This window comes from Arvicola amphibius, chromosome 1, assembly GCF_903992535.2.
Source record: "Arvicola amphibius chromosome 1, mArvAmp1.2, whole genome shotgun sequence".
Classification (NCBI taxonomy): Eukaryota; Metazoa; Chordata; class Mammalia; order Rodentia; family Cricetidae; genus Arvicola; species Arvicola amphibius.
The window spans coordinates 133,141,294-133,395,960 of record NC_052047.1 but is presented as its reverse complement, the minus strand read 5'-3'; the positions used below and the strand labels follow the sequence as shown (position 1 = coordinate 133,395,960).

The 254,667-nt window shown below is 45.2% G+C and overlaps 5 protein-coding genes and 1 pseudogene across 5 annotated transcripts; 1 reads left to right on the top strand and 5 right to left on the bottom strand.

Moving 5' to 3' along the window:
* Positions 1–24,962: 24,962 nt before the first annotated feature.
* On the bottom strand, positions 24,963–25,217 carry LOC119808989 (general transcription factor IIH subunit 5). Its single transcript, XM_038321606.1, has one exon. The coding sequence runs from the start codon at positions 25,176–25,178 to the stop codon at positions 24,963–24,965; it is 216 nt and encodes a 71-aa protein (XP_038177534.1). The 5' UTR covers positions 25,179–25,217.
* A 9,262-nt stretch (positions 25,218–34,479) lies between these two features.
* LOC119827348 (deleted in malignant brain tumors 1 protein-like) lies at positions 34,480–150,389 on the bottom strand. The gene is made up of 74 exons (XM_042054182.1): positions 150,326–150,389; positions 140,582–140,732; positions 139,722–139,922; positions 139,004–139,336; positions 137,662–137,929; positions 135,712–135,877; positions 133,970–134,284; positions 132,789–132,920; positions 127,264–127,326; positions 120,820–120,885; positions 117,590–117,649; positions 115,104–115,421; positions 113,985–114,249; positions 112,984–113,159; positions 111,020–111,167; positions 108,836–109,026; positions 107,832–107,861; positions 104,855–104,896; positions 104,533–104,604; positions 103,709–104,026; positions 102,687–102,716; positions 99,294–99,611; positions 98,532–98,564; positions 95,989–96,021; positions 94,660–94,813; positions 93,034–93,251; positions 91,854–92,171; positions 91,188–91,214; positions 87,082–87,235; positions 82,588–82,805; positions 81,260–81,571; positions 80,487–80,519; positions 77,800–77,953; positions 76,115–76,332; positions 75,204–75,515; positions 73,448–73,498; positions 72,571–72,609; positions 71,451–71,762; positions 70,910–70,933; positions 70,209–70,253; positions 68,402–68,879; positions 67,994–68,097; positions 67,596–67,640; positions 66,770–67,084; positions 64,623–64,685; positions 63,908–63,949; positions 63,119–63,193; positions 61,840–61,878; positions 61,688–61,738; positions 61,372–61,398; positions 60,011–60,049; positions 59,319–59,351; positions 59,170–59,208; positions 58,980–59,015; positions 58,843–58,887; positions 57,390–57,425; positions 56,810–56,845; positions 56,673–56,708; positions 56,025–56,063; positions 55,819–55,854; positions 52,257–52,292; positions 52,120–52,158; positions 51,765–51,809; positions 50,472–50,507; positions 50,337–50,375; positions 50,136–50,174; positions 46,296–46,334; positions 45,951–45,989; positions 44,285–44,323; positions 42,129–42,440; positions 40,835–40,867; positions 39,669–39,844; positions 37,920–38,302; positions 34,480–34,841 (listed from the first exon to the last, which is right to left on the bottom strand). Exons 1-74 carry the CDS (start codon positions 150,387–150,389, stop codon positions 34,550–34,552), a joined length of 9,543 nt encoding a protein of 3,180 aa, XP_041910116.1. The 3' UTR covers positions 34,480–34,549.
* Positions 142,094–142,276, bottom strand: LOC119808995 (40S ribosomal protein S28-like). The gene has a single exon (XM_038321620.1). It carries the CDS (start codon positions 142,274–142,276, stop codon positions 142,094–142,096), a length of 183 nt encoding a protein of 60 aa, XP_038177548.1.
* Positions 150,390–156,501: 6,112 nt separating the features above from the next.
* On the bottom strand, positions 156,502–164,575 carry LOC119827305 (annotated as a pseudogene).
* Positions 164,576–169,595: 5,020 nt separating this feature from the next.
* On the top strand, positions 169,596–172,153 carry C1H10orf120 (chromosome 1 C10orf120 homolog). Its single transcript, XM_038348774.1, has 3 exons — positions 169,596–169,792; positions 169,937–170,012; positions 171,401–172,153. The coding sequence occupies exons 1-3, from the start codon at positions 169,596–169,598 to the stop codon at positions 172,151–172,153; spliced, it is 1,026 nt and encodes a 341-aa protein (XP_038204702.1).
* A 6,587-nt stretch (positions 172,154–178,740) lies between these two features.
* On the bottom strand, positions 178,741–248,542 carry Dmbt1 (deleted in malignant brain tumors 1). The gene is given in 39 exon segments (XM_042054166.1): positions 178,741–179,304; positions 181,357–181,628; positions 183,862–184,250; positions 188,626–188,810; positions 189,206–189,414; positions 190,505–190,655; positions 191,587–191,613; positions 192,146–192,175; positions 192,999–193,322; positions 194,002–194,031; positions 195,622–195,651; positions 196,394–196,599; positions 197,935–198,085; positions 198,967–198,993; positions 199,372–199,487; positions 200,461–200,572; positions 200,753–200,788; positions 203,634–203,663; positions 204,501–204,527; positions 206,888–207,211; positions 208,572–208,628; positions 210,361–210,396; positions 213,693–213,722; positions 215,892–215,918; positions 218,640–218,963; positions 220,204–220,266; positions 224,410–224,436; positions 226,192–226,534; positions 228,653–228,685; positions 229,587–229,600; positions 230,667–230,727; positions 230,729–231,002; positions 231,422–231,437; positions 233,741–233,752; positions 236,600–236,926; positions 238,133–238,168; positions 239,298–239,609; positions 244,001–244,027; positions 248,421–248,542. Coding segments are annotated over 39 exon segments (4,923 nt in total). The 5' UTR covers positions 248,482–248,542; the 3' UTR covers positions 178,741–179,137.
* Positions 248,543–254,667: the final 6,125 nt, after the last annotated feature.

Genomic DNA, 254,667 nt, shown 5'->3' with positions numbered 1-254,667 from the left:
GTCTATTCCTTGAACTGATGTTAATCTTTATGACGTCAGATTCTCTGTCCAGACAGTAGGAGGCATAGTAGTTGTTCTCAAAGTACTCAGAGATCTTCTTTTTCTTTCTTTTTTTTCAAAGTCATAGCAGTTGTATATTTCAAGAGAGTTTACTTTCTACATAAAGGTAGTGAATTTTAAAGACTTCTATATTTTCAGTAATTTATATTTTAAGTAAATATATAAAATCTTTACTAAAAAGTGGCTGCAGATTTTAAAGACCCTCTTGGATTTAAAAGATTTTCTAGCTCATGACAGCTCGTGTTTAAAATCCCCGCATTTGGGAGGCTGAGGCAAGGAGATGGCTGTGGGGTTTAAAACCAGCTTGGGCTTAAGTTCCAACCTGGGCTATAGTGAGACCACGTCTCAGAAACAAAACAAAACAAAAACCATCTTTCCTGTCCCATCTTTGTCAAGAAGTTGCAGCAGATTTTAGAGTAGATAGAGAATATATGGTATAGTTATTTTGGAAAGTTAGAACAGCTTCTCAGTTCTGTAGGCCATATTTGATGGGGACTTAAGTGAATGGTTAATTAAAACCTGGTGCTAAAAAGTAGCTGATGGATAACATCTCACAAAGCTGCCTAATTCTCTGGAGAGCAGGGAAAAGTGTGGTAGCAGCACTGTGAATTCTGTGCCAATGTGAGAAGCAAACGCACCATTGTCTGAGCACTGGGAAGTCCTTGCATCTTTCCATGTTGAGCAGAGGGACTCAGATACTTGGCTCAGTTGTCTCATGTCTGTCCCTCCACCTTGCGGACTTTGGTACAAGGTCATTTATACATTGTAAGGTGCACAAATGATGGAGCATGTAGGTAAACCTGGTTCGCCTGGTGATTCACTGTACCTTCCTCCATTACCTATCCTGGTGGGGATGGGGAAGTCCTGTTGTGGTTGTTCCTTTATAGTGCCTACCCTCTCCATCCCCAAAGGTAGTTTACCAGAGTGTGAAGGTAGTGTCTTTGTTACTATATGTAGAAGTTATTTTTATTCCTCTGTAGAATTTAGATACCAGAAGTTGTCCCCTGACCTCAGTATTATTGAACCATTGGAAGTATCCCAGTGAAGGGCTAAGTAATGCTGACAACACCCACTCAGGAGTGGAGCTGGTCACAGGGTGTCTGTGTTCAGCTCTGCCAAACTCTGAATTCCTCCGCCAAGAGTGTGCAAGTGTTAACTTTTCAGCACCCTTGACAGGATCTTTAGCTTGTTAGATTGGATAACAAGCTTCGATGTGTCTTAAAGCATGAAGTTAAATAGTATTAAATGTTTATAGATAAATAGCTACTAAAGTTTTGTGTTTGAATATATGCCATATTTTGACCAATTTAACACGTTGTAGGCAATTATATATTTTTTGAGCCAAACTGCATAAACCCTAGGGCCATGAAGTAAATAAGGTACGGTTCATGCTCTTTCAGGAGCTATTTCCTCAGTGGGGAAAGATGTGGATTAGTCTCAGTGCCGCATGACAGTGCTGGCATGGGGTTTCCCCCTGGCAGGTTTTTTGTGTGAGGTGAGTTAGCTTGTTAAAGAAGGGAAAGGGCCTAAGTGGGCAGGGGGAGGCTGGGCACATCCTGTGGAATCAGCTTTTGAGGTGGCAGAAGGAGAAGTGCACACAGAGCTAGCCAGCATAAGGGTGGGGTTACACCTGCTGTGTCCCCCAGGCATCTGTGCTAGGTGACACAGGGCAGAAGGGAAAGAGGAGGAGCTGGGTGTAGCAAGTACCCAGCTTCAGTCAGGAGGCAACATCAGGTTCTGAAATGCTGGAGAGAAAAGAGTCCACACTTGTTGGAGATTTGCCCCTAAGAATAGTTATCCCTGTATCCGTCATTCTTATTTACATCTATCAGTGAGACATGCTCCATTTTGTTTGTATTCTCCTTTTGGAAGCAAATTTCTAACCTCTCAGTGGAGCTCAAGTTGGCTCAGCTCCCCACTGTAGGGCCATAGTCGTAGGTTCTGTTTCTATAGAAACTTGTCTTTACCTCCAAGTTCATGCTGGTTAACAAAGCAACATGAGAAACCTTGTTTGACTTTGGCCAACTGTGTACACACATCCTAACTAGGATCTAAGGAAAATGGGGAACACTAAAACCTCACCCCGTTTCATTGTTTCAAAGCTCTAAGATTGTATTTTTTAAAAGCTTTACAGAATTTAAAAATAAATGAGGATGTTTTGATGTAAAGCAAAAGCAACAACAACAACAAAAAACCCAAAAAACAAAACAAAACAAAAAAAGGATCCCAAAAAGCTCCCAAAAAGCCAGTACATGCAGTAGAGATAAATCCCAATGTGACTGCCAGTGGCCCCTCAGTCTGCCTCAGGCAAAGAACTGTCAACCACATTCAGAGGGACTAGTTTGGTCCTATGCTTGTTCCTTCCCAGTACAGCTGGAGTTGGTGAGCTCCCATTAGCTCAGGTAAACTGTCTCAGTGGATAAACCCTTCACGGTCTTGACTCTTTGCTCATATTCTTATTCCTTCTACTCTTCAACAGACCTTGGAAGCTCAGTCTAGTACTCCGATGTGGATCTCTGTCTCTGTTTCTTTTTTTATTGATTTTTATTAAGCTCTACATTTTTCTCTGCTCCCCTCCCTGCCTCTTGCCTCCCCCCTTCAAACCTCCCCCAAGGTCCCCATGCTCCCAATTTACTCAGGAGATCTAGTATTTTGCTAATTTCTATTTCCCATGTAGATTAGATCTATGTGAGTCTCTCTCAGTGTCCTCATTGTTGTCTAAGTTCTCTAGGATTGTGGTTTGTAGGCTTTTTTTTTGCTTTATGTTTAAAAACCACCCATGAATGAGTACATGTGATAATTGTCTTTCTGTGTCTGGGTTACCTCACTCAAAATAATGTTTTCTAACTCCATTTTCCTGCAAAATTCAAGCTGCCATTATTTTTTTCTGCTGTGTAGTACTCCATTGTGTAAATGTACCACATTTTCCTCATCCATTCTTCGGTCGAGGGGCATTTTGATTGTTTCCAGGTTCTTGTTATGACAAACAATGCTGCTATGACATAGTTAAACATATGTCCTTGTGGCACGATTGAACATCCTTTGGATATATTCCCAAAAATGGTATTACTGGGTCTTGAGGAAGGTTGTTTCCTAATTTTCTGAGAAATCACCATACTGACATCCAAAGGGGTTGTACCAGCTTGCATTCCCACCAGCAATGCAGAAGTGTTCCCTTTTCCCAACAACCTCTCCAGCATAAGTTGTCATCAGTGTTTTTGATCTTGGCCATTCTTACAGGTGTAAGATGGAATCTCAGAGTTGTTTTGATTTGCATTTCTCTGATGACTAAGGATGTTGAACATTTCCTTAAGTGTCTTTAAGCCATTTTAGATTCCTCTCTTGAGACTTCTCTGTTTGGGTCTGTACTCCATTTTTATTGGACTATGTGTTCTTTTAGTGTCCAATTTCTCCCTTTATTTCTTTCCTAACCCATTGATGATTTAGGTGAGCACTGTTTAATTTCCATGTGTTTGTGGGTTTTCTGGAATTAGTATTGCTATTGACTTCTAGTTTTAAAGCATGGTGATATGATAAGGTACATTGGGTTATTCCTTTTTTTTTGTATCTGTTGAGGTTTGTTTTGTTACCGAGTATGTGGTCAATTTTTGAGAAGGTTCCATGAGGTGCTGAGAAGAAGGTATTCTGTCCCTGTTTCCATCTGTTGTTGGACAAAGTTTCTCTGGTGATATTTAAGATAATCATCAGTTTGACTACAGGGCAAGGCCAGTTCTGGCACCCTCTCCTCTATTGCTTAAGGTCTTAGCTGGGGTCATACTTTTGGATTCCTGGGAATTTTTCTAGATCCAGGTTTCTTGCTAACCCCATAATGGCTCCCTCAATCAAGATATCATCTTTCCTGGCTCTCATCTCTGTCCTTCCTCTATCTCGACTATTCCATTCCTTCAAGTTCTTTTTAACCCTTCCCTTCGCCCCTCCTCTTCCCCTTCTTTGCTTCCTTCTATACCCCTGATCTGCCTAGTGCTCCCGAATTTGTCAGGTGATCTAGTCTGTTTCCAATTTCCAAGTGGGTCTATATATTTTCCTTTGGATTCACCTTATTACTTAGCTTCTCTAGGATCATGAACTATAGGCTCAATGTCCTTTGCTTATAGCTAGTATCCACCTATGAGTGAGGACATACCAAATCCATTTTTTGGGGTTCTGCGTTACCTCACTCAAGATAGGGAAGGGCCTGTGGGTTTTGTCACACTGGGAAGGCCCTAGAGAGTAGGGTGTCCGGCTGAGTGGCTGTTCACTCACCTCTTAAGTCCCCTCAGTATTGGAGCAAGATGTGTTTCAGAGTTCCAGCGAGTTGCAGGAGAATAGGAAGATTTGGGGCAGCATCTGTTTTTGCTATTCTTAGCATGAAGCAGCTACCACAGGCTTTGTTTACAAGAATTTGCCCCAATGAACACTGTTTTCTTCCTGCTGAGCTTTGCTCTTATCACAGTTCTGCTCTTTCTCTTTATAGATCAAATATGGGGAGGGATGGAGGCTTCTCATAGCTCTACTGATTCAGGAAGGCAATGAGTTTGCCTTCTTTGCATTGTACTGAAGGTCAGCCAATTCCTGCTTCTGCCATGTAGAGCCCTGGTTCTCCAGGATGGTGGCTGGAACAGCACCATCAGAGTCACTAGAAAAATTGTTTCCTGTGCAGATTTTCAGGCTCCACCCATATTATTTAAATTAGGGAGTAAGGACCTCAACATGGTCAAACATGTGACTTTGATGAGCCCTCTTGGTAATTCTGGCAGCTACAAGAGTGAGAACCATTAAAGTGGGGGTAAGAACAGGGGCCTCAGAGCCAGGAGGCTGGGATTCCGTCCCCTTCCTTCTATCTGTTATGTGGTGGCCCTGGTCCCGAGAGTGATTTCTCTGAACTTCCTTGTCTATTGAATTGGGTTGCACCTGCTACAGAGAGGTGCTGAGAAATCAACTAGGGCAGATCTTATGAAGTTCCAAGACTTTGTGGTACGCGGAGTCTAGGATCTTTGCATGGCATAGTGAGGGCATCACAAAATGGAGAAATGTATGCTGTTTTTAAATAAAATTTCAAAATTAATCAGGGCTAGGTCCTTGGAGACTGTGATTTCACTGTATAGGATGCAGTCTAGGACTGGGTTTGGAAGCTTCTGTGATAGCTCTAATGTAGATGAGAGTTTGGGACTAAAGTTTAAGGTTTTAAGGTCTAGAACTAGACTAGCTGAGTACCAACCTTCATGATTCTGTGCTCTAGTTGACTGACATTAGCAAACTCCTTGTGTCTTGAGCTTTAGCACTGGCCTCACAGAACCTGTGTGACTCAGACTTTGGAATGCCAGTCTTCATTGATGACCAGCATCCATAGCTATCATCATCGTCTTTATCATCAACATGGGGACCCCTTCCTTTTCTGGAGGCATCTGAGTTCTCTCCACATGGAACTCATCTCCCATGCCAGCACCCCCTTGAGAAACTGAAGCCTCCACTTACTGGATGTGGGGAAAGATGATTCGGATGCTCTGCTTTTGAGGTCTCTCTATGGTCCAGATGCAGGTCTCGTCAGCATTTAGCTTAGGATGAAGGCCTTGTGGGTCTCTGCAAGATTGGCCCCTGCCAGGCTTGCTGTGCATGTTGATCTGCCTGGTAGATACCATAGTTAGCACTGAGGAAAGGAGCAGTCCCTGTCCCCTCAGCAGGCACAAGGATTCAGCCTCCCACAAGGAACACAATAGACCTAGAAACAGGCAGGTGATTGGTGAAATACTACAGTTGCTGCAAACCAAGACACAATCAGTGGCTTTGCCCTTCGTGTCCTGTGGGAGAAACTGCAATTCCTCTACATGTGGTCCGTAAATATATATATATATTAGGGCCTGAAGGAAGACCTATCTAGAGTAGATAAACAATTCTTACAGTCCAGCAGTTAAAAGACAAGGCCACTCATCCAGTTTCTTGTTTGATGAGATTCTTGAGTGTGTGAAAGAGTGGGTCTCTTAGGCTCTTTTCCTTCTGTTGGCTTGTCTTGTCCAACTTCACTGTGAGAGGTTTTGTTGTAGCTCCTTATTTTTTATTTTGTTATTTTTAAATGAATGAATGAGTGAGGGAATGAATGAAAATCTAGCTCCAAGTGTAAAGGTTAACAACAGAACTGTCCTTTATACCTGCTGGAACAGGAAAAATCAGTTTTCTCCAATGGAGTGACATTGTATCAGCCATTCAAGTGCAGACCTTATGTTCAGTAGCTGACCAACATATAATGGATGGACTCGACACTTTTTATGAGCGTGTGCATTTATTTGGTTACAGGTTTTTGTTGTTGTTTCCTCTTTGGGTCTTTTTTTTTTTTTTTTTGGTTTTTCGAGACAGGGTTTCTCTGTAGCTTTGGAGCCTGTCCTGGAACTAGCTCTTGTAGACCAGGCTGGTCTCGAACTCACAGAGATCCGCCTGCCTCTGCCTCCCGAGTGCTGGGATTAAAGGCGTGCGCCACCGCCGCCCGGCTCTCTTTGGGTCTTGATGTGCTTTGTTTTCTAGGTTTTGATTTTGTGTTGGGTCTTTGGTTTGTTTTTGAGAAAGAACTTAAAGTTGGGTGGGTAGAGAGAAGAAGATCTGAAAGGACTTGGGGAAGGAGAATAATATGATCAAACTGTTTAAAGCTGTTTTATATAATAAAATTATTGGAAAAAGAAAGATGAGGCCAGTGAGATGTCTCAGCGGGTAGAGGCTCTGTTGACAAGACCGCCAACCGAAATCCAATCCCTAGACACACGTGGAGAAGGAGAAAACCAACAGCCAGAAGTGGGACATTAAAACATGTGAGGACGCATGTGCTTGAGCACACACAATAAAAAAATGTAAAAACAAAAAATTAAAGACAAAGAACCCAGTGTAAAATGGGTAAAGCAAGGTATAGAAGCATATATTTGTAACTGCAGCATTAGGAAGTCTGAGGAAGGAGTCTCCCGTGCAAGAGGCTGCCTGGGATTTGTAGTAAGACCCAGCCTCATAAACACACACACACACACACACACACACACACACACACACACACACACACACACACACTCCAGCAAAGACAAAAAAATATATAAATTTTTCAGATAAGACTGATGATCCAAACCCCTATTTATTTAAAAACAAATCTTCCTATATTTTCTTTCACCTGTGACTGATGAAACTTTGGTGTTCCCTAACAATAATTAGTTTTGCATTTGTCAGGGAAGAGAAAGCAAAGATAATTGAAAAGGGTAGCTCAGCTCCACCCACCCATGATCAGCATCTTCATTAAAACCTGCTGGGAACTTTCAGTGCTTCCCTTTCCTCCTCTATTTTTGATTTTAGAAATGTTCCGTGTGTAGTTCTAGACACAAGCGCTATCATATTGGAAAACTTTAGGTGCTTTTCCTCTTAGGAGAGACTCTATCTTGTATATGTAATCTGTTAGAACTTGCCAGAGTATGGCTCTGTATGAATTTACCCACAAAAGTTTAGCAACTGAAATTCAGACTCTCTTAAAAATGATGTCAATATCTCTTCCCTTTGGTGTACAGCTTTAAGACCTTATGCTAAAAGTGAAGTTACACAGAGAAATTGTGTGTGCCTTGTCTATTTCAGGGAACACAGCCACATGGGCAATAAGGACATGACCACTAAAACACACGTCTTCCAGAGAGCACCAAGGTGAGTTACTCTCTGTACAGAGGGCAGCAGATAGGAAAGCTTTCTAAATTTTGGAAGAGGCCCACTGGTAAAAGCAGGTTTTCCATGTTTGAGTTGAAGAATCTGGTTCCATTTCTTACCTTCAGCCACCGTGGACATCAGCTGTGCCCCACAGGAGGCAACTAAAGCGGCCCAAATGAACAGCCTCCCAGTGACCTCCATCTTTGCAGGATACCTCAGGGCTCGCAGGCTTTTATATTTCTCCGAGTTTCCTAAGCTTCCTGGCACCTAGGGAAACGTGTCAGTCTGGCCACGCCAGCAGTGATGCTGGTGAGAATGCCACAGCTGTGGGGCTGCATCCTGGCCAGCAGTCTCCCATATTGCACTTGTTCTTCCAAGTCACTCCTCAAAGGGCTGTGCGCCAGCAGCCCAATTCTACACAGGGCTCAGCAGCTCCATTGCATTTCCTCCGGCCTTGATCTGTACTTGGGTCTTGGCCACATCTGTACAGATCATGAGTGAGGTGGTACCACTGGCTTGAGGGATGGAGAAGAGCAGAGGATGGTGAGGGTAGCACAATGCAGGTCAGGCCTCCCTGCAATAATTTCTGACCCTGTCCCTCTGAAGCAGATAAAGTGGGTGGATGAGAGTCCCTCAGGTACTGCGCTTGTAACTCAGAGACAGAAGTCCTGGTGTATAACAGGAGACTAGGAAGAAGGGTGTGTATGTGAAAGGGGTTTCCCATTCTTTCACCCATTTGCTTTCCACCCAGTCACTGAGAACACGTTCATGGCTCACTGTTCCAGGAGTTGGGAATGCAGAACTGAGCACAGGACATAGATTTTACTCTAGTGGAACCTCATTCTAAGTAGGCGAAATAGATACCAAATGAAAAATCCATATAGGAGCAAGTGTGTTGCAGGTGCCAAAACATGGTGATTAGATAAAATTTGGAAATGTTGGGAGGGAAAAGATGCAGACTAGGGCAAAGACAAAGTATCTTGAGAAGATAAAACAGAAAAAAACACAAAATGATAGAGACGATCATTTACCATCTACCTTGAGAGATTTAAGATACAGTGCATGTGTAAAGGCCCTGGGGCAGGAACTTCTCTAGTCTATGTGTGAAGGAGAGGGGAAGGGAGATGGAGGAAAGTCCAGGCAATAGTTGATAGAGACAGACATGTAGGGCAGGGAGAACCTCAATCATGTTTAACTTCACGTGGAGCTTTTTTCAGTGAATGGCTAGTTGTAGGTATGCTTGTTTAAATGAAAATGTCCCCACAAGGCTAATGTATTTGAATTCTTTTTTTTTGTGGTACAGCAGAATTTTTTTCCTCATTTTTTTTATTAAAAATGTATTTGAATTCTTGGTCCCCAATTTGTAAAAATGTTTAGGAAGAATGAGAAGGTGTGGCCTTATTGAAGGAGGTATGCCAATGGGTATGGGTGAAATTTTCAAACCTCAAATCCCAGTTAGCTTGTTCTGCCTCAATCATGTGGATCAGATGCAATCTCTCAGCTACTGCTTCATTGCCATGTCTGCCTGCTTGCCTGTAGCCATGCTACCCACCATAATAGCCAGTGACTCACCCTCTGGAACCATAAGCCCTAACAAATTCTTCTTCTATAAGTTGTCTTAGTCATGGTATCATATCATAGCAACAGAAAAGTAACTAAGATGCTAGGAATCATCCAGAAGCCCCTTGAGGGTCAAATGAAGTATCGTCACCTAGAATGAAACCTTTCTGTACCCCTCCACTCTTCTGTGTTTCTCCAGATCCCCTGAAGTCCAGTCCTCATTTGGTCCTGAACTGTGATTGGGGGAGGGGATAGTCCTCAACTGTGCCCCAGGAAGGTGACCCTTGCATTGAGGAGTAACCCTTGCTGAGGAGTGGTTTTTACAAAGAGTTTGGGAACACCCAGATCCCTACACAGCTCTGTGATTACTATCTACACAAGCAGTCACCTAAGAGACAGGGACATAGTGTTTATGTGGGGTAGTGGGTGGCATACCTGCACTTGGATCCTTCTAATTATTAAGAACTATCCACAGTTAGCTATATCTGTACACAGTTACCCCATACTGGGTTTGGCCTCAATCACTCATTCTTCTCATGACTGGAATCTCCTCTCTACCCTGTCCGTAGGCATCACAGTGTGAGAAGTCTTTGTAGCCACCCTGGGAGGGGAGGAACACCTCGGTCCAGGTAGGTAAAAACCTGCTTTGTGTAATTGCCATGAGTCAGGGTTTCTGTGGTCCAGGAAGACCTCCTCTCACTGATGGTCCCTACACAAGTCCCACTCTAAAGTAAAGTAAGGGGTGGCTAGGGGAGGTCATGGAGCTCCCCAGAGTGAAGGCCAAGTTGAGTTTCAAGCTGAATCCATTAGTTGTAAAACCTGTGTGTCTTCTGACCTACTGCCTATAATGAAAGTCCCCCAGTTGCCTTGTCCCACATGCCTCATGTCCCTTCTAATACTCAAACTAGAAGTCGGCTAAGGACAAGCTGCCACAGGTCTCCCCATATCAGGTACTCAGCTTCCCACTGGCTGAGGTTAGAAGGTCCTCAAGTGTTCACTATCCATGAGGACCTTGCTGTTAGACAAAAGAATCAAAGCCAAGTAAGGGATGAAGGCAGTGTTCTGGAAACTCATGAGAGACAGACTGGTTCACCTAGAGAATCGCAGGGCAGTGCCCTGGGGCACCTAGTTCAGAGGTGGGGCTGGAGCGGGGCAGGCATGCAAGCATGGTTTCTGAAGAGCAGCAGCGTCCCTTGCTGCATCCCGCACACGTTGTCCATCCATAGGAGGCAGCTGCTCTTGCCATTTCCTGTTCTGTTCTTCTTAATTCTCCTTGGTAGGTAGCAGCCCATCACTAGTTAATAGCTCTTCCATGAACTCTGTCTGTGGTGCCCACAGGCCTAGCTAAAGAGAGGAAATTCATGGTGATTGCAGGTGAGGCATCTGTGCTAGGAAGGGGCTGCAGGGGCCTCATAGACAGAACAGAAGTGCTGGAGGTGAACCCTCTTGCCTGTGCCATGATGAAGGGCACCTGGGCTTCTGGCTTGGGTTACAGGTTTATGGTGTAGTTGATTTTATCAGCAGAATTAGCACTGGCCAGTGAAAAGGAAATCTAAAGGGGACACTTGGTTCTAAACAGATGTGAAATCTGGGTGGTCTGCGGTGGGGACATTCACAGGTTTGCCTGCTCCTGTTAGCACACACACACTCTCTCTCTTTTCTGAAGAAGGTACTAGTGTAACTAAGATCAGCTCAAACTCAGGGTAGCTGATGGTAACCTTGAACACCCAATTGATGTGGGATTCCCCTCTGTATGCTGTGAATACCATTGCTTAATAAAGAAGCTCTTTTGGGCCTGTGATAGGATAGAGCAGAGCTAGGTGGGGCATACTAAATTGAATGCTGGGAGAAAAGAGGCATATTCAAGAGAAGCCACGGAGCTGCTGTCAGAGACAGACACATTGAAATCTTGCTGGTAGGCCACGAGCCTCATGGGAAAATATAAAATAATGGAGATGGGTTATTTCTGCATGTAAGAGCTAGCTAGCAATACACATAAGTAATTGGCCAGCAGTGATTTAATTAGGATTCCCCTGCCTCCACCTTCCAGGTGGGATTATAGGGCATAATTAGGCTACACATTCCTTTTCTTTAGATGCCACAAAGATCACCCATCATTAAATTCCAGTCCGTGTAAATGAAGATGTGTTCCACCAGGATGTACCCACTATCTCCCAGTGAGTGACACCATGTTGGGAAATTGACAAGCTGGATTGAGGAGGAACAATCTCCCATACTTAATTGCGACTAAAATTAGACATGCCCTGAAGTCGACCTACCTGTTCCTTCTGGGCTGAAAAAGCACAGGGCACTTATGTTTTCTATTCCTTTTCCTGTTTTTTCAAAATGTATTATATGCCCACCTGCCCGAATCTCATAGTGGGTATTGATATTAGAACTATAACTAAGAAACATAATTGAGACAGACATTGTTTTCAATATTGTACATTTATACAAAAGTACACAAATATCATGGTAGGTGATACACGACAACATAAACACTATAGAAAGTGGATTGATTAAGAAAATATTCCACTAGGGAATTGAAATATTGATCATGAAGATTTCTTTTCATCCACCACTGCAAAGTCAGAGTCCTTCACTTACGCTACAAATGCAAGGTGGGAGGGCACCAACATCTGCGTAGACACTACAGGCATTACAGCAATGGAGGGTCCGACAAGACTCCATAGGGATGGGTTTGGCCCCGATGATGGTCTCATGGCTGACCTTGCACGGATCAATACAGCTCACAGCAACATCTGCTTCTTTTACAATTCTTAAAAGAAACAGACAAAATGAGGTTGGAATTTTCCTTTTCAGTGAGCTTCTACAATCATGAGGGCTGTATGGGAAGTCCAGGGCTGAAGCCCATCACACATGTGACACCAGCCTTGGGGTGAAGCTCTCTGCTCCTTCCCTATCTTTTCCTCTCCTACAGTTGCTATGCAGGTGAACCCAGGCTGCCACTTCAAGCAAGGGAGAATGGCTTGCACCCCAGTGGCTGCTACAGGCCTCTGAGATGTGGGAATGATGAAGAAGGTGCTAGAGTTGGCTGGGCTCAGCTCTGGTCTCCACGATCTAAGTCCCGAGAAAGGGACACCATTACTGCTGACAGCCTGCCTCTCCTACTTAAGGCTCCTCTCCCAATCTTCAAACATCTCTTGTCTGACTTCCATCCCTGTCAGCTGTCCTCCATGGAGTCTCTATTCTCTAGACCCACTTCACTTTTCCCACAGCCACTGACGATGAATGAGGAGACACATGAGCTCCCCGGTGAGTGGGAAGAGGTCGTGATGACCACGCTCTGTGAGTAGGAGACAGCTCGTGCCAAAGGCATCCTCTGTGGATTCCCCAGTCTACAGCGCCAGAGAGGGAAAGGGGGCTCAGCCAAGGTCCTGTTAAATAGTGAAGGCACACCCATTGAGGCCAAGGCCAAGTGACAAAAAGCAATGCTGGTGCATGCACGTGTGCACACACACACACACACACACACACCCACACACACACACACACCTACACCCCCCCCCAACGCACACAGAGGCCATGCCAAGAGCAGTCTATTTGTAAGCTCTCAGCTCCAAGCTAGAAGGAAAACATCCAAGCTTCTGTACCCATCTGCCACCATCCTCTCAAATCTGACAGTGGTCCTTGAATTTCCCCTACTAGTGGCCACTATAGTAAGAAATGACCCTGCTCCAGCTGAGGGCCCAGTGTCCCATTAGATAGGGTATTGCACATTACCTAGCTGCATCCAGTGCCTTGGCTACTTTGGAGTAAAGACAGAGGACAACTCCTATCAATACAACCAGGGCTGCCAGGATCACAGCACAAATGACAATCAGGATTATTGTTTGGTAGTCAAAACGTTTCCACATACCTGGGCAGAGAAAAGAGCAGACAAGCAGTGAGTGCGGCCTCCCTCCCACGAGCCATTAGCAGGCCCCACACACTTCCTTCAGTGAAGGGGAAATGGGTCTCAACCACAGATTACATGGAAACCAGAGGGACTCTTTCCAGAGAGGCCTTACCTGGCCCAAGGTGGATAGGAGGGAAATTGTCCATGTAAAGGGGATTCAAATGTTAAACCCTGAAGCAAGAATGGAAAAGAACAGACAAAGCATAGAAAGATGGGCAGAGGAAAAGGCAGACAAGCAGAAATAAATAGACTCTCCATAAATAGAAGGGCCCACCCCGGAACTGGCAGTTGCCTCCTTCCCTCGAGCCCGGGGCCTCCTGAATTCTGCTTGTATCAGAGTCACAGCCAACCCTAGCCTGAGTGTGAGCTTTGGAGCTCTTGTACAGGAAAGACAACTTCTAAGCCAGAACTCCAACACTCAGAGAGCCTGAAAATCCATTTTGTAAATAGTGGGTATTATGGGAGGCAGGGATGGGGTGGGATGGATGAGTCAAGTATCGAAAGTTGTCGCTGTCCTTCTAAGACCTGAGTCCTCAACATTTCTCATTTGGAATGATGAAGTTCTTTACACTTAACTCTGACACTCTCCGGTGAAAAGTGAGCTAGGGAAACAGACCTTCCAGCCACCCAGAGCCTACCAGCTGCTTTCTGATTCTTCCCATTGCTCAAAGCCGACATTTGTAAAAATACCATTAGACAACCAAAATAAATCTTTGGAAAAAATGCTAACCATAGGTTAACTTCCTAACAGTTACTGGTTAGGAAGGATCCAGAAACACCCAAGAAAACACAAGGTATTGTCAATGTTCTTTGTTGCCCCCCCCCCCCCCATAACTAGATGGTTAGACCTTATTGCTGAAGACTCCACACACTTTGGTTCCAGGACAGAGAAATGAATCTCAAACTGACCAGGAAACTCTCCTGATGACTCGTTTTCAAAGAGCCAGAAGGTGTTGTGCAGGCTGCTAGGGGAAAAATGACCGGAGGTCTTACTCAATGCTGGACCCTGTTCCTACGACACCAACCTGCCAGGCAGTGCGTACTCTGGTATATATGTAAGAGGCAACAGTGGCATGACTGTGTGTGCATGGGATGAGGGTGGGGGGATGAGTAACAAATTTCTTTCTGATTGCTTTGAGGCATGCTCCACAGGAGGAAATTCATGTCTAGTAATGTAATCCTAGTCAAAAACCTTGGCTGAGGAGGTCATGGGATTTAGAAGGCAACCCACTACTCATATTTTACTACATGGTCACGTCATCAAACTGCCTTTTAATATTTATGTTTAAACCCATAGGTCAATGCTGGTCTCAGCTTTGGTCAGAGAAGCTTCATTTATGCAGTGGGCAATAGTTGATGCTCACATCATAACTGGTGAAAACACTAAGAATATGTGACTTTGGGTACTGAGGCATAGATCACGCATGTGTTATCAATCAACCTCTGACACTAGGGCCCAGGAATCACTGCACAAGAGGGGAAGCCGAAGAGTGTGTGGTGAGGAGTGCTATGTCCTCCTGTCTTGTGGCCATGGCTTTCTTTATAGCAGCTGTGATTGCCTACAAAAGGTCAAGTCAATTAAAATGTCAGCATATATAGGAAATGGCCTTTTGAGGTCCCAGCTCTAGGCAGCCTAAATGGGGCTGTTGGGAGAGGTAGACTCCATTTGCTTTGGGATACGGCCACTAAGAACTTGTCATCCATGGTGGACGGCACCTCACTCATGAGCACATTGGCAGAACCTATCTGATTTGGTAGGTTATAGGAATTAAATTTTTTTAAAATGATAGAAGAGTAGGAAAGAGATGTCAGGAAGTTTTTTGAAAGGTTAGAGGGAGGTGTGTAAGATCGAGATACGCTGTATACATATGTGATGTGAAATTTTCAAAAGACTAAAAATGTTACTTAAAACAGAAAACTGTGATTACTGAGGTCTAAGTTGGAAGAACTTACTTTCAGAAGTGTGGCCTGCTTGAATGGACTGCCACTGTTAGCTCTTACATCTCTCCAGTCTGGAACATCTGTGTGACATCAGCTCTCTGGATACCAGCTTTCTTTCAGAGTTCTGAATTCCATTCCCTGCTCAAATAAACCTCAGCACCAACTTCCCAAATACATCTGTGCATTTGTAACTCTTAATTTTCCTTTTCAGATTTGATTTCCCCAGAGAACATTAGAATTTGACTACTAATCAAAAGTAAATTTTGGGTTTCAAAACAGAAACAAAACAAACCAAAAGACAAATAACAAAAAATAGGGTGAGGAAGTCAATGTCTTAAAATGCTCATCTATCTAAAAATCCAATGATAAAAGAGCGGTTAGATTTTTTGTTTTAGCTTTAGAAATATGTAGCCATGTAAGTGAATTCAACCATAGACCTATTGGTGTCATACCATACTTTCTGGTTAAGATGAAAAGATCTAAAAAACCTTGACTCATATAAGATACCTGCTTTAATCCTGTTTCTCTGTCTTCAAGGTCTTTCAAGCCAGAAAGGCCAATGCAAAGGGTACATCTTGCTGTTCTTGGAACCAACTAAGTGAAGTCAAGAATAGCAGGGACAATGTCAACATTTTCAGTTATAAGAAACTCAAAATTCACAGGAGCTATCAAATGGAATGAGCTGAGATGTTCGCCAAATGCTGAATGATCAGTGAAAATGCAGTACATATACAGTGGAATTTCCTTCAGCTGTAAAGAAAAATGAAGTAATAAAATGTGCAGGAAAATAGATGGAACTAGAAAATATCATCTTGGGAGATATCACCTAGGCTCAGAAAGATAAACCCTGCATGTTCTTTCTCATATCCGGATCCTAGCTCTGAATATTTAGATTTGTGTGTTAAATTGCAAGTATTCGTTGAGGTCAGGAAGTCAGAAAAGGCCCATGAGAGAAGATAGGGAAGCAGCCCAACGGAAGCAGGCAACAGTAGAACACATGATAGATATTAATGTGGGGGGAGGGTTGGGGAATTGAGGGCAGGGATGGGGCAGGTGAATAAGAGAAATGAGGGATGAAAGCTAGGTTAATAAAAACTAAAGTTCCCTTCTCCTCCCCCATACTCCCAATATTTTCAGGAGATCATGTCTATTTCCCCTTCCCAGGGACATCCATGTGTGTCTCTCTTAGGCTTCTACTTGTTACCTAGCTTCTCTGGAATCATGGACTTGAGGCTGAGTGTCCTTGGCTTTATGTCTAATATCCACTTATGAGTAAGTACATTCTGTGTTTGTTTTTCTGGGTCTGAGTTACTACACTCAGGATTGTTTTTTTCTAATTCCATCTATTTTCATGCAACTTTCAAGATGTCATTGGGTTTTTGTATTGTTTTGTTTTGTTTTTGTTTTTCCACTGAGTAGTTCTTCATTGCCCAAATGTTACACATTTTCTTTATCCAGTCTTCAGTTGAAGGTCACCTAGGTTGTTTCCAAATTCTGGCTATTATTAAAAGCGCTGGGCCCGCGACTCACCGTTTTCGTCAAATAAAGACATAACCCCCCCCCACCCCAAAAATAAGCGCTACTATGAACACAGCTGAACAAATGTCTTTGTGGTATGAGTGTGCATCCTTCGGATATGGTAGTACTGGGTTTTGAGATACATTGATTCCCCATTTACTGAGAAATCACCACACTCATTTCCAAAGTGGCTGTACAAGTTTGCACTCCCACCAGCAACGGAGGAGTGTTCCCCTTACTTCACATCCTCTCCAGCATAAGCTATCATTGGTGTTTTTGATCTTAGCCTTTCTGACTGGTGTAAGATGGTATCTCAGAATCATTTCAATTTGCATTTCCCTGACAGCCAAGGATGTTGAGCAATTCCTTAACTGTCATTCATCCATTTGCAATTCTTCTGTTGAGAACTCTCTTTTTAGATCTGTAACCCATTTTTTAAATTGGATTATTTGGTCATTTGATGTTATATATTTTGGACATCAGTCCTCTGTCTGATGTGGGGTTAGTGAAGATCTTTTCCCATTCTGTAGGTTGCCATTTTGTCTTAGTGACTGTATCCTTTGCCTTACCGAAGCTTTCAGTTTCAGGAGGTTTCATTTATTAACTGGTCCTCTCAGTGTCTGTGCTACTGGGTTTATATTTAGCAAGTTGTCTCCTGTGCCCATGTGTTCAAGGATACCTCCTCCTTTCTATTCAATGAGGTTCAATGTTGTTCGATTTATGTTGAGATCTTTGATTCATTTGTGGTGTGGGAAGTTCTTCTATATATGTGTTTCTTTTATTGATCAATTTAGAAGGTACTTTTGGGCAATTGCTTAAATATATATATATACATATATATATATGTGTGTATATATATGTATATATATATATATATATATATATATATAGAGAGAGAGAGAGAGAGAGAGAGTAGGCATAGTTAGAAGCTATGTAGCTCTGCCAGATTCATAACTTTACCTGGTAATCCACAGCCACATGTTGATACACAGATTAATAGAAATGGGTTAATTTAGGACATAAGATCTAGCTACAAATACATTTAAGTAATTGGCCATGCAGTGATTTAAATAATAGTTTCTGTGTGATTATTTCACATCTGAGGAGCCTGTGCCAACACATTTGGACTTAAGTTTTTTGCATGGGAATAGATATGGATCTATTTGTGTTCTTCTACATGTTGACATCCAGCTATGTGAGCAGCATTTGTGGAAGATTTTTTTCCACTATATAATTTTAGCTTCTTTGTAAAAAATCAGATGTTCATAGGTGTAGATTAATATCAGAGTCTTTGATTTGAGTCTATTGGTCCACCTGTTTGTTTTTATGCCAATACCAAGCTGTTTTCATTACTGTAGCTCTATAATAGAGCTTGATGTCAGGGATGGTGATGCCTCCAGAAGTTCTTTTTGTGTAGAGAATTGCTTTGCCTATTCCATGTTTTTTTTTGTTTTGTTTTTCCATATGAAATTGAATTTTTTTAAGTCTGTGAAGAATTGTGTTGGGATTTTGCTGGGGATTACATCAAATCTATAGATTGCTTTTGGTACTATTGCATTGTTTTCTATTTCAATACTATCTATCCAAGAGCATAGGAGATTTTTCCATTTTCTAAGATCTTCTTCAGTTTCTTTCTTCAAAGACTTTAAGTTCTTGTCATACAGGTCTTTCGCTTCTTTGCTTAGTGTTTCCCCCCAAGATATTTTATGTTATTTGTGGCTATTGTAAATGCTGAGGTTTTTCTGTGGGAAGAAGAGGAAGGAGGAGGAGAACATGAGGGAAGGGGATGCTTAAAAGGGGGAGGGACAGAGAGGAAGAGAAATAGTATAGATATCTTGATTGAGGGGGCCATTAAAGGGCTAGTGAGAGGCATGGCACTAGGAAAATTCCAAGAAATTCAGCTAAGACTCTAACAAATAGTGGAGAGGATGCCTAAACTGACCTTCCCCTGAAATCAGATCGATAACTACCTTAATTAATCATAGAACCATCATACAGAGACTGATTGAAGCAGGTACAGAGACCTACAGCAAAGCACTGTCCCAAGGTACAAGAGACTAGTTCCAGAGAGGGAGGAGCGATAATTTGAGCAAAGAGGTCAAGACCATAATGGTGATACCCATAAAAACAGCTGACCTGAGCTAGTGAGAGCTCACTAACTCTAGATTGGTAGCGAGGAAACCAGTATAGGAACAAACTGGGCCCACTGAATGTTGGGAACACTTGTGAAGCTTGGGTATTCTGTGGGACCACTTGCAGTGGGATCAAGATTTATCCCTAGTGCTTGAAATGACATCTTGAGTACATTCTATTTAAAGGGATACCTTGCTCAGTCTAGATATAGGGGGAGGGCCTTGCCTCCAATGAAGTGTCAGACTTTGTTGACTCCCCCTGGGTGGCCTTACCATTTCTGAGGAGTGGAGGGCAGAGGATAAAACTGGAGCAGGGGAGGGAGTGGGAATTGGGATACCTATGTAAACTGAGAAAAGATTGTAGTAAAAAATATTAATAAAGAAATAAAAAAAGAAGAACAATGAGTTACACGGTGCACATTAACACATGCAGACAAAACATTAACACATAAATAAATAAATCTAAAACATTAAATATTTTATGATTATATGGTAGGTAATCCTGCTTGCAGCAAACATAACTTATTAAATGAAAAATCTCAATGCCATGCATGGAACATTTAGTCAAACACACATTTTTAGTGGACCACCATAACTGGATGGAAAACTCTATGTCTAAAGACAATACATGCTTTGGTTGTAGGACATAGAGAAACCAAATTAAAACTGACAGGGAACCTTTTCTCCTGTTGGCTAGCTTGCAAGTGACAGAAGGTGTTTTTTAGGCCTGTGGGGTAGGAAAGAGATCAGTGACCTCTGCGTACTACAATACTAACCTGACAGGCAAGAAGTGTCTGCTGGAGCAGTAGTGGCACGACCATCATGGGGTTCAGGGAGGAAGGTAACCAACTGCTTTCTGATTGGAGTTAAGATCTCTTGCACAAGAGGGAATACATGCCTGGTACTCTGACCTGACAATAACAAAAACCCTGGCTACTGTGCCAATTTGCTTTCTGTTGCTGTGATAAAACAGTGATTAAAGGCAACTTGAGAGAGAAAAGCATTTCCTTAGTTTATAGATTAGGACCCATCAAGGGAAGCCAAGGACGGAACTCAAGGTAGAAACTGAAGCTTAGGCCATGGAATAACACTTCTTTTTAAATTTTTTTTCTATAATTTTTTTATTTTATTTTTTTATTTAGTAAAAATTCCCGCCTCCTCCCTGCCTCCCATTTACCCCCCTCCCTCCTCCACTCTCCCTCCCTCTCCTGTCCAGAGAGCAGTAAGGGTTCCCTGCCCTATGGGAAGTCCAAGTTCCTCCCCCCTCCATCCAGGTCTAGGAAGGTGAGCATCCAAACAGACCAGGCCCCCCCAAAGCCAGTATGTGTAGTAGGGTCCAAATCCCGTGTCATTGTCCTTGGCTTCTCAGCAGCCCTCATTGTCTGCCATGTTCAGGGAGACCGGTTTTAACTCATGCTTTTTCAGTCCCAGTCCAGCTGGGCTTGGTAAGCTCCGAATAGATCAGCCCCACCATCTCACTGGGTGGGAGCACTCCTCGCAGTCCAGACTTCCTTGCTCATGTTTTCCCTCCTTCTGCTCCTCATTTGGACCTTGGGCGCTCAGTTCGATGCACCAATGTGTGGCTCTGTCTTTGTCTCCATCCATCGCCAGATGAAGATTCCCTCACGGTCCTGACTTTCTTTCTCACATTCTCCCTCCTTCTGCTCCTTGTCAGGACCTTGGGAACTCAGTCCGGTGCTCCAATGTGGGGCTCTGTCTCTAGCTCCATCCATTGCCAGATGAGGGTTCAGTCCAGATGGAACTCCACTGCACCGGATCAGGGATTCCTGGCAGCCCAGGGATGCCGCTAGGACAAAAGGGTGGAATAACACTTCTTACTGACTTGTTTCCCATGGCTCATTCAGCTTGCTCTTTTATAAAACCCCAAAACCACTTGTCCATAGGCTATATAGTCCACAGTGGGATGAGTCCTCCCACATCAATCATTAACCGAGAATATGCCCATATATATATATATTATATATATATATATATATTAAACTACATATAATTTTAACTTCCAGTCGAGAAGCATACTTGGATATCTATGACAGGTGACAGGGGTAACGTTAGGCTCAAAGGAAAGAACTCAGGTAACTTGATTCAGCTGAAAACTGAACTTGCTCATCAGAGAAATACTTCTGGTCCTGGTAAGAAATCTGGCTTCTGAACAAAGCCTCAAACAAGAGTAATCTCTGTAGGAAGGATGGATCTTTCTCTTAAGTTACTTTATATTTTCAACTATAAAAAGATGGAGCCTGAAAAAAAACTTACAAGAAAAAAAAATCAAACAATATAAACCTGACTCAAATAGGGATTCTCTTTAACTTCCTTGTTTTGCAGCTATTCAAGCATGAGGTGTGAGACCCTGCCAATGTCGCTGAGTGTGCGCTTGAATCCTAGTGAACAGCTTCACCTCACTTCACTGTACAAGTGAACACAGCCAAACACATGTAGCTTATGATGTCGAGGGGGTTTAAAACCTCAATCCATGATTGTGTTTAAATAATTGAAACAGTAGACCAGGTTCTGATTGGCAGACTCTCAACTGTTAGACTTTAAATGATATAAAATTGTCTGTATTTCTTGAAGTTAAAATATGCTCTGATGTGGGACAGAATTCGGCATTGTGAGGAAGGGGGCTTGGAGCTGGTGGGCATTTCTAGCAGCCCTGGCAGACCTTATCCCTCCCTCGGTGGAGTACGTTGGTCTATCTCTGAACTGCTCTAAGTGAGTTGTTTAGATCCTTTTCTCAAATCACGGGTTTGAGAAACTGCAGGTTTCTGAAGCATCCTATTTCAGAAACCGTTTTCTTCTATTTTGAGGTGTGTGCGCACACGTGTGTGCACACACGTGCATGCACGTGCTTTAAATAATTGTTATTAATTCAGTGCTAGATGGCTTGATTAGGTAAGTATGTTTTGTAGTCAGACTGTTTTCTGTTGTCTCTGGGTTTGCTGCTCCCGGTTTCAGATATTAGACTAAGTCTAGGAAAAGGGAACTTGGTGGGAGGGTTAAGTGTTTAGCAGGGAGACACAGTCTGCTAGAAGACAGAATGAGGCACAAGAAAGCTGGCTCATGGTCTGAGCAAGCCTGTTTCAGCCCCAGCCAGGGGTTGGCTCTACACCTTCAGAATCTTTTTAACCCTGAGATAGCATAACCTACTTTGTTTCTTTGTGGGGGGTCTCCCACCCCTCAAAAAAAACCCCCACTGCTTTCAAAACAGTTTTTTTTTTTCTCAGAAGATTTGGGCAATAACATTTTGAAGTGTCATTCCCTCAGTCCTTAAAACAGGTCTCCCCAATGTATTGGTGGAGTAATTTCCGATTCAGTAAGCAATGTTTAGAAGGTGTGGGAAGCTCCAGTGCAGGCTTCTCATTCGCTAAGGGTCCCTCACTCCCTGTGCAAAGTAATTACTTTCTCCTGTCATCTTCATTTCCTGATATCTGGATTTTACAATCAAGTCTTATCGTTGTTGGTTTTTTTGTTTGTTTGTTTGTTTTTGTTTTTCAAGACAGGGTTTCTCTGTGTCGCTTCAAGCCTGTCCTGGACTTTGCTCTGTAGACAAGGCTGGCCTTAATCTCAGAGATCCACTTGCTTCCACCTCCCGGATGCTGGGATTAAAGTCATGTGCCACTACTGCCTGGCTCAAATCCCTTTTCAACCACAAATAAACTCTCTTACCCACCTGAGGTCAGCGTGGAGCTCCCTGGACAGAGTTCCTTCTACTTACACACATGAAGATCCATGTTTGGTTTCTTTCTTCTTCACTGGGGATGGGACATGGGGTAGCAGTGGCCAAATGGCTGCTGAATTTGGGAGTGAAGTCACCTCCGCTGCCCAATCTTCTCTTCCAGGTGTGGAAGATGTTAGACGTGAACACGAAGATTATCATCGCCGTTTTTAGCGGTATGGTGACTGGCGCAATTATGCTGTTAATTACTGTTAATTACTGTTAATTACTGCCTATTTTCTTGTCTTGACGGCAGTCAAGGAAGTCAGGTAAGTATGTTAGTAGGAGTGACGAACACTTCTGCAATGGGACACTGGGCCCTCTACAGTGGCTTCTTGTAGAGGAAAGTAAAGGACCACTGTCAGGTCTGAGAGGATGGGGACAGATGGGTACAGAAGCTTGAGGGTTTTCATTCTAGCTTAGAGCTGAGAGCTTCCAAGTCCACTGTTCTCTGCTGGACTGTGTGTGTGTGTGTGTGTGTGTGTGTGTGTGTGTGTGTGTGTGTAACTCGCCCTTTCCCTTAAATGCCCCATACCACTGGACTCCTAAAACTGGCACTGAGGTAGAAGGATGTACTTCCCATCCTCTGATGGATGTGTGTTACCAACAAGCCCAAAGTGATTGCCACCTCCTGTTCACTTGGTCCAATCAGCATAACGTTGTCAATATAGTACACCATTGTGGTATTTTGTGGAAGAAACAGATTGTCAAGATCCCTTCTAATTAAGTTACGACACAGTGCTGGGCAGTTAATATGAGGTAAAACTGTAAAGGTATTGCTGGTCTTGCCAGTTGAAAAATTGTTTCTGTTAGTCCTTCTGGACAGGTTCCAAGAAAAAGGCGTTTGGTTGATCACCAGCTTCATGCCATGTGCCAGAAGATGTATTACTGCTCAAGTGGGGATACCACATCTGGTACAGCAGCTGCAGTTGGAGTCACAACATGGTTGGATTTTCAGTAGTCAGCTGCCATTCTCCACGATCCATCTGTCTTCTGCACTGGCAAGACAGAGTTAAAGGGAGATATGGTGGGAACCATCACCCCTGCATCTTTCAAGTCCTTGGTGGTGACACTAATTTCTGCAGTCCCTCCAGGGATGAGACACTGTCACAGGCCATGGAAGCAATGTAAGAATTCAGCCAGCTTCTAAGTATATCTCTCCCAACTACACATTCTGGAACTAGGGAAATAACCAGAGGATGAGTTCTGGGACAACCTGGGCCTAGTGTGAGCCAGACTCCATTAAACAACTGACCTCCAAAAGCCCCCTCTTTAACTGGAGGGCCACAGTGTTTCTAGGGGTTCCTCAGAATTAGTGTCAATTCCGATCCAGTGTCTGTAAGACCCCAGATTGTTTCCTTTCCCCCAATGGTACAGTTACCCTTAAACGCCCATAGGTCTCTATGGGAGGGAGAAAGACTGGAGAAAGGCTAACTATAAAACTCTTAGGTTCCCCCTTCCTCGGGGGAACCTGACAGTCCCTTCATTCAAGGGGTCTGCACACTGGCTCAAGTCTGGAAATTGGTTCACAGGTCCAGATTCTCTTTGCCATGGCCCAGAAGAGTAATTTTTGTTTAAGAATTTTTCCACTGATACAGATCAAACAGTTCAGTAGGCTTCTTATCTATTTCATATCTGGATATACCATGATTGATTAGCCAGTACCGAAAGTCCATATAAGTCATGCCACCACAAAACTCACTGTGCCTATGCAGCCCATTATGGGTCAGGCCATTACACACACAGCTTTGTCTGTGCTGCCATTACAATAACTATCACCTTGTCTTTGGCAAGTCAGCGCTGCCACAGGGCCCCACTACATCAGGGCCCAATGAAACCATGCACATTGTTCCTGTTTCTTTAAATCATCTCAGGTCACTTAGAACCCCCAAGAAATGCAATGTCAATGTGGGACAAATCACTGTCACACCATATTGTTTCTGGAACGGTGACAAGAAAGAGCCTGCACGTGCTCAGCACAAAGTTCTATGTCAAATTTTTTTTAACTTAACCAAACTCCACTATTTTATTGGTGTATTTAATTGGTGTTAAAAAGTAGGGAAATCATTTATGATTATATCTGATTATGTCTGCTTGTCTGTGTGGGAAGGAGGCACATGCGGAGGTCAGGCAACAAAGAGGTCTTCCCTTCCCTGAAATCAAATTCAGGCTGTCAGGCTTTGTGGCAAGGGCCTTATCACCAGCATGATTATGATTAGTTTAATAAAGAATAATAAAAGCCAAATTGCTGCCAGTTGTTAGTTCTTCTTTAAAGATTTTTTAAGGGTTCAAAAAATTCATTTAGGGACTTTTGTCTGAATAAAGGATTCTGCAGCCTTTCCCAAAAATGCTCCTAAAAAGTCTAAGTGTTGTATGAGACACTGAATAGGCCTCTCTTCTATGTCTGTGATTTGTAACTTCCGAGCGCTCAACATTTTCACTTCTGAGTAAGAGAAAAGGCATTCTGATCCATCAGCTCCCCTACTCGTTCCTGGAGGACATTAACCAGCTCAGCAATGACAAAGACGTGTGTGTCATCAATATCTTGAATGATGAACTTCTTCCCCAAGGCATTGGACTCATCCAAGTACAGCAAGAACTGCTTCATGGCAGGATCGCATTCTATGAGCACTCCTTTCAAAACATTGACCATCTTTTCCCAGGAAGATGGTGCAGATGACCTCAAGAATGTTCTCCAAGCGGCTCAGAGCCTGTAGCCTTCCTACGCCTACACGTATAGTGTCAAATATTTTTGAGTCACGCTTAGTTGACTCTTTAGAGGCAGAAGGCCAACTGCATATACATGCATATATTCATACAGGTAACTTTTTTTTAAAAAAAGATTTATTTATTTATTATATATAAAACATTCTGCCTCCATGTATGCCTACATGCCAGAAGAGGGCACCAGATCTCATTATAGATGATTGTGAGCCACCATGTGGTTGCTGGGAATTGAACTCACGACCTCTGGAAGAGCAGCCAGTGCTCTTAACCACTGAGCCATCTCTCCAGCCCCTACAGGTAACTTCTTAATGAAAAGAAAAGCAACCTTTGCAGATACTATGAAACTATGGTTTCATCTTTCTATACCGTCATCGGGGTCATTCTCTCTTCCTGACTTTGTCTCAGTGTGTCCCAGACCTCTGCGTTTCCTTCCACCTGCATTCATTAACCAGAGCAGACAACAATCTGAGTACGTACTACCTTTATAGGTAAACAGTGTGGGCAGGGACATGGAGCATGCTCCACTCTCACTGTTCCAAGCAGTGTAATGGCCCAAATCTCCTGCAATCTACATAATTATTACAGCATAAATTCCTGCTATAATTTTAAAGCACATCAATCATGGAGTAGTTTAATATATTGCTCAGAACAGGGAGAAAGCTGATGATTTTCAAGATGTCTATGATAACGTGTTTACTAATCCAGCAGCTTTTGATAACAGTGGTTGTCTCGCAGTTAAAAATTGTCATGCTGGTTCTTGCAATAGGTGTCCGAAGAACCTTTGTAAAAATGCAGTTTTACTAGAATTTATAGATAAACAGTTGAGAAGGGAGTGAGATATATACAGGATTGTTTATATAGGAGATTGTGGAAATGATGTCTGTCCAGTTACCTTTTTAAGGAAAATGACGTTGCCATGCCACGGAAAGAACACACTCCACATAGAACTCTTGCAAGAATGTCTCAAAATCTTGAGCCTATGAAAACTTCTGTCGTAGTTTTGTCTTTAGGTATTGAAATAATTTCTCATTTACAATTTCTAATAAAGGAGTAATGTGCCAACAAAAAAATTGACAGGCATCAACAGCTCTTTAATACTCATAAAGCAATACAATTTTAGGGATCAGGTCACAGGGCCACTCCTAGGGTCCTACATGGAGAACATTTTTTTCAACCTGCAGATGACCCTATCATATGAGGATAATGTCACATCTCAGAAGCACCTATTTTTCCATTCCTAGGTCTGGCCTTGAGACTGGTGAATGGTAGCCATAGGTGAGAGGGCCGAGTAGAGATCTCTTACAATGGTACCTGGGGCACAGTGTGTGATGACAGCTGGGACCTCACAGATGCCAAGGTGGTATGCCAGCAGCTCGGCTGTGGTGTGGCCATGTCAGCCCCAGCTGAGAGCTACTTTGAGAGAGGCATGGGCCACATCATGCTGGATGATGTGCAGTGCATGGGGGATGAAGCCAAGGTGTGGCAATGCACACATCACGGATGGTTCTCCCACAACTGTGGGCACCATGAGGATGCCAGCGTGGTTTGCTCAGGTGAGTGGCATGGCTTGTATCACATCTCAGAGACAGAGGTTTGCCAACCCCAGCCATTGGGAAGGGAGATGTCAATACCAACAGACAAGCTGTCAGCAATGAGCTCTGGGATTTGAGCCCATTTTAAAGTTTATTTACTTAAAAGTTAGTTTTTGAGCATAGGTTCCAGCATCTGTAAAAAATCTCACCTGGTAAATAGCAATCATATGCATGGTCAGTATTAGCAGACATCTTATACCTGGCCTGGCAGGCCTGCATGCTGGTAGCAATCTAGTGTCCACCAAGGGTTCTGTGAATGCCAAACTGTCCTACAACCAGTGCATCTGAATTTTCAGTTCACATCCACAGCCAACGGAGAGACGAGTACATTCGTACTCAGCTGATCAGGCCTTCAAAGGCTTATCCAACCCCACATGCAGGACCACATTCTCTAAGTATTGCCTGGCTGGGTCCTTGGTTAAAGACAGAGCTCATCTCTGTGACAGAGGCTCTGTTAGCCCAGTAACTGGTCAAAATCAAACACCATGCTGTACCTGAACCACAGGGGAGTTGTGTGCTCCCTCCCTCCAGCTCTTGATTCCCTCACCAACCTGGATGAGTCTTAATTCTAGTTTCCCAGTGGCCCAGAGCAGAACATGTCTGACCCTAAAGAAAGTGCCTGATATTTATGGGGAGTTATGTGACCACCTTATTTAGTCTGGCTCTCACCCTGACATTTGTCTTTGAATAGGTATTGATGCCACTCCAAGCAGAGGACCAGCAGGTACTGTCCATCAGTATATATACTCAGTTGCCAGGGCCCTCATGGGTGAAAATCCCAGCCACCATTCAAGTTCTGAAGCTAGAGGGGAGGGCCCAATTAGATACTCTGTTTCTAATCACCAAAGGCACTAACACCTATGACAGTTGACAATATGGTGGGGCTGAACTGCTGCAGATGGTGGGAAGATGAGAGAGGGTAAGGGAAGGGCTCGGATCCACCAGAGATGAATTCTCTTGGGTACTGGTTCAGTAGAGAGAGGACCAACGAGCTGCAGGCAGTGGTGATCATGTCACGAGATTCTAGATGGAGCAAGGAACCAGCCGTTCCAGGTTGTGTGCAGTGGCCCCTGTCCATATTCTTGAGGTTCACATGTGCAAGTTCCTAAGAGTCAGGGCCAGCTCTGCGCACTGGACACAGAGGAATGGGTGCCTCAAAAGGTCAATAGTCTTCCGTGTTTTAAGAAAAAAATTAAACATGAATACAAATTCTTGATCATGACCCTTTTTTCTGTGCATTTTTTATAGACTCCTCCGGAGACATCATGACAGGTACTACAGCTCTTCTTGTATGGGCTTTTCTTCCACTGGAACTCATCCTGTCTCTGGTTGATGCCCTTTCATATTCTAATACATAAGAAGCTGCTACATGGGAGTCTACAGCTAATCACACCAAATCCGAGAGTTTGACACTAGCTGCAGAATTCATCTTGGTCTCGATTTCAGCTCCATTTGTATATAGTTATTAAGAGATAAACTTTGGTGTGTTGGAACTTGAAAGAGTTTGTGCTGAGCAGATATCTATTTTAAATTGAGAAGCTGCTAGCTAGGGTTATTTGGGGCTTCACCAAGAGGCCAGGCTTTGATAGGGCGATCCAAGATGGTACATGCTTATTCCAGCACTCAGGAGTGGAGGCTGGATGATCTCAGGAGTTCAGGGTCACCCCCTAGCTATATAGTCAGCCTCAACCACTTTAGGCCTGTTTCAAAAAATAGTTTTTTTCTGGCTGGAGGCATGGCTCATCATTTAAAAATACTTGCTGTTCTTGCCAAGGACCTCAGTTTTGTTCTCAACATCTGCATCAGGCAGCTTAGAAATTCTTGTAACCCCTGTTCCAAAGGATCCAGTGCCTTCTGTTCTCCACAGTCTGTGTACTCACACACTTGTGTGTGCACACACACACATACACAAGCACTCACACCCCAATAAAAATGATACCAACACAAAAAAAGAAGTCAGTCCTAGCCTCAGGATCCCTTACGTCTCTTTGTTGGTACAGCTGGTTTTCTTCAGACTCCACCGCTCACGCCCACTTCACAGAGATCCAGTCTCAGTGCTGGGCTATAGGTGTGCACCCCCTACAATCGGCTTGTTTTCTTTACTTCTGCTTTCTTGTGTCTCCTCTTGACCTCACTGAAAACAAAACAAAAAGCACCATGTTTCTTAATGAGACTTTTTCACTTTTTTACAGATGAAAAATTCCAATGTGGTGGTTTGCTCACACATAATTCAGTCTCCTTCTTTAGCCCTTCATATTTTTTTCTTTCTTTTTTTTTTTTTTTTTTTTTTTGAGACAGGGTTTCTCTGCAGCTTTAGAGCCTGTCCTGGAGCTAGCTCTTGTAGACCAGGCTGGTCTCGAACTCACAGAGATCCGCCTGCCTCTGCCTCCCAAGTGCTGGGATTAAAGGCGTGCGCCACCACCACAAGGTTCTTTAGCCCTTCGTATCCTAAAATATATCCCACCAATGTGCTATGCACCTGGGACATACAAGTGGATAGCAGCGCTCACATCAGATTCACCTTTGAAGTGGTCAAGTGAGTGAATATTTTTCTGCCTATACAGTTATCATTACCTGGCTTTGTGGACATCAGTTTTACTGCCTCTTTGCCGGACACAACAATGCAGTTGCACACATGAACTCCTAACAGATGAAACTTCATGTGCAAGACCAATAATGTCAAGTCAGCCACAGTCCCAACATGCATGAGGGAGGGACTCACAATGTCCTGCCTCTTTCTGAGAAGCTGTTGGCAATTAGTGGTTACTGGGAGAGTGAGAGCTATTTTATTTGGTGATACAGGCACTGAGAGATTACCCAAGCTCCTGTAGAAGGTCCTATACCCATGCACACACAGAAAGCACAAAATTGATTATTCAGTGGGTAGCAAATTTAAAATAAAAATGGATGTGGTTGCATATGCCTTTTATCCTGGCATTTAAGAAGCAAAAGCAGGCAGATCTCTGTGAGTTTAAGACCAGACAGGCTACATTGTAAGACCTGTCTCAAAATAAAAAAATAGGTAAAAATAAATAAAATTTAAAAGTAGAGAGCCTGTAAAGATGGAGGGAAAGTGGGGAGGGAGTTAGTGGAGGAACTGAAGGGAAGGAATTGGGCCAGTCTGGATGCACACAGTACATGCAAGTATAAATATTATATAAAACATAAAAAAGCTATAATTCTCCCAAATGAGGTGTACCTTGAAGTACCTAGGAATGTTGATCAAAAGTCTGAGTACAGAAACCTCAGGAATTGAAGTCCTGTGAGTACAAGAGAGTGTGCAGCTTTCACACAGAGGCAGTAGATTGGGATTAATCTACTTGCCCATCAGCAGATCTGCTAAACAGATTTTTGTTGGTACAGCCACATGTCACTGTCACAGACTAAGTCACTATTGCTACAGAATGAGATGCAAAAAAAAAAAAACTGGACAATTGTCAAATCTGCCACACTTCTTGTGTAAGCTTCCTGTGGAAGGAAAAAGAACCACTTCTGGGAAGCGGGATAGAGTGGAGGGATCCGTGGGGATGGGAGATTTTCCTCCTTCCATAAGCCATCATTATCACTTAAATTTTATTCCATGAGTTTATAGCACACATGGAAAAGATATTTTTGAATTAAAATGTGAACAAATCAAAAGAAAATTAATTTAATGGTATTTTTGGAGATTTTTGTCTCAAATTGCTTTGTTTAATTTTTTTTGGCTTATTGGTCTTTTGCATGTATATTTTGAGGTACATTCTTGTGGGTTTGTGTGTGTGTGTGTTGTTTGTTCCTTGCTTTTTTTGTCCTTTACAGACAGAAAGAAAGAGCGTGGAGTTGCGTGAGTGGGGAGGAACTCGGGATGGGAGTGTGGAATGTGACCAGAACAACTTGTGTGAAAACATTTTTCTTCAATACAAAATTAAAACAATATATTTAGAAGTGACCAGGTACATTTACCCACATCAGTAGAGCCAGGCTCTTCCAACGTGTGGGAGAAGGTATGGGTTTGCAGAAGCTTTGCCTGACCCTTGCTACAGCCTTCTGGGAAGTCAGTTCTGGAGAAAAAGGCCAGAGAAAGGAGCTTGAATGATGCCATTTCATCCACAGGATAGAAAACTTCTGAGGATGCCCTTATGACTTCATTGAGATTTTTGATGGTCCACAAAGCGAATCATTTTCCCTGGGGAGATTCTGCTCAGAAACCATCCTAGTATTTACCTCTTCTTCGAGCCGCATGAGTGTGGTGTTCCACAGTGATGACATTGTCACCAACATGGGATTCTATGCGTCTTATGAATCTCTGTTGCAAGATGAGAAAGACCCAGGTATGTCCTTTCATCATTTCAGACACTGATCCCGCTTGGTGGGGACACTGCACTCAGATGGACATTCTGTCAGCTGGGAGCGAGGGATCTGAGAGAGCTTCCCAAGCTTCTGCTCAGTCACAGCTCCTGAGATGTGAGTTGGAGAGGTTTATTGCTGAGCACATTGCTCTGGACATAGAGGTACACATCTTCTGAGGTTAGAGGTCCATTGGCAGTTAGGAGAAAGGGGATTCAGTCCCATGTTAGATCCTGTTCTATTCAAATCTATGTTAATAATGAGTTCACAAACGGTAGAGCGACAGTGTTTCCATGCTCAATTATTGTCACCTTATAGGAGGCTTTTGAAAGCCTTCTCTGAACTCTGTCAAATATAAAGGTAACGCAGGTATGTATAGGGGATGTAGCATCCCCTGGGCCAAATATGACACTTGCATCAAGTCCAAGGTGCTCAGCAGCCAGCTTTAGCCTATAAGGTGCCCTCCCCAGGGTGAGGGTTGAGCCGTCAAAGCTACCAAGGCAAAGATCGTGTTCTCCTTACTTTCATTGCTCATCAGCATGGGAAGCTTCAGGGCAGTGACCCAGCTTGTCTGCTTTTCCAGATGTGGCACTCAGGCTGGCCAATGGCAGCCACCCGTGTGAAGGCCGTGTGGAGCTCTACTACAATCACAGCTGGGGCACAGTGTGTGATGACAGCTGGGACCTAAGAGATGCCCAGGTGGTGTGCCGCCAGCTGGGCTGTGGGGGAGCCGTGGCAGCCACTGGCCGAGCACATTTTGAGCGAGGCCTTGGTCCCATTGTCCTGGATGATGTAGAATGTATGGGAACGGAGGCCAGACTGTGGCAATGTTTGCACAGTGGCTGGTTTGCCCACAACTGTGGCCACCATGAGGATGCTGGTGTCATCTGCTCAGGTGGGCTGAGTTCTGAGTCTGATGGGTTCATGACTCTCCAGTTCTTGGAGTTTCCTGTGCCACCACTCATAAATCAGGAAGGAAATCTAGGATAGTCCCCAGGCCACTGTTCCCAGCCGACCCTCCTGCTAGTCAAGGTGCTATCTTATTTTTTTTTTGTTGTTGTTGTTGTTTTTTTTTTTTTCTTTTTTTTTTTTTTTTTTTTGGTTTTTCGAGACAGAGTTTCTCTGTGGCTTTGGAGCCTGTCCTGGAACTAGCTCTTGTAGACCAGGCTGGCCTCGAACTCACAGAGATCCGTCTGCCTCTGCCTCCCGAGTGCTGGGATTAAAGGCGTGCGCCACCACCGCCCGGGTTCAAGGTGCTATTTTAATTATCATTTCCTTTAATCTGAATCTTTATTTATGTGAGTTTCTTTTACAAGGAAACCTCAAACTTCATCAGCTTAAACAGAGAGCCAGGGCCACATCCTGCATATAGACCACACTTAATCCTAGACACAGTGTCTTAGTTACTTTTCTATTGCTATGATAAAACACCCCTGACCAAAATAACTTATAAAAGAAAGCAATTTATTTGAGGCTCATAGTTCCGGGGCTAGAGTCCATGACCATTATGGTGTGGAGCATGGCAGCAGGCGGGTAGGCATGGAGTTGGGGTAGTAGCTGAGAACTCACATCTTGAGCCACACAGAAGCAGATGTAGTTAATTAGGGTTTTGTTAGGCTTTTCAACCTTCAAAGCCTACCTCCAGGAACATTCGTCCTTCAACAAAGTTACACTTTCTAATCCTTCCCAAACAGTTCAACCTGCAGGGGACCAATCATTCAAATATATGAGCCTATGAGACCTATTCTCACCACAAACAGTGGCAATGAAATCATTGTCAGAAGCAGAAATTTGTTTTTGAAAGTTTGATAGGACCTGGATATGGCTAAATATTTAAGAACACTAGCAGCTCTCCTAGAGGATCAAGCTTCAGTTCCCAGTACCCACACAACAGTTACACAGCCCAGGCTACATGGGATCTTGCCTTTAATTGGTCTGCTGATTAATACATTAAAAATAAGAATTACAAAACCAAACCAACTAGCAAGACAGACACATCATATTGGTGACTCTCCCTGTGGTCAGAGTGTATAAAAAGGAAAGAAACCTGTATTCTAGAATCCATTTTCAGGACAGAATGGACCTAGATATTCAGAATCTCGTGTTGTGACTTGAAGTCAGTCTTAGATGTGCAGGTGGGATACATCTGGCTTTGGTTCTTCACCAAACAAATAATTCAATTTAGCAGGCTTCCCTGTGGGGTTGGAAAGGATTAAAAGACATTGTTTGGTGACCCCCCCACTCTATGCTTGTGCCTTTTGTACCCTCTCTGTGTCACCCAGCACGGTCATTTCCCGTCAGTGATATGATTTCAGGTAATGTCAGTTGTTGATTGACTGGCTCTAATGAGCATTGGTATAGTCACACTGGGAAGTAGGGTACTGGCTTAAGGACCAAACACCCTGTCTTCATCATCACTAAATCTAGCAAATGTCTGAAATATTTCAAGTCTCTTTCTTCCACTGGATGAGGTGGGTGCATCCTCAGGATATGTTGGGATTGGGTGACTTTCCTAGTACAGAGGAAGGGGCTTGCACCGTGCCTGCCATGTGACAAAACAAACTCGGTAGATATCAGCCATTATCTTCTGACGCCCAAGGCCAGAGCTTTGTAAGCATTTCCCTCTGCACACTGCTTTCTTCCTGGCAGAACAAAGAAGCCAAAAGCATTAACTTTTTCATTATCTCCTGGCTCTTTGGACAGTAGTTTCCGCATTTCAAGTTCAGTCAGTGGCTCTTCAGGGCAGGTCTTTAAGAGCAGAGTTCAGCATGCAGAGAAGAATCAGGAGAAAGGAAGTCTGTACCCTTCAAAACGAAACAAGTGAATGAACCATTCTGAAGGTTGCTCTCAATGACTTGTGTCATTCAGTGGTTCTGCTAAAAGAGTTTAAAGAAAATGAACAGTGGCTCCCGGAAAACACTTTATTTTATTTTTATACGAGATTGCTGGAAGGATCTAGAAATGAATTCATACATTTCCAGAAGAACAGAAAGAGGCCCACTCACCTATCAGCATCCAAATAGTAACAGATATTTTTAAAAACAATCTTTAATTGCCCACAGGAAAAAGAGAGACAACCTTGCTTTTTCTAATGTTTCATACATTTGAAGACAATGATCAAGGTTTTGAGAGTGAAGAATAACAGAATCAGCATTCTTTATTTTCCTTTATTGCCTACAAACAGACAAACTGCCTTAGAAGTTAGTGCTCAGGATTGGTTAGTGACAAACCCCAGAGAAGAAATCCCTTGGCTTCTCCTGCCCATCTGAATGGATAAAGTGTGGCCAATGTCTGCTTCTGGGTGACCAAACATTGCTTCCTGGTAAGAAACAGACTTTGCTTCCAGTTTCCCGATACACTTGTGTGACAGCAAGAGAGATCACACCAGGGCCTTGCTCTGATGACCTGCTCTGTGGATCTTCAGTGGCCCCACTGTTTGGAAGTACTCAGTTAGTTCTTCACTGGCCTCTACAGATCCTGTGCCTCTCCTCTCTCTCCTCGTACAGCCTTGTGAGCATCGGGAAGAGTGGTCCCCGATTCGGCAGACAGCAACCTTACACTGCAGGTAGACCACATCGTAGCTTTGGAGGAAGCTGAAGGCGTTGAACTTGAACTGGGCCACGTTCTTCTCAGAGGTATGGAGGTCAGAGTAGGATTTGTCTTTGATGCACCTAATGGGGAGGAAAACCCAGACCTAAACACATAACACATGACATAAATTTCCCTCAACCCACAAAACCAGGCTGGCATCTAAGGTTCTGAATCCCAAAAGGAGATCTTCCCACTACCTTCCCTTTTGTGAAGCAACAACTACTATTATACTACTATGCTACTATGCTACTACTACTACTACCTCCACCTACGGTTCCAACACCATTGTTTATGGAAACCCTTTACCTGGTCATAAACAGAATGGAACCGTTAAATACAGGAAAAACAAGTCAAGTCAAGGTTTTAGCTGTAACCTTTGCCTTCTAGGTTTACACTATTTTGCCAAAGGGGAGATTATAAGGTGGATGTTACATTTAAAAATGCACTTAGATTATATAAAAAGTTTATCATAGGCCTGGTAATGCAGGTCAGTGGATGAGGGCTTGGTTACCTATGACCCCCAATGCCCTGAGTTCAATTCCCAACACTACTCAAAGTAGATTGTAAACTGTAGCGTGACGTAAGTCATATATTAAGAGGAGATGAAAAGTTGTTATGTGAATGTATAGTTCAAAAGAATCAGAGAAGTTAGAAAAGGTAGGGAAAGAGCAAAAGACAAATGTAACAAATGGTGGTGGATTCTAATCCAACTGCTTGGATAAGAACGTTAAATATGAATGGTTTATATTTACACCAATGTGAAGACAGAGAATAGATTACAAGAGAATCCACAAAACCTCCAGCTACGTGCTCTTTACAAGACAGCCGTGTAAATACCCAGACACCGACATTGAGATGGAGGGAGAGCAGCACGGCAGCTGCTCCTTTGCTCAGAACAAACTTCAGAGTGCGCAGAACTGTCAGGGACAAGATGGGTGCTTTTAACAACAAAAGAAAGGATCAGTCCTCTACGAACAGATCCTTACCCAAGATAATCGAGGTAAGGAACAATCTTTATCCCAATATAATAATCATTAATATAATGCACCCGCAAGCAGAGCGTTAAATATGGGAAGCAAAGGACAAACCCACTGTAGTAACCGGATGCTTCACTATCCCTCCTCAACTATAGATCCAGTGGGTAGGAATGCAGTAAGGGTATAAATGACCTGAGGAACACTATCAATCTACTGGATCTTGTTGCCATTAATTAAACAGTCCATCCAATCACAGCAGAATGTACATTCTCCTCAATCCAGGTAGAATGTTCATTAGGACAGACCATATTCCAGCCCATTAGAAATACTTTAATAGTCTTAAAAGGATAGAAATACATTGTCAGATAGCAATGGCATTAAACTTAGAATTAATGGCAGCAATCTTTCTGGGAAGTTCTCAAGTACGTGCAAGTAGACAGTATATTTTCAGGCAACTTTTGTGTCAAAAATGTCGTAAGAGAAATCTAAGACTGTTTTGAAAGAACGGAAAATGGTGTTTGTGGTGTGGGTGAGAAGAGCCCAACCGAGGCTCACTTTTGAATGCTTGGTCCCCAGTTGGTGGAACTCTTGGGAAAGCCTGGTTGGAGGATGTGTTACAGTGGGGGTAGGCTTTGAGTTTTCAAAAGACCAGTGCCATTCCCTGTGTTCTCTGTCTGCCTCCTACTTCTGAATGGAGATGTGAGCTCTTCACTTTTCCTGCCACCGTCCCTTCACTCTGCCATCGTGGACCCTAACCCTCTAAAACCATAAGCCAAATTAAACACTTTCTTTACAAGTTGCCTTGGTCACCATGTTTAGTCACAGCAATAGAAATGTAAATAATACAATGCCCAACTTACCAAAATTTGTGGGATGCCACTAAGGCAACACTTGGGAGGATGTATAGTATTAAAGTGCATATAATTTGTTATAATCTCCCATCAACCAAAGATTTAAAGGCTAGAAAAAAGGAACAAATTAAGCCTAAAGCAAGGAGAACAGTGTGCTAGCTGTGACATTCTGACACCTAGCTGAACTTCTCGCCTTAATAATATGACTATAAGAGGGGTCAGAAGGCAAGAACCTTCTCCCTCTGGAGCGCCCTCTAGTCTATGCATCTCCTGCCACAGCTCACAGAAACAGGTGCTGTCTTGTTCCTCTGTTGATCTCTGGCAACAGGTGCCTCACTGTTCCCCATGAGCCTAAGGCTGCCGTGGCTCTTACCACACTAAAGCGGCCACTGAGGAAACATGTTTCTTAACTAGTGGCCAGTTATCCCTTCATGAGCATTTAGCCCCTGTCCTCCAGCCATGACCACTGCCAAACTGAAAGCAGAGCAGCTGGGATCATCCATACTTAGGAGACCCCCACACCAGGCCATAAACATCCTTCATACGGGGAGGGGAGGGCAAGGCCATTAGCTCCTCAGCTGATTCCAGCCACTCCCTCCTACCCAACCCCAGCTTCATGTGATCTCAGCAGCACTGGGGTAGGAGAGGCGGAAGAAGGTTAACTGAAAGGAGCGCCATCATCCATACCATTCAGCAACATTCACAGGGCTATGCCATCTATGCTGGGGTGGCACACTTGGGATCACCTCTGCAACTCCTTACTCATGCTTCTGCAAATAGAACCAGAGATCTCACTGGTTCACCAAGATGGAGTTTGATGAAATTGGAAGGTGGGTGAAGGAGTAGTCCTTTGTCTCATCTGGAGAAAATAGACATGTGTGTAATGTCCCCAGAGAAAGATATGCAATAAGACCTGCTAAGACATAAAGGAGCCACAGTGGCAAACAACTTGCCAAGGTTCTCACTTGGCAAGTCACTTGGTGAACCAAACGAGCTGGAAGACCCTGGCAGGTTTAACTATGAGCTTAGCTTGGGAAAATACATTGACATATTGGTGTGAGCCAAAGTCCTGAAGATTTGTCCTGGGAGATGGAAACTAGGAAGGATGGGAGGATTAAGCTAGAAAAGATGGGGTGGCCTAGCAAAATACTGAATGAGGTCTTGAAGGTTGCCTAGGCTGCTGTAATCTCCACCATGATCCGTGCCTGCTAGAGACATGTAGGATGTCTACACCCTTCTGACTTAGTACTTCAGGTCAGACACTACAGGTTCCCCACAGAAACACTACGCTCATTTAACACCAACTAGGAAGAGTTTCCATGTTCCTTACCCTTCCTGAATCAGTTCATACTTGACAGTTGTGAAATCACTGGGGTCAGGAGAAGCCACACAGGTATCCACCACGAGCCTCAGATTGGGACTGTGGCTGTGGAGGGTGGCCTGCAGGAAGACCTCTTCCCTCTGATGGGTATGAGGAGGAGCTCCAACCCCCATATTCTGGGATGCAGGCGACTGGAGGAATGAAATCGACACATCGTAGCTGACATGGTCCTTCTGAGTGCCACTCCCATGCACAATTTCCACTGCAGACTGGCCATCCACTTTGCAAGTGAGCTTCACCTGGGGCACCCTGTGCCTCACAATGACTCGGCCAGGGTGCCCTTGAGTTCTGCCTCTGATGGAGTTGGAGTAGCTGAGAGAGCCTTGATGATCCTGTGAGGATGAGAGAATCATAGGTAGTCTACCTGGAGCCTTGATGCTACTCTTTATCCACGGTGGAGTCCTTTCCTTTCCATATGCTCCAGGTACCAGCTTCATGACCTTCTTGAGGGCTGGAGTCCCTGACTGGACCACTGTAGTAACACTAGGAAGGAGTGTGTGTGTGGAAGGGGGTGTCCCTTGAGTGAGGACTGCCCCTTCCCTCCTGTAATCGCCAATCTGTAGAACTTTGAGCTGGGTGGCAGATCCACTATGGCTGTTTGGTGCTCCCTCTCTTTTGAATTCCTCCACACATTCAATGCCCACTGGAACCCCACCCCTCTGACCATATCTAACTTGGATCTTCTCTGCCCTTGACTCCAAGCTAGTTTTGGCCACAGGTGAGCTGCAGGTCTGACCCTGCCAGCCTGGGCTCCTAGCCTTGCTTCTTGCTTGTATCCTCCACATATCACCTCCAGCAGAACATAGAGGCCAGAAGTGGAATGGATAGCATGATGGGCAGGAGCCACCACTTGGACTTCTTCAAATGCCCTGTTTGCATGCCCAGAAGCACAGCCAGGTCGGGGACATTTCTGAAGCATGTGTGACTCAAATATAGAGACTCTCTGCCAGGGACCGCCTTCCTCATAGACAGGGTAGCTTCTGGCTTAGCTTCAGGGGCAGAAATCGCTCAGTTAAAACGTATAATTTTCAGAACAAAAAGGATAAAAATGACCACATTCTGTACAACCAAACAGCAGACAAAATGGAAGTGAGCTCATGTTGGATGCATCACGGGGTCAGTTTGAATGAATGCTACCTACATAGTGTCAGGTGAGGCTTTTGCATACAGACAAACAGGGAAGCAGGAAAAGAGTGTCAGAATTCTGTTTTGGGTCATATCACTGCCAAATAGACTCACAGGATTATCATGGCAGAACAATTCTTTCACATATACATGGGTGTCCTTATTATCAATGCCATTGTTTCATGAGCTAAGAAGGTGGTTGCAGAGAATTAAATAGACACATGTATTTAATATCTCCAGAATATCCTAGATGTTTGCTGTCTATAGCGTGGAATATAACTAGCTGCTTAGTTAGAGACATAGCAGACAGACAACCTGTCCTCCCTCATCCTCAGCACACCCAACACGCTGTCCACGCCACTGGACTCAAGACTCATTCTGCATCTTCTCAGGATGAATGTGTGTCTGAAATTCTCCAAATGGGGGAACATCAGACAAATCAGTGAGCCACTTCAGAAATAAAGCAGCTTCTTCCCCTATCTTCCACAGGTTTTAAAAGGAAATTTAATTTTTCTAAGCCTCCCTTCTTGGACTCCATCCATGAAGGTCATCGCTTCGCTGTCAGTCTCTTACCTGCCTGATGGTGCCACAGTGGCCATAAGGGATATTGAAGATGAGGTAACGCCCAGTGACTTGGGGACGACACATCCTATCATTTAAATGGATGTCCCAGGAGGAGTAGCCTAATCTCCGGAGATAACCCCGGTCAATGACGGCTTGGAAGAGGTGAGGCAAACAGGACAGCTGAGCTGCAGGAGAGAGAGGGAGTTGGTACATTGCTGTATAGCCCAGGGGCTGTCTGTGTGCACTACAGGCAGCACCCTGGGGTGGGCTGGACCTGCTCAGCATCCCTTACTTCAGTGGTTCTTAATGGTGGGCTGCATGTCAGATATTTACATTACAGCTCATAACAGTAGCAAAATTACAGTTATGAAGTAGCAACAAATAATTTTATGATGGGGGTCCCCAACAGTGTGAGGAACTGTATTAGAGGGTCACAGTGCCAGGAAGGTTGACAACCACTGATTTACTCTAATCTATCACCTTGGCTTTACTTCCACTGACGTGTCTGTGTGTGTGTGTGTGTGTGTGTGTGTGTGTGTGTGTGGCCATAGGTGAATGTTGGATATATTCCTTGATGACTGTCTAATTTAGTTTTTGAGACAAGGTCTCTAGTTTAACCTGGAGCTTTCTAGTTTGGTTACACTGGTTGACCAGTAAGCCCCCAGGATTCTCCTCCTGTCTTCACCTCCCCAGGGCTGGCGTTGCAGATGCGTACAACTGTGCTTGACTTTTATGTGGTTTCTCAGGATCAAACAAGTCCTCATGCTCTCATGGCTAATACTTTACCAACAGAGGCATCTCCACAGATTTGGCTTTCCTTGGCTTTGCTAAGATTCTCAAAAAACAGGCTTTGAAATCAGGCCACATCTATAGGGATTCCTGCCTACAACTCATACCCCATAGGCCAGAGGTCAGAGCCTTCCATAGGAGGCTAAAGAACAACTCATGACATGCTCAGTCTGAACTGGTATCTGTCTGGACTGTCACACAGAGAAGAAGCTAGAAGAGGTGTGGGAGCGAAAATCTGGAGAGCCCAAGTACAAAGGGGCTTTTTCACCTACCTCCGGCTGTCTAGGCAAGTGGGCCTCCCTCCTAGCCTGCTTTTTCTTTCTACTCAGCTGCTCTCTTAGTTCCTTTCCCAATCAGCTTCAGACCCCAGGAGGATGATGACTTACCATTATCCTTGGGCACAAGAGAGTCAGCTTGACCTGTTTAGGAGAGATGAAAAGTGAATGTCCCAGGTCTGAAACACCGGAGGAGGACAGTAAGCCATCAGTAGACCAACCATTGCAGCTGGAGTGTGACGGCATGAGGACATCCCAGAACATGCAACATAAAGAGACAGAGATGGATCCTGACCCAGGTGAAGTGGCGCTGAGAACACAGGTGTTATCAATATCGAGATTTGTGGGAGCAGAAGAATGGGGACTGCAAACCCCACTGCATGGGCGAGCTCTGGTTTCTGTCTCTTTCTACATCCAAGCATGCTCAGGGCCCCAGGAGGAGAAACATGAATTCTCAGGCTATTAAGGATTTCTCTGGCTCAGAATCAAGACAGGACTGTGTCCCAGGGCCAAGGCTTAGACCAGGAAATGTGCGTCAAATTCACTCAAGTGCTTTAGATACAATAGATCCCTTTAGACATGGGTCATGGCTGGAATGCGGCCACGTTGGTGTACCGTCCAAGAACAGCGTGTGGGTTCTTATTAAAATTGGGCTTTCGAGAGGAAAGACTGAGCTGTGAGGCACGAGAACAACCAAAATCTGGAAGGTGCAGACTCCAGAATAGGCAGACGTAGCTTCTATTTCTTGGGTAGTGCTTGGCTTCAGGGGCTCTGATGTTTCTATTTGGGGCCATTGCCTATGCAAAACAGGGCTTAGTCAAGGCGAAAGCAATGACTGTGGTTTGTTTACCTGTAATAAAAGTAGCAACAGGTGAATTCGGGGTTCTTGAAGTCTTAGAATTCCCCAACTCTCTGAAATTGTCACGGGCCAATTTGGGGGTAACTTAGACTGATCAGAAGGAGGTACCGGGCCATACAGGTGGTGGTCAGAATGCCAAGACAGACACAGCTGATGATAAACTATATTCCAGGGAAGATACAGGGAACCAGCTTTGATGCAAAGGACACAGTGAAGCTGGGACACTGTGGAGGGTGTTTTAGACTCTGAGGGTTACATAATGGGTCCAAGATGGGACCCTAGATAAGCTCAGAGCCTGAGAATGTAACAGGATGAACTGTGCCTGGCCACAGCAATCGCTATGTCTTAATAATTCTATGACATTGTCATCCCCTTCTTTAGAGCTGGGATTAGAGCAAGCTCATTATAAAAGTCAGGCCAATGATCAAAATGTCACTACCACTAGCTCTTTGTCCTAAAATGTGATGAATGGCCAAATGATACCCGACTTAAGGATGGGTGGTGCTGAGGCAGAACCTGGGGACTTTTACAGGCCCAGGGCCCTACCTGCACAGACCACACTGGCATCCTCACGGTGGTGGCAGTTGTGCCTTATCCAGCCAGCATGCGCACAGCTCTCCAGAGAGTCCTCCATGCCGGAGCAGCGCACTTCATTCATCAGGATGGGGCCTGTGCCTGCCCCAAAGTGGCTTCTGCCCGGGGCACCCAGCGCACGACCACAGCCCAGGAGGCGGCACACAACTCGGGCATTCTTGATGTTCCAGCGGTCGTCGCATACAGTTCCCCACACCCCCTGGTGCCGCACCTCCAGCCGGCCCTCACAGCGGTTTCGCCCGCCTACCAGGCGCAGAGGCAGGTCTGCGGAGTGAGAGAAGTCACAAGTTCAAGTCCGGTTTCTATAGTAGACACTATCTCAGGAAGACTTTTGCAGTGAGGTTCTTCTCTACACCCCTAAATTACACTTAATACGAGTATTCTTTTTGTTGTTATTGTTTTTTCAAGACAAGGTTTCTTTGTAGCTTTGGTGCCTGTCCTGGAACTGGCTCCTGTAGACAAGGCTGGCCTTGAACTCACAGAGATCCACCTGCCTCGGCCTCCCGAGTGCTTTGATTAAAGGCATACACCACCACTACCTGGCTAATACTAGTATTCGTAAGAGGCAACACCGTCACAACAAAGCTATATTATGTAATTTAGCCATTCTACCCTTATACACAGACTGAGCTCCCACAGGATTCTCCAGGAGTCCTGCACTAGCAACAACCTCGGTGTTCATCCATAGGTCACTATGGGATATATCTTCTTCTTCAAAAACAAAAAAAACCCTTAATTTTGAATAGAAAACAAATATACCAACTGTTTTGATTAATCATGAGGATCCATTCTGAGAAATGTGCAGTTAGGAGACTGTGTTGTTACACACAAGAGGTCAGCTGTGGGGCCACTAGGACACAGTCTAAGGAATCGCTCTTGTGTATGCATATGCATGTTCCATTGTTGATGGAAACATCCCTGTGGGAGGCGTGACTGTATTGCCATATACACATGGCTGTATCTGTGAGGTGCCATTTTACCATGTGATTTGTCTCTATAGTAATTAGTTAGCCCTGCACTGTTTGGCTCAAAGAAAAGGCTTAGTGAATATTAAATCCATAGGCATTAGTTCTGACTACAGTGTGAGGGTCTATGCTAGCTGCCCTCTCTTGGCCTATTTGGTATTATAATACCGAAAGCAAGATACTTGAGTAGCTAGGAGAATGGGACAAGGATGCTGTTCATTGGAGAGAGTGTTCGCCCGGCACGGGTGAGGTCCTGACCTGCACTGAGCAATGAGAAAAGTACAACTCGTGAATACACATGGGTGTCTTCTGAGGGAGGTCTTGAAGGGGACTGTCAAGCCTGTGTGACCACACTGTGCATGTGTCGGCATGTAATACACCTATAGGCTCGTAACCCTCTTCCTGTAAGGTGTAAGAAACCTAATGAAAAAGAAATGTGATCCTGACTGTATCAACAGACGCGAGTAGAAAGAAACAAAGCCTGCCAGGCGAAGGGGTCATTGTCTCATCAACGTAAAAGGTTAGAGGCTTACAAATGCACACCCTCACAGGCTCACGTTTCAGCTTCAAGCTGAAGGGGAAATGCTCTCTCTTATTTCAGATCCCAATAGTCGGGCACAGGAATGCAGCCCGTGATGTTTTACTTGATAGGATATCATGCTATTAAACTGTGGCAAATATTGTTATGTTTTGTGTATTCTCCAAGAGCAAAACAATTTGTTAAATGCTCAAAAAAAGAACCTTATATGCTATTTTTTTCAAGGAAAAAGAACAATCAATTTTATGGGCAACTTTTGTTGGAGACAAAGTCTCACTTCTTAGTCCTGGCTAGCCCCTGGAACTTCTTATATAGACTAAGCTGATTCAAACCCACAGAAACTCCTGGGCCTCTGCCTCCTGAAGGATGGCAATGAAGGGCCTGTACCACTGTATCTGGCATTAGGCAACATTTTATAAGGGCAGAGAACGAAGTGGAGGATCATGTTCCTCAGGTGCAGTCTTAAATGAGAAAGATGGAATATTCTATTCAACTACACAGAGGGAAGCAGGGAAGAGAAGTTAGTAACAGATGGTGAGATGAAACGGGCTGGCATAAAGTAGAGAACGGAGCTTTACTCCAGTGACAAACACGGTGATCGTTACCAGGTGGCTGAGTCACTTTTGTCAGGGTTGGAACTGGGTCTGAAAAAAAAGCAGTGTAAAGAAGGGGGATTGGTATGTGACTTCATTGACATTTTACATTAGACGTCAGGTCTACAATAATAGCCTATTCCAGAGCAGTATGCACTTATCATGTGTTTCCACGTGTCGGCTTGGCAGGGTGTATGAGAAGTTGGTGTTGTGGAACACGGCTTACAATCATTCTTCTTGTGCACAGTTTTAGCGTGCCAGATAAACCACTCCCTTAACTCTTACAAAGACTAATCTGGAAAGATTTTATCACTGCTTTAGCATTGAAAAAGAAGTCTCCTGTATAACAGGAACAGGTCATTCTCAGCGTAACCCTCAAGCCCCAGGGCCCCATGCTCTTTCTAACTGCTCTGTATTTTGAGAGCCTAAGTGAGGATTGCATTCATGCTGGGCTCAGGGTGGTGAACTGGAAAAGAAGGAAGGTAAGGGTTAAGGGTCACATTAACGACAAACAGAGCATCAGAGGACTCATTCCTGAAGACAGAAATGTCACAGGGTCAGAGGATTCTCCAGCAAGTCCTGGGCCTTGGAAGGGCCTTGGCGAGAGCTGTGAAGCTGGTTTGTCTGGCCTTAGCTCTGTAATCTTAAGCAAGTGTGCTTCCTCTCTGTGACTTCTTTTCCTCTGAAAATAAGAGATCATTCTCCACTCTCCTCCTGGCTCTGCGGCGGAGGCCCCACTAGCCTGTTCATCATGTCCCCAGGATCTACCTGCCAGCACAGTGTTCAGTGTTAAAAGCAATGGAGGCCTGTTGTGCTCTAGGGGAGCTGACTGGCCTATCTCATCACCGATTTCCTCCCTTCTGACTTCTCCGGAGAAACAGGAGCTATGAGCAGTGTTGTTCTGGGCCTGTTTTTGTTTCGCTGACGATGCTCAGAAAGTGACTCCCCTGGGGACTGCAATGAGCAGGGAACATGCCCAGGAAAGAAGGGGCCTCAACAGAAGTGGAAAAGGGAGAAGAATGTTTTGATTTGACCAACAGTATGGTGTAAAACAAAAGAACAAACAAAAAGAATTCTTGTCACAACCTATTTGGTGTGTGTGTGTGTGTGTGTGTGTGTGTGTGTGTGCATGCGTGCATGCATGCGTGTGTGTGTGTGTGTGTGCCTGTGTGTGTGTTCTGGTGTGATGGTTGGGTCACAGCATGATCTGAAACAACACAACCAATCAAATGAGATGTGGACCCTCTGCCCAGCCTCCCTCAGGTTCATCTGATCAATACTAGGACATGGGCAGAAGGTGCCTCTGTGGAAGGGACTCTTTGGCGCCTGTGACCAAGTGAAGAAAACATGAATACCATCTCTGTGGGGAGGATCTGGGTTTTCTGTGCATGCCAGACTTACGCTGTAGACAAAGTTTAGGGAACAAGCGTTTCATTTCCAAATAGAAAGAGCAGGAGCTATAGTTGTGTTTCAGCTAAGAAAGGTGGGGGGCTGGGCAGATTGCCAGAGATCTCGGCAGCGTCTCAGTGTAAACCAGAGAACACAATGCCTTCAGTGAATGTCGCTGTGTTAACATTTATTTGATGACAAGGAGACTGTTAAACAGGCTCATTTTATCAATACAACCTGATAAACAAGAAGCCCATTACGAAGTTTGAGGACAACACTGAGGACTTACCCCCGGGAGAGGTCACTTCTGCTGAGGTTGAAGATGTATCTACAGACAAAGGGTGGAAGAGACAGAGCTAGGTTCATTTGCCAAAAGAAAGCAGCAAGCCCTGACTGCTTAACTTAAAGATGTGACAAACTGAAAAGATTCCCAGCCGTCTCCATGTGACTGAAGTCGCATCTGTGTGTAAACCCGAAGAGAGGATGTTTGGAATCCTACTGAACGACACTGGGGGAAGTTTCCACTATCTTTACTTTGTGGTCAATAGGGATCGTTAAGCATATTCAGTTTTAAAATAAACCTAATAAATAAGGCACTCATCTCTTTAGTTTAAATAGCACAATGGAGATTTACCATTTGGAGAGCTTGCTTCTGCTGAGGTTGAAGAAGTATCTAAAGAAGAAAAAAAGATGAGACATAACAATGGCATTTGCCAAATAGGAAGGGAAAGGCTCTCCTTCTGTTGAAATGTGAAACTTCTGGATAAGATGGGGAATTAGAAGCTGTGTTGTGTGTGCATGAACATAATTGAGGAGAAGGACTTAGTGTGTCCCTACAGTGCTCCGGACAGCTCTTTGACCCAGTATACATTGTGAGCTGTAGTTCTCAGAGAGCATATCCCACAAAGGGCACTGAGGGAGATGAGGTCACATGTGAATAGAGTGTGGACTGAAGCAGGAAAAGGAGCTGGTCAGCCTGCTGCTGGCCCCCAGATGGGACACTGCCCCTGGGGCTGACCTCCTGGCCCGTATTAGCTGTGAACCGTTCACAGGACTGCACTGGAAAAGCCAATGGAAATTCTGGAAGTAAAAGAGTCTCTCAAGTGAAAGTCCAGCAGAAAGCATCCCCAATGGACAAGACCAAGCAGAAGAATGAATTTCAGGGTTCTACAACAAGATGAAACAATAACACAGTCTGAAATACTTAAAGAAGAAAAATTAACAAGTATGACTCAACTTGCAAGAGATCAAGCCTAAGAACCCATGAGACAGAAGTCCCAGGGGACACGCTCATCAGCAGAGGGACAGCTGCATGCCTTCTGCTGTTCCAGACTGGACTGCCAGCCAACTCCTCCCACAGTCCTTGCCACCCAGTAGAGGACACCACTTCCATCTTCACTCCCACCATGGGAAGTTAAATTTGAAGACAAGGCACAAAGGGACCATTGACCTGAAGAAGATGATCCACCAAAAGCTGAGTTACCAGCCATTAGAGGGATTGTCTTGAATAACTGAAAATCAAATGATGGGAAACCAGAGTTCTAGAGTCAAACAGCAGAATTTGTGGATTTAGATTTTGTTGTTTTAATTAGGGTAAGCTTGATGTCAGGTTCAAATATTCTCATGGTACTAAAATATAAAAGCTTGAGCTTGAGCTTGAGCTCAGAGATAGTAGAATATCCAGAGGTCTGGACATATTGAGAAAGACACATTGAAAGCTCACACATTTAGATCTAAGTGGAAATATATGGAAAGATATGAGCACTTTGAAACCGTTAAAACCTTGGGAAATCTAAAAAAAAGTAGATTTGTTGAACATGAGGCCACTAATCTGAATAATTACTGAGGGAGTGTTCTCAATCTCCTGTCCTAGCTGATTGTCACCAAGAAAACCAGGAATCCCCTGACTCAGATACAGAGTTTGATGCTATGATGAAGAGAAGGAGGATGAAGAAGAAGAGGATATGATGGAGGAGTGTCTATGTGTTACTTTCATTGATTAATAAAGAAACACCTCTTGGCCCTTTAATAGAACAGAAAATTAGGTAGGCGGAGTAAACAGAACAGAATTCTGGGAAAGAGAGGGGAGACGCTTCAGGCAGTGGCCATAAGCAGTCGCCATAAGCAATCGCCATGCTTCTCCTCTCTGAGATGGACGCAGGTTAAGATCTCTCCTGGTAAGCGACCACCTCGTGGTGCTACACAGATTACTAAATATGGGTTAAAGCAAGATGTGAGAATTAGATAATAAGAGGCTGAAACAAATGGGCCAGGCAGTGTTTAAAAGAATACAGTTTCCATGTAATTATTTCGGGTGTAAAGCTAGCCAGCGGCCGGGTGGTGGGACGCAGCCCTGCTGCTCCATCTACAAGGACGACAGTGGGAAAGAAGAGTTTGATGAAGAAAAGAATGACGATATAGAAGGAGAAGATGGCAAACCTGAAGCTATCGGTGAAGGGGAAGAATAAGGACATGATGGAGAAGCTGATGAAGATGAAGATGAGGAAGAAAGCAGGAAAGGTGAGAGAGGGGAGAGAGAGAGAAAGAGAGAACAGATGGTGAAGGAGATTATTAATACATCAAATCACTTGCAAAAGCAGAATCAATTGGTCGATCTGCTTTGGTGGGTTGTTTGTCGCTTTGGTAGATGTTTAGGAAAGCTGCAACAGAAAGTCCAGGAGACCCACCCACTCAAGGAGCCAAGAGTGTTCCCGTGACACTCTGCTCTCCCCCACTTAACCTCTCATTGGCAGTAGTAATCACCAACACCAATCTTGGGAACCCTGCTCCAACAAAACCGTAAAGGCTGTTCATTTTTCATGTAAGTCTCTTGCTGAAGTGTGGATAGTTACCGTTGTTCAGGCAACTGTGTTGACCAGTTACTCCAAGATTGTAACAACACTTTTAGTTTATGTTCAGCAACAAGAAAAGGTTTGGTAAATAAAATCTCAACCCTTGGGGTCAGGAAATAACACACAATGGAGAGAAAAGGCCTGGCCAACAAGTTTGGTGGCTTGGAAGAATAGACTTGGATCTGTATCTCCCACTCTCTGCACAAAATCCATTCAAGATAGATCAAGGACCTTAAAGTAAAACATAAAATGTGGAAACATCTAGAAGACAGCATGGGAAAAAAACGCTTATAGATGCAGAGATAGCAACAACTTTCTGTACAGGACTCTATTAACAGAGTAATTGAAATAAATAATTTAAAAAATGGGACTACATGAAATTTAAAAGCTTCTGTATAGCAAAGGAAACCGTCAGTAGAGTGAGCACACAGTTCACAAAATGGGAGTAAATCTCCAGCTAACTCAGATAGGTGGCTGTATTCTAGAATACATGAAGGACTGTAAAAATGAAATCCCTGGGGCCTCAAACTGTCAAAGGATGGGCTGACATCGGAATAGACAATTCAACAAGGAAGAAATGCAAATGACCAACAAATATGTTTGAAGTTGTTCACCATCCTTAGCCCATCAGGAAGTGCAAGGTAAGACTACTTCTAGGGCTGAAGAGATGGTCAGCAGTTAAGGACAAGTACTGCTCCTGCAGAGGACTCAAGCTCAGTTTCCAGCACCCACATCAGGGACCTCATCAGTGCTTGTGATGCCAGCTCCAGCGATTCAATAGCCTCTTCTGGACTCCGAGAGCACCTGCCTTCACATCTTTACACACTTACATAAGACTCATACACATAATTTAAAGAAAGACTACTTCCTTCTTGACACATTCAGAATGGCTGTCATCAAGAAATTCAATGGCCAAATGTTGATGAAGATGTGGGGGAAACTCATTCACTACTTATGGAAGTGAAAACAGCTGGAGCCACTATGAAATCCATGTGGATGGTTCTCAACTAAAATTAGAACTACCATATGACCCAGGTATGCTACTGCTCAATGCATACCCAAGGAACCTAAGTCCTACCACAGAGACGCTTGCACATCCGTGTTTAGTGCTACGATATTCACAGGAGCTGGGTATTCATTACCAAATGGGTGGATCATGAGAGTGTGGTACACATGCACAATGGAATTTTATTCAGCTATAAAGAAAAATGAAATTATGAACTCCCAAAAAACCCGATGGAACTACAAGTTATTATATTATATGAGTTAACAAACTCAGAAAGAGAAAAACCATATTCTCTCTCGTGCAGGATATATATACATACATATATATACACATACATACATACATACATGGGCAGGTGTAGGTCAATAAATGAAGGGCTGTCAGAGGAGAAAAGTTTTAAGAAAGAAAAGTGGTAATAGAACACGTGACAAAACAGAGAGGGGCTTCCTGGGATGGAATGTTACAAATACACTGTACGGGGGGTGATGACAACAAAGTGTATAAAAAATGACACACGGAAACTAATCACCATATTTGCTAATGTTTTAAAAAGCAGCCAAAATAAATTATGATTTTTTTTCTTAAAAAAAAGAAATGTGATAAGAGAAAACATTACCAGAGGAGCTTGCCTCTTCTGCTGAGGTTGAAGATGTATCTGTGTAGGAACCCAGAGAAGAAAGTACTTTAAAAATGAGCTTTCTTTCATTGATCTGTATTTGATGCCAAAGTGATCACTAAATAGTCCCATTGTCTAACTCTAATATGACAAATGAGAAACTCAGCCCAGTATATCAAGCAGCAGGACAGGGGGACTTACCAGTTGTAGAACTCGATTCTGCTGAGGTTGAAGATGCATCTAGAGACCAAAAGGAGACATACAACTGTATCCATTTGCCAAATAGGGGAAAGTCTGAATTATGTTTACCTCAAGAGATGTGATAGAAAGCCTTACCAGAGGAGGACCCTTCTTCAGAGATTGAAGATGCATCTGTGTACAAACACAAAGCATGATGCTTTTAAAAGGACAGTCTTTTCATTGATCTTTGGTTTGTGGCGAATACAACCATTAAGTAGGTTCATTTTCCAAATACAATATGAAAATAAGAAACACAGGGACATTAATGAAGACACAAATTCTTGGGGTGCAGGATATGAAATAAAACTGGCCCTGAACTGGAAGCTTTCTGTCTGCTAAGTAGTTTTCACAGTGCTGGAAGGTTCTATTTAGGCGGCTGGGTGATGATTGCCATAAAAAGGCTTACTCAGCTGTGAACCTTTAATGCTATGCTACTATCACGTTAGACATCATGTACTCACAGGTATAAGAGTTCATGACTGTTACAGGGGTAATCAACTGCTTTCTGACTGGGCTTGAAGCCCTCTCCAAGGAAGAGAATTTATATCGAGTATGGCGAACCTGGTCTGTGTGATGGTAAGTTGCAACAGGGAAGGTACTATAGCTGTGTTGCTAAGAGGACACAATGTGACTGTGAAATTGACTCCTAAATACTTATAGCCACGCCCATAGGTTGGTGTTGTTTCTGGCTTTTGCAGAGAAGTTTACTTTTGCAAGGGTTTGTGGGTTTTGCAGAGACTCACAATTGATCAAAGTGCTGAGAACAAGTGAATTGTATGCTTTTCCCCAAATGAGTCTTCAATATGACCTCCCCAGGTCTCAGGAAAATAATGGGAAAGGGAGAAGAAAGAAAGTGACAGCAGGAGGAAATCTTCAGGCACTCTAGAACATTGTCTTCTGAGCAAAACATAGCTGTTGCACTCCTGTCTCTCAGGAGCTATGATTATTGACACAAGACTTGCACAAGATTGGGCTTATCATCATCCCACTGTGGAAAGAGATGCTCGTGAGGCCTAATCCCTCCCTGAGGCAGTTGATGGTTGCTGGGGAAGCCCATGGAGGGCTATCTTCAGTGTCGCGGCCACTGATAAGTTGTCTGTGCTCTTTTAAGCAGTTCCTCACCTATGCTTTGCTCAGTAACCGCGATTAAACCCATTAGTTTATAAAATAAAGGCATGAAGTAGAAGATGGCGTATCTGGGAAGGGGAACAGAATTAGTAAGAGTATGAGGGGCACAGAGGAGGGAGACAAAGGTGAATATAATCAAAACACACTATACACAAGTATGAGATTATCACAGCAAAACTCATTATCACGTAAAATTAACATGTGCTAAAATTTAAAACAAAAATCACTTATTATGTACAACCACACAGTGAAGTACAGTACCACTTCGCTCTCTACTCCTCCCTTCTGCTGAGGCTGAAGACATATCTGTGAGCAAAGAGAAGAGGAAATGCGTGTGTGATCACTTTCCAAACAGAAAGAGGAAAAACTAGGATCGTGTTTCACTGAAGAGCTGTGATGGGGAGAAACGATCACCAGAGGAGACCTCTGCTGTGGGTAAAGATGCATCTGTGGGTGAACCCAGAGAACTGGATGCTCTGAAGTGAGTCGAGTGACGCTGGGGTAGTTTTCATTCACTTTATGATTAATGTGAACATTACATGAGTTTACTGTCCAGATACAACACAACGCATAAGGAATTTCTTCATTGGCTAAGCAGCATAATGGAGGGGCTTACCATTTGAAGAGCTGGATTCCACTGAGCCTGAAGAAGTAGCTATAGGCAAAAAATAAATATTTGGATAATTTACCAAATAGGAAGATAAAAGGCTGTCATTTGTTTAACATAAAATCATGACAGGTAGAAAACATTACCAGAGGAGGTATCTTCTGTGGAGACTGAAGATGCATCTATGTAGAAAGTCAGAAAATAGGGAGCTGTGATTTTAGTGTCTTGGGTTGAGAAGATGGCTCAGTAGGTAAAGCACTTGCTGCTGTGGGACAATGGTTTTATCCTGTAAAGATTTGTTTCTTGTACTTGTTTAATAAAATGCTGACTGGCCTATTAGCTCAGGCTTCTTATTAACTCTTATAACTTATATTAGCCCATAATTCTTGTCTGTGTTACCATGTGGCTTGGCATTCTCATCTTGCTTCTTCTGCAGCTGGGTGACAACTACATACTGACCTCTTCTCTTCCCAGAATTCTCCTGTTCTCATCACCCTGCCTCTACTTCTTGCCTGGTCACCCTGCCGATACTTCCTGTCTTGCTATGAGCCAATCAGCATTTATTAAAAATAATACAAGTGACAGGATAAAAGACCATTGTCCCATAGTACATCTTTTTTTAAACAAACATAATTCCTGACCATAATTCAAAATTTTCTTTAGGTCCACATAAGATTATCAGTGCCCACAACCAGCAGGAAGTTGCCTAGAAAACTTTGCCCACACTCCCCAAAAAAATAGATTGTGGATGTTTGTTTTTGTTTAGAATGTTGGTTACAAGTTGTTATGGACAATGGTCAAGAGAAAAACTAAACAAAGGATATTAGATTTAGAGTTCTTATTTAAAAAAGAACGGTGGAAGTGCTGTGGGACAATAGCATTTTATCCTGTCACTTGTATTATTTTTAATAAACACTGATTGACCAGTAGCCAGGCAGGAAGTATAGGCAGGGTGACCAGGCAGGAAGGAGAGGATGGGTGAAGAGAGCAGGAGAATTCTGGGAAGAGGAAAGATGCAGTCAGCAGTTGTCATCCAGACACAGAGGAAGCAAGATGTGACTGCCTTGCTGAAAATGGTACCAAGCCACGTAGCTAACACAGACAAGAATTATGGACTAATATAAGGTATATGAGTTAATAAGAAGCCTGAGCTAATAGGCCAATCAGTTTATGATTTATGTAGACCTCTGTGTGTTTATTTGGGACTAACTGGCTGTGGAACCTGGTGGGACAGAAACCTCAGTCAAAAACTTGCCTTGAAAACTTGTGGCTCTGAGAGTAATTCTCAGAACCCATGTAAAGCTGCCTGGAGTGATGTGTACTTGCATCCCAGCACCGGGAGACAGAGGCAAGAGGAACCCCGTGCCCGTAGCCAGTCACCTTTCCCAAAGGAGATGGATAGTGCTCCTAAAATTGAGGCCCAACATTGTCCTCCAGCATCCACATACATGTGCAATAATACTATCGCATGCACTATCACACAAGAACATAAGCACACGCAGAAAATTGATATTTTGCATTTTTAAATCTTTGCACAATGTAATCCTTAACTGGGCTTATTTTTTAATACAATATGACAAACTATCTGAATATACAAGCAGCACAATAAGGGAGTCTATCAGGTGGAGAGCTTGCTTCTATTGAGGTTGAAAAAATAGCTATAGACCCATAGAAGGATAGGCATACTTAGATTATTTTTCTAATGAAAAGTAGGGAAACTCTGATTATGTTTAAATTTCTAGATGTGACAAGTTGAAAACATTACCTGAAGAGGTCTCTTCTGTTGATGCTGATGATTCATCTGTGTGTAAACCCCAGAGAACAGAATGATTTTTTTTTAAAAAAAAAAAGCTGTCTTTCCATTGATCTTTGCATTGCGGCATATGATTAAAGTATATTAATTTCCTAAATATGAATGGCAAACAAGAAAACGTTTTCTTTTGTTAAAAGTACCATACATTTTGCTGGCAGGACATGCAGAAATGAAGCTGTAACTGAGCGGGAAGCTTTCTCCCCTTTGGCTAGCTTGCATAATGTTTGAAGATGCCATGCAAGCTGCTGGGGGAGAATCAGCAGCATTCCTCATTGTAAATGCTGCAGGCTGCAGTACTGACTTTCCAGGCAAAATGCATCCACTGGTGTAACAGTGGCATGACTGTTGTAGGTAAAGCCAACTCTTTTCTGACTGGATGTGAGACTGCTCCATGAGTTCTGTACCATAATGTGCCACAGGTGATGGGTTCTTGGGGCAAAGCTATGGTTGCTGTTTAGCTCAATGGATGTGACATTGTTGTGAAATGACATCTCAGTGATTATGTTTTGATGAGTACTGGTTTTAGCTTTGGTCAAATAAGATTCTATGTGCAATGGTTAGTAGTTACTTTAGAGACTCATAGCTGGTCAAAGTCATGATAACAAGTAACTCCAATGCTCAGCCTTAAATTGGGTACTTCTGTTTCCTTGCCAAGATCAGGGAGCAGCATGTAAGGTAGACAGGTTTATCATGATTTCATATAAGGTTATAGTTGGTTCTAATGACTCATACTTCATCATGAAGAACACATTAAAAAAAAAACCTTTAAATCAAAGCAAGTGTAAAACCTGGAGAAAGAGATGGAGTGCCATGGGAGATTATTTTCTGGATATGGAGTGGCACAATTGTACTCTTGAGCTCTCCACCAATGTGTTTATCTGCACATGACATGTCCAAGGTTGAACATATAATCATTGTCCTGGGAGTGGGAGACTCATGAGGCCTGCCACTCCTTAAGGGGCCCATACAAAATCTGATTGTTATGGGAGGAGAGACATTTACTCGAGTGGCACAGCCACTGCTCAATTGCCAATACTTTCAGAAATAACCCTCAACTCTGCTTCTCCAGTAAACCCAAATCAGCCCATTGGTACATGAAGTGAAAAGGCAGCGAAGTGGAAGAGGTCATTGCTGGGAAGAGGAACAGGGTTAGGAGGAGTGTGAGGAGGACCGGACGGAACACTGGGTGTGAGCATCATCAAATATGCTACATACACACATAAAAATATCATAATGGAATTCACCGTTATATATAATTAAATGCTATTATGAAGGGTGAGCTGGATAGATTGCTTTATGGTTAAGATTGTGCACTGCTCTTCCAGGGGACTCAAGTTCATGTCCCAGCAGTCACATTAGTGGCTCTCGGCGTCTTCAACTCCAGCTCCATTTGGATCCCAAGTCTCTGGTCTTCATGGGCACAAACGCTCATATGTACGTAAACATATGCACACCCAATACACATAGTTAAGATTTTTTTTTTTAAAAAAAAGCTTTTCATTGTCAAGACAACACCGTGAAGGATTTTTACCAGTTGACTCTCCACTCTTCCCTTCTGCTGAGGCTGAAGACGTATCTGTGAGCAAAGAGAAGAGGAAATGCGTGTGTGATCACTTTCCAAACAGAAAGAGGACAAACTAGGATCGTGTTTCACTAAGGAGCTGTGATGGGGAGAAACGATCACCAGAGGAGAGCTCTGCTGTGGCTGATAAGAAATTCATTTCATTTAGCTAAACAGAATATTGAGGACATTACCAGTTGGAGAGCTGGATTCTGATGAGGCTGAAGAAATGTCTACAGACAAAGAAAAATAAATATTTAGAGAATTTACCAAATAGGAAGAGAAAAGGTTGTCATTTGTTTTAAGCAAAATTGTGACAAACAGAAAATATTACCGGAGGAGGTATCTTCTGCAGAGACTGTAGATGCATCTGTATAGAAAGTCAGAGAACAGGACGTTTTGAAATGAACAAAATTATACTGGCGGTTTTTTTAATCATCTTTGTAGTCAGTGTGACCATTAAATAAATTTACTGTCTAAATATACCATAGCAAATAAGAAATGTCTTCACTGAGTAAACAGTGCAATGGAGCACTTTACCATTCGGAGAGCTTGAGTCTGCTGAGGTTGAAGCAGCGCCTACAGACAGAGAAAGAAGTGACATGTCCTTTGCCTAACAGGAAGCATAAAATCTTTGACTGGATTTAAGATATACGACAGGCAGAAACATTACCAGAGGATGAATCTTCTGCCGATGAAGATCCATCTGTATATAAATGCAGAAATAGACTGCTTTAAAATTAGTATATTGGGGGCATGGTTCAGCGGGCAAAGTGCTTACCTTACAATCGTGCTACTTGAGATCAATCCAGAGCACCCACATAAAAATGCTGGGAGAAGTGTGCACTGTCTTCCCAGCATGGTGGATACAGAGCAAGGAGGATCCCCAACGCTGGGTGTTCAGTTGCTCTAGACTAATAGTGAGCTCCAAGAGAGACCCTGCCTCAAAGGGGGTGAACAAGCGTTCCCAAGGATGACATTTGAGGTCATCTTCCAGCCTCACACACACATGCAGAACGGTGCTCGCCGGCTCCATACAAACATCCATAAGCATGTGAAAGATGAGTTTTCTTCCACCGGGCTTTGTTTGGTGGTCAATATGGTTATTAAATAGGCTCATGTTCTAATTACAGCATGACTGATAAGAAATTCATTTCATTTAGTTAAACAGAATACTGGAGACATTACCAGTTGGAGAGCTGGATTCAGCTGAGGCTGAAGTGTCTATAATCAAAAAGGATATAAATATTTAGATAATTTACTAAATACGAAAAGAAAGGGCTGTCATTGTTTAATGTAAAAACATGACAGACAGAGAGCATTACCAGAGGAGGTATCTTCTGCAGAGCCTGAAGATGCATCTGTGGAGAAAACCAGAAAATAGAAAGTTGTAATCTTAGTGTCTTGGTATGAGAAGATGTCTCAGTAGGTGCAGCACTTGCCTTGAAAACTTGTGACTCTGAGATCAATGAAAGACTCGTCTCAAAGGATGGATGAACTGTGCTTTTGATACCCAACATTGCCCTCCAGCCTCCACATAAGTGTGCACTCAGGTGTAAGAGCGTCTGAGCAACACATAACTGCATTCACGTAAGCACGTGAGCACATGCACACAGGCGTACACTCACGCGTGCGCACGCACACAAGCATCCTTTAGGCATTGCTTTGTGGTCAGTGTGATCACTAGTAGGCTTATTTTCTAAACACAATGTAGCAAATAAGAAAACTCCCTAATTAGTAAACCATTACAGTGTGGGGACTAATCATTTGAAGAGCTTGCACCTGCTGAGTTTGAAGAACTAGCTGTAGGTAGAAAGGGGGAGATATACCTGGATTCCTTTGCCAAATAGAAAGAGGAAAATCTCTGACTGCTTAATAAGAAAATTGACAGTCAGAAAACATTACCAGAGGAATTATCTTCTGCTGAGGCTGACGATACATCTGTGTATGAATCCAGAGAACAAAATGCTTTAAAATGAGTGGCTTTCATTGATAATTTTGTGGTCATTATGGTCTTTAACGAGATGCATCTTTTAAGTCCAACATGACAAATAGGAAAACCATCTCTATTGCTGAAAACACCACACACTTTGCTTGTAGGACATGCAGAAATAAAGCTGGAACTTAGCTGCCAGCTTCCTCACTGCTGGCTAGCTTTCGCAGTGTTGGAAGGCACTATATAGACTTCTGGGGAAGAACTGTCATCAGCAACATTTCTCAGCTGTGAACCCTGCAGGCTACAGGGCTGACCTTCCAGGAAAGATGTGCCTGCTAGCACAAGAGTGACATAACTGGTATGGGGGGTAACCAACTTCTTTCTGGTTGAACTCAAGGTTGTCCACGTAGGAAGTGAGATTTATGTCTGGTACTGTAAACCTAACCTGGAGATTATTAGTGCTGAAGCCATTTCTGTTGTATTGCTAGTGAACATGGTGTGCGTATCAATTTTTCTCTGAAATGTTTACATTTATAGCCATGGATTAGCAAAGCTGTCAGCTTTGATGGGAGAAGCTACTTCCTGTAGTGGTTGGTGGCTACTGCACACACTCATAACTGGTCAAAGTTCTAACAGTCAGTCACCACTGATGCCCCTTCCAAGTGTCAGGAAGCACCATTGTGAGAGGGTGATAAGAAAATGAGTGTGAGGAGAGCGTGGAGCGTGAAGAGAGCGTGAGGAGAGTGTGAGGAGAGCATGAGGAGAGCGTGAGGAGAGCGTGGAGCGTGAGGAGAGCGTGGAGCGTGAGGAGAGCGTGGAGCGTGAGGAGAGGGTGGAGCGTGGAGGAGAGCGTGGAGCGTGAGGAGAGCGTGGAGCGTGAGGAGAGCGTGGAGCGTGGAGGAGAGCGTGGAGAGTTGTTGAGGAAACTGTGGAGTGTTGAAAAGATGAATGCTGGGCTCTTGAATTCTCTGCAGCTGTGATTATCTGCACTTGATTATCCGCTTCTCCTCATCCCATTGTTGAGGAGGGAGGCGCTCCTGAGACCTCACCCCTGCCTGTGTATACATAAGCCCTGAATGGTTGCTGGGAGAAGGAGACATTTTCAGGGGTGCAGCCCTTGGTAAGTTGCCAATGATCTTGCAAATAACTTCCTCCTGGGATCTCTTAACAACCTGACTATTTAAACTGACTAGTTCATGAAATGAAGATATGAGCATAGAGTATGGCCAAACTGGGGAGAGAAACAAAGATTAGAGAGTGTGAGGGGAGAGGAGAGAATAACGAGGGATAATGTAGTATACAATGTATGAAAATACCACAGTTAAACCTTGTATGCATAACTAATACATGATAATAAAGACTTTCAAGGACAAAACCCACGTTTCATTAATTAAAATACAACAGAACGGTGAAGGACTTTACCAGTTGGTTCTCTACTCGCCACGTCTGCTGAGGTTAAAGATGTATCTGTATTCAAACAGAAAGAGGAGAAGCTCTGACTGTGTTTAATAAGAACTTTGACAGTCAACAAACAAACAAACAAACAAACAAACCGTTACCAGAGGAGGCATCTTCCGTGGAGGCTGAAGATGCATCTGTGTGTAAGCACAGAGAACAAGATGCTCTACTATGAGTGCACGCCCTTTACTTTGTGGTCAGTGTGACCATTCAGTAGCTTCACTGTCTGAAGACAACATGGCTAATAAGAAACTCATCTCATTAGCTCAGCAGCACAGTGTGGGCCTTTACCATTTGAAGAGCTTGTTTCTGCTGAGGTTGAAGAAATGTCTGTAGGCAAGGAGAAGAAAAGGCACCGCCAGATCGTTTACCGATTAGGACGAAAAAAAAATCTCCCATTTTATTTAAATTAAAAATATATGGCAAGTGGAAAGTCTTACCAGAGGAGGTCACGCCCGATGATGAAGAAGCATCTATGTATAAACACAGAAGAAAATGAGGCTTTAAAATTAATGTCTCGGGCTGGAGGGATGGCTCAGCTGGAGAACCTGAGCTCAATGCCCAGGAGTTACTAGAAATGCTGGGAGCACTGGTGAGTACTTGTAATCTCAGTGCTGGGGAGGCAGAGACGGGAAACCCATAAGGCTGACTGGCCAATCATTCAGTCTAGTTAGTGAGCTCCAGGCTCTTTTCATGGATACTTGCTAATTAGCTCCAGGCTAATGAAAGGCCCTATCTTAAAGGAAGTGGATGATGTTCTTAAGTATGACACACAAGGTCCTGCTCTAGTCTTCACATACAAGAGCACCTATGCATACACATGTACCTTCACATGTGAATATTATTACACATATACTCAGAAGAAATGAGTGATTTTCATTGATCTTTATTTTGTAGTTAATGTGATCCATAAGTAGGCTCATTTTCTAAATACATGACAAATAAGAATATTATCCCATTAGTTAAATAGCCCCACAGGAGACTTTACCAGTTGAGGAAGTCACTTTTGCTGAACTTGAAGACACATATATGAATGAAAAGTAGAAGAAACCTATCTAGGGTCAATTGCCAAACAGAAGAAAAAAATCTCTGGCTACTGTCTTAAAGAAATATGACAGTCCAAAGACAGTACCTGAGGATGTTTCCTCTTCTTCGGAAGATGAAGATGCATCTGTGTACAAACCCAGAGACAGATGCTTTAAAATGAGTGTCTCTTCATGGATGCTTGCTTTGTAGCCAATATGATCATTAAGTGGATTAATTTCTAAATATGACATGACAGATGAGGACCCCACCTCTGTTGCTGAAGACGCCACAGACTTAGCATTCTGGCTATACAGAAATGAAGGTGGAAGTGAGCTGTAGGATTTCTACACCCTGGCCAACTGTCACAGGCTTGGATGGTCTTATTCAGGCTGTTGGGGAAGCACTGTCATGAACAGTCTTACTCCACTGTGAATTCTGCATCTGACACTACTGATTTGCCAGGCAAGATGCACCCTTAGTGTAAGAGTGGCATGACTGTCGTGGGTGTCACCAAATCTTTTCTGCTGGGATTTGAAGCTGCTCCCTGGGGGTCTAGTGCTGCAAACCTGCTCAAAAGCCCATGATAGAGGACACGATAGATCTAGTGGGACAACTACTGGTGCTGTCTTGCTACATGGAGTTGATATGGCTGCCAAGTTGACACCTAAATTATTGTGTTTATGCCCATACATTGGTGTTGGTTTCTGCTTTGGTCAGAGAAGTTTCTTTGTGCAGTGGGTGGTGGTGACTGCAGAGATTCATAACTGCTCAAAGTGCTAACAACCAAGGACTTAAATGCTCAGCCGTAAGTGTGGCTGTGTTATCCCCTTCAAGATCAGGGAACATTGTTGAAGAGGAATTGGGTTGATCTTGAGTTTCATTTAAATTTGTGGTTATTTATAAAGACTCATACAGCATATGAGGAATAAATGAAGAACTTGAACACCCAAACAGAATGTAAGTGCCAGAGAAGGCTCACAGTGATTCAGCATGCCGTCTTCTGGGCATGGTGTGCCTGTGGCTCTATTGCAACTTCAGTAAGCATGACTACCTGCCCCAACACCTGCACCAGATGGAGCCCACTATTATTCTGCCATGGGAAGTGGACATTTATGAGGCCCTTCCCCTCTCTAAGTAACCGATGGCTAGGGGAGGGACAGACGTTTTCCTCAGTGGTCTGGCCACTGCTCCTGCAAATAACCCCTTTCTATGCTCCTGTAAGTATCCCAATTCATAGTCACTAGTTCACACACACAGAAAAGCCACGTGAAATTAGAGGGGGAAGATCAGTGGAGTGTGGGTACCAGAGAGGGTAGTGGGGTAAATATAATAAAAATATATTTTACTTTTAAAATGTATTATATATATATATATATATATATATATATATATATATTTTACATGCTAGTAAACTCCTTCAAAAACAAATGCATCTCTTCGGCTAAGCAGCACTGTGGAGGACTTTACCAGTTGGAGAGGTTGCTTCTGCTGACACTGAAGGCGTTTCAGTAAACAAAGACAAGAAGCTTACTTATGAGCACCCTTCAAACAGAAGGATAAAAAGCACCTAGCATATTTAACTTTAGAAATATAAGCTGAAAGTGTTACGGGGGGGGGGGGGGTTCCTCTACTACTGAGACTGGAGAGGCATCTGTGTAGAAACCCAGGAAACAGGGTACTTTAAAATGAGCAGGGCAATGCTGGCTCTGTCTTCTCATTGTGGACGATGCGATCACTAAGAAGGGTCATCTTCTAAATACAACATGACAGATAAGAACACAACAGGGAACTTTACCATTTGGAGGACTTGATTCTGCTGAGGTCGAAGATGTGTCTGCAGACAAAGAGGAAGAGGCAAGCTTGGTTCATTTGCTTAATAAAGAAGGGGAAACGTTTTACAGGGGAAAAAAAAACATGGCAATCAGGAAACATTACCAGGGGAGGTCTCCTCTTCTGCTGAGGTTAAAGACATGTCTGTATGTAAACCCAGTGAGCAGGAGATTATAGCCAGAGTGTCTAGGCTGGGGAAATGACTCAGTAGGCAACACACTTGCCTTGAGAGCATAAGAACTGGAATTTGATTCCTAGAACCCACACAGAATTCCAGGCATGCTGGTCTGCACTTATAAGTCCAGCACCAGGGAGGCAAAGACAGGAGGATCTCTGGGGCTCCCTGGCCAGACTAGTCTCATTGATGAACTCCAGGCCAAGAGGAGACCCTGTCTGTAAGGAAGTGGTTGGTATTTCTGAGAAAGACATCTTTGATTATTCTGTGATCTATACACACATGCACAAATAATGTACACATATGTGCCATTTACACAAACATACACTGAGGCTTTTGTATACACATGATCTTTATGTTATTGTCAGTATGATCATAGAACAGGTTCTCTGTCTAATACTACACAATGAATGAGCAGCCCATCTCACTAGATTAAACAGCATAATGGAGACTGGATGCCCCATTGACACTGGATGGACATCAAGGAGACTCGGTGATGTGAATAGTTGTTTGTCTACAACTATCCCAGAACCAAAAGAACATTCAGATTACCAACTTGAGTGGCTATAACTGGAGCAGTTGCCAAAGGTAAGTGGTCAAATACTGTTAAAGACCAAGAAAGCAGAACACTGACACCTGCCTTTTATTTATTTAAGTTATCTTGATAGCCAGCTCCTGTGTGCCAGCACCAGGCTAATGCTGGAGAGAAGATCAACAAAAACTACATTAGGATTTGAGTCCTCAGAAAGAGGCCCGTCTTATGGTCTTAATATCAAGCATTGCATAGGGTGGTGTAAAATTGCAGTGATGACAGTTGTGTGTGTGTGTGTATGTGTGTGTGTATGTGTGATGTGTGTATGGTGTGTTTGTGATGTGCGTGTGGTGTGTTTGTATCTGTTGTGTGTTGTGTGAGTAGTGTATGTGATCTGTGTGTGGTGTATATGATGTGTGTGTGGTGTATGTGATGTGTGTGATGCTTGTGTATGTAGTCTGTGGTGTGGTGTGGTGTGTGTGATGTGTGTATGTGCTATCTGTGGTGTGTGTGAGTGTGTGGTGTGTGTGGCCAAGGAGCTCCCCTCTCTCTCCTAATCCTCCCTTCTCCTTATTCCCAGTGCTAGGTCTGGTTCAGTGAGACAGTCTGCTCAGACAATGAGCTCTCAAGCTGTGAGCTCATTTTAGCCCATCATGGCCAACACCCAGCCGTCCTACCTGTGCAGTGTGGTGGGCAGAGGCCATTGTCAGGTGATGACAGGTGAGATACTTCTACTGAAGTGGGAGTGATGCCTGATACAAAGCCCAAGGGGGAACGTTAATCACCTGATGAGAAGTTCTCATCGCTCACCCTACCTTTCCTGCAGTCTGCCTGTGCTGTCGGGAAGACTGCTTTGAGGGTCGTTATTCCATGTCCTTCTGAATAAGGGTTTGAACATCCAGTTTCAAAGCACACAGCCTGTGCTAGTATAAATTAAGTCTTTCCCTAGATGAAATTGCTACTTGCATGATCCACTCATGGGGAAGAATAGCACTGTTTGTATTGGGATACAGTACAGAGGCATCTCAAAGGACACTGGGTAAGAGGGCACTTTTGCTCCATATGGCTATTGTAGCATCTACTAGCATCCCTGCCATTGCCAATATGGGGCTAACCCTCCCAGCCCTTATAACCCCACATCCAACCTACTTTTCCCCCTACTGTACAGTCAGTAGGATGGCCAGAGGGCCAAGTGCTGAGGGTAGCAAACACATTGGCAGGCTGTGCGAGAGGCCCTGTGGAATGGCCCCCTACGTATGTAAGCACTTGACTTGGACTTGAATTTGGTCTTGACCTGGCTGCAGAGGCCCTCTGGGTCTACTTCTTGGATCTTGTCTATTACTTGAGATATTAGTTCAGCCAAGTGACTGTGGGGAGCCAGGAGTAATACTGTACTGGCTTGGTGGAATTTCAACATCATCTCATCCCTGATAGAAAGGGAGTGGGAAAATGAACAGAAAGCTTACCAGTTGCAAGGACTAAAGCTGTGGCTGGGCTTGAGGTAGGAGCTGTTGAAACAAGCAGGGTAGGAAAATTGGAATTAAATATCATTCTTGTCAGTCAAGATTATTTATAAAAGTAAATGGCCTTCTCCACAAATGTGTCCTGATACACTCCGTTCTCCTTTGTTCCTACTGGATTCTCCTCTTCTCTGTTTCATAAAGTTAAAGGAAATGAACAGTACCAAGGTAGTACATGGAGCTGGAGCCAAGAGACCTAGCTCCTAGTGTCTGTGTAACAGAGTATGTGACCCTGGACAAGTCCTGAATCTCCAAACTTCAGCCTCTGCATGGGAAAAGGTCTACCCTGTGGATCAGCAGTATCTGTGGCTTCTTTCAGAAACACAGACTCCTGGGACTGAAGAGGTGATTCCGTTGCTAAGAGCACTTACTGAGCTTGAAGAGGTTTGGTTCCCAGCACCTACATTGCTTGGCTCACAAACATCTGTAACTCTCTGATGGTCTCTTGTGACTTCAACCAGCACCAGGCACAAGCATGTGCTCATACATTCACACAGGTGAAACATTCATGCACATAAAACAAAACGAAGAAAAAGAAATGCAGACTCTTGGATGAAAATCTGCGTTTTTAACAGAATCCCAAGCAAGCTTTGTACACATTAAAATCCATGAGGCATATGCTATACAAACTGAAACCTTAACCAGGTAAGGCAGCCTACACACTTTGAGAAAACAGTGAAGACAGAGATCTTACCTGGTGAAGTTGTCATCTCTGTGGCTGATGCTAAAATGGGAAAGCATTCAGAAATTAGGAGATCATTTTTTACCTAAAAAGCTGACACATGAGATATATTAAAATTCCATACAAACGGCTTCTGGAATGTGGAACTAAATCAAAAGATGGAGTTTGCTGTTGCTTTCCTGTGTTTTCATTTTTGTGTTCTTTGTTGTTTGTTTTTTGCTAAGATTGAATAAAAATAGGGATACATGAAGGCAGGCAGGAAGTTAGAAATGTTCATTGGATGGGACACAGTTTGTTCCCCTGGGATAGGTCAGGAAGGCCACTTCTCCAGTGCAATGAAGAGGATGTCTTTTTCAGAGCAGGAAATTAGTAGGTGCCTTCCTCATTCCACCCTTAGACTGATAAGGCTGACTTCTCATTTATACCAAACTATGATTGTAACACAATGCTGAGTTGTGTGAACACTGGAAGAAAAATGCCTTTACAAATATAAAGAATGTTATCATCCCAGAGTCGATCTTTATTCCAATTTGTTTATATTATATTGTAGTTAACTGCATAAGTGATTGCAGCTCTCCTTCTGAGACACAGGAATGGATGCTCTTTTGTTCGGTAACCGCATCCTCGGTGCCTAGAGAACTCTGCCTGGTTCATCGCGAGTGCTCAAGGAATTCGTGTTAAACAAGCAGTCAGCACAGAGACTCATAACTGGTCAAGGTGCTGAGAATAAGCGATCATTTAGTGCTCAGCTTTAAACTGAACGTCTACACCAACCCCTCAAGGCTCAGGGGACACTGAGGAAGAGGGGGCAGAAAGAATGTAAGAGCAGGAGGGTGGGGGTGCCATATCTTCTGGGCAGCCCTCATGACTCACTGCAGTTATGACTGTCTGTACAATGTGAAGCCAGCAAGCTCAGTCAATACACCAGCTGGCAGCATCAACTGGACTCAGTGGATTACAGAAAAAAGAAAGAAAAAAGGAAAGGACATGAAAGGAGGGAGGGGACGTGGTGGGTGGGATCGAGGCATCCAGGGAAAATAGGATGAAGACATTGGGGATGGATATGATGAGGACACATTGACTGAAATTGTCTAGGATAAGTAAAATCTAAGAGAACTGTATATTAAATAAACAGACAAATGTATTAAATAAACCCTCTTATCCTGATCTCTGTGCTATCTCAGAGAGGCTTGGCTGTGGTTGTTTTCATTTCATCCCATTTTTCTCTCTATTTTACTTTCTGTTGAGATGCAGCGAAAGAAAGCACAATGCATAAACCTTGTTGAATTAAACAAAGAAAGAAGAAACGGCAGGAAACCATCCCAAACGAGAGGCCAAAAAGGAACAAAAGGAAACAGTTTAAACCAAGCAAGAGAAACTGGACTGTGTTTGTAGAATTCTCAAAACAAGCAAACAAAATGCCAGTACAAGCAGTAGGGGTAAATCCTGGTGCCACTACCAGTGGCCCCTCAGTCTGCCCCAGCCATACAACTGTCACCCACATTCAGAGGGACTAGTTTGGACCTATGCTGTTTCCTTCCCTGTCTGCCTGGAGTTGTACTGGCTTTTTTTTGGAACCTAATTCTCTTTGAATAGATACCTTGCTCCTTGGCCCTTCTCCAAAGGAATGTGCCTTACCCTCTCTGAGGAGTGGATGAGAGAATGTGGGAGGAGGTATAGGTGGAGGGGATGGGAAGAGGGGGGAGTGGGAAATGAGATTGGTATGAGATTGGTATGTAAAATGAATAAAGATAGTTTGATTTCTTTTTAAAAAATAAATTTAAAAAGAGAATTCTCAAGACCAGCACTGAAAGTCAGCCCCAGAGCTCAGAGCAGACAGCACAAGGAAAATGCATCACTATAGTGGTTAGTGGACAGAGCACCTGGAGAGTCCTCAAAGACAGGACAGTCTGCAGACTCTATGGGTAGCTCATGGGTGTTGAATCAAGCAGGGCTCAACAAGGGAGGCCACGTATGATCAGGTGGACTCCCACTGCCCCAGAAAGCCTTAGAACATCAAAACAGAGCCTTGGGCACGATTAGCAGACCTCAGCAGGATCCAAATGTCCCCACGTTAATTTCCAGGACCACCACCAAGAATCATTGACAAAGCCAGCAGCAGGTACCTGAGCAGATGACACCGGCGTCCTCATGGTGGCCACAGTTGTGGACAGACAAGCCTTGGTGCTGGCACTGGCCTAGCGAAGTCTCACTGCCCTGGCACTGCACGTCATCCAGGAAGATGCTCCCCACGCCCTCTCCAAAGTGGCCATTCCCAAGGGCGCTGACGCCCTTCCCACAGGCCAGTTGCCGGCATACCACATGGGCATCCTCGATTCCCCAAAGGTCATCACAAACAGTGCCCCACGTGCCATTGTGGAGGGCTTCCACTCTTCCTTCACACCGGTTCTTTCCATCCACCAACCTGATCATGAGCTGACCTGGGGGAGACTCAGAGGTTAGTCCTGGAGTGTCGTGGCCATCAGGCGGGCTTCTCTTTAGTTCTGAACGCAATCCCTCTAAATCACAGAGCAGTGGGAACTCGGGCCTCCTGCCTCTAGGCCCCACGGGACTACCCTGAATTAACTATTCTAAATGCAGTAACTTCTCTGATTTCTTATCTCTGGGCTAAAAGTGTGTTATTACAATGATAATCATATCCTTGAAACCAAACCATGAAATCCATAGGTTTTGGGTTTAAATATGTCAAAATCAAGTTTGTTTGTTTTTCTCTTCTTGTCCCTTGGTGCAATTTTAAAGTTAAAATCTTTCCAGAAACTGAGTGAAGACATGCAGTAACAGTCAATATGAATAGCCTCTCCTCCAGTTCAGCTTTCTCCTTTGAAATCCCAGGGAAGCTGAGCTCTAGGTAGCCAGTGAGAATATAGGCTATAACCTTGGGAAGGCTCAAGGTTAATCAGGAAGTCATAAGAGAAGCAATGAGAGTATTACCAACTACGGGAGCCACTTCTGCCAAATCTGAGGCAACGCCAACAGCTGAAAGAGACAATGAGAAGTATTCACATCAGTGGAGGAGATTCATCTGATAAAATACCACAAGCCAAGTTGGTGGGAATCTTCATCATGTCCATGTGATGGGGCACACACATGTGATTTGGCAATATGTTAAGAGCCAGTCCATGCCGATGATGACCCTGGGCCACCTTTCCCTCGCGTGATTTATTAATCCTCACTGAAAACATCTTTTAAACTTACAAGCAGGTGGCACTAGGGGATTTGTGGCCAGTAATTAGGGAATTAGAGGTTTTAATCTCTAGGCACCATGAAACTAACTCTTCAGCTATAAACAAAACAAGATACGCAGCAAACTGATAGAGTGGAGGGACAACCTCTCCTCAGCTGGATCTTGATACCATCTCCCCACCTCACCTCTGCCTGGCCCTCTAGGGGGAAAAGAATGAGTTGTCCCAGGAAGTAATGAGGCCTGGCAGTACTACAATTAATAACAAAACAAGGTTACAGAGCTTTGGGTCAAGTTTCTTTGAGTGGTTACCTAAACTTGTGTCCTGTGGCCAGAAAGTCCCAACACTGGAAATCAGCCATGAGGAGAGTCAAGCTGCCTAAAGTCTCATCAGAGGACTTATGAGATTGTTGCTCATAGAAGGACCATTCCCAGGAGTTAAAAACTGCTCTATGGCAGGGCATCACTCTGTCTTTCAAGTTTATTATTGATTACAAGACTTGTGTCTGAGAACAGGCTGTGACAATGGACAGTGGACCCTCATTTCTTGACCAACCAATGCTGTTGGCTGTTGGAGTCCCAAGGACGCTTGAGAGGCATGGGACCTTTGGTGCTAACACCAGGACAAGTTCGCCCCAGCAGGGCCCCTGTGTCCTTCTGTGTGGCTCTCCCTGGTTTGTTGCTTGGTAGGAAAGTGAAGTCCAGCAGAGACTGGGTACCTGAACAGATGGCTCCTGCATCCTCATGGTGATCACAGTTATGCACAGACAGGCCAAGGTGGTGGCAGTACCCTAGGTTGGTCTCTGTCCCCAAGCACCTCACGTCGTCTAGGAAGATGGGGCCAGAGCCATCGCCAAAGAGGCTGCTTCTGGGGGCTGCCAGGGCCATCCCACAGCCCAGTTGTTGACATACCACTTGGGCAGCCTGTATGCCCCAAAGATCATCACACACAGACCCCCAGGTCCCATTGAAGTAGACTTCAACGCGGCCCTCACACTGGCTTCTCCCGTTGACCAGTCTCACCAGCTGCAGATCTGCAGGAGCCAAGGGCCAAGTCAGTTGAGGGTCCTTCTGTGCTCTGAAGGAACAGTGCATCAAACTAGAGTGTCCTAGCCTGGTGTGCAGCCTGTTGTTGGGGTAGCAAGTGCCTGTCTATGAATGGCTATGCTGGCGTGGAGACCTATATACATACACAAAGGAACGCCTATGACCACTTTCCTCCCTGGAAATTTCATGTGTTTCTATCTATGTTGGATTACCCTCTGGGCACTTTTGTTATGGGAGTAGAGGTCACAGACTAGCATTGAGGTAAAAATACCATGCTCCCATGGAGCCATTTCTCTGGTCCACTTTACCTTTTCTTTTGAGGTAGGAGTCTTGCTAATTTTCCTGGGCTGGCTAGATCTCAGTCCCAGAAGGCTTTGTAATATTGTCCTCTTGCCTTAGTTTCTCTACAACTGGGGTTTCCAGGCCTTGGGCCCCTGCTCAGGGCTCACCGTTTTGGGGGCCCTTTCCCATAAAGTCACTTTTTGAACAACTGGAAACAACACATCTGCAGGCTGAGAGTTGAGACTGTATTTCTTACTGGATTTCCTCAGATAGGATACAATTCACAACATAAAATTTGCTGCTCATTACTTGAATCCAGAAAACCTAAGGTCTCTATGGGAGATACAGCATCCCCGAGGCCAGGTGGGAATTAACCTGGAAAAAGACCCTCCGAACTGAAAGTGGTGAAGTGGACTCTCAGAGTCGGAACCCTCAGAACCGGGGTGGGCCCTTTTCCAGGGCTGACGAGAGCCTGGCCTTTGAACATCAGATTCTGCAATTGAGATGGGCAGGTAAAGTAGCTCTCTCCTTGAAAAGACCCTCATAATAAGATCAGCGACATGTCACAAGCTTTAATAAGCTTCTTTGCCATGTAATACCAAGTCTATAGGTCATGGAAATAATGTTCTCTGGGTGTGTGTGTGTGTTGTGTGTGCGTGTGTATGTGTGTGTGTGTGTGCATGTGTGCACTTGCACGCACTTGTAGAGGCTAGATTAGATGTCACCCCAAGTTTATTTTCTTCTGGATCCCTTCTACCTTGTGTTTTTGAGAAAATTAGCCTCTTATTTTTACCTGGAACTGGATGATTGGGCTTGACTGGCTGTCAAGCAATCCCCAGGAAGCTGTCTGTCTCCACTTGTCCCAAATTGGCATGTGCCACCATGCATGGGTTCTGGAGATGAACTAGACCCTTGTATCTGCATGGCCAGCACTCTACCTACTGAGCTGTCTTCTCAGCCTTGTGTGTTGCATTTCTGTTAGGCACAAACAGCCTCAGAACAAAGAATCCCAGACTGTAAGGGTAGGGAAGTACCTATTGGATGGAAACCATGTGGATGTTCCTCAGGAGCTGGAGTAGCTGTACAGGTAAGAATGGGAAGAAAAGTCACCATAAATACATCCTAAGGAAATAAGAGGCAAGCTCATGTCCTTAAGTACCATCTAAGTCACATAAGTGAGTTTGCCTTTCAGCAGTCCCTCTAAGTAGCTGATCAGATCGCCTCTGTTTCAAATGCAGCAGTGGCTCAGGCCTGTGTGTGTTTCTCTACATAAGAATGAGGCATGAAGTTCATGTTGGGATCGTGAAGCTGTGGCCTCATAGCAGGGTCCCACTCTCAGTCACCAGCTTCATCCCAGTTCCTGTGTGTAGACTGCAGACTGAGTAGGAGCGCTTGCCCCCAGGGACACCTGCCTCTAGGACCAGCTGCTCCCCATAACCTCCCAAGGCCTCTGCTGCACGAACATCTATCTGGGGTCAAAGGCTGGTATCACGGCTTCCTGCTGAAATGTGGTATTCATGTGCAGAAGGGATGGCACACCAATCTGTTAACACACAAAACACCTTTCCTCTGGGTGCATTGCAGGTCCCCAGGGATTGGGGGACAGCAGTCTAGATTTCAGAGAATCACCAAAAAAAAGAAAGAAAACTCAGAAGAGAGACCCAGTGTGGTAACCCTTTTGGTAAGTGCTAGTCAATACAGGCAGGAAATACAGTGTTCATGAACTCATAGATACCTGGATGTCCGACAGCTTCAGAATCTGTAGAGAAAAGGGAAACATGAGATGGCTATGAGAAACCACAGTGCTGAGTGGCAGGAAGGGCATGGCCTCTGTTTAATTATAACTGAAGGAAGCTGGGGGTGAGCAATACTCCTTAAGCATCTAAGGCTGCACCCTTTGCTGTGGGATGTCACTTACCTAAAAACCCAGCACAGGATTCTGATACAATGAAACTTAGTAAAAAAAAAAATTACAACAGCTAGCACTTTTGTGTAACTTATGGTTTCTCAGATACTCAGTTAAGCGCTGTATGTGTGTTGTCTTGTTAATGCCTGCCAGCTTTATGAAGCTAGTACTATCATTTTCTTTATATTATGGGCAATTAATCTCTTCAGACCTTTGGTTTGAAAACAGCCACCCCAAGTATTGCAAGAACAGTTTTCAGTTTGGGCAAAGAAACCCACCATCCTGCCCATGGAGGCAGGCTTGAGGTGTGCCAGCCTTCGGGCTTGGCTTGGGGAGTTCTACAGCTGGTCTAGGATGGGCCTGCTCTCACCTGCACAGATGACACCAGCATCTTCCTGGTGCCCGCAGTTGTGGGTGAGCCAGTCACTGTGAGGGCACTGTGCCAGGGAAGACTCCCTTCCTGTGCAGTTGACGTCATCAAGGATAATGCTGCCTGAGCCTGGGCTAAAACTGGTGCCTGGCAGGGCAGATAAAGCTGGACCACAGCCCAGCTGTCTGCAGACCACGTGGGCATCTTCTATGGACCAGTTGTCATCACACACAGTCCCCCAGGTGTTGGCATAGTACACCTCAACTCGGCCTTCGCACCTCCTTGTCCCGTTCACCAGCCGCAGATCCAGACCTTGGTGGGTAATCCAAGACATTCCCATGAGGGTTAATTCCCAAAGACTGCTAGAGACAGCAGCTATTTCCTGGGAGTCGTACATTGACAGTCAAGGACGGCAAACCCACTTCCCTTTCATTCATTTCAAATCATTTCAATTCTTGTCCATGATTCCACTTTGTGTGTTTTTAAGACTGTGTTTGGTAAAGAAATGATTATTTCATGGCCTGCTGGACCAGGAACTTGCCCTGTGGGCCACTTACTGCAAGTTGTAAGTCTTAGTTTCTGCTAATCATGAAGTTTATTTTATTTTTATATTTTAAAATTTTTATGAAAAGCTGTGCTAGCTGGAGTGTGCACATATGCACATACACTGATTAAGGGATGATAGCAGCAGACACCAGGATCCAGTGTCCCTTGTGTCAAGATGTTCCAGGGAATAAGAAGGGCAGTCATTGCATGATGATGCTTGTATTTAAAGGTTCTCAGAAGAGAATAAAAGGTCAGAAGGTGGCCAAGTTAGTTCCTAAGTAGAGCTTGGTAGGGACAGCAAGTCACCCTGAGTCTCAATAATAGCCAGCTTCCACACCAACCCCCTGCAAATTATTCTTGCTTCTTGCAGTATTTTCTTGCCCCAGATTTTCTACATGGGCCAGGCATTCCCAGTCCTCCTTCCAGTAGCAGCCATCAGTGTGGCCAGCGTGAGCTGGGAAGGAGGGTGGGAATAGACAATGTCTTCAACAGGGATGCGTCTCCCCCAGTCATGCTGGGATCTGGGCTCAAACACTACAAAGGAAAGGCAACTGAGGAGCAGAAAAAAGGTTACCTGTTGGAGTGGACACTGCTGGCTGCTTTACCAACAATGCTAAAGATGGAAAGAAAGCAAAAGAAGAAAATTATACCATGTCTTTGTTAAATGTCAAACATTTTCAACCCTTGGTCAACTTCTAGTGGGCTCTCAAGCTTCAAGACTAGGGTTTCTAAGTACATTCCTTCCAGTACATCTCTCAGTAAAGAGTAATTCTTCCATTCCTCATTCAACATGTACACAGTGAATACAAACTCGTCTATAATCCCAAGAAAACCAGAGCCTGGGGATTGACTGATTTTTAAAAAACAGATAGATACAGTTTAAAGACAACAAAGCATCCTTTGAGGACCTCTGACACTAGAATAACTCAGGATGACACTTCCTCTCAAGGCTTAGACTTCCTTTCTCCCAATTCTTCTCTGCATGCTGAACTCTGCTCTTAAAGACCTGCCCTGAAGAGCCACTGACTGAATTTGAAATGAGGCAACTACTAGGTTCCAAAGAACCGGGAGCTAATGAAAAAGTTAATGCTTTTGGCTTCTTTGTTCTTTGATCTGCCTGGTAGAAAGCAGTGTGCAGAGGGAAATGCTTACAAAGCTCTGGCCTTGGGCATCAGAAGATAATGGCTGATATCTACCAAGTATGTTTTGTCACGTGCCAGGCACAGTGCAAGCCCTACCTCTGTACTAGGAAAGTCACCCAATCCCAACATATCCTGAGGATGCACCCACCTCATCCAGAGGAGGAAATGGCGACTTGAAATATTTCAGACATTTGCTAGATTTAGTGATGATGAAGACAGGGTGTTTGGCCCCTAAACCACTACCCTACTTCCCAGTGTAACTTCACCAATGCAGGTTACAGCCAATCAATCAAGTACAACTGACATTACCTGAAATCATATTACTGACAGGAAATGATGTTGCTGGGCAAGACAGAGAGGTTACGAAAGACACAAGCAGAGTGATGGGGTCACCAAATGACATCTTTTCATCCTTTCCAACCCCACAGGTAAGCCTGATTATTTGAATTGTTTGGGGGAGAAACAAAGCCAGATGTATCCCACCTGCACATCTAAGAGTGACTCCAGGTCTCCACCCATGCTTCTGAAAATCTAGGTTCATTCTGTCCTAATAATGGATAGTAGAATACAGTTTTCTTTTTCTTTTTCATATAGTTTTCACCTATATGATGTGTCTATCTTGCTAGTTGGTTTGGTTTTGTAATTCTTATTTTTAATGTATTAATCAGTGGACCAGTTAGAGACAAGATCCCACGTAGCCTGGGCTGTGTAACTGTTGTGTGGGTACTGGGAACTGAACCTTGATCCTCTAGGAGAGCTGCTAGTGTTCTTAAACATTTAGCCATATCCAGGTCCTATCAAACTTTCAAAAAAAAAAAAAAGTCTGGTTCTGACAATGATTTCATTGTCACTGCTTGTACTGATAATGGTTCTCATAGGCTCATATATTTGAATGATTGGTCCCCTGCTGGTTGAACTGTATGGGAAGGATTAGCAAGTGTAACTTTGTTGAAGGAGGTATGCCCCTGGGGGCAGGCTTTGACCGTTGAAAAGGCTAAGAAAACCCTAATTAACTTCATCTGCTTCTGTGTGGATTAAGATGTGAGTTCTCAGCTACTGCATCAGCTCCATGCCTACCGGCCTGCTGTCATGCTTCCCACCATAGTGGTTGTGGACTCTATGATGTGGGTGAGTCTTCTGTTTGTGTTCATTAATAAAGAAACTGCCTTGGCCCATTTATTAGGCCCGCCCTTAGGTGGGTGGAGTAGACAGAACAGGAAGAAGGAAGTGAGGTAGATGGCTCAGTCAGATGCCACGCCTCTCCTAAGTTAGTAGACTGATGTGCCTCTCCTCAGGGAGAGAGATGCGATGAAGCCAGCCGCCAGGTCAGACATGCTGAATCTTTCCAGGTAAGACACCATTCGTGGTGTTACAGAGATTATTAGTTATAGGTTAGTCAAGATGTGAGTAAGAGGCTGAAACTAATGGGTCAGGCAGTGTTTAAAAGAATACAATTTGTGTGTTGTTATTTCGGGTTTTAAGCTAGCCGGTGGCCAGGAGCCTGGCGGGAATGCAGCCCGCAGCTATATAAATTACTAAATATGGGTTAAAGCAAGATATGAGAATCAACCAATAAGAAGCTGCAGATAAAGGGCCAGGGGCCAGGCAGTATTTAAATGAAAACAGTTTCCATGTAATTATTTTGGGTAAAGCTAGCCGGGTGGCAGAATGCGGCCCCGCCGCTCCAACTCTAGACCCTGCAACCATGAGCCTCAAATAAATTGCTTTCTTTGGTAAGTTATTTTGGTCAGGGGTGTTTTATCATAGCAATAAAATAGTAACAAAGACACTGTTTATGTTTAAGAATGGTCTATTTGGAGGATGTGGCCCTGGCTCTCTGTTTAAGCTGATGAAGTTTGAAGCTTCCTTGTAAAAGAAACTCACATAGTAAAGATTCAGATTAAAGGAAATGATAATTAAAATCACACCTTGACTAGCAGGAGGGTCGGCTGGGAACAGTGGCCTGGGGACTATCCTAGATTTCCTTCCTGAATTATGTGTGGAGGCACAGGAAACTCCTAGAACTAGAGAGTCATGAACCCATCAGACTCAGAACTCAGCTCACCTGAGCAGATGACACCAGCATCCTCATGGTGGCCACAGTTGTGGGCAAACCAGCCACTGTGCAGACATTGCCACAGTCTGGCCTCCGTTCCCATACATTCTACATCATCCAGGACAATGGGACCAAGGCCTCGCTCAAAATGTGCTCGGCCAGTGGCTGCCACGGCTCCTCCACAGCCCAGCTGGTGGCACACCACCTGGGCATCTCTTAGGTCCCAGCTGTCATCACACACTGTGCCCCAGCTGTGATTGTAGTAGAGCTCCACACGGCCTTCACACGGGTGGCTGCCATTGGCCAGCCTGAGTGCCACATCTGGAAAAGCAGACAAGCTGGGTCACTGCCCTGAAGCTTCCCATGCTGATGAGCAATGCAAGTAATGAGGACACCTTCTCCGCCTTGGTAGCTTTGAGGGCTCAACCCTCACACTGGGGAGGGCACCTTATGGGCTAAAGCTGGCTGCTGAGCACCTTGGACTTGATGCAAATGTCATATTTGGCCCAGGGGATGCTACATCCCCTATACATACCTGCGTTACCTTTATATTTGACAGAGTTCAAAGAAGGCTTTCAAAAGCCTCCTATAAGGTGACAATAATTGAGCATGGAAACACTGTCGCTCTACCGTTTGTGAACTCATTATTAACATAGATTTGAATAGAACAGGATCTAACATGGGACTGAATCCCCTTTCTCCTAACTGCCAATGGACCTCTAACCTCAGAAGATGTGTACCTCTATGTCCAGAGCAATGTGCTCAGCAATAAACCTCTCCAACTCACATCTCAGGAGCTGTGACTGAGCAGAAGCTTGAGAAGCTCTCTCAGATCCCTCACTCCCAGCTGACAGAACGTCCATCTGAGTGCAGTGTCCCCACCAAGCAGGATCAGTGTCTGAAATGATGAAAGGACATACCTGGGTCTTTCTCATCTTGCAACAGAGATTCATAAGATGCATAGAATCCCATGTTGGTGACAATGTCATCACTGTGGAACACCACACTCATGCGGCTCGAAGAAGAGGTAAATACTGGAATGGTTTCTGAGCAGAATCTCCCCAGGGAAAATGATTCGCTTTGTGGACCATCAAAAATCTCAATGAAGTCATAAGGGCAGCCGTAAAAGTTTTCTATCCTGTGGATGAAATGGCATCATTCAAGCTCCTTTCCTTGGCCTTTTTCTCCAGAAGTGACTTCCCAGATGGCTGCAGGAAGGGTCAGGAAAAACTACTCATACCTCCTTCGACAGTTTGGAAGACTGCCTGGCCCTACTGATGTGGGTAAATGTCCCTCTCTACTTCAAAATATATTCTTTTAGTTTTGTATTGAAGAAAAATATTTTCACACAACTTGTTCTGGTCACATTCCCACTGTCACCCCCAGTTCCTCTCCACTCACACAACTCCATGCTTTTTCTTTCTCTCTTTAAAAGAAGAACAAGCCAGGAACAAACAACACACACAAACACACACACAGACCGACAAAAATGTAATTCAATATATACAAACAAAAGACCAATAAGCCAAAGAAATGTCTAAACAAAGCAATTGGAGACAAAAAAATCTACAAAAATACCATTAAATTCATTTTCTTTTGATTTGTTCAAGTTTTAATTCAATATCTTTTCAATGTGTGCTGTAAATTCATGGAATCAAATTTAAGTGATAATGATGGTTTATGGAAGGAAGGAAAATCTCCCATCCCCACGGATCCCTCCACTTAACCCTCTTTTTCTTCCACAGGAACCCTACACAACAATGGTATCAGATTTGACAATTGTCCACTATTTTCTTGCATCTCATTCTGTAGCAATAGTCACTTAGGCTGTGACAGTGACATGTGGCTGTACCAAATATCTGTTTGGCAGAACTGCTGGTGGGCAAATAGATTAATCCCAATCTTTGTGTGAAAGGTGCAGCCATTTGATCAACATTCCTAGGCACTTCAAGGTACAGCTCATTTGGGAGAATTATAGCGTTTTTAGGTTTTATATAATATTTATACATGCATGTACAGTGTGCATCCAGAATGGCCCAGTTCCTTCCCTTTAGTTCCTCCACTAGCTCCCTCCCCACTGTTCTCCCAACATCATAGGCTGTCTTCTTTTAAATTTTATTTTTACCTTTTTTTGTTCGAGACAGGTCTGGCAATGTAGCCATGGCTGATCTTGAACTCACAGAGATCTGCCTGCTTTTGCCTCTTAAATGCCAGGATAAAAGGCATATGCCACCACATCAGGTTTTATTTTAAATTTGATACCCACTGAATCCATTTTGTGCTTTCTGTGTGCGCATGGGTATGCGACCTTCTACAGGAGCATGGGTAACTTCTCAGTGCCTGTATCCCCCAAAAATGCATCTGACTTTCCCAGTAACCACTAATTGCCAACAGCTTCTCAGAAAGCGGTGGGACATTGTGAGTCCCTCACTCATGCATGTTAGGACTATTGTTGACTTGATATTATGTAACTCTTATACATGAAGTTTCATCTGTTAGGAGTTCATGTGTGCAACTGCATTGTTGTGTCTGGCAAAGAGGCAGTAAAACTGATGTCTACAAAGCCAGGTAATGATAACTGTATAGGCAGAAAATATTCACTCACTTGACCACTTCAAAGGTGAGTCTGATGTGAGCGCTGCTATCCACTTGTATGTCCCAGGAACATAGCACATTGGTGGGATATTTTTTAGGATACCAAGGACTGGAGAAGGAGCCTGAACTATTGGTGAGCAAACCACCACATTGGAAATTTTCATCTGTAAAAAAGTGAGAAAATCCCATGAAGAAACATGGTGCTTTTTGTTTTGTTTTCAGTGAGGTGAAGAGGAGACACAAGAAAGCAGAAGTAAAGAAAACAAGCTGAGTGTAGGGGGTGCACACCTATAACCCAGCACTGAGACTGCATCTCAATGTGAAGTGGGTGTGAGCAGTGGAGTCTGAAGAAAACCAGCTGTACCAACGAAGAGACGTAAGGGATCCTGAGGCTAGGACTGACTTCCTTTTTTGTGTTGATGTCTTTTTTCTTGAGAGAGAGAGAGAGAGAGAGAGAGAGAGAGAGAGAGAGAGAGAGAGAGAGAGAGAGAGAGTCCATGCACATGCAAGTGTGTGAGTACACAGTATGTAGAGAACAGAAGACATTGGGTCCCTTGGAAATGGGATTACAAGAAGTTCTAAGCTGCCTGATGCAGGTGTTAAGTACTCTTAAATGATAAGCTGGGCCTCCAGCCAGAAAAAACTCTTTTTTGAGACAAGCCTAAAGTGGTTGAGGCTGACTATATAGCAAGGAGGGTGACCCTGAACTCCCAAGACTATACAGCCTCCACTCCTGAGTGCTGGAATAGGCACATACCATCTTGGTTTGTCTTGTACAATGCTAGGGACTGAACCCAGGGCTTCCTGTGTGCTAGACAAGCTCTCTTCCAACTGAGCTACATCCCCAGCCTCAGCATCAACCTTCTGACAGATGAAGACCATTCCCTTTGTGTCGGGAAAATGATAGCACCTAGAATTGAACAGGCCTTATGCACTCAGGTCCCCAGACAGGTTTATGTGTGCAAACCCACTGTGCTATCCTGTAGAACACACAACTCATATTACATCACTGATGCTCAACCTGTGGATTGTGACCCCTATATTTGATGGAGGAGGGTCTTCTGTTGTTTTATTGGTTAATTAATAAAGAAAACTGCTTGGCCTGATAGGTCAGAACATAGGTAGACAGAGTAGACAGAACAGAATTATGGGAGAAAGAAAGCAGAGTCAGGCAGACATCTCAGGCAGTCGCCATGCTTCTCCTTTCCAAGACAGATGCAGGTTAAGATCTCTCCTGGTAAGACACCCCTCATGGTGCTACACAGATTACTAAATATGGGTTAAAGCAAGATATGAGAATTAGCCAATAAAAGGCTAAAACTAATGGGCCAGGCAATGTTTAAAAGAATACAGTTTCCATGTAATTATTTTGGATAAAGCTAGCCAGGTGGCAGGATGCAGCCCGCCATTCTATCTACATATATTCACATTATAATTAATAACAGCAGCAAAATTGCAGATTTGAGGTAACAACAAAATAATTTTATGGCTGAGGATCACCACGACTATATTTAAAGGTAACAGCATTAGGAAGGTTGAGGATCAGGAATTGACTTTATGAAAAGAAATAGTTGGGAGGCTATTAAACTGCTCTGGCATCTCAGTTCCGACATAAACAAACCAAAGTCATTCAGTATAGGTTGTTGTAACTAATTAGAAACTGCCAACTTACCTCTAAATGGGAACTTCCCACTCTAGTGATCCAAAAGAAGACATTCACCAAGCAAACATTGGCCATGCCGCCAACCTTGCCCTATCAAAGCCTGGCCTCTTGGTGAAGCCCCAAATAACTTCAGCTTGCAGCTTCTCAATTTAAAATAGTTATCTGCTCAGCAAAAACTCTTTCAAGTTCCAACACACCAAACTTTATCTCTTAATAATTATATACAAATGGAGCTGAAATCGAGACCTAGGTAAATTCTGCAGCTAGTGTCATACTCTCGGATTTGGTGTGATTAGCTGTAGACTCCTATGTAGCAGCTTCTTATGTATTAGAATATGAAAGGGCAGCAACCAGAGACAGGATGAATTCCAGTGGAAGAAAAGCCCATACAAGAAGAGCTGCAGTACCTGTCATGATGTCACCGGAGGAGTCTATAAAAAATACATAGAAAAAAAGGTCGTGATCAAGAATTTGTATTCATATTTAATTATTTTTCTTAAAACACGGAAGACTATGTGCCCAGTGAGCAGAGCGGGCCCTGACTCTTAGGAACTTGCACATGTGAACCTCAAGAATATGCACAGGGGCCACTGCAGACAATCGGGAACTGCTGGTTCCTTGCTCCATCTAGAATCTCATGACATGATCACCACTGCCAGCAGCTGGTTGATCCTCTCTCTACTGAACCAGTACCCAAGGTATTTCATCTCTGGTGGATCTGAGCCCCTCTCTCTCTCTCTCTCTCTCTCTCTCTCTCTCTCTCTCTCCCCCTCCCTCTCTCTCTCTATCTCCCGCTCCCTCTCTCTCCCCCTCCCCCCCTCCCCCTTCCCCTTCTCCCCCTCTCTCATCTTCCCACCATCTGCAGCAGTTCAGCCCCACCATATTGTCAACTGTCATAGGTGTTAGTGCCTTTGGTGATTAGAAACAGAGTATCTAATTGGGCCCTCCCCTCTAGCTTCAGAACTTGAATGGTGGCTGGGATTTTTCACCCATGAGGGCCCTGGCAACTGAGTATATATATTGACAGACAGTACCTGCTGGTCCTCTGCTTGGTGTGGCATCAATACCTATTCAAGACAAATGTTAGGGTGAAAGACAGACTAAATAAGGTGGTCACATAACTCCCCATAAAAATCAGGCACTTTCTTTAGGGTCAGACATGTTCTGCTCTGGGCCACTGGAAAACTAGAATTAAGACTCATCCAGGCTAGTGAGGGAATCAAGAGCTGGAGTGAGGGAGCACACAATGCCCCTGTGGCTCAGGTACAGCATGGTGTTATTTTGATTTTGACCAGTTACTGGGCTAACAGAGCCTCTGTCACAGAGATAAGCTCGGTCTTTAACCAAGGACCCAGCCAGGCAATACTTAGAGAATGTGGTCCTGCATGTGGGGTTGGATATGCCTTTGAGGGCCTGATCAGCTGAGTACGAATGTGCTCGTCTCTCCGTTGGCCGTGGATGTGAACTGAAAATTCAGATGCACTGGTTGTAGGACAGTTTGACATTCACAGAACCCTTGGTGGACACTAGATTGCTACCAGCACGCAGGCATGCCAGGCCAGGTATAAGATGTCTGCTAATACTGACCATTCATATAATTGCTATTTTCCAGGTGAGATTTGGAACAATTTACATATGCTGGAATCTATGCTAAAAAACTAACTCTTAAGTAAATTAACTTTAAAATGGGCTCAAATCCCAGAGCTCATTGCTGATAGCTTGCCTGCTGATATTGACATCTCCCTTCCCAATGGCTGGGGTTGGCAAAGCTCTGTCTCTGAGATGTGATGCAAGCCATGCCACTCACCTGAGCAAACCACGCTGGCATCCTCATGGTGCCCACAGTTGTGGGAGAACCATCCATGATGTGTGCATTGCCACACCTTGGCTTCATCCCCCATGCACTGCACATCATCCAGCATGATGTGGCCCATGCCTCTCTCAAAGTAGCTCTCAGCTGGGGCTGACATGGCCACACCACAGCCGAGCTGCTGGCACACCACCTTGGCATCTGTCAGGTCCCAGCTGTCATCACACACTGTGCCCCAGGTACCATTGTAAGAGATCTCTACTCGGCCCTCACACCTGTGGCTACCATTCACCAGTCTCAAGGCCAGACCTAGGAATGGAAAAATAGGTGTTTCTGAGATGTGACATTGTACTCATTGTCCTCATATGATAGGGCCATCTGTAAGTTGATAAAAACTGTTCTCCATATTAGACACTAAGAGTGGCCCTGTGACCTGATTCCCTAAATTGTATTGCTTCATGAGTACTGAAGACCGATTGAAGCATGTTAATTTTTTAAATCTCTCTACCCCTTCCACCCATGTGTGTGTGTGTGTGTGTGTGTGTGCGCGCGTGTGTGATTGTTTATGTGAGTATAGACACATGCGTGGAGCTCAGAGGTCACCTTTGGTTGTTGAGCTTTGCCTAGCTTCCTAGCTTGAGACAGGCCTCTTCATCTCTGACCATATCCAGTTCACACCAGTCTAGCAGGCTTTCGAGGTTCTGAGGATCCGACTGCTTCTGCCTCCCATTTCACACAGATTACAGATATGTGCTACTGCACTCATCTTTGTGGATTCTGAGGATCTGAACTCAGGTTCTCTACCCACTGAGCCATCTCCCAGTCCACTATTTTAGAGTCTCATAAGCTCCCAAAGATCCCAGTTGGAGGAAAACTTACATTAAGCATAGAGAGCTCTACAACGTTCCTGCTTCCTGCTGTGGGACCTGAGAGGCCCACGAGAGTTCTGGAGGGTGTGTGCTGAATCCAGTCAGAAGAAAGTCGGCTGACTTTGTGACAGTTCCAGAGTAATCTTTCATATTATTGTTTTCCTAACTTTGGGAAGGGAAGGTCTCAATGGGATTCCCTATCAGGACCACAGGCAGTACGAGACAGGCGTTCTCAGCCTTATGTTTCTAGATGCTTTAGGTAGAAGGCAGGGACTATGGGGGGGGGTGCAGAGCAGGGCTAAGGGCTATGACTGGCAGTGTGCGTGCCACTCAGTAGCTGAGGTGGACACATCAGGTGTGATAGAATTCAGGCCACATTTTAAAAGTGTCTTCTCTCCAGATGGGAAAAGGCACAGCCCAATGGACATCTTGTAAGGTGCTAGTCAGGATACCCACCGTTCTGCCTTTCGTCTTGGTGAACAGTGGTGTACAGAGCATAGAACCCTGTGTTGGTAATCATGGCGTCACTTTTAAACACCACTGTCATGGAATTGGAAGATGAGAGGAAAGTGAGTTCTGCCCCAGCACAGACTTTGCCCATGGACAGTGAGGCAACTTGCTTTCCATCAAACACTTCGACAAAGTCATAAGGACACCCATAAATGTCTTCTAGCCTGAGGGGACAAAGGCAGTGTTAGTCTCCCCAATCAGTCAGTTCTGCCAGCTCCTCCCTCCAACCTCCTCTCATCACCTTTAAGAGTCCCTTGAATCTGCTCCTCCTCCCTCCACTCCCCTTGACTATCCTGGTCTATCAGATTCTGGTCTCATTGCCTATTTTGGTGGCCTCCATCTGGAAGCCTCTCTAGATTCTTTCCCTTTACCTTAAACATCTTTTTTGATGTCCCTGACTCTTTAACTCAAGGCCTGCTTTGGGTGGTAGCCAGTGTCCTCGGAGACTCACAGAGGAAAATACTCAGGAAGGCCCTGATGGGGGAAATAATGACATTCTACAGGGGACTAGTAGGAGGACTCATCTCGCCAATGTCCCAAACTGCCCACATTTTCATTAACCTAGGTGATGAGAGAATTTTGCCCAGCATCTTGCCTGTTGTCTTCTTCTGCCTTGACCCTAGCCTAACTTTTTTAAATTTTATTTTATTTATTTTTATTGAGCTCCACATTTTTCTCTGCTCCCCTGCCTGCCTCTCCCCTCCCCTTTAACCCTCCCGAAAGTCCCCATGCTCCCAATTTACACAGGAGATCTTGTCTTTTTCTACTTCCCATGTAGATTAGATCCATGTATGTCTCTCTCTTAGGGTCCGCATTGTTGTCTACGCTCTCTGGGATTGTGGTTTGTTGGCTGGTTTTCTTTGCTTTATGATTAAAAAGCACTTATGAGTGAGTACATGTGATAATTGTCTTTCTGGGTCTGGGTTACCTCACTCCAAATGATGTTTTCTAGCTCCATCCATTTGCCTGCAAAGTTCAAGGTGTTGTTATTTTTTCTGCTGTGTAGTACTCCATTGTGTAAATGTACCATATTTTTGACCCTAGCCTAGTCTTACAGGTGTTGATTGCTCTGACTTCACAGCCCTTGCCAACTTAGCACTACCTGAAAATTTCCACTGAGTTCATGGTTTCTTTCAGAAGTGTTTGTCTTTCCATTTGGATGTAAACTCACAGAGGCAGAGGGCTTATCTGTTCCTTTCAGCACTCTAAGCCCAGTCCTAGACAGAGCCCTCCCAGAGTGTGAACAATCAATACATATGGAACTCACACTGGTGCTTATCCACCATAATAAATATTACACAGCATGTAACATGACATGTGTAATTTCTGAACTATAGCAAGTAGCTGTCTGTGCATCTGTTATAAAGTCACATTGCAAACACACATGCGCAGATGGTGTAGGAGTTCCTTCTGTTTGTGTGTTGCTTTCATTGGGTAATGAATAAAGAAACTGCCTTGGCCTACTTGATAAGACAGAGTTAGATAGAACTGAATGCTGGAAAGAAGGGCAGAGTGGCAGATGCCATGGATCCCCTGCCTGAGACAGACGCTGGTTAGAATCTTGCCGGTAAACCACTGCCACGTGGCAATACACAGATTAATATAAATGGGTTAAATTAAGATGTAAGTTAGAGCTAATGTGTCAGGCAATGTTTAAATGAATACAGTTTCTGTGTAATTATTTCAGGCATAAACTAGCCTGGCGCCCGGGAAAGACAAAAGGGCCCACTCCCCTACAACACACAGATATATCCCACACACAATGGACATACTTTACATACAAATTTGGTACTAGATTTTAAAATCTGCCATTGTACATCTATCCCAGTGAAGTAAAAACCAAACACCTAAAGCTAACACATTTTTGTTTTGGTTTGTTTGGTTTTGGGACAGGATCTCTCTATATAGCTGACTGTCCTGGAATTCACTATGGGCACCAGGTGGCCCTGGACATAGAGATCTTCCTGTCACTATCTACTAAGTGCTGGGATTAAAGGCCCCGTGCCCAGCAGTGATACAGTTTATGTGTAAGGTACAACAGAGTGGCAGTAGCAGGTGTTAAATGGAAATGGGAGGCCACATCCAAAGCGTTCCTGTGCAGAGAAGCCAAGAAAGCCCCACGGGACCTTGACTTTGACTTGTGTATGACCAGCTGAATTTGAGCAATGTCTTGTAAGTGGCTGCAGTGGGGCTGAGACTCTAGCTCAGTGGTACAGTCTTTGCAGGGCAGCTTGGAGTCTTGAATTCTATCCCCAGTGGCTCAAAATTGAGAAATAAATGGCTGTTTGTGTATTAAAGATAATTCAAGCTTAACCAGAAATAGTCAACATAGTTACATAGCTAGGGGCTCCCAATGGGGCAGGCCAAATGAGGCAATTCTCCAGCTGCAGCCAAGCGAGCATTCTCTTTGTTTCACTTCTGTGTGCCCAGGGAGGCTTTCCTCTGCAGTTCCTTAGTGTAGCTCAAGGGTCAGCTCTTCTTAGTTACCTCATTCATGAATCCTTGTTTGCCAAATCAATTTTAAAAAAATCACTGTGCCCCAATTTTTCTCATTCTGAAACATTATTACTTCAGAAGACAGAAACACTTGGTAAGAATGAGATGGCAAATTTTAAATATGGTATAACTCAGAAAAACCACCTCTCCCTTTTGAGAGACTGTCTCTTGCTAGCCTAAAGCTCAAGGATAGAAAGACTTGCCAGTCACTGGGGATCAGCCTGTCTCTACCTCCCATGCAATGGGGTTACAAGTACTTATTACCATATTAAGCTTTTTGTTTTGTTTTGTTTTTCGAGGCAGGGTTTCTCTATAGCTTTGGAGCCTGGCCTGGAACTAGCTCTTGTAGACCAGGTAGGCCTTGAACTCACAGAGATCTGTCTGCCTCTGTCTCCTGAATGCTGGGACTAAAGGCATGCACAACTTCAGCATTTTTCTATGGGTTCTGAGGATTGAATTTAGATACTCTCGCTTGCAAGGCAATCACTTTACTGACTGATCTATCTCTCCAGTCACCACATATAGACACAATTGTACCACTTAAATTTGAAGCAAAGTTTCATAGGAATTTTGAAAGAACAAATAAACCTCAACATAAGTCAGGGCTTCTTGAAGTCCTTTGCAAATAAAAAAAATTGTATAGTCCAAGAAACAAGATGAAAACAATATATTTAGACTTAAAACCACCAGACTCCAAAATCATCAGCTTTCTCCCTGTTCTGAGCAATATATTAAACTACTCCATGATTGACGTGCTTTAAAATTATAGCAGGAATTTATGCTGTAATAATTATGTAGATTGCAGGAGATTTGGGGCATTACAACTGCCTGGAGCAGTGAGTGTGGAGCATGCTCCATGTCCCTGCCCACACTGTTTACCTATAAAGGTAGTACGTACTCAGATTGTTGTGTGCTCTGGTTAATGAATGCAGGTGGAAGGAAACGCAGAGGTCTGGGACACACTGAGACAAAGTCAGGAAGAGAGAATGACCCCGATGACGGTATAGAAAGATGAAACCATAGTTTCATAGTATCTGCAAAGGTTGCTTTTCTTTTCATTAAGCAGTTACCTGTTTGAATATATGCATGTATATGCGGTTGGCCTTCTGCCTCTAAAGAGTCAACTAAGCATGACTCAAAAATATTTGACATATTACTTTGTGCTGAGCACATGCAGGCACTTTCTTGCCACCATTCCAGAAAAAAATACAGTGTAACAGTGATTTGTTCCACATTGACATTGCATTTCTTGGGGGTTCTAAGTGACCTGAGGTAATTTAAAGTATATGGGAAAAATTTTACAAGGATTATATCCAAATTCTATAATATTTTATATAAAAGATTTAGACTTCTGTGGTAGCTGAGGGGGATCTTGGAGCCGATCTGTGAACACCAAGGGGCAACTGTGTATATGATCTATAAAATGTATGCATATAAATATTTACATGTAAATATACCGTAAATAGGATTGCTTTCAAATGGATGATGGCTGGAGTAAGAAGGAGCACAAGGTACTTGATGGGAGAAATGAATAAAACCCTTCAATTTGTTGGAGAAAATTTCCTCATGGTGAGCTGATAGAAATTCTTGGAGGGAAAAGTAACTGACTTACTTCATATAGTGTCTGTCTGAGAAAGGATGACCAGACAATGAGAATGAGGAAGACCAGATATGCATCTTGCAGAAGGAAAAAATTTCTATGTGATGGAGCAGGAGCAAGGTCAGGTGTGGACCACCCATGTCTCCATTTCTGGGTGTTTATGGGTATTACCTCAATGATTAGGATACTCTGGGATAGCCAACGAAAAGACACCCCCAGTAAAGACTATCGATGGTCACCTAAAACATGGAAGGATTTTCCCATCATGGAAAGGCATTACTTTTGGGAAATCACAGATTCCAATCTGGTCCAGCCATTGAGTAGAGAAAGGCAAAGCTGCTTACTTCAGGCTGGGGATTGTTAGCTCTATGTTGAACTTCTCAGCCACGTGTATCTCCCAGATGCACTCCGTGTCAGTGGGGTAGTTCGTAGGGTACCAAGGACTGGAGAAGGATCCCGAGAGACTTGAAATGACTCCTCCACAGGAGTTACTTCCTTCTGAGAAAGCAGATGAGAGACTTGTGGTTGGCATCTTCAGGAACGCACTTGGCATTTTCCTAGATGCAGAATTCAAAATGACATCAAATTCTACACTGGGCATCATAAAATGGGAAGAGATTTGGCTGGTCTGGATAGTCATAGTTTGGCTGGTACAAATAGGTATAGATCTAAGAGGGGATGTAGGAGAATAAAATATATGTGATTGGCAAGCTGGACTCTAAAACTGATTGAGAATGAGGTGTGTGTGTGTGTGTGTGTGTGTGTGTGTGTGTGTGTGTGTGTGTGTGTATAATGGGGCATGTGGTAGCATCTAGGCTACATTTTATGTTTGTGCAGGTACATGTACACATGTGTGAATAGGTGGACAGAGGCTAGCCTTGTATTGTGTTCAGCTGCTGCCCACTTTGTCTTTTTGAAACAGGGTCCTCATTGACCTAGAACTCACTGATTAACCTCACTGGCCTGCCAGTGAATCTCAAGAATCCCAAGAATCCATCCATCTTTGCCTCTCCAATGTTGGTATTATAAGCATACAGCACTATGCTTGTGGTTTTTTTTTTTTTAATGTGGGTTTTTGGGGCTAATATTTATGTCCTTGTATTTGCAAACACTACCAACTGAGCTATTTCCATTCCCCTAAACTATGCATATAATTCTTTAATGGTCTTCCTAGACTCATACATGAAAGCCAGCTCAACTCAAGTGGGGATAACATAGCTGCTTGGGAGGGCTTTATCCCACCATTCCTTCCCCTCATGTCAAACAGGTCAGGCAGACGCCAATGCTGTTTGTATGAGTTATCACAAGGCCATTCAAGTTTGTATGTTAAAGGTCATAATTTCAAGCAAGATATCCCTGTGGTATGTGGGATTGATAAATGGAAGTTTCAAAAAAAATTCAAATCAAAGAAAACCAGAATAGAGTCAGCATTATATAGTCATTTTATACTTAAATGCCAATGCACACACACACATTACTACTGTCACGTTTTAACAAATAGTTTGGAGACACTCATTTCTCTTTCCACTCTAATCTTGGATAGAGTTCCCCTTCTCTCTGTAGAGTCACCAGAAAAAAAAAATCATAGACCACGCCCACGAAATCAAATCATCGCAGACATGACGTCTGTTCTCCTGAGCTCTAGGCTCACCAAGTCAAGGGCTGACCTGACCGAAGCACCTCTACCTTTTTAAACATATACTGTGTAACGCTTCGAGCACCAAAAGCCAGGAGGCCAAAACTCAATCCTTATAGTCAATATGGGGATGGGTAGGCTGGACAAGGGTTCTGTTGAGGGAGGAGGAACATCACTGGGAACTGCCGCCGCATGCTCAAACTCCCATCCTTCTCCCAGCAGGTGGCCTGTTAGCTTTGATCTTTAGACAGTTTATATTTCAATATTCTGTTCTATAATGTCTACCAAATGGTAGGCCAAAGGCAAGAAGCTTTGAAAGTTTGTCCTATGGAATTCTGGTACTTGATTGAGTTTTACATAAAGAGCTTAGTGGAGGAGTTTGAAACAAGCAGGTCACATGGTTCAAGAACCCCCTTAACCCCTGGTCTCCCTCTTTGGTCAGATCTGATGGTTCAGCAATGATGGATGCTAGCAACTTGCCCCTCTTTCTTGGTCCTTTGTCAAGAGGGTTGTTGGATATCAATAGAATGCTTTTTCTAATCTAAAATGTCTCAAAAATAATTTTTTGTGCCTAGGCAAGTACAGCTTTTTTCTGTCCATAATTGGTTTATTGGGTTCTGTTTAGACACTGATAATCTTTGACCTTTGTGATGGTTTGAATGAGATTGGCCTCCATAGGCTTATATATTCGAATGCTTGATCTGCAGTTGGAACTATGTAGGAAGGATAGGAGGTGTGGTCTTTTTAGAGGAGGTGGGGGTGGGTTTGAAGTTTTAAAAGCCCACAGCCTTTTCAATTCTTTTAAATTCTCTCTCTCTCTCTCTCTCTCTCTCTCTCTCTCTCTCTCTCTCTCTCTCTCCCCTCTCTCTCCCCCCAACTTGTGGATCACATATAATCTCTCAGTCACTGCTCCAGTGCCATGCCTTGCCTGCCTGCCTCCACATTCTCCACCGTGATTGTCATTATGGATTCACCCTCTGAAACTATAAGCCCAATAAAACCTTTCTTCTGCAAGTTGCCTGAGTCATGGTGTCTCTTGGCAGCAGAACAGAAACTAAGATAGAAGTTGGTACAAGGGAATGGGGTATTGCTGTGACAGGCCTGACCATGCTGGGTTTTGTAGAGAAATATGAAAGATGGTGAGACTTAGGACTGAAATAGTGGTTGAATGTTGTAAGTGGGACTTAATATCCCATCCTAGTAGGAGCTTGGAGAACAGCAGTGCTGGAGAGCAATGTGGGCTATGGAAGCCCAGCTCAAGAGGTTTCAGATTAACAACTGAGCTAGAGATTATTCTTACGATAATTTGGCAAACATTGTAGTTTTTTGTTCTTGTCCTAAGAATCTTCCCGAGGCTTATCTGAAGAGTTTTTGACTAATTTTGCTGGCAGAGGAGATATCAAGCTACCCAAATATTGACTCCGCCATCACTTCACTATGGAATACAGTCAGGACTTGGGTCATCAGATTGTCAAGAGACCTCTACCAAGTCACCACTAAATGTGCTATGGTCTTTCCAGCCTAGCATATGACAGCTGCCAGAAACCTTGTTGTGCCCCAAACACCATAAGGTACACTCCCAGCTTTATATTTGGCTGGTCTTCAGGCCTTCACAGGGTAGACAGTAGCAACAATCACCCGGTAGGACTGGGAAGAACTGAGGTAAAGTCTCAGGAGCTCAAGTCAGGGTTGAGGACAGGTGGGAACCCATTCCAGAGAAACATAATGAAGCAAGAGGCAGGAGCACACAAGTGCTGGATCTAGAAGGAATCCTGAGCTTTGGTGACAGTTACTACAGTTCACTGGCATTGAGCAGGTGACTAGAAGTTCTGCCTTGTGTGTTAGTTAAGTCTGGAGGTCCACAGAGCAGTCTCGGATGGTCTACTTTCTTAGCAGCCTTGTGCTGTCCCCCAGGGGGAGGGGTTGCTAGTGAGTTCATCTTACTCTTCCTGCATGCTTGCACCTCTTGACCCATGTCCCTGTGTCCCCTTCTCTCTCCTCCACATTTCAGTTCCCTCCTCAGCCACGGCGACTTCCTTATCCTTCACCCTCCCGCCCTCCCTTGTTCTGCCACCAGAGAGGATGGTTTGGGATCTAGTTCCATTTGGAAAATGTCACAGCCAGTTCTTGTCTGAGCTGCTGTTTTATTTTATGACTATTTGGGGGAGGGGAAAGAATGCAGGGTATGGGCTGTGTCGTGGCATCTCCATGCATGAGCATCATTGTACTTGGCCTTTGTCCATTTCCTTCCCAAGCTGCACTTCCTCATCCCCCACTTGCTCTTGGTTCTCTTCCTTTCTTCAGTTACTTCCCACTTCTGCGCTCCTATTACATAAGTTCCACTACTCTCTCTATTTCATACCTCCTTTTAAAACCCATCTTCCCTCTCATAACCTCTCCTTTTAGTTTCATGGCCTAGAAGTGCACACACACACACACACACATACACACACATATACACACACACACACACACACACACACACACATCTTTCCCAGCTACACTTCTCACAGAGGATTAATGTGCAGAAAATGTAAAGAAATACTGTTGTTGTTGTTGTTGTTTTTAATTTCTGCTGCATGTCAGAATCACATGGGAGCTTGCCTATTGCTGGTGACTAAGAGTGGCCCTCAAGGCTCGGATGTGACCAGTCTGAGGAACAGCGGAGGCACTGGGAATCTCAGAGATTCCCTGAGTGGCTCCAATGTGCAGACAGAATCGGAAATCACTGCTCTGGTCATTGTCCGCCAGTGTATAGGTGAGGACACAGATTTCTCAGCCTTGAAGAGATGGAATTTACAGTGTTGGACTTACCCGAGGGTGGAGGAGTCACCACTGCATCTGCATGAACAGGAAACAAATGAATTCAGGGATTTTAAAATAAATTCCGTGGAGACAAAGAAATATTAGTTTTTCTAATGTGGGCATGTCTCAAGCAGACAGGCTTCATGTTATATAAGCAATCTGTTTCTGGGAAAGCGGCTTCACATCTGGGGAAGGTGCAGACAATAGGAAAAGCTAACTAAGTGTGTCTGGGCATCTGTCTCCACAACAGTCAGACTCAGCATTCCCTGTCTACCTCGCTCCTGCCAATTTACCAGTTCTAGAATCACCTAGGAGACAAACCTCTGGGCTTGTTTAAGAAGTTTCTAGATGCAGTTTGCTGAGGTAGAAACCCCCACTCTAAATGTGGTCTCAGACTGAGTGAAAAGAAGGAAGTTCAGTGCCAGCATTCACCTTTCTCTGCTTCCTGCCTTCAATACAATACGACTAGCTCTCTCAAACTCCGTCTTTCATGATTCTCTGGCAGAGTAGACTGCACCTGAACTACAAGTCAAAACAAAATCTTCCACCTATAAGTTGCTTTTGTCTGGAATTTTGTTTACAGCTATGAGAAAAGTAACCAATACGGCCGTTTTCAACAGAGTCATATCCCTATTCTGCTCATAGCTAGGGAAGTCATTATGGGAGGCACAGTACCTGAGCAGATAACACCAGCATCTTCGTGGTGGCCACAGTTGTGGTCTAACCAGGCAGAGCTGGGACACTGGCCAAAGTGGTTCTCCTTTCCTGAGCACTGAATGTTGTCCAGAAAGATGTTTCCCGAGCCTGGGCCAAAGTAGGCACTTCCAGGAGCAGCGATGGCATGGCCACACCCCAGCTGTCTGCAGACGACCTCAGCTTCATTCAGGTCCCACAAGTCATCACACACGGTGCCCCAGGCCCCCTGATGGAGGACCTCCACACGTCCCGAGCACTGTCCGGAGCTGCCTGCCAGCCGCAGCACAAGTCTGTCTTCTAAACGGAAGATTTCACTTTTGAGCATGGGGAGGTTCATGTAGGAAGTGGCTCCTACAGACTATGCCATGACCTAGGCTAATACAAGCACAAACCCTTGAGTGGTTGTCTTGATTCCATATGAAACCCAAAGGTGAAAGAGTAAGACAGAGACTGGGGTAAAATCTCATTCTGCCGCTGCCCCCTCCTTGGCAATCCCTTCCTCTCTCTGAGCTGTTCCCTCATTTGTAAAGTAAAGGATCTAGCAAGAGTTTATCCCAGAGGCCCTTGGGGTGAATTGGTGAGAGCACACATATAAGACACACAGAACACACCCAGAAAGGAATTTCTTTTCTCAGGGACAAACACACCAAACTTCAGACAGGAACTTATTAATTATATGGTTTTCTGGCAGCCTCAAAGAATTATTGGGGTTCCTGCAATGGGAAATTGAACATCAAAAAAAAAAAAAAAAAAAAGCCCACAACTGGCAGGCAGTGTTCCTTGCAGGATACAAACTGAAGCTAGCTCTGGAATGACTAGCTACAAGGCCAGGGATAAAAGGAGTCTCAAAGCCTCTAGTGGGGTGAGTCTATGAATTAGGGCACGCTGGGTCAACAGGTAGAGGGAAGTGGAATCTCCAGGGGTGTTGGATGTCTACATTTCACTTGCTACCTTCCCCCCCATGGTGAGATAATCTAGCCCCTCGTGAAGCAGGGGAGATATGTGTATGTGTATGTGTGTGTGTGTGTGTGTGTGTGTGTGTGTGTGCGCGCGGGGGGGGGGGGGGGCGGTGTGTGAAACAGAACCTGGTCTCTGTAATAGGAGAGTCGAGTAAGAAGTTGATCTTATTATATCCCTGAAGATACCCGACTCTTCTTACCTGACCTCCTTCCATCTTGTGAAATTGCATTGAAAAATGCATAAAATCCAGTGTTTGTTGTCATATAATCACTTCGGAACACCACTGTCAAGATGTCTGAGGAGGAGAAAAACACCACAGCTGAAGGGGCACAGAACTTCCCCATGGAGAGTGACGCAATTCTGGGGCCGTCGAAGATCTCAATTGAGTCGTAGGGACATCCAAGGATATCTTCCAGGCTGGAGGAACAAAAGCTGGGAATTAGTGGCCCAGTACCAAGATCCTCCATATCAACATCCCAGTCTAAGACAGCCTAGAACATGAAGTATTCTTTAGCTTTCCCAAAGGGCTTTATCAGGACTCTATTTTCTTCGCCAGGGGGAGTATATGAAGTTTATTTTACAACCTCATCATGAGTTTTAAAATCATTGTGATTCTGACCAGCCACCAAGATAATATGGCTTAGGAATTTGTGATTGCTGTTTCCTTGGGTTTAAAGCATGTCTGAATTGACAGCCTTGACACAGTCATGACTGAACCGTGATCCAGTGTCTGGCTGAGGCTGGCTTAGCATGGAATCTCATGGTCCTGCTCTATTGCAGCATTGTATGAGCCATTTGTGAGAAGAAAGGCCTTGTGAAGATTTTGCTGGGGGACAACTCTTGGTGAGGAATGGGGGCTTCCACATCAGTCGGACCCGCGTTTGTGTCAATGGGCAAGTTAGTTCCCCTCCATGATCTCATTTTCCTCATCTCTAATGAGGATGACAAAGCATCTGTAGCTATCATGACACTGGAGCATGGCAAAGCCTAGAGGCTTTAGCCCAGGGGCTGTAGAGATAGCTCAGTTGGTAAAGCGCTTGTCAAGAAACATGAAAGACTTGACTTTCATTCCCAAAACCCATAAGGAAATTCCAGCTGTGGTGGCTTAACCTACTCCAGGAGTTCAAGGTCAGTGAGAGACCCTCCCTTGAAGAACAAGGTGGACAAGTGCCTGAGACATGACACCTGAAATGACCTTAAACCTCCACATGCTCATAGGTGTATGCATGTACACAAACACATAGAAGAAGCATACAGTTCATGATCTGGACACAGTCAGTGTTCTAAAATGTCAGCTGTCACTTTAGGTCACGGCGATAGAAAGGTGGCAGTGACTATGGAACCTGTTCTCTTTCTGTCAGAGATGAGGCACCAACTCTTCTATCTCCTTTCACTTTGGGGGATCACTTAGAAAATGCACAGCCAAAGCCTGGAATAGCTGACTAGCACATGTCTTAGGAAAAATCTCTTAACTTTTTATAAAATATAGATGAGCAAAGATACTAGCCTGAAAGACATAGACTGGTGCCTAGTGTATAAGGTCAAAAGTTTTGAGAATTTAGGAAGTATTTTTAGAAAAAATATCAAAAGGCATACTATCAACTCAGAGATGTGTCAAATGTGTTGACAAATTATTTGCTGCATATTTCTAGCTAGAAGAGACCTTTCTGATACCACTACAAAAGTAACTCAGACTTGAACTTGGAGACGCTGTAGTGGGTTTTACTCCTATGTTTTCTTCTCACTAAAGGAAATGTCTTGGCCACAGTCAACGAACTGATATTCTTACTCAATTTGAACTTTCTCTTTAAAACTAGTTTCTTACTTCAAATTTGGAATCATGAGTTCTATGCGGAAGTTCTTCTCCACATGGATCTCCCAAACACATTGGATGTCTGTTGGATAGTTTTCTGGGTATCCTGGACTGGAAAATGAGCCAGAGAGACTGGAAATGACCGCTCCACAAGAGTTGCTTCCTCCTAGAACATGAAAAAGGATGTCAGGTTGCAGCCACATGGTGTCATTGAGTGATCTTAGGAATGACCAGCTCACAGACAGCGTGGTCAAGACAGAAAGGTCAAGTGTGGTCAGCTGGCAGTTGGCCTGGGTGAGCTGATGTTTAGTTTAGCATCTCTTAGGAAGCCATTTGATCTAATTCTGATAACCCGAAAGCATCACTGTGTAAGAATTCCCATCTTTCCTTCTGCTTCTATCACCTGCAAGGAGATGGCATATATCCTCTTTGCTTACTGCATCTCTCCTTTCTGAAAAGGAAAGAATCTTTGTTTTCTGGGAGAAGGGTGAGGATCTACATACATTATGAGAGACTGGGAGTGAGGGACTGAGAGATAGGCTGTCTGTCATGTGTAAGAGGGTTCACTTTGAGGAGGTTTGTGGAGTAAGAGACTACAGAATAATGGTGGAGTCTGATGAAGCAGGGAGCAGAAGGGACATTGGGCAGAATTGGGAGCTTACGACTGGGACTTCGTCTCAGTACACTGTCATCACTTTGCTGGATCGTGTTTGTTCCCTGTAACTCAGTGCGTTCAGACTGGAACTTGTATATTTGGGGATTTATAAAAGTTAAACAAGAAGACAAAGGTGGGAGGAAGCTGGGATCAAATCCAGGGTGTTGTGCAAGTGCTCTCTACCACAGAACCAATTCCCCAGTCTCTTGTGAAGACCACATCTTGTTATGTAGCCAAGGGTGGCCTTGAACTGAAAAACCCTTCTGTCTGTACCCTCCACATGCGATGACAGGTATATGCCACCATACTCTACGGATCATTCCATACTCCATTCATCACATCCATAGGTCCCAACAGAGCCAAGACACAGATGTGTAGCAAGAGAGGAAAACCAGGTGTCTACGAGCATCCCCTAGGATGTGCCTAAACAAGACAGGCTAAGTAGGAGTCTGATGGACTGTAGAACTACATTCTGCCATCTTGTTGACCTTGTATCTACTTTGTCTTGGGAAGACCCATGGCCTTCCTTTCTCACGTGATCCTCCTAATAAACAGTATCTACAGCGTGGCAGCAGAGGAGCAATCCCCTCACCCACATATGCCAGGAGCTCTTTGTGCTACATCCGTGGACATTGCCTGGAATCTGCTGACATGGAGTTAACCATTTCAAGCAAAGAAGTGACTACCTGTTGTTGGATCCTGAGAAGCTGGAGGAGGACCTGGAAGAGGAAAAAGAAGATAAAAAATGACATCCAGGGGGAAATCTTTAGTCTCATTTACAATTTTGTGCATGGTGAAGGGTTTCTTTGGAGACATCAATATATTTGGTGCAAACTTAGAAGAGTCTGAAGCTGTTGCGTGAACGTTCTCTATGATCCTATGGTTGATCAAAACCAGCCAGTACTTGGACACACCTCCTATCACCATCAAACTCCCTCCCTGGAACCCGAGTGGGCTCTACAACTGCTTTGAAGAATAGGATATAGCAGAAGCTATGCAATGTCTTAAGGAACTATTGATATCTACTTCCTGTTCAGAGAATGCTGCTTACTCAGCCTCACACTGAAGGGGAAGCCTAGCCAAAAACCTTGTTTTGTAAGGCGTGTCCCCCTTGGTCTAAAGGCGTATCCCCCTTGGTCTAAAGGCGTGTCCCTCTTAGGCGTGTCCCCCTTAGGCTAATATTGACTTATAAAATCTTGCGGGCCTGCGGCCCGCCTGCTCTTTGTTTTCCTGCCCTCTTCGCTGGAACCTTGGATTTGTAAGTTCCCTTTCCTTTCCTTTATTAAAACTGAATTATATATATTAAAGCTTGTCTGGTGAATCATAACTGCCGATCAACCACGCACCTTCATCACATCATCTTACTAAAGAGACTAATGTAGAGGTCTTGAGACTTCCTGGAAGGGAAGAGGACTCATCTTCCCAGCTGCACCCACAAAGGCACAAATCATGCACAAATCATGTAAGTGAAGATATCTTGAGCTCTCCAAACCAGCATTCAGGTAAATGACATGGACACCCTAGCTTGATGCGATGCTCTGAAGAGCATAAGAACTCCAATTTGAGTCCTGCTCCAATTCCTGACCCACAAAACAATGGCATGTATCTAAATGTAGCTGTTTTAAAATGCTAAATTTTGGGACAGCAATGGAAAACCAGGTAACTCCTTCTTCATTTCTTTATCACCCATACAATTTACATGAAGTGAGCAATCTATAGGCAAGCCCTCATGAGTATAGCCACTGTTGGAATTGGGGATTTAGCTAGATGGTAGAGTGCTTGCCTAGCAAGTACAAGGCCCTGGGTTCAGTCCTCCAGTCTGAGAAATTTTAAAAAATCCACTATTCTTGACCTTAACCATTGCCTTTTGGCTTTAAACTTTAAGTACTTCTCTCAATCACAACCCCAACACATAAGCTGGCCTTGCATTGGGACACCCAGCCTGCAGCAAAATCTCCTCCACGTAAATGCCATGAGAGGTGCTTCTGTCAATGACCTGTGGCTTATCTGCTCTCCGAAGCTGAGGGGGACATTCCAGGTACATTTAAAAAGGGGAAGTCCCAGTCTTTCTTCAAGCTAAATATTACAAGATGTCTGACCACTCTGCTGGAGAGACATTGTGAAGAGGTCCTGAAAGCACAGGAAAAAGAAAGGGACCCATTCTTAAAGCCATCCCCAGTAGAGTTACTATGGGCAGGCTTTGGATCTCCCTTATCCTCAACCATGGGGAATAAATAATTCACATATCAGGGGCCCTTGCATCATATCTACCAATGTTTTGGGCAGATGTTGGATGTTGCGATGAATAAAAAGTATGTTTTCATTCACTTCCAGTGTCATTCCAAAATTTATAGTTATCCACTAGTCTGAATTTTCTAATATCTGATTATATATATTATATATATATATAATATGTTATATATTATATATATATGATTATATATATATTGTGTGTGTGTAAAAACTTGATTCTCCATAATCTACCTAATAATCAAAATTGTTTAATCTTCTTTAAATATTTCTTATGAAAACATAGCATGGGGGTGGGTTAAAGAATTGTCTTGGTGATGAGAAGTAGCCGGAGCAAACTGTCTCACCGACTTTGCTATAGCTTTGTCTGATCTGGGTGTCTACTGGGACAATGTTGGTATGACAAATAAGATTGGAGGTCAAGTGCACTGACAGTTGACCCAAGTCCCCTGGCTATCCAAGAGTTCCCTGCTGTTTTTGTTTGTTGCTGTTTCCTAGGTATTTGTTTATGTAAATACTTAAAATATCTTCCTAAGGGGAATTAAAGGAGTTGGAGGGAGTCCCTGACTTATAAAGATTTGACCTATAGATTTTCATTCAGGAGAACCTGTCCTTCAAATTTTGAACTTGGATCTTTTCCTGGGGTCATATATGGGGATGATTCTCCCTTGAGATGCTGGACCATCCCAGTGAACTTTCAGGCAACCAAAGATAGTGAGGATATGCAGCAGGTGCTCTCAGTATGCTGTTGCTGAGCCAGAAAGTTCAATAGCTTAGGTGTAGGAAATGTATTCTTTGACATGCGGTTTTTACAGTGGGCTTTCTGGGACACAGCTCCATCATGAGGTGAGCAATGTACATGTGTGAAGAGCTCAGAGAAATGCCTAACTCTTAACATTTAAAAAAATATTTAGGACTGCTATCATGGCTTTTCTTCCTGGATGGGAAGTTCCTTCAACTAGGAGGGCACTGAACATACCTGGTGGCATGGGTGGAGGGGGGCCATCTGAATCTGTACACACAAAGAAAAGCAACAAGTCACTCTCTTTGATGAATTCAAAGGGAGAGGTAGCAAGAAGTGGATAGTGAATAAAAGGGACAGGCTCATGACCTTTCTGAGTGCAGAAACCAGCTACTAAAATGGTCAGTTGGGGTGGTGGTGCATGCCTTTAATTCCAGCACTTGGGAGGCAGAGGCAGGCAGATCTCTGTGAGTTTGAGGCCAGCCTGGTCTACAAGAGCTAGTTCCAGGACAGGCCCCAAGGCTACAGAGAAACCCTGTCTTGAAAAACCAAACTAAACCAAACCAAACAAATTAAAACAATAAAAAAAAATATCAATTGGGCACTCTCATCTAGGGAAGTCCTTTGCTTAGAGAACTTAGCACAGGCATTGGGTGAGCTGTTTTCATGGTGGGCAGTGTTAGGTTATTTGTGGTACTCCTATGCAGAGTTCCTGGGACTCTTGTTAAAGCGCAGACTCCCAAGCTCCTTTCCAAATATACTCAGCGATAGTTTCTTGAGAGAGGTGCCCTGAAATCTTTACTGTAATGCCCCAGAGAGATGCCTGTAAATACCATGGACTTCCTACATGCCACCATGTGCCACTCATGACCGGATAGGTGTCTGACCCAGGGCCTAGACCTGAAGGGCTGCTTAAAGAATCAAATGAATGAATGGAAAATGCCACCCAGCAAAGATAGTTTCAAAATCTCTTCAGATGCACAGGAATAAGATGAATACCTGAGCAAATAACACCAGCATCTTCATGGTGGCCACAGTTGTGTTCTGACCATCCTGAATGTGGACACTGGCCAAGGTAATGCTCCATCCCAGAACATTGAAGGTTGTCCAGGAAGATGTCTCCTGAGCCTGGGCCAAAGTAGGCCTCACCAAGACTAGAAATAGCCTGACCACACTCTAGCTGGCGGCACACAACCTCAGCTTCATTTGACCCCCACAAGTCATCACACACAGTGCCCCAGACTCCCTGGTGAAGGACCTCCACTCGTCCTGAGCACCGGCTGGAGCCACCCACCAGGCGAAGTTCTGGCCAGTCTCCTGTAGACAGAGATGTGGTGTGAGTCTCCACCCCCATGCCCTCACCTGGAGTCCAGCAGTACCAGCCTTAGAGGATGGTTAGGATGGGGTCTCAGGCATTGATCCTTATGTTTACCATTGGTTTCTGAGTTGTGGTTTGTGGGGATTGAGGCAAATTTTGTTTTAACAGAGTATTTTGTTTCCCATATTATCCACTAATGGTACAGACATAGACTCTCAGGGAGCCTCGGTCTACTCACTAGTAAAATATATACATCAGTATAATGCATTATTCTACACTATGATAATACAACAAAGAGGAAGGACAGGATATTAGAGGAAATGACAGAGAGGAAGATTCTGGGAGAGAACTCTTAAAAACATTAGTAGAAGATCCAAGGAAAACACTTTGGACCAGAGAGAAGAGCACAGGCAAGAAGCCCTAAGGAACTATGTCACTTCTGCATGTATCTTTTCTCCTGGTGCTATGACTGTGATGAAAATGGGCAAATATGTAGCCCATTTGTCATGTAATATGTGAGGGAATGTTTTGCAAAGGGTATGCAAAAACATAAAGTGATAGATACACATATGAACACACATACATACATCACACATCAGAAAAATCATCCACCATGATCAAGTAGACTTCGTGTCAGAGATGAAAATACCATATAACATATGAGAATCTGTCAATGTAATCCACCATATAAACAAACTGAAAGAAAAATAGACACATATCTCATTAGATACTGAAAAAGCCTTTGACAAAATTCAATGCCCCTTCATTATAAAAGTCTTGGAGAGAGCAAGGATACAAGGAACATACCTAAACATAATAAAGGCAATATACAGCAAGCCAACAGCGAACATCAAACTAAATAAAGAGAAACTCAAAGCGATCCCACTGAAATCAGGAACAAGACAAGGTTGTCCACTCTCTCCATATCTATTCAATATAGTAGTTGAAGTTCTAGCTAGAGCAATAAGACAACAAAACGATACAAATAAGAAAAGAAGAAGTCAAACTCTCACTGTTTGCAGGCGATATGATAGTATACTTAAGTGGCCCCCAAAATACTGCCAGTTAACTCCTACAACTCATAAACACCTTCAGTAATGTAGCTGGATACAAAATTAACTCAAAAAATCAGTAGCCCTTCTGTACACAGATGATACAAGGGCTGGGGAAGAAATCAGAGAATCAACATACTTCACAATAGCCACAAATAGCATAAAATATCTCAGAATAATTCTAACTAAACAAACGGAAGACTTGTATGACAAGAACTTTAAATCTTTAAAGAGAGAAATCAAAGAAGACACCAGAAAATATAAAGATCTCCCATGTTCTTGGGTAGGCAGAATTAACATAGTAAAAATGGCAAACTTATCAAAAGCATTCTACAGATTCAATGCAATGCCCATCAAAATCACAGCAAAATTCTTTACAGACCTCAAAAGAACAATATTCAACTTCATATGGAAAGACAAAAAAAAACAGGATAGCCAAAACAATACTGTACAACAAAAGAACATTTGGAGGCATTACAATCTCTGACTTCAAACTCTGACTATAGAGCTACAGTAATGAAAACAGCCTGATAGTGCCATAAAAATAGACAGGAGGACCAATGAAATAGAATCGATGGCCCAGATATCAATCCACATACCTACGAAACCTGATTTTTGACAAAGAATCTAAATATATAAAATGAAAAGAGCATATTCAACAAATGGTGCTGTCATAACTCGATATCAACATATAGAAGAATGAAAATAGATCCATATTTATCATCATGCACCAAACTCAAGTCCAAATGGGTTAAAGACCTCAACATAAAACCAACCACACTGAACCTCATGGAAGAGAAAGGGGGAAGTACACTTGAATGCATTGGCACAGGAGACCGTTTCTTGAATATAACCCCAGTAGCACAGACACTGAGAGAAACACTTAATAAATGGGACCTCCTGAAACTGAGACCCTTCTGTAAAACAAAGGACATGGTCAACAAGACAAAATGGCAGCCTACAGAATAGGAAAAGATCTTCACCAACCCCACAACAGACAGAGGTCTGATCTCCAAAATATACAAAGAACTCAAGAAATTGTTAATCAGAAGAACAAATAATCCAATAAAAAAAATAGGGTCCAGACCTAAACAGAGAATTCTCAACAGAGGAATCTAAAATGGCTGAAAAACACTTAAAGAAATGTTCAACATCCTTAGCCCTCAGAGAAATGAAAATCAAAACAACTCTGATATTCCATCTTACACCTGTAAGAATGGCCAAGATCAAAAACACTGATGACAACTTATGCTGGAGAGGTTGTGGGGCAAGGAGAACACCCCTCCATTGCTGGCGGGAGTGCAAACTTGCACAACCGCTTTGGAAAACAGCATGGTGATTTCTCAGAAAACTAGGAAACAATCTACCTCAAGACTCAGCAATACAGCTGTTTGGTATATACCCAAAAGATAATCAAGCATTCAACAAGGAAATTTGCTCAACTACATTCATAGCAGCATTGTTTATAATATCCAGAACCTAGATGCCCTTCAACCAAAGAACAGATAAGGAAAATGTGGTACATTTATACAATGGAGTACCACATCTTTAAATTTTCAGGCAAATTGATGGATCTAGAAAAGATCATATTGAGTGAGGTAACCCAGACACGAAAAGACAAATATAATATGTATTTACTCATAAGTGACTTTTAGACATAAGCAAGGAAAAACCAGCCTACAGACCACAACCCCAGAGAAACTAGACAACAAAGAGGACCCTAATAGAGACATACATGGATCTACACAGGAAGTTGAAGAAGAAAAGATCTCCTGAGTAAATTGGAAGCATGGGGGTCATGGGAGAGGGTGGAAGGGAAGAGGGGAGGAAGGGAAGGGAGTGGAGAAAAATGGATAGCTCAATACAAACAATAAAGAATAAAAACAAAAAATTCCTAGTTGCATTCTGTAACAGTTTTTGTAGTTTGAAAAATAAGTGAACTCAGAGGTGAAAGGTCAAACAGCACAGGATAAAGTCAAGGGCAGCCGATATTTAACTGTCTCCATAAAAGGCACCACTGACCTGGAACATCCAACAGAGGTTTTTCAGCATCTGTATGTAAGAAAAACAAATAGGTCAACATTTGGAGGAACTCCAGGCTTTCATAATGGAAGAGGAAGCTTAAGTAGACTCTCATACAAATTTATTAATCTATTGTTCATCTCTTTAAAGAACATGGTGCCAGAATAACCAAATTTACCAATAGGTCTGCAATACACTTCTCTGTGGGGTGTTAGTTAGTTAAAGCAATTCGAGAAGATGGCAGATGTGAAAGGCTGAGGTCTGACGAGTGTCTGCTTCCAGGAGCCTGAGTATTTACTGGTGGAACATAGACATTAGTACGATATACTATTTCCACGTGGGCAGCTCTGTGAACTGCACACCCATTCTGACGACAGCGACTAATTCTTTCAAGTCACCTCTGGGATTGCCGCTGTTTGCTTAAAGGCAGCACATTGTTAGGCAGGGCTATCAGTAGACATTCCAGAGGGAATCTATTTACTCATAATTACGTATTGGTACATGTGTAAATCAGGATATTTAAAAAATGCCACAAGCAATTAAAATTAGTCAAACACACAAACATGCATGCACACATACACATACACATGCACACACATGCACATGAGCATATACACATGCACATGCACACACAGACACACACACATGTACACACTTAACGTATGCATGTGTGCACGCACACACACAGAGAGAATTTCCAACTAAGGAAAATGATGGTACTAAGCCAGAGCTTTGTCAAAAACATCTTTGCTGCCAGAGAGCAGAGGGTCCCCTAGTTCCCTAAGTGAAGAGAACGGAGCTCTGAAAACTTAGACGTTGCACAGATGCAGTCTGGAAGTTCACTGCGGCTCTGAGAGCCAGCCCCATGCTGCCCTGGCCTCCTAGCAGCTGGCTGCCTCCTTTAATAAACACTATTATTTCAACTCCCAAGCCCTTCCTGTATTCAGTCACGGTCTCTGCATGTTTCAGCAAAGCACACACTGCTCACAATTACTACCTGAGAAGAAAATTAGAGAGCATACCTGAGCAGATGACACCAGCATCCTCATGGTGGCCACAGTTGTGGTCTCTCCAGTCCGAATGGGCACACTGGCCCAGGAAGTGCTCCACCCCAGCACACTGGAAGTTGTCTAGGAAGATATCTCCTGAACCAGGGCCAAAGTAGGCCTTGCCAAGGGCAGACACACCCTTTCCACACCCCAGCTGTCTGCAGACGACCTCAGCTTCATTCAGGTCCCACAGGTCATCACACACGGTGCCCCAGGCCCCCTGGTAGAGGATCTCCACACGCCCTGAGCACCGATTGGAGCCACCCACCAGCCGCAGCTCTGGCCAGTCCCCTGCAGACAGAGACCTGATAACTGCTGTCACCTTTCATGAGACGGCTGAGCTGCCCTCTCCTATATGCTATTAGATAAAGAAAACCTACTAGAGCCAACCCTAGCTGAGGTGTGTTAAACACAAAGATTGTCAATAGCATCTGGCTCAGACAACATCCACTAATTGCTGTCTGCTATGTGAGAAGCATGCACGAAACTGTTTAGCCTAAATACAGAAAAATATGAGACTTGTGCAAAACTTGGTGATTTTTGTGAGGTGATTTCAAGTGTCACTTTTATAGTAGCTCAGGGTTAGGCAGCAGGGTGTTGGCATGCCAACCTTATCTGTGAAGGAACTGAATATAAAAAATTCAAATATTCAAGTCCACCCTCAACCCCCGCACCCCGCTTCAGAAGTGCCCTTTTTCTCTGTTGTTCTCGTTCATGGCCTGTTGGATGGCTCTGAGCTTCTGCTCATTTTAGAAAAGTCAATCAGTGGTTTATATGGGAGGTAAGCTGAACTGTACCTGGGTCAGGCTTGGGAAGAAGTGAGAGACTCCCACTGGAAGTATTGGTAGGCTGTGCAGGATTTGAGAGTTCTGAAGGGCACAAAAGCAAAACCAAACAACAATAACAACAACAAAACAGCCTTCTGTTTCAGAATGTGAGAATCAGAATAGTCTAGGGGTTTGGAGTGGGCTTACATCCTTGGGTCACATCAACTGGTCCATTTGCAAACACATGAACGGTGTGTAGCTCAGTGTAGTACCCATGTATGAAGCAGCTACAGACATGGGTGCTGAGTGAAAAGGACATTTGGTACTCAAATGGGTGAGTTCTGGGACTTACTTGGTCTTTCGGTTACCATCTTGGAAGCTGCCGTGGGGATGGCTGTGAAGACAAGATGAGATCTTGAAGGGAGGATTTAGGAAGCCAAGGGCAGATCCTCAGATCAATCTTCATTAAATACCCAGATCCACACTGATTCTTTCATTGTCGCTTATGTAATAAGGAATGTCCTAAGTCAGATCCTCTATTCAAAGGGATCTTATGTTGTTCAGAAATAAGAAAGCCAACTGACATCACATACCCCTCTGCCTCCTCACCAAAAATATGACTGCATAATTTGTGCTAACATGCAGACATCCATAGACCATGTCTTTCTGGGAGGAACCCCCACCTTTACTTTCTTCTTGTGATGGTTAGTCTTAATTTCAACTTAATTTTCCTTATGAAGATATTTCCACCTTCTCAGCTTTATTTCTAAATATTTTATTTTTTAGAAGCCATTATGAATGGCAGTGTTTCCATGATCTCTCTGTCATTATGTTTGTTATTGGTATGTAGAAAGTATATATCTGGTTTCCATAAGTTGATTTTTTATGTGTCAACTTCACTAAAATTCTTGATCACTTCTGGAAGTTTTCTGTTGGCATGTTTGGGATCTCATGTTTGATGTCATCTGCAAGTAGGGATAATTGACCTCTTTTTTCCCATTTGTATCATTATAATTCCTTTTTCTTGTCATATTTCTTGAGCTAGTGCTTCAAGAAATGGGGGATAGTGGACACCCCTTTCTCATTCCAGATTTTAATGGAATTGCTTTAAGATTTTCCCCATTTAGGATGATTTGGCTGTGCGTTTGTCATCTATAGTCTTTATTATGATGAGGTAGGCTCCTTTCAGTCTTACTGCCTCTGAGACTTTTATCACAAGGGCATGCTAAATTGTGTTAAATATCTGCATCTATTGAGAGAAGGTCATGAAAATTTTGTTTCTAAGTCTATTTATATGATTACATTTACAACTGACTTACATATCCTGAACCATCCTGTACCTCTAGAGCAAAACCAACTTTATCATGGTGGACATGTGCTCTATTTGGTTTCCTAGTATTTTATTGAGGATCTTTACATTTATATTCACTGGGGATACTGGCCTGTAGCTTTCTTTTTTGCTATGCTCTTTCCTTGTTTTTTTTTTTATTATAGTAACACTAATGTTGTGGAATATTATTTTAAAGTGTGTTATGCTGTGGAACATTTGTTTAACTATGCAAGGATGTGTTGCATTCTTTTATGTTACATTTGTTTAACTCTGTGAAGTTGTGTTACTTTGACTGTCCAAAAAAAAATACCTGATTGGTCTAATAAAAAGCTGAACAGTCAATAGGTAGGCAGGAGAAAGGATGGGCGGGGATATCAGGCAGAGAGAATAAAAAAGGAGGAGAAATTAGGAGAGAAAAGGAGGAGGACTCCAGGGACCAGTCAGCCACACAACCACACAGCAAGCCATGGAGTATGAAGTAATAATGAAAGGTATACAGAAATTGAGAAAGGTAAAAGCACAGAGGCAGAAAAGGTAGATGGGATAATTTAAGAAAAGTGGGCTAGAAACAAGCCAGGCTAAGGCTGGGAATTTATAAGTAATAAGTCTCCGTGTATATATTTATTAGGGAGCTAAGTGGCATCCTCCCAAAGAGCCAAAAGAAAAAAAACACAGCCACCACACTGACTTCATAGAAGGACTTCTTGGGGTAATCCTTCTGTTTCTAGTTTATTGAATAATATAGATCTCCTTACACAGTTTTGTTGAATCTCTCTGGAAATATGGGAACTTTTTCAAGGCCTTTTTTTATTACTGTTCCAATTTCCTTATTTCTTATGGGTCTTTGCAGGTTAGTGATCTCTTCTTGATTTAGCTTTCTTGATTTAACTTTAGTGATTTGGAAGAATATAGAAATTTGTTCCTTCCTTTTATAAATTTATCTTAATGGAGTTTTCATTTAAGTTTTTTATCATAGTATATTTTTACAAAGCATTCTCTTATTCTGAGTTTCATTGACATATGCCATAATGGTACCATGTTCATTTCTGATTCTATTAATTGGATAAACTCCTTTCTTTGTGGTTAGTTGAGTCTGGTTCTTAAAGAACCAGTTCTTAGATTCACTGATTCTTTGTTTTGTTTTCTTTGTTTCCAATTTTATCAATTCCTATTCCTGATTTTTATTATTTCCAAGAGACTAACTTCTGGGAGTATCTGTGAGGTCATTCCCATAGAGCTTTACCTCAACTGGGAAGATAACCTCTAGATGTAGGCCTTTTATAGGGCCTGGTCCCAGACTGAATGAAAAGGGGATCGTATGTCAATCTCCTGTAGCCACATCTCTCTGCTTCCTGATTGTGGATGCAGTGTGAGCCCCAGTTGCTACAGCTAGAGCCACTCTCTCTGTCATGCCTTCCCAGCCATGATGGACTGTATGTACCTCGAACTGTGAGACATAATGGACCTTCCTTCCTTAAGTGTCTTTTGTCAGGGATTGTATCACACCAACAAGAAAAGTAACTAACGTGTTTTTGCTGTGTTAACTTCTAGATGTGGAGTATCTGATTAAGTATATCTTATTATCTTTGTTTAAAAACAAGGAATTAGAAAATCAAATAGACAATTACCAGTGTAAAGTGACCTAATGGTTGATTACATGTAGCATAGTGTGCCCAGGCTTTAGATTTATGCAGAAAGCCTGCAGACAGAATCTCTCTGTCATGGTAGACTTGTTCTAGGAATTAGGAAATAGGAGAGTGAGAGCAAAGAATGTCAGTAAAAAAAATGAGGAATGCTGGACATGGTGGTGTGCTCAGGAGGCAGGCGCAGGCGGATCTCTGTGAGTTTGAAGCCAGCCTGGTCTACTAAGTGAGTTCCAGGGCAGCCAGGGATACATAGTAAGACTCTGTCTTAGAAAAAAGAAATACCAGGAGTAGTGGTAGAGGAAGAAACATGAACTAAAGATGATGATGAAGTAATGACAAGAGAGTTGACTCACTGATCAGATATGGCGTCTTCGATGTCATCTCTGCAAAAGCAAGAAAGCTACAGTCAATAGTTGTTTGATGCCAGTTATGGAGATTTATTTGACCCATTCTTTGGTATCATCACCTATGTCTTAAAGCATGTGTCACCAATATGCTCAGTAAATTAGCCCGACACATACTAAAGACGCCGGAGGCGTTCTTAGCATCATCTTCGACAAAACAGTTAGGAGAGCTGCCTGGTATTTCTAGGTGGAGAGTAGTGCAGAACCCCAGGTAATCAATTACTGAACCTCTGAGACCTCAGTTTCTCCCTGTGTAAAAAGGGATGATCCACGTGTTTGTGTAAGCATAACACATGCAAGGAGCTTGAAATGCTTGCAAATGAATAATCAATCAACGTCAGCTCACAATTTTGATTGATCTTGCTAACTTGTGTACACTGTGCTTTAACAGAGACCCTCAGCTTAGCTTCTGCCTTCCCAGCATGCACTGCATCCCATTTCCAGCACTGATCTCAGTTCTCAAGTAATCTTGCTGTTTCTCTCTGAAGGGGCTACGCAATGTCACAGGCAAATCCAAAATTGATCTCTCCTGATGTTCTCCTTGGCATTTGCAGCCTATAGGGTTCCTGTCTTTTCCAACGCTCCTTTTGGATATGTATCTATGTGTCCTTGTAGCACATTCTAGTACACACACTATTTTATTGGCCTTGAATTAGTAATTCAAGTTACCTTCTGATGTGTTTAGTATATTAATCTTGAATTCCTTATAGGTTGTGTATGAGTCTGATAGATGACCTAGAGGGAACATATTCCCTTCCTCTGTACAATCTAAAACACCCAACCAGGATGACAGTCAAAGTAATATCAGAAACGACTTCTTAGGGACTCTGCTCGTGTTGTGTGAAGCTTCACAACAGATTCGCCATCAGTCAAATGGCTTGTTTAAGGTCACAGAGCCAATGACGGCACATCGGCAGAAAATTCAGAGCTGTGACTCCATGCCATCTGCTTACCTTTGGTTTCAAAATAATAATAAGCCATGAAATTTTTCCCGATGTTGTTCATGCCTCGGAAGTACACAAGGGTCATTGAGCTGGAGTGAGAGGCAAAGGTCATATGAAACCCACTGCAGGGTTTCCCCAGGGACTCCGTGGACGATGGAGGGCCATCCAGGATTTCAAAATACTCGTTGGTGCAGTCAAGGCTGGGGAAGCAAATATCATGAATGCCTCTTAATCTCCTCATCAGAAAGCAGGGAGATGCTGTGTGAGCCCTGCTTTATTATCAGGGTGAGAATGCTGGGGACAAGCTCAAACCCCGTCTGTCATGTAGACACAGTACAATCTTTTTATCCTGTACTTTTCCTTTAATAAATACTATCTGAAAGAAAATGGGATTTTTGGCTGATGGAAAAAAAGAATATTGACTCTAGTAGACCCCCTGTTGAGGATTGGGAGCTGCCGTGACCACAGGGGACTTTACAGTATTATTCAATAGCTCATTAAGGTCATTTCACTATGGGATGATTGAGAGGAAGGGTCTAAAATGAGGGATTTAGGGTTTGATTGTTCATGGGGCTGGTAATAGAATATAACTCCGGGTTCAAATCCAGTTCAGTCCAGTCCCTAAAAGATAAGTTTTGACAGCTAGCCTGTCTAGAGGGACGTGGGCTACAGATCTGCCCCCATGGGCTTTGTGGGAGCCGTCTGGCTTTGTCAGCTGCTGTCTTCCTCTGTGAACTTCTGTGTGGCTGTCGCCAGTGCTAGAAGCAGACTGTGAACACATCATCAGTCCACAGCCATCTATCCCAAACCACCTTTAAATTAAGCACAATTCAAGGAGCCTAAATGATTTGATGTTTCCTTGGGGTCCATTTAAATATCATGTTAATCCGCGAATGACTTCATTTTCAACTATTTACAATATTAAAACCTGAAATTTCCTCAGATGTTCTATCCTTCCCCCCGATAGCCAGAACACATGAAATGTCCGTGCATGTGCGTGAGTCCCTCTCTCTCTGTCTCTCCTAGCCAAAGCCTGGATAGTGAATTTCTTTTCATTTAAAAATACATGGAAGTATGAATATGATCAAAATGTATTGTTACATGTATGAATTCTCAAAAAGTATATGAAATATTACACAAAAAGTAAATCTGCATGTCTTGGAAAAATTCATAAACACAGAGAAAGCAATCATATTTCTTTATACATATAATGAAAGTGTGAAAAACAATATAATTCGTAAACATTTCAACAGCAGCAAAACGAAAGCAATATGTACAAGCGAGTATACAAAGAGGTAGTATAAACTCTCACATGCTACCTAGGGCAACCTGAAGCCGGGTCACATGTGTTGCTGGTGGGAAGATGAACTGATAGTCATTCTGGGAAAGTCTCTCTGTACTAAGAAGCTAACTGTGTACTTCCCATACAATGTAGTGATCACATTCTTGGGCATTCGTCCCTGACAAATGAACTTACTTTGATGTAAAAATCTTCCCTGAATGTTCCAAGAAGTTTTATTTGCAATCTTTGAGGACTGATAACAAGCTAGATGTTCCTCAGAGGAGAAAGAATTGACCAACACTGGCTCAGTCATATTAACAAAACCCTTTCCACAATGAAGAGCATCAGCCCCTAAGTACTACGGCAACCTGAATGGATCTTAGGGGCACTGTGCTGAGTGAAAAAAGTCAAACCTCTACCAAACTGTAAGCAATATGACTCCTCCACAGAACATCCTTGAAAGGAAAACATGTAGAGCTGAAAACAGATCACAGTTAAGGGACAGAGATGGGGTAGTCTGCAAAAATAAAAGGCGAAAGGGTAGTTCCTTCGTGTGATGTGCCTGGAATGGAGCCGTGGTTTTGTGCAGCCATCCACAGGACTGAACTGTGTGGAGCATTCCAGCCCCATCCGCACACAAGTCACTGCATGGAAAAAAATTTGGGGAACTAAATATGGGTTCTGGCCCAGTTAACATTAACACCAATATCAATTTGCTCATTTTGATAATATTCTTCCACTGGGAGGTGCCTCAAAGGGCTACACAGGAATTACTTTTGCAATCTCCTCTGTGTTCATAATTATTTCAAAATAAAAAGCTCAAAATGCATAAAGGACCCTTTTGAATACGAGATCAAGGCAGGGATGGACGGCTGGAAGAGTACTATACTTACAGCGCATCTATCACTTACTCAAGAGATGGGAATGCCAGCCTTATACGTTCAGAGGGATTGGCCCTGATTTCCCACACACAGGTTATGTTGTCATGCATTTCATTCATTGGGGGGTTCTTGATTTTTCCAGGTGCTTTGGTAATAACACCACCACAACGAGACCTTCCTAAAAGAAGAAAGAAGCATGACAGCAAAACCATGCAAGACCACACCAATCAACCTGCCGACACAGGTGGAAGAAAGGTTCACAAGGCCCCACCTCTAGCTGAAGGGCGGCAGGCAGTCAAGGGCTCCTGAGGGAGCATCAGTTTTATTTACTGATGAGGCCCCTGATGGGTTGCTCTTCTCAACTGATCAGCCCTAAACCCTTGCACAGATGGGCAGCACTAACTGGACCCAGATAGGTAGATATATAGATATATGGGTGGATAGAAAGATTAGATAGGTAGGTAGGTAGGTAGGTAGGTAGGTAGGTAGGTAGGTAGATAGATAGATGGATGGATGGATGGATGGATGGATAGATAGATGATAGATAGATAGATGATAGATAGATAGATAGATGATAGATAGATAGATAGATAGATAGATAGATAGATGATAGATAGATAGATAGATAGATGATAGATAGATAGATAGATAGATAGATGATAGATAGATAGATGATAGATAGATAGATAGATGATAGATAGATAGATAGATAGATGATAGATAGATAGATAGATAGATAGATAGATAGATAGATAGATAGATAGATAGATGGCATAGATTTGAATGGTGGGTTTGGGGATCAAGGGAGGAGTTAGAAGGGTGAGGGTGGGGTTGATCCAAGGCAACTTTTCTATACTCACTGTATAAAATTCTAAGAAAGGAACCTTTTGCAATCATTGTTCAGTTTACTAATTGTATAATCTATACCTTTTCCAAAAAGAGATATTCTGCTCAGCACTTGGTGGGCATGTCTTGGGATTATTAAAGTTATAAACTGTTCTAAAGTATCTTCCAAACTTAAGCTATTGGCATACATGGGTCCGAAGTTTGAAACAATTCTCATCTCTACGGACACTTTCAGCTCCCTCTTGGGAAGACATGCGTTGATCAGATCTTTCTCTCTCGTTATTCCTTAGCTGTGAGTTCCATTACTTTTGTCAGCCATGTCCGCCCATGCATATCTCATGATCTCACAGAGCCAATGAGCAAAGCGCTGCTTCAGTTTGTCCAGTTCAGACTGAGCCTATGTGGGACGTCGATGAAAGTGACTGGCCATGTCTTGAAACGGTGCTGCTAAACATATACTTCTAGCAGAAAAACATGGCCCGAGTCATCTACCCATCTGTTAGTGATAGCGTTTTACATCCACTGTCCGCCCATCTGTGTTTTTCACCTGGTTGTCTGTATGTCTCTTCCAACACTTAGTTCAATGGCAGTGTAAACAACTGGCTATCCTGTCAGATTTTCTGGCTGTGTGGGGACTGGCTCTACCCGCCAGGCACTTCAGGCATCGTTATCATTTTAGCTTTGTGTCAACAAAAGGTGCTAAGTCTATGCTATGCCCTCTAGAGGTTCTAAAACCCAGGACTACCGAAACTGGAAAAGAGTGTATGATAAAGGAAGTGTGGCAAAGGGGAGTGCAAGGGGAGGGCAAGGGCTGAGAAGGCCAGGACTCTCTTCACAGTGGGCCCCTTCTGAAGTAATGGCTGTGGGCCCAGACTGGCAGCATCATTACATGAATGGCCATATGTCTAACCTTCACTAGTGGTGCTCTGGTTGGAGAACACAAGAATTGCCACCTTTCCTTTGCTTGGAACGCCTTTGAGTGGCTGGAAATAAAATCGTATCCCTAAGTACACTGGCCTTTCCTTTGTATTCTTAACATAGAACAATTTCAGTGGGGTGACCTAGACTAGGTAGGAGCATTTTGTCACAGTTTCTTTGAAGAATCCCTTTAAGCCTTGAGCATAAGAAAGAGGACATTGAGTTCTTACCTGAAACCATGGTTTCATCCATGACAACAAATGAGGATTCTGCCAGACACAAAAAAAGAACATGTGGACCAACAGCCAACACAGCACACTCTCTGTGCATGAGAAGACTGAGGAACTTGTGGCGAACACAGTGACTCAGGCGCTCCAGGACTGCTGAACCAGTCTCTAGAGGTGACCTGAGTGTTGAAAGGCCATATGGTACAATACTCAAGCAGTGCTAGCCGACAAGATCGCTCTTAGACTTTGGTGTATTACTCTTTTGTCACACATAAAAATACGATCATTGTAAAATTAAGAGTTTAAAATAAAAGCCAAAGACATGAAATTCTAGCTCCTAAAGCCTCAGTAACCCAAGGTTCCAGGGATTATAAGCCAAGGATGTAGGAATAAGAACACAGAGCACTTCAAGGACCAGAGTGATGACTCTCGTCGAGCCCAGGATTCTGAGTTTAATCTTCAGAGCCTGTGTACAAAAAACTGGGCTTAGTGACACACACTTGTAATCCTAGTGCCAAGGAAGCAGACACAGTTGGGTTTCTGTGGCTCACTGGCCAGCCATCCTAGCCTAAGCACTGAGCTCTTGGACAATAAGAGTCCTTGTCTCAAAAAAAAAATAAGGTAGATGATAGACAGTGCCTTAAGATTGTCCTCTCTCTCTCTCTCTCTCTCTCTCTCTCTCTCTCTCTCTCACACACACACACACACACACACACACACACACACACACACACACACAAACAAACACAAACACATATGTGCATGTGCACCCACATGCACAATAGCACAATCATACACACATTCAGCTTTCCTTTGACTCAGTGTTGCTAAGAGATACTTTGTCTTATCTTAAAGATGCAGGGGGCTCCTCCAGGCTCCCAACATCTCCCCTCTATCAACTCTCAAGTCACATTATCCATTGCAGATTATCCTTCTGGATCAAATTGTTCCCACTTGGCAAGGTTGACAGCTAGTGGAAGATGTAACTGAAACTTTTTCCAGACCTTGGGACACCCAGCTTTGTTCTTAATTCACTCTCTGGCTGAGACTTATCTAAGAGCATGACAGTAGAAGACCTCAAGGTCTGATGAGAAAGGGGGAGACTGAGCATGGAACACTCCAGGGAGGATGAAGGATCACCAGTCGTGATGGAAGCTTTCTGGGGGCCAGGGTGTACCAGAAACAAGGCAGAGACATGGAATAGACATGAGAGCTGCCTCATTGGGACAGAATTTGTCTCCCTAGCCATTGCCCACTTGAAGGAAGTGCCTTGGTCAGATCTCACATTTCAATCATGTTCTACCCATCCATTGGTCTCTGTCTCTATGCACCTCATAACTGACTGAGCAAAGTGTTCTACAGAAGTCTGAGGAATCAATTATCCTGTGTGTAGGATGCACAGCAGAGGGGGTGAAAGGTAGTGGGGCTAGGCCAGATGACCTTGAAGGCACTGTCTACTCTCCTCTTGGACAATCAGGTGGTTACATGTCTTGTCTCTCTGCTGCTCCACTGCCTCAGAAAATAAGACAAACCCAGTTTCCAGCAGAACCTCTTCCCCAAGCCTTCAGCAAACCACACACATAAACATCATTTTTCCTACCTGGTTGTGTCCCCATTACATAGTCAGCATCTACAAAAGTGAGACATGAAAACAGCCGCGGTGAGACAGTAGCCTGCTGGCATGTGCTCCGTGGTTATTTTTACACATAATGCAATACTTAGCTCATCTTTATTGTGAACTTAACTGGATTTGCAACCACCTTGGAGACACCTATGGACATGCCTATAAGGATGTTTCCAGAAAGGTTTAGCTGAGGAGGGAAGACTACAATCTTCCAGGTGAGGGGTCCCAGGCTGAATAAAAGGGATAAATGTATAAAGCACTCCCCTGTCTGGTCTGTGACATCAGATGCAATGGGACAAGCTCATTCACACTTCCACCACAATGACAGATTTTTGTCCCCAAATTGTGAGTCAAAATGTACCCTTTCTTCCTTCTGTTTTTTGTTTGTTTGTTTGTTTTTAATATTTTGCTACAGCACAGAGACCCGTAACTAAGATAAATGTGAAGGGTGTTCTCCTGGAAGGGCCGAGGCTAGGCTCTAAGGGGCATGTGGTTTTACCTGAACAGATGACACCAGCATCTTCAGTGTGATCACAGTTGTGGGAGAACCAGCCAATGTGGGAGCATTCCTCCAGGTGATCCTCATGTCCCTTGCAATGCACGTTGTCAAGGAGAATCTTCCCGGAACCTTCCCCAAAGTAAGCTTCGCTCAGGGCAGAGATAGCCCAGCCACACCCTAGTTGCCTGCAGATGATGTTTGCTTCCGGCAGATCCCAGAGGTCATCACACACAGTCCCCCAGACTCCCTGGTAGAAGAGTTCTACACGACCTGCACATCTCCCATGGTTGCCTGCCAGCCGCACAGGGAGCCAGCCTCCTGCGGAAGAAAGAGGAGGCAGGGAGTATTAGCTGCCTTCTCAGCCCACTGATGGCTATTATCTGCAACCTAGACTATGTTCTTGTTTTCCTTGCCCAAAGCAGCCTATGCAATTACCCTACTGTGTCTGCTCAGTAGAACCTATGGTCTTTTCCTTATTTACTCCCTGTTTCAAGACAGCTTCACCGTGAAGAGTCATTTGCAGAAACAGCTGTTATTCTCTTTCCTTATTCTCTTTACACTGTGACACTGAGATGCTCCTAGCTAGAAGCTTCTATCCTCCCCTGTTGGCATTGTGCTTGGGGTCTTTGGTTCATCTTGACTTTGAGGGCGTGCAGACGTAGCTTATGCCCTGGGCACCCTGGAGCATCATGTGACTAAGCACAGGTGAGCATGCTGGATGGTGAAGGACATGGAGCTGGCCATTGTATTCACTTCAGTGGCAGCTATATTTCTTCCAGACACGTAAGGGAGTCAATGCTAGGATCGGCATCTTCAGCCAACTTTCCAGTGAACCACTTGCTTGAGGAAACCAAAGCCACAGGCAGCAAGTCTGACCGAGCACAGCAGCACCGCCCAGCTAACTTCCAAACTCATAAGCAATAGTTTAAAAGGGGGAATTCTTTCATACCTCTGTGTTTTGGGGGTGGCTTACATGGTAATAGGTAACATAAACATTTCTTTATCCAGATCCCCTTCTAGAGAACCTGTTATGCTTGGAACCTAAGGAAGCACTGGATTGAGGTCACATATCCTGGAATGGGGTCTAACTGGCCAAGATGGCAAGAGTTGTTCACATGGACTCTAGAAAAACCAGTGCCCAGCTGACCTGGGTCAGACTCTATTTGGATATTTGGAATAAGAAAGAGAGCGGTATGGTATAGGGGCAGAAACTTCCTGTGTGGGTAGCTGTACGTCATACAGAAAGGTAAGTTAAAAGTTTCTTAGGGTAGTGACTGAGCCTGGGATGAGGTTACACACCTGTAATCTCAGTGCTTGGGAGGCTTAGGCAGGTGGGGTCTTCCCATGGAGTTTTAGCCAGTCTGAGCTACAGAGCTAGAACTTGTTTTTTTTTTTTTAAAAAAAAAAAAAAAGTAAAAATAGGGTCATATGGTGATTCTATTTCTTTTTTCTTTTATTTCTTTCTGTCTTTTTTTTCTTAAATTTCCAAAGTGATTTCTAAAGTTTCTGTAGTAGTTTACACTCCCACCAACAGTGTGCCAGGGCCCCCATTTGACCACACCCATGCCAGCATTTATTGTCCTCTGTGTCCCTGACGAAGGCCATTCTGACTTGGGTGAGGTGGAATCTTGAAGTAGTTTTAATTGGCATTTCCCTGGTTACGCTAAGGGTGTTGCGTGCTTTTTGAAGTATTTGCTGGCCGTATGCATTCCTTCTTTTGAAAACACTATGTATCTTGCTACAGTCACTTGCCCGTCTGTGTGCACTGCCACTGCGTTCCCAATAGCTGGCAATGGAGCCAACCTAGATACGCATTGACCGATGGACGCACACTAAATGTGTACTCCATGTACGTAACTGGGCATGACTCTGCTCTAAGGAAATCATGAAAATGGCAGGTAAATCGATGGAATGGGGAGATTACACCTAGTGAGGTCACCCAGGCCCCCCAAAAGACAAATGTTGTAAGTTCTCATTCACATAAAAGGGCTAGCTTTAAATCGTGTGTTTCATGAGTTTATCTTTGAATCCCCATGAAATCAGGAAGTTAGGAGGCCAGTTTATGGACTGATACATTTAGGGAGAGGGGAAATTGAATATAGGTGGAATGGAAAGAGAGAGAGAGAGAGAGAGAGAGAGAGAGAGAGAGAGAGAGAGAGAGAGAGAGAGAGAGAGGATGCTGAAGTCCTCAAAGTGAAAGGAAGCACTCCCTGAGAAGGTGGCCCTAGGCTATCTAGGAAAGCAACCTAAGCGTGAACTTGATCAAGCAAGGAACCTTGATTTCTGCTTCAGGATCCATCTGGATATCCTGCCCTGACTTCCTTCAGTGACAGACCATAACCTGTAACTTGAAATAATTCGTTCTCCCGAAACTGCTTCTGGTCAAAATGTCTTTATCACAGCAACAGAAAAGAAACTAAAAGGCCACATAGCACAAAGGTCTCCCTCCTCTCGCTTCTGGCGGGAGGAAAAGCAAAATGACCAACCTGATGGTTTGTATGGCTCAGGATCTAGTCCTGGAGTGCGGTCTGGCAAACTGTCGGCACCTTGGGAGTAAAGGAAATCAACGTGAAGATCTACAACAATGTTTATACTGTGGTCACAAAAACATGAAATAGGAGCTAAATATTTCTGAAAAGATGAGGCAGCATTGACATCTGGGGACAATGATGGCCTCACACCACCACAGACAATGCCTGACTTTTGGGACTAGATTAGAGCTCATAGATTATTTGTAGACAACTGATATTTCCTAAACAGCCCTTATAGAACAGAACAGCAGAGAGCTCTTGATAGAATTCATTTGATGCAGCGAGCATCCCATTGCCTGAATATCCCATTCTCTGCTTAAATAATCTCCAATCTCTCTGACTATAATTAGCGTGTGCTTTACTGTCCTAGCCCAGGGAGATCTACTGTGATCCTTACGCTGCTGGATTAATAAAAATGAGCTTTTTTCTTTTTTTTTTTTTTTTTCTTCTTCTTCTTTTGGTTTTTCGAGACAGGGTTTCTCTGCAGCTTTTTTAGAGCCTGTCCTGGAACTAGCTCTTGTAGACCAGGCTGGCCTCGAACTCACAGAGATCCGCCTGCCTCTGCCTCCCGAGTGCTGGGATTAAAGGCGTGCGCCACCACCGCCCAGCTTAAAAATGAGCTTTATAAAGGCAAGTTTATCTAATGCAAACACTGCAAAAACTGGATCAAGCCAGGAGTGTGTATGTGATGATGCTGTAACCCCAGACTCTGGAGCAGGAGCAGAAGCAAGAGCCACCAGCTCTGAGTCTGCTTAGAGTGGACTTTGAGAGACCATAAAGGTCAAACTTAAAATATAGACAGTACAACGTGTTGACAAGGATTTAGAACAACTGTAACTTTTATACATTCCTTATGGCAACTTAAAAAGGTGTAGCCATGCTAGAAAATGATGTGCAAACTCTTGAGTGTTTATGGTGGCTTTTTCATATCAGTGAAAATCAATAACCAACTCAACATCCATAAATTATGAGTGGATAAATTTTGGCATCTCCATACAATTAAATAGGGCTTAGAAATAAGAAAGCATGAATTAGAATAACAGAGAAAGAATTAATATTACCAATAAAAAAGAATAGACACCAGGAATTACTTGAATAACTCATTAAATATTATACAAGAATCCCAGCCCAGTTAAGTGTGATAATGCATGCTTTTAATCTCAGTTTTCAGGAGAGGGAGAGACAGCCAGATCTTTATTGAGGTATAATCTACCTACAGCAACATTTGCCAGCCTGTTGTGTACAGAGTTCTAGGCCAGTCAGGCTATGAAGTGAGAGCCCGCCTTAAAAAAAAAAAACAAACAAAAAAAAAGGAGGCCATGAGTGGAATCCTGGGCTCCATTTGAATCTGCAATGCTATGGTTTGAATGCAAAAGCATGTCCACTCAAAGGCTCGTTTGTTAAAGTCTGATTGCTTGGCTAATGGGCTTTAGGGGAGTAGTTCTCTCTGAGGAGTTTGGAAGGCACTACACTATGATAAAGGGCTAGAGTGGGGTTAAGATGGCCTCATGGTATTTGAGTGGTTGACACGCTCTGAAATCATATACACACACAACTTTTCAACTGTTGTTATCCCTTGACAGATGTTAAAGGTATTGTTTATGATCTAACAATTCTGGAAAACAAAAATCGTCATTTACTCTCAAATAAGCACACGTGGAGGGATGAGCTGGCTCAGTGGGTAAAGGTGCTTGCTGCTGAGCCTGAGAAGCTATGCTCCATCCACGGGCTTCATTTGGTGAAGGGAAAGAACTGACTTCTAAAAGTTTTTCCTCTGTCCTCCACACACATAGCATGGCATGAATACACACACACACACACACACACACACACACACGCACACGCACACGCACACGCACGCGCACTGTAATAGAAAATCCAAATAAGCAGTTTGAAATCTGTGCTGTTTACATTGTCAGAAGAGTGCATTTTGAAGGCCAGAGCTATTGCTGACTGTGTGTATGTAGGTCCATCCCCTGGAGCTTCACAGTTACCACATTGCTGAAGAAAACTGACTCTGCCCCCACACTCCCAACAGTTACCAGATACCAGCAGCTGCTCAGGCAGAGATGGAACTTCACAAGCCCCTCCCACATCCATGCTGGGATTGTCTGGATTGGTGTTATGCAGGTCTTGTGTAAGCATTCAAGCCACTGAGCCCATGTGTATAATACCAGTGCCATGTCAAGCCAACACTGTTTTGCTGTTTTCTACTACCTCTGGCTCTTACGATCTTTCCATCCCCTCTACTACAATGACCAGGGAACCTTGTGGAGAGGAGGCTTGAGAGAGCTGTTCCATTTAGAGCTGGGCACTCCACAGTCTATTATTCTATGCACACTGACAAGTTGTAGGCCTCTGTATTATTATCTACTATAAAAGAAAACTTCTCTGGTGAGGATTGGAAGATATACTAGCATATGGATATAAAGGTAAGAACTTAGGGGCCAGTTTATTACTATATAATAATATTAATACTATAGTAGTAATAGTAGTTTTTCCCTAGAGCCTGTGACCTAGACAGTCACACGTGTATTTATCTGTTTATTTATTTGCTTACTTATTTTGTCTATTAATGGTACTAGGCATGGGTTCCATCTTGTGGGTGGGCTTTAAGTCTAATCAGAAAGGGGCTGGTTAATCCCATGCCCTTTGGGCTACTACTGCACCAATAGGGCATATTTCGCCAGGCCATGGTAGTGCACACATTTCACAGCTAGGGATGACTTTTGATTACTTTTCTCTCCCAATAGCACGCAAAGCATGTTTCGGAACTAGGAAAGCTAGCCAACGGGGATGGACACTTCACCTTGAGCTGGCTCATTTCTTGGTAAGAATGGAAACCAGTCAGATGAAACATAAGGCATTGAACACGTCTAGGTAATGGCACAGGGAGGTTGTGAGGGGATCTGTTTGTGGTGTGTGTGTGTGTGTGTGTGTGTTCTGAACTTTACAGCATTTCCCCAGAAAAGCAAGACCACAAAGGTTGCAGGTGCCAAAGTCCTCTGGGGTGGGGTGGGGGTAAGGGGTGAGGTTTTAGGTGTCAACTGAGAGCCAGGTGTGGAGGATGGTGAGTCCTCCCACTGTGGTGTTTTCTCCTCTGCTTCAGCAACCTCCAGCTGCCCTTTGGCTCCCACTCGAGCTCTTGACGATCCCCAGCTGTGGATCATGGGACGCTCTCTTACCTTGGAGTCTGAGCCCAGGCACCTGCACCCTTCGACTAAGGGGCACTGAGTCGACCACAGGTGGAACTGGAATGATACGGAAACGGGCGTGAGAACTGAAGGTCCTCCTCTAAGACAAACACAGGAAGCATCACAGAAAGGTTCCACTAGGACCTGACAAGGACCACAGCTTGGTCTCACCTTAACCCACCACCTGGACTCACAAACTGTGTGATTTTTTTTAGTGAAACCCGAGCTGACAGAAAGCTACCCAGCAAGACCCCTGCCATCCTAAGTGCTTCCCTCCTCTTCATCCGGTATAGACAACAATGACGATCCCTGGGAAGTCATTGAGAAACTGGACCAGAGTTAGGAAAGCCGCGGTATCCATGAGAACACTGGTTGTCTTCAGTGACCCCAGAGGACATTATATAATCTGGTGAGTCGTCTGCTCCACAGTCCGTCTAGCTGGTGAGGCTACACATGGCAGGACTGATGATGGAGGCACTGCTCTTACCTGACAGGACACTTGGTGACTTCTCACCATCCAGCGATCCTAAAACACACAAAACATTTGTCAGAAATGACTTGCTTCATCCACATGTGAAACATTACAGCACTCTCTAAAGAAGGAATTATACAAATCAGGTTCCTCACAGTTTACAAAGTGATTAACTTCTGTGTCCCTCTGTCTAGCAGGATTGGGAGTCAAAATGCGGGGGGGCATCAAGAGGAGTCAAACGACTGTCTCCTCTGCGTCCATTTGATTTGTTCAATACATACTTCTTTGGTGTCTAACGTGTGGCAAGCATTGTGTAGGGACAAAAAGATAACGAGTAGAACAGATGAAGACCCCTCCTTGGGGTAAAAGTGTGGCACTGCAGGTGACTTTGAGCATCACACATTCTCCTTTTGTTCCTTAGCGGTCCACCTTCCCCGTCCCTGGAGATCAGCCCATCCGTTCTGCAGGTCTAGAAGGCTGGACGGGGCGCGTGCTGTGTACCACAGCCCAGTTTTGTTGTTTTGATCCATGACTCGTTGACCTACCTGATGGTGCAGGTGGGTGGGTCATGTCTTCTTTCCAGTTTGGGGAGTTGGGGGAACGATTGGAGATACAGGACAAGGAAACTGACTTGGGGGGTGTTTAATAGGGAGGAGAATGAGGAAGACCTTTCGCTGCTTCAAGTTTGCTGCAAGATAATTTATTACCTTTCCACTTAAATTTTCTAAAAGGAGTCACACAGCCTTGCTGATACCATGTTGGACATGATGTGTTGGATTTTCTGTGGTTCCGTGAAATGTCCAGCATAGGCAAATAAATGCATCGAAGAAGAAAGCAAGCTGGCGAATGGCAGTGGTTTAGGGAGAAGGGACGGGTGGCTGTAGCTAGTACCAGGGAATTGTACGTCAACTGTTTATCTGCCTCAGAGCAGGGCCACGCTGCTAAACCAGGTCACACCAGAAGGCATTAGCCGTTCACCAGGCTCTCTGCTAAAAGCTCTAAAGATTCTCTGACTTAGTCCTTCTAGCAGTGGTCAAAAGAAGTGGTGTCCCATCTTCAGAAGAAATAAGTGAAGTACAAAGAGGTGACAAGTCATTATGAGGCCCATGGGGGTTGGAGGCAGTAGAGTTAGGTCCAAGCCCAGCATCCAGGAGTCAGCTCTGAGCAGAGTGATGTCAGCTGAACAGGCACAACTTCTCACTTTCTGATTTACTCTTTATCAGTCACTCAGATGAGAGTGTCAAGAATATTAGTGATCTCTCTCTCTCTCTCTCTCTCTCTCTCTCTCTCTCTCTCTCTCTCTTTCACTCTCGCTCTTTCCCTCTCTCCCTCTCATTTGGAAGTGAACCACAAATGTAAACTGTAAACAACTAAGGGGTCTGAATTCATTTCAGAATTTACTTATTTATGTATTTGATACTCCTTCCCAGAAAGACAAATATGATCAGTGCCTAGCGTAGGCATCAGCAGAGAAGCTTCCTCCTGCAGCACATAGGAACAAATGCAGAGACCCACAGCCAGATGGTATGCAGAGAGTGGCAGGCCTTGACCACTCAGCCCTAAGTGGTAAGTCTCTATCAAATCCCTCCCCTCAGGGCTCAGAGAACTCCAGAAAATGGGATGGAAAGATTGTAAGAGCCAGAAAGAATGGAGGACGCCAGGAAAACAGGACTCTCTAAAGCAACATGAGCAAAGCTCATATAAACTCACAGGGACAGAGGCAGCATGGATAGGGCCTGCACAGGTCTACACTAGGTCCTCTGTGTGTATAGTATGGTTTCCAGTTTAGTGGGGGTTTTGTTTTTGCTTGTTGTTTTTTGTTTGTTTGTTTGGTTGGTTGTTTGTTTGTTTGTTTGTTTGTTTGTTTGTTTGGTTGGTTGGTTGGTTTGGGGCTTTTTCATTTTGTTGTCATTGTTTGTTTGTTTTCTTTTTTTCCTTTTTTGGTTTTTCAGGACAGGGTTTCTCTGTAACTTTAGAGCCTGTTCTGAAGCTCACTCCGTAGACCAGGCTGACCTCGAACTCATACAGATGCACCTCCCTCTGCCTCCCAAGTGCTGGGATTAAAGGTGTGCTCCACCACTGCCTGGCACAGTTTAGTGTTTTTATGGAATTCCTGGATGTGTGAAGAGTGGGTCTCAGATTTTGAGCCTTCTTTTGGGCTCTTTTCCTTCTCTTTGTTTTGTTCAACTGCTAAGTGATTTTTTTTTGTTTTATCTTACTCTGTTTTATTTTGCTATATTATTTTTTAAAAAGCGTTTTAATATGGCCTCTCTCTTTTGTTTGGAAGTGGGCACACAAACATGAACTGTGAACAGCCAAGGGGTCTGCGTCCATTATAGAAATTTCGTATTTATGTATTTGATATTTTTGCTGTGGAGTGCTGGTGTATGATTGTCATGCATGGTAGGCAAGCGCGCTCCCAACTGATCCATATCACCAAACTCTACAGGACTTTTTTGTCTGTTTGTTATAGAAATATATTTACTAACCTTGTAAGAAAATTTTACAGATAAGAAAACTCGATCCTCTCAGTGGTTAAATCACAGGGTTAGAAAACTGTGAAGGGTCAGATAGTAAACAGCTCTGCTCCTACAGGGCAAAAGCTGCCATAGCTAATATGTAACTTACTGTTCCAATAAAACTTTATTCATAACAAGCAGGCGATGGGTTATAGTTTGCTAATGCCTAGTTGTAAAGATGATTGACACAAGGCCCAGACCTGAGTTTCTTGCCTTGCCCAGGATCTTTGAGACCTCGGTCCAGGATGTGCTGATAGCTCCCTCGTGCATGCCCTTCCCCCTGGGCACCATTCTTGCCCAGCTTCACATCCCCTCTTGGGTTCCTCGTGGAGAGCTCAGGCTTACTGGGTCCAAGAACTTTGATTCCTTTCTCCTCTCAAGAGCAAGACAGGGCTGGGTGCCTGCTGCTCAGAGATTGGGGACCTGCTGAGCCTGAGCTCCTCCTACTGCACACAGAAGGAAAAGCACTAGAGAGCATTCTGCAGGGAAGAACTTGTAGAGACCCTGGGCTCCACACAGATGGGGTCAGTTGGGGCCTTAGGGAGATGGCAAGGGCCTGGGGGGGGGGGAGTGGGCTTGCGGCTACTCCTGCAGTCGTGAGGCACATCAAGAAGTTCTGCCACTTGTGAGGCAGGCAGGGAGCCCACACCTACCCTGAATTAGGCTTGGGTCTCCCAGGCTCCAAGGCCATGAGAAATGGCTTCATTGTTTTTAACACTCATCTTGTGGTGTTTTGTTTTAGCATCAAACAAACTAAGACAGACATCCTGGGGTGAACATCCACACCCACCATTGTGTGCTAGTGCTGCCCACCTTGGAGCTTCTTGTCACCAGGACTCATGGAGAACTAAGGGTTTGGGGGCATCTCCAAGGCAGGGAAGATTCCTCATTCACTATTCAGGGTATCTGGGTGCCCTTCCTCCCTGAGTCTGGAGCTTCCAGGTGGTTTTGGAGGACCACACCCAATCTTGGCCACTATATGCCTTTTAACGCCACAGATCAGACAGACTCTTCTTGAGGTATCTGCCCCTTGTGTTTTATTGGGATTGAATGACTGTGGGAACCTGGCAGGATAGAAACCTCAGTCAACAGAATGGCTTGCCGATGTGGGGCTGACCAAATCCACTGAAAAGCATGAGAGATCTTGGGAAGTTATTCTAGATAGAATAGAGTTAAGCATGGCTTCTTGATAGCAGCACTTTCTCAGGTGAGCTCTGCTTGCTAGAGGCAAGCACTGTCATTTAAGAGAGGCTTCCTGACTCAGCTTTAGCTGAAAAACCTTACAGCTCTTTTAATGAATCCTGCCAACAAACTCTTAAATGGTATTGATGAAAAGTTAACTGCATAATTTTTGGTGGTGGCAGGGAATTTGAAACATCATAGAATTGTGGCAATAAACATAGCCCCATCCAGTACTTCTGCCATGAGGCTAGACTCTCAGAAAAAAGCTAAGGAATGGGCTGCATCCACCCATCAAAGCCATGGCTTTAATCCTAGCCATATCTCTTAGCAAATTAAAGACTCATGTGGTCAAAAAAAGAGAGATATACACTAAATAGAGATTGAAAGACAAAGAAAACCTCTAAACAGTTTACTGTGTGCTTAAAATTATATGTAGGTTTTAGAGGGGAAAAAAGAATAAGGTCCATAAAAGAAAAAAGAAAAAAAGAAAGTAGTTGGGTGTGGTGGCACACACCTTTAATTCCAACACTTGGGAGGCAGAGGCAGGAGGAACTCTGTAAGTTCAAGGACAACCTGGTCTACAGAGTGAATTTCAGGACAGCCAAAGATACACAGAGAAACCCTGTCTCAAAAAGCCAAAAATTAAAAATAAAAATAAAAGGAATAGAGTTTAAAATAAGGCCACATAAAGATGAAAAATACACAGAGAGTCTGGATACTGTATATTATTATGTTGTCTTTAAATTGTTTGATAACTGAGGAAGGAGCAAAAGCTGCTAAAAGACATTTGATTATAAATGCTACTGGATTAATCCAATATATGTATTTTGAAAATGCTTTGACTTTAAATTTTAAGTCAAAAGATATGTTACTTTGGAGAAGAGGTTTTGCTTTTGTTTCCACAGGAAACAAGGGACTATGGATTCATTTTGAGTTAAGAAAAATCAGGTTTGACCAAGGTTGACCCCCTGAGAAATCTCCTATAGGAGGAATGACCCAGATGTCTGAGTTCTACATCCAGAACAATTCAAAGACTGCTACCTGAGATGATCAAGACTCAGAGGATACTCCAGTAAGGACTTGATCATAATTCTAAATTTTCTTTAGGTCCCCATAAGATTATCAGCACCCCCAATCAGCAGGAAGTAGCCTGGAAAACTACACTTGCATTCCCAAAAAATAGATTATGGGTGTTTTTCTTTGTTTAGAGTGTTGGTTACAATTTGTATGGATAATGGTCTGGACAAAAAGCTAAACAAAGGATATTAGATTCAGAGTTCTTGTTTTGAAAAAAAGGAGGGGAGCTGTGAAACACTGGTTTTACCCTGTAAAGATTTGTTTCTTGTACTTGTTTAATAAAATGCTGATTGGCCAGTAGCCAGGCTGGAAGTATAGGTGGGGCGACCAGGCAGGAAGTAGAGGCAGGACAATGATAACAGGAGAATGCTGGGAAGAGGAAAAGGTCAATCAGTAGTTTTCACCCAGACACAGAGGAAGCCAGACACAGAGCAAGCAAGATGTGAGTGCCTCGCCTAAAAAGATACCAAGCCACATGGCTAACACAGACAAGAACTGTGGGCTAATATAAGTTATAAGAGTTAATAAGAAGCCTGAGCTAATAAGCCAATTAGTTTATAATTAATGTAGACCTCTGTGTGTTTTATTGGGATTGAATGACTGCAGGAACCGGGCAGGACAGAAACCTCAGTCAACACTTGGTAACCACACAAACCCTGCAGAAGAAAGGGCCTGCTCTTCAGCAGCTCTGACACGCTATGAATTACACAACTCACATTTGAATTATTGAAATGGCAGTTTCTATAGACGATGAGCCAGCATCACCTGTCACGATGATAAATAAAGTTGGACTGTAATGGTGACTCCTGCTCACTACAACTGGAAAGAGGTGAGCCTGTGACTCACCGGCTTGGGGGAAATTAAAGTTTCCTATTTCAGAGTCTTCCTTGACATTAGCCAGGTGCTCTATTTTGTTTTCTAAGTTCAGGGAGTGTGGAGTGACTCTTTGGTCATTTCTCTTTCTCTAGCACAGGCGTATCCTTTCATCTTAGGCTTTTTCTTTGTGAAACGTAAAGCTTTGAGTTCCAGTGTTCTTTGACAGTAACTGCGGACAGACAAACATAAATCTGGCCAGTGTGGAGTCCAGACAACCCTAGTCCCCCATCCCCTCAAATCACATGATCTCGGGTGAAGCTGGCGGTCTCCTTAAGACAGTAAATTCAGTGACCGTGAGGGGGGTCCTACCTGATGCAGTGGAGCTCGAGGCCAGCGTAGAAGACGGTTGAGTTGGGATGGCAGCAGGCAGAACTGGAGTAAAAAAAAACAATATTTAACAATAATTGTTCATGGTGATTCAAAGACAGTATGGCATTCAGGGCTCCCTGCGACTTCACATGGTACAGTGTGCCTCAATTCTGAAGGCCCACTGCCTAAGTGATAGAAACACTAACCTACCTCTTAGCCACTCATCCATCCTCCAACCCCTAGATCAATCAGTGTTCTGTATCCTGTCCCTGCTAGGCTTTAAGCCCGAATGCAGGGATTTGATGTTCTTCTGTGATAATTATGTTCTCTCTAAGAATTGGTCTGATGGTACAGAACTTCAAGATCTCTTCTTATGGATATTTTTTTACTCGGTGTTCCATTACTGTAGATTTGTTAATAGGTTTTATTCTACTTGTAGGGCCTCACACTGGCTGTAGGTGCTGTATAGTGTCTATAGTTGTCACCCTCTCTGTAGGTGTCATATTGTCTCTAGGTTTGTACTAGTGTGTACATATCGCAGTATGGGAGTCACTAAACTACCTCTTGTCACACTGTTGATTGTCAGCTTAACAGAAGCTAGAATCACCTGGAAGACAGACCTGTGAGCATGCCTATGAGATGTTGTCATAATTGCATGAATTGAGATGGGAAGACCTGCCCACTCCGGGTAGCACCATTCCCTAGGCTGGGGTGCTGAACTGTGTGACTGAAGAGAGGGAGCTGAGAAGCAGCGTGCACTCATCACTCTCTGCTTCCTGATACTGCTGTGACCTAACCAGCTGCTCCTGCCACCTTGATTTCCACGCCATGATGAACTACACCATGAACTGAGAGCCAAGTAACCCTTTCTCCTTTAAATTGCCTTTGTCACAGCAACAGAAAGAAACTAAGAATCTTTTTCACCATGATGACTATACCTCTGATCTGTGACCCCCAAAGAAACCCTTCCTCCTTTAAGTTGTTTCTGTCAGGTGTTCTCTCACAAGGATAACACTAACCCAGAAGTGGATCTGCCTTTTCAAGACCTTCCAGAATAAACAGAGCCTGAATGATGCTTTTCTTTTAGCTAAGTGAGACCCAGTTTAGATTCAGAAACTCTAAAACTTCAAGGCAAAAGAACCCACGCATTGCTTCAGTCATTAAATGATGACAGTTTGTTGATGTTGTAGCAAATTTGCACAACAGGCTAGCATCATGAGTGAGCAAGTGAGTCTCCCTCTGAAGAAAATTTAAAACATGACATTTGCCAAAATTGAGGGAGTGTGAGAACTCCCAGAGCAACTGGTCAAACTGCGATGAACAACTAATTATGAAACTTATATAATCAAAACATTTTCTAATATTTTCCAAAAAAATAAAAGTACCATAAGCCATCTTTTAGGCAGCTAGTGAATCTATTGCAGTGACACTCTGGAGATCATTTGCACACAAATTCAATATCCAGGGCAGGTCAGGACAAATCTCTTGAGGGCACAACTGAAAGCCTACTTGTTCACCTTCTTCTCTCCTGGATTAGATGGGTAACTATACATGCCCAGGGGAAGCAGCAGTAACAATTATGATAATAATAATAATAAATCACTCACCTAATAATATGTTTCCTGAATTTTCACCACCTAGTAATACAAATAAATCAAGATATTTCTTATTCAATTCAATTGAGTGATTTTTTTTTTACTTGGCATATTTATTAGTCTAATGTGATAGGTCTGAAATACAAAATGGGAAATCAATTCCTGGTGAAATACAGACTCTGGAGTTAAATAGGATCTGAGAAGTATTTGCTGAGTTGATTGCTTTGAAGATTTTCTATGTTAAAGCCTTTATAGGTGGCTCTTTGGAAGAACTGAAGGTAAGCCAGTCACCACAGGAACTAGGGCCACTTGTCGGTCCTGGACAGTTGTCCACTGCTGGGCACAAAGCAAGAGGATGCTAACACATCCAAAACTGAGATGCAGTCTCAGCTCATGCTTCCCCTCAGAGCTGAGTGGACCCTCAGTGTACAATGCCATTAACCTTTTCTATACATGATTAATCATACCATAGAATGTCATTAAATTATATCACATAACATAGTACATTATGAAAATTTAAGTGTAATGCATCATAAAAACTGTGTATGTCAGATTATTATATACTAATGTTGACTTGTGATGCGGCTACATTATAAGCCTGAAAAAGACCATAAGCCAAAATATCTTGGGCTAAAATATCCTAAATGAAAAGCCTTGTGTGTTGGTTTATACTTGTCATTCAGCTCTGGAGAGAAGAGACAAGCAGGCCTCTGAGGTTTGCTGACCAGCCAGCCTAGCCTACTAGGGGAACTCCAAACCAACAGCAGACTCTGACAAAGGACATCTAAGGTTGTTCTCTACACACATGTGCATATGTGTCCACACACACATATGAGAACATGCACATACCTCCACAAAATGTGGAAAACAAATTTCATACAACTAATCTACCAAACGTCCAACTTTAACAACACAGCACTAATAGAGACTGGCTGTTTTCTATGATGACTGGTTGATGTGTTTCACTGTGGCTGCCCAGTATAAGGAAAAATGGCTTTATTGCATGCTACTGACCTGAGAAAAGATAAAGTTCAAAATACAAAGCACCAAACTATGGTTTCTGTTTAAGGCATATTGCTTTCTTACAATCACAAAGTTTAGAAGTCATGCCAAGGCAACATAAATACACACACACACACACAGTACTACAGATTTCAAATGATTGATGGTAAAACATATATCTATGATATATATGTATATATGTATATGCATGGTGTATAAAAATTAGAAATATAAGAGTAATGACCACATGAGTGGTAGGGAAATAAATGGAAAATCTACCAAACAACCAATTGACCCTTAGCTAATTACTAATTATTAGGAATTGATTATTTTTAAACCCTGAGCCTCCTGGGATTGAAAGGGTGATAGAACACTCTGTGCTTGGTAAGTGGTGTTGGCTGAGAGGAAGTTATTGTCTTTGTTCATTGATTATTGACTCTCATCAGAATGCTACACCTATGCCTATCTTTCTTCCCAGAGGTCTCTATTTGAAGCTGTTACTGATCAGAGCTGCTCTTGGCTCTTGGATGAAGTAAGACAGCCCTCTCTCACTAACCCCTTTCCCTGAGGAGAGAGGAGAAGCGGGGTAGAGGATGGGCAGGGGATTAAAGCAAAACTAGAAAGACTATCTCAGATGGGAGGGAACCAGACGGGTCACATAGAAAGTGACTGAGAGGGAACCTCTTCGCAGTGTGCATCCAAAGGACTTCTCTCTGTGGGAGTGGGGTTTTGTCTGAGCCCTGATGATAAGAAGAGTTGGGGACTGAAGGAAGAGCTGGGACAGGTCCTAATTGGAGACAACCTAGTCTATTTCGAGGGCTATGCAAAGGGTCAGAGGCAGATTGATGAAGACGAGGACTTTCCTCAGTGGTCAGAGACATGGGAGCCTTTGAGTGGTGCATGCCTTAATCTAATCCCAGCACCTGCAGGATCATGAGCTTAGCTTTCACTGTAAGCTACAGGCCAGCCTGACTGAATATATAGTTTACATAGCTAGAAAGACACACATGCACACACACACACACACGTACATACATACACATGAACACATGTACACACCTACACGCACACACACACGGTGGGGGTGGAAGGAAGGGGAGACAGAGAGAACACCAATGAAGCAGCCTTTGGGGGGGGGGCTTGTGCACAGAGACAATTATGTTGGGAGAGTAACAGAGGTTAAGTGGCAGCTTACGACACTGTTGCCATCACCAGGAAGAAAGATGACAAGACTCTGCGAGATGGCATTTTGGGGGCTGGGAGATGCTAAAGAGTTTAACATATATTTTGAAAGTAGAAACAGAATTTTATGGTGTATTGGTTGTGTAGAGTGAAGAAGGAGAAAGGAGGAGGGTCTCCAGTTTCTTCTGCTTAGAGACACTAACTGAGCAGGAAGGAAGAGGCTGCCTATGGCATCAGCTGTCCACCAAAGCCAAACTGGACCTGAAACTACCCAACCAGCTAACACAATTCCCCTGGCTAACTGGTAACACAGCTAGCTCATGGCAATGTGATTAATTTTCTGATTCTGTTTCATCATCAATAAAATGGAAATTTAAAAAAGTACCTAATTCATGGGGGTTTTGTGAAAATTAAAGAAGTCATGCATAGTGTTTAGAATTAAATCATTTAGTACTAAAGTCAGGAACCTATGCCTCCGTCCTACCTCACAGCTAGCAACCCCCAACCCTGTCCCGTGTGCGTGCGTGCGTGCGTGCGTGCGTGCACCTGAGCCAGAAGCTGATAGTGATATCAGTGTCTTCATCCATCCCTCTCCATCTTTTTGGTTTTGTTGAGTCAGGGTCTTCCACTGAACCCGAAGCTCGTCAGTTCAGCTAGACCGACTCTGACTGGCCAATGAGCTAGAGATCTGCCTATCTCCATCCTCTTGGCACTGGGGTTCCAGGCACCCACCACCAAGCCCAGCTTTTTTTTATGTGAGTGCTAGGACTTCACGCTTGTGCCGGAGAAGTTTACACCAACTAAACTGTCACCCATCTCCAGAACCTGACTTTGCAAGAGAAATTTTATGTGGAAATAGGCAGGTCATGGCTTCATGACTGCCTGTGTTTAGTTTCATGTTGGCCCCAGCTATTGACTCCATACCATGACGCCATTTGGCCTGTGAAAGTTAAATGTTCCCAGAAGAGTTCTGGCCTCTGAACTAAAGACTCAAATAAGCCTGAGGGGGGAAGCTCCCACCCAGAACTGTCCCACGCTTCAGTGGCGATGGCACTTGTCACCATTCCAAGTCTGTGACCTTCAGCTGAGACTCGCTGTGAGGTAGGTGTTTCGTCTCCTCTCTCAGAAGGTCATGCATGGCCTGTTGTGATCACTGGCGCTAATGAGGTGTCAGAAATGGAACGTAAACCTTCTGCTGCCAAACTCCTGAGTGAGGGCTGGCTGAGTACAGCACGTCCTCTCCAAATCTGGCTCAGCAAGGGTTAAGAAGTCAGCATCAAATGAGGATGAAGAGAAGAGTTTCAATATGAAAACCCCTCCTACCTTGGGATCCCACCAGTGGCTCCCGGCCATTCCCTGCAGGAAGAGGGGTTGAGAATTAAGCGACTGTTGGAACAGAAAAGAGCTAATGACAGTTAGCTCAGATTCCTTCCCCAGCTATTTGCCTCACATAGTTCAGAAGAACAGTCATTAAATGGTCCTACGAATCATTCAAGGAATTACCCCACCTTCTTAATGGGGGAGGAATGAATTTTGCTTCAACCGCACAGCCCTTGGGAAGTTGAAAAATGGCAATATTACAGAATAAATCAGACTTGAATAACTGGCACAAAAATGAAGCTAACTATTTAGAAGGAATAAAGCGAGCCAAGAGCCACGAACATTTTCTACTTAACATCAGGAATATTTTAAAGTTTACTTTTAAATTTTGTTTATTTTAAAAATATCCCTTTATTTTTATTTTACATGTATGAGTTATTTGACTGTGTATGGCATGAATGCCTGGTGCCCACAAGAGGTCAGAAGAGGGTGCAGGACCCTCTGAAATTAGATGGTTGTAAGCTGCCATGTGGGTGCTGGGAACAGAACCCAAATCGTCTGCAAAGGCAGCAAATGCTCTTAGCAACTGAGCTATCTTTCCACTTTTTCTATTTTTTAATTTTGTGTGTGTGTGTGTGTGTGTGTGTGTGTGTGTGTGTGTGTGTGTTAGTATATGCATGTGGGTACAGTGCCCATGGAGGCCAGAAGAGGCTGTTAGAACCTCTGGACCTGGACTTAAATACCTTTGTGAGCCTCCCAACATGGGTGTCGGGAAGTGAACTTGGATTTCTGTAAGGGCAGTACATGTTCTTAACTGCTGAGTCACCTCTCCAGCCCCGGGTAACATCTCAGTGGCTCAGGAATGCAGACAATGTGACCACTGGAATACACCAGCGGATGTACCCTCCCCCTTAATCCTTTTAACATTAAAGCGGAGTCCCCTCCCATTTGGTATACAGATGTATCTTGGCATTGATAATGTGCTGAAAATTAGTCCTGTGATTGGTAGAAATCTAGAGTTATGTTGCATCTCTAGACCAGTGGTTCTGAGGTAGGGGCAATTTGCTTTGCAAAGTGACATATTAGAAGACGTCTTGGCTGTCACAACCACATTGAGGTTACCACAGTTGTGGGCGAGTAGAGACCAGGAATGCTATAAAACAGCCCCAAAGCCCAGGGCAGCCCACCCACCACCAAGACTGACCCAAATGTCCACAAGGCTGGGAAGAGAAACCTACCCCCCCCACACACACACACTGTCCTCAATACTCTCTACTTCCTCAAAGATTTGTAAGTACCAATCCCTTTATGGGATGTCTTGGAATCCTTACAATGAAACTGCTCATGTCTGTCACTATGTTTTCTGTGTAAAATCCACCTCGACATCTGGTGTTTGAAAATCCTGAGCTCAAGGCCTGAGCACTTACTCTACATGTGTCTCTTTATGTCTGGCCTGTCCACGCAGCAGGGCCTATCTGTGGCTGCAGATGTGGATATAAAGGTTCCTTGGGCTGGAGAGATGGCTCAGTTGTTAAAGATTAGACTCACAGCCAAAAGGATGCGATCTGGATAAGATGTGCACTGTTGGAGGGAGAGGTGGCTCTTACCTTCACAGATGACACTGGCATCTTCTCCAGGACCACAGTTATGCAGGTGCCAGCCAGCATGAGGACACTGTCCCAAAAAACTCTCTGTCCCAGTACAGCCCAACTCATCCAGCAGAAACTCGCCTGGGCCATCACCAAACCGTGCCTCGACCGGGGCTTCGAGTGCATGCCCACAGTTCAGCTGTCGACACACCACGTGGGCTTCACGCAGGTCCCATTGGTCATCACAAACCCTGCCCCATTGGCCATGGTAGAAAACTTCTACTCGCCCAGAGCATCTTCCTGACCCATTGGTGAGCTGCAACTGTGGCCAGTCTTAAAGACACGAAAGCATTGCTAGAAGGAAGCTACTCTACTTGAATCAGTTTGCCTAATTACACAGCACGCCCTCACTATACAACAACACAGTTGAGAAGATGGCACAGGGGATCCTATCACTAACAGGATGGGCCTGATCCTTCTTAGCACAAAGGTAAATAATCTAGCAACAGAGGTGAATTCCGCCCCATTCCCACTGATCTGGGACTCAGGAAGAGCTGTGAGAAGTATCTAGCACATTTAATCCTTAAGGTGTATCCCAGTGGCAATAACTACCACTTTTCTAAAGTGAGCCATTTTAATCTAGAATTAAATGGAGATCTGAAAGAATGTCAAGTGCCAGGAAGCAAAGGTGGTGGTGGTGGTATTCATAATGGTTTGAGAGTGGGTAATGGGTAGCTTGGGTGGAGATGTCTTTCCTAAGTGACAATGGACTCAAGGCTTGGAGATGGGTAGGAAGGAGTTGTACCAAGAACACCTATAAATTGGGTAGAGTGTTCTCCAACATGGTAAGAAAAGCAAAACAATCTAAACAAAGTCCATAGAGTATTATTAATGGGGTGAATGCATGGGGAGTCTTTGGTGACATCATTCTATTCAGTAAGATTTGTATGGCTAAAGATTCACCCACAAGGTTAGAAAACCTTGCCAGATCACATCCCACAAATGGCCAGGAAACCATGACTCACCACCAGGAAACGGTGTTAAGAGTTCAGCATCTAAGAGCAAAGATAAATAAACAGGAGTCACTTCCACGCAAAAGAGCCCACCTAAGTACACTGTATGCGTGGCATCTCACGGAGTACACATTAGCTGGCACCATGACGGCATGCGGGAAAGAGGATCTGATCGGTGAAAATTGATGCTGAATTCAGGCAGCTCAGAGTCAGTCATTTACAAATTGGGCTATGTGCACAAAGACATTGGCTTTCAGAAGGCAGCAGGGTCCAAGGCATAGAAAAGAGCACTCCTGTGGTCATTTCAAAGGAGGCCATCAAGAGACTTGCTTGTTGGATAAGCAAGGCTTTCCTCTTTCCGCCGTTAGCATGTGGTGGAGGCATTGAAGGCACACGTTATCCTTGGGACTCCCCTCTCTGTCTTGTGTGTCTGAAGTTAGGACTCTCCTTAGTCAGTCTGAGTTCAGTTGCATCTTAGAGTTAAAATTTGCCAACCCAGATTCATTGTCTCCTCTAGAATTCTCTGAAATACGTTTGAGCAACAGGAACAATGCAGTTTGGGGATATAATACTACCTGCGTGGTTAAAGCCGAGGAGCCTCTTCATTTCCCTTGCTTTTGGTGGGTCCTTATGTTTGTCTTCTGCCCTCCCCTGCCTCCCACGTGGGTTATGGTAGCAAATGCAATCAGATGCCTGGGGGAGCATGTGGGTGCTCTATTAAAGACATGCTAAGGTCTTTGCTCTTACCGAAATCTCTCGAAGTTTCACTTTCTGTGAGAATGTTTTCAGATTCTATGAGGAAGAAAAGATAGAAACAGGGTGAGTCTATGGGAAAGGATAAACTCTGCGGTGTTCTGCCTTGCTGAATGGCTTGCTGCTGCCCTGGTACCCTGTCCCCAGTGGAAAGCTCAGCCTAGAATTAGTTACGCAGGGCTAGTTCAGAAAAGCCAATGCTATCTAGAAAGGAGAGTTCATTTACCTTTGTTCAGTGTTTGTGGGGATGTCAGTGTGAACTGTGTGCAGGGTTTGCCCAGGTCTTTCAATGAGGGTTGGTTTGCCTAGCTTCTCAGCTTGGGGTTGGAGCTGGGTGACCACACGTTAAATAGGCACATTTTCTTAAGAGATTTATGCCACCAGGTACTGAATATTTCAAATGCTGTTTCATATTAAAATAAATGCAACTTTGGTATCATTTAGACTTTGAAAGCAAAGGGATTCCAGAGTGTCTGCTGAAGGCAGGCAACCCTGGGGTCCTGATGTTTGAGAAGGCAACTGATTCTCTGGTCAGAATTTATTCTCTCTCTGATAAGTCATCTGCCCCCCCCTCATTAGCATCCTTTGTCTTTCTGCCTGTGTCAGGAGAAGCTGGGCACTTAAGGAATGGTGGGGGAAGGCTCTGATGATGAAGGCTTTGTTTTAGATTAACCAGGGCAACTCAACTAGGGTGCGCGGGGTGGGTGGGGTTTCTCCCTGTACCTGGGGATCTTGTCAAGGGTGTGTGCATGTTCTGGTGGCTGAGCAGATGCTATGGATGAAATTACTAGCAGAACAACACTGACCACTGTGGATGCTCATACGTTCCGCTAAGGTTCAGGGCACCTTTGCATATTTGGTGGACATTGTATATGGCTACCTCAGGTCCAAATGCATGCTATTGGTCAAGAAGCTATTCCTCTTGACCTTGACTTAATTTTGCTCCTTAATTTTGGTTTCTTTGTTTTCTAAACAAGAACAATAAAGCAAACCCACCTGAGTGATAAGGATGGGGTGGAAGACGGGTGCAAAGTGCTTACAGAACTGCAAAGCGCCCCACGAGCATGATTTATGTATGCTTTGAGGCAGTCTCTTCGGCAAAACCAGTCAGGCATTTGTTACTAGGAATCATGCCAGGCAAGCTATGATTCAAATTCTAATTCAACAGACCCACCAAAATAACAAATTTACAAATCAACTTCAATCAGTAGAAAAGAAAAGCAGATGGGGCTGGAGAGATGGCTCAGAGGCTAAGGCTGCTCTTCCAGAGGTACAGTGTTCAATTCACAGCAAGCACATGGTGGCGCACAACCATTTGTAATAATGAGATCTGGTGCCCTCTTCTGGCCTGCAGGCATACATGCAGACAGAACACTATATACGAGAGAGAGAGAGAGAGAGAGAGAGAGAGAGAGAGAGAGAGAGAGAGAGAGAGAGAGAGAGAGAGAGAGAGAGAGAGAGAGAGAGAGAGAGAGAATCGGATGAAATTATCGGGAAGTGCTGGGTCCAAGCTGACCTTTGGATAGGGAGTTGCAGACAATTTCCCTCCACTATGAAAGTAACTATTAATCAATCAACTTTCAATGCATTATTAATTTATGATTAGTTGCTGACGTCAATATCCCCACCTGCACCTGCTGGATTCTAAAGCTTCTGTGCTATTGGCAGCTGGTACTGGAACAGTTTGCAGTAGAGAGTCATCCTGTGCCTTGTATGAGGTTTAGCAGCGTCTCTGGAGGCTACCACAGATACCAAAGGCATTTCCTCCCCCCCCCCCCCACCGTGTGACAATCAAATTTGCTTCCTAGGGCACAAAATCAACTCCAGCTGAGAACAACCACAAAAGGATATACTTAAGAAGGGCTTTTAAGTCCCCCAAAGCAAGGTTTATACTTATGCTGATTTGCTAGCTAGACTGCTTTCAGCCCTTCCCTCTCAGGGTACCTGGTCCAAGACTGTGTAGCTTGGGAGAGCAGCCAAGTCCCCCTTCTGCTCCTGCCCAGGCTGCTCAGAGCACCCACACGAGGCCAGCATGAATTCTGCCCCATAGTGGTAGGACTGTGGGCTTGCTGGAAATGCTTTTAGAAGCAGGTGGCCCAGTTCAACCTTAAAGCAGGTCTCAGAATAAGGATAATCAGGGGAACTTTCTCCTGCAGGCTGGAGAGATACCTTAGGAATGGCAGTTTCATGGGCCAGAACACCTCTATACTTCCTGCAATGGGAAAGACCCTGGCCATGACAGAGCTCATGACATCAACAGTCCCCAAGAATGAGACATGCTGCTTTCTGGTGGCAGTGGGCAAGTGCAAGGAGGCCATTAGCTCATCCCATGGAGTCAGAGACATTTTGTTCCCTTCTAGATCGCCCAAGCCTTCCATGGAAAAGGCTTGTGAGGTGAGTACTTAGCTCTTGGCCAGGGGATGAAGCCTTAGTTCCTGCTTCCTAGAAGGTTGAACCTTGAAATGTGAGCACAGGAAACTTGGAGAGGAGTCTCTGGTTCACCAGTTAGGAACTGGTGAGTGGGGGCGGGGGGGGGGGCTTTCTTCTCTCTTCCACCCAACTCCACATCTTGTTCTAGCATCCACAGCTGCTTAACCAGGGCCAAAATTACTCTGTCTCTGGGAGCTTGATTCCCCCAAAAGCAGAATTTTAGAGACCATGTTATTGACAGTCTGGCTCTCGGGATATAGGGCAGGGTACTGGGTCACCACGATTACCATCCCAATGATCACTCCCATTTAGTTAGGAAAAGGCTCAAAGATAAGCAGTGTCACACCAAGCACAGAGAGATGAGTGTGGGGAGAGGATCAGTAGAGGGTCACCTTGGGGTGCCTCCCCGCAATTCCACAGGGCCCATAATTAGAAGGGGCCCACCCTTTGGAGCTCTGCTGTCTCTATCTAGAAACTGCTCATAGCTCTCACGCTAGGACCCACAAATCACATAACCTTGCAGCTGGCCTGAGAGTTTCCATTTCCAATCTGTCACTCTAGTGCCACCTAGGGGGATGCAGGAGGACTCAGGTAGAATTCGAGGTCCACATTCGGCTACTTCTCAAACCCCATGAAGGAGAGGCTCCACACAAGTGGCATTCTGGAAGGCGCCTGGGACCATGAGCAGACAAGACTTTTGATCCCACAAGACAATATGTTGTAAGAGTTTCCTTTGGGTAGGGGAGAAAGGAGAATGATTGGCTAAAGTGAAAATCAACCCACGGGGAAGATGGGAAATGATTTACCGGAGCAGACGACACCAACGTCCTCCTCATGCCTACAGTTGTGGATGAACCAGCCAGCGTGAGAACACTGGCCCAGGGAGACCTCAGTCCCAGAGCACTGCACATCATCCAGAAGAATGGGGCCAGAGCCCTGGCCGAAGAGGGCTTCTCCCAGGGTGGACACGGCGACCCCGCAGCCCAGCTGCTGGCACACGACCTGTGCTTCCTTCTCGCCCCACAGATCGCCGCACACTGTGCCCCACATGCCTTCAAAATACACCTCCACTCGGCCAGAACACCTGTTAGAACCTTCCACGAGCTGCACCGGAAGCCAGTCTTCGGGAGAAAGGTAGTCCTCACCCCCACCTGAGTGTTGGCAAATATAGAGTCGACTTCCCCACCAACTACCCAGAAGTACCTATGTTCCCAACGCATGACTAAAACCCCTTACACGGACATCTTTGCAAAGCTCCCAGATACCATGTAGGATACTATTGTCCCCATTGTACCAGGGAGGAAAAGATGGCAGTAGCAACAGCTTCCTGGCAGTAGAGTATTGACTAATGAGGACCGGAATGGGACTCCAAAGATCTTCCTGGATCCTCATTTGGGATAGAATTATCCCAAGTTGAGGTCCTGTTGTGATGGAAAGCCACAAGGCTTCGCTTTGTTCTTGGCGATCCCTTTTTCCTTCTGTGCCCCAACCTACACCTGCTCCAGCAAGATAATCTTCATCTACGAAGACAGAAACTACCCAACTCTGGCCACTTGATATTTCAGTCTAAGCACTTGGATTCTTGGGTCATTTCTGCTGTGCCCTGTGGTGTCGGGTGAGGGGTGGCGGGCAAAGGCAAATGCATGGGGAGTGCATTCTGCTGCACAGGGACAGGGCTGCCCTTCACTGTCACTTGGCACTCACATTTTTGCCTGCCAGCACTTTGCTGGGCGCCTGTTGCCTGTCCCAGTGTCCTCAGGGGGCAGCGAGCTTTGCTAAGACAGTGAACAGAAACCCACGCAAGGTAGGGCTTGACTTGGTCAGTCGCTAGCTATGCAAATCTATGTGGGCCACTTAGCTTCTCCTTTCCTCTTATACAAAAGAAAGCAGTGCATACCTTGGAGGGTGATCATGAGGCAGAGGCAGGTGAAGTGCCTGGCACAGAGTGGGTACTTAGGGGCTTTTATTATCTCCGTTTTATGAACCATTAACTAGACAGATGAGAATTGTTCTGCATTCCCAACACTACTGAGGGGGAGCTGTGGGAGGGGAGGAATGGAATGTTTTCCTGCTATTGCCTCTCCCCAGTCACCACAGAGCAGAGCAGTCCTGGTTCCCATCTCTGAGAGAGATTGTTAAATATGAGGGTTCTGGGGTACACCCTGTCTGGGAGTAAGGCGCAAGACTTTGCATGTTCAACAAGTTCTAAAACAGTCTAGAGTGATTCCAATTTAGTTCAACATTTAAGAATTCTGTCAATAATGTGTAAGAACCATAGAAGCAGAAAAAGGTTCTGGCAGTCTCTGTCTTGTTAGGCATAAATAGCACTGGGATATTCTTATGTCTGAGAATAAGTGACTGCTCATCCTACTGTGTTTGGACTGTCCATCCCCAGGGGTTTTGGTGACCTTCCACCTCAAGGTACCCTTACTACCTTGGCCCTCTTTCTGCAGGCCACCCACAGGCCTTGTCTGATGAGAACTCACCATCTTGCTGCTCCACAGACATGCTTTGAATGGGGCTTCTCTTAGGCTTCCCCTTCCCCAGCTTTGCTCCGGATCCTCTGATGTCCCTCCTGTAGCAAGCTGAGATGTGTCCGCCATGTTAGAGCCCTGCAGGGACCCTGAACACAGCCAACCCAGGTCCCATGGAAACATCCGTGGTCTTGCTCCATACCTACCATACCACAGCAGAGACTGGGAATCTGAATTTGCAGCCACCCAGAGCAGGGATGTCACCGGGAAAGGACCAGGTGCTCTGGAATCCATTTTCCTGAAGCTTCTGCCTTGAGATGCATTTGATCTTAAAATTCCCCTTTTCTGTCAGTTCTGTGTTAATTTCAGCTGAGAGTTTTGCAAAGTTCCTGCACCCCGATAATAATTGCCTATGCAATAATCCGAATCAGACCAAATCAAACCAAATTAGAAAAAGCTCATGTTTAATAGATAGAAATCCTCCCTGTAGAAGGAAGTGGCGGGACGCAGCCCGCCCGGCTAGCTTTATCCAAAATAATTACACAGAAACTGTATTCTTTTACAACACTGCCTGGCCCATAGTTTCAGCCTCTTATTGGCTAATTCTCACATCTTCCTTTAACCCATATTTAGTAATCTGTGTAGCACCACGAGGTGTGGCTTACTGGGAGAGATCTTAACCTGCGTCCATCTCGGAGAGGAGAAGCATGGAGACTCACTTCGGTGACTGCCTGAAGCTCTCCCCAACTCTGCCTCCTTTTTCCCGCAATTCTGTTCTCTCTACTCTGCCTACCTAATTTTCTGTCTCTTAAAGGGCCAAGGCAGTTTTCTTTATTAATTAACCAATGAAAGTAACATAGACAGATAACTCTCCTCCATCACCTCCCAGATAGCTTTCCAGTCCCCCAGATCCCAGTACTCAGTGGGAGTACTCTTGAGCATTTCTGAGGAGGGGTCATCATTTGGGAGGCTTTCTTGGGGGTAGAGTCTGAACTGAGGCAACTTCATGGGGGGGGGGGGGCTTGGGATGGAACTTCCACCTGAACATTCCAGACTCTGGATATATGAATGCCAAGGGCTGGGGTGAGGCTTCCGTGCAAACAAGTTTGTGGGTCAGTAAACTTTATCATGATTCTCTAGCCATCTGTAGTTAATGCTGAAATTTTGTTAAGGAAGTGACAGTTTATGTAGAAATTCTACTACGCTTTCAGTTAATCTGCTGTTTCTAACACTTCTTGGACTGTTGGGTTTTTTTTTTTAACAATTTTTCCTACTTAAAAGTTTTCCTGTTCTTATTTTCATTACCTCTTTTTCCTCATTTGAAAAGATCTTTAGGATCGTTTTTCTTCATTTTACATTTAAAAAAAAAACAATACAAATGTTTTATTTAATAGTTGCAGATCATCGTGGGCCAAGTGGTGGATACTCAGGACCCAGCAGGAAGGTCAGCGCAACCTCTGAATCTCCCTTTCTCACTCCAATGGGGTGAGCGCATCTCCCTCTCCAAGAGTACCTTTGACATTTCGGATGATAGAGTGGCTGATATCATCCATAAATTCCACACGTACCTGTGTGCACTGTCCCTGCGAACCAGTCCTGCCCAGCACTTTGGTTACCTTAGCCAGCTTGATGGGCTGCACGTGCCTAGTGTCCATGGTGGCAGCGATCAGGCGGAAAGCTTACATTGTTTTTTTGTGGTTTTTTTTTTTTTTTGTTTTTTGTTGTTTTTGTTTTTGTTTGGTTGGTTTTTTTTTGAAGGATAATGCCACTTCATGTAACCATGGCTGGCCTTCACTTTACAAAATCTGCATGCCTCTGTCTCTGAAGCACTGGGATTAAAGGCCTGGCTCTGGTTTTGGTCTTTTAAAGGTAGGCTTGGTTATAAGAAGGTATTTATTTGGCTTCTACTGGAATTAAAATAGCAGGGTTGTTGGTGGTGTTATTTTGATGTGTTTTTGTCGTGTTGTTTTAAACTGATTCCTGACTCTGGCCTCCTGGCCAGGAGCAATAACTTCTCTCTGACATCATTAATTGTAAGCGGGGACTGTCCCCACAGTGGTCCCCTGGTGAGCCTACCTGTCATTCAGCCCACTCTCTGCTTTAGCCATTGGGAGGTGGCTCCCTGCTCAGTAGACCATAAAAAACCCAAGCCTATGGTACTGTTGGGTCGGGGTAATTTTACAATAGCCTAACTAATTACCAGGTGTCTATAGAAAGAGCCTGCTATGCTTTGACATTGGGTAATGCCCTGGAACATACCAAGGGTGACCCCGTCCTTTGTCCTCTTCACAGATGAGCAACCACGTGAGGCAGTGGACAGTACACTGAGCAGAGGTCGGAGTCAAGCTGCCAGAGATGACAGAGCTCTCAGGGTTGGTACTGCTGGCCTTCCTGCAGTGCTCCTGGCGTGTCCCCTTTGAGTCTAAGTAGTGTCCATTCCCTGTTCTGAGCTGGTTTGGAGAGGCTCTGCCATTGTTAGTATTCGTGTGTAACAGATGAGAAAGTCAGACACAGAGGCCTCGGCAGGGTGAGCCCGTGGTTGGACACTCAGCCTCTGATGCATCTGGTCTCCTGAACATCCTCTTTATCTTGTCCACACTCCATGTCTTGGCTTTTGTTCTGGCTCTCCTCCTCCCAGACACTACATCAGGTCAGGCTTTCCCCTTTACATTTACCCAGTCTTTCCCACTGGGCCCCTTGAGACAGTATGGAACAGCCCCTAACTCTCCATCCTCCTGCCCCAGCCTCCTGAAGTTTGCACTATACCTGGCACCAATTACTTTTCATTAATAGTACTAAAGCTTTGGGTATATTTTAGGCCTTAACTCTCTTTTGAGACAAGGTCTCACTATAGAGCCATGGCTGACCAGGAACACTCTGGATAGACAAGACAGGCCTCAAACTCATAGGGATCTGCGTTCCTCTGCCTCCTAACTCCTGGGATTGAAAGAGTGAGCCATTGAACCCAGACTCAACATTTTGAAAATATTACATGCTTGTCATCTCGTTAGGAACCGTCTAGTGTGTGCTAGTTAGGCCTAGCAAGTGACCAGGGTTATAGGTGGTCATAGGAAAGAAGAAAAAGGAGGAAGGGAAGGAGATAGGAAGGAAGAAGAATAGTAATGGATCTCTTATTGCTCTATTGAATAAACACGTGGCCATCCAGAGTAAGGAGGTGTATGTGTGTGTACTTCTGTGTCTGTGTGTGTGCTTGTGTCTGTCTGTCTGTTTTCACTGTTGTTAATTCAGTCACTTTCCCTAACTTAATTTCTCTCCCACTCTAGACCTTGTCACCTGCCTACTCACAAGAAAGCCACATTAGCATCATTTTGATGACTGTACTAGGTCCTAACTATCTACTAGATAAAGACAAAAGTTCTTAGCCTGAGTTTTAAAACCCTCTGTAATTAGACCACAGCTTGCTTCCCAGCTCCGGTCTTATTGGTAGGTTGTTCTTCCCCTCAGAAAGAAACCTCCTCTTGTCCACCTCTAGAACTTTTCTTGAACTATTAAAATTCCCACAAATGAACACAGCGTCCCAGCCATTCAGATCAGGCCAACCCTAAGTCATCAGCTGTGGGTCTAGATTCAAGTGGGCAAGTTGCTTGAGCTCATACAAATTAACCCAAGAAAGCTGAGCACCAAGGTCCAAGGGATGCCAGTCACACAAGCATCATTTGTTCCCTGAGATCATCAGAGAACCAGTGGCCCAGGGGACATAGAGGAGACACCCAGTATGCATCCAAAAAAATGACTACCCAAAAAAGTCAATTTCAAATGCGGTTATTCATGCCTGTAAAATGGGCATTCTTTTCCCTTTGCTTATTGCCAAACCCACGATCACAGACAGGATGTTTGTACGAACAAGAATGGCAAGGGCCCTGTCTCAAAAGAGGGGTGGGAGGATCTACATAATAGAGAAAGTCTTCCACCCTATCCCGGTCTTCCAGTTCTACCACTCATAATTTTTTAAGAGAAAGATGGCATTGAAAAAAAAAAAACAACGGGTGCTGGAAAGATTGCTCAGTGGTTAAGAGCAATGGCTGCTCTTCCAGAGAACACAGATTCAGTTCCTTTGTCCCTAGTAACATTCAACCACACTCTTCAAATACATTTCCTAAGGCTGTGAAGTGGGTGAAAGGCCTGCTTGCTGGAAACCTGAAAAGTGACCTGTGGAACATTGAGTGCCGGAGGAAGGCAAGAGGAGGCAGGTTGGGGAGGGGTGTTAGTGTTACGCCACAGGTGTCGGAGAAACAGGCTGAACTTCAAGGTGGGAGAGGATAGAGGTGGTGGGGGAGGGAACATGTTCCTAAACCAGTGGCTACAGTGGGAGAATGGAAGGAGGAGTGTGAAAGAGCTTCCCCAGGTGGCAGTGACGGGACTGGCTAACCGAGAAGAGGGAGGAGACAGATGCAGAGCACGGGGCTGGATTCTGTGCTGGGGTGTAAGACACTGGTAAAGCTAGACCTGGCTGAGTTATATGATTAGAAATGATTGCCAGCAGTCAGGAAGCAGAGAGAGCCACTGGGGGAAAGCAATTAGAGGGGCAGGTCTGAAATGAGGCAGGCCTCAGGGCCAAGAAGAACAAGTATCTGAGCCCACAGATGCTAAACCAGACAAGCCATTAGCTCAGTAAATAAAGGCTAGCAACCACCTTCCCCTAAAGAGACTGGTGCCGGGAAGGAGTTGGGTAGAACAGGGCTAGAAGGTGAGGGGAGCAAGGATCTATGACTACATGACCAGAATCTGGCTGTGGAAAAACGGTGACCTCCAAGGGTGTCCACAACAGGGAGGATTAAATCAACAGCCATTCATTCGCTTGTTGGGTGTTTCACTAAACAGCCCAGATGGCCTTGGATTTACAGTCCTCCCTCAAACTCCTGGACGCTACAACAGGGGTCACCACTGGGCCTAGCTCAAGTCTCTATATAGGGAGATGAGCCCTACTGCTGGGGTCTGAACCTAGGGCCAGACACAGGCCAAGCTTGTACTCTACCCCCGGGCTACACCAGCTCTTGGTCTTTCATATGGAAAACTGACAGTCTCCAGTCTTGGGTAAGACACACTGCAACTCCACGCATGCCCAGCCTGAAGCCGTCCCCACGCCTCTTGTACAGAGCTCCAGGGCAGCCAGCAGTGGGGACAAATGGTGTCTTGCCTGTTTGATTTGGAGTGTTTGGGAAGTATTCATTGGAAACATGAGTTAATGGGCCAGGGATGAGGGAAGATTTGAGGAGGGCTAGGCAAGGAGATGACGGATACTCCAGGAAGGAGGGTCAGGTTGAGAACAGTGGGTGAGGACAACAACGTAAGCAACACGGAGGATGGGAACACGGAGCAAAGTGTTTGAAGCAGGTTGGCCATGTGTGTTGAGTGTTTGTGAATGAATGTGGGTAATGAAAGTGTATGTGTGAGTGTGTGGATATGAATGAATGTGTGCGTGTGTGAAAGAATGTGAAGATGTGAATGAACTGTGTCAACGTATGTGAATGTGAGTGTGGGGGGGTGTGTGCGTGCTGGCTAGACATGTCAACTTGACACAAGCAGAACGCTTCCATGGTCCTCTGCATCAGTTCCTACCTCCAGGGTCCTGCCCTGTTTGAGTTCTTGTCCTAACTTCCTTCAATGATGAGCTGTGATTTGGAAGTCTAAGGTGAAATAAACCCTTTCCTCCCCAAGCTGTTTTGGGTCATGGCGTTTCCTCCCAAGCAGTAGAACCTAACTAAGACAGTATGGGTGAACGGATGTGTGGGTGTTTGGTAAGTGTGAGTACTTCCATCCCAGGTCCACAATGCATTCAGCAGAGCAGTGTGACATTTGTTTGATATTTGAGGTACACAGGACAGCAGGTAGGCACCCTTCAGTAGCATAGCTGGAAGAAGTCAGTTGACCACAATTACTTTGTAGAGACTGTTTTCCTATTTACACTGGAGAGTATTGTGAGCTGAAGCTTCCAGAAAAAAAAAAATAGGACACTTGTGTCAATGTCAAAGTATCCACAAGGTTAGCTAGAACTTCATGACTGAATCGCTGGAAGATTGCAGATTCATAACCAAAACCATCCTGCGCTATTGCTAATCCCCTTAAGAGCTGTTTATCACCCACCTTCTGCATTTAACACAACATCCTTTCTGCATATCAGCTAACCCCTGGAATATATTCTTAGCATACCACTAGCATACCCACCAACTCAAAACCTAGAAATATCACCAGACTGCATCTGGGTCCTAAAGTAAAGACTGATCCGCTGTGTTATAATTGTTCTATGCTATATCTCCACCAACAGCCTTCTTAGGTGGCCACTAAGTTGCCCATTGTACTTTTCATGTGAATTGCCCCAGTAATACCCAAGGCTCCAGTGATCTGCAAGTTCCACAAATCCCTCTGTCAGTACATGACCTTCGGGGAGCTGGACTGCGTCCCTCGGTGTTTATTCTTGGAAGGTCACACTGGCCCCATTGTCTATTAGGCTCTTGTGCAATTGTTAGGAGCCAAGCAAAGCCTATTGCACCATATCATGTCACTAATCCTTGGCTCCTGGAAGCTCAAGAACACCCCCACCTGAAAGCCGTAGAATGACCCACACGTTTCAGGGAAGAGGTGCAGCAAGAGCATGGGCAGCAACAGAAAGGTTGCAAAGGGCATGAAGATAAAGGAGGCACCAGGGATTAGAGGGAAAAACAGTCCCACTGATAACTGAGACTTGCAAGTAATGGCTACCAGAGCTGCAGAGCTGCCCAAATACCCTTAGATGTGCAGAACTCGGGTGGAAAAAAATTGCACATAATCCTCTTATTTTTGTTTTGGGGGAAGCTTGTGGGCAGAGGGGCTCAGGGCATGACGTTCTTGCTCATTGCCTTTCTGCAGTGTTGGGAGCTGTAGCATGAGGCCACAGAACAGAACGGTGCGTTCTGTTAAATATGGCAGACAGCTCTAGCACTTAGTAGGACGTTAGCAAACTTCAGAGAGAACAGAAGCAGGGCAGAGGGGTGACTGGCTTCCTCCAGGGATCCTTCTGAAGTAATCACAGCCCTCACTGGGAGGACTTTTTCTTTTTCTTTTTTTTTGGTTTTTCGAGACAGGGTTTCCCTGTAGTTTCTAGAGCCTGTCCTGGAACTAGCTCTTGTAGACCAGGCTGGCCTCGAACTCACAGCGATCTGCCTGCCTCTGCCTCCCGAGTGCTGGGATTAAAGGCGTGCGCCACCACCGCCTGGCTGGGAGGACTTTTCTTATTGTGGTTTGGGTTTCAGTGTGAAGAAAGGTGAAGCTTGGGGGAAGTTAGGACCAACCAATCAACCAAGGTTGATTCTTGTGTGGGGGACCCACTCTGTTGTTCCTAGTGTTTTATAAGGGGGCTCCAAGAACACATTCTTAAGAGAACCACTGAATTTGGGAGCCATTGCCCCCCACTCCCCAAGCTCTCAGAAATCATTAAACTTGCCCCAGACTAAGAATTATCTTTTCATTTCCCACCCCATATCCACGCTCAACCCTTTCTACACTTGGTTCTAAACAGGCCTGGTCATAACCCAGGAGCACTTCCCAAAAGTAGCCCCCACTGTGGCTAGGGGCAGATCTCACTGGGGCACCTTCTGGATTGGGTCAGGAGTCATTTCCACTCAAGCTTAGGTTGACATCCCCAGAGCCAACACTGTCACTTTGAATACAGTCAACTTCAGCATCATCTTTGCCACGGGGGAGCTAAAATGATTAGAACTGTGAATCCTCCCAGAATATTCCAAAAGTTCTTAAGTGCCAGGAAGCCCCACAGTTCCCACATACCACTGGCATAGTTCACAGACCCCAGCGTTTACCATGAACAACACAGTTTGTTACCCATGAAGGGAAAAAAAGAGAAAAGGAATCTAAGTTGAATCTATTACTTGAAAATTACTACTGAGGGTCTGGGTCGGTAACTCAGAAGCTAAGAGCATGTGCTACGCTTGTCAAAGACCTGAGTTCAGTTCCCAGCACATGCATTGAGCTGCTCACAGAGCCCTCTGACTCCAGCTCCAGGGCCTCTTACTTCTTTCCAAGCTTCTGTGGGCACAGTACTCAGGTGCACATACCCACACACAGACAGACGCATGCAACTAAAAGAAAAGCAAGAAAAAACAGCTTCTGAAATAGTGAAAGGGGAGACTATCCCAGTTTCCTAGGGGAACTTGGAGAATGGAGTTGTTATGCCTAAGTGTTACATCCTGCCTCTGAGATTTGGTTATTTTATTTCTTCATTTGAAATATACAATTTGTAATTTGCAGCATCTACATCAGCAGTTAGATTGACTGAGTGCTTTCTGTGTCTGAGGGATGCTTCCAAGGACTTGTACTAACATCATTTCCTTAAATCTACCTGATGGTGTTATACACCATAGCCTTTTGTGGGTGGGGCACAGCAGCAGGGGATTCAAAACTTGTGCCAAGTTCCTAGGGCTAGAGCATGCTTGTTAGTACTTAAATGCTATAGAGCAGTGGTTCTCAACCTGCCTAATGCTGCGACCTCTTTAATACAGTTCCTCAGGGTGTGATGACCCCCAACCATAAAATTATTTTGTTGCTACTCCATAACTATAATTTTGCTACTGTTATGAATCATAATGTAAGTATCTGTATTTTCCAATGGCCTTAGGCAACCTCTATGAAAGAGTCATTAGACTCCCGGTGGGATGGTGACCCACAGGTTGAGAACTGCTGCTCTCGATCTGTGTGTCTCTAGTCTGCATTCCCAGGCACAAATATTATAGGATGTGTAGATTATAAAGACGAAACAAGCTATCCAAGAAATAATTAAAATTTTCCTTTTGCCTTAGTACAACTTACCTGTTCTTTAATAGTGGGACTACTACATAAACATATGCATACAAATACCTATAATCAAGCTATTTGTTTTGGGGAGTATTTCCAAATATCCATTTGCTTACTTTCTCATTTATACTCAAGGGAGAAACCTAAAGAACAAAAGCCTTTAATATTTTCCCCCAAAGCCACTAAACAATGACAAAAATAATCAAGATTATGTAAATGTTTCAAGTTAGTTTAGTCTCAAATTAAAAGTTCCTTAAGCAGACTAGCAGACAATACACATTAAAACCAAGAATTTCAAAGGGGGTCAATCTGGCTTTCATAAAATACTGATTTTTCAGGAAAGAAATCTTTTAAAGTCAAATCCAGATAATGTTATGTCATATCAAATATTTCAAGTCAGGGTATTTTACTGGCATTTTCCAGATCTATTCAACACTAGAAAAGAAATACCAGCTATAATACAATATTCTTAGGGAGTGCTAGACACCAAAATATGAACACTTAAGAACCAAAAAAAAAAAAAAAAAAAACAAACCAAAGAACACTTAAGAGTCCCTCATTGGCTCATCTTGGCCAATAGCCTTCTCTATTTCCCTCCAGAATCCTACCAACAGAGCCACGGTCTACGAAAACAATCAACTGACTGATGCTTTGTTCACAGAAAACAAATCTCCCACAAAAATATTTGATTCGACTCCCATAAAACAGATCAAGGTGATGTGCAGCTGGTCACAACAGGATCTCATCCCTGCTCGGATTATGGTAAAGAGAGTCGTCACTCCCTTGCTTAGCTGTAAGCTGGTGCCTCAGAGGACAAGGGACAAATAACCCCACTTTCCCTCTCCAGTTTGTCACAAGGCATTAGCTGTGTGAAGAGCCCTGGGGTGTTGGCTGTGTACCTGCTTCGGGAAGAATCACACCATAGAAGAACAGCAGCCAAAGTAGGCGGGTGTGGCAGCCCATGTTGGGGGGCTTCCAGCTACTGGCTAGCCTCAAAGCTGCAGCTTTATATTCTCTTCAGGCTCCCTGGTGGGAGTGGCCTGGCAACTTGATGCTCTTCTCCAGCTTGAACTGGCAGGGGTCCAGAGCAGGACACAGCAACACGTTTGCTTTGGCGTCTTGCGTGTTTGCTCTGGGGAGCAAGAATGGTTTGACCTATTAGATACATCCCATTAGAGCAGCTGGAAGTCAGTGCTTAACTGTGTGCTGGCTCCTGGCCTGGCAGATGGACACCTCTAGGCCCTCGGGGAAGAGAAGCTAGGAGGAGCCTAGAGCCTCCCTGGGGTGTCATCTCTTGTAGCAAATGGCTGTCCCCAATGCAAAAGGCCTCGAGAATCCTGTTTATCACTCAATGCCCACTTCCTACCTCTCTCCTTTGCTTGGCATTCCCCATTAGTCTGCAGCTATCCACACTTCCTCCTTCTTCTAACTCCCATAGCACTCATTACGTGTGTGCATTTAACAACACTCCATACATTCTGCCTTGGTCCTTATTGCTTGCCTTCCAGTCTGATTTCTTCCACGGCCTGTTCTAGTTTATTTGCCATTGCTGTGATAAACACCATGACCCAAAGCAACTGGGGGTGGACAGGGTCTATTTCACCTTACAGCTTGTATCATTGGGGGGAAGTCATGGCATGAACTCAAGCAGGGCAGGACGTGGAGGCAGGATCTGAAGCAGAGGCCATAAAGGGATGATACTAACTGGCTTTGCTTTCTACACAACTCAGGACCACCTGCCCAGGCATAGCACCACCCAGAGTGAGCCGGCCCTCCCACATCAATCATTAATCAAGAAAACACCCTGCAGGTTGGCCTGCAGGTCAATCTGATGGATACATTTTGTTTTTCAGTTAAGGTTCACGATTCCCAGATGACTGCAACTTGTGTCTAGTTGACAAAAACTAACCAGCATAGGCCCATAAGCTTTTTCAAGGCAGGGATTTTCTTCAGCTTGTTGTAGTCTTATTTATGACATGCGTAGCACAATGCCTTCTGCTTAAATATCTGTTGGATTTTAACGACTGCTTCCTTCATAGGTAATTTCTCTCTACCTGAATCAGTAACCTGAATCCTCTGCGCCAGCCTTCTGGTACACAGCACACCCGCTAGAGCCTGTCTGACTTGCAGGGGTGAAGCATATGAACAGAGGTAAAAGACTGCTAGTATGGTGCTTTTACTTTCTACTGCCGTTGATCTTGGAAGTGACACAGGGCAAAATAAGGTGGGAGCAAAGCTAGATTTGTTTCCATGATCCCACTAGAAAACGGGAGTTAGGACGTCACATCAGCCGGGCCTGGGATGCAGAATCTGCCGTTTATACCATTTCAACGCTCAGCACTCAGTCTCCCATACAGGACAGCAGCAAAGATTTCAGAGTCCGTATAAACCATGGAACCAGGGACAGTGGGGTGCGGAGGTAGCTCAGTCGGTGAAGTGTTTGCCTTAAAGGCATGGAAGCCTGAGCTTAATCCCCAGAACCTACTTTTGTTTTAAATCAAGAAAACAGACAAAAGAGCAGTCAGTGGTAATATGGGTTTGTAATCCCAGCACTGGGAAGGTAAAACAGGCAGATCTCTGTTGGCCAGTCTAGCCCAGTCTTATCTCAGTAAGACCCAAAGCTTGGCAGAATAAAGGAATAAAAGCAGAGGCTGCCTTTTGGCCTCCACATGTACACTCACATATGCATGTGTACACACACACACACACACACACACACACACACGGTAAGAGCATCCGAAGAGAGCTTAAAGATAAATGATAAAGGCCAATTCCGTGTTTTCATTAAGAACAATGGAAGGTGAGTGTGTCTTCAGCCCTCATTCGAGAAGCTTCTCCTTGCAGCAGACAGCAATTGCCACAGAGAACCTCACGATGGTCCATGTGCAGAGAATAGGAGCCTGTGGACTGGTGAGCCTTGAATAGCAGGTATTCACCCCACCCCTCCTATCAAAGTTCAGGTAGCTTTGGCAAAGCAGGGCGGAGCTGAGAGATTGCAAGAGCCTGAGGCAATGATAAGGAAACCCTTTTTCCACACACAACATGGCAGTTGCATGTATGAGCCCACAGTGATGGTTACAGCCTGTATGAGAACTGTACCACCTCATGCCAGACAGGATCCCAGCAGGGAGAAGGGAAGTGGACATAAAATCCCACCTGACGAGCTATTGGCAATTGATAGCTACAGAGCGGAGAATCGGTATCTTTTAAGGATGTCCCTAATAGTTCGACAATGCTCTAGGGCAGGTCCCATTCCCAAGAGGAATTGGGCAACATGAGCTGGATCAGATTGAGAAAAAAAAAAAAAAAAAAAAAAAAAAAAAAAAAAAAAAAAAACCCTTGAAGTTGGGAGGATGGAGAGGAGAGGGTGGAGGGGTGGCTATGGGAGCAGTTGGGAGAGGAATGTGAATACGATCAAAACACATAGTATGAAATTCTCAAAGAATAAAAGCATTATTTTAAAAAGAACAATGCCCCCCAAGATCTAATATAAGCATGAAATGTCCTGTGTGGAAGGTATTTGATATATTTTTACTACACTAAGTATTAAGAAGTTGAATTTTGCATAAACAAACTGGCCTAAGTCTTGAATAGCCCATCCATGAGGATTAGAATTTTGGAAGGGTTTAGATGCTCTGATGAGTCCTCTGAGCTTTCTATTAAGATCAGTTCCGACCTGGGGAAGTGGTTCAGTGTTTAAAACGCTTGCTATACAAGTAACAAGATGGGAGTTTGGAACCTCAGGCCCCCATAAATACTAGGTGGCCTGCTTGTAATTCTAGCCTTGGAAGGTACACACAGGGTGATGGGGGAATCTCCAGAGCACTAGCAAGCTGGTTCATTAAAGCATCCCTATCAATGAGCTCTGGGTTTGATTTAGGGGTTTTGCCTTAAAGAAAAAAGTAAAAGAGCAACTGAGGTAGATTCCTGACATCAACCTTGGGCCTCCACACACAGGTGCATCTGTGCCCACGTACGTATGTGCACCCACCACACATGCAAAGAAACAGAAGAAGGAGAGGAGGAGGGGAGGGGGATGAGGACATGGGGTATGACTGGTTCCTGCCAGGCTGCTATGAGAGATTCAGCCCGCAGCCATCTCCTATCTGGCCGCATAGTGATTAAGTATCACTGGAGAGAAACAGAGTTCAGTTTATGGAAATTTGCAGATGAAATTGGTGGTGTCCACTAAGGCGTTCTCAGTATGCGCCCCTGATGTAGGAGTGTTTCTACCTATCTGCTGTTTCATTGGTTAATTAATAAAGAAACTGCTTGGCCTGATAGGTCAGAACATAGGTGGGTGGAGTAGACAGAACAGAATGCTGGGAAGAAGGGAAGTGAGGCAACCGCCATGAAGCAGTCACCGTGACTCTCCTCTCCGAGACGGATGCAGGCTAGAATCTTCCTGGTAAGCGACCACCTCGTGGTGCTACACAGATTACTAAATATGGGTTAATCAAGATGTGAGAGTTAGCCAGTAAGAGGCTAGAAACTAATGGGCCAGGCAGTGTTTAAAAGAATAGTTTCCATGTAATTATTTCCAGGGCTAAGCTAGCTATAAGGGAGCCGGGCGGGATGAAAAGCAGGCCTGCCCGCAGCTCCTACTACACGCCCCCTGAAGCTTTTTAAGGCTTTACACACCATTTGCTGTGTTATCACCAAAATGTTCATTGCTAATTTGGGTGTCCCAGCATACAGGGTGGCATGGCGGTCTACTCTATTTCTGACATTTTTTTACAAAACATAATTTTTAATGATTATTTGGGAATTTCACATCACCAACCTCAATCCTCCTCTCCCAGATGGTAGCACAGGCCACCCAGATCATCATGGCTCCCGCAGCAGTGTGGCCCTCAGACACCAACACGGACCCAGGTAGTGACCCAAACACCTGGTATCAGCCTGACTTTCAATGGTATCAGGAACCATATCAACACAGAACGTCAACACAGACCCTAGTTGTGGTAGGGCCACTGACCCAAGCATGTTCCTCAGCTGAAACTCAGGCCCAAATATCACAGGTCACTCAAATCTGTATAGCCCTGGCTATGTCATGACCCTCACATCCCCACCTGGCCTCAGGTGACAGCCCAGATCCTGGGTATTTGCACGCCCTTCAGTGGTATCAGGAGCTATGGAATTCAGCCCAGACCCTGGCTGTGATAGGGCCTGGGCCCAGATATCACCATGGCCCCAGGTGGCAGTGAAAGCCAACCAGATAAGCGTGGTCCTCAGACACCAACAAAGACTCAGGTGTCTGACCTGGTCATCCACGTAGCCTTAAGTGGTTAGAGAAACCATGGACATCAACACAAACCTGGGTGCTGCAGGGAGGTTTGGGGCCCAGACATGGCCCCCAGTGGCAGCACAAGTCACTCAGATCAACATGGCCCCAGTGGTGGCTCAGCCTTGGATACCAAAATGGCCTCAGGTGGCGGCCTAGACCACAAGTATCCCCGTGGCCTTGAAGGCAACATGCGTCGTAGATGTCAACACAGATCCTGGTGGTGGTAGGACCACAGATTTAGTCTTGGCCCTGGGAAGGAGCCCAGGCCCAGCCCGGATGTCACCCTGGCCCCAGGTGGCAACCAGACGGCCAACATCAGCCCATTCCTTACCACACTTGCTTCTTCAGAACTGCTTCTTACCACAGCACACGAACCACTCCACCTCTCCACCTTTCCGCCTCTCTCTCCCATTTCTCCACCATACCCTTGCTCATCATAATGGCGGGCCTGTGGATGCCTTCAGGCAGACTGGACAGGAAGGACCCAGGCTGCCCTGTGAGTGTCTTTCACCTGCCTGTGCCACACAGCATCAGGTAGGCCTGCGGAAGCATTCAGGTCGGTCATGTCATGAGGACCCAGGCTGCCCCATGGGTGTCTTTTACACGCCTGAGCCAGGTCCTGGCTTTTCTTTGTGAAGGTTTCATTCTATCACAGGAACTTACTGGGTCATGGTCTTAGGAAAGATGATGATGATTCCAAATTCCTGCACTGGACCGAGTACCCCACCGTGTGTCCCACTTTTCTGTTGTTGGCCTCCACTCTTACTGTCTCCATTGCTGAGTTAGATACTCTCTAAAGCAACAGCCAATCTCAAGTCAGGAAGCTGCTTCTAAATTGTTCCTGCTGCCTTACTGGGTCTCTGGAGACCCCTGCACAGCTGCCTCCCCAACCCCCCTCACTTCTTCCTCCTTTTATCTGAGACTGGACACATAACTTGGTGAAGTGCAATATAAGAACCAATGGATAGGGAGGAGAGCTGGGGAAAGAAAAGATGGCTTCTGAACATGGTGTGGCTACTACACACATCACACGAGCATCTGTGGTTACCTGCACAAAATCAAGCCAGTCAAAATCACAGCATGGATTGCTGGAGGGATCATTGAGGCCCCACCATACCAGAGGAGCTATTGGTAGGTGACAGCTGCTGAGAGAGAGAGCTCACTCTCCTTCGGTGATACGGCACTGGTAGGTATTCATGGTCCTAGAGGATGGCTACATACCCTTGTGCATACTAGAGATAGTGCTAACTGGGCTTATGAGGGGGGAAATTTTTAAAACAAGAAAGAGGGAAAAGGAGAGAAGGGGGAAGGGAGAAAGAGAGAAAGGGGAAGGGAATGAGGGAGGAGGGAGGAAGGAAGAGAGGGAGGGAGAGAGGGGGAGGAGGGAGGGAGGGAGGAGCTAGGGTGGAATACTGGGTAGAGTTGGAGGGAGGTAGTGATGGATGGATATGATCAATGTACATTATATAAATGTATGGACAGACATGGTGGCGCACACCTTTAATTCCAGCACTCTGGAGGCAGAGGCAGGCAGATCTCCGAGGTTGAGGCCAGCCCCGTCTACAGAGCGAGTTCCACGACAGTTAGGACTGTTACACAGAGAAACTTTGTCTCAAAAAGAAACAAAAAAAAAGGAAGGAAGGAAGGAAGGAAGGAAGGAAGGAAGGAAGGAAGGAAGGAAGATGTATGAAACCTTCAAAGAATGAAGAAAAATTTTTTTTTACAGCTTATACGAACTTTATTTTCCTTCCACCTTTTTCCCCTTTGCTCAGGTGTCTGCAGAGGAGCTCAGGACCACTCAGTGGTGGCTCCAACCCACTCTATGGCCTGTGTTGTGGGAGCTGCTGACCAATCCTCAGTGGCTGGCTGGGCACTCCAGTCTTCAGTAGGGAACTGCTGGATGGGCACCGAGGGCACCTGCACACCCTCAGACCAGTCAGCCACCTCTGGCTGAGCAGCAGTGAACTCAGGAGCTGGTGCAGTCCATTCGCCCTGAAACTCCTACTTGGTCACGGCCTTCTCAGAAGCAGCCTGTTCTTCCTTCTCAATCTCCTCTGGGTCTCTGTAGAAGTAAAGATCAGGCATAACCTCCCATGGGTGCTCACGGGAGATAGTGCCACACATGCAGAGTACTTCCCGGGCCAGCATCCACCACATCAGGCCCACCGAGTGAACTCCCTTGTTGTTGCACGGGATGGCGATGTCCACGTAGCGCAGAGGTGAGTCTGTGTTACACAGAGCAATGGTGGGCAGGTTCACATAAGACGCCTCTGTGAGGGGCTGGTGGTCAGCCCTGGGATCAGTCACCACTAGAAGCCGTGGCTCCCTGAAGGCTGCCTGGATCTGGTTAGTGAAGGTCCCTGGGGTGAAACGGCCAGCAATCGGAGTGGCTCTAGTGGCAGCAGCAAACTTCAGCACAGCTCTCTGCCCAGTGTTCCTGGAGGAGATGACGCTGACATCAGCAGGGTTCTCAATGGCAACAACAGCCCGAGCTGAGAGCAGCAGCTTCTCCCAGGTCCTCTTCAGATTGATGATGTAGATGCCATCGCTTTTCCTTTTGTAGATGTACTGCTCCATCTGAAAGTCGAGGTTGGTGCCACCTAAGTGGGTGCCTGCAGCGAGGAATTTGAGGACATCCTCCTCCTTCATCTGCAGGACATCAAGGGCTCCGGACACTGTGTAAGTTTCCCTTTAAGTTACGCCGGGAACCGAGAACAACGCTGTATGGATCCATCCCGGGGCAACGCAGAAAGGCTGAAGAAAATATTTTTAAACTAAAAAGAAAAACAAAAAAGAAAAAAGAAACAGAATTTTTATCCAGAGACCCCAACGCCAAAGAGTGAGTAGAGAGAAACTAAACATCTTCATCAGCCAGAAGAAAATTTGCCTTTCCACAGTGGTTGGTCAGGGAACATGTCTGCACACAGAACACGTCTTTTAAGTGAAATAATTTAGCCAGATTCTATTGTAGCATGGTTGATGCTTATGTGACCTCCTAAAATCGACAGCTTTATGAGAATGCATACAATTAAAGAAGAAAAACTTTAGGCCTGATTCCATGGGGAAAGAAGCTTGCCCCGGTTCAAGTCTGATGGCCTGGAACCCACATGGTGAAATGAAAAAAACCAACTCCCACAAGTTGACCTCTGACCTCCACATACACACCACGGCATATGCATACGTCCACACATACACACCAAACAAATAAATGCAGCAAAAATCATTGATTAGGCAAGGGAGGTAAATCAAACAAAACAAGAGCAGAGGAGATAAGAGAAAAAAGTGGGAAGCAGAAACAAGATTAAAAGGAAAAAGCACATTTGAAAGGCCAACTGCTGTGTGAGGGAAGTAAGACACCAGGTGACGTCTTTTAGCCCCTGCTGTGTGTTTGCTTCTGTGTTTCACATCTATTATTCACTACAACCTTCTTAACAGTCCTGTGAGTGAGCATGGAAGATCGTCTTAGCTCTCATCTAGGCAAGCAAGAACTGAGGCAGGGAGACGACGTTCCTGCCCAAGTCACAGCTGGAGAACAAAGCTGTAAGGAGAGCTCAGGTTGGCTGGCTCTTGCATCTCTGTCCCCATATGATTATGATTACGGTTGCATTATTTCATTCATTAGTGGGAGGGGTCTGCTCTTGCCAGGGCGTGCGCGTGGAGGTCAGAGGACAACTTGCCAGAATCGATTCTCTATTTCCACCATATGCGCTGAGGGTATTATTAAACTCAGGACATCATCACGCTCAACCAGGGGTATCTTTACCCCCTGGGCCATCTCCCCAGTCCTCTTTTTCCTTTATTTTAATGGTTTTTATTATTTTTATACATAGGAGAGTTTTGCCAGCATGTATTTGTGTGCACTGTGTGATGCCCAGGGCGGCCAGAAGAGGGCATTAGATCCATTGGATCCCCTGGATCTGGAGTTACAAAAGGTTGTGAGGTGCCAAGAGGGTGCTGGGAAATGAACCCAAGTCATCCGGAAGAGCAGTCATAACTCTTAGCCTCTGAGTTATCTCTCCGGGCTCTCACTAGCCCTTATTTTCAGAGGCAAAAGCTATGTGGATAAAATCTTGTGAACACAGCACAAGATACATGCACACACGATGCATACACACACATGCAAGCAAGACACTCATACACATAAAAATAAATGTTTGAAAATATTGGCGAGTATTCTTTCTATAGTGGACTTAACTTTATTATAATTTTAATATCGCCCTTGACTTCATGCTGTAAGGCTAGGTTACAGTCATTGTGTGTGCATTATCCCCAGTATCTAAGGGAACTGGTCTCTGAATATCTGAGGATCCCAATGTCCACAGATACTCAAGCCTTTTGTGTAAGTGCACATTATCTGCATGGAGCCTACACATAATCTCTGTACACCTTATTTTTATAGTAAAAAGCAAACCTGCCTGTATTCACACAGCACAGTCACCTGAGAAGTCTGTGGGGGATCTACAGAACAAAGGTGTATTTACAAAAGTCAAAGAATGAAAGATCAGTTAAAATTCTACATTTCCATGTGCTAGCAGAGAATTATTCAAAATCAAAAAGGCCAAAAAATCAAATTCATTAGCAATTACATTGAAAACAAAGAGTACTTACGGACAGATTTAGTCAAGTATGGGTGAAATTGAAAAAAATAACACTAGAAAATACCTAGTAAAATTAAAGAAAACCCAAAGTAATAGAGAATTTCCCTAGGTTCATGAGATGGATAAGTCTGTACTATTAAAACGCCGTCTTCCTTCAATCAAGTTAGTAGCTGCAATGTGATTCAGTCAGTGACCTAGCAGAAGTTCTGCAGAGGCCAACAAGCTAGCTTCAGTGATACATGAAAACACATGGGAGGTACCATAGGAAAAATATTTTTAATGTAAGCAAAATTAGACAGCTTTACATAACCGTGTGATTAATGGGCTGTGTGTGTGTGTGTGTGTGTGTGTGTGTGTGTGTGTGTGTGTGTGTGACATTTTTGTTTTTGGTAATTGGATTTTAAATGTTGATACCATGCTTGTCTTGATACTAAAGCTCTGTGGTATAAAGCTCTGAATGTGTTACATTCTCTAGACTGTTTATAATACTTGATAACAATGTAATGTGACTATGTTGTCACACTAGCTTGTTTATGAAACAATGACCAGAAGATAGTCTACACATTTAGCACGCCAATGGATTTCTTTTCTAAAGACTTTGAGTGGTTGGGTCCACAGATGTAGATTCCACGAACACAGAGGGCCCACTGTGGTGGTCATTTCATGTGACTTTACCAACACAGCGCTTACTATCCTTCCCTGCGCAGAACTCTCATGTTTGTCTTGATGCCTCTTTCTTCTCCTCTCTTCTCCTGCCTCGGTGATGGTAGTGGTAGTCGGGGAGGTTGCTGCCAGAGGACTTCCCTAGGTGGTAGTGAGTGAGGGGCTGCATAGACATGTTATCCCAGACACTGCCTGTGACTGAGGGTGAAGAACACAGAGAAAGGGTGGATGGTGAGCCTGCAGCCACTGTTGGGCTCCACAGATAGGGTTTTCACTTTGAGCACCACTATTGAAAGTCTTAGCAACTGGGGCCAGCCAGGTAGCTAGGGAGGTAAAGCACTGGCTGCCGAGCCTGGGAAGCTGCATGTGATCCCCAGGCAGCACATGGTAGGACAGAACCAGCTTCTGTAAGCTGTTCTCTGACCTCCACACATGCACCATGGTACACACCTAACGCTTCCTAAACACACCAAATAAAGGTAACATAAGAACATTTTACATGTTAACAATTGGAGAAAAAAGTAGATGGATTCCCAAGGGCAAACCAAGCAGAGTGTTGTTGATCCTCTGTGAGAACTCAGCCGCTGGGGACTGACCACCTGGGGCGCTTTCCAGGATTGACCACCCGGGGCTCTTCCCTGGACTGTTCTGAGCCTCACAGCTGAAGCTCCTGAATGCAGATGGGTTGTAATCCCCTCCCTCCTTTCCCTCTTGCCCCCTGAGAGTGCCAGGATCCTGGGCATAGCCTTGCCAAACAGGGTTTTAAGATAAAGTAGTTTCATGTTTGTATACCGTAACTCACTTTATCTTCTTATGCATGTTCAATTAGTTTCAGCTCTCCTGGAAAACATGATTCCTTCCCCAGGCAAACCCCTCAAGGAGCAGTGAGCCCTCTATGGGAAGGTTAACAGAGAAAGACTAGCTCTTTGTACCACCCCCTCACAACACAGAAGTCCATACCCTTAGTAACAACCCTCAGCGAGCTCTGCCTCCAGTTGTGGAAAAGGCCAGGGTCTCACACTCAAATTTACAAAGCCAGGGAAAGCAAGCCGGATTGCTTATATCAACTTTCCAGATCAAAAGAGATGCATGGAACTGGAGAGATGGTTCAGTGGTTAAGAGCACTGGCTGCTCTTCCAGAGGAGCTGAGTTCAATTCCCAGCAACCACATGGTTCACAACTATCTCTAATGGGATCTGATGCCCTCTTCTGGCGTGCGGGTATACATGCAAATGGCACTTTCATACACATAAAATAAGTAAGTCTTTTTTTAAAAGGAAGACAGAAAAAGAAAAGATAAAGAGGCACATCAAGGAAATACGTCTGCATTTTCTGGCACATGGAGGAGGCCCCACCCTGCCTGATGATGGGCATCTATCTGGTGGCGTTTCCTGAGGGATGGAGTTGAATCAGGACTAAGATCTGCCCACAGCAATGGTACCTAGTCAGTATAGGTCACCTCAGCTGTCCCAGGCTGCACAACTTACCTCCTGGAGGGTAATGGGTCCTTGAATGTCTCTGCAACCCCTTCCTTAGCCCAGACATCCTCAATATAAAGCATTAACATGGGGTTAATTTGGCCAGTAACCCATGACATACCATGTACACAGTTCCAACATTATATTTTAGATTTCTTGTGTGTGTTTGTGTGTGTGTGTGTGTGTGTGCACCACTTGTGTGCCCAGTGCCCATGAAGGTTAGAAGAGGGTGTCAGATCCTCTAGAACTGGAATTAGCAGTGGCTATGAGCCACCATGTGGGTGCTGGGAACCGAACCTAAGTCCTCCGCAATAGCAGCAAATCCTCTTAACCACCAAACCACCTCAGCAGCCTTAAGCTTCAGTATTTTTAGCAACTCCTGCTTATGGACACAGATCATTAAAGCTGTTAATTTGGTTTGTTTCAGAAGCATGGGTTTTTAAACATACAGTACACGAGTTCATTCATGAACAGACTATAGACTGGCACCTGCTTATAGCCAATGCACAGTGAATATCGGCTATTGCTATTATTTTGATAATGTTCCTTTTTTCAAACCCAGCCTGTCATTTACGAGAGTGTGTGCACCACTGTGTGCCTGGCGATAATGGGAGCTAGTGGATCCTGCCTGTCACTGCTTTCCTGGGTGGAAGCCTTTAGCTTCATATTCGATTTCATTGCCCTTATCAGATGAATTTGCCTCATTCACTCACCACATCATTTCCTGGGAAGTCTGACCTCAGATTATACCGAGACTAGCCAGACTTTGTTTCACCTGGGTTTTTCTCAGTTAAAAAAGTATGACCTTGGGCAAATTATTGAAACTTTCATTCAGTACACTGCTGTCTTTGTCTGCAAGATTCTGCAAGCCAGACCTCCTGAGGGTTGCCTCCGGATTGCCTCCGGATTGGCTCTGGCAGAGGTCAAGTGGGGCGGGGGGGGGGGGGAGGGGAGGCGGGGGAGGCAGCCCTGGCTTTAGTGCAAGCTCATCGTGGGAGGAAGAGTCACAGCCTACTCTATGAACTTGGTCAGGTACAACCCCAGGGGTGGGGAAGGGTAGCCTCTCCTTTTTATTTCTGCTCAGACTGCACTAACAGGATGAAGGGCTCCAAACAGGAATTCTTCCCACACAGTCTCCAGCTTTGTCTGGTTGTGGTAGAACCAGCAGAGAGACAGGAGGGTTTGCCTGGCGCCGTTGCCATGCCTGTCTAATACAGGAAGTTGTTAGTGGAAGATAAGGGAAACCACAGTCAATGTGTCCTCCGTAATCTGATATGCCTCAGAACTGGGGGAGACTACAGGGTAGGTTAGAGGCTCTGTACCCCAGCTGACCAGGAAACCAACTGCCCTGTGAGCTCAGAAGTTAATGCAACTCTAGACTCAGACGGGTACTTTTGGTTGCATGAGAAGGGGGCATGATTCCTGCCAATGGACCAACAGAGTCTTCCTTCGATGGCAGAGGGACAGCAAAATACCCAACTCTGCCCTGTCCCATCCACCCGCACCCTCTGCAAATCAAACTGATTCTCCCGAACATACCAGCCCTCTCTGTCTCTCCTCCAGAAAGCGTTTTGTCTCTGCCTGCCAACTCCTTATGGTCAAGTTTGTGCAAATGTCTGCAGACAACAGAGTCAAGGTCAGACTGGCATCACTGTGAAGTCACCTTCCCTAAGATTCTGAATGCCATGAGCCACTCTAAGTTCCCTTTCCTGCAACAAACCTTTCCCTCAAAGGGTTCCGTGGTAGTCTGAATGAGAAATGTCCCCATAGGCTCATGTGTTTGAGCACTTAGTCCCAGGTTGTTGGCACTGTTTGAGGAGGTTTTGGAACCTTTAAGAGGTGGAGCCTTGCTGGAAGGAGTGCAGCACTGAGGTAGCCTTTGAGAGTTTATAGCCTGCCCCACTTCCGGTTCACTCTCTGGTTCTATGTTTGTGATTGAATGTGTGATCTCTCAGTTTGTGCTCTGGTCCCCTGCTGCTATGTCTCCCCCCACTGTTATGAACTTCTCCTTTGGAATCTTAAGCCCACATTAACTCCTCTTTATATAAGTTTCCTTGGTCGTGGTGTTTAGCACAGCAACAGAAAGTAATAAGTACAGCTCATACGTTCTTGGGGTTTCCAGAGTCCAGGCTTTATGGGAACTCCTACTCTTCCACCCTCTTGCCTCTCTCCAGCCTTATCTGAAATAAGGCTGAACTGACTGTTCGGGAGAATGAACACAACTGAAGAGGAGCGTAGGTCCGCAGATTCGGCTCTTGCCTGGCTGGGGCTGCACTAGAGGCTCCTTGAAGGGACTCTGGCCAGCTTGAGTGTGACAAGCATGGTTCTGGCAGACTTTGCCCTTCTCTCCCATACCTTCTGCCTTGCTAAAAACCCCGTTAGATTACATTCCTAAGGCTAGTCACCAAGGACAATTCCCTTATTTGGCTACTTCCTCTTCCTGAAACTGCCAACCAAGGTCCAACTATCAAAACACTGAAGTCCAGTAATCAAAAGCCCCCTTTGGCCCACCTAATTCCCTTGTGCCATTATAAACTGCTATTTTCTTATGTGCCGAGTCTCTATTCTCCAAGACAAATATCCCTGCCCCCTTTCCCTTGTTCCCTTCCCTTTCTCCCTCATCTATCCTCTGTCTCCTGTCTTTGTCTCTTTTCTCTGCCCTCTGTCCCTCCCTTTGTTCTGAGAGCTTGGCCTTGGGGGTCCTGAGCCAACACTTGTCCTTTCGCTTCTGGCCTGGCTCCTGTTTCTGGGTGTGACTGTAGCCTGTTCTGTGTGGCTAGCCCCACCCTTCCATCAGCACCAGGGCTCTCTGCAGGATCGGCTGGACCTTTCACAGCCTAGCCACAGAGAATAAGAGCCCAAACGAGGCAACGGTCCCCACTCCTGTCAATACACAATCCTTCTATCTTCCCCTTTCCTGCCTAAGGACTGTCCTCATCCCTTCAGAAAAGAATCCCATCTCTTACTCTTGAAGTGTGGCCTCATCCAAGCCCTCAGCAGAAACTAGTCTCACCATTCAGGCTGAGGTCTTGTTCTTATCAAGCCAATTCTTCCCCCTCCCATCATGCCTTGAGCTCTCTTCCTACAGCCCAAGTCTCCCAATCTGCCCCATATTGCAATCATTATCTAAGCGTTCCCCATCCCACAAGTATTTATTGAGTAACACCGGTATCCCAGTAATCACCTTGTGGATGGAGAAAACAGAATCAAGATCTTCTAGAGCAGAAATGTCAGAGATGAGGTCATAGTAAACAGTATCCCCAGAGACTTTTGCAAGTCACAGATTCTCTACCATGCTGACCAAAGAGACACCTCAGAGAGCATCCAGATATCCTGAAACCCAATCACACTCCAGGCCCACCACAACAGGACTTCCGGTGGCAGTGTGGGGTGTGGGGGGGCGTGGATCCAGATATCAGCATTCTGTAAGGCTCCCATATGAGTGCAGGACAGTTCATTCTAGGAACCGTGAGTGGTTGAATCCTCAGATGCAGAACCTGTAGGCAGGGAAGCTTCCTGAATTCACCGCGATCAGTAATCTCTCCTAAAATGGATATCACCCATTAAATTCATCAATGGTCCCAGAAATCTTCTGCAAGCCCAGCCTACTAGGTTCCCAAGAAGAGCACAGTTGTGAGGTTAGGAAGTTTTAGAAAAGTGGAAGGGAAGAAGTCAGCATGGTGTCTACCGTGGTTTGAAGGAGAAATTTCTACCACAGTCCTGGCTGTTTGAACACGTGGTCCCCAGGTGGTGGCACTATTTGACAAGGTTATGGGGCGGTGGGGTCTTGCTAGAGGAAGTACACCACTGGGGGAAGGCTTTGAGAATGAAATGACCCCACTGCTTCCAGTTCACTCTCTGTACTTCCTGCTTGCATTTGGAGATGTGATCTCTTGACTTCCTGACACCATGCCTACTGCTTGTCACGCCCACTCCTTGATGGACTCTTACCCTCTGGGACCACAAACTGAAACAAACTCTTCCCACTGTGAGGTGCCCTGGTCGTGGTGTTGTATCACAGACAGCAACAGATAAGTAACTAAGTGTCCAAATAGATAGTGTCTGCCCTGCTGAAAGCGAGGTCATTTCTAAGACAGCTCTGGCCTTATTTTTCAGGCGACATGACAGGACTGTCAAAACCTTCACACGCAGTACAAAAACCAAGAGAAGGTTCCCCGGAGACGGCAAGAGGCAGTATGAAAGAGAGCCAATTGCGTGCAGTTATCCCTTCTTCCACGTTCCCTGCTGTCACTCACGGCAGTATCTTAACATTTAACAGCATGGGACTACTTACGCCAAAGATGTGGTAAGTGCTGCCCCTCCACCAGCCCAGAGGTGGAGCTGTCAAATCATGTATAAAACAACCTGCCAGCTAAAACAGAATTTTCAATAAAAAATGAACTATTCCCTATGATAAGTAAGTGGGATATTTCTAAAATTAAACGTTGATGGATGCTCTGGATTTTAATTGTCAAACACAACAACTTCACTCACTCAGAGAGCTGCTGCTAGCACGTGTGTGCTCCCTCACACCACTCTATAGTACGTCTTTGCACGAACATTCAACTAATACATTAGGTCTTTAATATCAGACACCTAGTAACGTATTTAGAGGAGCTGTCAGCTTGACTGAACCAGGAATTGCCCGGGATATGGGCCTCTGCGCATGTGGGGGTGTGTCGAGGTAGGAAAACCTGCTCTATGGCAACAGTCCAGGAATGGAGTCAAGGGAGAATTCTGTGAGCTTGAGAGAACACTCCAGGAGAAGAGGACACAGTCTTGTAACCTCGTTTTTTTCAAAACACCAAATTGTTATTGGTTTTCACGCTCCTTCCAGGTGCTGCAGACTCCTTCAGGTTACTCATGGCTACTTGCTGCTGTTACCCCGTTAAATGTTTAACTCTGTGGGAAACATGTTTTTGCCGCATACTGCTCGTCTTTATTATTGTACAGAGCTCGAACTCAAGTGAACTGTACCCATGTGAAGTCTCTGAACTCTCAGATGACAATTGTCTGCTGCTCTGAGTGAAGTTGACCATTGCATGAGACTGCAGTCTGCCTCATTTAGCAGCTCCATTCTCCCAGGTCCCACTACCTCTGGAGCAGTGACACCACCTATTATGGCAGTCACCATTCCTTGGGTGGGATCCTGGACTGCATAGCTGGAGAGAGGGAGCTGAGCCACACACATGCATTCATTGGCTTTCTTCTTTATGACTCTAAGTGTGATAAACTCTTGAGTTTGCCCAGTGCTTCAAGCCCCTGCTGCCTTGCTTCTCCACCATGATAAGTTGGTGTAATTTTTAAAAATAAAAACAGTGCAAGAGAGAAAGACGCCATGTGTCAGAGCGCAAGTGGAGGGGTTTTTTACTGGCGGAAATTGAATGGGAAAAGAGGGGAGGGAAGAGGGAAAAATCAGCCTCTGGGGACAGGAGTACAGAAGAGAAGGAAGGAGAGAAAGAAAGAAAGAGAGACAGAGAGACAGAAAAGGAGGACAGAAAAAGAGCTGGGAGGTGGGCATGGCCCTTTTAAAAGGGGACATGGTGAATGTGTGTAGGAGGTGCTCTTGCTGGTTACAGTTGAGGATACAGCCTGTCTGAACCCCAAGGGCAGGCCAGTACTAACAGACTGTACCTCGAATTGTGAGCTATAACAAAGCCTTTCTCCCTTAAGCTGCTTCAATCAGGGTATTTCATCACAGTCATGGGAAAAGAAACAAAGATGCTAGCCCTAATTTGAAGATGAATGCCTGCCGTATCAGCTCCCTAACTCTAGGAACCCATGTGGCTTAGTCAGGGCTACTGATGTTATGATGGAATGTCACAGCCAAATGCAAGATGGGGAGGACAGGGTTTATTCGGTTTACACTTCCACATCACTGTCCACCACGAAAGGAAGTCAGGACAGGAACTCAAACAGGGAAGGAACCTGGAGGCAGAAGCTGATGCAGAGGCCATGGAGGGGTGCTGCTTCCTGATTGCTCCTGGGGGCTTGCTCAGTCTGCTTTCTTACAGAATGCAGGACCACCAGCCCAGGGATGACACTAACCACAATGGGTTGGACTCTTCCCTACCAACCACTAATTAAGAAAATGCCCTACAGGCTAGCCTACAGACTGATTTTATGAAGGCATTTTCTCAACTGAGGCTCCCTACTCCCAGATGACTCTAGCTTGTATCAAGTTGATATAAAACTAGCCAGCACAACGTCTGCCTATACTTCAGGAAATCCCTGCTCATGTTCTGTGGTGGATCTTAGCAGCACAAGAAACCAAGAGAAGAATATATTAGTTATTTTCCTATTGGTGTGATAAAACCCATGGCGAAGACGACTTTCAGGAGGAACAGTTTGTCTGGGGCTTACGTACAGGAGGGATCAGAGTCCATCACCATGCTGGTGAGAGCGTGACAGTGGGCAGGCCTGGTGGCAGGAACACCGAAAGGTCACATCTCATCCCACAAGCAGCAGGCAGAGAGAGATTAAGTCGGGAATGGAACACAATTTTTGAAGCATCAAAGAAGTACTTCTTCTAGCAGGACCACACCTCCAAGCCCTTCCCAAACACTGACACCAACTGTCAACAATAATATTCAAATGCCTAAGACTACAGGGAACATCCCCTTTAAAACACAAAGACTCTCACAGGCACCTTCAAGAGAGCGAGGTGAGAGACATCTTTATGGAACCCATCAGGGGAAGGTTGGTATGGACTCTTATGTAAATCTGATTTGAGTCTGATCTATGTCAGAGAGGGGCCCCCATACTTCAGGAGCCTCTTACTTTGTCTTGGAGAGGCACGTGGGCCTTGGGAATCACCCCTTAATGGCCCGAAAGGAAATATCCCTAATAGTCTCATGTGTCTGAACCCTTGGGCTCCAGATGATGGTAACATTTTAAGAGGTTTTAGAAACCTTGGGACTGGGGCCTAGCTAAAAGAAGTGGGCGTGAAGGCAATAACTACCCTGGCTCCAGCCCAAGTCCTCTGCTTCCTGACCTGAGATATTACAACAACCACAAGCTCCCATCACCCTGGAGTAGACCACTCCCCCACGCCGTCCCCACCATGATGAAGCTATGAGCCACTGTAAATCCCTCTTGCCTTGAGTTTCTTCTGTCATGTGCCTTGCTGCAGTAATGAGAAGAGTGGTATAAGCTGTATGATCCCACCAGAGGGAGCCGGAGTCCATGACAGTGGCTGGAGGGATGACGGTGGATACAGAGATGAGAGTCCTTTGTCTTGCTCATAAGCACATATACTTCTTAACAGCCATTACAAAAATAACTTGGAAATACACTTAAATCAAAAAGGCAGTTAATAAATTATAGTGTTAATGATTATCCTAGTAATTACATTGAGTGTGAATATCTTCCTACTTTAGATAGGTGACAATTTCTTATACAGTGTATGGAAAGCATTAACCATCAAGGGAAATATCGATAATTAGAGTACACCTGGCATACGCATAGGAACTTCCATTCACCAAAAGACACTTCTACGAAACTGAAAAGGTAGGGCTGGATAGTTCATTGGTTAAGAATACTTGCTACTCTTGCAGAAGAGGACACCGGTTCTGCTTCTTGCATCCACATGACAGCTCACAACCAACCGTAACTTCATTCCACGGAATCTGATGCCTTCTTCTGGCTTCTGCAGGCATTGCATGCGTGTAACACCCATGCATACACTCTGACACACATGCAAATACATAAAATAAAAAAAAACAAAGGTGTATAAAAATAGAAAGGTGTGTGTAGAATGTTTAATAGAAAGGTGCAGGAGTAAACATTTGTAATTTATTTGACCAAAAATATGGAAATAATTTTGTTATATGGTTATTAAAAGAAGACAGCACCTCAAAAAACCGCCTTAAGTAGTCATCGATGCAAAGTCTTCATCCCGTTAGAGGCGAGGAGTTGTGCTGCCTCCCAGCTACACTCTGTCCAGTCTCTTCCTGGGCTCCAGCCTCCTCCAGAGTGACAGTGTTTGACCCCAAGAGTCACTCAACAGACTTCACAATAAGGCCTTGGCTAAGCCAGTTATGACATGGTTAAGTGCTTTTGGCTGTCCCTTGAGCACCCATTAAACTGTGTCAGACATAAACTCCAGGCAGTAACACCTCCTGCCCTAACCTATTGCCAGAGTATGATTAAAGAGTGGGAAAATCGCTTTCAGAGGCTTAGAAGCCAGAGAGCTGGATGTCTGAAGGCCCAGGAAGGGACCACTGCCGGGGGAGAGCAAGATAACAGAAAGACATCCAAGACCTCCAGTGTCACCCACCCCTTGATAGTTCAAGATTTTCCATACCACAAAGAGGACCTCTGTACTGCATCACCTCTGGGGTGAGTATGGCTTGGGTACCCAGCTCTTTCCTAGGCGTCCTCAGCCCAGTTAATGTAGAACCACCATCTGCCAGTTTCTCACCACGGGAAGAAACTAGAAAGACCCCTTTGAGAGCTCTAACTCGTTGCCCCCCTGCCTTCCAGGATATGGACGGCATTCTACAGATCAGATCCACGCATCGCCCTTGGAAAATACTCCCCAATGGAACAAGAGATCCTGGTAAGTGCTCTCAAGTTTTCGTGAGCAAAGTCCCTCTGAAGCCTGCCTGTAGAGGTAGGAGGAATACCAGGGTTCAAAATCTACAAGAGCTAGTTCCAGGATAGGCTCCAAGGTTACAGTGAAACCCTGTCTCAAAAAACAAAAACAAAAAACAAACCAAAAAGTCCACCAATCACAGACGTTTCCACAATTGCTCCTGTTGGCTGTGTCTACTGATGGATTTCACTCTCTGAACATCCCAATCAGGAGTACAGCCATACTGTACCGGAAAAATAGCTCAGAGGGTGAGTACCCTGGCTGTGCAGACGTGAAGACCTGAATCCTTAACACCTATGTAAAAAGGCCGGGCATGGCTGCCTGTGCTGTGACCCTGGCACTGGGGAGCAGAGACAGGAGGACCCCTGGGAGATCGCTGGCCGGCCAACCTCAACAAAATGGCAACTTCTAGTTCTGTGGGAGACGATTTCTCAAAGGAATGTGAAAGGAAGTGAAAGGTGAAGGCACCTAATGTCTTCTTCTGGTCTCTGAATGCACATGCACCCACCCCCTATATGTCAGCAATACATACACATACTCAAACAGAAAACACATACCGAAAAACACAAATATAACTGTGATACGAGATTATGAAACTGTCATTTCTTAAGAACTCACCTGGCACTATGTTGTACTTCGAGTGTGACACGTCCCCCACGTGTTTATGTCTTTCAACACATGACTCCCAGTTTGTGGCACAGTTTCGAGAGGTTATGGAACTTTAAGGGGGTGATGTCTAATGGTTGATGTCAAGGGTCCCTGAGGATGGGCCTTCTGGGTTTTGCCTGGCCTTTGTTCCTATCCTGATCCTCTGAGATGTGGGCAAGCTGCTCCATGCCCCCACCACCATGGAGCCACCTGCCACGGTGCCTTCCCTACCATGATGAGTTGTGTCCCCTCAAACTATGAGCCAGAGCCAGTGCTTCTCCTTTGAATTCCTTCTTCTCAGGTGTTTAGTCACCTTGATAAGAACATAACACACACAACAGGCATACACGTGCATGCACGCACGCACACGTGCACACACACACATCCACGCATGCATGCGCGCACGCGCGCACGCACGTGTGCGCACGCACACACACACGCTACTCTCACATACATTTTCTTTTGAGACTTCACAGTAATCTTTGTAAGGTCAATAAAATGATTCTAAATCCATAGTGAATGGAAGGAGAGCCAGGCTTTGCGCCCAGACCTATTTGATCCCCAATGTCTACCCTCTTTCTCATTTATATGAATTCAGTGCTCTTAGCAGTGGAGGGAGAACCAGCCGCAAACTAATTTTCTCTCTATAATGGCTGCCTATCCCTAGGTGCTGAGATTTCTAACCATCTATGTTCTATTTTCAGCATCTTGGTGGCGTTCACACTATAGCAGCCAGGAGATTTTTGGCTGACCAACACAAGAAAGAATGGAAGATGCTGAAAGAGCTACAGGCACAGTCTTTGGACTACAAAAAGGCGACAGAATATAGAAGAGAGTTCTCTTCTCTGTGCTCTGTGTGTGGACCTCCGGAAAAAATATGGACAGCAAAGGTGGTTCTGCCTGCAGAGGAGTTCAAGATCCCCCACCGAGAGATGACCGACATCAACAAGCATATCAAAAGGATGCAGCTGGCACGAGCCCTGAGGAGTAAGCAGTTTTCTCAATACGTTGAAAAGCTCTGGGGCTCCACATTGCGGTCTGGAGCGGAACTGGGTTCCACCGCCACAGACAAATTCAGTGAAGAAGAGGATTACTACAACAGGGATAGTTCTGGTAAAGTCAGCCAGAAGAAAGGGGAGGCAGAGCTCAAACCCACCAAAGCAGGAGAAATTATGATGGACGTCATTTTCAAGTCAGAAGAACCCAAGGGGTGTTTGATATGCCATCAGAACGACCGGAAGACTTTCCTCCCTGGAAAGAGACGGGAGCGGCGCATTACGGGCCAGACGAACAGAAACCTCTTCCCCATCAGTGGCTTTCCTGGAGACCTGATGCTCATGAACCAGGACTTTATATCACGGGGCATTCACCCGAGTGACGCCATTAAGATGTACTGGCTGCCAGAAGAAGATTCCTGCAAAGTGCACAAAAACAGGACCGCCCACTGCCCATACTGAAGCCTCTAGTCCCGAGCATGCGCAAGAGTCCTACTCTGCATTTCTGCAACCGCGTCCCTAGGTCCCTCCTCCCTGCTCTTCTCCTGAGCTCCTTGGCTTCTCCTGCTCTGCCTCCATGGTGTCTCCAAGATGAGACCCTATTACTGAAACTTCCTTGTTTCCAGCAACTCTTGAGTCTAGCCCCCACGTCACCACTATCAGAAGACCTACATATGGGCCTGTCCCCGCTGGACTGGCTGTTTTCTTGATCCTGTGCAGTCACTGAAAAACTGAAGTTGCCCACCAAACACTGAGTCCTTGCACCAGGAAACAACCCACATGTGACAGGAAATAGATCCTCAGCCTCCTCCAAGGGATCTCCTGGCTCAACCTGAGCCTTGAGCATAGATAGGAACCTCAACTTTGGCCCGGGAGAGGGGGCACAGACAGCTAGAGCAAATAAAGGGGTTTCCCTTCAATGACAAAACTCTGATGTTTCCTGCATGTGTGCCGATGTACCACATACGTGCCTGGTGCATAAAGGCCAGAAGAGAATGTTGGGAGGATGCCTTCTTTATGGGTGTGTGTACATGTGAGTGAGCGTATGAGGAGAGCTCAGCCTGGCAGCTTGGAGATATGCGTGAGACACTGTTGAAATCTGTCTCCTCATCTTGAGCGACACTGGCCAAGCTGAAGCTTCTGGGGTGCTACCAGGTCCCCTGGGTGGTCTAGAAAAAGAGAGTAAAGTAACAAGTTCCCATTTGCCTTTCTCAACCAGTAGCTCCTTCTTTTCTGTCCTGAAAGTCTCCAGGGAAGAACAGCTAGTTGACCATGGTCCAGCATGACTTGAGGAGGTTCCAGCCCTCTCTACTATATGGGCCTCACACCTGGAAGGTGAGGCAGTCTAAGAATCTCAGGACAGGCGAGTGGCTGAGACTAAAAGGCTTGCCAGCCTTCGCTAGATTTCAATGGCAGAAGCAGGGCCAGCTCCCACTTCCCTGACTGAGTTATACAAGAACTCTGTGAATGTCACTCTAGGCCACGTGTAACAGCGGAGATCTAGGAGCCCTTGGGCAACCCCTTGGGAGTGGGGCTATCCAAATGGACAGACACGCAGCTCCATTTACTACATATCCCATTAGGATCCTCATGGTTCGTTCCCAGGGCAGTGCCTGTGGTGACAAAGTGTTTGCTTACAAGCCCTTGAACAGTCCACAATGCAGAGCTCCAAAGGGCTATACATAATGCTCTCTCACTGGGCACACCTCTAGTAGAATCCAGAACATGTGTCCACACACAAGCTTAGACATGAGTATTCCTAGCCGTTTGCTTATGGTAGCCTCAAAGTAGGGATAACCGAAATGCCCCTCGGATGACGGGTGGCAAAAGGAAAAGTGGTAAGGGTCGTGCAATTAAGTACTCTTCAGGTGTGTGAAAGATTAGGAACTGATCAAGATCCGATCACGAATATAGAAATACCATGCTAAGTGAATGAAGCCAGTCATGGAAGACCACACACTTTCTGCTTCTACTTATGTGTGATGCCCTTAAGAGTTCTCTCTGCATGGAAGCCCCGCCTAACCCTTTCCTACCTAGCTATAGGTCCTTCAGCTTTTTATTAGACCACCTTGGGCAGGCAAGGTGAACCAGATGCAGCGCAACCTTACATAACTAAACAAATGCAGCAGAAACAAAAGGAACACATCTCTGCACAGTTAAAGTGATATTCCACAGCATAAACAAACATAACACATCTTTGCCTAGTTAAAATAATATTCCACAGCACATGGCAGTGGCTGCCTGGGGAGACAAAAAGGACTGTTTTTAGAAACACCCAGGAATTGAAGTTTTGATAGCATAATGTCCTCTCGGCAGGAACGCCTGGATTAGCCTCGGTTTCTGAGGATTTCTGTGCCCCACATCATTGTCCTGGATACACTATTCCTAAAACTGTCCTTAAACAGCCTTACACATCTCTCCTGTGTTTCTTTCCTCCACTTCCCTATGAAACTTGAGACATCCATCTCTCCAAACCTGCCGGCAGCCTCCACCCCCATTGGATCTCCGTACTGACCCGAGGCTGCCCTCACTTTCATTCCACAAAGATGAGTGGAAGATTTGAAGGGTGTGTTATAAGTAGTCTCCTCCACATGGTTCCCCGCTCTTGATCGAGAACTCCAGTTTGTCCAGCTAGCCATTCCTATCCCAAGAGGAAACTGAAGCTTGGAAGCTAGCCCAAGAGCAATGGCGACGAGGTATAAGTGATGGCCAGGAGCCCCAACATCTACAGCAGTGACTGCTACAGACATGAATGTGATCAACGCTGAACAGCGACTCAGAGTCAAGTGTGGTGCAGAGGCAGGTGAGAAGAGCTGCTCGCCACTTGCTGCCTACCGAGAGGGAGGGCAGCTCTTAGAGCAGGCTGAGCAAGGCCAGGGCGGGGAGGAACACCAGGCATCTAACTGCTGTCAGTGTGCCGCCGTTGTATGTCGTTTCAGAAGTTGATCCCCGTACTCCTTTACACCCACCGGAGACTGGCTTTCTGAGACCTGCCACTGCCGGGGCTCATAAATACAGAAAGTGCCTGTCTCTTAGAGAGTCAGAAGAACACTTACTGGCACCCCAAGTTGAGACTTTCTCAGCTTGTTCACTCTTGGAGATGCTACATAGCTTGGAAAAAAGGTCATGAAGCACCTTCCAGGTCTCTCTGACAAAATAGAGTAGACAGATGATAGATAGATGATAGATAGATAGATAGATAGATAGATAGATAGATAGATAGATAGATAGATAGATAGATAGATAGATAGATAGATAGATAGATAGATGATAGATAGATGATAGATAGATAGATAGATAGATAGATAGATAGATAGATAGATAGATGAGTGGGTGGGTGGGTGGGTGGGTGGATACATACATACATACATACATACATACATACACTCACACACATATGGGAGGAGGAAGTGGAGATTAGTGCTCAGTTGGTATTTCACCAAAATCTCTGCAGCAGCCACAGCTGCCAAAAATATCACCCAAAAAGTAACAATAATCAGAGGGAAGCACGCAAAATATTTCACTTGAAGAACACCCACGCTGAAGGCTTACATGAAAATTATTCCTAATGTTTGCCTTGACTTCGAACTTCACCAGCTTTCAAAAATCCAACCAACCATGGGAAACCGAAAGACACAGCTCAGATCACTGAACCATATATTAGCAACCACAGCGACAACTCCATTCTCTATGGCAACAAATAACCACAGTGCCATTCTGCCTGATTATTGCTAATCTTTGATACAAACTCAGAAATCCAGGTGATGACCCAAATGTCCTAAAGACTTCCTTCTTGGGGAAGATATCCATATTCCTACATAGATTAATCCACACCGTGGTTGTACTTCTATTTCCCCTGAGTACTCTGCAGTAATTGTAACATGAAGAGCACATGGCGTAAGACACGTGTATAAACCCAAATGCATCCCTCCACTTCAATAAGCCTCTTACCATTTGGTAAACCCTCTTCCCGGCAAGGAGCACAGCTTTTAGCTTTTAAATCAGCTATTATCGTGAAAGCCTTTTCCGTCACAGCATCTAACAATCCAACTCGCCGCCTATTAGAGGTTGTTTCAGTTATTTTTGATATTCTGTGGAGAGTGTGAGGTACCCTTTCCTGCTTAGAGGGGAAATTTCCCCTCTTTGAACCTGAAATGCTTTCAAAGAGGAGAGATATTGCCTTTCAAGAGGGATAAAGCTGCCCTCATCTTAAGAGCCGTGATGGTCTCCAAAGACTCCTAATGCAGAGAAAAGCATTAGCCACTTCCATTCCACCTTAATGAGTACTTAGCTCATAGATGGCCAAGGTAAATGTCACACACTTAGGAATTATTTTTCTTTGTTAAAAAAAAAAGTCCATCTGATCTCCACACTGTCCTTCCTATTTCCGCTGATCCTGTACAACACGCGTGTCGGATGTACATATCTCTTATTACCGTTCTCGAGGTTAACACAAATCACATCTATATTTCTGCTGAAGATAGGGGACAATTACAAGCAAGCTGATAGACTAGGACATTCTTAGCTCTTATTTCCTCCCATAGAAACAATCTGGTAACTATTAAGAATTGAGTCTGAAGGGTTTTCCTCAGACCCAGCTGGTGGTGTTATAGGACCGGGTTTGGAGGAGTGGGCCACTAGAACAGGTCCTTTGTCCTAGTCAGTTACTATTGCTGCAGTGAAACACCATGACCAAAAGCAACGTGGGGAGGAAAGGCTTTATTTGGCTTTCAGGCTAGAGTCTGTTATCTAGGAGAACTGAGGCAGGATCCAAGAGGCACGAACCAAAGCAGAGGCCATGCAGGAACACTACTAATTGACTTGTTTCCTCTGGCTGCTTAGCCTGCTCTCTTATATAGCCCAGGACCAGCTGCCTGGGGGTGGCACCACGCACAATAGACTGGGCCCTCCTACATCAATCATTAATAAAGAAAGTGCCCCAATTCTAATTGAGGCATTTTTCTCAGTTAAGGTTCCCTCTTCCCATATGACCCTGGCTTGTATTCAGTTAACAAAAAACAAACCAACACAGAAGGTTCTGACCCATGGTGCAGAGTGGCAGTCCCTTCTAATAGGTAGAAAGAGGTTTTCATAAGGAAGCCACAGTTGGGGCCACAGCCAGGCTGTCCTTGAGTCCTGGTGGCAAGAAGAGGGCAAAGAATTTCTTGAAAGGAATATGTGCCTCTGAGGATATGGAGGAGGAGGGGCAGACTAAGCGAAGCTGTACACTTTATACCAGTGGGGTAAGCTGGAACCAGTTGGCCCCTGATGCCCCCAAGAATCTGACAACTTGAAATTCGTAAACTTCCTTGGGGAAGTAAGAGTTGGCTGGGCTATTCTCCTGGACTCTTTCTGGGAACTCTGGGATCGGTCTAGGGACTAGAGAATCACAGACAGGCTCAGCTAAAGGAAGAAAGAGGCTTCTTAGGGCGGATGTGGCAGCTGCCTCTAAACCCAGAACTTGAGAAGGGGAAGACAGAGCAAGCTGGCGTGCTAGACTAGCAGAAGTGGGGCGCTACCGGTTCAGTGTGAGCTCCTATCTCAATAAAGTGAGACGCTATCAGGAAAGACACTCAATGTCAACTTTGGGCGCACACACAGGGCGGGGGGCGGAGCATACCCATATGCACACCATTCATACAGGAAAGGAGGGGAAAAGGGAGGCCCAGTAACAGAACAGCACTAACGTTGAGCCACAGCGCCCTCTAGCCTCCACAATTGGGATGGCTAAAGAGTTATGGAGAACTGTCTGCAAGGAAGGGACCAGAAAGTCAAGCTCTGACTCAGAAAAATGCAAGACACAGCTCAAAACAGATTTGATATGTCCTGTTCTTTTACTGTAGTGATGGGAGCGGCGGGCTGCATTCCCGCCCAGCTCCCGGTCGCCTGGCTAGCTTATGCCCCAAAATAACAACACATAATCTATATTCATTTAAACACTGCCTGGCCCGTTAGTTTCAGCCTCTTATTAGCTAATTCTCTCATCTTGGTTAACCCATTTCTAATAATCTGTGTAGCACCACGAGGTGGAGGTTTACTGGGAAGATTCTAACCCACGTCCATCTTGGGCTGGAGCTTCATCACGTCTGTCTAACTTCCCTTCTTCCCAGCATTCTGTTCTGTCTACTCCACCTATCTAAATCCTGCCCTATCAAAAAGCCAAGGCAGTTTCTTTATTAACCAATGAGAGTCCTCCATCATTTTACCCATTGTGTGCCTGTCATTCGTTTGAGGTGTCACCCAAACTTGGAATTCTATGCAGGTTCACATCTGTTCAGATCTAGCCCAGACTGGAGTCTACAGTTTGCCCACATAGAGTGATCCATCAGGACTTTCCCCAATGTCCCTGGGCTTGGACATGATTATGGGTGATGAAGGCCAGGAGAATGAAAACTGACAAGATATGCCCTGGCCTCCTAGCTCCTCTGCATGCCGGAAGAGCTCATAGGTCCATCCCCACCCCACCCACTGCTGCTGAAACTTGCACAGTAGGTGACAGGCACGTCTTGTCCATCTCTGGTCAGAGCTGGCAGCTGTGGCTTAGTCTCTGCTGGACTTCTCTGGCCCTCTCTCCTAGGGGTTGACCTAACTCTAGCAACATGTTTTTAGTCAGGATCATCCTAGCAGCTGCCGGTTGGGGCCTGAGCCCGGCTCTTGGCATTGGCATTGCCTGCACAGTACCTAGGGGCTTGGGTCCCACCATCTGCGTCATGAATTCACTGCCTCCTTGGAACCCGTTTCATCCCTTTATCTTCTGTGATGACCAGTCACGCTTCTCCCCAGAGACTTCCTGCAAACAGGACTCCTGTCCTAGGCATCTCTACCCTCCTCTGAGCCCTTCCCAGCTCATAGCTCTGAACGTTGTGTCATGAATGGAAAGACGAAGAGTCTGGGAGGACTGAAGATGATCATCCTCTTGAAGGTTCTGGAAGCCTTGAAGCAGAGCCCCTTCACCTTTCAGCATTTCTGTTGCCGTGTCCCCATAGCTGTCAGATGTGAGGGAAGCCAGCATGTGGGTCAACATCTACAGACAATGACCAAGCAGACACTTGCCTTGAGAAAGAGTCTTTATTTAGTTTGCCTCATTATGAGGACAGACTGATATTGATTGACACTACAGGTTGAGAAAGTTGGCTATAAAATGGGGAAGGGGAACTAGCTAGAGAAATCACTGCTGCTCCAGTGTTTGGCTCCTAGGTGTGTGTGGGGGGGAGGGTTGTTGACAGTGGTCTCGTTCTGCTAAGTCCTTCCCAGCCTTCAGCCTGTAGACCCCGGAGGAACTTGGCCCCCACCTTTCTCCTCTGCTGTCTCAACATACTTTGCCATGCATTCGTGCTAAGGGAAACCTAGCCACAGTGTATCCGGGTGCAAAGCATCACAGGCTCACGTCTTCCATCTTTTCTGGGAATCTGGGCACGTGGAATCAATGCCTGGGTGAGCTTTGCTTCACATCTTAGTGCTTGGAGGTTGGCCACGGGCAACGCGTGTCTTCCTTCCCAGTGTGAAGGCGGCCACAGCTAGGACCACAGCCAGGAAGACTCCACCAAAGATGGCAGCAGTGGGATAGGCCGCCTGGGAGTTAACTGGCTTCTCCACATCCTTCACTGCAAAGTCTGCGGAAGAAAAGAGAATGAGGTGATGGAGAGGGATAGGGCGCAGACCAGAGAATGGCAGAGAGGACAAGGAACTGGATGGTTCTCGTTAGAGCTTTTTGGTGGAGACGGATAAGGAAATGGGAGGAGAAACTGAGGCTAGCCTTCACAAAGCAGCTGAGTGTTGGGCTAGAGAGATTTACACACCATTGTCTTGCCAGCGAGGGGAGTTAGAGAAGGGTCTTTGCAGGGCTCAGACCTGGGCTTTGGGAGAACATTCTGGATTGGGTCTGTAGATGAGAGTTGTGGCATTTAAGCCAGTTGCGAAATGGTGACAAGAGCCCCAGGAGAAAGGAATGCAGGGCCTGAGCTACTGTGGTGATGGCAGGCATACAGGGAAAACAGGCATTGGGCACCACCTGCCTCTTCACATTGTCCACTGTCCTTTTCTACAAAGTCCCGCCCCAATGGAAGCACAAGGTCTGCTCTGACCACACCTGATTTTTTTTTCATTTTTTTGTTTGTTTGTTTTTGGTTTTGCCTCCTGCCATAGCATAAGCCTTTGGTAAGTATTTAATGAATGAATGAATAAAGAGTCTACAGTCAGCTTGGTGTAGGGACCAGCCTACTATGGGGCATGAGGACAGGAAGCTATCACAGATGGTTCCCAGAGGGTGATGGTGATGCCCTGATCTAGGGGTAGGTTGTGACAATGTAAAAAATCCACTTCTGCCCATGTCACCCTTGCCGCTATATCTCCCTACCTGATGCCAGTCCTAGGACTCCTACCATGAGCATCTCCTAGTCAATGCCCACAACAAACAACATAGCAGTAATCACACCCTACCACGCTGTCTAGATGGGGAGTAAAATGTCCCACTTAGTGCCAGACTGCCCCCCCCCTGCCAGAAGTCAAACTCAATTCATGCTGCCTAGTTTCCATGCCCCACCCAGCTAGCGAATTCAAAACACCAGTCACAAGCCTGATGCGTGAAGAGTCTAGGAATAAAATATAGAAATAAAGGGTCTAAGACGATAGAAATATAAAATTATAAGCCCAAACACATTTTAGAAAAAGTCATATTTAGCAAGAGGTTATAGCAAAAATAACAAAACACTGTTCACCTTTAGCAAACACTTTCTGCCTTCAGAGCAGACATCTGGGCAGCCATGTGCACAGAGGTAAACCTTTAACAATCGTCTCTGCCTCCCAGCTTCCCAGCTAGGCAGGTCCTGCAGACAAAGGTTAGCTTCTAACTACTGTCTCTAAGGGCAATACTCTGCTTGTTTTCCCTTAAGTATCAGCTGTCCCCTCTGTGACTCTACCCTCTGTCTTGCCTTCTGTCAGACACAGAGAGAAGCGGCTGTGTAGGCCACAGGCTTTCACAGACGCTCTAACATCCTAACATCCTATAACCAAAAGTTGTAAAACTTAAAATGTGATGCAACTTTAAGCCTGGCCTCCAGGCTGTCAAAGCTCTTTGACCCACACCTGATTGACTTTACTGTTAAAAAGAGGCCCAACACCAGCCCCCCATTGCCACGGTTTCAGACACCTGCACTCTGGTTGTTGTCCCAGCTGCTGGTAAGCTTTTGAGGCCCGGGGTGAATTTTTTTAATATTTTTCTTTTTCTAAATAAAGTTTGCTTCTGGTTTAAGAGACTACAGAGGTCTGTCCCCATTTTTTGTGCTCTCTTGGTGCCAACAATGAGGAACAATATTCTTCTTAACTATGTTAACAACAAAAACTATAGTCCATTCATCAAACACCCAGTGACTTACAGCAGACAAGGACCAAGGCGGTTTAAGGAGCATTGCTTTAGCAAGCCCTCTTAACAGTCTTAGGAGACATTAGCCTTCTCACCTTATAAATAAGGATTCTGGGAGCTCCAGACCACAACTCTCTTGCGTAGGACCTATGTGTAACCATAAGCCTTCGGGAAAGGCCACGACCAGGCCTAATTCATTGACTGGTGTGCAGTTTGAGTTGGCCCATACCACAGACAAAAATATCCCAAATCGGCCAGAATCAAGGATCCCAGTGGAAGATAGGATGTGAGAGTAACCACTTACCCAGGCTCCTCTTATTTTTGTTGGGGGATTGCAACTGGATGGGTCCCAGGACAACGTCCACCTTTTCTTGGTAGGAGCCGACGTCTCTCTTGGACCTCACCACACAGCCTCTCTGACACCGGGAAGAGAAATCATAGGCTCTGCACACCACCAGTTTACACTTCAGATACACGGAGGGGAAGCGGTTCAGGAAGTGGAAGGAACTGAATTTGAAGCGGGCGATGCGTGGCGACGGTGAGGAGTAGAGTTGGTAAGTTTCATCTCTCACACATCTGGAAGGAAAGGAACCGGTCGGTTAGCCTGCTGAGGCTTGGTCTCCCCTTCATGCCCTTGTTCTCTGCAGTCATCCTGCAACCTGGGCTTCCGGCGCCACCACACACTCACTCATTATGAGGGGTGCCCATAAGTCCCAGCAGCCCAGCAGATCACCTGGCATGACAAGCTCAGTGCACTCGGGTAACCAGGGTAGCTCAAGTATGGAATCCAAGAGCAAGCCAGAGGCAGGTCAGGAAAGGAGATGGTCCCTTCTTCCCTTTTCTGGTCACTGGGCTTTGAACAGTGATACTCAGATGTAGGCTGAACATTTTCCATGCTCCCTGACCCTTGTCTCCTAGAGCCCTAGGGCCTCTTTGCTGAGCTCTCTCTCTCTCTCTCTCTCACACACACACACACACACACACACACACACACACACACACACTAAGCCTGGCCTGCCCCTGGCAACTGCACATCCATGTTGGCAGTTCTCCCTAGGACTGGAACTCCTATATCCTGCACTTCCTCTTCCCTTGGGAACCTTGTCTCTGCTGGCAAGTGAAGGAATCTGTCAGCCAATCGACTTAAGGAATATTACTAAGATGAGGCTGTCTACAGGGGACCATCTTAGTGCATCTATAATAGTGAAGCTTAAGTGATGGGTGAGAGAGAAGCAAGAAAAACTGGCCTGGCCTTTAGACTAGAATGCTTCTTAGGAGGACTGTCCCAGGGCAGCCTGGCTGTCCCGCATGATTAGTTCCATGTCAATTGGTACTCTTCCTCCTTCCTCCCAGAGCTTCCTTCCTGTTTCTCCCTTCAACTCAATGGCCCTGAAATACCCAGAATCCTTTTCTGTACTGCAGCCCTATTAGCATTCCAAGTGAAAGGGTATTTGGAGGTTTGTGCAGAGGTGGAGCATTGGAAAGAATTGGGTGGAAGCAGGGCTGGAGGTGGGGGAGCACTGCATAGGTCAGAATTTAGTGGCCCAGGTCCACCAGCCAGTTTACTTTTAGGGGACCCTACATGGATGATGTGGTTGAGGACCAGGGTACAGCTAGTGAGTCGTTATGCTCCAGGCCCAGTTGTCATCACAAATGGGATTGCCACATATATGGCAGACTGTTACCATAGTCAAGGACTACTTGCTCATGGGTGAATCATTCATGTTAATCACCCCATTCCACTTAGACACTACTTGGTTACTACTGAGAGCAAGCGGGGTCTGGGTAAGTTTCTGCCTGTGTTTACTGTGTTTCCAATGGGACAATTCCAACATGAACCCATTATACAGACTGTGCGAGAAGATGCCCAGTCTCTGCTTATTGAATTGATATTCATGTTCAAAGAGTTCCTAGGATGTGAGGCTGTCTTTGGCATCTCGGGTTGGTGTGAGGTTTAAGACCACTGCCCAGCTACTTACTACCAGCCCTCCTTCCCTTGGCACTATAACTTCCCATCAGAGGCAATGGCTACTCGGGTGTCAAGGGCCATACTAATGGCTTCTAAGCCAAGAAGTACCATGCCCACCAGCAGAGATTACACAGTGGGGCCTGGACTCACACACCCAACATGTCAGACCTCCTCCAAGAGTGCAGAAGCATCACACCTCCCCCAAAGAGCCTCCTCCAGGGAAGCTGGAGCAGAGTAGCCAATCTGGTCTCCACTGAGTCAACCTCAACGTGTCCTGATCTATAATGGAGAAGTGGCATTCCTAGCGGACAGCGAGTGTGAGGGCCTTTGGTGCAGTGACCTAGGTCACCTGCTGGCTATGCAGTGCTCTCTAGGTCCATCATCCTTTCTCATTTAGCCTTCCCAACATCTAATCCTTGCCACCATCTCCCACTGGCTTGCAGTACAGAAACGGATGCGGAGATCTGTGTACTTTAGTTTGGGTCTGCTCTCAAATCAATGCATTTCCAATGTCATGTTCATGTTTTAACTCTAAGGCTAGAGTTTATAAATTCCAGTTTATAGCCATCCAGTTGAGTGACCATTGGTGAGCCATTCCTCTCTCCCCACATATTAACAGGACATGGTGCCTAATAACCTGTCCTCTTAATCAGGAACGTAACCCGGGAAACAGCATGAGGGGTCCTCAAAAGGCAAAAAGCCACATGTGGAAAACTATCTAAGCTGGAACCCCTGGCAAGCTCAGCTAGCCAAAAATATGCAGTCCCTAAGGGTTTTTGGGCTACTTGTATGTGAGTTATAAGGCAAAAACTTGCATCTGTCCCATCCACAAGTCCTTACCCACTCCGGATGAGATCATATGTCAAAGATGAGAAGTCATTAGGGTATGGTGAAGCCACACAGGTGTCCACAAACAAGGCCAAAGAGGCATCCGAATGGAGGATTTCAGCCTGAAGGTATAAGTTCTGGTCCAGATCCACATAGTATGGGCTGCTGGTCACTGGATACAGGAAGGAGGAGGATGTATAAAAGGAGATGTTCACATCGAAATTGCCATACTGGACTTCTTGGATCTCGACGGTGTTGTTGGTGATGTAGACGGTGTTGACCCAGGTGTTCTGAAGCATCTTGCAGCTCACATGGATGTGGAGGTCCTTCTTCCTCTTGATGATGCCATTCGAAACCACTGCTTTGAGGAAGTTGGAGTAGTTGATGGTCTCGTTGTCAGTCTAGCGGAGGGAAGCAGAGCAGGTCAGTCCCTGCTGCTCCGAGTTAGAGCTCGAGAGAAAGAGCTCAGAGGGACTCTCGCAGGATCACACAGAGGTGGCACCTGTCTGCCTTGTGGCTGCTGATACCTAGGATGGATGTCAGCTTAACCAGCCAGACGTCCCCCACGCCCCCTCGTTCTCTAGCACATGGTGGCGCGGGCCGTGATAATCTGTACTTGTGGCAAAATGGGGATGTCTGCATGGTCCTTGACCTGCAGTGAGTCTGACCAAGCTGAGACTCTGTAGTTCAGGACTCAGAGCAGGATGTTCTGAGTCTATTCTCGCTGTCACTGGGGTCTCAGGGCAATTGGTTTCATACTCATGAGAGGGGCCTGGTATTATCAGAGTAGAATGCTTTCTATTTTGAGTGACTGGTGGCTTCCTCAGTGTGGTGGTGGACACAGTGGACACTAGGAGCCACAAGAACCATAGTGACAACTGAAGCAGGTCTTGGCCCCTGAGGATGAGGCTTCCCAGAACCTCAGGTGAGCAACTAAATGCCATTCCTGCTTCAACTCACAATACTATAGAGCTATTTACCACTGTGATTTTCACTGAGCAGTTACTCAGCCAGTTACTCAGTTACTAAGCAGTTACTAGCCATTGGCTAGTGCCATGTAATGTGTCTACCGTCTCTGAGAGCTGCCGTGCCAGGAGCCTTATGCCTGGGGCCTGTGAGCATCTTAAGGGAAGGGTGATGTCTGAACATGTCTCTTTCTGTTCTCTTGGTATAGCAAAAGCAGCAATAGCATCTGAACGGATCTATGAAGCAATTGAAAGGAATGAAGCCAGTGGCCCGGAAGTACTTTAATAAATAGAGGGTGTGGCAAGGAGGCAAAGGCATGATGGCCACGAGGAAACCCATGAACAGTGATTCATGGAAGCACCATGTTGGTGACTGTCTGGCTCCAAGTAAGGAAAGCACAGGGACACCTTCACCAGGCTGGGGCTGGGGCCTCTTCACAGCCTGGGTGCTGCGATGCACTTCTCCCAGTCCTGTGTCAGGAGCCCTGCATGCCATATGGGCTGGAGAATTCTACCATGGTAACACAGACAGTGTCAGGAATTTAAAGCAACTGTGCTCTTAACAGTGGGGGAAAAGGCAGGGTGTGGCAGGCCAGAGTAGACCCAGACAGACAGACAAATAGACAGACAGACAGAGAGAGAAAGCGAGCTTTCCACTGTAGTCATGTGAACTGTGAAGGGTGAAACTCTATCCTAACTGATTGGGACCTGCAAAAGCCCCCTGCGTTTCCAGCACTTCTACAGCTTAAACATAATTTTCTTTCAGAATAGAAAGCCTTCCCCTTTTTGTCTGTTGTTGAGAACTCTACTTTGCATGTGTTCCTTTCAGAAAACATTACCATGAGATAAGAGCTTTTGGAAAACCTCTTTGACCCTCTGTTCATCTTTTCTAGTCTGGTCTCTTCCACCTCAGGCTGGCCAGAGCCTAGGGCAGGGCCAGTCTGTATGACAGAGGGCATCAGAGCCTGCACTCCAGACCCGGTCTGGGGAAGATTGAAGAAGGGACTCCATGCTCTTCGTGACGTCAGGGGAAGCACATTGTATTTCTCCTCTAAATTCTCTAACTAATTGAAACATTTGTATTCTGGTACCAATGGTGTTATAAACCACAGGGGTCTTTCAAACGCTGTGTAATATGAGTATAGTCACAAAATCCATATTCACCTCTGTGACAGGGCTCCATTCGGAACCTGCCCTGAACAACAAACATGGAGTGTGAACTTACTTCCTGCTCCTAAGGAGCCATCCTAACACTAGATTAAAACTCTTGCTTAGGCCTCTGCCCAGGAGGAAAGGCAGCCAAAGTGACAGAAAGTCCTGGATATGAGTCAACTATGCTCTCAGAGAGACCTGGGCTCTCTCTGCCCTGGAATGCCTTTTTCTGTGAGAAAGCTCATCTATTGCATGATGCCAGCCAACAGCAGGTGTGGCCGCCTGGCCAAGTCATGAACAACTCCTGCTACAGAGTACACAGACTTCACAGCTCACGAGCAGGTAGCCCTGGGCACGGGGCTTAGCTTCCCTAAGCCTTTATCTCCTGTGAGTAAGTGGGTGAACACATCCTGGGACTTTTAAAACTCCTGTAGAAGTCTTAATTTGGTGCCTGGCATACATAATAGCTGTTGGCACTACTATAAAGTCTTGGGCTCTGTACCAGGACACCAAAGATGGCATAAAACTGTCCCTGCCTCTAAAGCAATCAGTTTGGCAGGTGATGTGTCTGTTTCACAAGTGGAGAAACAGGAATGCAACGTGTGCTACCCAGGTTCACTCAAGTTAATGGAGGCAGGGCTGGCAGGCTGTTTAGATGCCCGTAGCTGTCTGTGAAGTTCCACCAGCAAGCTGCTGAAATAAATGATCCTCCAGGCTGCACATCTGGAAAAAGGATCAGTAGTTGCCTTGGGTGGGCTGACTCTCAAGCAGCAAGTTTACAGAGCAAAATACAAAAACTGGGTCAAAGAAGCCATCTCCTTGGCCTGATTGATACGCATTCCTCCCCAAGTAGCTCGTCTCACTCACCAAATTCCTCTCAGAGGGAACTCCTGTGTGTAGTGTCTTACCAAGAGATCTGGGTGACCAGGCCCTCACACACAATCATAAGTGGCCAAGACCCATCTGGTAGACTAAGGATCTGCTTCCTCTCTGGGGTGACTATGTGTCGGAGGACTGAGAAGGAGTTCCTCCTTAGTACTACACTCAGGGCCTAACATGTGAAAAAATGCTTATCAAGGGTCTGGTGTATGAACATGACCTGAAAATGCACAGGGCATCTGAATGTGCATGTCCTGTATATTCATCGGTAGTAAGACACGCCCCTTTGCCATGGTCTGAGCATCTCCATCCTCCCTCCAAAGTCACATCCTCCAACCTAGAAACAGGTCACCCACGATGGCCTTTTCCCCACTGCACAGGCATTCCCTTTTGCTAAATTTAGTATGAATGGACATTTCTAATAGTAATATGCATATCTTTTTTACAAGACTCTTCTGTGTCTGGCTTGTTTTTCTCAGCAGAATGTTTCTAAGATTCGTGACTTCTGGAGTTGGTCCTGCCCCCATCTGGGACTAAGTGGCCTTGGGCAATGGACTTAACCTCTCTTAATCCAGTCTCCTCACTTTTAAAGTGGGGTGGCAATACAAGAATACTTAAGAATTTAGCATGGTGGTGCAAGTCTTTAATCCCAGCACTCAACAGGCAGAGGTCGGTAGATCTCTCAGAGTTCAAAGCCAGTCTGCTCTATAGAGCCAGCAAGAACTGCATGGTGTACTTGTTTCAAAAAAATATATAAGATAAAAAGAGATTTGGGGAGTGTAGCCCAGACTCATCATAGCGTCTTTCACTGACAGGGTGACAATGGTCCAAGTTATGGAATAGTCTGTGCTAAAATCTGCCCAGTCTCAGGCAAACTCAGACAGGTAACCACTCTATTAGTCATGTCCAACACGTGATGGTCCACAGGCCACGTTTCTTACAACACTGAGGGAGGTACATGCTTCTGTAAGTCAACATGTAGTAGCCCAGCATGAATTTTGTAGATGACATTGTCACAGTGCAAGGTCACAAGGCTGGCCACCCCTCCTGTTGGCCACTCCAGAAATGGCAACTGTGGCAACCAAATGAGCATGAAACATGGCAGTGCCCTGGCCTCCTCAGAGCCATGGCCATGTGTTTGCCGCTGCCGAACTCAGGAAAGTAGGTGTGTTTGCATCTTTGATTTAGGGGACTTCTGCTTCTTTCTCCCACCCCTAAAGAAACTGTAGAAGCCCCAGATACTTCAAAATCCATCCTGGGATGTGTATGAGTGGAGTCCTGCTGGATGCTCTCTCTGCTGGCCACACTGTGGAAATACTCGGCTTTCCCCTTTGGCCTCCTCATCCCTCCTATTTGGAAGCAGCTGTGGCTACCATACTACCATACCAAAGGCCCCTGTCTCCCTTCACATGAATCATGTTCTGATTATACCACAGTCATAACTTCTGGATCCCCAGGGTTCTAGATGCACTACATTGTAATAAATCACGCTCAGGGCTGGTCGGATGGCTCCGTGGGTAACAGCACTTGTGGCCAAGGATAACAGGTTTAATTCTATTCCCAGGGCTCACATGGTAGAAGAAAAGCACCAGCTCCCATAAGTTGTCTTTTGACCTCCACATGCATGCAATGGCATGCTAACACACACACACACAGAGAGGTGGGGGAGAAGAGAGAGAGAGAGAGAGGAGAGAGAGAGAGGAGAGAGAGAGAGAGAGAGAGAGAGAGAGAGAGAGAGAGAAGAAAGCATGCTCAATGGAGTGGGTGGTGCCAGGCTTACCTGTTTGGTAGTGCCACAGCCCGTGTAGGGAATTGTGAATATGACCTGCCTCTGTGTTATCTGGGACCGACAACGGTAACTTGAATTCCAACCAGGAATGACAAGCTCTCCGGCAGAATAGCCCATGGACTGAAGGTAGCTCCTGCTCACACTGGCTCGCATGTGATTTGACAAACAAAGGAGACCTGAAGGACAGAGCAGAGGGTGCCCTGAGTCAGGATTCCAAACCCCGTGGCCCTCATAAGGGTTTTTTCCAAGGTACACAGAGGGGAGATGACTGACGCACAGGGTCCACACGTGAGACGGATGCTCACAACGGAGTCACTTGCTGTTGAGAACACCACCTTATACCTTCTTATTCTAAGTCCAGTATAACTCTCAACGGTGCTAGCCCTTGACCCTCTTCTGTATGTCCCGAGTCCCAAGACTCACTGCACACAGCCTCTCTCAATAGGCAATAGAGGCCACAGTAGGGGTGTTATAACTTTTGTATCCTATAATCCCAGGACAATGCAGGAGCAGAAGGCTCTCGGGGATGTCCGCAGTCCCAACACGCCTTTGCTGTGACAAGGGAACTTACTGGTAATGTTATTGGCAGAGTCCGAGTAGTACTCAGCCTGGAACCCTCTCCGGGTAATAATGTGGTCACTGATGAAGCGCACTGACATGAAGTTGGATGTGGACGTGAACGAGCCCAGGGCCCCATCACAAACGCGAGCGATGAGAGGAGAACTGTGGTGGGGGCCGTCGAAAATCTCAATATAGTCATAGCCGCAGCCCGCTTCAAGCCTGAAGACACAAAACAAGCAGTTACGCTCTCTACTGTGCAGACTTGGATGAGGACTCAGGCCTCACGAAAACACGGACCAAGGTCATTATTTGAAAGAACAGATGACTTCCTTAAACCCAGGGGCAATTCATCCTGCCAAGACCACCATGCCTTGTCTTCATACTGCCATCTAAGGTCACATGTATGAGAGCTACAGTCCCTCTCCCTGAGAAAGGTCACCAGAGAACACCTTGATTCGTCCCTTCAAAGTGCTCCCAGGTCCCTTCCAGAATAAAACAACTATCAATGGATGCAGCGTGACAGAGATGACTAGTCAAAGAAAGAAACACGGAGAGCCTCCCTAATTAATGCTCAGGTTTCTCATCTGCTGAGATGAATGCAGTGCACTATACGTGTACTGAAGGGAGCTGGGGTGAGACCTGAATGAGTTTCCACATAGGAAAAAATAATTCCTGAAAGGTCTCAAGCAGTGGGCCCCATCGCTGGGGTGGTAGAGAATACAGGTCCTAGTTTCTTGGCCAGTTGGGCCATTTGCCTCCCAGGATGAAGTGTATGTTACTAGGCTTTTGTAGACAACTCCTCCGCTCAAGGACATTTTTGTTTGTCAGTGTTTGAGTGACGGGAACTTTACATATGCATCCTGTAAGGCGAGCACCCTGGCTCCTGAGGACTTGCAGAAAGGAAGGGGCCGATGAGGAAGAGGCTGCGTTTGTATATTGTGCTCCCAAGACTAGCATTGCCCAAGTCACAAATCTTCCTCCCACACCAAATATTTCCCAGCATTCCCATGTTTGCCGGTGACCCCCTGATCAGCAAGATGAGCAAAGCAGGCATTCTAACCCTTCTTCTGGCTGAGGCTTATGAGAGTGGCATCCCATGGCCATGTATTAAATGCAAGACAGTCACAATGGGACTTCAAGTCAGAAGGTTTTCAAATTCCTGTGCGTTTGTTCCCACTCCACCCTCCGTAGCCTACTCTCAATATCAAAACTAGAACCCTCATTTTAAATTTCACCTTCACTACCATTCCCCTGAATTTCAAAGCACCCTGAATTTCCCCCCTAACATCTGCTCTGCACCCACACTTACTGCACATCTCTGAAGACCAGAGTCACACGGTAGTTGTTCGGGACCTCAATGTTCCACACACATCTGGCATTGTTAGGATAGTTGGCGGGGTAGAATGGACTGGAAAAGTTCCCGAAGGGTTGGGTCAGGAAACCTCCACAGGTATAGTTGACTGGAAGGAAAGAGTGGAAATGCTGGTGACCCCAGAACACAGCACACGGCTGCCTGGCAGGAGGAGGAATGTTTGACACAGTATCCAAAGGAGAAACCCAATCATAGTCAGCCTAGCCTTGGCACACACACTGAAGCCTAGGGGCCTGTTCGTGTGTGTGTGTGTGTGTGTGTGTGTGATGTAATATTCATTGGTAGTAGGGTGAGTATACATAACTCAGAAGTGTGTTTTGAGGCAAGGTCTCACATCGAACCTGGAGTCCACTGGTTAAGCTAGTAAACCCTTGCTTTTCCTGACTGAGAGACAATGGTGGGGAACAGACCACTTTGACCTATGCAGAGTTCATGGACTCTGGATGCAAAGGGATTCTTAGCCCCCATCTCGGATGTTTGGATTTTCTGGTGAGGGTCTGGACCTCTCTGATGAATGGAGACATCTAGAGCAAGGATCATGACTCTACAGCTATGTCTACCTATCCTGTTTCATGGAGTCCAGGGCTTCAACCTTTTTGCAGAGATAGCATTATGTTTTAGATGGGAAATGCCCACCAACAAGCTTATTACTGAAGACTTGGAGACCAACTCTTGAATTCAGTCTTGTGATTTGATGCTGAGTGCATTGAACAGATTTATAGATTAATCACTTGACTCAGTAACTGAGTCATGGGTCAGGTTGAATAGAGCAGGTCACTGGGGTGTGCCCTACAAAGACAGACCTTAGCCCTAGTGTCTCTCCCTCTAAATTCTCTCTCTCTCTCTCTCTCTCTCTCTCTCTCTCTCTCTCTCTCTCTCTGTCTGTCTGTCTGTCTGTCTCGCTCATCTTTGCTTCATCCCAGATTTCAAGCAAGGCCAAGAATGTGCACCCCTCTCTCCAGCCTGTTGGTTAGAGCACTGGGGGGGGCTAGCACTTTAGCTTAATCTAAAATACGTACCATAGTAAGGAGCTGTGGTCCACCAAGCTAGAGAGGAAAACAAGGCTGGATTAGAGTGAGGAAGTGGGAATCAAGGCTGAAACTCACTATAGCTGGACATGGAGTGCAGGGACCAGGGAGTCACTGTGGCTGGGAGAAAAGAACACATAGAGAGCCAGGAATGCCCTCCACCACGCTTGTGGGTGCCCATCACAGGGATAGCAAATTGGCCCAGACCCCACTGACAGCTTTAAATCTCTCCTAAATGATGCTGTAAGAAGTCTCAGTTGTCCCCAGCACACAATTCATGGACAAGACAAAGCTCTGCCCGGGATAGATCCTAAGAGCACCAGGAAAGACTGCCTAGTGACACAGGAAGTACTGCAACTTTCTCACTTCACTGGCCGGACAGGAGAGAGGTGTGATCTCCTCAGAAACTGCCTTTCTACTTTGCAAAGAGCAGAAAGTTCTGGGGCAGCAATAGTGCAGTAGAATCCAACCCATTCTGGAGCTACCACCTGGTATTGCCAGCAAAGCCGAAGAAGGGGACACACGGGACTTAAATGACAGCTGGACTCACCTGGACTGGGAGTGGTTGTTGGCTCAGAGGCTGTGAAAACAAGAAGAAGATGATAAATGCCCTGATAAGAAGGTGACTCATCTGACCTGAGTGAATGGACACTGGGCAGAATTTGCATTAACCTGTGCTCATCCCCTGCCTCAGAGTAGGAATTGGTAGCCATCTAAAATGCCCAGGAAGATGTTCCTTGTGAGGGTCACTTAGTATTGCACTATCTGGTTCTCCACAAGGTGAGGAATGTGTCTGGTGACAGGCTGAACTTTGCAATTCATAGTTGTCCAGTGATTCAGATGCTATGTGGCCTTGTCCAGGTCCAGTCTTTATACAGAACCAGCTAGGCCTGGTGGTTAGCGTTAGCGAGTGGTGGGTGTGGGGTCCAGAGAAATATAAGGAATTGTCATCATGTACACTCTTATCCTAAAAGTACCTGAGCATAAACAAACACTGTCAGTCCTAGCAAATGGGCCTCATTCAGAAAGCCTTGTGGATGGGTGTGGACAGAGAACACTTTGAACTGGAGGATGTTCAATGACATAGAATCTTCCTCACTCTCTAGATTGCATCTCCTTCTCTCCCCCACTGAACTCAACCATGAGAGAAGAAACAGTGAAGCCAGCGATTTTCTCCTCGATTCTTCTACCCAGTGATGTGTTAAAATAACTGATGTCCCTTAGGTTTGGGTCACCAGTGACCATTTCCACGGCAAGCCTTATTTAAAGAGGTAAAAATCACTCCCAGTGAAGAATTAAGGCAACTTCAACAAATGGGAAAAGCCAATTCATTGAGTAGCAAGACCCAAACATAAGAAGGACTTTTATCCAGGAAAAGGACGGTAGAGGTTCACCCAACTCACATGAGCAGATGACTCCTGCATCTTCAGAATGTCCACAGTTATGCACACGCCAGCCAGAGTGAGGGCAGTGCCACAGGTGAGACTCATACCCTGAGCAGGACACATCATCTAGAAGTATGGACCCTGAGCCCTGACCAAACTGAGCGTTTCCTGTGGCAGACAGAGCCGGGCCACAGCCAAGCTGTCTGCATACCACATTGGCATCATTGATGTCCCAGAAATCATCACACACGGTGCCCCAAGAGCCTTCATACAGGATCTCCACTCGACCCCGACAGCGGTTTTCTCCGTTTACCAGCCTCAGCACCAGTGAAGACTCGTTTACTGAGAAAAAAAAAAAGGCATTAAGTAAACAACATGGAAACAGCCTCAGACATTCCCTGTACCCATGGAGAAAGGTTCCCTTGAGCCTTTGATTCCACCACTGGCAATTGATGGTGAGTACCATATCCGTTGGACCAGTGGTGCAGTTTCTACAGCCTGGACATAAAGAGATCTTTGGGCATAATTAATACCTATCACAGGGCTTATTCATGGAGCCTATGTGTTTGCTGGTATGGGCTTCCATCTCTCTGGAGAATACAGAAATTCTAGAGAAAACACTGCACCTATTTCTACCTGTGCTGGCTGACACAGTCCAGGGTCCCAGTCTTCCTGCGATGCCGTGGTGCTTTGAGTGGAAAAGGAAGTATAAACTAATGGACACTTATTAAAGACCTGAGGTCCCGCTCATGGTCTAGCCCCACGATAAGATCCTGAAGGCTCTCACCAAATCCCTTAACTGATTCTGAGATGGATTAGACAGGAGATGGATTTTGGGAACATAGTAGATCACTGGGGATGTCACAGGAAAGATATGCCCTCTACCTAATTATTTTCTTTCTCCTATCCTTCCTGAGCTGTGCTCCACCACAGACTTCAAGAAGATCCAAGAATTACTGCTCCTTTCCAACCTCTTGACTGAAGAGCTTAAAGCTCTGCTTCGATCTCATCTCGGACTTACCGTAGGAAGGACTTGTTGTATTCCACCAATCTAGAGAGGGAAACAAAGCTGGATCAGAAGGCCTGTGCAACAAAGCTTGGCCAAGCAGAAAACATTGCACATAGAAGCACAGTGACATAGAAAAGGAGCTCTTTCCATGCTCTCCTGTGTCCATCAAAAAGAGGGTGAGGTGGCCCTGGACCCACGACAACCGTAACTTTCTCCTGAATGAAAACTGCTTCTTAAAGAATCAGGCCATTTATACCTGAGATGTATGATGGGGAGAGCCTCTGCTATCCCATGCCATTTGACACCTGCAAAATTTAGCACTTTCTAGACAAATAGCATAGGAAAATAATTCCAAAGCAAATGATATTCTCAAAACAGTGAAGCCTAGCAAAGTGGACTAAGGGCTTAATTATGTCACTAAGACAAATGGGGGGGGTATAGCTTTTAGCTCAGCAAAGTCAGGGGTAAGAAAACAAGTCCAGTTCTTACACTGGACCACTCGGGCTTCACAGAACAGCCCCACCCACACTAGACTTGAGGCCAAGGCCTGGAGGGCTTTATAGTCACAAACACAGACTCTATCCCTCTCTGAAGACCAAAGCCACATGGTAGTTGTTTGGGACCTCAGCATTCCACACACATCTGGTATTGTTAGGGTTCCTGGGGTAGAATGGACTGGAAGAGTTCCAGAAGGGTTGGGTCAAGAAACCTCTGCAGGTATAGTTGACTGGAAGGAAAGAGTGGAAATGCTGGTGACCCCAGAACACAGCACACGGCTGCCTGGCAGGAGGAGGAATGTTTGACACAGTATCCAAGGGAGAAACCCAATCACAGTCAGCCTAGCCTTGGCACACACACTGAAGCCTAGGGGCCTGTTCGTGTGTGTGTGTGTGTGTGTGTGTGTGTGTGATGTAATATTCATTGGTAGTAGGGTGAGTATACATAACTCAGAAGTGTGTTTTGAGGCAAGGTCTCCCATTGAACCTGGAGTCCACTGGCTAAGCTAGTACACCTTTGCTCTCCCTGACTGGCAGACAATGGTGGGGAACAGACCACTTTGACCTATGCAGAGTTCATGGACTCTAAATGCAAATGGGTTCTTAGCCCCTATCTTGGGGTTTTTGCCAAGGATGTTGGATTTAGTGATGAGGGTCTGGACCTCTCTGATGAATGGAGCAAGGATCATGGCTCTACAGCTATGTCTACCTATTCTGATTCATGGAGTCCAGAGCTGCAACCTTCTTGCAGAGATAGCATTATGGTTTCTATGGGAAATGCCCACCACTTAGAGACCAACTCTTGAATTCAGTCTTGTGATTTGATGCTGAGTGCATTGAACAGATTTATAGATTAATAACTTGACTCAGTAACTGAGTCATGGGTCAGGTTGAATAGAGCAGGTCACTGGGGTGTGCCCTACAAAGACAGACCTTAGCCCTAGTGTCTCTCCCTCTACATTCTCTCTCTCTCTCTCTCTCTCTCTCTCTCTCTCTCTCTCTCTCTCTCTCTGTCTCGCTCATCTTTGCTTCACCCCAGATTTCAAGCAAAGCCAAGAATGTGCACCCCTCTCTCCAGCCTGTTGGTTAGAGCACTGGGGAGGGCTAGCACTTTAGCTTAATCTAAAATACGTACCATAGTAAGGAGTTGTTGTGGTCCACCAAGCTAGAGAGGAAAACAAGGCTGGATTAGAGTGAGGAAGTGGGAATCAAGGCTGAAACTCACTATAGCTGGACATGGAGTGCAGGGACCAGGGAGTCACTGTGGCTGGGAGAAAAGAACACATAGAGAGCCAGGAATGCCCTCCACCACGCTTGTGGGTGCCCATCACAGGGATAGCAAGTTGTCCCAGACCCCACTGACAGCTTTAAATCTCTCCTAAATGATGCTGTAAGAAGTCTCAGTTGTCCCCAGCACACAATTCATGGACAAGACAAAGCTCTTCCCGGGATAGATCCTAAGAGCACCTGAAAAGACTGCTTAGTGACACAGATTCTGTCCAACTTCATATGTCCCAATCTATCCTTCTTCAGACAGAAGACAGATGTGCTAGGTTTCAAAACACAGGCAGTATCCCCCACTTGGGAAGGTTCACAAAGTTCCAAGCCTGCTGTCACCCCACTCCTGACACTCACTTCGAACTACCTGTTGAAGAATCACCTTAGATCTTTCTATTTTCTTATGATGACACTGAAGCCAGTGTTCCTCCCATCAGCCAGTGCTGGCCCTCAACCATCTTTCCATCAGTCAGAGCCCCAAGACCCACTGCACACAGTCCCTCTCCATAGGAAGCGAGCAGAGGACCCAGGGAGGCCATGTTATTGCTTACGTCACAAACTCAGGAAAGATGAGGACCAGAAGGCACCACCAAACACAAATGGACCTTCATTCTCACAAGGAAACTCACTGGTGGAAGGGACATTGACGGCGACGTAGTTAGCCTGGAACCCTCTCCTGGTGACACTGACATCACTGATGAAGACTACAGACATGAAGTTCCGTGTGGAGGTGAAAGTTCCACGGGCCCCATCACAAACGCGAGCAATGAGAGAAGAATTGTATTCAGGGCCATCAAAAAGCAGGATGTAGTCAAAGCTGCAGCCTCCTTCCAGCCTAAGAAGACAGAATAGACAGTTAGCTACTTCGTGTCTGGAATGTGATGTGGGGACTCACTGTGCTGATAACAGTGACAAAATCTATCATCTGAAAGAATAGATGGCTTCCTGGAATCCTAAAGAGAATTCATCTATCTTCCCAAGACTGTCATGCCTGGTCTACAATCTACCTTTGGGGGTCAGAACGTAATCTATAATACGTCTTCATTAGTCTTTCATACAGACAAATGAAGGTCACTTGACCAAAATATAATTTGGTGCTTCAAGGTGTAACCAATTATCTTCAGGATGGCACAATCTCTGATAAATAAAAGAATTGGAGAAAAAAACATAGCAGGACCTGGATAAATAGCTCAGTGGTTGAATTCATTGTTAAGTTCTCTTCCAAAGGACCAGGGTTTGATTGCCAGCACATACAAAGGAGTTTATAATCACCTATTATTCCATATCCAACGGACTAAACCCCCTCCTCTGACCTCTGTGGATACCAGGCAGGCATGTAGTTCACAGACATACATACAGACAAAACACTCAAACACAGAAAATCATAAATCATATAAAACAAAGCACAAAAATCACAATATAAATCATTGGACCTCTCTAACCATCAAGCTTCTCATCTACAGTAAGGAACGCTGTATTCCGTGACCCCTGAAAATGGGTTGTGGTGTCGCCAAGATGAAGCAGAGGATATTAATGGTGCCTTTGTACGTAGACCCTGGTGGGCTTCAGGGGCAGCCTTTGTATTGGTCTAGCAGAGATACTGATACAATGCTTATGTGATACCAGAGCAGAGAGACTTCCAAGGCCACTACAGTCAGCACCCAGAGAGGACCTGGAAACACAGCTCTGTCCGTAAGCATTGGGACCCACACACACACAAGTGCACTTGCACCTTCCCCCTGGGGCCTCATGAAATGAGAGAGAGAGAGAGAGAGAGTTGTGAAGACATCTTTGCACTCAATAGGTGGCCTCATTAGCAGCACTGTCCCATTGTATCCCCAAGAATGACATTACCTAAGCCCCGAACTGGCCCTTCCAAAGAGTATCACTTCCAAGTATTTCTACATTCTCTGGTGACATGAGAAAAGTAGGTGTTCTAGTCCCTTCTTCTCACTGCATCCCATGGCCACGCAGCAAAGTAAGAACAACACTGGGACTTTAACCAGGTATCTTCAACATCTTGTACTTTTACACCCGTTAAAGCCTCCATGGCTACTCTCATGCCAAGTCAAAAGTGAACCCCTTTTTTAAAAGCCACCTTGACTATCACTCCCATGAATACACAGGTACCCCACACTCTCTCTAACGCTGGCTCTGTACCCACACTTACTGCACATCCATGAAGTTTATAGCCACGTAGTTGTTGTTTGGGACCAAAATGTTCCACACACATCTGGCGTTATTAGGATAATTCCCGGGATAGAATGGACTAAAAATGGTATCATATTGCCGGGTCAGGAAACCTCCGCAGGTATAGTTTACTGTAAGGAAAGAGTGGAAATGCTGATGAACCCCCAAAACACAGCACACGGCTGCCTGGCAAGAGGAGGAATGTTTGACACAATATCTAACTGAGGAACCCAACAAGAGGTAACATAAATCTGGCCAACCCTAAAGATATGGAGGACACCTTCCTATGTGTCTTTCTTTGTGGAGGTAGGTGCAGGTTGGTCAGTGGATGGGGGACAGGAATGATAGCCTTGGGGAAGTTCCATCAAAGCCAGTGTGAGGTGTCTCCCTATACTTATGACTCTCTAGTGGGCAGATGATGGTCAGTATGAGATCTCTTGGACCAGTTGTGCAGAATTTTTGTACCCTGGACATAAAGAGATCACCAGGAATAATTAACACCTATCCAGGACTTATTTCCGATATGTATGTGTTTGCTGATATGGGCTTCAATCTCTCTGGAGAACAGAGAAATTCTGGAGGGAGCATGGTGGATTCTATACTTATTTCTACCTGTTCTGACTCACAGAGTCCAGGGCCCCAGTCTTCTTGCAACACTAAGGTGTTCTGAATGGAATAGGAAGTGTCCACCAATGGACACATGCTAAAGACCTGGAGACCTACTGATGAGTCTGACCACATGAGTCCAACCCCAAGCCCCAGGAGGTCTCTTACTAAATCTGGTCATTGATTCAGTGATGGACTAAATAGGAGATGGATTTGGGGGATAGAGTGGATCACTGGGGAGGCACATGGGAAAGATATGCCCTCTTCCTAATTCCTTTCTTTCTCGTGGGCTTCTGAGTTGTGCTCCACCACAGATGCCAGAATCCCTGTCTCTCTCCAACCTCTTGGTTGAAGGGTTTAAAGTTATGCTTTGGTCTCCCCAACACACACACACACACACACTTACCATTGGGAGGAGTTTCAGTAAACCAATCTGGAGAGGAAAACAAAGCTGGATTAGAAGGAAGGGCTGGGCATCAAAGTTGGGTCAAGTCAAAAACATGGGACACTGGGCCCAGAAAAAGAAAGTCCTTTCCCTGCAAGCATGTAATGGCTTGGACATGTTTGCTTGTGTCCCTCCAATTGAGGGTAGCAAATGATTTCACCAGGATAATGGAGCTTAGTATAATGGAGTAAGTGCTGTAACTTAGTTATGCCACTGGGACAATCAGAGGGTAGCTTTTGGAGAATGCTGGGGGATCTGGGGGAGACAGAATACTGAGGAGTCCCACCCACGCTGTAGCTGTCTCTGAAACAGTGAGCAGAACAGGGACAGTGGGAAACACGAGCACTGAGGGAGAGCTGGACTCACCAGCAATAGTCGGATATGGCGATGTCTCAACTGTGAGAAAAAGAAGCCATGTCAGAGGCCCTGAACAGAAGGTGCCTAGCCTGGTCCTGTGTTCATGACACAGAGCAGACCAGACACTGGCGTGTTCTCATCTGCTGCCTCAGAGCGGTGAGAGCTAGTCATCTAAGCGGTCAGGAAGAGGCTACCCATGGGGTCATAAGAGCCCAAAGTCTCATCCCACCCAAAGTGACATATACATCAGAATGTGTTGAGTGTCTGTCCAGTGAGTCAGGGGTAACTGGTAGGTCTAGTTCTTACACTGGACTCCTCGGGCCTCCCAGGACAGCCCAGTTCATACTGGACTTGAGGCACAGGACTGCACTGTTTTTTACTCATGCACATAGACTCTAACCCAGGACCCGAAAGAACTGGGCACAGGTGCACACCATTACCAAAACCCAAAGGGGAACTTGAACTTAGGATGCTTTGATGGGGAGACAGAGACAGGATTTTATCAAGTGAAATGCTTTGTCAAATGATCAATTTTCCCATGAAGTAAAGCAACTCCACAGTCAAAGACCAGCAGTGTCATGACGTAGAGACTTTAGCTAAGAACAAAATCGGCGCCTCTGACCCTACTCCATCAGCGACCTTGGACGTAACACATGTCAAGGCTTCACCATTAGACTAATAGGTCGACATCGTGGCTCAGATTGGCTTCACGACCTCTGACAGAATTTTCTGTCCATTTCATGCATCCTAATCTAGCCTTCGTCAGAAGGAAGAGAGATGTACTAGGTCTCAGGACATGGACAGTGTCCCACACTGGGAAGGATCAAAAAAAAAAAAAAAAACCCTGGAGAAAAGGAAGTGATTTTTCTTCCCAAAGCCCAGACTGACATGCTCGAAATTGTTCTGATGTGCCACCAACATCTCTCAGTGGAGGATGTCAGAGAGGAAAACAGCATCTGTGATGTCCCAGAGTGGAGAAACAGGACTTCCCAGAGAACTTTCTATGGCCCAGAGGGAAGGATATGACAAGGGTGCTGGTTGAGAAGACTTTGTCTTCTTCTCCAGGCACCAAGGCCAAACTCAGCTCCCTACGCTGACCAAGGTACGGTATGGAACATGGGTGCCTCAGGGCTCTGAGGATCATCAACAGACCCTAAGAAACAAGAACACCTTGGAGGCCCTTGCAGATTCCCCTTCAAGAGGATCCCCACTGCAATTCAGGGATTTAATCCATGGCATAAATGCCATAGTAAACTTGAAACCTGATTGAGAAATTCCCCTGAGACCTTAGAATTCACATCCCTTTCCTTCTGCCTATCTACTGAATCAAGGTGAGCCTGTGGGTTATGGGGACAATAAGACCATACAGATACCACATAAAACATGTTACCTTCTGTGGACACACTTGTAGTCTCATAGATAACATCTGCAGGATGAGAAAGAAAGAAGTCACTGGATGATGGTCTTCACTTGAATCTCAGAAGCTGGAGCTGACATCTCACATGCTAAAGGCCTTCTCTCAGTGATACGCTGTCATTTCTCCTTGCTGAATCTGATACCGACCCTTCTGTTACTTTGCCGCTGAGATGTCTCCATGAGCATCTTTTGTCCTTATCCTCGTTCAACTTCTCTGCTTCTACTCCATCCCAAATACCACCCAGGTCACTAGCAGCCCCACCCTAAGCACAAGATACAAAACAGCCAGATGAAATCTGAATTCAAAAAGTTATCTGGCTATTTCTGTAGTTCAAACACATCTCACTATAAACATTTGCCATCATTAAAATATTCCTGAGAAAGTGGCCCCAACCAGAAAGACAGGGGACTTCCAGAGGTTATTGCAGAATGGCAGAGGAAACCTGTTCACAAAGTGGCTGCTTGGAGGAGCCTGCTTCTTCAACATTATTCTCAGGTGGGGTCTGGATCACAACAGCCACACTATGCTTGTCGTGACATGTACACAGTTCTGGGGGCCACAAAACAGCTGCTTATCGATGATTAAATTAGCAAATCCTCTTGGGGACACACAATGGACTGGTTTCTTGGATGACTTCTTTGTAGATTAAAGGATGCCTTGATATTTAAATGGGTATTAGCATCATATAATCAATGTGATACCTTGTTTTGGGATTTGCTTGGTTGAATCTGGGAGAATTTGTCATCCCTCTGGGGGAGTGGTTTTTTGCTTATTAATTAATACCCAACAAAGAGGACAAATTGGCCTCTCTTTGCTTTGATTTGTTTTGCACATACGAAGAATAGACAAAGCATCTCTAACCTTTGGTCCAGATGGAGCAAATACACATCTATACTCAAAATACTAACTGACCACACCCTAGGTCAGGACCTCTCCATTTTGTAGGCACCTGTTGTCAACAACTTTGCAAGAGCAAAACAAACTCAAACTCTCTGACCACCAGTCAAGGTGGGATGGACACACATCCATGGGCCCAACAGATTAGCAGCTGCCACATCAATTACTGCCCTCAGTCTGAAAACGTGATTCTGCCTCCAGGAAAACTTCAGAATGAGACTGAGCTGAGAGCTGTCTCCTCCCACCATCTCTAGTTCTTTGATTAAGGCTGTGCACCACTACTGCCCAGTTTCTATGGAAAGCTAGGGAGGCTACTGAGATTAAAGGTGTGTGTCACCACTGCCTGGTCTGTAAGGATGGCCAGTGTGGCTGCTTTGCTTTCCGGTCTTCAGGAAAACTTTGTTTATTAAAATCCAAAAGAAATATCACTACACAACGTTCAATTTTCAGCCACAGAATCTAGACATACAAATATTGACAAATTATCTATGTCTTAATTTTCCAATTTGCAAAATGGTATTAATGATACATACCTCAAAATATTAAGGTTTCATGATAAGAGCACATGTTATCTGTATTAGTTGAGGATAGATTATGTGCAATATTGTTAATTATGAAAGATTTGTTTTATTTTTAATTATGTGCACGGGCAAGTGTCTGTGTGCGGGTATGTGCACATAAGTACACGTGTCCATAGAGGCCAGAAGAGAGTGTCAGAGCCACTTCTTAGGCGTTATAGGTGGCTATAAGATGCCCAATCTGGGTGCTTAAATCTATGCTGAGCAGTGGCCTTAAAAAATCCCAGAACTTGGGAGGCAGAGACTGGAGAATCTCTGTGCATTTAAGGCCAGTCTGGTCTATAGAAAAAATACAAATTTCAAAACATCCAGACTTACACAGAGAAACCCTGTTTCAAAAAGAGGAAAAAGAAAAAAATAAACATATGTATAGTGTGTGCTATAAATGACTGTGCCCACTGTCCAGTTTCCTCTTTACCTTGAGATGTATTTATTTCATACATAAAAACTATTTGGGTTGGGGTATATATCAAGTTATCTAGCTTTCATGGTGCTATTTACCTTTGCAAGAACGGGCCATATTGCACAATGGAAGAATGAATGAGTGCCTACAGCTAGTTTTTCTGACACTAGGCTCAAGCGAATTACATCCATCAAGTGACTGAAGGGCAGAGAGAAGAAGGAAGATGAAGGACATGGATTGGTGGAGATTGCCCAGCAGCTTGACACCCTCGCCTCTCATTTTAAATTCCATCCCTGACTCTGTACCCAATGCTGCACAGGGATTCCACCAGACAGCAGCAGGACCAGCAGCAGGGCTGACCACCTGTCCTAGCTAACTCCACTGTCGCCCTGCCACAGCTGAGTCATTTGAAGGAGTCTCAACTGCTGGGTTTATATAAATCACATCTGCTGAAGGCTATGTCTGTGGGAATTTTTCTTGTTGGATAATTAATTGGGAGAATGCCAGCACACTGACCTGGGCAGGTAAGCCTGTGCGGTATAATATTGTTAGCTAAGAATGCTTTGGGAATCCAGCAAGCAGGGCTCCTCCATCGCCTCTACATCAGTTTCTGCCTTGGGCTCCTGCCTTGTCTTCACTAGATGATGAACTCTAACTTGTAAGCCAAACAAACCCTTTCCCCTCCTAGTTGCTTATGGCCAGTGTTTTATCACAACAACAGGAAGCAAACAGGATTCCAACTGAACCAGAAGACTAAAGCCAGAGACTAAGAGCAAAGAAAAAAAAAACCTTACCATTGCCGGGCGGTGGTGGCGCACACCTTTAATCCCAGCACTCGGGAGGCAGAGGCAGGTGGATCTCTGAGTTCGAGGCCAGCCTGGTCTACAAGAGCTAGCTCCAGGACAGGCTCTAGAAACTACAGGGAAACCCTGTCTCGAAAAACAAAAAACAAACAAACAAAAAAAAAAAACCTTACCATTAATTGTTGGATCTTGGTACGGATAATCTAAAGAAAAACCAAAATCAGATTAGAAAAGGATTCACTGTTTAAATATGGACTCATAAAGGATACAAAATTAACCTCAACTGCACTGTACACTGTTGGGGATGGGAGAACCTGTACTTTCAGGTTGCCTATGTCCACTAACAAAGGTCTAAATCAAAATGAATATTTTTTCAAAAAGGAAATGAAAAAATGTGGGCTGAAGGTTGGGAATATATCATTTCAGGTATAATAAACAAGAGCTGGGCAGGATGACAAACTCCTGGAATCCCAGAACTATGGAACTGAGGTATAGCACCAGGAGTCCAAGGGTAGGTAGCCTTGCCTACACAGCAAGTCTGAGAGTAGTGTGAGCTAAATGGGCCTCAATAAACTAAATGAAAACTATACATAGACTTTTCTTGCTTTGTGAAGTCTGAACAAACAAATGGCCCTATAATCGTGCATAAATTTAAGGCCTTATTAATGTTGGGCCAGGCAGGAGTTTCCCCAGCGTGTGGAGGATGACACAGCACAGACCCCTGAGCCACTCTGGGTCTCCAAGGCAGAATCCCTTGAGGGAAGGATGTGAGTCCCAGGCTGTGCAATCAGATAATCTAATAGATTCTGACACACACTGAAATCTGAGACAGGGGCGCCATCAGATTGAAGACTGCACCTGTACTACCACCTGACCCTTTATGCTCCAGCTGGCAGAAGCTTCTGGTGTCATTACATGTCCAGATCAGACAGATTATTTAATGCTTCCTTGTCTCATTAGATAACATTTAGTGAGGCAGTGTTAATTATGACATAGGGGAAGCTCTAAACTGATACAGTCCATCTTTTCAAAGTACTTACCAGGTGTTGGATAGCTTGATTGAGAAGCTGTAAGGGAATAAAGCAAATTCAGATTGTGTGTTTCACCCACAGGAATCCCGGGAAAAACCTAACTGGGGAGAAATAGCGCCAACTCTTATGCATTAAACTGGGAACACCCAATGCACCAACCCCTGAAGAGAAGCTCTTAAACCTGCAGGACCCTTTGTAAATAGGAAACCAGAATCTGTGCTGGGCATGGTGACTCAAAGTTGCAGTCCTGGTACTGTGGGGCTGAGGCTGGAGAATTGGGTACTTGAAGGCCAGCAGCGAGGGTTATGGAGATAGACATGTCTCCATGAGATAAGCAAGGTTGAAAACAGAAGAACATGAAGGAACTGAAATATACAGAGAAGTCAGCATGAATGGACAGAGACACATAGACACAGGACCATGGGACCATGAGGTGCCACCGTGCAGGCTTGTGGTCAATAACATGGTAAATCCTCTAGCCTTCCATGTTTGCTAGCATTCAGCAGGGGGGGTTCTATATGCCCTGTGGTGTGTTCACACAACTATTCATAGACAGAGTTCATTAGCCTTGAATAGGAAAGACCAAGGATAATCACATAGGTAGTAACATGTGTAGGAAAACCCCACTGAGGTGAGTAGTGGGTGTCCTGTCAGTGCCATAGTGCTAACAGAAACAGCCTGACTCCAAAAGTGACCAGGAGAACAGGGACGCTCCAATTCTAGTTGTGGAGATTCGCCCGAGCTAGGTGTGGAGTGGTCACCTGTGAGTAGAAGGACAGCGAGACACAAAGTGCCCCATAGTTCACCAAGACCACAAGGAGGACAGACCCAGCATTTTCACAAACCTAGCAGAGGCTGGAATGGAAGGGCAGGGGCTTCCAGAAGGAGCCATGAGCTATGCAGTAGTTCATGGCGTTCTACCCTATACTCCCCTGCCCCAGATGGGACCTGGGCTTCTGAAGCTTAAAAACGCAAGTAAGAAAGTCATCAGCACCTCTGGGACAGAACAGCAAGGCTCTGCATTGTGATACAGATAGACAGCCAAGGGTACCCTCGGTAATGAGTGATGACCACCTAAAGACGCACCCTCACAGGACTAGGATTCTGCAGGACTCTAGCAATGCTTGTGGTTCTCAATCCCCTGCTTCTCTACTTCTTTCCATGTGGCTTAGGAACACATGACATATGACGACCCCACCATACCCGACCCTCAACAGTCATTTGTAACTTCTTCCCCTGTGCTAATGATTGGGCTATTGAACCTGAATCTGGGAGAACCCTGGTATTAGTACAGCAGGAAGAGAGTAAAGAGTATTGAAATTCTCCCAAAAGCTTCTTTGTGCAGTGCTTCTGAGAAGGATGCGGGGAAACACTGGCAGGAAAGACGTGAGTTTGTTCCCCTCTTAGCACTGTACTGTTTTGCCCTCTGAACATGGCAAAGTCATACAGAAACTGGTTACATCTCTGCAAACCAGTACTAGGTTACAGCTTGCAGGAGGATGTGCATGCTGACCCTGTTGCTTTCTCAAGCCTGGGGCCTGATGCTGTCCTTCCATGAATTATCTGTCTCACATGAATGCTGGAGCCCTGGGTAACTGAGAGGATTGTGAAGGCCCTGACTCAATGCTGTAGAATATTATTTTGAGATGTGTTTCATTTGTTTGTGGTGTGGAAAATTTTCTTTAATGATGGGAATATGTGTTGCCTTCTTATATGTTACATTTGTTTACCTCTGTGCAGCTATGTTACATTACCTCTCCAAAGCCCGTGATTAGCCTAATAAAGGGCTGAATGGCCAAGAACTTGGCAGGAAAGGATCAGTGGGGCAGGCAGGCAGAGAGAAGTAAACAGATGGAAAAATGGAGAGGATAAAGAAGCAAGAGAAGAAGGAAAGGAGGATGCAGGCAGCCAGCCACCCAACTACACAGCAAGCTACAGAATGAGAAAGAAAGAAAGGAAGGAAGGAAGGAAGGAAGGAAGGAAGGAAGAAAGAAAGAAAGAAAGAAAGAAAGAAAGAAAGAAAGAAAGAAAGAAAGAAAGAAAGAAAGGTGTACAGAAACAGAAAAAGTAAAAGCCCAGAGGAAAAGGACAGATGGGATAATTGAAGTTAAGAAAATCTGACTCAGAAAACCAAGCTAAGGACTGTCATTTATAAGGAAAACTAAGCCACTGTGTGTGATTTATTTAGGAGCTGGGTCGGAGGCCTCCGAAAGAGCAAGGAGCCAAAAGAGAAAAAGAATAAAAACAACATTCACCAGCTTAGAAGGACAGGACCTCAGTATTCACCTGTCTTAAAGGGCTAAGATGCACATGGCCAGATGGAATTCTGAGGTTGTTAAAAGGGAGCAAACCATATCCCAATAATGGTTGTGAGAACTAAGGATCTCTGGGCATACCTGAGCAGATGACTCCAGCATCCTCGTGGTGTCCACAGTTATGGGAGAGCCAGCCTCTGTGGGGGCAGCTCGCCAGATGGTACTCATACCCTCTGCAGTCCACGTCATCCAGGACAATGGGCCCAGAGCCCTGTCCAAACCAGGCATATCCGGGGGCAGATACAGCAAAGCCACAGCCCAGCTGTCTGCACACCACATTGGCATCGTTGATGTCCCAGCTGTCGTCACACACGGTGCCCCAGGAACCATGGTACAAGATCTCCACACGACCCTGACACCTGTCTGATCCATTCTCCAGCCTCACAAAAAAATCAATTTCTGTTCCTGAAAAGACAAGAGGGATTCTCCTTCATTGTTCCTGTGTGGATGATGGTGAATGTGCATTCCTGGACAGCTCTTCCATGGAGCTTAAGGCAATACAGCACGTGATTCCCTCCCTGTTGCTTTGTGGGCACCCTGTCTTGGAAAGACCTTACCCCTGTCACTTGCCCTTGCACCAGCACTGAATTCTCGCTGCTTCTGTTCTAGACAGGAAAGGTGTGACTGTCACCAGGAGGGCTATGTGTGTGCACTGCTGACATGGGTTGAATCTATCCTGGATGGTGGGCAGACACCTGCTGCATCTTGTAACTAAGGTCTTTGAGTGCCATACACTCTTCAGGACACCAACATATACTGGTCAATGTGGGGTCTTTCCCAGACATAGAGAAATCATAGCCCCACGACTCCTAACGCACAGACTGCACATGGGTACATTCAGCCACCCCCTGACCCACACTGCTCTATGACTGACCGAAGGGACAGATTGATGAGCTCCCTGGCAGAAGACAAGTTTATGGATCTTTGGCAAAGATTCTCACCGGGTGCTTACCCATACAAGGGTGAGATGTGTTATCAGAACTGTTTTCTCAGGCCCAATAAAACAGTACTAAGAATGAATAGAGACTATTGTTTACCCTGCTGAGCTGGGTCAGGAGACTACCCCTATGAGCTCACCTTCTGTCTACAATAACAGCACTCTAGAGAATCCTGAATTTTGTCACTACTGGTCTCCAAGACAACTGATGTGAACAAACCACTGAAGTCAAGCGTTAAGTACCCAACATGTTTAGACAAGACCAAGGTCCGCATGGGTTTTGCTATGTTACACTACCTCTCCAAAACACATGATTAGATTAATAAAGAGCTGAATGGCCAATAACTTGGCAGGGAAGGATCAGTGGGGCAGGCAGGCAGAGAGAATTAAAGGGATGGAAAAATTTAGAGGATAAAGAAGCAAGAGAAGAAGGAAAGGAGGAACTAACAGGACCCTTTGAAGGGACTCAGATTGGATCTCATAATTTATCAAGGACTCCTTTTGCCATGGAAACCTCTCTGGAATCTTGTCTTATCTTGATCCTCTAACCCAGAGTTTCTTCTGACATACATTAACTTTAGAGACCGTGGAGAAACCTACTTCATTGCTAACTGACTCCTCCACACAGACACAAATGGGTCATGATAGAGAAAAGCTCCAACAATCAGGACCCGATCCTAGCTTCTCTAAGATTTCACAATACTACACACACATACACACACATACACACTAACACACACACACATCCCTTTAAGTGTGTCGAGAAAGTCATGGCTGACACTGACATTACAACTTACACCAGGGAGAGAATTATACAATTTTAGTTACCTATTGGTAGAGTGGTGGGCGGCTCTGGAGTGGTAGTTGGCTCTGTAGTGGTCGGCTCTACACGTTCATATATGGATGAGAAAGAAGCAGGAAGTTAAGTCTCCGTTGAAAAAAGGTCAGGCATGCAAGTACAGTTAAAACTGCTGATGTGATGTGATTCAGGGTCTCTAATGTGTAATGCTATGTGACTCGAGATAGGAGAGAAATCTGTATAGTCTTGAGTTCTCCCAATCTAAAAGGCTATGTTTGTAGAAAATGTCATTAACCCACAGACCCTAACACTAAAGCCTACATTTGGCTTGTGTTGAATCTGGGGAATCAATACAAAAATGTTTCACACACTTAAAAAACTAATTAATTGTTCTTATCTAATTGCATTGGTGGATATGTCCAATATAATATAAACTAGCAAAGTGTTGGAATGCCTGTTTGAATTTTTGTATATAAATATATTTTTTAATTCAATGTCTCTGCATGTACCGTAGGCTACATGGAAACTTAAGATCCTCCTTATTCAGTCTCCTGAGTGCTTGAATCGTGTGTTTGTGAGGGTGTGCGTGTGCGTGTGCGTGTGTGTGTGTGTGTGTGTGTGTGTGTGTCTGTGTGTATAACCATGCCTAGCTCACTGCTCTTTAGTGGAAATGCTTATAATATGCCTCTTTTAAACAATATACTAGTTTAAAAACACATGTGTAAATTGTTCAAAATGTGCCCTGGCTCTAGGACATGGTCCTGCTGCATAGAGAGGAGGTTTCTGGAGATGAATCCATTGCTGTCAAACACCCGGCCTCTATCGAGTCAAGGGAAATGAAGGAAGTTGACCTCTTCCCACACAGTAGGTCCTGATACCAACAGCTCTAGAAAAGTCTTCTCCTGCAGTACTGTGTCAGAGACTTGCCCAGTCCTCCCTTGCCCTTCAATCTGACTGCTACAGTTGCACCATAGAGCCTAGCAAGCATCGAAGAGTATCTGCTACCTAAGAGTGTCCTGTAGGGACACCAACAGAAAGGAGAAGATGGATTCTCCTTGTATAGTTGTTACAAATAAGAAAAGGGGGAATTTTGGGGAAAAATATGGCTAAGTTAGAATAAAGCCATTTTCATCCTTGGGATATCAAACATGCCTAAGAAAGAACAATGGCTGATCTGTGGGCCGTTTAGATTCCCAAGAAATTTTGGTCTGGCCAAAGGCCTTCATGTGGAAGGAGACTGTTCTTGCTAATACGTAGAATTTAAAAAAAAAAACTTGAGGAAAGGAAGTGATTTTCCTTCCCAAAGCCCAGGCTGACAGGCTCTAAACTGTTCTGATATGCCACCAACATCTCTCAGTGGAGGATGTCAGAGAGGAAAACAGCATCTGTGATGTCCCAGGGTTGAGCATCAGGACTTCCCAGGGAGCTTTCTATGGCCCAGAGGGAAGGATATGACAAGGGTGCTGGTTGAGCAGACTTTGTCTTCTTCTCCAGGCACCAAGGCCAAACTCAGCTCCCTACGCTGACCAAGGTACAGTGTGGAACATGGGTGCCTCAGGGCTCTGAGGATCATCAACAGACCCTAAGAAACAAGAACACCTTGGAGCCCCTTGCAGATAACTCGTCAGAAGGATCGCCACCACCAAGCAGGGATTTAATCTATGGCATAAATGACTTGTAAACTTGAAACCTTGTTGAGAAATTTCCCCTGGGAGCTTACAATCCACATCCTCTGCCTTCTGTTGATCTACTGGATCAGAGGTGAGCCTGTAGGTTCTGGGGACAATAAGGCCACATTTACCACATAAAACATGTTACCTTCTGTGGACATACTTGTAGTCTCGTAGATAACATCTGCAGGATGAGAAAGAAAGAAGTCACTGGATGTTGGATTTCACTTGAATCTCAGAAGCTGGAGCTGACATCTCACATGCTAAAGGCCTTCTCTCACTGATATGCCTTCATTTCTCCTTGCTGAATCTGATACTGATCTTTCTGTTACTTTGCCGCTGAGATGTCTCCATGAGCATCTTTTGTCCTTATCCTCGTTCAACTCCTCTGCATCTACTCCATCCCAAATACCACCCAGGTAACTAACAGCCCCACCCTAAGCACAAGATACAAAACAGCCAGATGAAATCTGAATTCAAAAAGTTATCTGGCTATTTCTGTAGTTCAAACACAACATCTCAGTATAAACATTTGCCATCATTAAAATATTCCTGAGAAAGTGGCCTCAACCAGAAAGACAGGGGACTTCCAGAGGTTATTGCAGAATGGCAGAGGAAACCTGTTCATGAAGTGGCTGCTTGGAGGAGCCTGCTTCTTCAACACTATTCTCAGGTGGGGTCTAGATCACCACAGCCACACTATGCTGGTCATGACATGTACACAGTCCCAGGGGCCACAGAGCAGCTGCCTATTGATGATTGAATTAGCAAATCCTCTTGGGGACACACAATAGACTGGTTTCCTGGGTGACCTCTTTGTAGATTGAATGCCTTGGTATTTGAATGCATATCATATAATCAATGAGATACCTTGTTTTGGGACTTGCTTGGTTGGATCTGGAAAATTTGTCATCTCTCACATTTGGCTACTCTTTGCTGTGAATTTAGTTTGGACATTTAGGTCATAAGAACCAGCAGTCACCTCATCAACTACTGCCCTGATAGAGAGAGAAACTGCCCTTTAGGTCAAGGCTGATCTTGATGCCAGTCCTCATAGTGATGGCATCAGAGAGCTCTGATGAGATAGAGCCTGTCCTCACCATTTCTCAACCTGCGACGCTCAGTGTCTTCATCTATGAAGAGAGACTGATGTATGCAGCCCATAACATCAATTAAGGCATGACTCACAGCAAAGCAAGTAAGAACACCTACACATGTACGCATGTAAACACATGTTGCCCAAGAGTGTGCATGCAACAGCTAGAAGCAACAGCAGCACTTCCTGAACACACAACTCCAGCGTCCTATCTGTGGCTAATGTCATGGTTGTACCAGCCATCATGCTGACAGCTGGACAGGTAGGGTTCCTGTCCTGAGCAGTACACAGCTCCAAAGAGAATGTTCCCTGAGCCCTGACCAAAATGGGCCCCTCCGGGTACTGATACTGAATGGCCACAGCCGAGCTGCCGACAGACAACATCTGCATCCTGGGTGTCCCAGCTGTCGTCACATACGGAGCCCCAGTAGCCTTGGTAGAGGACCTCCACCCGGCCCTGACACCGGTCACCGCCATTCACAAGCCTCAGAGGCAAACCTGCATTGACACAGCGGGAGCTGCTCCATGCTGTTCTGCACAAGCACCTCGTTGTGCCCCTTCCTCCTCTGACCTCCAGTTTCTAGAAAATTTTAGACAAGGAGCCTTCAAAGTCACCTCTTCAGTCCTGATTTAACCCTGAGAGTCCCAGGGCAGAACTCTAGATTCACATTCCATGAGCCTGAAGTTACCCATTTCTATCACTGCAAACTCAGTGTCCACCTCCATGGGATCCATGATACCATCCTGTGCCACCCTGGGCCAGAGTGCTGGGAATGTAGACATCAAGTTTCATGACTAGTCCCCCTAGAGAACTGTCAGTCTCAGTTTGACCCTCACTGGAGGTTGGTCCCAAACTTCCCCTGAGTCCCTGCCAGGACACTTCTGCTTCTCTCAATACATGTACTCAGGGGAGGAAGTGGCTTTATCATGCCAGGGGCACAGCGGCACAGGCACTGGTCCTCTGTGGCCTCCCCTATAAACTCACACATAAGTCCGCAAGCTCTCAGCCTGGTTGGACAAAGATGGTCTTACCTAGGCAGTTCTGAGTTCAAATCCCACCTTCACATTTTCAATTACGGTATCATAAACATGCAAGTATTGACAAGTTATCAAACTATGTCTTAGCTTTCCTATCTAAAAAATGAGATCAATGACACCTCAAATTGTTAAGAAGGTTTCATAATAGCACATAAAGCTTGTATTAAGTGAGCATTGATTATGTGCAATACTTTCCAGGCCTTAAACATTTGTTTCATTTGCAATTATGCACACGGGCATGTGCCTGTGTGTGGGGAAGAGCACATCAGTACCCAGAGGCCAGAAGAGGGTGTCAGGACACTCATGTTGGCGTTATAGGTGGCTATAAGCTGCCTAATCTGGGTGCTTTAAACTGTGCTGGGCAGTGGCCTTTAATCTCAGAACTTGGGAGGCAGAGACTGCAGAATATCTGTGCATTCAAGGCCAGCCTGGTCTACAGAAAAAAATTCAAATTTCAGGACATCCAGAATTACACAGAAAAACCCTGTCTCAAAAAGACAAAGAAGAAAAAAACTAAACATACGTAGAGTGTGTGCTATAAATGACTGCACCCTCTCTGCCGTTTCCTCTTTACCTTTCAATGTATTTATTTCATACATGAAAACTATTAGGGTTGGGGTATATATCAAGTTATCTAGCTTTGATGATGCTATTTACCTTTGCAAGAACGGCCCTTATTACACAAAGGAAGAACTGGTGAGTGCTTACAGATATCTTTTCTGACACTAGGCTCAAGCTAATTTCACCCATCAAGTGACTGAAGGGCAGAGAGAAGAAGGAAGGTGAAGGACAGGGATTGGTAGAGTTTGCCCAGCAGCTTGACAACCAAGCCTCTCATCTCCACTCCATCCCTGACTCTGTACCCAAAGCTGCACTTGGATTCCACCAGACAGCAGCAGGACCGGCAGCAGGGCTGACCACCTGTCCTAGCTAACTCCACTGTCGCCCTGCCACAGCTGAGTCATTTGAAGGAGTCTCAACTGCTGGGTTTATCTAAATCACATCTGCAGAAGGCCATGTCTTTGGGAATTTCTCTTGTTGGATAATTGATGGGGGAATGTCAGCCCACTGACCTGGAAAGGTAGGCTATGCTGTATAATATTGTTAGCTAAGCATGAGCTAGGAATCCAGCAAGCAGGGCTCCTCCATCACCCCTACATCAGGTTCTGCCTTGGGCTCCCACCTTGTCTACACTAGATTATGAACTCTAACCTGTAAGCCAAATAAGCCCTTTCCCTCCAAGTTGCTTATGGCCAGTGTTTAATCACAGCAACAGAAAGCAAAATGGACATCAACTCAACAAGAAGACTAAAGCCAGAGACTAAGAGCAAAGAAAAAATCCTTACCATTCACTGTTGGATCTTGGTACGGATAATCTAAAGAAAAACCAAACTCAGATTAGAAAAGGATCCCCTGTTTAAATATGGACTCATAAAGGATACAAAATTAACCTCAACTGTACTGTACACACCTGTTGGGGGTGGGGGAATCTGTAGTTTCAAGCTTGGCTATGTCCACTGCCCAAGGTCTTAATCAAAATGACTTTTTTTTCTCCAAAAAGGAATAAAACTAAGTGAGCTGAAGATTGGGGATATATCATTTCAGGTATAATAAACAAGAGCTGGGCAGGATGACAAACTTCTGGAATCCCAGAACTATGGAACTGAGGTATAGCATCAGGAGTCCAAGGTTAGGTAGCCTTACCTACACAGCAAGTCTGAGAGTAGTGTGAGCTAAATGGGCCTCAATAAACTAAATGAAAAATATACATAGACTTATCTTGCTTTGTGAAGTCTGAACAAATGAATGGCCATATAATCATGCATAAAATTAAGGTCTTATTAATGTTGGGCCAGGCAGGAGTTTCCCCAGCATGTGGAGGACGACAAAGCACAGACCCCTGAGCCACTCTGGGTCTCCAAGGCAGAATCCCTTGAGGGAAGGATGTGAGTCCCAGGCCATGCAATCAGATAATCTAATAGATTCTGACATGATATAGATATGAATATTTTGCATTGGTATGGATTTTAAGGTCAATTTTTTCATATGTATACATATACTTCTGATATTGATTAAGGTATTGTGATTGTATAGTTCATTTAAAAATGTAATGTACATAGGTTGTTAATAGATAATCATCAATAATAATCAAGCTTGTAGTCATGTTAATTAGATTTTCTAGATATGTAGAGATATATTTCAGTTAAATGGGTATTCTTCATATCTTTCAAGGACTACAGAATATGGCATTTAAATGTTTTAATAATTTAGGGCTTTTCATGACAATGAGACACATCTGCTCCTGGCAGCACCAGCTACTTCAAGAAGATGATGGATATCGAAGCAGATTCTTATGGAGTTTGATAGCCATTTGGGCAAGAAACTGCTCTTGCCTGGATTGTTGCATAAACTAGACACAGAGAACCCTCAGAGAGAGGACTGCTGAACTTGCTTAAAGGTGAGATGATCTTTCTGGGTTCCTTACTCATGAAAGAGTCTGCGAGACATTCTGCAGGACACAGCAGATTCTGACTGAACTGCCTTTGAAATTTCCTGCTTCATGGAAATGTCTGCTGGATACTATGGGCCTGTAGACCAAAGATGGATGCCCCAACAGTACAAAAGAACTTTGGGTGACTTTCCAGGAAGCGAGATGTCTCTACCATTTCTAGAGTTTGGAAGTAGCTTATTTCTTGTTTACTTAGGTAATATTATATTCTTCTGGAGTCTTTGATGGACTTGAAGTATAGATAGATAGTTATAGTTTTTCTTAGTTATGATAAAAGAGTAAGTAGATATAAATATTGTAACTGTAATTCTTACTTGATAACTGTTTGTTTATGTAATTTTGCTATGTTAACGTGAAAGCCTTTCTTTTTTTGTTTAAACAGAAAAGGGGGAAACGATGTAGGTGTGTCTTCTATCTATCTGATGATTTCATTGGTTAATTAATAAAGAAACTGCTTGGCCTGATAGGTTAGAACATAGGTGGGTGGAGTAGACAGAATAGAATGCTGGGAAGAAGGAAGTGAGGCAGCTGCCTCCGGCAATCACCATGTCTCTCCTCTCTGGGTGAGATGTGATGGAGCCAGCCGCCAGGTCCGACATGCTTAATCTTTCCTGGTAAGACACCATTTAGTGGTGTTACACAGATTATTCGATATGGGTTAGTCAAGATGTAAGTATGAGGCTGAAACTAATGGGCACAGTGTTTAAATGAATACAATTTGTGTGTTGTTATTTCGGGTGTAAAGCTAGCCATGTGGGAGCCAGGTGGGATGAAAAGCAGGCCTTCCCGCAGCTCATCACTACACTGACACACACTGAAATCTGAGGCAGGGGCAACATCAGATTGAAGACTACACCTGTACTACCACCTGACCCTTTAAGCTCCAGCTGGCAGAAGCTGCTCTTCTCATTATATGTCCAGATCAGACACAGATTATTTAATGCTTACTTGTCTCATCAGATAACATTTAGTGAGGCAGGGTTATGACACAGAGGAAACTCTAAACTGATACAGTCCATCTTTTCAAAGTACTTACAAGTTGTTGTATAGCTTGATTGAGAAGCTGTAAGGGAATAAAGAAAATTCAGATTGTGTGTTTCACCCACAGGAATCCCAGGGAAAACCTAACTGGGGAGCAATAGCACTGACTCTTATGCAATGATCAACCAGAAACACCTGAGGTCAAGTCCACCAACCCCTGAACAGAAAGCTCTTAAACCTCTGCGGTGTGGGCTCCCCAAAGACAAAGTCTAACACTGAGGTTTCATTTTCATTGGTCAAAAGAAAAAAACAGCTTTAGTAATATCCCACTCGGCACTCTCTGTCCATGGCTCCCTTAACGGATTACACATGTGTTTGTGTTCAGGCATGTACCTCTCTGCATGTTTGTATGTTTCTATACATAGAAGTTTCTAAGGTAATGTGGTTATATCTCAGTGTATGTCATGTGTGTGTGTGTGTGTGTGTGTGTGTGTGTGTGTGCATGTTTCTAAGTATGTTGAGTATAGATGAGGAAGGTCTTCTAAGGGGATAATGTCCCGGCCATCAGAATGAGCAGGTAGAACAAGCTAGTGAAGGAGAGGATAAACAGACTGGCTCTAGAGACCAGAGCAGCAAGAGAGAGCAGACTGTGGCTACAGGTGGCGCTGTTGGAGTTGCACTGTAGCAACCACAGCTTTGTGCAGTGAGTAGTCTGCAGGACCCTTTATAAGGAGAATAAAGGAAACCAGAAGCTGTGCTGGGCACGTGGCTCAAAGTTGCAATCCTGGGACTGTGGGGCTGAGGCTGGAGAATTAAGTACTTGGAGGCCAGCAGCGAGGGTTATGGAGATAGACATGTCTCCATGAGATAAGCAAGGTTGAAAACAGAAGAACATGGAGGATCTGAAATATACAGAGAAGTCAGCATGAATGGACAGAGACACATAGACACAGGACCATGGGACCATGAGGTGCCACCGTGCAGGCTTGTAGTCAATAGCATGGTAAATCCTAAAGCCTTCCATGTTTGATAGCATTCAGCAAGGGGGTTCTATATGCCCTGTGGTGTGTTCACACAACTATTCATAGACAGACTTCGTTAGCCTTGAATAGGAAAGACCAAGGATAATCACATAGGTAGTAACATGTGTAGGAAAACCCCACTGAGGTGAGTAGTGGGTGTCCTGTCAGTGCCATAGTGCTAACAGAAAGAGCCTGACTCCAAAAGTGACCAGGAGAACAGGGACGCTCCAATTCTAGTTGTGGAGATTCGCCTGAGCTAGGTGTGGAATGGTCACCTGTGAGTAGAAGGACAGCGAGACACAAAGTGCCCCATAGTTCACCAAGACCACAGGGAGGACAGACTCAGCATTTTCACAAACCTAGCAGAGGCTGGAATGGAAGGGCAGGGACTTCCAGAAGGAGCCATGAGCTATGAAGTAGTTCATGGAGTTCTACCCTATACTCCCCTGCCCCAGATTGGACCTGGGCTTCTGAAGCTTATAAATGGAAGTAAGAAAGTCATCAGCACCTATGGGACAGAACAGCAAGGCTCTGCATTGTGATACAGATAGACAGCCAAGGGTACCCTCAGCAATGAGTGATGACCACCTAAAGACGCACCTTCACAGGACTAGGATTCTGTAGGACTTCTTTCCATGTGGCTTAGGAACACATGACATATGACGACCCCACCATACCCGACCCTCAACAGTCATTTGTAACTTCTTCCCCTGTGCTCATGATTGGGCTATTGAACCTGAATCTGGGAGAACCCTGGTATTAGTACAGCAGGAAGAGAGTAAAGAGTATTGAAATTTTCCCAAAAGGTTCTTTGTGCAGTGCTTCTGAGAAGGATGCAGGGAAACACTGGCAGGAAAGACGTGAGTTTTTTCCCCTCTTAGCACTGTACTGTTTTGCCCTCTGAACACGGCAAAGTCATACAGAAACTGGTTACATCTCTGCAAACCAGTACTAGGTTACAGCTTGCAGGAGGATGTGCATGCTGACCCTGTTGCTTTCTCAAGTCTGGGGCCTGATGCTGTCCTTCCATGAATTATCTGTCTCACATGAATGCTGGAGCCCTGGGTAACTGAGAGGATTGTGAAGGCCCTGACTCAATGCTGTAGAATATTATTTTGAGATGTGTTTCATTTGTTTGTGGTGTGGAAAATTTTCTTTAATGATGGGAATATGTGTTGCATTCTTATATGTAACATTTGTTTACCTCTGTGCAGCTATGTTACATTACCTCTTCAAAGCCTGTGATTAGCCTAATAAAGGGCTGAATGGCCAAGAACTTGGCAGGAAAGGATCAGTGGGGCAGGCAGGCAGAGAGAAGTAAACAGATGGAAAAATGGAGAGGATAAAGAAGCAAGAGAAGAAGGAAAGGAGGATGCAGGCAGCCAGCCACCCAACTACACAGCAGCTGCAGAATGAGAAAGAAAGAAATGTGTACAGAAACAGAGAAAGTAAAAGCCCAGAGGAAAAGGACAGATGGGATAATTGAAGTTAAGAAAAGCTAGCTCGAACAAGCCAGGCTAAGGACTGGCCTTTATAAGGAAAAGTAACCCACTGTGTGTGATTTATTTGGGAGCTGGGTGGGAGGCCTCCGAAAGAGCAAGGAGCCAAAAGAGAAAAAGAATAAAAACAACACCATCAGCAGCTGAGAAGGACAGGACCTCGGTATTCACGTGTCTTCGAGGTCTGAGATGCACACGGCCACAATGGAGTTCTGGGGTTGAGAAAAGGGTGCGAACCATATCCCAGTAATGGCTGTGAGAACTAAGAATCTCTGGGCATACCTGAGCAGATGACTCCAGCATCCTCGTAATGTCCACAGTTGTGGGAGAGCCAGCCTTGGTGGGAGCAGCTCCACAGATAATACTCGTGCCCTCTGCAGGCCACGTCATCCAGGACAATGGGCCCTGTGCCCTGTCCAAACCAGGCATTTCCAGGGGCAGACACGGCCCAGCCACAGCCCAGCTGTCTGCACACCACATTGGCATCACTGATGTCCCAGCCATCGTCACACACGGTGCCCCAGGAACCCTGGTAAAAGATCTCCACACGACCCTGACACCTGTCTGCTCCATTCACCAGCCTCACAGCGAAATCAAGCCCTGTTCCTGAAAAGACAAGAGGGATTCTCCTTCATTGTTCCTGTGTGGATGATGGCACATGTGCATTCCTGGACAGCTCTTTCATGGGGGCTTAAGGCAATACAGCATTTGATTCCCTCCACTATTGCTTTGTGGGTGCCGTGTTTTAGAAAGACCTTACCCCTGTCGCTTGCCCTTGCACCCCCACTGAATGCTCGCTGCTTCTCTTCTAGAGGAAAAGGTCTGTCTGTTACCAGGAGGGCTATGTGTGTGCAGTGCTGACATGGGTTGAATCTATCCTGGATGGTGGGCAGGCACCTGCTGCATCTTGTAACGAAGGCCTCTGAGTGCCATACACTCTTCTGAATGATGACATGCACTAGAGAATGTGGGGTGTTTCAAGGAGAGAGAGAAAGAAATCACAGCCCCACAACTCCTAACACATGGACTTCATTCAGGCACATCCAGGCCCTCACCTGACCTTAGTAGAGGATAAGGTAGAGGAGGTTTTTTTTCTCCGACAGACAAAAGGGACAGATCGATGAGCTCCCTGGCAGGAGACAAGGTCATGAGTCCTTGGCAAAGGCTCTCACCATCTGCTTACCCAGACAAGGGTTAGATATGATATCAGAACTGTTTTCAGGCCCAACAAAAACAGTATTAAACATGAATAGAGGCTATTGCTCACCCAACTGTGGTGGGTCAGGAGACTGACCCATGAGATCACCTTCTGTCTACAATAACAGGACACTAGAGAACCCTGAACTTTGTCGCTGCTGGTTAACAGGACCACTGGTGTGAACTTACCACTGAAGTCAAGCTTCAAGTACCCAACATGTTTAGACAAAACAAAGGTCTGCATGGGTTTTGCACTGATCTGGCAGGGGCCCCTTTGAAGGGACTCAGAATTGATCCTATAATATATCATCAGTCTCCTTTTGCCACGGAAAACTCTCTGGAAGCTTGTCTTATGATGATCCTCTAACACAGATTCTTCTGACATAACACTGAAATTTGAAACCCACCCCATGCTGACTGTCCACTCTACACAGAGAGAGACAAAGGGGAAGTGACAGGTGCCTCAGTAAAGGAAAGCCCCGTAGATCAGGAGTCAATCCCACCTTCTTTAAGTTTTCACTACACACACACACACACACACACACACACACACACACACACACACACCCTTAAGTGTCTCAGGAAAGCCAACCCCATGAATGACACTAGCATTGCCACCTACAGAGAAAAATTTGTACCATTTCCTTACCTACTGTTGTTTCAGGAGTGGTGGTCACCTCTGGGGTAGTGAAAGGCTCTGGAGTGGTCGGCTCTGCGTGTGCAGATACAGATTGGAGAGAAAAATGGAAAATATGAAATCGAGTCTCCGTTGAGAAAACCAGAGGCATGCATGTACAGTTAAATCTGCTGATTTGGGGTCTGAATTGGGTAATGAATGTGACTCCGATGTCTTCCCTGTGGCCACAGTCATGGTTGTACCACACATCATGCTGATGGCTGGACAGGTAGGGTTCCTGTCCTGTTCAGTACACACCTCCAAAGAGAATGTTCTCTGAGGCCTGACACAGTGGGCCCCTCCGGGTGCTGATACAGAATGGTCACAGCCGAGCTGCCGACAGACAACATCGGCATCCTGGATGTCCCAGCTGTCATTATACGCAGTGCACCAGTAGCCTGTATGGACTTCCACCCAACCTGACACGGGTCACCGCCACTCAGCAGCTTTAGAGGCTAAGCTGCAGGAACTGCTCACTTGGCCTGCTGTATCCTGCGCAAGCACCACCTTGTGGCCCTCCCTCCTCTGGCTTCCAGTGCTGTCTATGTTTCTTCCTTACCCTGGACCTGAGCAATGCCCTTCCTCATAGTCTTCCCAGTCTACCGTACCTTACATTCTTTGAAAACTTTCTAGACAAGGCCTCTCTAAGTCACCTCTTCAGTCCTGATTTAACCCTGACAGTCCCAGGGCAGAACTCTAGATTCACATTCCATCAGCTTCCTGGATACCCATATCTGCCACTGCAAACTCTGTCTCCTCCTCCATTGGGATCCATGATGCCTCTAGTGTTCTGGGAATGCGGACATCAAGTTTGATGTGTCTCTCTCCACCTCTCTAATCAGCTCCCATCCACAAGCCTTGGTTGGTCCTTGAGTTTCATGGCAGACTACATGAATATCTTAGTCACTGTTCTTCCCTGAGCCTTCCAGCACAGACCAGGAACAGTGGTGCACAATTTTAAACAGTCAGGAGGCAAAACCAGGTAGATTTCTGCAAGACAATTTCAACATGGTCTACATAAGGAGTTCCAGACCAGCCAACGCTACATGTCTCGCAAACACACACAAAGAGTGGCTCGGAATCCTCTCCATCCTCAACAGGATCAAGGAGGCAATAAACTCATCTAACAGAAGTCTTCCTCTGCCACTCCAGCCTATTCTCCCACTAAGGATGAGTGTGACTGGGGAGACACGGGGCAGCATGTTTCTGCTAGGTGTGATGTCCCTAAGTCACTCACGGTGACTGACTGGGAGAGAAACAGACAGCAGGTGAGTGCTGTCAGGGCCCCGCCCCCACCCCACCCCACCCCCACACACACACCCCGCCCCAGGATGAACAGGTTCAGCATCCTGACAGCTGGATCCTGGGTGTGGCTTTGCTGTGGCTACATTGCGATTATGAGTACTCTGTGGTATGTGAGTAACAGGTTGGAATGGAAACAAGGTGAGGGGGTCAGACGGGTGCAGTTGTTGAGGTCTTCACAGGTGGGGATGCGCAAAAGACAACTGAGCAACACAAGACATTCACAAGGTACTCCTGGGTCTGAATGAAGCCATCTTGCTGCCCTCTGCTGATCATTCTGCGGATGTCCCCCTAGAGAACTGCCATCTTCAGTCTGGCCCTCACTGGAGGTTGGTCACAAAGCTTCCCCTGAGTCCCTGCCAGGACATTTCTTCTTCTCTCAAGACATGTACTCAGGGGAGGAAGTGGCTTTCTCATGCCAGGGGCACAGCGGCACAGGCAATGGTCCTCTGTGGCCTCACCTATAAACTCACACAGAAGTGCGCAAGCTCTCACCCTGGTTGAACAAAGATGGTCTTATCTAGGCAGTCCTGGGTTCAAATCCCACCTTCACATTTACAGCCATGGAATCATAGACATGCAACTATTAACAAATTATCTAACGATGTTTTAGTCTTCCTATCTAAAGAATGGGATCAATGATACCTCAAAATGTTGGGAAGTTTTCATGATAATAGTGCATGTTACCTGTATTAACTCAGCAATGATTATGTGCAATATCTTTAATTTTTGAAAGATTTGTTTTATTTTTATTTATGTGCACAGACAAGTGTCTGTGTGGGGTATGTGCACATAGGTACACTTGCCCATAGAGGCCGGAAGAGGGTGTCAGAGCCACTCTTTGTTGGAGTTACAGGTGCTTATAAACTCTCTACTCTGGATGCTTAAAGCTGAACTCAGGTCTTCTGAGCAGTGTGTGCTCTTAATGATGAGCCATCTCTTCAGCCTCTACATTTCAATGGATTCATTTCATACATGAAGATGATTTTGGTTCTGATATATAACAAGTTTTGAGCTATGAGATGTTGTTACCCTTTGCAAGAACAGCTCTCATTGTACAAGGAAGAACCAGTAAGTGTTTCCAGCTAGCTTTTCTGACACTAGGCTCAAGCTAATTTCACCCATCAAGTGACTGAAGGGCAGAGAGGAGAAGAAAGGTGAAGGACAGGGATTGGTGGAGTTTGCCCAGCAGCTTGACACCCACGCGTCTCATCTCCACTCCATCCCTGACTCTGTACCCAAAGCTACACTTGGATTCCACCAGACAGCAGCAGGATCAGCAGCAGGGCTGGCCACCTGTCCTAGCTAGCTCCACTGTCACCCTGCCACAGCTGAGCCTTTTGAAGGAGTTTCAACTGCTAGGCTTATCTAAACAACATTTGCTACTGTTTGTGGGAAATTCTCTTGATTGATAATTGGTAGAGGAATGCCATCTCTCTGACCTTATCAGATGTGCCTGTATAGTATAAAATTGCTGGCTAGGCATGAGTTTGGAAATCAGCAAGCAGGGATCCTGGAAGGCCTCTGCATCAGTTCCTGCCTCGGGCTCCTCTGCCCTGGGCTCGTGCCCTGGCTTCACTGGATGATAGACAATAAACTTTAAGCCAAATAAACCCTTCCTCCTCCAAGTGGCTTATGGCCAGTGTTTTACCACTGCAGCAGAAAGCACACTGGGTACCAATCCAATGAGTAGCCAATAATCAGAGACTAAGCAAAGGAGAAGGCCTTAGTTGTCACTTCTGGGATTCACTAGCCTGAAGAACAAACCAGGGTTTAGAAGAGGGTTCCCTGTTTAGAAATAAACTCATGCAGGTTACAAAGTTAGCTTCAACTGCTCTGTACACTCTTGCTGGGTGTAGGGCGATCTGTGGCGCAGTCATGGCTGTGTGCACTGCCTAAGTACTTGGTCAAAATAACTTTTTGCAAAAGAAACTAAAAACAAGTGGGCTGTAGATGAAGTATACATCATTTCAGATATGATAAACAAGAGTTGGGCATGGTGGAACACTCCTGGAATCTCAGATCTCCTGAACTAGAAGCAAGGGTATCAAGAGTTCAAGTGGCCTTGTTTGTTGTTGTTGTTAATTAAAACACTCCTTGGCCTATTAGCTTATGCATATTTCTAGCTAGCTCTTACATCTTAAAGTAACCCATTTCTATTAACCTGTGTATCACCATGTGGTTGTGGACTACTGGTAAGGTTCTGTCTGGCATCTCATGTCTATCTCCTTCAGTGGGTACATGGATTCTCCCTGACTCTGCCTACACTCTCACTATATCTCTTCCAGTCTGACTATATTCTGAAGTGGCCTTGTTTATACATCAAGTCTGAGACCAGCCTGGGCTACATGGGTGTCAAAAATAAATAATTAAATAAATAGCATGAACATATTTTTTTTTTGTTTTTTGAAGGCTTAGCAAACTAATGGACGTATATGCTTGCACGTCTTAAAGTCCTAGTAGTCTTGTACCAAGCAGATTTCCCAGAGTGTGGAGGAGGGCAGGTTAAACATCATCTGACATCATCCTTAAACATCATCTGACAAAGCACAGACCCTGAGCCACTCTGGGTCTCCAAGTCAGAATCCCTTGAAGGAAGAATGTGAGTCCCAGGCCATGCAATCAGATAATCTATTAGATTCTGACACACACTGAAATCTGAGGCAGGGGCAACATCAGATTGAAGACTGCACCTGTACTACCACCTGACCCTTTATGCTCCAGCTGGCAGAAGCTTCTGTTGTCATTACATGTCCAGATCAGACACAGATTATTTAATGCTTCCTTGTCTCATTAGATAACATTTAATGAAGCAGTGTTAATTATGACGTAGGGGAAGCTCTAAACTGATACAGTCCATCTTTTCAAAGTACTTACCAGGTGTTGAATAGCTTGATTGAGAAGCTGTAAGAGAATAAAGCAAATTCAGATTGTGTGTTTCACCCACAGAAATCCTGGGAAAAACCTAAGTGAGGAGCAATAGCGCTGACTCTTATGCATTGATCAACCAGGTAAACCCGAGGTCAAGTCCACCAACCCCTAAACAGAAAGCTCTTAAACCTCTGCGGTGTGGGCTCCCTAAAGACAAAGTCTAACTGAGGTTTCATATTTCTTGGTCAAAAGAGAAAAACAGCCTTAGTAATATTCCAATCAGCACTCTGTGTCCATGGCTTCCTTCATGGATTACACAGGTAATGGATCATAAGATGCACCTGTATTGAGCAGGCAGAAGCTTTCACTCTGCCCTCATCCCAGGAGCATTGAGTTACAGCAACGACTTACACGGCCTTGGTGTTCTATCAGGGGCTGTAACTGGGAATGACTGTAAAAATGCAGGAGACACATGTGGGTCACACAACAGATTTTATAAAGATTGAGTATGGAAGGGTTTGAGTGTAAGCAAGGGAGTTCTTAGAACCAATCTCCTATGGAGACTGAGATAATTGCTCAGGAATGGTGAGGATGTAGTTAATGTTGTTCTTGGTTTAACATATCTGTAGGTACGTGTGTGTATGTATATGCATATATTATGGAAACAGCAGGGCTGCTCAGGTCTGGAAAGAAGGCCTGAGTTTGAGCTACTCACAATTATAACCCCTGTCCTGCTTGTTGAAATACATTCGGGTGAGCCAGGCACCCTGTTAGGCTCTTGGTTCATATACCAAACTTGGCACTAAGTGGACAAGGTATGTTCCCTGCCATCCAGAGACTTCCAGAATAGTCAGGTCCCTGAAGACATCAACAGACGGTCTTGTACAGGGGGCAAGTGCTACCTGAGATGTGGTGGAAGAATAGGAATGGCCAGTGGAAAACATAAAGTGTATGTGTGTCTACGTCCATATCTGTCTCTATGGGTCGGTTTCGCTTCATATGTCAATGTATGTCTATGTACGGGTGTGGGTGTGTGTGTATTTATGTGTAAAATGTGTCATATCTGTCTGTGAAGTGAATATTTGCGTGTGAGAATATATGTAGATGTATAAAGAACAGTTAGGCCAGGTGGCAGTGGCAAACACCTTTAATCCCAGCCTTCAGTAGGCAGAGGAAGATGAATCCCTGTGAGTTCGAGATGCTATGGTCTACAAAAGCTAGTTCCAGGACAGGCTACAGAGCTACAGAGTAGCCCTGTCATGAAAAAAAATCAACTGACTGATCTAATGAAGGACTGAGTAACCAATAGCTTGGCATGAAAGGATGAGGAGGTCTGGCAGCCAGAGAGAATGAATGGGAGGAGAAATCTGAGAGAAGGGGCAAGAGGAGAAGAGGAGTCAGCAGCCAAACACCCAACTACACAGCCAGTCACAGAGTAAGAAGGACTGAAAGGTGTACAGAAATAGGGGAAGTAAAAGCCCTGATGCAAAAGCGAGATGGGATAATTTAAGAAAAGCTAACTTTAAGAGCCAAGCTAAGGCTAGTTACTTAAATACAAGAATAAATCTCTGTGTGCGATTTATTTGGGAGCTCAGCGGTTGGCTTGCAAGAGCAAGGAGCCAAAAGAGAAAAGGAGTAAAAACAAAACTCCATTGGCTGAGAACGGCCGGGCTCTGGGTATTCACCAACCTTAGAGTTAAACACGGCCAGAATGGAGATGGGGGGGGGGTAAAAAGAACACAACCGTATCTCGCGCTTAATGTCAGAACTAAGGATCTCGGGTCATACCTGAGCAGATGACTCCAGCATCCTCGTGGTGTCCACAGTTGTGGGAGAGCCAGCCTCGGTGGGAGCAGCTCCACAGATAGTACTCGTGCCCTGTGCAGGCCACGTCATCCAGGACAATGGGCCCTGTGCCCTGTCCAAACCGGGCATTTCCGGGGGCAGACACGGCCCAGCCACAGCCCAGCTGCCTGCACACCACATTGGCATCATTGGTGTCCCAGCTGTCGTCACACACGGTGCCCCAGGAACCCTGGTAAAAGATCTCCACACGACCCTGACACCTGTCTGCTCCATTCACCAGCCTCACAGCCAAATCAAGCCCTGTTCCTGGAAAGACAAGGGGATTCTCCTTCATTGTTCCTGTGTGGATGATCGTGAATGTGCATTTCTGGGCAGCTCTTTCATGGAGCTTAAGGCAATACAGCACATGATTCCCTCCTTGCTTTTTGGGCACCCTGTCTTGGAAAGACCTTACCCCTGTCACTTGCCCTTGCACCAGCACTGAATTCTCGCTGCTTCTGTTCTAGACAGGAAAGGTGTGACTGTCACCAGGAGGGCTATGTGTGTGCACTGCTGACATGGGTTGAATCTATCCTGGATGGTGGGCAGACACCTGCTGCATCTTGTAACTAAGGTCTTTGAGTGCCATACACTCTTCAGGACACCAACATATACTGGACAATGTGAGGTCTTTCAAGGACATAGAGAAATCATAGCCCCACAACTCTTAATGCACAGACTGCACATGGGTACATCCAGCCGCCCCCTGACCCACACTGCTCTATGACTGACCGAAGGGACAGATTGATGAGCTCCCCGGCAGAAGACAAGTTCATGGATCTTTGGCAAAGGTTCTCACTGGGAGCTTACCCATACAAGGATGAGATGTGTTATCAGAACTGTTTTCTCAGGCCCAATAAAACAGCACTAAGCATGACTAGAGACTATTGTTTACCCTGCTGAGCTGGGTCAGGAGACTGTCCCATGAGCTCACCTTCTGATTTCAATAATAGCACTCTAGAGAATCCTGAATTTTGTTACTACTGGTCTCCAAGACAACTGATATGAACTTACCACTGAAGTCAAGTGTTAAGTACCCAACATGTTTAGACAAGACAAAGGTCCGCATGGGTTTTTCACTGAACTAACGGGACCCTTTGAAGGAACTCAGAATGGATCCCACAATAAATCATCGGTCTTCTTTTGCCACGGAAACCTCTCTGCAAGCTTGTCTTATCTTGATCCTCTAACCCAGAGTTTCCTCTGACATAACATTAACTTTAGAGACCGTGGAGAAACCCACTTCATTGCTGACTGACTCCTCCACACAGAGACAAATGGGTCACGACAGAGGAAAGCTCCAACAATCAGGACCCGATCCTAGCTTCTCTAAGATTTCACAATACTACACACACGCACGCACGCGGGCACGCACACACACACACAAACACACACACACACACATCCCTTTAAGTGTGTCAAGAAAGTCATGGCTGACACTGACATTACAACCTGCACCAGAGAGAGAGTTATACAATTTTAGTTACCTATTGGTAGAGTGGTGGGCGGCTCTGGAGTGGTAGTTGGCTCTGTAGTGGTCGGCTCTACACGTTCATAAATGGATGAGAAAGAAACAGGAAGTTAGGTCTCCATTGAGAAAAGGTCAGGCATGCAAGTACAGTTAAAACTGCTGATGTGATGTGATTCAGGCTCTCTACTGTAATGCTATGTGACTCGAGATGGGAGAGAAATCTGTATAGTCTTGAGTCCTCCCAGTCTAAAAGGCTATGTTTGTAGAAAATGTCGTTAACCCACAGACCCTAACTCTAAAGCCTACATTGGCTTGTGTTGAATCTGGAGAATCAATACAAAATGTTTCACACATTTAAAAAACTAATTGTTCTTACTTAATTGAATTGGCTGTTATGTCCAATATAATATAAACTATCAAAGTGTTGCAATGCCTGTTTTAATTTTTGTATATAAATATATTTTTTTAATTCAATGTCTTTGCATATACCCTAGGCTACACTAAAACTCAAGATCCTCCTTATTCAGTCTCCTGAGTGCTTGAATTGTGTGTTTGTGAGAGTGTGTGTGTGTGTGTGTGTCTGTCTGTCTGTCTGTCTGTGTGTATAACCATGCCTAGCGCACTGCTCTTACTTTAGTGGAAATGCTTCTAACATGCCTCTTTTAAACAATATACTAGTTTAAAAACACATGTGTAAATTGTTTAAAATGTGCCCTGGCTCTAGGACATGGTCCTGCTGCATAGAGAGGAGGTATCTGGAGATGAATCCATTGCTGTCAAACACCCAGCCTCTATCGAGTCATGGGAAATGAAGGAAGTTGACCTCTTCCCACACAGTAGGTACTGATACAAACAGCTCTAGAAAAGTCTTCTCCTGCAGAACTGTGTCAGAGACTTCTCCAGTCCTCCCCTGCCCTGCAATCTGACTGCTACAGTTGCATCATAGAGCCTAGGAAGTATCGAAGACTATCAGCTACCTAGACTGTCCTGTAGGGGCAACAACACAAAGGAGAAAATGGATTCTCCTTGTATAGTTGTTACAAATAAGAAAAGGTAGAATCTTCGGGGAAATATGGCTAAGTTAGAATAAAGCCAGTTTCATCCTTGGGATACCCAACATGCCTAAGGAAGAACAATGGCTGATCTGTGGGCCGTTTAGATTCCCAAGAAATTTTGGGCTGGCCAGAGGCCTTCGTGTGGATGGAGACTATTCTTGCTGATGACCTAGAATCAAAAAACCACCTGGAGGAAAGGAAGTGATTTTCCTTCCCAAAGCCCAGGCTGACAGGCTCTAAACTGTTCTGATGTGCCACCAACATCTCTCAGTGGAGGATGTCAGAGAGGAAAACAGCATCTGTGATGTCCCAGAGTGGAGAACAAAGACTTCCCAGAGAACTTTCTATGGCCCAGAGGGAAGGATATGACAAGGGTGCTGGTTGAGCAGACTTTGTCTTCCTCTCCAGGCACCAAGGCCAAATTCAGCTCCCTAGGCTGACCAAGGTTCCATGTGGAGCATGGGGGCCTCAGGGCTCTGAGGATCATCAACAGACCCTAGAAACAAGAACACCTTGGAGCCCCTTGCAGATAACTCGTCAGAAGGATCCCCCCCACCAAGCAGGGATTTAATCCATGCATAAATGACTTGTAAACTTGAAACCTTGTTGAGAAATTTCCCCTGGGGGCTTAAGATCCACATCCTCTGCCTTCTGCTGATCTACTGGATCAGAGGTGAGCCTGTAGGTTCTGGGGACAATAAGACCACAGAGATACCACATAAAACATGTTACCTTCTGTGGACCCGCTTGTAGTCTCATAGATAACATCTGCAGAATGAGAAAGAAAGAAGTCATTGGATGATGGTCTTCACTTGAATCTCAGAAGCTGGAGCTGACATCTCACATGCTAAATGCCTTCTCTCAGTGATACGCTGCCATTTCCTTGCTGAATCTGATACTGACCCTTCTCTTACTTTGCCGCTGAGATGTCACCATGAGCATCATTTGTCCTTATCCTCGTTCAACTTCTCTGCTTCTACTCCATCCCAAATACCACCCAGGTCACTAGCAGCCCCAAGCAAGGTTCAAGATAGGAAACAGCCAGATGAAATCTGAATTTAAAAAGTTATTTGGTTATTTCTGAAGTTCAAATGCAACATCTCAGTATAAACATTTGCCATCACTAAAATATGCCTGATAAAGTGGCTCCAACCAGATAGAGAGGGGACTTCCTGAGGTTATTGCAGAATGGCAGAGGAAACCTGTTCACAAAGTGGCTGCTTGGAGGAGCCTGCTTCTTCAACACTATTCTCAGGTGGGGTCTGGATCACCACAGCCACACTATGCTGGTCGTGACATGTACACAGTCCTGGGGGCCACAGAACAGCTGCCTATTGATGGTTAAACTAGCAAATCCTCTTGGGGACACACAATGGACTGGTTTCCTGGGTGACTTCTTTGTAGATTGAAGGTTGCCTTGGTATTTGAATGCATATCATATAATCAATGAGTTACCTTGTTTGGGATTTGCTTGGTTGAATCTGGGAGAATTTGTCATCCCTCTGGGGGAGTGTTTATTGCTTGTCATATAATACCCAATAAAGAGGACATATTGGCCACTCTTTGAATTAGTTTGGACATTTAGGTCGTAAGAACCAGCAATCGTCTCATCAACTACTGTCCTTTAGGTCAAGGCTGATCTTGACACCAGTCCTCATAGTGATGGCATCAGAGAGCTCTGATGAGAAAGAGCCTGTCCTCACCACTTCCCAGATGCGATGCTCAGAGCCACAGTCTCTTCATCTATGAAGAGAGACTGATGTATGCAGCCCATAACATCAATTAAGGCATGACTCACAGCAGTACAAGTTAGAACACCTAAACATGTACACACGTAAACACATGTTGCCTAAGAGTATTCATGCAACAGCTAGAAACGGCGGCAGCAATACCAGAACACAGGACTCTGGCATCCTCCCTGTGGCCACAGTCATGGTTGTACCACCATCATGGCCAGGTAAGGTTCCTGTCCTGAGCAGTACACAGCTCCCAAGAGAATGTTCCCTGAGCCCTGACCAAAATGGGCCCCTCCGGGTGCTGATACTGAATGGCCACAGCCGAGCTGCCAACAGACGACATCTGCATCCTGGGTGTCCCAGCTGTCGTCACACACGGTGCCCCAGTAGCCTTGGTAGAGGACCTCCACCCAGCCCTGACACCGGTCACCGCAATTCACAAGCCTCAGAGGCAAACCTGCATTGACACAGCGGGAGCTGCTCCATGCTGTTCTGCACAAGCACCTCGTTGTGCCCCTTTCTCCTCTGACCTCCAGTTTCTAGAAAATTTTAGACAAGGAGCCTTCAAAGTCACCTCTTCAGTCCTGATTTAACCCTGAGAGTCCCAGGGCAGAACTCTAGATTCACATTCCATGAGCCTGCAGTTACCCATTTCTACCACTGCAAACTCAGTGTCCACCTCCATGGGATCCATGATACCATCCTGTGCCACCCTGGGCCAGAGTGCTGGGAATGTAGACATCAAGTTTCATGACTTGTCCCCCTAGAGAACTGTCAGTCTCAGTTTGACCTTCACGGGAGGTTGGTCCCAAAGCTTCCCCTGAGTCCCTGCCAGGACATTTCTGCTTCTCTCAATACATGTACTCAGGGGAGGAAGTGGCTTTATCATGCCAGGGGCACAGCGGCACAGCGGCACAGGCACTGGTCCTCTGCGGCCTCCCCTATAAACTCACACAGAAGTCCGCAAGCTCTCAGCCTGGTTGAACAAAGATGGTCTTACCTAGGCAGTTCTGAGTTCAAATCCCACCTTCACATTTTCAATTACGGTATCATAAACATGCAAGTATTGACAAGTTATCAAACTATGTCTTAGCTTTCCTATCTAAAAAATGAGATCAATGACACCTCAACTTGTTAAGAAGGTTTCATAATAGCACATAAAGCTTGTATTAAGCGAGCATTGATTATGTGCAATACTTCCCATACTTGAAACATTTGTTTCATTTTTAATTATGCACACGGGCATGTGCCTGTGTATGGGTGTGTGCACATCAGTACACAGAGGCCAGAAGAGGGTGTCAGAGCCACTCATGTTGGAGTTATAGGTGGCTATAAGCTGCCTAATCTGGGTGCTTAAAACTGTACTGAGCAGTGGTCTTTAATCTCAGAATTTGGAAGGCAGAGACTGCAGAATATCTGTGCATTCAAGTCCAGAATACAAATAAAATACAAATTTTAGGACATACAGAATTACACAGAAAAACCCATCTCATAAAGACAAAGAAGAAAAAAACAAAACATACGTAGCGTGTGTGCTATAAATGACTGTACCCACTCTCCAGTTTCCTCTTTACCTTTCAATGTATTTATTTCATACATGAAAACTATTTGGGTTGGGGTATATATCAAGTTACCTAGCTTTCATGGTGCTATTTACCTTTGCAAGAATGGCCCTTATTACACAAAGGAAGAACTGGTGAGTGCTTACAGATAGCTTTTCTGACACTAGGCTCAAGCTAATTTCACCCATCAAGTGACTGAAGGGCAGAGAGAAGAAGGAAGGTGAAGGACAGGGATTGGTGGAGTTTGCCCAGCAGCTTGACAACCAAGCCTCTCATCTCCACTCCATCCCTGACTCTGTACCCAAAGCTGCACTTGGATTCCACCAGACAGGAGCAGGACCAGCAGCAGGGCTGACCACCTGTCCTAGCTAGCTACACTGTCACCCTGCCACAGCTGAGTCATTTGAAGGAGTCTCAACTGCTGGGTTTATCTAAATCACATCTGCAGAAGGCCATGTCTTTGGGAATTTCTCTTGTTGGATAATTGATGGAGGAATGCCAGCCCACTGACCTGGACAAGTAGGCTATGCTGTATAATATTGTTAGCTACGCATGACCTAGGAATCCAGCAAGCAGGGCTCCTCCACTGCTTCTACATCAGTTTCTACCTTGGGCTCCTACCTTGTCTTCACTAGATGATGAACTCTAACTTGTAAGCCAAACAAACCCTTTCCCCTCCTAGTTGCTTATGGCCAGTGTTTTATCACAGCAACAGAAAGAAAACAGGATTCCAACTCAACCAGAAGACTAAAGCCAGAGACTAAGAGCAAAGAAAAAATCCTTACCATTCATTGTTGGATCTTGGTACGGATAATCTAAAGAAAAACCAAACTCAGATTAGAAGAGGATTCACTGTTTAAATATGGACTCATAAAGGATACAAAATTAACCTCAACTGCACTGTACACTCCTGTTGGGGTTGGGGGAATCTGTAGTTTCAAGCTTGGCTATGTCCACTGCCCAAGGTCTTAATCAAAATATTTTTTTTCCAAAAAGGAAATAAAACCAGGTGGGCTGAAGGTTGGGAATATATCATTTCAGGTATAATAAACAAGAGCTGGGCAGGATGACAAACTCCTGGAATCCCAGAACTATGGAACTGAGGTATAGCATCAGGAGTCCAAGGGTAGGTAGCCTTACCTACACAGCAAGTCTGAGAGTAGTGTGAGCTAAATGGGCCTCAACAAACTAAATGAAAAATATACATAGACTTTTCTTGCTTTGTGAAGTCTGAACAAACAAATGGCCATATAATCATGCATAAAATTAAAGTCTTATTAATGTTGGGCCAGGCAGGAGTTTCCCCAGAGTGTGGAGGACGACACAGCACAGACCCTGAGCCACTCTGGGTCTCCAAGTCAGAATCCCTTGAGGGAAGGATGTGAGTCTCAGGCCATGCAATCAGATAATCTAATAGATTCTGACACACACTGAAATCTGAGGCAGGGGCACCATCAGATTGAAGACTGCACCTGTACTACCACCTGACCCTTTATGCTCTACCTGCTGAAGCTTCTCTTGTCATTACATGTCCAGATCAGACAGATTATTTAATGCTTCCTTGTCTCATTAGATAACATTTAGTGAGGCAGTGTTTATTATGACATAGGGGAAGCTCTAAACTGATACAGTCCATCTTTTCATAGTACTTACCAGGTGTTGTATAGCTTGATTGAGAAGCTGTAAGAGAATAAAGCAAATTCAGATTGTGTGTTTCACCCACAGGAATCCCGGGGAAAACCTAACTGGGGAGCAATAGCGCTGACTCTTATGCAATGATCAACCAGAAACACCTGAGGTCAAGTCCACCAACCCCTGAACAGAAAGCTCTTAAACCTCTGCGGTGTGGGCTCCCCAAAGACAAAGTCTAACACTGAGGTTTCATTTTCATTGGCCAAAAGAGAAAAAAACGGCCTTAGTAATATCCCACTCGGCACTCTGTGTCCATGGCTTTCTTCACAGATTACACATGTGTTTCTGTGTTCAGGCATGTATCTCTCTGTATGTTTGTATGTTTCTATCCATAGAAGTTTCTAAGGTAATGTGGTTATATCTCTGTGCATGTCATCTACCTTTGTCTGTGTGTGTGTGTGTGTGTGTGTATGTATGTATGTGTGAATGTTTCTAAGTATGTTGAGTATAAATCAGGAAGGGTCTTCTAAGGGGAATAATGTCCCAGCCATCAGAATGAGCAGGTAGAACAAGCTAGTGAAGGAGAGGATAAACAGACTGGTTCTAGAGACCAGAGCAGCAAGAGAGAGCAGACTGTGGCCACAGGTGGCGCTGTTGGAGTTGCACTGTAGCAACCACAGCTTTGTGCAGTGAGTGACCTGCAGGACCCTTTGTAAGGAGAATAAAGGAAACCAGAAGCTGTGCTGGGCACGTGGCTCAAAGTTGCAGTCCTGGTACTGTGGGGCTGAGGCTGGAGAATTAGGTACTTGGAGGCCAGCAGCAAGGGTTATGGAGATAGACATGTCTCCGTGAGATAAGCAAGGTTGAAAACAGAAGAACATGGAGGAACTGAAATATACAGAGAAGTCAGCATGAATGGACAGAGACACAAAGACACAGGACCATGGGACCATGAGGTGCCACCGTGCAGGCTTGTAGTCAATAGCATGGTAAATCCTAAAGCCTTCCATGTTTGATAGCATTCAGCAAGGGGGTTCTATATGCCCTGTGGTGTGTTCACACAACTATTCATAGACAGACTTCGTTAGCCTTGAATAGGAAAGACCAAGGATAATCACATAAGTAGTAACATGTGTAGGAAAACCCCCACTGAGGTGAGTAGTGGGTGTCCTGTCAGTGCCATAGTACTAACAGAAAGAGCCTGACTCCAAAAGTGACCAGGAGAACAGGGACGCTCCAGTTCTAGTTGTGGAGATTTGCCCAAGCTAGGTGTGGAATGATCACCTGTGAGTAGAAGGACAGCGAGATACAAAGTGCCCCATAGTTCACCAAGACCACAGGGAGGACAGACTCAGCATTTTCACAAACCTAGCAGAGGCTGGAAAGGAAGGGCAGGGGCTTCCAGAAGGAGCCATGAGCTATGAAGTAGTTCATGGAGTTCTACCCTATACTCCCCTGCCCCAGATGGGACCTGGGCTTCTGAAGCTTAAAAACGCAAGTAAGAAAGTCATCAGCACCTCTGGGACAGAACAGCAAGGCTCTGCATTGTGATACAGATAGACAGCCAAGGGTACCCTCGGCAATGAGTGATGACCACCTAAAGATGCACCCTCACAGGACTAGGATTCTGTAGGACTCTAGCAATGCTCGCGGTTCTCAATCCCCTGCTTCTCTACTTCTTTCCATGTGGCTTGGGGACACATGAAATATGACTATCCTGCCACAGCCAAACCCTCAACAGTCATTTGTAACTTCTTCCCCTGTGCTCATGATTGGGCTATTGAACCTGAATCTGGGAGAACCCTGGTATTAGTACAGCAGGAAGAGAGTAAAGAGTATTGAAATTTTCCCAAAAGGTTCTCTCTGCAGTGCTTTCTGAGAAGGATGCAGGGAAACACTGGCAGGAAAGACGTAGTTTGCTCCCCTCCTAGCGCTGTATTGCTTTGCGCTCTGAACATGGCAAAGTCATACAGAAACTGGTTACATCTCTGCAAACCAGTACTAGGTTACAGCTTGCAGGAGGATGTGCATGCTGACCCTGTTGCTTTCTCAAGTCTGGGGCCTGATGCTGTCCTTCCATGAATTATTTGTCTCACATGAATGCTGGAGCCCTGGGTAACTGAGAGGATTGTGAAGGCCCTGACTCAATGCTGTAGAATATTATTTGAAGATGAGTTTTATTTGTTTGTGGTGTGGAAAATTTTCCTTAATGGTGGAAAGATGTGTTGCCTTCTTATATGTAATATTTGTTTACTTCTGTGAAGCTATGTTACATTACCTCTCCAAAGCCCGTGATTAGCCTAATAAAGGGCTGAATGGCCAATAACTTGGCAGGAAAGGATCAGTGGGGCAGGCAGGCAGAGAGAAGTAAACAGATGGAAAAATGGAGAGGATAAAGAAGCAAGAGAAGAAGGAAAGGAGGATGCAGGCAGCCAGCCACCCAACTACACAGCAGCTGCAGAATGAGAAAGAAAGAAAGAAAGAAAGAAAGAAAGAAAGAAAGAAAGAAAGAAAGAAGAAAAGAAGGAAAGAAGGAAAGAAAGGTGTCCATAAACAGAGAAAGTAAAAGCCCAGAGGAAAAGGACAGATGGGATAATTGAAGTTAAGAAAAGCTAGCTCGAACAAGCCAGGCTAAGGACTGGCCTTTATAAGGAAAAGTAACCCACTGTGTGTGATTTATTTGGGAGCTGGGTGGGAGGCCTCCGAAAGAGCAAGGAGCCAAAAGAGAAAAAGAATAAAAACAACACCATCAGCAGCTGAGAAGGACAGGACCTCGGTATTCACGTGTCTTAGAGGGCTGAGATGCACACGGCCGCAATGGAGTTCTGGGGTTGAGAAAAGCAACCATACCATACCCCATTAATGGCTGTAAGAACTAAGGATCTCTGGTCAAACCTGAGCAGATGACTCCAGCGTCCTCCTGGTGTCCACAGTTATGGGAGAGGAAGCCTCGGTGGGAGCAGCTCCACAGATAGTACTCATGCCCTGTGCAGGCCACGTCATCCAGGACAATGGGCCCTGTGCCCTGCCCAAACCGGGCATTTCCGGGGGCAGACACGGCCCAGCCACAGCCCAGCTGCCTGCACACCACATTGGCATCATTGGTGTCCCAGCTGTCGTCACACACAGTGCCCCAGGAACCCTGGTAAAAGATCTCCACGCGACCCTGACACCTGTCTGCTCCATTCACCAGCCTCACAGCCAAATCAGACTCTGTTGTTCCTAAAAAACAAAAACAAAAACAAAAAAACAAGGGGGATTCTCCTTCCTGTTCCTGCATAGATGGCAGAGTATGTGCATTCCTGGGCAGCTCTTTCATGGGGATTAAGTCAATACAGCATGTGAGGCCCTCCCTCTGTACTTTGTCAGTGCCGTCTTTGGAAGACCTTACCCCTATTACTTGCCTTGGCACCCTTACTGAAAGCTCACTACTTCTGTTCTGGATGTGAAAGGTGTGTCTGTAATCAGGATGGCTTTGTGTCTGCAGTGCTGACATAGGTTGAATCTCTCCTGGAGACACCTGCTACAACTTTTAACTAAGGCCTTTGAGTGCTATACTCTCTTCAGGATACCAGCCTACTCTGTAGAATGTGTGCTCTTTCAAGGACAGAGAACAATCACAGTCTTCCAACTCCTAATACACAGACTGCACATGGGTACATCCAGTCACACCCTGACCCACACTGCTCTGTGACTGTCCCAAGGGACAGATTGATGAGCTCCCTGGCAGGAGACAAGTTCATGGATCTTTGGCAAAGGCTCTTACCGGCCTCTTACCCAGACAAGGGTGAGATGTGTTATCAGAACTGTTTTTTCAGGCCCAATAAAACAGTACTAAACATGAATAGAAGCTATTGTTCACCCCACTGAGCTGGGTCAGGAGACTGCCCCATGAGCTTACCTTCTGTCTACAATAACAGCACACTAGAGAACTGTGAACTTTGTCGTTGCTGGTTACCAGGACCACTGATGTGAACTTACCACTGAAGTCAAGCTTCAAGTACCTAACATGTTTAGACATGACAAAGGTCCACATGGGTTTTGCACTGGACTAACGGGACCCTTTGAAGGGACTCAGAATGGATCCCACACTGTATCATCAGTCTCCTTCTGCCATGGAAACCTCTCTGGAATCTTGTCTTATCTTGATCCTCTAGTTCAGAGTGTTTTCTGACATAACACTAAATTTAGAGACCATGGAGAAACCCACTCCATTGCTGACTGACTTCTTCACACAGAGACAAATGGGTAATGACAGAGGAAAGCTCCAACAATCAGGACCCGATCCTAGCTTCTCTAAGTTTTAACAATACAAACAGACACACACACACACACACACACACACACACACCACCCCATCCCCTTGCTTCTGCCCATCTTCTAAATCAGAGGTAAGTGTGTGTAGTCTCGGAACATAAAACATGCTACCTTCTGTGGACACGCTTGTAGTCTCATAGATAACATCTGCAAAATGAGAAAGGAAGAAGTCACTGGATTTTGGTCCTCACTTGAATCTCAGAAGCTGGAGCTGACATCTCACATGCTAAAGGCCTTCTCTCAGTGATACGCTATCATTTCTTCTTTCTGTTACTTTGCCGCTGAGATGTCACCATGAGCATCTTTTGTCCCTCACCCTCGTTCAACTCCTCTGCTTCTACTCCATCCCAAATACCACCCAGGTCACTAGCAGCCCCAAGCAAGGTTCAAGATAGGAAACAGCCAGATGAAATCTGAATTCAGAAAGTTATCTGGCTATTTCTGCAGTTCAAACACAACACCTCACTATAAACATTTGCCATCACTAAAATATGCCCGATAAAGTGGCCCCAACTAGAAAGAGAGGGGACTTCCTGAGGTTATTGCAGAATGGCAGAGGAAACCTGCTCACAAAGTGGCTGCTTGGAGGAGCCTGCTTCTTCAACACTATTCTCAGGTGGGGTCTGGATCACCACAGCCACACTATGCTGGTCGTGACATGTACACAGTCCCGGAGGCCACAGAGCAGCTGCCTATTGATGATTAAATTAGCAAATCCTCTTGGGGACACACAATGGACTGGTTTCCTGGGTGACTTCTTTGTAGATTGAAAAATGCCTTGGTATTTGAATGGATATCATATAATCAATGAGATACCTTGTTTTGGGACTTGCTTGGTTGGATATGGGAGAATTTGTCATCCCTCTGGGGGAGTGTTTTTTGCTTGCCCAATAAAGAGGACATATTGGCCACTCTTTGCTTTGAATTAGTTTGGACATATTAGTAAGAACCGGCAGCAGTTGCCTCATCAACTACTTCCCTTTAGGTCAAGGATGATCCTGGCACCACCCCTCATAGTGATGGCATCAGAGAGCTCTGATGAGATAGAGCCTGTCCTCATTACTTCCCAGCCTGTGATGCTCAGAGCTTCAGTGTCTTCATATATGAAAAGAGACTGGTGTATGCAGCCCATAACATCAATTAAGGCATGACTCACAGCAAAGCAAATAAGCAGCTATATGCTCTGCACATGCAGGCATACACGCACATGTAAACATATAAGCACGGTGTTGCCCAAGAGTGTGCATGCAACAGCTAGAAGCAACGGCAGCACTACCTGAACACACGACTCCGGCGTCTTCTCTGTGGCCACAGTCATGGTTGTACCAGCCATCATGCTGACAGCTGGACAGGTAGGGTTCCTGTCCTGAGCAGTACACAGCTCCCAAGAGAATGTTCCCTGAGCCCTGACCAAAATGGGCCCCTCCGGGTGCTGATACTGAATGGCCACAGCCGAGCTGCCGACAGACGACATCTGCATCCTGGGTGTCCCAGCTGTCGTCACACACGGTGCCCCAGTAGCCTTGGTAGAGGACCTCCACCCGGCCTTGACACCGGTCACTGCCATTCACAAGCCTCAGAGGCAAACCTGCATTGACACAGCGGGAGCTGCTCCATGCTGTTCTGCGTGGGCACCGCCTTGTGCCCCTTCCTCCTCTGACCTCCAGTGCTGTCTTATTTGGTTCCCCACCCTGGACCTGAAATAGTACCTGCTTCATAGTCTTCCCAATTTTTCTGGAAAATTCCAGACAAGCCACTCTCAAAGTCACCTCTTCAGTCCTGATTTAACCCTGACAGTCCAGGGCAGAACTCTAGATTCACATTCCATCAGCTTCTGGTTATCCCTTTCTATCCACTGCAAACTCAGTCTCCTCCTCCATTGGGATCCATGACGCCACCCTGTGCCACCCTGGGCCAGTGTGCTGGGAATGCAGACATCAAGTTTGATGACTCTCTCTCCACCTCTCCTCCCACATCTCACCAAGGCTGTCACACCAGGCTCTGTGCCCATCCTCCTGAAACCACCCTGCTCTGGGGCCTCTCCATTCAGCTCTGCCTCTGCCTACGTCTTACCTATACTTGCCGATCAGAGACACAGCCATACCTTCTGAATGGTGTGCTTCATGCCCATTGCCGCCTTGAAGGCTCGTCTGTGTCTCCTGGTTGAACCTAGAGTTTCATTTTAGCAAAGCAGTTGGGCAGCAGAACCAGGTAGATTTCTGCTAGTTCAAGTTCAATATTGTCTACATAAGGAGTTCCCGTTCAGCCAGGGTTACATGGTGATACCCTGTCTCACGCACACACACACACACACACACACACACACACACACACACACACACACGAGTGGTTCAGGGCCCTCTCCATCCTCATCAGGTTCAAGGATGCAATGGTACTCATCTAACAGAAGTCTCCCCTACTTCTCCAGCCTGCTCTTCCAACATAAGGATCAGCATGACGGGGGAGTCTGTAGGCAGCATGCTTCTGCATGGTGTGGTGCCCCTAAGTCACTTACAGTGAAAATCTGGGCTACTTGTGTGAGGAAACAGACAGCAGGTGAGTGCTGGTAGCTCCCCCCACACACACCCCAGGACAACATATTCAGCATTCTGACAGCAGGATCCTGGGTGTGGCTTTGCTGTGTCTACCTGGCGGCTGTGAGTACTCTGTGGTATCAAGTGGTAGCTTGGAATGGATAAAAGGTGAGGGGGGGACAGATGGGTGCTGCTGTTGGAGATCTTCACAGGGGTGGAGGGGGATGGGCAAAGGACAACTGAGCATTCCAAGATATTCCCAAGGTGCACTCTGCGTCTGAATGAGCCATCTTGCTGCCCTCTGCTGGTCACTCTGTGGATGTCCCCCTAGAGAACCTCCAGCTTCAGTTTAACCCTCACTGGAGGTTGGTCACAAAGCTTCCCCTGAGTCCCTGCCAGGACATGTCTTCTTCTCTCAATACATGTACTCGAGAAGAGGGAGTGGCTTTATCATGCCAGGAGCACAGTGGCACAAGCAGTGGTCCTCTGTGGCCTCCCCTGTAAACTCACACAGAAGTCCGCAAGCAAAGAATTGGTAGAGGGTGACTTCTGACAGTTGAATACCATGGCCCTTTTGACCCTCATGAGGATGGAGAGGATGCTGAAACACTGTGTGTGTGTGTGTGTGTGTGTGTGTGTGAGAGAGAGAGAGAGAGAGAGAGAGAGAGAGAGAGAGAGAGAGAGAGAGTTGGGGGATCTCACCATATTGATTCGGCTAAACTAGAAATCCTTATGTAGACAATATTGAACTTTAAACTTTCAGGAAACTACTTGGTTCTGTCTCCTGAGTACTGGCATTAAAGGTGTGCACCACAATTCCTGGCAAATGCAGAAGCACTTAGGGCATGGAAGTAACTAAATTATGTGTACTGTGTTGGGATGAAACTCAAGGACAAACCAGGGGACACAGATGAGCCTTCAGGACAGAGATGGGCATGCTCTGAATGGGAAAAAAAATTGGTAAATAGCCACAATGGCTCTCACCTCAGTCCGAAAATGTGATTCTGCCTCAGGAAAACCTCAGATTGAGACTGAGCTGAGAGCTGTCTCCTCCCATCCTCTCTAGTTCTACGATTAAGGGTGTGCACCACTACTGCCCAGTTTCTATGGAAAGCTAGGGAGGCTACTGAGATTAAAGGTGAGTGTCACCACTGCCTGGTCTGTAAGGATGGCCAGTGTGGCTGCTTTGCTCTCTGGTCTTCAGGAAAACTTTATTTATTAAAATCCAAATGAAACACCACTACACAACTTTCCATTTTCAGCCACAGAATCTTAGACATGCAAATATTGACAAATTATCTAACTATGTCTTATTTTTCCAATTTGCAAAATGGTATTAATGATACATACCTCAAAATATTAAGGTTTCATGATAATAGCACATATTACCTGTATTAGTTGAGCATAGATTATGTGCAATATTTTTAATTCTGAAAGTGTTGTTTTATTTTTAATTATGTGCACGGGCAAGTGTCTGTGTGTGGGTATGTGCACATAAGTACAGGTGTCCACAGAGGCCAGAAGAGGGTGTCAGAGCCACTCATGTTGGAGTTATAGGTGGCTATAAGCTGCCCAATCTGGGCGCTTAAAACTATGCTGGGCAGTGATGGCACCAGCCTTTAATCTCAGCACTCAGGAGGCAGAGGCTGGAGGATCTCTGTGAGGTCGAAGCCAGCCTGGTTTACAGAAGAACTTCCAGGACAGTCAGAGCTACACAGAAAAACCCTGTGTCAAAAAAACAAAAAGAAAAAACACTATACTTAAATACAGTGTGTGCTCTTAATGAGCATTAAGTCATTTCTCAAGTCTCTACTTTAAATTCTGATGTGTCCATTTCATACATGAAAACTCTTTGAGTTGGGGTACATAGCAAGTTATCTAGCTTTGATGACGTTATTTACCTTTGCAAGAACAACTCTTATTGTACAAGGAAGAACCAGTGAGTGTTTCCAGCTAGCTTTTCTGACACTAGGCTCAAGCTAATTTCACCCATCAAGTGACTGAAGGGCAGAGAGAAGAAGGAAGGTGAAGGACAGGGATTGGTGGAGTTTGCCCAGCAGCTTGACACCCACGCCTCTCATCTCCACTCCATCCCTGACTCTGTACCCAAAGCTGCACTTGGATTCCACCAGACAGGAGCAGGACCAGCATCAGGGCTGGCCACCTATCCTGGCTAGCTCCACTATCACCCTGCCAGAGCTGTCACTTGAAGGAGTCTCAAGTGCTGGGTTTATCTAAATCATATTTGCAGAAGGCCATGTCTGTGGAAATTTCTCTTGCTGGATAATTGATGGGGGAATGCCAGTCCACTGAGCTGGACAGGTGAGCCTGTGCTGTATAATATTGTTAGCTACGCATGAGCTCGGAATCCAGCAAGCAGGGCTCCACCATGGCCTCTGCATCAGTTCCTCCAGGTTCTTGCCTTGGGCTCCTGCCCTGGCTTCCCTGGAAGACAGACTGTAACCTGAAAGCCAAACAAACCCTCCCCCCTCCAAGTTGCTTATAGCCAGTGTTTTATCACAGCTTTATTCAAAGCAATCTGAATCCCAACCCAACCAGTAGCCAAAAAAGGACCCACTATTTAGAAATGCACTCATACAGGTTACAAAATTAGCCTCAACTGCACTGTACACTCCTGTTAGGGACAGGGGAATCTCTGGTTCAATCTTGGCTATGCCCATTGCCCAAGGTCCTGATCAAATTTTTTTTGTGAAATAAAATAAAAGCATGTGTGTTGGAGATGAAGTATACATGATTTCAGATATGATTAACAAGAAGAGTTGGGCAGGGCAGCCCATCGTGAATCCCAGAACTCTGGAATTAGAGGTAAAAGGATTAGGAGTTCAATAGTCTTGCCTACACAGCAAGTCTGAGGTCAGTGTGACCTACATGGAACTCAGAGAGAGAGAGAGAGAGAGAGAGAGGAGAGAGAGAGAGAGAGAGAGACAGAGAGAGAGAGAGAGAATATGTGTACCTATTTTTCTTGGGTTTTTTGAAGTCTTAGCAAACTAATGGCCCTGTAACCTTGCTAATATTAGTATATTAGTCTTGGGCCAGGCAGGAGATTTCCCAGAATGTGGAGGAGGGCAGGTTATCAACACATATCATCTGCTAAAGCACAGACCCCTGAGCCACTCTGGGTCTCCAAGGCAGAATCCCTTGAGGGAAGGATGTGAGTTCCAGGCTGTGCAATCAGATAATCTAATAGATTCTGACACACACTGAAATCTGAGGCAGGAGTAACATCAGATTGAAGACTGCACCTGTGTTACCACCTGACCCTTTATGCTCCAGCTGGCAGAAGCTTCTGGTATCATTACATGTCCAGATCAGACAGATTATTTAATGCTTCCTTGTCTCATTAGATAACATTTAGTGAGGCAGTGTTAATTATGACATAGGGGAAGCTCTAAACTGATACAGTCCATCTTTTCAAAGTACTTACCAGGTGTTGGATAGCTTGATTGAGAAGCTGTAAGGGAATAAAGCGAATTCAGATTGTGTGTTTCACCCACAGGAATCCCGGGGAAAACCTAACTGGGGAGAAATAGTGCCAACTCTTATGCATTGATCAACCAGGAATGCCCAAGGTCAAGTCCACCAACCCCTGAACAGAAAGCTCTTAAACCTCTACTGTGTGGGCTCCCCAAAGACAAAGTCTAACGCTGAGGTTCTGTTTTCACTGATCAAAAGAGCAAAACAGTCTTAGTAGATTCCAATCGGCACTCTGTGTCCATGGCTTCCTTCACGATTACACAGACTCCATGGGTCCTGTCCCACATTACACAGGCACCATGACTTAATTCACAGATTACACAGGCAATGGACCGAAACTATGAGGAGACAAATCTGCACCTGTACTGAGCAGGCAGAAGCTTTCACTCTGCCCTCATCCCAGGAGCATTGAGGCACGGAAACGACTTACCCAGCCTTGGTGTTCTATCAGGGGCTGTAACTGGGGAGGACTGGGAGGATGCAGGAGGACAAGTGTGGGAGACACAACAGTTTATATATTGACTTGAGTATGGGAGGGTTTGGGTATAAGCAAGGGAATTCTTAGAACCAACCTCCTATGTGATGGAGATAACTTCTTGGGAATGGTGAGGATGTAGTTAATGCTGTTCCTGGTTTAGCATTTGTGCATATATGTGAGTTTGTATATGCATATATTATGGAAACAGCAGGGTTTGGCAGGAGGCATGAGGTTGGGTGCCTCACAGTTACTGCCTCTGTCCTGTTTGTTGAAATGTATTCTTGTGAGCCAGGCACATTGTTAGGCTCTTGGTACATGTACTAAGTCGGGGACTAAGTGAGCGAGGTATGTTCCCTGCCGTCTTGAGAATTCTAGCATAAATAGTCCTCTGGAGACACCAACAGACAGTATTGTACAGGGGGCAAGGTCTAGCTGAGAGGCAGTATAAGAATGTGAATAGCCACTGGATGACATACAGTGTATGTGTGTGCCTGTGTGTTAATGTCCATATCTGTCTCTATGTATCTGTCTGGGTTTGTATGTGTCTGTGTGCCTATATGTGTGTATCTTTGTCTATTTGTATGTAAAACTTTGGCTCTGTGTCACATCTGTCTGCCATGTGCATATTTGTCTGTGAGAATATATGTATATGTTTTTCTGTGTTGCTGTATGTATCTCTCTGTATATTTCTGTCCATGTAAGTATCTATGTAAGTATGGCTATTTCTCTCTGTGGTGTGTGTGTGTGTGTGTGTGTGTGTGTGTGTGTGTGTGTGTGTGTGTATGTTTCTAAGTATGTTGAGTATAAATCAGGAAGGCCTTCTAAGGGTACAATGCCCCGGCCATCAGAATGAGCAGGTAGAACAAGCTAGTGAAGGAGAGGATAAACAGACTGGCTCTAGAGACCAGAGCAGCAAGAGAGAGCAGACTGTGGCTACAGGTGGTGCTGATGGAGTTGCACTGTAGCAACCACAGCTTTGTGCAGTGAGTGACCTGCAGGACCCTTTGTAAGGAGAATAAAGGAAACCAGAAGGTGAGCTGGGCACTGTGGCTCACAACTGCAATCCCAGTACTGCGGGACTGAGGCTGGAGAATTAGTATTTGAAAGCCAACATCCCGGGTTACACAGATAGACATGTCTCCGTGAGATAAGCAATGTATGAACCAGCAAGAGCATGGAGAGACATGGAGATGTCAGTGCGCAGGGGCAGAGACACAGAGACAGCACGGGACTAAGAGGTGCCAGCCTGCAGGCTTGGAGTTGGGATCGTGGTGAAGCCTCAGGTCCCCCCATATTCAATAGCATTCAGTAGTGTTGTTCTGTGTGCCCAGGGATGTATTAGCACAGCAATGATGAAATTGAAAAGGAACAGCTGTGACCTTTTGGGCCCATTATGTCAGCAACTTGGAGAATCCTCCCCAACCAGCACCACTCACAATGCCTGGAAACCCTGGCTCAGATTTCCCCAGCCTTTCCTAGGAAATAGGACACGACTTCAGCCACACTGAGGATGGCTAAGTACAAATAAGGAGCCTGCCAGGAACGTGTTCACAGGAGGCTCCCTCATCCTATAAAACATAGGCTATAAAGGAATGGGAACAAAGGAGGTAAAGTTAAAAAGATTTTTTGTTTCTTTTTGTTTTTTAGCTAATTTTAGATTTAAAAGAACATAGCAAAATCTCACCGAGTTCCCATGGCCACTTACTCTCTCCCTGTGCCCCACAACATCCTGCACCTCACAGTGCCTTTGCCACAACTGGCAATCCAAGGCAGTGCCCTCCTACCCACTCCTGCCTGGTCTCCTCTTCTGGGAGATATTCCAAGATCCACACTACCCTAAGGGATACAGCATTCGGGGAATGCCTAGAATAGGACATCCATCATCCTGAGGCTTTCTACCTGATAGCCCTACCTGGGTGACCTCACTCCTTGACAACCGTTTGTAGAACAGAGGACATGGCCTCATTTGTGATTGCGTACACTGAGGTCTGCTGCAGGAGAGAGGCTGTGGCACTGCTGCTATCCCAACAATGTTCTTATGTTCCTGGCTCTGCCACTGAGCAGCAGAGGTGCCACAGCCTCCCTCCTGCCCAATGTGAGCAGTACACCTGACTTTGTACAGCACTGAAGTCACCCATGCAGCAGATTTGCCCTCTCTGCTCCCTGAATGAGGAGGCCACGGCTGAACCCACCATAGCAACTATCGCAGTTCCGGCAAACCCTACTCTGGGTTCAAACTCTGGCCCAACTGCCAGATAGCCTGTCTCCTGAGCCTTAGTGTCCCCCATATGAACGATGGAGGTGATGATGCCTAACTTTGGGGTGTCACCAGGCTTGAATTGGAGAAGCTCATGTGGAAGAGGGTCAGTTCTCCACTGTGTGCTGAAGCCACAAGCTTGAATAAACATGCAAGAAGGCACGCATGTATGCACACATGTGCATAACTGTGTATAAAGCATACATTTTAAAATAACAAACTCCCTCAGCCCCATAGTGCTACTGCATTTGTTTCTTTGTGGACAGGACAAGACAATTGGTTATCTGTCCTCCAAGACTGGTGATTTCAGGTCACTGGGCAGGGACAGAGCAAGTCTGTCACCCTGAAAGCTGGCCCTGCTTCCCATTTCACAGTCTCCAAGAAGACAGCCTGTCTAGTCCTAGGCTGCCTCAGTCTAGAACCCCTTGGTCAGCAGTGCAAGCCTGAGGGTTTGGTGTTGAGAAGGTGTTCTCACGAAAGCCATCCCCCAAATGAGTTTTCATCTTCAGTGTACTCTCACCCAGCCTGGAGAGGGTGATCATTATGAAATTCATCTGGATATCTAGAAAAAATATGAAATGTAGCCAAAAGAGACACCAAAGTGGGGGAAGTCAGGGTGTGTGAAGAAGAAGGGAAGGAAGGAAGGAAGGAAGGAAAGAAGGAAGGAAGGAAGGAAGGAAGGAAGGAAGGAAGAAAGGGAGAAAGGGAAGATAGAAGAAAGGAGACAAAGGAGGGAAAGAAGGAAAGAAGAACTACGAGGAGATGAAGAGATAAGATATCCAGGAATGGGGAAGGTAGGGGAGGAGAGAGACAGAGACACAGAGACACAGAGAGAGACAGAGACAGAGAGAGAGACAGAGACAGAGAGACAGAGACAGAAAGAGAGAGACAGAGAGACAGAGATGGTGAGACAGAAGAGAGAGATGGGCAGAGACAGAGAAAGAGAGAAAAGATAGAGGGGGAAAGAAAGGAGAGAGAGAGGGAGAGGGAGAGGGAGAGAGAGAGAGAGCGAGAGAGAGAGAGCAGGCAGACAGACTTGTCCTCTGTGAGATGACACAGATTCAACCGTGCCAAGGAAGGACTGGCCAGGTAAGTCTTCCTTGCTCATAATCTGACAGTCCGAGAACATGAAGCCGTGTTAGAGCGACAGAGTGGAAGAAAGTGACTAGCGCGGTGACAACGTCCTGTCTGTCAGTCACCTGACCCAGCTTTGCTCAGCAAATATTGGCCACAGAGCCAGACAGACAAGAGATAAGGCACATGCGGAGTGTTGATAGAAGGTTGTCTGTCCGTCTTCACAGCACACCACCTGTGTATTTAGCAAGGTTTAAGGCCTCTTTTTAATGCCCATAAGCCTTTCCTAGCCTGGGGACGTCTAAGCATGGCCAATCATTCCCTTCATTGAACGACTCCCTGAAAACATCGACAGAACAGCTGCTTTTTCTCGCAGCCACCATTTGTAGCTCTCGGGCAGAAACAGAGCATTCCTTCTGCATGCTTGCAAGAATTTACAGTTATCAGCAAATAACCTTCTTGAGACGGACAGTCACACAGCCATGAACAAATTCATCTAACCCACCAGGACCCAGGTTTGCAGAAGCCCAATTCATGAATATGAATAATGAGATAAAATACCTGAAGAAAGAACTTGACCCCATAAAAGACATATTTCGAAGATGACCGTGGAGATCCCCATTGTGCAGGTTCCTCTCGATTTCAGTAGGAATTCCTTGACATTTATAAGTTCCTGGGTGGAAGGAGGTGTGCCCTCCTGGGTGGTATATTTCTATTGCTGCTATAAATCGATATGAAGGAAGTAAGGAACTTTGTTAACTGCCTGGCTAATCCATGGGAACAAGGTTAGGCATGTTTGATTGATTGTGGTATGAACAATCTGGCTATTGCCCAATTCAGAGGGCCTGACTTCAGTGATAAAACTTCCTTCTAGGTGAGCATCGAAGACTCCCAACGGCTCCCTGAAAATGGCCTTGATTTTCATCTTGGAGAGTCTGAAAGAAATTATGGGAAGCAGGATGTGGGTGGTTGGGCAAATAAGAGACACGGTGCCAAGGGGAAGGCATGTGTTTGGGATGGTTTATACTGGCAGGCTGTCCTCCTAGCTGGCTCTTGTGGGCATCACCAAGGCTCAGAAGACTGAGAATGCCCTTGCTTACTAACTAAAGAGCAGAGGGCATAAGGGAGCATCCCACCCAGACCATGTACCCATGCTAGCTTTCAACAGATGAGCCACCAACATCGGGGTCTCACGGGTGCCACAGCCCAAGAGCTGAGGAACGCAGGACCTCAAGCTGAACCACCCCCAACCGTCTCAGCCAGCTTTGATTTCTTGTCCTCAGCAACCACACTGTATGATTCTCGGGGCTTGACAAAGGTATACAACTTGTCCCTTCTTTCTTTCTGTCTTCCAGTCAATCCCTTTCCTTGGGTTTGCCATGTAAATGCCCCTACACTCTTTGAGACAACCCATTCTGCACCCCAGGATTCGAATAGACCCCACACACTCTTAGGAGGTTGCTTGACATCTATAAGATGCTCTCTGTGGTAGAAAGCAGTCAGCTCAGCAGAATTGCCTGTTTTCTGGCCTTGTGAATAGGGCCTTGTCTCATAAGAACCCAGGGCAGCTCGGCTCCTTCACCTGCACTCTTAGCCCATGGTCTCTGTACTTGATTCTAGTGGGATACTGTGAAGTCACCATTAAGGGCTGAGAGTCTGCCTCTAATTTTATCCAAAGGCAAGTCATGTTCCAGCCTTGACTTCTATGCTGGCTAGGGTCTTCAGACAGCAGGGGCAGCTCTGTTAAAGGAAGGTGCTCATAAGAATAGCACCATCACCCATGATAAACTCTGAAACCAAACTCACCACAGGACACTCAGATTGTTGGAAGTGCACTAATTACACTGCTCAGAGACTATTGGTACACCAGGAAATTTTAGTCATTGACAATGGAAGTGTACTTTGGCTTTGGAATGAGTCTGCCTGAGAGACGAAATTATATCCCAATAGTTTGTTTGGGAGCACAAAATAAGAACAAGGAAACTGAATGGTATCCAAGGGCAACTCTTACCCAGATAAAGGAGACTGTCATGGACCTCCTCGGGCAGTTTCTGCACAAAGAACTGTTTTGGGCACCTCTAAGGGCTTGGTGTCACAACTGCCCCCCTGGATCATGGGCATGTGGTCCCAAGTAAGTTGGAGATGTGGGAGAATTGACTAGATCACCTCCAAGCCAGAGCACGCATGAGCACGACCACAGCTTCTTTAGCTTATCTATGGATTCTTGCTGAATCCCAGATGGGTCGGAGAGTGGCAGTCATTGGCCTTTGGGCAGAAGTAAGAGGTGGACCCATTTCCTCCCTCAGAAGGCTTATGGCGCCAAGCAGCTGATGTTGGGGCAGTGCCATGCAGAAAGGATGCCCAGCCGGAGGGTCTCTTTTCCCATCAGCTGTGACCTGGATCTGCAAGGGAGAAATGAACATGAAACGAAGGTGTCACCAGTGCCCAAGCTGTCTAAAAAGACAGGAGCTACTGAGAGGGCAGGATGTGATCAAGTGAACCCCCAAGTCAGATCTGCCTTAGAGTCTAACACTGAGAGGGCAGGATGTGATCAAGTGAACCCCCAAGTCAGATCTGCCTTAGAGTCTAACACTTAGCTGCACAATTCTTGGAGGGTGGGGATTGTATGCATCAGGAGGCAAACAGAAAGGTAATGCTAGTTTGAAATTAATCAAGACTGACGGAAAGTCAGGTGGACTAGGCTACCCCAAAAGGTAGATTGATCTAGGCCATCAAAAAAGGAAAACTACTTCCCTCCGAATGAACCACCCTAGCCTGAGCACTTCTGCACTGAAGCCCTAGCTCTGGACTACATACATCTGCTCAGAGCCTGTAGAACAAAACCCAAGGCTGTCACATAGGGCCCAGTGATGTGTTACATCACTGTACATGGGTTCAGAACCTTACTCAACATAGAGAATATCTACACTGAAGAGAACATAGGGAACCTTGTCACTATGCCAGATGGGTTTACATCTTGGGACACAGGAACAAAGGAGGAATAGCCCTGAACTTTATGGATTAGGTAGTCAGTGATCCCAGGAAACTCCAGAGATGACGGTTATGTTGGAGAAATAGGCACACAGGAAACACAAGAGCCCTAAATGGCCCCCAGTTGGACTTTGAGTCACTGACACCAACCAAAGGTGCCACCTGTATGACGGGGAACTCAGAAGAAAGGTGGGAATTTGGAGAGCAAGTGTTCCCTGGGCCATGTCCCTTCCTTCAACATTTCTTCCTCCTAAAATTCCATCTAGCCTGCAGCTTCAATGACAGTCAATAGACCATAGACCCCAAACCTCTCCCCCAGACCTGCTTTCAAGTCGTTTGCAACCTGTAGCTGGTAGAGTGTTCACCTAGCATATATGAAGCCTTGGGTCCACCCCAGAACAGCATAAACCAGATGTAGAGGTGCAGGAAGGAATCCCAGCACTTGAGGCAGGAGGATCATAAATAAACCCAGGTAGGTCATCCTTGACTGCATAGCAAGTTCAAAGACATCTTGGGTTAATGAAAACCTTGTCCAGAAGAAAGGAGGGAGGGAGGGAGGGAGGGAGGAAGGAGGGAGGGAGGGAGGAAGGGAGGGAGGGAGGGAGGGAGGGAGGGAGGGAGGGAGGAAGGAAGGAAGGAAGAAAGAGTGTAATTGGTCACCATATTCCAAATGAGCTCAGTTGTATCCCTACGGACCCAGCAGCACCACCAGGCCTCTCCACTCCAGATTATTGGTTCATACAGAGTTTAAGGCAATGGCTCAGGACCTCGGATTTGCTTGACAACTACTACCATATCCCCTGTCGGCTTTTGTCGGGGGCTTGGCAAGTGGCCTTGAAAAATACAACAAACACTGTCACTCCAAGGAACTTGGAACAAAAGGGAAGCTTAAATGTGCATGGGGCAATGACAGGTACACAGCACTAAGCCAAAGCAAAGAAAATAAAAGTGCCATTGGTGTCACCAAGCTAAAGGGCAGCAGGGCCATAATGGGATTCTTATGTGTGGCCAGTGAAGGGGCAAACCGCAATGGATGGCCTGCACTGAGCTTGCTCACACTCAAGTGAGTTCCGTGAGTGGGGATATCACTTTGGTTTTATTTCCTCCTTCCTCATTAAAGTCCCAGGCCAGAGGGCTACCGTGTGTGTGTGTGTGTGTGTGTGTGAGAGAGAGAGAGAGAGAGAGAGAGAGAGAGAGAGAGAGAGAGAGAGAGAGAGAGAGAGGCCACGTAGTAACTAACCCACAGTGGATAACACAAGCCTGTCTTGGTGGGTGTAGTTAGGCAAGCACGAATTTTCCACTGCCTTGGAAGCCACCTTGCTGGTGATTCTGCTAGCACAGTGTCCATCTCCAGAAGAAGTAAGCAGGGTCAGAGTGGAGCAGAAGGAAGCAGTCCTTCATGGGATGCTCTCCACCAAGGTGCATCCCCAGGTGGACAGCCTGAATGCTGCCAACAGGCTCTGGTTGAAAGAATCGTTGATGCAGTTCTGTCTTGTGTCCCACAGGCCAGGGACCAAGGTGTCTTCCTCACCCAACCAGAAGAGACCACTAAGAGATTCTGATCTGGTCCCACACAGAAAGCTGATGCCTCCCTCTCGAGCTCCTGCACAGCGGGCAGCCCGCCTCACTCTGCTCATGCCTCCTTCATCTCTCACACCAGGCTGCTGCTGCAGCCTAAGTCCCCATGCACCCGTCCCAGGTCCTGCTCAGAAGTTCCACCCCCAACTCTGTGCATAACCTCCAAAGGCAGCCGGGGAAGTCTTGCAAACTCCATCACCTTTCTGTATCCTGCACCTCATGGAACAGTTCCACGTGGCCTGGATAGGCAAGACTTGGGGTGCAATAGTACAACCATCTTACAGATAAAAAAATGAGGTTCAAAGAGGGCAAGTGATCTTCCCAATCTGGTGATCAAGAAGTGAGCACAATGGGGCAGGCTCAGTCCCTGGGCCATGATTATCTGGCTGAGGTCCTGACCGTCCCCGTGATGCACACTGTCCTTCCTTGGTCGATGTGGTATTTTGGTCATCTGTTGTCATCCTGCTTACTCCAAAACAATCTGATGCTATTTTCAAAATCTCAAGCCATGTAATAGCAAACAATGATGTGGTTAAGATCATGTAAGCAGAAAGATAATGGCAGACAAGGGCATGAAAGCAAGAGAAACAGAGCCCAGACCTGAGATAAACCATAAGCCTTCCCCATAAGCAAGCCCACGTGACCACCCACCCCGACTTGCTAGAGGGACTTAGCCACTGAAGGTCACTAGGTTTGTGGCTATGCACTTCCTAACAGTCAAAGAAAAATGGAAACAAGGTATGGGTCCAGTCCGGAGATACAGCAGAGCTGATAGAATGCTTGCCTGACCTGAGGAAGCTCAAGAAAGCTCAGGACTTGAGCCACTACCTCCACCCGGAGGGAGAGGAGTTTGCATACCTATAACTCTGCTCAGAATTAGAGGATCTGAAGTTTAAGGTCATCCTCAGCTTCACAGCAAGTTCAAGGCCAGCCTAGAATACAGGAGACCCTGTCTCAAATGGGTGTGTATGAGAGAGAGAGAGAGAGAGAGAGAGAGAGAGAGACAGAGACAGAGACAGAGACAGAGACAGAGAGACAGAGAGAGAGACAGAGAGAGAGAGAGAGAGAGATCATGTGTACGGGTGTGCATGTGAGTGTGCACATATGTGTATTTCCATAAGATTTAACCCCTCTCTTGGTTCTTACATGCCTGTTCCCAGGGTTGAAGTTTCTTCCCAGAACTTATAATCTACCTAATGGACATTTCTTATTTCCCAAGGAGGAAATGAAGGTTGCAAGGTTGCGTGCCATTCCTAGGCCCCCAGTTAAAGTCTGGCCACTCCACCGGCTTCCTCCTTGCAGGCTGCTGTTGCTTTATTGATTAATCCCTGCCAGACAGAACAAAGCCAGTAGGAATGAGGAGATAAGCCAGTGGCCCTCTGATTTTTCCACTCTTGCTTCCTGCAATGATATAACAGACAGAGACTGCCTCCTCCTAGTCCTTCTAGAAGCTGTCTTTGCAGACAAGAGAGCCTTACAGTGTAGGATCATTTGAGTTGGCGTCATTCCTCAAAGATGCTAGACACAACAGCAGACAGAAGGATGAGGCTGCTCAGAACTGACCAGGCCAAATTCAGACACTGCTGAGCTGTTCTGGGTGGTTGTAAGAGTCTCCACAGGTCTGCTGGGCTTCAAGGCTTGCAGATTCTGAGTCCCTGGGCTTAATTAATATGAGGGAGACTGCAGAAAGCATGGCCTTTGGGCTGCAAGGTGCTCATCAATCAGAGTTTGCCCACAAGATTTGTCTTTTGAATGTGCTCAGTTTATTCACACAGATGTTCCTTACAATACCATGCTAATATAAAGGCTAAACAGTCATCTCCCCAAGTAGGGAACAGCTGCTTGGGCAGAAACACTGCTGCAGAGCTCTACTGAGGAATCTTCTCCCTTGAGGATGCTTCAGAAGCTTGCAGAATCAATCCACATCCTCCATGGAGTCCTTCAGGTGTGGCAGGCTGGAAGGATGGCAATGACCGAGGTCCAGGAGGTCTTTGAAAACATAGACCTGTGTCTAGCGCTAACAGGTGGACCTATGTGGGTCCAGCAATAGTGCCAGCAGATCAGTGATCGCTGAATCCAGGGCCATACAGAGAGTCTCAAGTCTTCTTGAGGATGGGCATCAACTCAGAGGCTAGAGAAACCATGTCTTGGAACATGGCAGTGCCATCCTAGAGACAATTTTTGTATTAGTTATTTGGGCTATGAGGCTCATAGTTTAAGGCTGGTTCACTGGCACATT

Excerpts from the sequence above, each read along its gene's own strand:
- LOC119808995 (XM_038321620.1), bottom strand. The coding sequence starts at position 142,276 with ATGGACACTAGGCACGTGCAGCCCATCAAGCTGGCTAAGGTAACCAAA.
- LOC119808989 (XM_038321606.1), bottom strand. The coding sequence starts at position 25,178 with ATGGTCAATGTTTTGAAAGGAGTGCTCATAGAATGCGATCCTGCCATG.
- C1H10orf120 (XM_038348774.1), top strand. The coding sequence starts at position 169,596 with ATGATTAAAGAGTGGGAAAATCGCTTTCAGAGGCTTAGAAGCCAGAGA. Across the intron at positions 169,793-169,936 it reads TGTACTGCATCACCTCTGGG|GATATGGACGGCATTCTACA; the intron begins GTGAGTATGGCT and ends CCTGCCTTCCAG. Across the intron at positions 170,013-171,400 it reads CAATGGAACAAGAGATCCTG|CATCTTGGTGGCGTTCACAC; the intron begins GTAAGTGCTCTC and ends TTCTATTTTCAG.
- LOC119827348 (XM_042054182.1), bottom strand. The coding sequence starts at position 150,389 with ATGGGCTGCCACACCCGCCTACTTTGGCTGCTGTTCTTCTATGGTGTG. Across the intron at positions 115,422-117,589 it reads TGAGCCATACAAACCATCAG|GAGGCTGGCTCCCTGTGCGG; the intron begins GTTGGTCATTTT and ends TTTCTTCCGCAG. Across the intron at positions 76,333-77,799 it reads CTCACCTTTGAAGTGGTCAA|GATAGAAAACTTTTACGGCT; the intron begins GTGAGTGAATAT and ends TTTCATCCACAG.